Here is a 288,358-nt window from a genome sequence, read left to right on the forward strand (position 1 = left end):
ATGACATTGTTTATAGAAGCCATATCTTTTCACAGGGCTAAACCTCAAAAACATTCAATCAACTCTGGCAACAAATTAAGTTAGGGATTGTATAAGACTGAAAAAAAAGGGTCATAACATTTACAGAAATAACTGTAAATCTGAGGTGTTTCTTAGATGTACAGCAAAGGGATGTTTCTTAGAGTACAGCAAAGGGAGTTGGGGTGTAGAGGCAAGTAAGGAACAATTTGATAGACTATAAATGCAATCTACCACAACAAAGAACAACATAAAAATGGACAGTAACAGTGTCTGTAGGTATATGAACTGGAAATGTTTGGCTGAGACAAATTTGAGTCAATTAAAGACAGAGTCAAGAAAATCTACAAGGGAGATTAGAGAAATGTGATAGGAACTGATTGATTACATTGTATCTGTTCTCACTGAAGAAGGTACAAGAAATCTCCCAGAGTTAGAAATCCAAGCAAATGGGAGAATTAAGAACATGGAAAATAGAACATAGAACAGAGAACATAGAACACAGATCTCTTCGGCACAGTAGAGGCCCTTCGGCCCATGATGCTTAAGGTCTGCCTAACCTTCAACCCTACTTTAAACTATCACTTACAGGTACACTTACTCCAGAATTCTACCAAACTCTCTGATATTTTGTTACCTGAACAGTTCACTTGGAAATATTAGACAAATTAAAATCCAGTGTTGACACCCTAGATGCAGCAAAATTGTGACTTCAATCACTCCTACACCCGCTACCAACCACCCAATTTAATTCCATCTAATATCACTTGATTTCTCTACCTCCACCCCAACACATGTCTGGCTGATCTATACTGATTAACTGTAGAATGCCTCCCTAACCTCAATAAAATCCTGATCAGATCGGACTAATACCTTCACCACTCAATTACACCCCATGATCCAATCTGATTAGCCCCTGAATTGACAACTGGTCTTGTCCCAGACACCACCAATCCCTCCATCACTCATGTCACTAAGCTATCCCACAACTACTCAGTTAACCCCTGATCAGACATGACTAACTCTTAATCCAAATAATCTCTCAACCTGCTGTCTACTGTCCACTCAACCATTCACATACCTCATCCAATTTCTACCCTACATGCCTAGCACTTCAACCATCTGCTACCCCACCAACCTGCTACTCTGTCCACATGTCACCATAGCTGCCACTCAGCTGCCCACCTACCTCACTTACTTACACAGTCAGCTGCTGTCATTACAATGGTGCATAACCCCGAATTGATTACATATATATTAAAACTTTAAGTGCAACATACAAAAACAAAAGACATGGAAACCAAATGATGACTAAGAATGAAAGTTCTGTCTCTAGCTAAAGTTCCTGTGTGGATTACGCTGAATCTGAAAAGAAATCATGGAATGTTTCACCTGAAGAGTGGTGAGGGATCTTCAGACATCTACACTTCGAAGAATGAGATGCCACTGAAAACAATGAACAGTGGTCTCCTGTGGGTTGTATTTCAATCTGCGTGGCATGACAGAATTTGAAACATAGACAATTTGTGTTGAGAGACCTGTTTATACCATCCTAGGAATGCACAAGAAAGGGGGTGAAAATACAATGACAACCCTTAGTCTCTGTAAGCAAGTATGCTAGAGAGCAGACATGCAAGTATCTCTTGTACTGGCATACTAATTTGTCGGTCAAGGAAAGAATCTTGTAGGGGTGTGAATTACCTGTGGAATGGTGAGACTTGTGGCAGCATCAATTGAGAAGTCCAATGAGACTTATTGGGTGTCAGAAGCAAATTGCTCTATCTTTTATATTTTTGAGAAACAATGTGGCAAGTTTCTTGTTCAGCCGCAACAAGTTAAGGGTGATTATTGCTTATTGCATGCTTTTTTCCCATGGTCCAAATCACCTCATTAAGATATGGCTTCCTATTTTACCAAAAGTTCTAAACAGGGGAGGCTTTGAGAAAACCCAACATGGAAATCAGAGCCGGTACAAGGCAACTTGTTCATCATATGCTCCAAAAAAAAACTTCCATGTAAGACTGAGCAGCATCTCAGGGAATGATCCATGGTCATCAGCCATCCTCACCTCTCATCCATACTGGCATCAGGCATTTGTCAAACACAAGCTCATAGTCTGGGCATCTGTCCATGCATGTTGGGAGACTAGGCAATGGTCACTCGTGTAAAGTTATCACAGGCAGTCAGGGAGGTCATGTATCATCAGACAGAGAACTGCAAAGACAATTGGCAAGGGCCTGGTCAGTCATGTCTAGGGGATGCCTGTCAAAGACAGTTAAAGGCCTGGGCTGTTTGCAATAGTGAAGAGGTCCTTCACTCAACTATTCAGACCTGTACAGGCAGCAGGGGAATTGCTGTCAAAAGGTTTCAGAGAGTAGAATCTCGGGGTGGGGAGGAGGAAAGGCATTTGCAGAGCTGGAGACAAGGACAGTGAATGGGGTGGGGGGGGGTGGTGTGCTCAAAGTGAGGGAGATATGTGCAACAGAACTGGAGGCAAAGCTGGCAGGATTGCTAGTGACCATCACTGTAACATCCTCTAGAAGGGTTGGGGGAAGGGGATAGAGGAACAGGATGGGCTCTGGAAAGGTATACTTTCTGATTTCAGGAGGCTTGGAGACAGTTGTCAGTGCATTTCAATGTGACGGGTCTCCACATGGAGCTAGTTGTTTGAAGTGGGGTATTGGGATAGAAAAGGTAACAGGTCCACAGAGGCTCTGGGATGTTACCTGACATCCAGGCAGAGCCCATTGCTGATGGTGTCTACCGAAAGCTGCATTTTTAGTCAACATTTGCCATTCCCTAGACATGAAATGCTACTAGAAAATATCTGGGACAAAATCTAGACTCAGTGAGATAATGTCGGACTTGATCACTGAGAGCACAGCAGCCATGTTTGTTGGTCACTTGGGAATTGAGGAACCAAATATATGTAGGAATTTTTCAAACTCCAATTATATTTAATTTGCAGTTACTCCATCACTTACTTACCATGCACAGTGAAGGTGCATGGGGGTCAGATGCTGGCCAAAGGCAATTTGCATCACATCACTGGTGCTTGCAAATTGAAAATGGGCTAAGGTTAAGTTAAAAAGAGACAAACGCAGGCGAAGGGTGAACCATTATTCATGCAACTTCCAAATTTGGTGTGGGAGGAGCAAACCATTTTTCCATTATTTATCATTTTATTTTAATAATGGTGTGTCCTGAGTGCTCTGAAGAGTTGAATGGGTGATGTGGATATGGGATAGGAATGGCTCCACTGTGCGCTGGCCGCTCCTACACTCATGTAACTTGGTGGTCACTCAGCTGATATGACACCTCCAGCAAATTGCTTCTGTTGTCTGTGCTTTGGAGTCTTCAACCAGGTAATGTATTAAAAACACTTTACCCTAGTTGTCTCCTCAGTGGTGTGGACAAAGGGACACAGAACTTGTTTTGCAGTTCAACTTGATGTTATTAACAAAGTATTTCATATTAAAAACACCACATGAACAATTCTCAAATTCCTATAATATTTACTCTTTATCGAGCTCTATCCATCTGAGAACAGATATTACCCACAAAGATGCATTTGAACTGGGCTACTGGAAACTCCTTCCTCTCTGGTGCAGAGCTGGCTCTTATCCATGCCGGTGGGTGTCACAGGAGTTTGCACACTCTTCCTTTGCCTGCGTGGGTTTCCTCTGGGTGCTCCAGTTTCCTCCCACAATCCAAAGGTGGGCATGTTAGGTGGATTGTCCATTCTAAATTACCCCATGGAGTCCAGGGACGTGCAGGCTAGGTGGATTAGGCATGGTGAATACAAGGTGTAGAGCTGGATGAACACAGCTTGGCCTGCTGTGTTTATCCAGCACTACACCTTGTTGACTCAGATTCTCCAGCATTGGCAGCTCCTATTATCTAGGCATGGTGTATGGCGGGTTACAGAGATAGGGTAGGGAGGTGGGTCTGGATGGGATGCTCTTCAGAGGATCAGTGTGGACTCGATGGGCCAAATGGCTTTATTCCATACTGTAGGGATTCTATGATTGGATAATATAAAATGTGGTGTTTTGGATGTTACATGTTGGTAGTGTTCTAGTGAAATTGTGATGCAGGATTCTCCTTTCCTTCTACACCTGACATTGGTTTGGCCTGTGATCAGAGTGTGGGCCTCTACAGTATAATTTAGAACAGTGCTTATCCACAGTCAAGGTACGTTCATTTGAATAGGTTAGGTGAAGGCACAAAATTACTTCTGTTGTCTGTTGACATTTATCCAGAGTGGTACATACAAGCCTTTCCTCCTTCTCTATAGTGTATGGAAAGGAGCTGACATACTCTTTTGATCGTGCCACCATTTCTGACCTTGAAGGCTGGGGCAGGGTAAGATTCTGGATCTACTGAAAGACCTACTCCCTCTGGAAAGGGAGGCGGGGTCCCCAATCATTGCCACTCTTAGAGTTTTACCATTTTGCCCTCATCAGGCAGATTCTTCACTTGTGAAGATCAGTTGGGAAGAGATTCATCAGCGATTTTGTTGGCACAACCGTTGATGGCTGTAGAGTCCTATTCTGGACCTGCAGATCCTGGGGCAGTGCGGGCAGGGGAATGCTCCGGACAGCGGGGCTTGAGATGAGGGCTCCTTCCTGCATTTCCGTCTGTCCTCTGCAGCTGCTCTCCTCGAACATTCGAACTGCTCCGTCGCCATCGTAGTTTTCTTCCGCCGTGCGTCCCTGTTAGAGGCCAGCTTTTGCCATTCCGTTGAGGCGATGCCGGCCTGAGACAGCTGTTGCTTCAGTTGGTCCTTGTAGCGCTTGCGCGGGGCACCGTGGTTTCTTTTGCCGTCACAGAGTTCCCCGAAGAACACTGTCTTGGGTATTCTGGTGTTGTCCATCCACGATACGTGACCCGACCATCAAAGTTGCTTCAGGAGAAGGGTCGCTTCGATGCTGAGGAGCCGGGCCTTTTCCAGCACTTTGTTGTTAGAGAAGCGGTCCTTCCAGGTGATGCCCAATATAGAGCGCAGGCAACGTTGGTGGAATCGTTCCAGCAGCCGCATCTGTTTCTGATACTGAACCCAGGCCTCGGAGCCGTAGAGCAGTGCAGTGATGACCGCAGCCTTGTAAACCTGGATTTTCGTCGACATGCTTCCCCATACATGCTCCCGCAGTCACCTGAAGGCGCTACTTGCTTTCGCAAGGCGATTGTCGACATCTCCTGTGACTGTAGCATCGTTGGAGATAATGCTTCCCAGGTACGTGAAGCGTTCGACCGTGTTGAGGGCGTGACCGTCGATCGATTTTGCCCCCAGTCTATCCCATAATCACTGTCCCAATCTGATTCTATTGTTGCAAATATGCATAGCATTTCCTTTTCTAAGGAAAATTTATGTTTCATTTTAATGTTTCAAGCTCTTGCTGGCATTTCGAATGGTCTTCAGCACAGACATTATATTCTTTGCCTGCCTAGATTCTGAGGGCAACCTTTGGTTTTTGCTCATCCACAGTTTTTTTTTGAGCTCCATCCAAATCCCTGCCTGTGTGCTGTACCTCCTGGCACGTTCTATTGTGCTGGGTCAGAAACTATCCCAAGTGTACACTGTTCAACTGGTTCCTCTGTTCCTGCTCTGCTGCTTTGGCTCTTAACCTTCTCCAGTTCTTGCTTCCCTGCCCTCAGCTCCTTGCTAAGCTTCCCCTTGTTCCCTTCTCCACCTTACAGCTGTCCTATGCAACTCCAACTGAGGTGGGCTGCGGCAGTTCAAGAAAGCAGCTCACCACCACCTTCCCAAGGGCAACTAAACTCTGGCCAGTCAGTGACATCCATGTCCCACAAATGAATAAAAAAAGAACTGGCTGTTGCTTTAGCCTTGCTGAGTTTTAAAGCATGTTTCACTTCATCTTTCCAAGTCACCTCCCAGCATTTCTATCCCTTGGATCCAGGGCACCATACCATTTCTCCTATTGTTTCCTTCTAATTTACTGCTCCCTCTCTGTCTCTCACTCACTGTCTTGTGGCTCCCTGTTAGCTGCTTTATTGATTTTCTGTGACTGGATTTCCATCCCTTTTCATAATCCCATACCTCACGGGTTCATCCTGTCACTATTGTAGCTTCTCTGTATCCTTGTGATTCCCCGACCCCAATACCTGGCTTCTCACCACCCCTTAGTTCATTTGACCCTGGACCTTTGCCTCTGCTTTCTGTGGGTTGTTGACTTTATATACTAGCCTATGCTAGTTTTCCTTTTCCCTGGATCCTTGTCCCTGTACTAAGTCTGGCTGTTTGCCCTCCTCACATTACAAGCACTTGGTTTATGGCCTAATCACTGATTGGAAGCATTAACCCTCTTTCACCCACTTGAACCTTGGTTGTCAGATGGGGAAGCAGCCATTTTAATTTAGGCTCAGGCTGGCTGCTCAAGTGGGGGCGGCGGGGGGGGGGGGGGGGGGGGGGGGGCACAGTGGCTGAGTGGTTAGCACTGCTGTTTCTCAGTGCTAGCGACCCGGGTTTGCTTCCACCCTTGGGTGGCTATGTGGAGCTTGCACATAGTTCTTCCTGTGTCTGGTTTCCTCCTGGTGCTTCGGTTTCCTCCCACAGTCCAAAGATATGCAGGCTAGTTGGGTTGGCCAAGCTAAATGGCTCGTGCTGTTCGGGGATGTGTAGGCTATACAGGGATGAGTCTGTGTGGATTTGTTGGGCCAAAGGGCCTGTTTCCACACTGTAGGGATTCTATGTTGTTCAGGGTTGGAAGGATTTGATTTTGGAGGTTATACAAACACTTCAAATCGAAGGCCCTGCTAGGAGCACCAATGTTGACATTTTGAACACAAAAGTGCCTTTGGGCAATGGGGTCATGAGCTGGGTTCAGATCCTTGAATGGGGTCATACCAATACCCTTAACTTTTGACATGCCAGGAAGTGTAAAGTGCACATACTCAGGCAGTCAGGATGCCAAAAAGTCTGATCAATACCTCTCCAATACACAACACTGGGGCTAGTTCTAACTGGTTCCACTCGAACCTTTGTGACATTTTTTGTCTTTGACTGTTTTCTATATGCTGGCTGCTGTTTACTTTTGTTGGGCAAGCACTCTGTCAGTCCTGGTTTTGTCAAGTGTTGGCCAATTTAGAATGTTCAATTTGGAAAGAAACTGTTTCAAATGTAAGTTCTTCTTTGGCTTGTGACAAAGGACCTGCGCACAGAATGTTTATCAAGTTTCCTTAAAATAATTCTCATACAAAAAAAAATGTTTTGAAGGAGCAGGCTGGAGGCATGGAGAGGAGCAGAACTGCCAGCAGGCAGGGAGAAGAGTGGGGATGGCCAGTGGGCTAGTTATTGAATTGGGGCTGATGTAGTGATGTAGTTAGTCAGTGGTTCAGAGGCTTGCAAACCTGGTCTATTGCAGGCCCTTTATAGAAAGACTGCAATGTTTGTCCTTTTTACTTTGTTTCTTATTTTTCTAACTTATATTAGGAAAAACTGTAATAAAATGTAGAGGTAGCAAGGTGCAGAGCTGGATGAACACAGCAAGCCAAACAGCAACAGAGGAGCAGGAAAGCTGACACTTCGGGCCTAGATCTTGCTCCTCTGATGCTGCTTGGCCTGCTGTGTTCATCTAGCTCTACACCTTGTTATCTCAGATTCTCCAGCATCTGCAGTTGCTACTATCTCTGTAATGAAATTTAACTATTTTTCTTTTACTTCTCTATTTTTGTACCTAAGATTTGTACCTAGGTACTTTGTATTTAAGATAACACCATATGTGGCGCCTTTGTAAATTTTTCACTGTACCCCTGTACTTTTGTACTTGAGTACAAATGGCAATAAACCTGAACCTAAACCTATTTGTTTCAATATGAGCATTCCATCGAAAGATATAAAGTGCGCTATTTTTATCTTACTGCAGTCAGCTGAAAATGTTGGAAGTTCTCTGTAAGTTGGCAAGAGAACAAAAATATGCAGTAAATGGCAATCAACGTATGATTTATGAAAATGGGCTGTTATTCTGGCTGGGTCTTCTTTGATGCCCTGTCATTGCCACTTCATACAATTACTGACAATTTTTTTAGCTCAGGCACCAAAAGACAATAACAGGAATCTACTCTATGTACACATTGTATACCATTCGCATGGCCTTTAACCACAGTGATTTTGTTTACTGTACAGTTCAAAACGAAATATTGCCATTTCAGAATCTATTTCCCCAGCTTCCTCTTCATCATTTGCTGGAATCCTCAGGGAGTCATTTTCCAAACTCTGCTTGAGGGAATTTAAACAATTATATTAGTCTGCCCCAAAAGATCAAATGATTTTCTGGGTCACAATACCTCTGGAAATGTTTTACCTTCTGGTTGTTCGATATGCTTAAAATTATAACAACTGGGTGAAAAAAGCTTGACCCTCACACTGCGTTGTAAATTTTATGACTTGGACTTGAAAGCAATGCTTGCATTTATAGCAGCTGCTGTGCTCTGAACTGTAGGAACTGTAAACACTGGCAATGCTTTGACTATCAGATTTACAAAACATTTGCTCGATAACTGAGAAGAGTCAGTTTTAGATTACTCACAAAGAAGACCTTGACCTTGCCCTAGTAAATTCATTGCTTGTAAATAAAACTAGCAGTCAGGAATGTGAGTTATGAGGGATTTTGAATTTAAGTTATGAAGAATTGTAGGATGTCAAATGCCCAGGTAAGCTATGTGTAAATGTTATGAACTGGAAGGCAGAAATTCTGTTCCTTCGTGTAGTGACTCTTTAATGGAGGTTTGTTAGATTCAAAAGACAGTGGGAACAGACCTCAGGTCAATTATTTACCAATAAATTCAGACCTCAAATTCGGGTATGTCTTTTGCCATCCCCCTTTAAAATACAGTTGGTCTTTTTTTCAAGGCACATTCCTAAGTATTCCAACAATTAAACCGTAACTATTTTGACTGAAGACATTGTGGTCCAAAAGTGGGTCTCACCTGTACATTCAAGACCAGAGTTTTCCCATTGTAGTCAGGGTCAGGTAATGTGTAGGAACAGATCAGAGTTAACAATGTTTCAACCTCCTCCTTGCAGTTTCACCACACAATACTGATAGCCTCAAATCTTCAGCCAGATGGAGCTCAGGGATTGAGCTATTCAATCGAGCCAAGGGTCTTTTGTGTGCCATTACAGATGTTGAGACCTATTCTTGTTGTATTTATGCTCTGTCTCTGGGCTATTCAACAGGGTCATGGGGCCAAAACTGTAACAGCAGATGTTCTTTTGTGCCTCACTTCCTGTGTTACTGAAACAGCAAACAATTTTCATCTATGGGTGTTTCAGACAGAACATCTTAGAAGGTTCAAGATCAGAGAGCTGGAGATTCTAGGAGAACAATAATAATGAAGTACCTTTCTTTCCCAACCAGCAAAGAGGTTTTTATCCAGATCCTAACTGACTCTAGTTTTGTCATGGATCATTGATGCCACACGTGGCCAAATGCTGTCTTGATATTAAGGGCAGTTACCCTCAGTTCAGCACTTTTCTGCAGAATTGGACCAAGATTGTAGTAAGTTCAGGATTTGAGTGGCACTGGCAGAACTCAAACTAAGCACTGGTGAATTGGTTATTATTGAATAAATGCAACTTGATAGCACTATCAACAACAACTTTTAACTCCTTTCCATGATTGAGAACAGCTAATTGGATGATAATTGGCCCAGGTTGGATTTGCCCTACGTTTTGTGGAGAGGGCATAGCTGGGAAATTTTCAATTTGCCGAGTTGATTGTAGCTGTGCTGGAACTACTTGGTTCGGAGTGCAGCTAGTTCTGGGGCACATATGTTCAATACTGTCTGCAGAATTTGTCAGGGCTCATAAGCTTGGCACTATCCACTGCCTTCAACCATTTTCGGGCATCACTTTGGATAAACCATATTGGCTAAAGGCTTACATCTCTGATGCTGGGGAGTTCAGCAGGAGGAGGTTGACGATACTTGAAGCAATCATAGTACTTTAAGAAGCAGTATAGAAAATGAAAAAGGATACTTCTTCATTAATATTGCGTTCGTAGGACTTTGCCATGATAACAAATGTAGAAAATGGGAATGGGGTAGACCATTCAGCCGAATGAGTCCTGTACTATTCAACACGATCCCTGATCTCAGTGCTATGCTCCTGCAGTCTCCCTATTCTGCTTCACACTTGTTGTTTCCAGAAACCTATCTATTCCTTTCCTAAAAATATTCAATCACTATTGTCCGTGCTTTCTATGCTGGAGAATTCTACAGGTTCACCATGCTCTGAGTGAAGAAGTTTCTTATCTTAAAAACTGTTTAAGTGACAATAATTTATCTTGGGACACTCTGATGATGTGAAAGGGGTTATATAAATGCAAGTTTTCCTTTCCTTTCAGATGCTAGCTGGAATCATTCTGGCATCTTGCAAGTTTTATTGTTTGGCTTCAGCATATGAGATTTTGATTTTTTTTTCAAATCCAGCACAAATATTTGACGTTTTAACTTCAGAAAAAATACAGATAACAAAGTGGTTCCAGAAAAGCTTTGAAGATCATGAAGAGAATTGACAAAAATATGATCAAGACAAATTCCCCATTCTTTGGTTCATCAAGCAAACTTGGGTGGCAGAAGCACGGCCCGCAGTTCAAGGACCACCAATGATGACACTTTAAAAAATGTTGCAAGGCTGTGGGGGCAAAACCAGAAGACTGGGAATAATTGGAGAGCCCTTTCAAATAACTGGCATGGAATGGCTTCCTTCTGTGCTGTATCATTCTTTCCTGAGGTGGCATAGTAGCTCAGTGGTGAGCATTGCTGCCTCACAGCGGCAGGAGCCCACATTTGATTCCACCTTCGTGTGAATGTGTGCGTGGAGTTTGCACGTTCTTCATGTACCTAGTTGGCTTTCCTCCGGGAGCTCTAGTTTATTCCCACAGTCCAAAAATGTGCAGGTTATGTAGTTTGGCTATTCCAAATTGCTCTTAGTGCCTCGGGATATACAGGCTAAGTGGATTATCTATGGGAAATGCAGGGTTCCAGGGATTGGGTAGGATGGTCTTCAGAGGGTCACTGTGGTCTTGATGAGCCAAATGGCCCACTTCCACACTTCAGGGATTCTATTGGGGCAGAACTGAAGCTCAGTGGTTAACACTGCTGCTTCACAGCACCAGGGACCTGTGCTCAATTCCACCCTCAGGCGACTGTATTATGGAATTTGCACAGTTTCCCCATGTCTGTGTGGGTTTCCTTTGGGTGATCCGATTTCCTCGCATAGTGCAGAGATGTGCAGGCTAGGTGGATTGGCCATCCTAAATTGCCCATTGTGTTCAGGGATGTGCAGATAGCAGGGGATGGGTCTGGGTGTGATGTTTTGAGGGTCTGTGTGGACTTGTTGGGCCAAAAGGCCTGTTTCGACACTATAGAGAGTCTATGACTGTTATTTTGTGAAAATGAAATTAAAAAAGGCCCTAATGTGGCTGCTGAAACAGGTAACTTGAGTCAGGAAATGTCTTAACTTGCCAGATCTTCTTTGACAAAGGTCATAAGAATTTTACTTTGGCCAGGGGAGAGTGCAGGATAAAAAGGCTAGGAGGAGACAATGGTAGATGAGGCTGAGGTGGGCTAGTTAGAAAACCCCAGATCAATTTCAACCCCTCTAACTCCTCAGTCTTCTGCCAGATCCCACATACTCCCAAGCGCTCCCAATCCACTACCAGAGCTCATCATACCCTTTGATCTTCCAAAGCAAGCTCACCCAAATCTGTATCAAGTGTAGGACTCAGGAGATATGCGAATCTAAAAGGAAGCTCCAAAAGGTGTGGAGTTAACAAACTTTTTACGATGACAGCTAACTCCTCCTTCTCCTCCATGCAAGAATATTTATGTCTGTATCATCAACTTGTGATTGCTGCTGTGTGAAGTCAGACTCTTACAAGAACCAAATTGGGGAGGAGGAGGGAATCTGTTTGAAATTAAATTCTGAACTCGGGCAGGTTTGCTTGAGCTTAGATCTTTCACCATTTTCAATCTCCCACCATGCTCCCTTTCCCTGTTGGTCAAGTGTAAGCCTGTCAAAAATCAGAGGGGGTCTTCTGCATCCCAGTCTTGACTTTTAAAGGTCAAGTGGACTCTTCCTGTTGTGGTGAAATTGCAAATTATTGAGTTTAGCTGACAAAAAGTGTGTTTGAAAATTGTGAAGTATAGAAGGTGAAGTGTCCAAATAGTAAAAGATAAAGTTTAAAAAGTTATAATTTGGAATTGCAAATCAGAACAGGAGGATTTTTCCCCGCAGTTTGGCTTGCCTTCATTGGTCAATGCATTGTGTATAGGAGATGGGATGTCCTGCAGCAGCTGTACAGGACATTGGTTTGATCACTTTTGGAATACTGCATTCAACTCTGGTTTCCCTGCTATAGGAAGGATGTTGTTAAATTTGAAAGGATGCAGAAAAGATTTACAAGGATGTTGCTGGGGCTGGGGTGTTTGATATTTGGGGAAATACTGAATAGGCTGGGGCTATTTTCCCTGGAGTGTCAGAGACTGAGGAGTGACTTTATAGAGGGGCTTGGATAAGGTGTATACCGAAAGTGTTTTTCCTGAGGTGGGGATTCCAAAACTAGAGGGCTAGGTGAGAGGCGAAAGATTTAAAAGGGACCAAAGGAGCAGCTTATACAGGCAAAGGATGGTAGGTGTATGGAATGAGCTGCCAAAGAAAGTGGTGGAGGCTGTTGCAATTGCAACATTTAAAGGCATCTGGATGGGTATATGACTTAGAAGGGTTTAGAGGGATATGGGCCAAATGCTGGCAAATGGGACTAGATTAATTTTGGATATCTGGTCGGCATGGATCAGTTGGGCCAAAGTGTCTGTTTCCATGTGGTACATCTTTATGACTGTAAGAATAACTCACCAGCTGTTTTTATTTGAAGGGTCGGTATGCATGAAGTGAAGAAGTTACATTTCTAGAGCTAATGGATCAAAGGGTTGCAAATGCAGGTTTGAGATCTTATCAAAAAGAATGTGTTTGTTTGGTCCTCATTCCTTTTCCTGAATGTTCTTCCCTTATACAGTCATCCTGATTTATAAGAATAAATGACAGAAGCAAATCAAATTGCCTAAGCACACAAATACAAATGATTGATGTACCAAAAGCACTAGAACATGTTTGAAGCGTGTAATCTAATCCTTTTGCAACATTCTTCATAAACTGGCTTGGGTCATAGGTGATGGTAAGGCTTGCAAGTGTGCGAAAGCTGGAAGATTCTGATCCGAACCAAATGATCACAATGCAAACAGACCCTCAATGATGCACAGTCAGACATTCAACTCTTAGTGCCCTAACTCATTTCAACTTTCTGCAGGGGATCTGCTCCAGGTTAGCCATTGATTGAAAGCAGTCTTCAAATTCAATACTGAGCCACATCAAGGTCAAACTCAGTCAGATGCTGTCACAGGTGGGTGCGACTTTTACTGTCATAGAATCTTTTAAAAATATGAAGAAAGGTTAAAGTCTGCTTGAACCTTTTGAAACATTTTCCAAAAGCATAAATATTTGAGGTTTCAAACAAAGCCAATAATAACAATCTGCCCTGGTTGTTCGAAATGATAAATCTCAATGCGAAAATAACAGAGAAAACTTAAAGAATTTTAATAGATGTGTGTGGTATATCAGAGGGGAGATCCAAGCTAAGCTCAGAATCCAAAATGCTCTAATGTGAGCCATTTGGATTCAAATAAAACTCAATAAACTTTGTCCTATTTTTGAGTTAGTTCAGTTTTAAATTGACCTCTGAACTTCAAATTTGGCTCTGCCATCACCAGGACGTAAGGTCACCGACCAGCATTTTCAAAGTCAACCTCACAATAAGATGTAATTCTTACCATTTTGGTAACATTTGCCAGGTGCCAATTTTGAACTTAGTAAACATTGTAAATACATAGAATGCTTTGCTTTAGGTTCATTAATTCTATTAGTTAAGGATTGCACATCCTAATCCAATGATGTAATTGTTCAGAGTTAAAAAACAAAAGAATCTGTATTTATACCACACCTTATCACATCTTCAAGACAGTTGTTTCTGTCTAATTCATTGTTGTACAACAAATATTATTTTGGAATGTGTTGTAGGCTCTTTGCAAACTGTAAGATCTAACAAAATAAACGTGATAAATAAATTGAACTGTTCTTTGGTGATCTTGCTTCGGGGAGAAATATTAGACTTTTTGTTATTTTTTCACAAGACATGGGCATAGCCAACTATGCCAGTATTTGTAGCACAACCGTAATTGACCTTGACAAAGTGATGATGAGCTGTGTTCTTGAACTGCTACAACTCTTGTGGTATGTACACATCCCCAGAGCTTTTAGGGGCAGAGCTTCCAGGAGTCTGGCCCAGAAATTGTGATGTAGTTCCAAGACAGGATGGGAACATGCAGATAGTAACATTCCCATTGAGGTTCATAGGAAACCTATTGGCTCATGTTGGCCCAGTTTGGATTCTGAGCTTAGCTTAGACCTCCCAACTAATACACCACACGCACACATCAAATGAAATTCTTTTTCTTCTTTCAGTTGTTTCTAGATCTAATTTGCCATTCTGAACAGTCAGAGCTGATTGTTATTTCTACTGCCCTTATCTGTGCAGATATCCTTGTCTGGGAAGTATTATTGAAGGAGGGTTGACAACTTGTTGTTGAATATCTTGTATATGGTACATACAGCTGTCAATGTCTGTTGATAAAGATGGATGGAATTAATGTTTAAAGTGGATTATGGGATGCCAGTCAAGCTGGTTGCCTTGTCCTGGAGGCTATTGAGTGTTTTTGAGTGTTGTTGAAACTACTCTCATCAAGGCAGGTAGAATTTCATCCATCACACTCCTGAGCTGTGCCTTGTTGATGGTCTTCAGATTGGAGGGAGTTAAGAGGTGAGTTAGAGAGAAAAATGTGGCTCAGTGATTAGCACTGCTGCCTCATAGTGCCAGGGTCCTGAGTTCAATTCCACCCTTGGGCGATTGTGTAGAGTTTGCACATTCTCAATGTATCAGCATGGGTTTCTGCTGGGTGCTCTGATTGCCTCCCACAGTCCAAAGATGTGCAAGTCAGGTGGATTGGTCATGGTAAATCACCCACAGAGTGCAGGTTAAGTGGGCTTGCCAGGTAAATGCCTCACAGGGATGAGGAGGTCTGAGTAAAGTGCTTTTCAGCAGGTTGGGGAAGACTTGATAGGCCAAATGGCCTCCTTCCACACTGTAGGGATTCCTTGATACATTAGATAACATTGTGTAAAAGGAATGGGAATGTAAACACTGACATTGACCAGTTGTGCAAAATATTTCTGTGCCTTAATTTCTTTACAATTTACAGTGTTGCCCCTTTTTCCCTCTCTGTTAGATGTCAAAAATCTCATAGCACCGCATTGAAGAAGTATATTGTGTTTTTTTGCCTCGGAGATATGGAGACATGATACCATGTTCTGGCTGTGATAAGGATCATATCACTGGTGACTGGGTCAACAATTTATCCTTTAATCAACACCATTAAAGAAGGTTATCTCTTCACTATCTTATTGCTGCTGTGCGATCTTGCTGTGCAGAAATGTTCTGCTACATTTCCTACATTGCAACATTAATTATACTTCAAAATGTACCTCATCAACTGTAAAGTGCTTTGGCACATTCTGGGTTTATGAAAAAGATGATTCTTCCCTTTAATTCTACATACAGCTAAGGCCACCCTCTTGCTATTTACAACATGCTAGTGTGCAGGGCGGTGGGTTTTGTATAGTTATTGCGCATGTTGAATCCGTACCACAGTATCAAAGAGGCTGTCAATCAAAGTTGTGCACTTCCCCATTGAGAAATGGGAAATTCTGGCGGGTTGTTGCGAGGCAGACCCTCCAATCTTGAAAATCTGATCCTTTTAGTTACTGCCCTGTCCTTCAAACTGCCCCAAATCACTGGACTGACTGCAATATTAAGGAAAGAAATGAATGCTGAGTTGTACAACACTTCTCTTTGCAGAGCTACATCTGCCAAGGAAAACAGCCTGTTACAGGGAAATGTCTTCCTGCACAAACTAATAGGACTGTCAGAAATTGATGAATAAATAAACAATGTATTTAATTTAGAAAGCTAAAAAACTTAAACAAAAACTTGAGAAGTTTTAGCATTGACAGCAGATGACAACCACTGGAGGACCACCCAGCCTGATGGATAAGAATGCTTTAGGATCTGCAAATGCAGCAATCATTGGCCACAGAGAAAGAATATCATGCAAGCATATGCCTGCATATATATTTTCAAGACACTTTTCAGAATGAAAAGAAAATGATCTTAAATAAGAAAAGCTGTTGATACCACAATAGCTGAGGGCCCAATTTATTTCTTAACAAATTACAAATTCAATTTGTCACATGTTCTCAGAGCCATTTCTCAACTGAGAAGAAATATATCAAAAGACTTTGGTAACACAATTTTCTCTCACAGCTCAGGGATTGCCAAGCCATTATATCGGCTATCTAAATCTCACATCCACTGATTTAAGTGCATGTTCAGTTTCTATAACAGGCAGCTTGGGTTTTATGTCCAAGTGGTGCATTGGAATTCTGCTCCATTGTCAACATGGTAAAGGGTTTGAAAGCCCTTTTATTTGTCTCTCGTCTTCTGCTTATGTGGCTGACTCATGCTAGCTTACAGTCCCAGGTGTACAGGAACTGAAATTACCCAAATTGTTCAAAATTTACATGTGTTTTTCTAATGTAGTGGAATAGAGATTGGGATGATTATTATAAGCGGAAAGTGAATGCTAACCAAATCCTATTCTATCCTCATTCAACATCTAAGTGAACATACAGAGATCACTTTTTGGTAGATATAGTACCCAATCACTTTCCTGCCCTAATTGTATGTGCTGCAGAGTAAATCTACGTTAGATAGTGGGTGGGGAGAGTGCTGACATTAATCCTCCTTCTTGGTAATTTTTATACACCTATTCAGATGTGTTATGTCACTTCCAGGCTGGAATTAAACCCCGGCTTTGTAGCTCAGAAGTAGGGATGCCATCTCAATCCTCCTTCTCGATATTTTTTTGAACAGGTGAGATTTAAACCCAGATCTCTTGGCCCAAACTCAAGGACACTATCACTGAAAAAGCCCTTCTTTTCTGAGAAAAAAAACAACATTCCACTGGGGGAGAAGCTCAGTTTTCTCCCCTTAATCCTTCTATTTAGGTATATTTTGACTCACGTGTTGTACAGATGGGACTTGAACCCAGGCCTCCTAGTTCAAATTTAGGGACACTACCACTGCACCACAAAGCCCCTTCAATCCTGTTTCTATACCAGGTCTAATGGCATCATTGGTTAACAGTAATAGAAGTTGAAAAACTAATGAGCTTTTATAATAAGAAGCATTTGTCTTAATAAAATGGAGTTTGTTTCATGGCAGCAAAAGACACAAGTGGCATTGGCTAATCAGACATAATTATGGTGGCACGAGACAATAATGAACATGTGTCTCTTCAGCTTGACTTCTGTTCTCCCTCATCCAGCACTCTCTGTCCTCATTAGATTGTGTGGAGATTAATACAGTCTCCAACGTTAATCCTTTCAGAACTATTGCCTTATACTACGCTAATCATGTTGATCATTGATTAGTAGAGTGACAAAACTTACGAGAAGGGGCACTAATTGATGCTCATTGATGACTATTGATCTTTTCATTCTGTTCACAAACCAATTTTCTCACGTCATCCAGATCATGTGATGATACCATGAACATGATCATCAAACAACTCAGTAGCAGGGAGAAAATCCTTTTCGTCTCTGATGAGATCCTGCAGGCGTCCAGACAAATTTGTAAACAACAATAGAAAGAAGCAGCAAAGCACCTAATGCCAGTAAAATTGTACATAGGACCTGACAGCACGAGATAATCACATCTCTAGATCTCCAAATATAGATACACCAAACTATTTCATTTCCACTAGTAATAATATTTCTCTGCCCGCTTTTTATGTCTCTTATGCACAAGAATGTACATACAGGAGGAAATCTGCCATTGAACGAATCAATGAAATCATGGTTGATATGCATCCTGTATACCTGCCATTGCTGTCTCTTAAATTGAGGCTATTTACTTAGTTCGAGACACCTCAATGAGCAGAAATAATTTCACTCTTTCTGTAATCTATTAATGCCTGCTGATTTGAAAACTGTAATCAAACAATCCTCAGCCTTTTCAGGGCAATGTAAGCTCAATTCAAGCACAATGGGACACTACATTGCATCTTCTTATTTTTGGACTTTCTCATACAGGACCTGCTACAGCTCTTACAACTATTTCATTATCTTGGCCACATTTGTAGCTTCCGTCTCTCTTCCAACGATGTTGAGCTGCATCAAATAGCTCCCAAAACCTTTCAGCCAGACATACGCTAACCCAGTTTTGCTCTTCCCAAAGGAGAAACCTCACAACTGACTGATGAAGAGTGATAGAACAGAAGTAGGTCATTCCACAATGTGCATGCTCATGTTAATTAAGGAAGGTGACATCAATATATTTGGCAAGAAAGTGAATGCATTATCATCAAGTTTCAGTGTGACAGAAATTTAGATTGGAAGTCAGCTGCTGAGGATAACACAAAGACGTTGTTTTTATTTCAGTGCTGGAAAGGGACAGGTGTATACCACTGGGCAAGAGTTATAGCTGGGGGAAAGGCAATTACGATGAGATTAGGCAAGATTTAGGGAGCATAGGATGGGGAAGGAAACTGCAGGGGATGGGCACATTAGAAATGTGGAGCTTATTCAAGAAAAAGCTCCTGTGTGTCCCAGATAAGTATGTACCTGTCAGGCAGGGAAGAAGCTGTAGAGCACGGGAGCCGTGGTTTCCAAAGGAGGTGGAATCTCTGATCAAGAGGAAGAAGAAGGCTTATGTTAGGATGAGATGTGAAGGCTCAGTTAGGGTGCTTGAGGGCTACGAGGTAGCCAGGAAAGGCCCAAAGAGAGAGCTCAGAAGAGCCAGGAAGAGGCATGAGAAGTTGTTGGCAGATAGGATCAGGGTAAACCCTGAGGCTTTCGAAAGGTATTTAAGGAATAAAAGAATGACGAAAGTAAGATTAGGGCCAATCAAGGATGGTAGTGGTAAGTTGTGTGTGGAGTCAGAGGAGACAGGGGAAACACTAAATGAATATTTTTCAATGGTATTCACTCTAGAAAATGACAATGTTGTCGAGGAGAATACTGAGATACAGGCTACTAGACTAGGTGGGATTGAGGTTCACAAGGAAGAGGTATTAGAAATCCTTCAGAGGGTGAAGATAGATAAGTCCCCTGGGCCGGATGGGATTAATCCTAGGATCCTCTGGGAAGCCAGGGAGGAGATTGTCGAGCCTTTGGCATTGATCTTTAACTTGTCATTGTCTACAGGAATAGTGCCAGACAACTGGAGGATAGCAAATGTGGTTCCCCTGTTCAAGAAGGGGAGTAGAGAAAACCCTGGTAATTATAGACCAGTGACCCTTACCTCAGTTGTTGGTAAAGTGTTGGAAAAGGTTATAAGGGATAGGATTTATAATCATCTGAAAAGAATAAATTGATTAGGGATAGTCAGCATGGTTTTGTGAAGGGAAGGTCGTGCCTCACAAACCTTATTGAGCTCTTTGAGAAGGTGACCAAACAGGTAGATGAGACTAAACCGGTTGACGTGGTGTATATGGATTTCAACATTGCGTTCGATAAGGTTCCCCACAATAGGCTATTGTACAAAATGCGGAGGAATGGAATTGTGGGATATGTAGCAGTTTGGATCAGAAATCGGCTTGTGGAAAGAAAGCAGAGGGTGGTAGTTGATGGGAAACGTTCATCCTGGAGAGCAGTTACTAGTGGTGTACTGCAAGGGTCGGTGTTGGGTCCACTGCTGTTTGTCATTTTTATAAATGACCTGGATGAGGGTGTAGAAGGATGGGTTAGTAAATTTGCAGAAGACACTAAAGTCGGTGGAGTTGTGGACAGTGACGAAGGATGCTGTAGTTTGCAGAGAGACATAGATAAGCTGCAGAGCTGGGCTGAGAGGTGGCAAATGGAGTTTAATGCAGACAAGTGTGAAGTGATGCACTTTGGTAGGAGTAACCAGAAGGCAAAGTACAGGGCTAATAGTAAGATTCTTAGTAGTGTAGATGAGCAGAGAGATCTCGGTGTCCATAAACACACATCCTTGAAAGTTGCCACCCAGGTTGACAGGGTTGTTGAGGAGGCATACAGTGTTTTAGCTGTTATTAATAGAGGGATCGAGTTCCGGAACCAAGAGGTTATGGTGAAACTGTACAAAACTCTGGTGCGGCCGCACTTGGAGTATTGTGTACAGTTCTGGTCACCGCATTATAAGTAGGATGTGGAAGCTTTGGAAAGGGTGCAGAGGAGATTTACTAGGATGTTGCCTGCTATGGAGGGAAGGTCTTATGAGGAAAGGCTGAGGGACTTGAGGCTGTTTTCGTTAGAGAGAAGAAGGTTGAGAGGTGACTTAATTGAAACATATAAAATAATCAGAGGGTTGGATAGCGTGGATAGGGAGAGCCTTTTTCCTGGGATGGCGACGGCGAGCACAAGGGGGCATAGCTTTAAATTGAGGGGTGAAAGATATAGGACAGATGTCAGAGGTGTTTCGTTACTCAGAGAGTAGTAAGGGAATGGAACGCTTTGCCTGCAACGGTAGTAGATTTGCCAACTTTAGGTACATTTAAGTCGTCATTGGATAAGCATATGGACATACATGGAAAAGTATAGGTTAGATGGGCTTGAGATCGGTAAGACAGGTCAGCACAACATCGAGGGCCGAAGGGCCTGTACTGTGGTGTAATGTTCTATGTTCTCTCTCTGAAAGTGCCAATGCAGGTGGATAAGGTGGCCAAGAAAGCACATAACACGCCCATCTTCATTGGCCAGGGCATCAAATATAAGCATTGGCAAATTATGTTACAACTGTACAAAACTTTAGTTAGGCCTCATTTGGAACATTACGTGCAGTTCTGGTCACCACATTACCATAAGGATGTGGATACTTTGGAGCCGATGCAGATAAGGTTTACCAGGGTTTTGCCGAGCCTGGAGGCTTCGAGTTATGATGAGAGGTTGGATAAACCCAAATTGATTTCACTGGAGAGATGGAGACTGAGGGGTGATCTGATAGGGGCCAATAAAATTATGAGAGGCGTAGAACATTGAACATAGAACATTGTAGTGCAGTACAGGCCCTTCGGCTCTCGATGTTGTGCCGACCTGTGAAACCAATCTGAAGCCCATCTGACGTACACTATTCCATTATCAACCATATGTTTATCCAATGACCGTTTAAATGCCCTTAAAGTTGGCAAGTTTACTACTGTTGCAGGCAGGGCATTCCACGCCCTTTCTACTCTCTGAGTAAAGAACCTCCCTCTGACATCGGTCCTATATCTATCACCCCTCAATTTAAAGCTCTGTCCCCTCATGCTACCCATCACCATCTGAGGAAAAAGGCTCTCACTGTCCACCCTTTGTAATCCTCTGATCATCTTGCATGTCTCTATTAAGTCGCTTCTTAAACTTTTTCTCTCTAACGAAAACAACCTCATGTCCCTCAGTCATTCCTCATAAGACCTTCCCTCCATACCAAGCAACATCCTGCTAAATCTCCTCTGCACCCTTTCCAATGTTTCCACATCCTTCCTATAATGCGGTGACCAGAACTGTAAGCAATACTCCAAGTGCGGCCTCACCAGAGCGTTGTACAGCTGCAATATGACCTCATGGCTCCGAGACTCAATCCTTCTACCAATAAAACCTAACACATCGTATGCTTTCTTAACAACCTTATCAACCTGGGTGGCAACTTTCAGGGATCTATGCACATGGACACCAAGATCTCTCTGATCATCCACACTACCAAGAATCTTACCATTAGCCCAGTACTCTGTGTTCCTGTTATTCCTTCTAAAGTGAATCAGCTCACACCTTTCCTCATTAAATTCCATTTTCCACTTCTCAACCCAGCTCTGCAGCTTATCTATGTCCCTTTGTGACCTGTAACATCCTTCCGCACTATTCACAACTGCACCGACTTTAGTGTCATCCGCAAATTTACTACCCATCCTTCTCCGCCCTCATCCAGATCTTTTATTAAAATGACAAACAGTAGTGGCCCCAAAACAGATCCTTGCAGTACATGACCAGTAACTGAACTCCAGGATGAACATTTCCCATCAACCACCACCCTCTATCTTCTTACAGGTAGCCAATTTCTGATCCAAGCCGCTAAATCACCCTCAATCCCATGCCTCTGTATTTTCTGCAATAGTTTACCGTGGGGAACATTATCAAATGCTTTACTGAAATCCTTATACACCTCATGAACCGCTTTACCCTCATCTACCTGTTTGGTCACCTTCTTAAAGAACTCAATAAGGTTTGTGAGGCACAACCTACCCTTCACAAAACCGTTTTGACGACCCCTAATCAAATTATTCCTTTCCAGATGATTATAAATCCTATCACTTATAATCCTCTCCAACACTTTACCCACAACCGAAGTAAGGCTCACTGGCCTATAATTACCAGAGTTGTTTCTCCTCCCCTTCTTGAACATGGGGACAACATTTACCATCGTCCAGTCTTCTGGCGCTATTCCTGTCGACAATAATGACATAAAGGTCAAAGCCAAAGGCTCTGCAATCTCCTCCCTAGCATCCCAGAGAATCATAGGATACATCCCATCTGGCCCAGGGGACTTATCTATTTCCACACTTTCCGGAATTGCTCACACCTACTCCTTATGAACCTCAATCCCGTCCAATCCCTGTACCTCAGTATTCTCCTTGACAATATTGTCTTATTCCTGTGTGAAGACAAATGAAAAATATTCATTTAGCGCCTCTCCTATCTCTTCGGGCTCCACGCACAACTTCCCACTACTGTCCTTGACTGGCCCTAATGTTACTCTCGTCATTCAATAGTTCCTGACATACCTGTAGAAAGCTTTAGAGTTTTCCTCGATCCTACCTGCCAAAGACTTCTCATGCCCCCTCCTGGCTCTTCTTAACTCTCTCTTTGCATCCTTCCTAGCTAATTTGTAACTCTCAAGCACCCTAAGCCTACATGCCCCATCTTTATATAAGCCTACTTCTTCCTCTTGACAAGAGATTCAACTTCTTTAGTAAACCACGGTTCCCTCGTTCGACCACTACCTCCTTGTCTGAAAGGTATATATTTATCAAGGGCATGTAGTAGCTGTTCCTTGAACAAGCTCTACATTTCAATTGTGCCCAGACCCTGCAGTTTCCTTCCTCATCCTGTGCATTCTTAATCTTGCCTAATCACCTCATAATTGCCTTTCCCCCAGCTATAACTCTTGCCCTGTGGTCAACACCTATCCCTTTATATCGCTAAAGTAAACATAACTGAACTGTGGTCACTATCACTGAAGTGCTCACCTACCTCCAAATCTAAAACCTGGCCTTGTTCATTACCCAGGTCTAAATCCAATGTGGCCTTGCCTCTTGTTGGCCTATCTACATGCTGTGTTAGGAAACACTCCTGCACATATTGAGTGAAACTGACCAATCTGAAGTACTCAGACTATAGCTTTTCCAATCAATATTTGAAAAGTTAAAGACCCCATAACAACTACCCTGTAACTTTTGCTCTTATCCAGAATCATCTTTGCAATCCTTTTCCTCCACATCTCTGGAGCTTTTCAGAGGCCTATAGAAAACTCCCAATGGGGTGACCGCTCCTTTCTTGTTTCTAACCTCAGCCCAAACTACATCAGTAGACGAGTCCTCATCAAACGTCCTTTCTGCCATCATAACTCTGCCCTTGACTAACAATGCCACACCTCCCCCTCTTTAACCACCTTCCTGCTCTTACTGAAACATGTAAGCCCCGGAACCTGAAAAAACCATACCTGTCCCTCCTCTATCCATGATTCCAATTAGGTGAATAGTCAGAGGCTTTTCCCTTCCGGTGGAAAGGTCAACTACAAGAGGGAACAGGTTCAAAGTGAGAAGGGGGAAAATTTAAGGGAGAAGAATGGGGGAGGTTGTTTCAGACAGAGGGTGGTGTGTGCCTGATCTCAGGGTAAGGAGTTACCCATTTAAGATAGGGATGGGAAGCATTTCATCGTGTCAAATGTCGTGAATCTGTGCAGAAGATTGAAGAGGTTAGGTTGTTAAGTGAATTCCCAGGAGAGATAGACAGATTTTTAATCAGTAAGTGTATCAAGAGATATAGGCAAAAAGCAGTGAAGTGGTGTTGAGCGTTATAAAATTGGTTGTGATCTCATTGAATAGCTGAGCAGACTTGATGGGACAAATGGCAAAGAGCTGCTCCTACATCTTGTGGCCTTATAGTGTTATCCAGTGCACAGCAATGGAGCTGTTTGGGCTCGCAACATTTGAGCATAGTTTATGGTAAAGGGAAGCCCCCCAAAATCAAGGCATAGTTTTCTCACAAGAATGTTCGAACCTGAATCTATGCCAATTTTGTTGGTGTAAATTGGGAATGCATGAATAAGGATGATGACACATCTATGTTGGGGCAATGAGAACCATCCAGAATTCTGACTTCATGCCTCGGATTGGAGTAGAATTATATCAAAACTTACGGATAATGTGTTCAGGCAAACACTGAGAGAACTGGCTGTCCATGGAATCATATCCAAGCAAATGTAAATATAAGGGGAAATAATTGGTGCAGGATAAAATAAAGGAAGGAAACACTGCAGCTCCAAGTTTTAATTTTATAACTGTTTATCATAGCAAAACGTGTGCAGATTATGGTTGTAGTGTGGAACTTGAGGGAACCACGGCAAATGTGCTACTGCAGCATTTTTAATGCATTTTATTAATCTCTGGAGTGGTTGAGGTTTAATCAGAAGCAAGGCATATATTGGTTGAGGAAGATTACTGGAAAACATTGGTGTGTGTGCATGTGTGTGCGCGTGCATGCTCATCTGCATGTGCCTATCCAAAAGGAGCTCAAATTCACAGCAGCCACATCGCTGGCCTGCTGTCCGTGTCAAAGGGTCAAAATTGCCTTCGGCGTTGGCTTTATTTCGATGTACTACTTCACTTGCTTGTTCCAAGGACTGCTGGAAGGATGTACGTATGACAGTTGAAACAGCTTACTGATGCATTTATGTGACAATTTTCACAAGTTCCCAAACCTCTTTATAACCAGTGAAATACTTTTTGAAGTTTCCTCACCGCTGTGTTGTAGCATATGCAGCAGCCAATTGGAATGCAAAAAGGTCCCACAAGCAGTAGCAGTGTGATAATGAGTAATCTATTTTGTTTGTGGTGTTGTCAACATTGGCCACACCAATGTGGATAATTCCTATGATCGTCTCTGATATGCTACCAAGAGATCTGCTAGGCCACTGAGATGAACAGATATTGTCTTAAGTTAACATCTCACGTTAGTAGCAGCAGCTCTGCCACTGCAGTGCTCCCTGTCTCTGCCACAGATTGTTAAACTCTGTGGCACCGGACTTGAATCCATATCCATCTGACACAGAGGTGACAGTCCTATGAGCTGAGCCATAACTAACAGTAGAAAACAACTGGGCATGTTGAACTCTTTGAATGGGAGCACATTGACAGTTGTAAGTTTTCCAGAGAACATAGAACTGCACCAAACCCAGTGCTAGAGTTGACCTGACTCACACATTTATCAGCCCATCATTCAGGCCTAATTTAAATTACAAACTGTATGCGTGAAGATTGTCCATCTTTCATAACAGTGTCACAGCAACACAGCATGAAGGAAAATATTTCATTGAAGTTATGTGTCTGTCATTTATTTATTGTAAAAAATCTCTGAAACAAATTTTCCATCAGGTTACTGTGTGGACTAACTTTCTAGGTTCATTTAAAATATCTCATGTTTTTCAACTATTGCAGTGACATTTTGGGTTTCCTTTCTTTTTACTTAGCTGATCTTATTTGTCATACTTTCATCTTCTGCTTGTTTGATCTTAAAGTCAAAGAGTCAAGACCTTGTAAAATGGAGCAGTACCCTCACGCTTGATGGTCTTATCTGATCTGGTAATAACATGACTTTTTTTTTGATGTTGACCGCAAGAGGAATGTTGCTCAAGACATTTGAAGAATTCTTGACCCTCCTTTGAACCTTTCTCCCAAACAAGCAGATGGAAATATTGTTCAATATTCCTTTCAAAAGGATGGCAACTTCAACTATGTAGCACGCTGTTATTAACATCTAAGATTTTAGATTACACACTGAAAAATACAATCTACAGCTTTCTCACTCAGAGGTAAATGTTCAGCAATTGAACAAAGCTGTCATTTTAAGAATCTGATACAACCCCAATGATTTGATTTGAGTTGAATGGGTAATTCTAGGTACTTAGAAACCATTTCTAAACTAAGCCATGTGTTGAAAAGTATGCTTGCCTCTGAGTTAAATGCTTATGAATTCAAGTCCTATTAAAGAGATTGACTATACTATCGGAAATGACATGCAGTGGGATACTGATGGTGTACAGTGCTATCTGAAAGGCTATTTATCAACATCATTCACACTTTGCACTTATTTAGCCCCTTTAATATATTATTTCATTGCAAGATGCTTCACAGGAGCTTTATAAAACAAAAAAAAATAACAATGGAGGTATTACTGCAGATTTACTAAAAGCTTGGTCAAAAAGGTAGGTTTTAAAGCCTTAAAGTAGGAAAGGCAGAGTATGAAGTGGAAAGGTTTAGGAGAGATAGTTCCAGAGCTGAGGGCTCTGGAAAGCTGAAGCCACACCTTATAATGGTGGAACAGTTAAAATTAAGGTTTTGTGAGCAGCCAGGAATCAAATTATGCTTAACTGGGAGCCAATAGGTCAAGTGATACGAGGATGATTTGAAGTCTACAGAGGGTAAGATGTGTAGGGCCTGTTTAGAAGTACATTGAAAATAGTCATACATAGATAAAGTAGTCAAAATTGAAGTTTTCCATTTGATTAAATTAGATTTTATTGTCAAGTGTACCCAAGTACAAAGGCACAGGAGTACAGCGAAAAGTGTACAGAGTTGTCATTCTTTGGTGCTATCTTAGTTCCAATTAAAAACAATAGCTGAAATTAAAGAAACAGAAACAAAAGGAGATAGAAAAGCTCAGATCACCCATAAGTCGAAGGAATAATTATCTTGCAATAGACTATGGAAATAGACAGTCTTGGTGATGGATAAAACAATAAACCTGCTCTTTTTGGTTTGTGTAAAAGCCTCTTTGGCACTAAATTGAAGAAAAACAGCAATGTTCTTCCCATAGCCTGCCAATATCTGTCTTTTGCCCAAAACCTTTCAACAGATTATCTGGTCACTATCGCACAGCTGCTTTTGGGAGCTTCCTTTCCCCAACTGGCTGCTGTAATTATTTTATGACAACAGTGGCCACACTTCCAAAGTACTTATTTGCCTGCTATATATTTTGCAACATGCTAAACAAAAAAAAGTGAAAGAATTTTGATGTTGGAAATCAGTAACAAGAACAGAAGCTGCTGAAAAAAAACACATTCCGCAGGCCTGGCAGCATCTGTGGAGCGAAAGCAAAGTTAAGTTTCAGTTCCGGCGAACTGAAGCATTTTTTGTTTTTGTTGCAACAACCCAAGTTTTGAAAGGGGCTGCATAAATGCAAATTCTGTTTTGATTATTCTTTTTCCAGTCCCACATTACATTCTTTGATAAAGTTTCGTGGACTGGGAGGATTGATGATGTACAGCAGCCTAATTCCAATCTATTGAATTATAAGTATGTTTTTAATGAAACAGTGGAGGGATGGGCTATTTAGTTTAAACGGATGTTGCAGCAAATTGGTTAATTTATGTCTGGCTAACCCTCTGGGAATAGTCTAGAATGCAACACAGTAGTTTTATTTTTTTGGCAATGTAAAACAAAGCCTTGCAAAAAAGAAAATTACAGTACCGGTGTAGTAACATAAATTTGAAAGGAAATGTATCAATGGATGTCATGTATGTTAGCTGCCAGTATAGTTAGACCACAAATTCTGAATGAACATTCACTGGACTGTTAGAGCCACTACCAGAAGGCCAGGTTGCCAAAGTAACAGCTGTGGAACTGCTGTGTTAGCCCCTGAAATTCCTCTTGCAGCATGCCATGTTGGAAGGGTGTTCAAGTGGGTTAGTCCACGTTTGCACCAGCAGCTTTGACACAATGCTGATTATGACATCAATCATCCGCTCATGCTGAAATGTTCTGTTAAAGCCTAAAAACCTGCACAAATCAAGCCAATAGCTGCAACGTAAAGCATCATTAAAGCGTCATCTGCCTTGCATTGAGGCATTTTTGACATGTCTATGTGGGTGGCATGGTGCCGTAGTGGGCAACATTGCTATCCTGCAACACGAGGGACCTGGGCTCGATTCTAGCCTTGGCTGGTTGTCTGGGTGGTGTTTGCATATTCTCCCTCTGTCTGTTTGGGGTCCCTCTGGGTGCTCCAGTTTCCTCTCACAGTCCAAAGATAAACAGGTTGGGTGGGTTGGCCATGCTAAATTGCCCTGTTGTGTCCAGGAATATGTAATGCTTGTGGGGAAGGGGTGGAATGCTCTTCAGACAGTCAGTGCAGACCTGATAGATGGAATAGGCTCTTACTGCACTGTAGGGATTTGAACATTTAATTTGCTTTTTCAGTGTGTTCTCTGGGGAGATTTGGTGACTTGCAAGATGGTTGTGAGGATAGAGGGCCAGTGCATCCTGGCACAATGATGTGAGGACTTCCCTGATCTGTGGTTCTGAAGGAGCTATGGATTCTGTCCCTGACAGCCTACAACATGACAGGGAGTTGAAGCGGAGGCTGCAGAATGGGGATGTTTGGTGCAAGAGAGCAGCATGTAGGCTGTCTGCTGAGAGCCCTTCACATCACAGGCAGACATGGAGAACTTTTCCGATCTTCAACGCAGCTGCTAGCAATGCTTGGGATACTTAAAATTCACCAAGCAGGCTGTCTCATACTGTGCCACCAGGTTCAACTGGACCTGTAGCCTCACAACAAGATGTGGATGGTGCTGCCAGTTGCTGTCACAGCCATTAGCTTCTATGCAACCAAGACCTTTCAGGAGGGACAATGTGATCCATGACACCAACGTGCCTACCTCATCCTCTCAGTCCATCTGCCACATCTTTTCATGACATCTTCTCAGCATTTTCAGTATAGCATGGTGGTCCAGTGGCTAGCGCTATTGCCTCATAGTGCCATACACCTGGGTTCAATTCCACCGTCAGGCGACTGCCTGTGTGGAGTTTGCACATTTTCCCCATGTCTGCTAGGGTTCCCTCCAGGTGCTCTGGTTTCCGATCACAGTTCAAAGATGTGCAGGTTAGAGGGGGGTTCAGAGATAATGGGAACTGCAGATGCTGGAGAATCCAAGATAACAAAGTGTAGAACTGGATGAACACAACAGGCCAAGCAGCATCTTAGGAGCACAAAAGCTGGCATTTCAGGCTGAGGCCCTTCGTCAGAAATGGGGGAGGGAGAGAAAGTGCTGAAATAAATAAGGAGAGAGGGCGATGTGGATCGAAGATGGATTGAGGAGAAGATAGGTGGATCTGCCTACCCCTCTCTCCCTATTTATTTCAGCACTTTCCCCCCCTCCCCCATTTCTGATGAAGGGTCTAGGCCCGAAACGTCAGCTTTTCTGCTCCTAAGATGCTGCTTGGCCTGCTGTGTTTATTCAGCTCTACACTTTGTTATACCATAATAAACTAATCCATCGTGTGTATCCCTTACTGCTTGTCTTGTGGATGTCTTTGCATGGCCTATTATTTCTATGCAGTGTGACCCCATTGCCTGCAGCCTGGTTGGTGGTCAGCAGGGCAAATGTCACGTGAAGTGGTATGCGTTGACCTTGATCACTGACTTGAGGCCAATATTCTTCCAAAGGCGTTGCAGCCAAGTCCATGAGGCCAGACTCCAGGAATTGATTTCCATAGTGACATGCATACATTCCGTTTGGAAGATATTGCTCAAGGGGTCTCCTGGTCTCCAGCTGAAATATGATATCTTTCCACCTGTGAGCTAGAGCTTCAAGCTGTGCATCAAAGAAACTGGAATCCCTCTGTTTAGGCAGTTGCTTCATTTGTTATCCTCTTCAACGCCACATGCACATACAGGCAGAATCATTGAAGTGTTTGAGTGCATGAGGGCCATTCAACCCATCGTGCTTGCCTGTTTGATCACCTAGGGCCAATCTCCTAACTTTTCCCTATATCTCTACGCACCATTGGTAATTGCTGCACAATAAGTGCATCTTCTCTTTAAATAAGAAAGCTTGCTTTTAAAAGCATGCTTGTTGCTTCCTAACCAATAGCATGAATGGTGCTCAGCTGAACATTTTTTTATAACTCATTCCTAGGATGCAGGCATTGCTGGCTGGCCTGCATTTATTGTCCGCCCCTAGTACAACGCTTATTTAAATAAAGACGCAGCGCAAAGTTTGCATCCCTAACAGGATGGGGCACAGTCAAAGTGCAAACAGAGATCCTGTAGTTAAAAATGACAGAATTTCAATTTTTAACCTCAAGGATTCAAAAATTGTTGTAAATTAACATTCTGATTTCCAAACTTCTAGTCTGCACTAATACAGACAGTGAAATGTTTGGTGCTGTCCTTTAATATGAAGGTGGATGTCCTGAGAAATTGGAACTGATAGGCTTGAAGTGCTAAGCAGCTGGTAATCTGGCCCAGGCTTGTTTTGTAGCCACAGTGTCAACAGAGTTCAAGTGAGATCATTTATAGCCTGAAGCAGGTGCATTCCAAAGCAATTTCACCATCTCCAACTAATGCAGAGTGTAAATGGAGCCTTGTGAATTCTAACTTTCAGGAAGCACTGTGATGTCACCAGAGATACGGAAGCAGGGGCGAGGGGTCTGCGGGTTTTATTCCAAATAGAGGCTTCTCAGTGGGAAGCACTGAAGTTATGGAAAATGTTTCAATCCATTTCTGCACTGACTCTCGATAGCTATCCTTTGCAGTGGATTAGAACAGGGAAAGAGGAAACAAAGACTTGCAGAGCTGTAGTTTTTTTTTCACAAACACTGGACAGCCAAAGGAGTTTATATCCAATAGTATATTGAAGAATAGTCACGGTTACAATATAAACTGTAGGTCAGCCAAGTTACACAATGCAAGGCCCCAAAAATGGCAACATGATAATGACTGAATAATTTATACTTACCAATATGAACATAAAAGAACATAATCCGAAATTTGAACTGAGTCAGTACAGAAATGTAAAAACATAGGAATAGCAGTAGATAACAAAGTGTGGAGCTAGATGAACACAGCAGGCCAAGCAGCATCTCAGGAGCACAAAAGCTGACGTTTCGGGCCTAGACCCTTCATCAGAGCTCTCTGATGAAGGATCTAGACCCGAAACGTCTGCTTTTGTGCTCCTGAGATGCTGCTTGGCCTGCTGTGTTCATCCAGCTCCACACTTTGTTATCTTGGATTCTCCAGCATCTGCAGTGCCCATTATCACTAGGAATAGCAGTAGGCCATTCTGCCCATTGAGTCTGTTCCATTGCTTAATGAGATCATGGCTGATCTCTGGCATAACTCTATAAGCCTGTCTTTGACCCATACCTATTAATACCTTTGCTTTTGAGAGCAGTTTATCCATCTCAAACTTAAAATTAACAATGGGCCTAGCATCAATTGCCATATGAATAGCATTATCAAATTAACCAATTCAGGGATTGGATTTAATTACTATTTACTTATTTTACAATAGCAGCAAAGGGATAGCTCATCAAAAACCAAGATAAGTACAAAAAAGTTTAAGAATTATAGCTGTGAAAAGTGAGAAATAATAATGGGTGAGGCATTTACTTAGCACCTAAACACATCAGCCAACAAGATGTAACTGAAATTTGCTCACAGAGTTGGCCTTGCTTCCTTTGTCATTAAAAAAATGACTGAACTGAAATAAAAGAGATGACAGCATTGCAGTAAATGTTGCTGGGCTCATATCCGACAGATCCAAACTGGTTCATGGATTCAACCCACAACAACTTGTGGAATTGTACTTCAAGTAATGGTAAAAATCTGGCTTTGAAAGCAAGGTTTTAAACGGCTAAACTATCACTGATTATTGCAAAAACCCACGTAATGCTCTTTAAGGAAAGCATGGGGCAGCACAGTGGCTCAATGGTTAGCACCGCTGCCTCACAATACCAGTGACTCATGTTCAATTCCACCCTCAGACAACTGTCTATCTGGAGTCTGCCCATTCTCCCTGTGTCTGCAGGGGTTTCCTCCTACAGGTTAGGTGGATTGGCCATGACAAATTGTCCGTAGTGTCCAGGATTATGTAGGCTAGGTGGATTAGCAGTGGGAAACGCAAGAATAGGATAGGTGTGTGGGTCTTCTTCCACATTATTGGGATCCTATGAAATCAACTCCAGATCCACAACAATATTTTTAGACCATTCTGTGCTCATTTTTACTTTTGGGAAGGAACAATCAAATGAGTTCCCTTTCCTTGATGTTCTCGCTAGCCCAAAAGACCATAAGCTATAAAGGCAGAATTAGGCCATTCAGCCCATCTCTCTGTTCCACTCTGTTCCACCATTTGATCATGGCTAATATGTTTCTCAGCCCCATTCTCCTGCTATCTCCCCCTAGCCCTTGATCCCCTTACCAATCATGAAGCTACCTATCTCAGTCTTAAAGACACTCAATGGCTTGGCCTCCACACCCCTCTGTGGCAATGAGTTCCATCGTTGGCTCTTGATTTCCTCCGAAATCCCAATCAAGTTGCCCAGTTCAAGGAAAATTATGGACAGGCAACAAAAAATGTTGACCTTGTCATTGATACCCATTCCATAAAAGAATAAAACAAAAAAAATAGTTTTTACGATACTGAGAGGCTACGAGCACCTGCAGAGTCAGAAAGAAGAAAGTCTGACACTTCACATGGCCAGGATGTAAGTCATTTCCTTTGGCCTTGCATGCACAAGTAATTATACTCAAAACAATCAGTGCCCATCAAACATGAACCATTACAGTCAGCTCAGCCATCCCTGTGCAACGATTCACTGGGCCACTTTTGAGAAAAATCAAGGAAGCAAGAAGATAAAGTTCTCACTGTGACAAGGCAGGATACATGAAACATTTCCAAAGTGAAGGCTGCAAATTGTGATGGATTTGTTCGATACACTGATAAAGAGTCAATGAGAAACCACCTAACGGTTATCGCTAGTGGAGATCTGATGACATTTCTAAGGAATGTACTGATCTTTATTTTAAAACTTGATAAAGCAACATTAATGAGAGGTGAAAGAAGTTGGGAATAGATTCGAAGACTTCATTTTCTTCCATTAACAAATGACTTATTATGTTCGTGTAAAATTCCTTTCTGTGCTATCTTAACTTGTGGCCGATCTATTCAAAATAAACAGCTTAGCAGCTTTGTTAAAATAGCACAGTAAAGAATGTTACATAAAAACTGTAATTAGTGCACCAACAGTGGAAATTATACCCTGAATGGAATCAAAATATTTACCTGCCTCTTCAGATAGGTACGCTGAAGATCAGTTTGGCTGCACTGTGCTTAGCACAAAATAAATCAAAGGAAGCAGTGTGCAAATAAACTATCCAGGTCACTTGTAATTTTATTTATAACACAAAGACATCATTCAGCTTTTGTTTATTTTCATATTGTGGTGATTTTCTAATTTGTGTTTAATCAAAATGTTTCTCAAAGCTAGTAAATAAAATGTTTTTAAATTAGTCCCAACCCAAAATGCTCCAAGACTCTTGGTGATACAAGGCAGATTCGATGAAACATTTAAGCTATTCTCCCTGAATAATTTATTTTTAGGTCTTCTTAAAACCTTTGCAATTGTGCAAGTTCATTTTGGTGGAATGTTGTCTTCTTTCCAGACCCAACGAAGAAACGAAAAGTTAAGGTCGGGTAATGAGGTATCATTGCCTTGAACTTAATTTTCTTCTGACTGTTCCCATCCAACACTACTGTTGGTTTCCTCTTTGCTGCCTGCCAAGTGTGAATGCTCGTGGTGAGACTCTGTCTGGCTTTTAGCCCATTTCCCTCTCATCTGTCCCATGAACTTGTGACTACCCCCTGCAGCCACCAGATGAAGGCTGCTGGCAATTGCAGGAAGTTAATCTGACCTTTATTCCTTCATTTCAGCCCAGTTGCTTTCCCACCAATGATTTTAGTTGCAGCTAAAGATTTCAGTAAACGGATTGTTGCAAGCAGAAGCTAACGGACAACTTTCCCACATTCCTCCCGCTGCTTCTGGTGTTACAACAAGAGGGGATCCTGTCAGGTACCCACCATGAACTAGGAGTGTCCAATGGTTCAGGAGCTGATTGGGAGAAAATCAAAGCAGTATGATTGTTGTTGCAATAGCACAAGGCATGTCAAGAAAGCAAGACATAATTTGGGTTTGAAGATGCAGTCTTCATACAGGCTTTAGGAAAGATTACAATGAAGTGCAGAGAAAGTTATCGATATGAAAAGACATTCAACATTTCAGCTACGGTTGAATAAGAATACCAGAAGGACAATTTTCATGTATTTAAGTATCCATTCAAAAGGCTCTACTTGCCCTTAATTTCAGTAAACAGTCATTGTAAATCTGTTTACATTGCTCTCAAAGTAGATACTGTTTACAAATTTCACTACGATATAACTTTGAATGAAATTTCTAATTTATCCATTTTACTGATGATCTAGATCATAGAACATAGAACAGTACAGCACAGAACAGGCCCTTCAGCCCACAATGTTGTGCCAACCATTGATCCTCATGTATGCACCCTCAAATTTCTGTGACCATATGCATGTCCAGTAGTCTTTTAAATGTCCCCAATGACCTTGCTTCCACAACTGCTGCTGGCAACGCATTCCATGCTCTCACAACTCTCTGTGTAAAGAACCCGCCTCTGACATCCCCTCTATACTTCCCTCCAACCAGTGTAAAACTATGACCCCTCGTGTTAGCCATTTCTGCCCTGGGAAATAGTCTCTGGCTATCAACTCTATCTATGCCTCTCATTATCTTGTATAACTCAATTAGATCCCCTCTCCTCCTCCTTTTCTCCAATGAAAAAAGTCCGAGCTCAGTCAACCTCTCCTCGTAAGATAAGCCCTCCAGTCCAGGCAGCATCCTGGTAAACCTCCTCTGAACCCTCTCCAAAGCATCCACATCTTTCCTATAATACGGCGACCAGAACTGGATGCAGTATTCCAAGTGCGGTCTAACCAAAGTTTTATAGAGCTGCAACAAGATCGCACAACTCTTAAACTCAATCCCCCTGCTAATGAAAGCCAAAACACCATATGATTTCTTAACAACCCTGTCCACTTGGGTGGCCATTTTAAGGGATCTATGTATCTGCACACCAAGATCCCTCTGTTCCTCCACACTGCCAAGAATCCTATCCTTAATCCTGTACTCAGCTTTCAAATTCGACCTTCCAAAATGCATTACCTCACATTTATCCAGGTTGAACTCCATCTGCCACCTCTCAGCCCATCTCTGCATCCTGTCAATGTCCCGCTGCAGCCCACACAGCCCTCTATACTGTCAATGACACCTCCAACCTTTGTGTTGTCTGCAAACTTGCTGACCCATCCTTCAATCCCCTCATCCAAGTCATTAATAAAAATTACAAACAGTAGAGGCCCAAGGACAAAGAACTGTGGAACACCACTCACCACTGACTTCCAGGCAGAATATTTTCCTTCTACTACCACTCGCTGTCTTCTGTTGGCCAGCCAATTCTGTATCCAGACAGCTAAGTTCCCCTGTATCCCATTCCTCCTGACCTTCTGAATGAGCCTACCATGGGGAACCTTCTCAACTGCCTTGCTGAAGTCCATATACACCACATCCACAGCTCGACCCTCATCAACTTTTCTAGTCACATCCTCAAAGAACTCGATAAGGTTTGTGAGGCAAGACCTGCCCCTCACAAAGCTGTGTTGACTGCATTTAATCAAGCCATGCTCTTCCAGATGGTCATAAATCCTATCCATCAGAATCCTTTCTAACACCTTGCGGACGACAGATGTGAGACTTACTGGTGTGTAATTGCCAGGGATTTCCCTATTTTCTTTCTTGAAGACAGGAATTACATTTGCCTCTCTCCAATCCTCAGGTACAACTCCAGTGGAGAGCGAGGATGCAAAGATCTTTACAAGTGGAGAAGCAATTGCATTTCTCGCTTCCCAAAGCAGCCAAAGCTATTGAAACTTTCTGCAGACTCGGTCCAATTAGGAAAATGCATCCAAAACAGTGATAACAAAATGTGAAGTTGGATGAACACAGCAGGCCAAGCAGCATCTCAGGAGCTGCTTGGCCAGCTGTGTTCATCTAGCTTCATACTTTGTTATCTTGGATTGTCCAGCATCTGCAGTTCCCATTATCTCTGCATCCAAAACAATACTATTTTTGGGCAAGATAGGCAGTGAAACTGCTGAAAAAAGCCAAGAGCTTAGTAAGGACAAGTGGCAGATAGAATATGAACATGATTCAACCGGAGCCTGGATGTGAGCAAAGATCCATGGAAGAAAGTAAGGGAGATATAATCTTGGCAATGACAAGGACCAGATCTTTCTTTCCAGTTGGTTTTGGTTGCTGTAGTAATGTGAAATCTATGCTTGTGAAAGAACAGTAAGGGGTTTTATTGAACGTATCTGGGTAAAGTAGATGATGGGAGAAGACATTTTATCTGGAATCCTCCAGGCCTAAGCTTCCATTTTCACATAATCTGATGTCACATGAAATTGCTCCTTTTGCACATGCTCAGCAGCTATATCTAGAGTAAAGTCATTGCTTATTTTACTTCAGATTGATTTCAGGTCATTTACCCCTTTTTACCCTTAACTTGTTCCTCCTCTACTCTGCTCCTCACTTACCCACAAACGGACACGCACACACACACACACATCCTTGTTTGCTTGAGGAATCATCTCCAACAACATTCATTTGCTTGAGGGAGTTCTCTGATGCTGCCTGGCCAGCTGTGCTCCTCCACGTCTACGCTGTGTTATCTCCAACATTCTCCATTCTATCAAAGAATGTGTAGAATGTTCTTGCTCACTTGTCCTTTCTTTGAAGAACTAACAAATTGATGAGTGAAATGGTATTTTCTGAAAATAGCTGCTTCATCTTGGGTCACTCACAAAAACCTGAATGCATCAGCAGCAAAGATGAATCAGGGACAAATGGATTCAAAGCCAAAAGAGTGCAGGACACAAATGATCACAAATGATCTTGTCAAGGGAGAAGAGGATTCCTTTCCCAAAAGGACATTAGTGAACCAGATAGATTTGTGCAAGAATGGTTGATGTAAAAAGGTCACCATTAGAAACCAGCCTTTAATTCCAGAATTAATAGTCAAAGGCAAATTTTCCCATCTGCTATCCACTGAGTATTAGACTGTGTCTTGGAATTACCAGTCCAGTTGGAAAATATTGCCAGCTTCTTTCTGGATTGTTTGCACTTTGACCTAAGGATCAATTTAAGAGAGGTGAAGTAGAAAGAATGGTTTCCTGAAGACAACTACAGAACCAATGAGATAAGGATTTCTTCACTATTTTAAGGTTAGGTATATTTCTTCCCATAGGTAGTGGTATCTCTTTGACACTTGAAATAGCCCAAGGTTGCTGATATGTAGGCAATGATACCTCAGGCAATCTAGGATGAAGTCGGATTACACCATCATGAACAATGTAGTAAACTGCTGGAACAGGATTTACAGGAGAGTTTCTGTACAATACTCTGGTTGCAGATCTATTTAAAAGGTCAATCTCATTCTGCAGCGATTTGTCATTAACAATTCTTTTCTCCCTCCCTTTGAAATACAAAGTTATTATGCATTACTGGTTCCTTCTTCTAACCGTTCACCATGATATTGGAGCTCTGAACAATTCTACAAAAGCAGGGCTGTTTCCTCTCTTAATACAACTCACTTGTGTGAGAACACTGGTTATTAGTGTGCAAGGGTTTTTGTAAATCTTCCACAGGCTTCTTTCGTTCAGACGCTAAGATTTGATTGCATTGTTTGGATGCTAATAGCTGGACTATTGGCTGAGTCATATTTCTAAAGAAGGTAGACCGTGGTAATTCATGATGAATTTTGACCTGCTCAATCCGATTCCAATGCTCAGTTTTAAACCTTGTTAAGGCGTTCTGCACCACCAGCTGCTAAATAGTTTTGCCTTATAGGTTTTGGCTGAGACAAAACTCTCTAGTGCTCCCATGATGGGTTTCTCTGGCAAACATCAGCTGTCATCGACAACATTTGCATGTTGGATGGTAATGTGATCCATCTTGGACTTATGAATTTCTATTCTTTCCTCTGCATGATTTTTCATTGTCTACTTAGAGTCATTGTATTTCTTCATGTCTTATAGGATTGAAGTTTTTTCACTGAAGATGCCAAGCTCATACTGATGTTCTCTGTGCATGATTGCAAAGATGCTTCACATACAAGTGGCTTCTGCCTCTGCAGGTGGGACGTTATACAGTTAATGAATGATAGGGCCATGGGTAGTTTTGTTAAAAAGAGAGGCCTAGAGATTCAGGTACTTAATTCTTTGAAATTTGTGTTACGCGTTGACAGGGTAGTTAAAAAGTCATTGAGCACACTTGCCTTACTGTTCAGACCTTTGACTATTGGAGTTGGAATGACATGTTGAGGTTTTACTTGACATTGGTGGGGCCCCTTCTGGAGTACTGTTCGCAGTTCTGGTCGCCCTGCTATAGGAAGGATATTATTAAACTAGAGAGGGTTCAGAAAAGATTTACCAGGATATTTTCAGAAATGGGGGTTTGAAATATAAAAAGTAGAATTGAAAGACTGGGACTTTTTTCACTGGAATGTAGGAGGTTGAAGGGTGACCTTATTGAGATTTATGAAATCATGAAAGGCATGGATAAGGTGAATGACATGGGTCTTTACACTAGGGTAGTGGAGTTCAAAACTAGGGGGCATGTTTTTAAGGTAAGAGAAGAAAAATTTTAAGGGGACGTGAGGGGCAACTGTTTTTACACAAAGTGTATGTGGAATGAGCTGCCAGAGAAAGTAGGGATACAGATACAGTTACACCATTTAAAAACCAGTTGCATAAGTTCATGAAAAGGAAATGTTTGGAGAGATATAGGCTAAGCACAGGTAGGTGGGGCTAGTTTAGCTTGGGAACATGGTTGACATGGACTGGTTGGGCCAAAGGATCTATTTCCGTGCTGTATGACTTTATCATCCACCCTGCCTGAGTCATTCTCAATTTGAAACTTTGAGACATTTACCTTTTGCATCATTGAAAATTTATTTCTAACTCCATAATTCTGGGTGTCTCAGGTTCTGTGGAAACTTTATTGGCCGTAGAATATTTTGAGCTTTCGTTTTCCATCATTAAAGTTTAAACTTTATTCAATAACCTATTGAAACTGTCAACTAAACTTTGAATTCCAAATACCCTGCTGAGATAATTATAGGCTTGAAAGTCAGCCAAGCTTTCATAACACGAAACCAACAGCAGAGAAAATGTCAACAGAGAATTCCATTTAAATTGCATAATCAGTTTTTTTTTCAGAGATACGGTAAATGGGCTGTCAATCAAAACAGCTTGATGGAAGAAATAGATTTTAAATCTGAAGATATTTCTTAAAGCTTACATGGTCAGGGTTGTGAGAAACCTCAAATTATAGAGCCTTAAATTGACCTTATCTCTTTGTCAAGAGTTTTTATGACTTCTGCACAAATTTGTGACTCCTACGCTGTGGTTTAAGTTTAGTTTCAGTACAAAGGTGAAATGGGCCTGCTAAGTTCAGATTTCATTCCTATAAGCCATAAGTAGTTCCCTTCCAGTTACATAGAAACATAGAAGATAGTAGCAGGAGGAGGCCATTCAACCCTTTGAGCCTGTTCAGCCATTCTTTACGCTCATGACTTATTATCCCACATAGCCTAATGCTGCTTTCTCCCAATAACATTTGCTACATCCAATCGTCCACATTATTGAATCAGCCACCAGAATTAGCAAGGATTCTCCCTGGGAGAAGAGGCAATTTTTGTTTTAACTGTTTTGTATTCTATGGTTATGTTGGAGCTGCAGAGCTAAAATAGATTATTTGTTGCAACAATGTCTTGGTGAAACACTGTCTGGATGCAGTATGTGCAGATACTTCACCTCACTGTCACCATTTTAAAAATATTTAATTTCATCCTTTGTCCAACCATATAAACTAATGACACAGACTAGTCAAACCAATAGGTTCCTATTTTCTTCACATTTTGCTATTTAAATGCCCAATATTAGTATCTAGATCTCCGAGGCTAAGTACAGCATAGCAAACTTTCACATCAAAGTCCCAAGATTCAGCCCACTTACTTAAAATAAAGCTCTTTAATTCTTCGGTGGAACGTTTCCAATTTCCATACCAGCTCTCAATACTCCTTTGAGGGAGCTTGCTAATTTATTCCAAATTAAGACAATTTCATGGCAGGATCCTTCACTGGCAAAAAAAAACAATAAACAGAGACTTCACAGACTTATTTCGTCAGATTACTTAAGAAAGCAGCAAAAGAATAAAATGTCATCTTCTCAGTCGGAATTTCCTTTAATTTTGGACCAGAGTGTGCTAAACCACTGCGTTACTTAAACCTTTAAGATACTTGTTACCTAACAGCTGAAGAATAAAAAGCCTAAAACCGGAGAAGTAAATTGTTATGATACTGCATAGTTGTTCTCATCTACTCCTTTCAGTAAGGCGTTTGATAAGGTTCCCCATGGCAGGCTGATGAAGAAAATGAAGTTGCATGGGGCCTAGGGTGTACTAGCTAGATGGGTAGAGAACTGGCTGGGCAACAGGAGACAGAGAGTAGTAGTGAAAGGGAGTTTCTCAAATTGGAGACCTGTGACCAACGGCGTTCCACAGGGATCTGTGCTGGGACCACTGTTGCTTGCGATATACATAAATGATTTGGAAGAAGATATAGGTGGTCTGAATAGCAAGTTTGCAGATGACACGAAGCTGGGTGGAGTAGCAGATAGTGAAGGGTACCGTCAGAGATTACAGCAGAATACAGATAGATTGGAGAGTTGGGCAGATAAATGGCAGAGTTTAATCGGGCAAATGCGAGGTGATGCATTTTGGAAGATCTAATTCATGAGCAAACTGTACAGTAAATGGAAAAGCCCTGGGGAAAGTTGATGTTCAGAGAGATCTGGGTGTTCAGGTCCATTGTTCCCTGAAGGTGGCATCGCAGGTCAATAGAGTGGGCAAGAAAGCATACGGCATGCTTTCCTTCATTGGGCGGGGTATTGAGTACAAGAGTTGGCAGGTCATGTTGCAGTTGTATAGGACTTTGGTTCGGCCACATTTAGAGAACTGTGTACAGTTCTGGTCACCACATTACCAAAAGGATGTAGATGCTTTGGAGAGGCTGTAGAGGAGGTTCACCAGGATGTTGCCTGATATGGGGGGGCGCTAGCTATGAAAAAAGGTTGAGGACATTAGGATTACTTACATCAGAAAGACGGAGATTGAGGTAGGACCTGACTGAGGTCGAGAAAATCTTGAGGGGTATAAACAAGGTGGTTAGCAAGAAGCTTTTTCCCAGAGTGGGGGATTCAATTACTAGGGGTCATGAGTTCAAAGTGACAGGAGGAAAGTTTAAGGGAGATATGCGTGGAAAGTTCTTTACACAGAGGGTGGTGGGTGCCTGGAATGTGTTGCCATGGGAGATGGTAGACGCAGACACCATAGTGTCTTTTAAGATGTATCTGGACAGGTACATGGATGGCCAGGGAGCGAAGGGATACAGACTGTTAGAAAATAGATGACAGGTTTAGACAGAGGATCTCGATCTGCGCAGGCTTGGAGGGCCGAAGGGCCGGTTCCTGTGTATCGGTGTCTTTCATTCATACAGGCTCACAGGATTATTTTCTTGACTCAGTTCTCATACTTGCCATGTTGTTGTATTGTTACAATATTAGTATGAGAACCAGCGTCAATTTGTGTGCTAATTGATGTTTTTATTAATTTTAAGAACACATTGCATTGAGATGTAATAAAGTTTAACTAACATTCACTTTTAATTGAACCCTGAGCAGAGAGGATACACCGGAATATATATACACACAAGAATGTTATACACAGTGAGAATATATTGGTTTGAATATTGTCCAGACGACAGCTTCTGAGTGTTGATAAAGAGTGGGTTGGAATTGTGGGCTTTTAAATGTAATGTCATTTGAGCAGGTCAAAACCAGCCATCTTAATTCAGCTGAACAAATTCATTTTCACTTCTGACCATTATGTCTTCAAGCTGTGTACCTGCATGGTACAATTTCAACTTTAGATAAAAGAATCAAGCACAAATGGAACAAGAAGCATTTTGGGTGGCTGGCGGGCACAGGTGGAGAACAGAACCCAGATTAAATGATATATATAGGAAATCCTGCTGAGTTTGTCAGAAACAGTCCGCTTCAAAATCTCCCCTCCTCCTACTGCATCCCAAAACCAGCCCAGCTCATCCCCGCCTCCCTAGCCTATCCTTCCTCCCACCTATCCCCTCTTCCCACCTCCAGTCCCACCCCCTTCTCCGACTGACTAACGTCAACCTGCCCCCTTGACCTGTTCGTCTTCCCTGGACTGACCTATCCCCTCCCTACCTCCCCACCTACACTCACCTTTCCTGGCTCCATCCCCGCCTCCTTGAATTGTCTGTGTCTTCTCCACCTATCTTATCTTCTGTCTATATTCTATCCGCCTCCTCCTCCCTCCCTATTTATTTCAGAACCCTCTTCTCTTCCCCCATTTCTGAAGAAGGGTGTAGGCCCGAAACGTCAGCTTTCCTGGTCCTCTGATGTTGCTTGGCCTGCTGTGTTCATCCAGCTCTATATTTTTTTTATCTCACACATATTTATGCCAAGGGAATGGGAAGATACCTGCTGCTATCACCAATGCTGGAGGTAGCTCAGGTGGTGAGCAGCAAGAGCATTCAATCCAATTAAAGAAGTGACTAAATGAACTAACCAGGTCAGGAAAGTAAGAGCATTGGCAGATTCAATAGGATGTGTTTTAAGCCATACATTTCACTGTGTCTTTCTAAAACTTTCTTTCTAAGTATTCACTGACATATCAATGCTTACCCAAAAGCTTTCCATAGTGAGGCTATGGATTCCAAGTTGGGTTACGGCTGCATTAGAATGTTTACAGAGTTGTAACAACTGAGCCCCACACTCTCACAGTTCTTACTGAGGGAATACAACATACTTAAAGCCTCAAAATGGGGTCATGATTGAAAAAAAAATGTTTGGAAATCAATGCCTTACGCTTTCTCCTCTATCAACAGAAATGAAGTGACACTTTCTAAGCACTTTATGATTTTCCAATTTATCCAACTATGGTGAATGAACATTTTCTTCTACTCCAGAGTAGAGAGTCCAAAACTGGTTTCAGGTGAGAGGGGAAATATTTAAAAGAGGACTAAAGGAAACCTTTTCACACAGAGGGTGGTGTATGTAAGGAATGAGCTGCCAGAGGAAGTGGTAGAGGTGTGTACAATGACAATACTTTAAGGACATTTTGACAGGTACATGGAGAGGAAAAGTTTAGACAGGTATAGGCCAAACGCAGGAAAAGGCGACTAGTTCAGTTTAGGAAACCTGGTTGGCTGAAGGCTCTGTCAGCATGCTGTATGACCCTTAGACTCTATTTGTCTACAAATTAGACTGTTTTGCTCCTTTGTAGAAGAAGAAATGTGCAAAACAAATTCCCCTTGGGAATTTTGCAATTTTGCTTTATTTTGCAAGCAGTACAGGCAGATCATAGCGACGTACACGTCATAGGGAGCTTGACAGAGCGAGGCATACAAGGTTTTGGCTGCGCACGAGGCACACAAAGCAAGACCAACTTTAGCAGGATCAATATTATTTGAAATTAGAGAGGTCCATTCATCAGTCTAACAACAGCAGAGGAGAAGCTGTTTTTGAACCTGTTGGTGCATGTGTTTCGGCTTCAGTATCTTCTGCCTGATGGAAGAGATTGTAGGAGATCATCACTGGGGTGGGAGGAGTTTTTGATGATGTTGTCAGCCTTTCCATGGCAATGAGAAGTGTAAGTGGAGCCCATGGATGGGAAGTTGGTTTCCACGATGGTCTGGGTAGGGAGACTCTGCACAGTGCAGAGGCATAATTCTCTCCAACCTTTGCACAACTGAAATTGGAAGTTTGAATTTCAAGGCTTTCAGATGACATGAGGAAATATTTCTTTGTGCAGTGACTTGCTGTGGCATAAAATACATCGGCTGAAAGAATCCTATTGTGCCATTCGGAAGAGAGTTGGATAACTGTGGGGAAAAAGAAAATTACAAAGCCAGGCGAGAAGACCAAGAGATTGGGACTCATCAGTTAGCTATACCAAAGAATGATCATCATTACAATAAGCTGAATAAATTCCTTCTGCGCTTAATCATTCTGTAATTCTGTGTTTAAACAGAAAGTTTCTGGACCTATTCTTGACTTCGGTCTTGCCTCTAACTGCTGATTTTAAATTGAAGCCAGGCATGCAGGACAGAGGAAAAGGGAACATTTCAAATTGGAATGTGGGTGGAAACAGACTAAAGTCAGCAGAACATGAGTAGCAATATAAATAAGAACAATGTGTTCCCATCCACATTGTTCCAAACCTCCAACATTCAACAACCAAGAATAATGGGTTTGTATTCCAAAACTGTTGTTTGCTTTCATCTGTGTCAACTTTAGCAGGAGTAAATAGATTGTTCAATTTGTTCTTTTCAAAGAGGCAACAAATAAAAAAGGATGCTAAAAATGTGGAGCTTATTCCTTTAATTTCTTGTGGAGGTTAACCCGGTGACCCTGTCGTGCCTTTGTCCTTTCCAACACTTATTTAACTAACTCACAAAGCTGCAGCAGGCAGATAGCTGCTAGCATTTCCCAGGAGCTGATCATCATAACAAATCAGAAGATAGGTCTCATTCTTGAAAAATATAATTCGCAAAGGGTTTTGTTATACTCATGGCCTTGAGGTGATGAACCTGCTTCATGACCTTGCAAGCGTAGGTGGAGTCAGACCAGTAAACAAAGGATCTAACATTCACATCTGGTAGGAGAGTTGTGGGTGAAAGGAGAGAAAATAAACTTGTACAGGCAGTTGAAACAAAGATGAGCATTTTGAAGAGAAAGAAACAATTTGCATTGGATTTGATTTGATTCGTTGTCGCCAGATGTAGCTTTGCACAGTGAAAAGCTTTGTTTTTGTGAGCAATACAGGTAGATCAGAGCTAACAAGGACATACAGATGCTCAGAAAGATCGAGTCATACAAGGTTATGGCTGGACAGGGGAAGCACAAAGCAAGATCAACATTAAAAAAGATCAATACTATTGAAGTTAGAGGGGCCTATGCAGCAGTCTAATAACAGCAGGGAAGAAGCTGTTCTTGAATCTGTTGGTGCATGTGTTCAGCCTTCTGTATCTTTTGCCTGCCAGAAGAAATTGGAAGAGAGCATTACCAGGTCGGAAGGGTCTATGATGATGTTGGCAGCCTTACTGCAGTAACGAGAAGTGTAAATGAGGTCCATGGATGGGAGGTCAGCTTCCATGATAGTCTAGGCTGTGCACACAAAATTATGTAGTTTGTTATAGTCCTGGGCAGAACAATTGCAATACCGGTCCGTTGTGCACCTGAACAGAATGCTTTCTATGGCACATCTGTGAAACTTGGTGCAGGTTCTTATGGACACGCTGAATTTCCTAAGCAACCTGAAGAAGAAGAGGAATTGTTGTGCTTTTTTGGCTGCCGCATACATATGGGTGATCCAGGTTTGATTGTCAATTATTGTCATTTCTAGGAACTTTATGCTCTCAACCATCTCCAACTCAGCTCCACCTTTGCAAATGGGCAGGGGTGGGGGTGGAGGTGGTGGGGGGGGGGGGGGGTGTGTGTGTGGTGTGTCCTCCTCTTTCTTCCTGAAGTCAGTGATCAGTTCTTTTGCTTTGCCAACATTGAGACAGAGATTGTTATCATTGTATCATGGCATCAACCACTCTATCTCCTTTCTGTATTCTGACTCATCTTCGATGGATACTTGTCCAACCATGGGATGGTGTCAACAGCAAACTTGTAGTTGGAATTCATTCAGAATTTGTCTACACAGTCATGAGTGTACAGGGAGTATAGTAGGGGGCTGAGAACGCATTTGTGCGGGACACCAGTGTTGAGGATTATCATGGACAGGATGCTGTTGTTTATCTTCACTAACTGCAGTCTGTGAGTCAGGAGCTGAGGATCCAGTTGTAGAGGGCAGAGCCAAGACCTAGGTCACAGAGGTTTGAGATCAGCCTGGAAACGGTTGTTGCATTGAAGGCGGATCTGCAGCCAATGACTAGGAGCCTGATGTAGGTGTCCTTGTTTTCTAGATGTCCTAGGATGAGTGCAGAGCAAGGAAATGGCATTCAATGTGGACCTGTTTTGCCGATAGGCAAATACAGGAGATTGAGGCAGGCTGGGAGGCTTGAATTGTTGTGGGCCATGACCAATCTCTCGAAGCACTTGTGCAGAGCCTTGCATGACCTCAGGAAATCTCAATACATGTCAAAGCTTGTGAATTAATTTGGATCTATAGCCACCATTATACTATTGGAAATGCAGTCATGGACAATTTGCTCACTACGAGAAAGATCCCACAAAACAGAAACATGATTGTGACTATGTAATGTGTTTTGGTGATCGTGAGGGATAGATTTTGGCAAGTACGCAAGTGGGAACGCACCCGCTCCTCTTTGAAGTGGATAGAGTTTGAGGAGACAGGAATAGAACTTTGCAAAATAAAATTTGCAAAGATGTTGACAAGGAACAATGTAGAACAACAATGGGAAATCCTTAAAGCGGTTCAGAATAGAATGCAAGGAAAATATATTCCATTAAAAGGAAAGAACCTACAAAACACAATATAAACTCAATGAATGAATGAAAGTATAAGGGACCAAATGAGTGGTAGGAAAGAAATTAAGATGAAGACAGCAGAGGAGTGCATGTTGAGGAGGGAAGTAAAAATCAATTAGTAAGGTAAAGAATAACTATGAAATTAAATTACCAAGGAACTTTGACAAAGTTTTGAATTTTTTAACAGACACATCAATCTTAGAAGGAAGACGACAATAGGAGTAAGATCAATAAGAAATAGACAGGCTAATATCACAGGCATCAATACAGATAGAAGGAAATATTAAGTAATCATGTTGTTACAGTATTTATGAGAGAGATAGAACAGATAGCTGTGACATTGAATGATGAGATGAATAGTAAGTGCATTTGAAATGTAAGAACAAGAATGCATTGCATAAATTGAACAAACTCAATAAAGGATATTGCCCCTTATCTGGATGGATTGCATCTACACATTTTAAAAGAGATGGCAAAGATGTATGTACATAATAAACAAAATGATTCATTAATACGTGAATGGGTTTTGTGCGAGTTAGAATACAGGCAGCAGAGATTTTGATCTCATGCTTGGGAAGGGTACTGTGGACTGTGTTTGAATAATCAGATCTACAGTTAAGAATGTCCTGAACGAAGGTTTCAGCAGCAGAAGAGATGAGACAGGAGCAGATTTGGCAATGTTATGGAGGGGGCACTAGATAGCCCTTGCAACTAATGACACTAATTCAAGCTACAGAGACCTGTGGCATCCAGTTATATTCCCTTTGCCTGGTTCTGTATACTGCAGGAAAACTCTTGGTTCCAAACTGACAGTCAACTGCAAAGTTGTATGGTGTTTAATTTGGGTCAAAGTCTTTTATTTACATCCTTGAAAGAAATTGTCTCGATTCTTGGAAGACGTAACAAGTTAATAACAGGGGGTCCTATAGGTGTAATAATTCTGGAGTTCCAGGAAAGATTTAATAAGGTCCTACACAAAAAGTTAATACCTAAGGTGCAATCACTTATGGTTAAGGGTAATGCATAAGTTTAGTTAGAAGATTGGCTGGTCAACAGACAGCGAAAGGTCAGAATAAATGGGTCTTTTTCTGGTTGGCACGCTACACCAAGTTGGTGCCACAGGGTTCAGTCCTTGGTGTCCCCAACAATTTACAATCTATATAAATGGTTTAGGTGCAGGGATAGAAGGTACACCAGCCAAATTTACAGATGACACTAAAATTGATGGGAAACAAAATTGCAATGAAGAAAAAAATTTTCAAATGGAAATGGATAGGTTATGTGAATGGGCCAGAAGTTGGCAGATGTAGTTTAGGATGGATAACTATGAAGTTATCCATTTTTTTTGGAACAATGAAAGGTAGCTTATTATCTACAAGGAAGGACACTTCAAAATGATTCAGCGCAGAATGGATCTGGGTGTGCATGGGTTGTAGAAAGCTTGTATGCAAGTACAACAGGTAATAAAGGCAGCAATTGGAAATTTGATGTTTATTGCTCAAGGAATGGAATATAAAAGCAGGGATGTGTTGTTACAATTGTACAAGACATTACTCAGACTGCATTTGAAGTACCGTGTATAGTTTTGTTTCCTTTTCTTGAGGAAGCTTCTAATTGCATTGGAAATAGTCCAGAGAAGGTTCACTAGATTAATTCTTATGAGAAAACATTAAGCAATTTAGGCATATACTCAGTAGAGTTCAGAAAAATGAGAAAAGATCTAATTGAAGTATATAAATTGCTCAAGAGAGTTAAAAAATAGATGTGGAGTGGATGTTTCCCCGTGTAGGACAGTCAATGTTGAGAGGTCATAATTTTTGGCTAAGGATTGGCAGATAGAAAACAGAGATGAGGAGGATTACATTTCTCAATGGATTGTGAATCTGTGCCATTCACTATCCCAGAGTTCAGTGGATGTTGGGACACTGAATAAATTGAGGGAGAAGCTATACAGATACTTAATTAGTAATTGGTTAAAGGGTGACAAGAATCGGGCAGGAAAGTGGAATTAAAACAAGGAACAAAAATAAAATTGTTGGAGAAGCCCAGCAGGTCTGGCAACATCTGTGAAGGAAAAAGCAGAATTAACATTTCAGGTCTAATGACCCTTCCTCAGAATGGGTTCTGAGGAAGGGTCATCGGACATAAAACATTAGCTCTGTTTTTCCCTTCACAGATGCTGCCAAACCCGCTGGGCTTCTCCAGCATCTTTACTTTTGCTCCTGATTTGCAGCATCTACAGCTGTTTCGGTTTTTATTTAGGAAACTTAAATTGATGTGAGGTGAGATCAACCATGATCATATTGAATGATTGATCGATTGACTGATTGATTTATTGTTGTCACATGTACTGAGATACAGTAAAAAGAGTTGTGTGCTACACAGGTATATCACACTATACAAAGTGCATCAGGGTAGCAGACCAGACTGGGGAATACCGTGTTACAGACGCAGAGAAGGTGCAAAGAGAAAGAGAGAGAGCAGAATAAATACTCGAGAGGTCTGTTCAAAAGACTGATAAAAACAAAAAATAAAATCTGTTCTTGAATCTATTCAAACATGTATTCAAAATTTTGTATCTTCTGCCCAATAGAAGAGTGTGGAAGAAAGTATAACAGGAGAGGTGTTTGATTATGTTAATTCCTTTCCTGACACAGCGGGAAGTACAGATAGAGCCAATAGATGGAAGTCTAATTTTAATGATGGACTGGGCTATGTTCATGACTGTCTGTAGTTTCTGGTGGTTGTGAGAACAGCAGTTGCCATACCACACTGTGATGCATCCAGATCAAATGCTTTCTATAGTACCTCTAAAAAAATTGATAAGAGTCCTTGTGGACATATCAACTTTCCTAAGCCTCCTGAGGAAATAGAGATGTTGTGCTTTCTTGATTGTAAAGGTGACGTGGGTGGACCAGGACAGACTTTTGGTGATCATCACTCCCAGGAACTTGACGCTTTTGACCCTCTCGACCTCAGCACCATTGATACAGATACGGTCATGCCCTCCACACCGCTTCCTGAAGTCAATGACCAGCTCCTTCAATTTTTTGATGTTGATAGAGAGATTATTGTCTTTACACCATGTTGCAAAGTACTCATTCTGTTTCTTGTACTCTACCTCATTGTTGCTTGCGATCTGACCTCCAACATTAGTATAGTCAGCCAGCTTTTAAATGGAGTGGGTGTGTAATTTGGTCACAAAGTATATAAGAAGAATATTAGAGGGCTAGGTCCACAGCCTACCGGGGTACCAGTGTTGAGGATTATGGTGGAGGGGGTGTTGTCACCTATCCTTACAGATTGCAGTCTACTGGTCAGGAAGTCAAGGACCCAAGGAGCAAAAGTAAAGATGCTGGAGAAGCCCAGCTGGGGGCTGAGACCTATGTCTCAGAGTTTAGAGATGAGTTTGTTTGGAATTACGATGTTGAAGGCAGAGCTGTAGTCAATAAGTAGGAGACTGACATAGGTGTCCTTGTGATCCAGGGATGACTGTAGAGCCAGGGAGATGGAGTCTGCTGTGGACCTGTTGCACCAGTAGGCGAATTGCAAAGGACTGAGGAAATTTGGTAGGCTGCAATTGATGTGAGCCATGTCCAACCTCTTGACGCACTTCATAATTATGGGAGTCAGAACCACTGGGCAGTAGTCACTGAGGCATGCTGCATAATTTTTCTTTGACACCGGAACAATGGTGTTCTTATTGAAGCAAGGGGGGGACTTCAAATCACAGCAAGAGGTGGTTAAAGATGTCTGCGAACACCCCCAGCAGCTGGTCTGCATGGGATCTGAGTGTATGCCGGGGGAGTCCCTCTGGGTTAGTTGCTTTCCATGGGCTCACTCTCAAGAAACCTGATCTAACATCAGCGGCAGTGACTGTGGGTACAGATGCATCTGAGGCTTTTGGGGTAGCTGGCATAGTTTCACTGACCTTCTGTTCAAAGCGAGCATAGAATCAAGCATCAAACTCATTGGGTAGGGATGTGCTGTTGCCCATGATTCTGTTGGAAAGATTGTGCAGGCAATTCCTGTTCTTCATTCTTATTGTCTTATGTTGAATTCTCCACTCTGATTTTAACTAATTTAATTAACTTAAATTAGGATGGTTATTAAGCAGATATTCCTTAATCCATTCAGTCCAATTCTCATCAGATTGCCTCTATGTAAGTCCACTCAATCTGATTTTTTGATGGAAAACAAAGCCTTTCTGTTGTGCCTTTCAAGACCATTAGACATTCCAGAGAGCTGAATATTACTTTGAGCGGCTAAGTGCGAGTTGCAGTAACTTTGGAGGTTCTACATATGCTGGGGCACTTTTTTCCAGCTATTACCCTCTTTCAAGTGATTGCCACTCACTTCTGCATCGTTGAGATCACAACATTAAATCAACCAACGCTAATGCCATAGTGCAATCTGCTTTTGACTAACATGTAACGCCTCAGCATGTTCTGTCTGCATCCATTGCATTCATGCAAAGAAATGTTTGCAAATGAAATGTAGTCAAAGTTTAGAAATAGATGCTTCAATGTCCTGATGCCCTGAATCCTACACTTTTTCCCATCAAACTGACACTAAATCTGACCACCCTGTGTGTAGTTCTAACGACTTTCTAGTTGCACTTCATATCCAGAGAACATCAAATAATGGAATGGAACTCAGCTTGCAGTGGATACCATCAGGATCTGTCCCTACCCAGTTGCCAAGTACTGTCCCCAGAACCTCCAAGTCACCTTGCAGAGTTTGCACATTCTCCCCATGTCTGCATGGGTTTCCTCCTGGTGCACCGGTTTCCTCCCACAATCCAAAGATGTGCAGGCTAGATGGATTGGTCATGCTAAATTGCCCGTAGTGTTCAGGGGTGTATGGGTTATAGCGGGATGAGTCCGGGTGGGATGCTTCAAGTGGCAGTGTGGGCTTGTTGGGCCGAAGGGCCTGTTTCCACACTGTAGGGAATCTAATCCAATCTATATTCCAACAATGGCCCACTTCAACCCAAGCTCCCCTGTGGAAACACATCACACAGAACTTTGTTCACAACATTCCTCCTGATGCCAATCCTGTTCTTCCACAGTGTCCCTGTGTGCAAACCACAGCCTCACCTACCCGACTGTTTTTGGTAGTGATCTCTCTGCTGGCTCTACAGGTTCTCCTGACATCCTTGTTAATGATCAGTGTAATGTTCCCTCACATTGTAATCACCCCAGATCACTTTGTGACCAACCCTAGGTATGAATGATCAAACTCCTTACCAGTATTTTTGCACGGTGTTCTAATCTATGGTGACAACAGATTCTGATGATAGACCAAGAGAGTAGTAACCTACAGAAAAGAAGCGGCCTCTAAGAATCATGTGTAGACACACAACCCATAGATACATTGGTGTTCACGTAAAGCATAGCATAAAGAATGGTGACAGCAAGGGAGACTTCAATATCCTCGGTTTGTAGTCGGATCACGGTCCACAAAGTGCAGTAGAAAAGCAAAAAGACTCCAAAGGACAACTGAGAACCTCAAATGAATCTAAAGACAATGCACCACATTAGGAAGACTCTGGAAAAGCAAACACAGTTAACCTGAAAACTTTGAGTAAGAGGGGGGGATGAAAAGTTCACATATTTACCCAGGCTGGTGTGGTGTCATAAAAGATTGGGATGACATTTCCAGTTTGATCATTGCCATTGCCATAACCATAGCCATTCGAAAATGCTGAGTGCCCATAATGAGGGCAGAAATGGGACCTCTGGAAGTGAAAGCTTTCAGGGTGCCAAGCTGCATTAGGCTTGCACACAAAGGAACAGAGAAGGTCAGCACATTTTTTTTTAAAACAAGTGTACATAGCGGATGATGCTTCAATATGATAAAACATGAAAGAACGTTACCAAATTCAAAGCATTAATCAAGGTATTCAACACATACTTTAATCCAATCAAAGACAGAGTGAGGTACACTAATCTCTGTGATCGGGAATATCAATTTGGATGTTTTTAACAGACTGGTGCATGTTGGTATTTCAAAGATTCCCTGAGGGTTTCCCTCAAGGAATGCAATATAGAGTCACGTGGGAGACCCTCATTGAGAAGAAACTAATTTTGGAAAAAACTCCTGTATGAAGGGAAACAATTCTTTGAGAAAACCTGTTGACACCAAGAAGTATGGAAAAGGGACCAGAGAGGAACATAAGAACATAAGATAAAGGAGCAGGAGTAGGCCATCTGGCCCACCAAGTCTGTTCTGCCATTCAGTAAGATCATGGCTGATCTTCAGTGCTCCACTTACCTGCCTGCTCATCATAACCCTTAATTATTTTACTGTCCAAAAACCTGTCTATTTTTGCCTTAAATCATGCAAAGAGATAGTGTCGACTGTGTCATTGGGCAGGAAATTCCACAGATTCGCAACCCTTTGGGTGAAGGCATTCCTCCTCAACTCAGTCATAAATCGCTCCTCCTTCTTTTGAGGCTATGCTCTCGAGTTCTAGTTTCACCCATCAAGGGAAACAACCTCACTGAACCTTAAGGTCCCCTTCCATCTCCTGGAAACAGCTACCAAATGTGTAATCAGAGGTGCAGCTCTGGGATCAGGCTCACCAGCTGCACGGTGACCCACAGAACCATAATTTTAGATACACCAGAATGTTTACAGAGTGCAATATCAAGAACTCTTGAAGGAAGAGTAGGGCCATTTGTAACATTGATAGTCTCCTAGTGCATGGACAAATAAAAAAAACAGGAACACTGTCATGTGTAAGTGAAATGCAAAGAGTATTACACTCAAGAAGCAACATCAATTTTTAATGGTGACCTTTTATTTTGTGGCTATATGATACAAGAACAAGGTATCGCCATGAATCAGAATGATGGTAGCTACAATTGAACTTGAGCAAGAAGTACAGCACTTCTTAGGAATAGTGAACTGTACATGAATATTCGTCCTTAATTTAGACAGTCTTATACAAAAAAGCCTTTTAAAGAAAGGCCATGAACAATTTTGGAACAGGCTGGCATTGTCCATAGGACTAGGAACGGTTCCTACTCAGGTGCAAAAAAATGGAATGATGGACTTCCCATTGAAAGCATTGATGTAAATTAAACAAGAATATGTTACAATTTAAAGAGAAACATTAGTAATTTTTTGAAGGCTTATTTTATTAGTTGGAAACTTATTTCTAAAGTGGGCAGTGGACAGTTCCATGTAAGTTGTATCTTGAAGTTTAATTTTATGCAGCATTTTGAGAAGAGGTCACACAGTTAGATTTTCATTTCTGAGTTCTGTGAGTGGTGTAGGGTTGTCTTAAAAGTTGCTTACACGCATTTAAATAATGCATTAAAAAAACCCCTCAAGGTGTGTAATTCAGTGCTTTCAAAAACATTTAAACTTCGAAACAGGGAAAATTAATGGAGCTATTCCCTAGAAAATGAGGCAGTCTGTAACACAGGAAAACAGACAGAAGCAAGTTTTACTATCAGAAAACAGGACCATCCAGAAAGTTAATGACTGGGGTAGATTCTTTCATGTGAAGCAGGTCATTCAGAGAGAAAAGATTGAAAAGCAGGAATTCAGCGAAACAGAGATAATGGGAACTACAGATGCTGGAGAATCCGAGATAACAAAGTGTGGAGCTGGATGAACACAACAGGCCAAGTAGCATCTTAGGAGCACAGAAGGTCTAGGCACGAAATGTCAGTTTTTGTCCTCCTAAGATGCTGCTTGGCCTGCTGTGTTCATCCAGCTCCACACTTTAGCAGTGTTCAGAATAGTCAGGGTAGAACAAAGGAATAACTAAGTGGCTTAGAAATTTGTGAAATAAAAGTTCCAGCAATTGTAGGCTTTAAGGTCTATATGAAGTAAATAAGTTGTGTTCGCAGTTTAAGGTTCTCATGAAGAGATGTTAAATAAAGAAGGTAAAATCAAGTGAATGCTGATGGTGGTCAGAAATAAATCAAGTACAGCTGAACAAGGAACTTTAAAGTGGAAACAGGATGATACTTCAATGAGGTAAGGTTGTTGTTGAGGAAAATAGTGTTTATCATTCATTTATGTTATTTGTAATGAAAGTTTCAAATAGTTCTTATATAATGTAAAATAGTTTGTGTTCTTTTTATTTCCTTTTGTTTGTTGTTAATTTTGATGCTCTTTCATTAAAGGTACAATATGCGTTTGGTGGTCTCTTCTGTTAAATGTTCAGTGACTGCCCACTAAAATAACTCCACTGAGGCCAGGATCCCACCACAAAGCCTTCCTTTATTTACATGTGATGAGTCCTTGACATTATTCAGCTCCCTCAGAGCCAGCTCACAGAGTGAACGGAATCTCTGACGGTCCTGTTTATATCTGTCAGTCAGGGCTCCTTGATTGGACCAGAATAACAGTCCCAATCAGGGAACTCATATTCTATGAGCTCCATCCGCCTGACCTTATTACATTCACAACATCCACCAATGCTGACCAAGCTATAATAATTAAGTTTATGCCTGTCAAGCCAGAATTTTCTCTAGGATTTGACTTGCCCAGTATTTCTATCAGCTGGAATCATACTGGCTGTTACATGAGAATGTGAAGATTCTCATACAATCTCAGGGGATTATATTTCATGCTGAAATTGACTTGAAACTGATTATATTGCCTCCTGGTACTCAATTTGTAGCATAGCCCATCTATCCTGGGAAATGGTAGACAGCTGAGGAGATGGCAGCTGCCACTTGTGCCACTGCTGCATATCTTGTCCCTTATCTGTGATTTGGAGATAGAGCTGCATAATCAGCTCCCATGTTGATCTGAAGGTTGTGTAGCTGATGAATGCAGATGAGACATATTAAACTCCCAAACAGTAGAAATGACTTCCAAAGTATTGGAAATTACCTCCAGAATAATGAAAGCACACACAGACAGGGCTTGTGCACAAAAATACCTTTCACTTAGGCAAGGAAGGAGATGTCAGATTTTAACATTTAAAGGATTCCTTGTCTGTCATTCATTGAGCTCCACAAATCCTGCTATTATCTCACCTTGCACACTCTGTCTTGTTCTAAAAAGTCTAAGAATCTCATGTACTCAGTTAATTTCAGATTTCAGGGCCAAGGATGAACACAACGAGCACTTCATGTATTAAAAAGCAGAACTTCCATCCCATGGCTTTTCCCATATGCTACAGTTTGCATTTGAATTAAAAGAACAGTTTCTCCTGTTTTTTTTATGGACAGATTTGGATAATTTACCATTTTTCCTGCATCTTTACTGATCACTGCTTGATGTACTTCTTAGAATGATCGAACATCTCCATGCTGTGAATTTAAAGAACAAACACAATATAGATTTCTTGTAAACAGAGTTACAATTTATTTATCACTCAAACTAAAATGAAACATTCATCAAACACACCCCAGCAGAACTGGTACACATACAAAATAAAATGATTTCTCAAAAAAAAACCACTTAAGCTACGGGAAGGATAGAAGAAAATCAAATTAATTACGTTCTGTCTTTAAGATAGTGGTTGAACAAGTTGCATGCCTCAAGAATTTTCCCCTCGTTCCTGGAACCAAAACAGGTTGGAATTTTTTTATTTTTGTCCTAAAGTGTGGTCGATCCTCTGTTGTGAAGAAACATAAAAGCAGATAAAATGTATTATCACCCTTTACTGCTTAAGGTGATTTTGAACAGGATTTTTTTTGAGATAGTGATTCCTTCTTGTATGTTCTTCTTTACTTGAATTAACAGGCTTTTGGGTGTTTGAACTAAAAATGCCAATTATGGAATTGTTCAAGAATGTCAGTTTCAGTAGGCCAAGTGTTCACTGCCGCAAATTGTCCCTCCGCCACGCGACAATGATTTCAGCCCTCCACTGTCTTCACATCAACATCCTGGCTGTGAGCAGCGTATATCGCAATCCATGTGAAACAAGACCACTTTGACAGTGTTCTGTAGAGCTGCCGACACCTGAGGAATGGGTCCTTGATGTGGCATTACCCCGAGGAAAGGAAAAGCAGGAAACAACTGTGGGAAAAAACGCTGAAAAGGAAGAAAAATGTACAAAGAAAATCTAGAAATAAGAAAGTGAAGTATCTTAAAATTGAAGGAGCCACTTTGAAGGAAGGTAAGAAAAGAAGGAAAATACAGTAGAATAGTGAAAAAGAATGTACCAAATAAATAACATATTTAAGTGTTCTGTCAGCCATCCGAGTCAAGACTATATTAGACTGTATTAGAATAAATTAGGCTATTGCTATCTAAGCACCAGATGCCTACTATTCCCTGATAGCTATCTAGGTGAAGCACAACAGAGAGAAACATTACAGCATAAAACTATTTTCTTGTGTCAATGTGCACATTCCTATGATCTTCTGTCAACCAATTTTCTTCAGATGCAGCAAATTCCTAAGTAAAAATCACTGATACAGCAGAGTTAATTGCTTCTTTTGTTATTGACTTGTGATAAGATCGCTTTTGCCCCACACTCAACAGTTCAGCTGCATCCTGCCCAGCTAATAAACAGTCCAAAGCCCCACGTGTGAAACATGAAAAAAAATTGCTGATGTTCAAAGTAAGAGTGAGGAAATAAATGAATAACACATTCTTACAGAAAATTGAAAGGCCAGAAAGAACACATGTTGCCCAGCAGAATATCTTTACATCTACGCAAAGACCTCTATGTATACACCAGCACAATATAAAATGATCAGGTCATTTGGATACCAGAAAATAAACAGTTAAAAATATGTTTGATACTTTTATTTTATGGATAAAGTTTAATCAGCCACAATCCATGTTGTCTTAACGGTGCCTTTACCTCATACATGCCTTTTTGCCTGTGAACCAAATAGCTATGCTTTACCTGATAGAACATACCAACTTTTCTTATTGTACATTGATCCATGCAAAACCCAATGAACAAGCTAATGAAAGAACTCAGAACACTTACAACATTCACAAGTACCACTGAGTGCACCCTGTATGTTCTGCTGTTAGTTGAAAACCTGCTCTTTTTAACATGCCCAAGGGGAGACGATGGCCTAGTGGCATTAATGCTGGACTATTAATCCACCGATCCAGATAATGTTCTGGTGACCTGGGTTTGAATCCTGCTATGGCAGATGGTGGGAGATAGTAGGAACTGCAGATGCTGGAGAATCCAAGATAACAAAGTGTGGAGCTGGATGAACACAGCAGGCCAAGCAACATCTCAGGAGCAAAAAAGCTGACGTTTTGGCCCTAGACCCTTCTTCAGAAAATTGGCCTGAAATGTCAGCTTCCCTGCTCCTATGATACTGCTTGGCCTGCTGAGTTGATCCAGCGCTGCAATTTGTTATCTCGGATTCTCCAGCATCTGCAGTTCCCATTATCTCCAACAAGGTATAGAGTTGCATGAACACAGCAGGCCAAGCAGCATCAGAGGAGTAGGAAATTTGATGTTTCGGGTTGAGACCCTTCTTCAGAAAATTCTTCAGGTTTTCTGAAGAAGGGTCTTGACCCGAAACATCAGCTTTGCTGCTCCTCTGATGCTTGGCCTGCTGTGTTTATCCAGCTCCATACCGTGCTACCTCAGATTCTCCAGCATCGGCAGTTCCCACTATTTCTGTACTATTTTCTGATTTTGTTTTCAAGTGTGACATATATGCAACCGTAACTGCTAAGACACCATGCTGAATTGTGTAGTAACCAGGTCACTAGGAGCTAACAGGCAACCTAAAATGAATTTCCTGGCCTATTGCAGGTCACAACAATGGTACCCGAGACAACAGAAACTGCTGGCCCTTTAGAAACCAACACCTGGGTCCTAAGGACCACGAGGTGTGCTTTAGTCCTCGATAGAACTAGTCATGAGAAAGTGAGTAATTTTTGTAGTCTTCTCATGAGGTGGAAGTTATGGGGGTTAGTGAGGTTTGTGGTTTAAAAAAATGCAAAGGCAGGGGTTCACCTTTCAAAGGCTATACCATTGTCCCCAGTTGTGCCTAAGCTTGTCTCAGATTAACAATTGCACAGCATCCTGCCACAGCCTGGCATCCATACGAACATTTGAAATAAAATCACTGATTTTTTATGAGGCAGAAGGAAGCCTTTTGGTCCATCATGTCTTACCAGCTCTCTGAGCATTTTGACTCAGAGTCAATCTGCTGCCTTTTCCCTGCAATGCAGAATGTTGTCTCTGTATAAATAAATTAACTAGGAGCAGATATAGACTTTTGGCTTATAGAGATTGCTCCACCATTCATAAAATCATCCCTGATCTGTTTGCATTTCAGATTCCACACCCGCACCATCACCCAATGATTTTAATTTTTTCCTCTGATGAACTTGTTCAGAGATGTCATTATACACCTCCAGAGTAGGTGAGATGTGAACCAAGGCCACCTGGTCGAGAGTTCGGGACACTACCACTGTATCATAAGCTCCCCACCCCCCAAATAAGCAGAAAATGGTTCCAATCTATCATCTTCTGGATTATAAGCCCAGCATAGTTCCATTCTGCCACTCTGCTCCCAACCCTTGCCTAACAGAAGTCCACGTACTGTGATTAAATATCAATTTTATTTTCAATTGACTTTGAAAATATTGACAATATTTTTGATTTTAAACCAAGTAGTATCAACAGTGAGGCAAGGAAAAGCGTGCCTGAAAGGAGTTTGAACTATGGTTCTGAAAATTCAGTTGAAGATGATGAGAAGTCAGCTTCTATTCACTGGGAGCCCATTTTGCACAGCTGGTATGTGCCAACATTACAGCCTTGTTTGTAGTATGTTGTTCAACTACGAGAGTAATCACAGCCAAGGACGTGATTGCCTATTTCATTTGAACACAAAATTCATCTGTTGGTGAGGTTGTCACTGAAGTCCAATGTCTGTGCAGGAATCACTACAGATGATAAACGAACATCGATACATCACTGCACATCACAAACTGGTAGGAGATATATGTGTGCAATATATATATCGTGGATCATCAAGCAAACAGACACAAATGATCAGGCAATCAATCATAATGCAATATGGAAAATGAATATGGCCTACTGCTGAACATCAATACTTTCCTTATTTATAATTCATGTGTACAAACAGTTGCCATCTTTTCAAGGAAGAACCAGTGATAAATTGTTCTCCAGTAGTATTAAGATTGGATTTTGAAGTTTTTTTTTACGCTTATTCCTCACTCTCTTGTTGCTACCGTTTATGGTCGAACGTGGCTGTGACAGGATTATATGCAGATCAGTTACAATGCTATCGCGGATCAGGGGGAGAACTAAAGAAGTAGATAGAAATCTACTGTGGTCCATTGAGATATTGGATCTATTGCCAATGTTAATTCTCCAATAATTGGGCACAGACTGGTAATCAGCTGCTCAATTATAAGCTCACTGCTTGCCAGTCGTTTCAAAGGAGGACATTTGTATCCAAATCTGGATAATTGGTCAAACATAGTTTGAATTGGTTTGAACTGGAATTCATTTTTGTATGCTGTAATTACGCTTTCCAAATAATTTCTCAATCGGTTGGTCAATGAGACAAACTAAAATTGCCAGTGCCTACTGGGCTGCACCACATTTTCTGAGTAAGAGAAAATGTGAGAAAAGAAAGAGCATTTGTTGTTACTAAAATGGAAATCTGGCCAAATTCTGTGATGGCTGCATGTGTTCAGGTAAATATGGAAGTCACGAGGCTACTGATATGCTCGAAGACTCCCCAGAAATCTCACTGCATTGGAGCAGGCTACAAGAGCAGTTCAGAGGCTGTGAATACTGGGGCGAGGAACTCACCTCCTGACTCCCCAAAAACTGTTCACCATCCACAAGGCACAAGTCAGAAGTGTGATGGAATACTTTCCAATTGTGTGGATGGATGCAGCTCCTACAATATTCCAGAAGCCTGACACCATTCAAGACAGAGCAGCCTGCTTGATTGTTACTGCATCCACAAGCATCCACTTCCTCCTCCACCAACGTTCAGTAGCGGCAATGTGTACTATCTACGAAATTTCTGCACTGCAGAAGCTCACCAAAGATCCTAAGACAGCACCTTCCAAACTCAAGACAACTTCCATATTGAAGTCAGATGGAAGGATTTGGGATGCCTCAAGGCATTCCACTCCCGTACATCTCTGATGGCCTCATTTCTCAAGGACTGCAACATCCCCCCTCAGTGGTCGAGAACACCCTCGACCGTGTCTCCCGCATTTTCCACAACTCATCCCTCACACCACCTCCCCATAACAACAAAAACAGAATCCCTCTCGTCCTCACCTACCACCCCACCAACCTCAGGATCCAACGCATCATCTTCCGACACTTCAGCCATCTACAATCCGACCCCACCACCCAAGACATTTTTCCATCCCCTCCCTTGTCTGCCTTCCAGAGAGACCACTCTCTCCATGACTCCCTTGTCCACTCCACATTCCCGTCCAACCCCACCACACCTGGCACCTTTCCCTGCAACCGCAGGAAGAGCAACACCTGCCCCCACACCTCCTCCCTCGCCCCCATCCCAGGCCCCAAGAAGACTTTCCACATCGAGCAGCTGTTCACCTGCACATCTGATAATGTGGTATACTGCACCTGCTGTTCCCGTTGTGGCCTCCTCTACATTGGGGAAACCAAGCGGAGGCTTGGGGGCCGCTTTGCAGAACACCTACACTCGGTTTGAACTAAACAACTGCACCTCCCAGCCGCGAACCATTTCAACTCCCCCTCCCATTCCTCAGACAACTTGTCCTTCCTAAGCCTCCTGCAGTGCCACAATGATGTTACCCGAAGGTTGCAGGAACAGCAACTCATATTCCGCTTGGGAACTCTGCAGCCCAATAGTAGCAATGTGAACTTCACAAGCTTCAAAATCTCCACTCCCCCCACCGCATCCCAAAACCAGCCCAGCTCATCCTTGCCTCCCTAACCTGTCCTTCCTCCCACCTATCCCCTCCTCCCACCTCAAGTCGCGCCTCCATCTCCTACCTACTAACCTCATCCTGCCCCCTTGACCTGTCTGTCCTTGCTGGACTGACCTATCATCTCCTTGCCTCCCTGCCTACATTCACCTTTACTGGCTCTATCCCCACCTCTTTGGCCTGTCTGTCTTCTCTCCATCTATCTTCTCCTCTATCCATCTTGTATCTGCATCCCCCTCTCTCCCTATTTATTTCAGATCCCCCTTCTCTTCCCCCATTTCTGATGAAGTGTCTAGGCCCAAAATGTCAGCCTTCCTGCTTCTCTGATGGAGCTTGGCCTGCTGTGTTCACCCATCTCTACACCTTGTTATCTCAACACTGTTCTCTAATTTTTTGCACTCACTCTTTTTTCTCTCTTAGACTCAGGTCTCTTTCCTTATTTCTTAGTTTGCATGCTGTTCATGATTTTCCTTCTAAATCAATTATAATTTATTATAATCAATGCTTTCAGTTTTATACTCTCCAGCCACATCATGTGTTTGCCTCGCACCGATAGTTGAGAAACTCGCTGCTATTTTTGTTTCAAAATAGCATCAACTGTGCATGTATACTCTGGCACTGACTGCACAGGGCCTTATATTGGCAAAGCCATGAGAATGGGGAGGCACCTGGAGTCTTGGATGTACTAATAACAGGCAAGTCATAATATTACTCAAAGAGCAATGCTGATTTGATACCAGCAGATCTATTTTCAATAACAACCAACTCGCTGAATCCTCCTTAAAACTTGCACTGCTGTCTTCAACATCAAAGCCTCATTTGAACGAGTCTGGCATTGAGGAGCCTTAGCCAAATTGGACTGGATTGAAATTTGAGAAGACTCTCTGCTGGTTAGAGTCATACCTAGCACAAAGGAAGAGAATGGTTGTTGGAGGTCAGTTGTCTCAGTTCCAGAAATCTCTGCAGGAATGCCTAAGGCCATGAGCTAGACCCATTGTTTTATCAATGACCTTCCCTCCATCATAAGGTCAGAAGTGGGATTGTTCACGGATGGTTGAACAATGTTCAACGCCATTTGCGATTTCTCAAAAATTGAAGCAGTCCATGCCCAAACACAGCAAGTTGGGGACAACAGCAAATTTTGACAGACATCAGGTAATTAACCTTCGCAAATACCAGATAATTACCGTCTCTAACAAGAAAGAATCTAGCCATCGTCCTTTAGCATTCAGTGGAATTACCATCATTGAATCCCCAACTATAACATCCTGGGTTTCCCATTCATCAGCAATTGAAATGAAATAGCCATTTAAGAACTATGACCTCAAGGGCAAGTCAGAGACTAGGAATCTCACAGCAAGTAACTCTCCTCCTCACTTGTCAAAGCTAATGTACCAATGGCAATGCACAAGTAAGAAATGTAATGGAACAGTCCTCATTTGTCCGGGTAAATGCACCTCCAACAACAAGATGCTTGACACCATCCAGTACAAAGTAAAGCCCTTGATTGGCATTAGTATCTACAGACGTTCACTCCCTCCACCACGTGATGTATCAGCAGTGGTGTGCACCATCGACAAGGTGCACTGCGGAAATTCAACAAGGCTTATAGGCAGGATCTTCCAAACCAATGTCCGTCACCATCCACATGGAAACAGGTAGCAGATACATGGGAACACTACAAATTCCCTTCTAAGTCATTCACCTTTCTGACTTAGAAATATATCATTCTTCCTTCACCGTTGCTGGGTAAAAAATCCAGGAACACCATCCTCAGTGGCATTATGGGTCGAGCTGGAGTGAATACACCTCAGCAGTCCAAGAAGGCAGCTCACCAACATCTTCTCAAGTGTTATTAGAGATAAACAATAAATGCTGGAGTAGACAGTGATGCCCGCATCCTGTGAATGAATAAAACAATAGATATGTCCCGTCGGAGGAATATTCTCCCATCTATTTAAAGTTATTATCAACTACTTGCTCCATCTAGGTATCACTTGTTTTGTAGAAGTGTTTGCGGTTTGTCCTGCTACTTATGGTCTGGATGGAAAAATGCACACTGAAGGACTTGATCCTGATTTCAAGTGCTCTACTCAGACCATCTGTTCCCACGTTCCTTTGCAGTTGTTTCTATCCATTCTGGTCTGCAGCATGGCAGAGAGAAAGAGTAGAGATCACACAGAGAAAGATAAATGGCTGGAGGAGCAGGAAAAGGGGCATAGGGTAGAAGGTAACTATATCACCCAGAGTCTTTAGGCAGTGCAAGATAACTTGAGGTGTTAGCTTTGATAGAATCTGCTGAGGCATATCAGCACTTAACTACATATTTGTATATTTCTACAATTACAATGAAAGGCTGTAATTTTTGGAGCAGTACAAATTCATTTCCTACGTGACACTGTAAAGCTTCTTCAATTTGAAGGAGATGCACAGATGTTTTGCCTTTTCACACAGGATCTAGTTCACCAGTAGAGAACACTGCACCCCAATGATTTTTGTGCCATTGCAAACTCCCATCACATCTGAGAGTGAGGGTAAGTGTAAAGAACAGCTGGCACCGTTTGCTCACTGCTGACTTCAAAACCTTGGCCAATGCTTCTTTCTGTTAGCAAACGCACTGTTGCTAATAAGGTGGTAGGTGGATGTCAAATTCTCCAAATTATGCACCGGAAATGAGTGGAAAATCATTTCTACAGTTTTTGAATGGCAAATGCTATGTGCTTCCTCTTTTTTGAAAGCTAAAATTATCACTCAAGGGGATTAGACAAATGTAAGTGGTTAGTAATGCTCAGGGGAGTCTCCTATTTCATTCATGGAGTGTATCAACTCAAGCCAATTACCATAGATTGCATACCACTGCTTTTAACTCAAAGCGTTGTGATTTGGCAATAAGGTAGGCAAAAATTCAGCTGCCTTCCTTTGTGAAATGCTTGTGCACAAGATTGAAACTCTGTGAGAACTGCTGGTGACCCACATTGCTTGCGTTTCACAGAATGGAATGCGGCATATTTTCTTTGCTTAGTCTAGAAAGCATGATAATATTGTCCCTAGCATGTTCCCTACTAGTTTCTTTAAATCTGCTTTACGATCTTTATTTATAGCACCTGAAAACAGAAGAGTGTGCCTGTGTGCTACTATCAATGTGCCGTTGTCTAGGCAAGACAGCAAAATATAACACGGTAGCATTTATCACAGTTTTCTTAAAAGAATAAACGTGTCAACAACTGATTAATTTACAGAGCGGATTCAGCTTTAACACTGTGTGTAGGATTGTCAGGATTTGCCTCAAGCCTTTTGTATTTCCCGATTCTGACGGGAAACATGGTGCAGCACCTAATCCTTGACCAAGGCCATGTCAGAGTCGAGGGTGGTAGGTTGAAGAAATGCTAATGCACACTAATGGATACCCAGGACTATAGAACATAGAACATAGAACAGTACAGCACAGAACAGGCCCTTCAGCCCACAATGTTGTGCCGACCATTGATCCTCATGTATGCACCCTCAAATTTCTGTGACCATATACATGTCCATTGTTTTGCACTACAAGAGAGGCCATTGACAATAAAACACACATTGCTATAAAACCTAAGCAAGTTTGCCAGCATCTGTGGAGAGACAGGGCAGTTAACATTTCAGGTCCAGTTTCCTACCTTCAGAAAATACACTGTCAGACTTTTTTTTCTGCTCTAGTTCTGCAATAGAACAGTCGCAAGTCAGGAATCTAGAAATTGCGAGACCACCGTCTGTACGGTTTGCGATCATTTAAGTAGTGAGGAACTGTGGGGAGGTGATGGCGTAGTGGTATTGTCACTAGACTATTAATCCAGAAACTTACTTAATGTCAAATCCCACTATGGCAAATGGTGGAATTTGAATTTAATGAGCAAAGTCTGGAATTAAGAATCTACTGCTGACCACAAATCTATTGTCAATTGGTTTATCTGGTTCACTAATGCCCTCCAGGCAAAGAAATCTGCCATTCTCACCAGTTCTGGCCTACATGTGAGCCCTGACCCACAGCAATGTTGCTGGCTCTCAAGTGCCCTTTGAAATGGCCTAGCAAACCATTCAGTTATACTAGTTGCGATAAAGTCTCGGAGAAGGTGGCTCTTGGCTTGCTTAAAAAAAAATCAACATTTTCAGACCTAGGGTGACAAACCAGCAGTATTTGCAAATGAACTTATTGGAGACTGATTTTGCAGGGCATAAAAAATGGCTGGCTCAGCGGTTAGCACTACTGTCTTACAGCATTAGGTTTTCAATTTCACCTCGGGTGACCGTCTGTGTGGAGTTTGCACATGCTCCCCGTGTCTGCGTGGGTTTCCCCTAGATGGTCTGGTTTCCTCCCACAGTCCTTTGATATGCTGGTTAGTTGCATTGGCCATGCAAAGTTGCCCAAAGATATGCAAGCTAGATGCATTAGCTTTGGGAAATACAAGGTCACAGGAATGAGGTGGGTCTGAGTAGGATGCTCTTCAGAGGGCCAGTGTAGACGAGATGGGCTGAATGGCTTGCTTCCACACTGTAGGGATTCCATGATTCTAAAATGAGTCATTTTCAAACATATCACTTACTAATTTTGCTGTTTTTTTCCCTCCGATGGACATGTCACCAAGATAGATGGGACTTGTCCTCTAAACTTTCGGATCTAGAAATCTACCACTGCATTGCAACAGCTCAAGGCCCAAGAGACTTACTTGACACAACCAGAATGAGACTAATTAATGCACAGCAGCAACAAATAGGGCAATAGAATGTTGAATTAGAAGGCTAAATCAGGAGAACACAAGTCACAGGAGCAAATGATTAAACTTCATGGTGCTCTGACCAGATTAGACTTTGAATATTCTAGTCACCAAGAAACAAAGGGGACATTCAAATACAAGACCCAACACAAATGTCATGATACCAATATATTGTATAAGGACCCAGAATAATAAGGAACAACAATGAAACCGAGAACAAAAAACTTGGATGTGACTATTTAGAGACATTGCATCTTACTCAGGCAATAGCTAAAGAAAATGGGGATTCTTACTTGAATGTAAACTGCAGGGTTGGAACAATAATGGCACAACTTTCACTTAGTAAATGGCGATTTTATAACAGAAGGAGCAATTTAGAGGAATGAAATTAGTATAGTGGATGGAAAGCTGTCATTTATTAAATAATTGGATGCTACAAGGATATGGGGGTGAGGGTGATGGAGAATGGTGATCTTTTAGGAGCTCTCTGGGTGAATCAATTGAGCAGAGTTAAATACCCTGCCTCATTTATGAACAGGTTCTGATCTTGTGAATTAGGTTCACAGTTCTATATGCTTCTTATTTTTCCAAGTTAATTTTACCACAAACTGCTGCCACTCTTTCCTGATTGGAAATGCCCAAGCATTCCCAGCTGTCGTACCACCAGTTCTGTTTTCATATTGAAGTTTCCTAGTGTACTAAACTGAATGTAATTCAGCTTGACTGTTTTCCAATACGCACTTAAAATGCTTTTGACAAAAGTAATCTTTTTCTCTTTGTAGTTATTTCTACTCGTATTGATTCCTCATTTGTTGCTTCACAACTTCTCTTTCACCATGTTGTCCGAGTTACACTTCCTTAGCTGGAAACTAAACCGTTTTGCAGAGTTTAATATTGTATCTGTTGATTTCTTTTTCCCTGTTCCGACATCCACCCAATTTATTAATGGCCACTGCTTGACTGTTCTTGGCAGAGATGTGACTCAAGAAAGAATTTATCCTTGACTCAATAAATATCTCTCTATTCCCTGTTAAATCAGATATCTGCACATGTGCCTTTTGTACAGATCAGCTGGTGTAGCATTCATTTTACAAGACAACACCCTATCCTCTGAGAACACATCCCAGGTCCAAACAGTCGGGGCAAAGCTTGTTTTGCTTCTTAGCAATTGTACTGTTGGTTCAAATAAACATAAGCTTTGGAATATAAAATCTGAATTCCTCTGAACAACCATTAATATTATACAATGACCACAAAACACAAACTGAGTTACATTTAAGTGCTTTGCTTGTAAGTATTGCGTTAAAATCAGCATAGTCTTACTGGGCCAAAGGGCTACTCCTCCATTGACTGGTGATGGTTTAACCTGAGGGTTATGATGCCTCAGCTGACCTGAGAGGTTGAGATGGACAGGCCTTCGTGGAAACCTCATCTAGTGTGGAAGTGAAACTTACATTATGTATTCTGTATCACAAACCAGCTGTCCAGCTACTTGAGCTAAACAACTACCCCATACACCATTTACACAAACCCTTGTGATTAGTGAACTGTGTGGTTTTAAACTAATGTATTTAAATGAACAAATGACAGTTTATGATTTGTTGTAGTATGATACTGTAATCATTAATTCAGCCCCCTAAATGTCCCTGTGTGTCTGACCTGCAGAGCTGTACACTTAAATTTTTTGTTTAATTTGTCACAATCCCTGTCATAAAATCAGACATTTATTTTATAAGGTTCAACATCATAGCCTTAGTTCATTTTTCATAGGTCTTTCATAATAGCTCTAATGCCAGTGGTTACCCTGAGGTTCTCTTGGTATCATCAGTAACCTTTAGATGCACACCAGTCTGCCCTTTTCCTGCCTCACTCAAACTCTATTGTACAGTAAATCCAGCTTTCACAAGCTATACTACAGATAGGTCAGGTACCATCTGCTTCTTGTTCAAAATATTTGACATGAGTGAAGTAAAAAAGGTCATGGTTGGAATGAGCAAGATACACTGTACACTCATTCTTCAGTCACAAATTTGACATACTGCATAACTTCCTACATTTGTAGTTTGCTTGTTTTTGAGAACTGAATGTAACTAACCACACTTTGACCAAAGTTTTTACACATTCGCTGCAAACAGTACTCAAGTGACACTTGGATATATTGGAGTAGCATATAATGGCCTGACCATTATATAAATGAATCGTGACCATCAATCATTTGGCGTAGTCGTCTCATTTTTGATTGTTCATAAATATGAATGATGACAGTGACAGAAAATGAAAAAATTTTACTCTTCATGTCAACATCAAGAGTTCCAAGTTACATAGACTATGAATTACATAGACTTCATCCTCTGCACGCTTTAAGAACACAAACTTTAAACATGTGTTTCTGCATTGAATAATATCTGACATTTATGTAACAATTTTAAGACAGTAAAAACAATTCAAATTGCTTCTCAAGAGCATTATCAGACGCTTGATACCAAACTTCATAAGGAAACTCTTGGCAGGTGATGAAATATTTGTTCAAAGCAGGAAGTTTTAATGACATAAAGGAGAGAGTGGAATGAGAGTTTTAAAGGGAGAGATGAATTCATGGGAGATTTGAACATAGCTCAATGGAAGTCAGTGGATATATTTGTGATGGATGATTGTAAAGAAATTACAATGCCGACTGCCTCTCTAAACTCGATGTCAAGTCTATGGGAGTCACCCAAGCCCTGTTTTCACTGCTGCTAGATTGAACACAGAGAGTTCCTGCCTCAGTGTGCAGTTGCATTCAGCCACTTCCGTTGTTGCAGAGGCAAAGCATAGCTAGTGGTGTCTGAAGCAAGGGAAAAAGAGAGAGGAATAAAGGAACTGGAAGTAACACTGAGAAAATGAGGTCTTCTAAGAATCACTACAGAGTGGTGCAAAACTTCAAGGGGAGGTACCAGGAAGAAAGTACCAGCGATGACAGCATAAGAAACACAGAGTGTAATTACCAATGTGATTTTGGAAGCATTTATTTTGTTTTTGTGCAATGTCCCTTTATGACAAAGAGCTAGTGAACTTACTGAAAAGGGTGAAAATGTCTTCCTGATCACAACATAATTAGAAATGTCCATCCAACCTGAGGGTAAATAGGAAGGACTGGCTTAGCTAATAATTTCTGTTTGGCAGTTTAGAACACTGAGAATTAACGTGAAATGGGAACAGATCCTTACAAATGGAACAGTTTAATTTGTCAGTTTTTGAATATAACTTGGTGTTGAAGAAGCTCTTGAGAATATAGCAGAGAATGTGTTCTCATCTATGTTGTACAGTTAGGAAGAAGATAGGGTGGAGAACACGATGAATGAGGGATTGCAGATTTGCTGCCTAACCAGTATTTCCAGAGCATACCAGGCTATGTACAAGTGTCACAGAAGGACATCCACATGAATTCTGTGCTATTAGAAATACTATAAATTGAATGAAAAGTGCTCATCAATCTGCGCCTGGTTGATGGCAACCGTGTCCATGGATTTCTGATAAAATATGGCTGCCGATGTATGTAACCAAAAGCCCAAATTTTTGCATGGGAATGAGAGATCTTACTTAGGGTTGGAAAGTCTGTGATACACATTGGTGCAGGAAATAATGCAAGTACTTGTAACTACATGAGGCACTTCTTTGTTGTATCAGCTACTTAAAGTGACAATTTTCTTCTTTGTTTGAAATACCTTTAATTTGTTCATTATTGCTTAAGTTATCTTAATTTTAATTGGTTTGTCACAGTAAAAGAAATTAAAAATGAGAAGCTACCCACCCATATATTTTCTTTCTGTTGACTTTGTTGGAATTCTATTCTTTTACAGATTATCTATCTCACCAAGAATTTTAACAAGACGTGTCTCCTTGCATGATTTAAAAGGGTTGGAAAAGGGCAGCTAATTCTCTGCATTGAGTAAATGCTTGTATAGAGGGAGGGGAAATGAGAGCAGGTACGTGACAGAAACGAGCATAGTCGGCTACCTTTCTGCACTCCAGGTCTTCCTAATGGTGAATGAAGATTCAAAACAAGCTATTGGACCATACCAATCAATTCTCATATATTGGGCGTTTCCTCTCAGTTGAGGTCAGACATCAGTGATGTAATAAAACAATATATCCATTGTGTCAGTGCAGCCTTTGATTTCCTGAGGAGCAAAGTGTTTAATGATAAATATCTCAAACCTGACACTATGCACATGGCCCACTGGGCAACAGTGTCACCAGCCTTCTAGTATGCTTTGGTGACATGAACAATGTCCAGTGGATACCTCAAATCTTGAGAAATGTCAGCATCAATGTCTCTGTAACATCTTTGCAAATCTAACAGCAATAAAAATGCTGTTCTATCTTGTCCTCTATCAGGTCAGCATCCTCATCATTGAGGCACAGGTTATGCTAAATCTTGGATGGGCCATATATTCTACACAAGACTCAAACAGGCGGTCTACTCCATGCTTTATCATGAGTGAATAGTTACCAGGAGACCAGATGAAACTCTTCAAGAACAACTTCAATTATGTAGGGAATTGTTGAGAGTATGTCTAGAGTACTGGGTACATTTTTTTGTCTCCGTATTTAAGGAAAGACGTAAATGCAACGGAGGCAATTCAGAGGTGGTTTGCTCAATTTACACATTAGAATGGGTTGTATGTCCCCTGAGGAAATATGGACAAACTAGACTTGTATCCATTGGAGTTTAGAAGACTAAGAGGTGACTTGATTAAAAGAATAGAAAAATCTAGCTGACTCAACAGTTTGAGGGGCCAACTTGAGCTCTTAATTCTTATGCTTGTACATAAGGCATCCTTAAAGCTTCCCAGAAAATGAAATTCCCACTGAATTGAGCCTAAGACTGTCCGAGCTAGAAAAAGGGCATCTCATAGAATCTGAATCCCTACAGTATAAAACAGGCCATTTGGCCCAATAAGCCTATACTGCCCCTCTGAAAGGCACCCCACCCAGACCCATTCCCCTTGTCTAACCCAAACATCCCTAGTCACTGTAGCATGGCCAACCCACCCAGCCCGCACATCTTTGGACTGTGGGAGGGAATCCACACAGAGAATGAGCAAGCCTAACACAGGCAGTTACCGGAGGCTAGAATTGAACCCAGGTCCCTGGTGCTGTGAGGCAGCAGTGCTAACCACTGAGCCACTGTGACACACTGTGAAGAGGCCAATTACTTTCAGTATCTCCAACAGGTCAATCGAGGCAAAGCAAGAGGAACATGCAAGAACCCAAGTTCTTACCTATCTACCAGAATTACCCTTTTTGTGACATGATGTATAGATCCATAATCGGATTTTTCAGCCACCTCATGGTCCACAACACCAAGGAGAAAAAAATTATCTTTGATCCTGAGGGACTGCTGAGAAAGAAAAAAAGAAAGAATTGTGTTCAACTTTAAATGAAGGAATTCAAGAGGGACAACTAAAAGATGGCATAAAACCCAAAATTAACTTACTATCCTAATTCTTGTAGATTTTAAACCTATATAGAGTATAAGGTTGTTTAAGGTGAACCAAAGTGTGATCATTTTTTAAAAATCTCATAACATCATAGTTGGAACAGAATTTGGGAGTTAGTTACACAATTATTCCAGCCAGAATGGTCAACAACACAAGATTGTCTCTTTCACACAAAAACAGCAATTGCTGGAGAAACTCAGCAGGCCTGGCAGCATCTCTAGAGAGAAAACAGAGCTAATATTTTGAATATGGTGACCCTTCAGCATCTGCAGTTCTTTGTTTTATTTTCAGATTGCATCCCTTGTTTATTACTTGACAACTTAAAATCAAATGTTTTCCATGTTTTTCACCATCACAGGACAATGGGCTCAGTAAAGTTTTATTGAAAGCTTCAGTGAAGGTTGTTTATACTTGGTCCCTAAAACTTTAAAACTACTTCCATATTTTTTCAGCACCATGTTTGATTATATTGAGCTCTATTAACTAGTATGGTAGCTCAGTGGTTACTGCTGCTGCATCACAGCACTGGCAACATATGTTTGATTCCTTGGTTGTGTGGAGTTTGTATGTTTTCCCTGTGTCTGCGTGGATTTCTACCAGGTGCTCCAGTTGTCTCTCACAGAACAAAGACGTGCTGTTAAGATGGATTTACCATGATATAGTGTGCAGGGATGTGCAGGCTGGTTGGGTTACCCATTGTAAATTTGTTGTTACAGGGAAAAAGTAGGATGCTTTTTGGAGGGTCAGTGCAAACTTGATAGGCTGAATGGCCTTTTTCTGCACTGTAGGGATTCTACAATATGAGTTAGTTCTTCTGTTACAAAAGGTCAGCCGTGCGCATGTGATGGATCCTCACTGCAGTCAACTTAGTGAAAGATACATTAGATTGCTCATCATCTTCCTTCAAATTTGAGATCTTAAGTGTCTAACCAATCTAACATGATAACAATGTGTCTCACGTTAAACAATTTGCTGTTTATTACATGAGAGTGATTTAATACAAGTTACATTGGTAAGATAGGTATTTTTATAAAGATTATGCTATCTAACTCAGTAAAGTCATATCTCTGAGTCCGCAGACTGCACAAAGCTGGGTGGGATGATGAACTAAGAGGAGGATGCAGAGAAACTTTAGTGTGATTTGGACAAGATGAATGAGTAGGCAAACTCATGGCAAATGAAGCATCACCTGGATTAATGTGATATTATCCATTTTAGTAGCAAAAACAGAAAGGCAGATTATTATCTGACTGACAATACCTTGGGGAAAGGGGAGATTTAACAAGACCTTGATATCCTTGTTCACTAGTCACTGAAAGTCTGCATTCAGATGCAGCAAGAGGTGAAGATGGCAAATGATCTGTTGGCTTTCACAGTGAGAGGATTGAATACAGGAGCAGCGATGTCTTACTGCAATTGTACAGGGCCTTGGTGAGACCACAGCTGGAATAGTGTTTGTAATTTTCATTCCTTCTTCAGAGGGAGGATGTTCTGGCTATGGAGGGAGTGCAATAAATGTTTGTCAGACTAATTCCTGGGACAGTAGGGCTGAAATATGAAGAGATGCTGAATCAGTTGGAATTATATTCACCTGGGAACTATAGTCGCTGTAGAAGAATGAGAGGGGATCTCAGAAATCTATAAAATTCTAACAGGGCTTGATAGGATAAATGTAGTAAAGGATGTTCCTGATGTTTGGGGACTCCGGAGCTAGGGGTCACAGTATAAGGATACAGGGTAGGCTATTTCGGACTGAGATGAGAACTGTTTCCACCCAGTGAGCAGTGAGCCTGTAGAATTCTCTGCCATAGAACATGGTTGAGGGCAAAGCATTTACACATTTTCAAAAATGATTTACATAGCTTAGGGCTAAAGGGATCAAAGTATATGGGCAAAAGATGGGAACGGGGTTTTTGAATTGGATGATCAACTATGATCGTTTTGAATGGCAAAGCAGACTAGAAGGGCTGAATAACCTACTCCTGTTCCTATTTTCCAAGTTTCTGTGAGGGAATCCGAGAGGGTGGGTTTGTTATGTTTAAGATGTAGAGTTGTTTTCCCATTCAGGTCAGTCTGAAATCATCAAATTAGGCAGAGCTAATACACACATTGGGCAGAGCTAATACGCTCCCCTGCATTAACACCTTCAGAGTCTCAAAACATATGCACATTGCGTACCATCGGCTGTGACAGCCTACCTCATGGACAACGTATCATTGACACCACAATTTTCTTCCTTCAATATAAGTGAATCTTAAGCACATCTAAGATTAAATTACAAGCCCACATTCAAATTGCATATTAAAAGTAATTATTAGGCTTTGGCTAATCAGCTGTAGTGGAAGGGTTCTCGTTTAACTAGCAGTCACTTGCGAACTTTTGCTCACTTTTCTAGTTTTCCGTATGTGGTATTTCATTGACAGCTTTTCTAACATTTCTGCTTGAATTTAGAAAACCACAGGTTCAAATATCTGTGAATGCTAATTTTGGACATAACTTTACTTGCAAAGCTGTAAGGATTCACAAAATATTTTTCCTTCCCAAGTTCTCCACCCAACAGCAGCATCATAACTGAGAGATGTGTTTGTGAGTTAGGACCATTACATGGTTTGAGCACATAAGCTAGGCTATGTGTAGTATTGAGGCAGTGTAGTGCTCTAGAAAATGCCTTTCCTCAGATGGATCATCAAATTATGATTGAGCCCAGTGTTGTAGGGATTTTTAAGTTCCTGTGGCACCACTTAAAGACCTAGGTTTTTTTTGATGCCAAGTTTGTTAGCCATCATTCATCTTACAGCCAGGACCATCTAAGAACAGATTGCTGCTTGGCCTGCTGTGCTCATCCAGCTTTACACCTTGTTATCTAAGAACATATTGACTGACGGTTCAGCTGATTACAGATTTTGGAATCTTGCTGTGGAAGTGGTTACTGCATTTAACAGCATAATGAAACAACCACTCAAATAGTTAATATCATGTGAACTGCTTTCATAGAATCACTACACCATGGAAGTTGGCCGTTTGGTCCAAAACAACCCTCTGAGGAGTAGCCAACCCAGGCCCTCTGCCCTATACTTATAACCCTGCATTTCCCATGTCTAATCCACCTAGCTTGAACATTCTCGGACACTAAAGGGCAATTTAACATGGCCAATCCATTTAACGTGCACATGTTGGATTGTGGGAGGAAACCAGAGCAAACCCTTGCCGACACAGGCAAAATGTGCAAACTCGACAGAGACAATTGTGCAAGTGTAGAATTGAGCCCAAAGTCCCTAGTGTTATAAAGTAGAAACACTAACCACTGAGCCAATCTGCCCTTCTTCAAGGCTGACTTGCTGTATTTGCGATCAATATGTCTGCTAAAAATATGTGGGTCATCACCTAAAGAGTTTAATAGCTTACTTTTGCCATCATTAAAAAAATGTCAGCTCAAAGCTAAACATTTCACAATTCAGTTATGACGGTAAGCAAACGGATTTGCACAAAATGCTAAGAAGCAGTGGAAGGTGTTATGACCCCAGATCTTGATCTGTCTCAAAGTGTTATGGTTTTAAACAAATACAGCTCTTCTATGTTTGTATTCTAAAAATGTGAGCATCTTCTTCAAAAATGTGTGTGTTTGCCTGGAAGGCAGATACCAAAGAAACACAAACCCATGCAAAAGGGAAGAGGTCTTTATTTATTACCCCCTCATCTCACATTTACACAGTAAGCCAAGTGGTTGCATAGTCAGCTTCTCAAATCTCAAACATTACAAACCACACTACAACTCATTTTAGCTTTTTGCTACAGTTGTGCTGACTTAGGGTCGGTTAAGAAAAACAGAATTAAATCTGTAAAGGATGATTCCCTGTTTCCATACCGAGCTGACCCGTAAGAAGGAGCACTGAGAGTGTCATACAACCCAAGGGAAATCTTTCAATACTGTGGACACTTGTCGGCAGAAAGACCTCAACCTTAAATGGTCAAATTGTCACAGATTCCAATTTTCTTCCAAGTTTGAATTGGTATCGAATTTCGCTTCCAGGCTTATTTCATAACAACTCGCGCAGGATCTTTCAAACAGTTAAGATTTTTAGAAAACCTGAACAATTTCCAACTTGTGTCTATTGATGATAGATCAGTGGATTTCACAGGCAAATAAGAGTTATAAAGCCTCCACATATCTGAGCTCAATGCATTTGGGTACATTACTGATTACTAGTTTGATGCATTCACTGACACCTTAAGCAGCTGAGACTGCGGGATAACATAGTTCTAAAAAGCACTATGACTAAACCATCAAAACATTATCATCCACATTGCACACCAATCTCACAAGTCTGAACCACAGAACCATGAACCACCACATGTAGGGCAAGAGGCATGACCCAAATCCACCCCAGGCAGAAAGAGTGATCAAATCACGTGAGGTGACACCAACTTGGTAGTGCTGTCCAACCAGTCAACTGTAATCCTCCCCTGGAGACTAAATTTTATTTGTTTATTCATGATCAGCGATCATTTATTGATTGTCAATCCCTGATTTTCCACAGAGCAACTAAGAGCCAACCATGTCACAGTGGTTATGTGTCGGGCCAGACCATGTAAGAATGACAGATTTCTTTTCCCTGAAGAGGATTAACAAACCAGATAGGGTTCTCTTTTATGACAGATAGCAAAAGTTATGTCATTGAAATTAGCCAAGCTTTTACTTCATTCCAGATTTTCACTGAACTCAAATTCCACCAGCTGGCCATAGTAGCTTGGGGCGACTGTATTTTTAATCCAGTGACATTATCAGTACACTACACCCTCTCAACAGTTACAGTGGCAATATGTAGTTTTACAGGTATTTTGCAGACTAGAGCTATGACAGCGACTGTAGAACCACCACCACTTTCCTTTTCATCTCAATGCTAACCAGGAATCTCTGCTGTATAAGTGAATACACCATCCATGCTTATAATGATGGGGGGTTGGGACTCAGACTCAGATTTTTCAGTTCACAAGGGGACAGACTACTGAAAAAAACCCCACAAAACCTCTCCACACACCAGCCATTAAACTTCAGTTACATGAAATGATTAAATCTCGCAAATACCTATCATGAAACTATTAAATCTCACATGTATCAACCACTAAGTCATTAAATTTCATTCGACCAACCATTTAATTATTGAATCTAACACGCACAAAATAGGAAACCCACACACACCAACCACTCAAGCAATGTAAGTGGTTGCTCTCCACCAGATGCAGAAGCTCTGGTTTATCCTATTTACACAAGTTTGTTGATTTATCACTGAACCAACCCCATAAATGTTCTTGGCGGCTGTGCTGTTAGGCCAGTTATTCTCATTAAAAATACCACTTACGTCATATCTTTTGTCATCTCAGGACTTCCTAAATTACTTTATATGGAGTGAAGTGCTTTTGTAACTGAAACATTGTCATAATGTGGGCAACACAATCGTGGGTTTGTGCACAGCAAGCATTCACAAAAAAGCAATGAAATAAATGAAAAAGATAATGCATTTGAAACTGTTGATTGAAGAATAAATAATGGCCAAACCACCTGAGATAATTCTCTGAGATAATGGGAACTGCAGATGCTGGAGAATCCAAGATAACAAAGTGTGAAGCTGGATGAACACAGCAGGCCAAGCAGTATCTCAGGAGCACAAAAGCTGACGTTTCAGGCCTTGATGAAGGGTCTAGGCCCGAAACGTCAGCTTTTGTGCTCCTGAGATGCTGCTTGGCCTGCTGTGTTCATCTAGCTTCACATTTTGTTATCTGAGATTATTCTGTCACTGCTCTTCAAATAATGTCATGAGATCTTTACATCTTAACAGTCCAAGGAGTCCTAATGACTTCTACAAATTAATAAGGCTGGTGTACAGATCCCAGTTAACATGAAAGTAGGTGTTTTGTTTCAGAGGTATAGTTCTGCATGGTAGACTGGTTAGCAAAGTTAGATCATATGGAATCCAGGGAGAGCTCACCAATTGGAAATATAATTGCCTCCAAGGTAGGAGACAGCGGGTGGTGGTGGAGGATTGCTTTTTGGACTGGATGCCTGTGATCAACGGTGTGCCATACAGATCGGTGTTGGGCTCACTACTCTTTGTCATTTAGAAAAATGATCTGGATGTGCAGATGACGCCAACATTGGTGGTATAGTTATAGAGTGTGCTGCCTGGTTTATTGTTCACCAGCTCTGTGGTTCTGACACTGGGCATAAGTAGTGGAATGTAGTATAGTGGGAAACACAGGAGGCTGATGCTTCAGAGGCAAAGAAAATTCAGATTTTATTGAAAAATAAGCAAATTTAATACATTGAGATGACAAAGTGTGGAGCTGGATGAATACAGGATCTTAGGAGCAGGAAAGCTGAAGTTTCGGGTCTTGACCCTTCATCAGAAATGGGGGAGGGGAAGAGGGTTCTGAAATTAAAAAGGGAGAGAGCGGGAGGCTCTATCCATCTTCAATCCACCTCCCCCCGCCTCCCTATTTATTTCAGAACCTTCTTCCCCTCCCCCATTTCTGATGAAGGGTCAAGGCCCGAAACATCAGGTTTCCTGCTCCTAAGATGCTGCTTGGCCTGCTGTGTTCATACAGCTCTAAACCTTGTTAACTTGGATTCTCCAGCATCTGCAGTTCCTACTATCTCTGATACAAATTGAATGTATTTACGGTAAAATTAGAAAGTGAATATCAAACCTGACTTTTACTGAGACCTGTCTCACAGTTAACTTAACCCCCAGTTAAGCTCTGCAGTCAAGACTTGATACAGTGGGTTTACTAGCAAGTTTTGAGAAGATTTGTAGCGCAGGTTGAGGTTCTGGATGTGAGTTTGTTCGCTGAGCTGGAAGGTTAGTTTCCAGACGTTTCGTCACCATTCAAGGTAACATCATCAGTGAGCCTCCGATGAAGCGCTGGTGTTATGTCCCGCTTTCTATTTATCTGGTTAGGTTTCCTTGGGTTGGTGATGTCATTTCCTGCGTTGGTGATGTCATTTCCTGTTCTTTTTCTCAGGGGATGGTAGTTTGTCTCCAAATCAATGTGTTTGTTGATGGAGTTCCGGTTGGAATGCCATGCTTCTAGGAATTCTCGTGCGTGTCTCTGTTTGGCTTGAGAGAGAGAGAGAGGGAGAGAGAGATTATTGTTAATCTAAAGTCCTATCCCACTTCCCTTCCTTAGGGATGCCCGCAAACACCAACTTCCCTTACCATAGACTGGCCAAACTGGGTTAGAGGGTCTCATAGATAAGCTGCAGCGTACATAGATAAGCTGCAGAACTGGGCTGAGAGGTGACAAATGGAGTTTAATGCAGACAAGTGTGAGGTGATGCACTTTGGTAGGAGTAACCGGAAGGCAAAGTACAGGGCTAATGGTAAGATTCTTGGTAGTGTAGATGAGCAGAGAGATCTCGGTGTCCATGTACACACATCCTTGAAGTTGCCACCCAGGTTGACAGGGTTGTTAAGAAGGCATACAGTGTTTTAGCTTTTATTAATAGAGGGAGAGAGTTCCGGAACCAAGAGGTTATGCTGCAGCTGTACAAAACTCTGGTGCGGCCGCACTTGGAGTATTGCGTACAGTTCTGGTCACTGCATTATAAGAAGGATGTGGAAGTTTTGGAAAGGGTGCAGAGGAGATTTACTAGGATGTTGCCTGGTATGGAGGGCAGGTCTTACTAGGAAAGGCTGAGGGACTTGAGGCTGTTTTCATTAGAGAGAAGAAGGTTGAGAGGTGACTTAATTGAGACATATAAAATAATTAGAGGGTTAGATAGGGTGGATAAGGAGAGCCTGTTTCCTAGGAAGTTGACAACGACACGAGGGGGCATAGCTTTAAATTGAGGGGTGAGAGATATAGGGCAGATGTCAGAGGTAGTTTCTTTGCTCAGAGAGTAGTAAGGGAATGGAACGCTTTGCCTGCAACGGTAGTAGATTCGCCAACTTTAGGTACATTTAAGTCGTCATTGGACAAGCATATGGATGTACATGGAATAGTGTAGGTTAGATGGGCTTGAGATCGGTATGACAGGTCGGCACAACATTGAGGGCCGAAGGGCCTGTACTGTGCTGTAATGTTCGATGTTCTATGTCTCGATGGCCCTAAGCTCACCTCTGCAGTGGAACATGATTTCGACTTGCTTTTGTCCATAGTCTCTTGCCATAACTGGATCCCTGCGGAGAGCTGCAAGTGCTGATGACCATCTGTCTGATGGTGCCCATTGATGTGGTGAGACACATTGGACCTAACGGGTGAGAACCTTGGGCTTTCTTTTTTTTTCTTGGTGGTCCTTATGAGCAGGTTATTGGCCATTGTCTAGGATTGTGGTGGATGTTGCTGGGCATGGCCCCGTCGGTGTCTTGTGTCACTGGATACTCTCGGTTGCCTCCTTATGCCGAGTGGGAGTTCACAGCTTGTCGCTGATATTTGGTTGTTGCGAGGGTTGCTCTCGATGTGGAGGAGTCACAGAGTCCTTGATTCAGAAATGTCTGCAGGAAGCTTTCTCTCGATTAGTAAGTCTGGCTGATCTCCTTTCCCTTCCTTGTGGCTTTGGGTCCTTCACGAGTGTCCCGCTCCTTGTTCAGACCCTCAAACTCTTGTGAACTGCTCACACCAGGAATGCACAGAGTCCACCTCAGAGCACAGACCTAGTTGGAATCAGGCCAAATTGCTGGCATCACAGTGCCCTCTGCTCACAGCCCACGCTGCAGGGTTCATGGACCCCAATTGTACCCAACTGCAGCCCCCTTATCTCCCACCAAATCTAGTTTCAGTTGCCAAGCTTTTGTTCCTCATCTCAGGGCTGAATGAGCTTCCTGATCATTCGAGGAGGTGTGAATGGCTTTTCAATGAAGGCGAATGGTTTCAATGGTATGGAATGTCCAGTATTTCCCTTGGTTTGAATAGTAGTGTGAATGCTTTAACTTCAACAGGTGAAGCAGGCTTACGTGTAGCACAATGGTGTGGAATGTTCAGTATTTTGGTGCTGGAGCACTGGTTGGGAATTGAATGGCTTTGTACAAAGAAACAAGAAACAAAGAAACCTACAGCACAGGAACAGGCCCTTTGGCCCTCCAAGCCTGCGTTGATCAAGATCCTCTGTCTAACCTGTCATCTATTTCTAACAGTCTGTGACCATTTGCTCCCTGTCCATCCATGTACCTGTCCAAATATATCTTAAGAGACGCTAACGTGTCTGCATCTACCACCTCCGCTGGCAATGCGTTCCAAGCGCCCACCACCCTCTGTGTGAAGAACTTTCCATGCATATCTCCCTTAAACTTTCCTCCTCTCACTTTGAACTCATGACCCCTAGTAATTGAGTCCCCCGCTCTGGGAAAAAGCTTTTTGCTATCCACCCTGTCTATACCCCTCATGATTTTGTAGACCTCAATCAGGTCCCCCCTCAATCTCCAGCTTTCTAATGAAAATAATCCTAATCTATTCAACCTCTCTTCATAGCTAGCACCCTCCATACCAGGCAAATCCTGGTGAACCTCCTCTTCACCCTCTCCAAAGCATCCACATCCTTTTGGTAATGTGGCGACCAGAACTGTACACAGTAATCCAAATGTGGCCTAACCAAAGGCCTATACAACTGCAACATGACCTGCCAACTCTTGTACTCAATACCCCGCCCAATGAAGGAAAGCATGCCATATGCCTTCTTGACCACCCTATTGACCTGCGTTGTCACCTTCAGGGAACAATGGACCTGAACACCCAGATCTCTCTGTTCATCAATTTTCCCCAGGGCTTTTGCAGGATCCAGAAAGTCTCAAGTTGTTTGTTTCCTGCAGTCTGGCTTCCATTGTTTTAAACTGGGGAGTGAATGGGGGTCTTCCTTTAGTTTCTGCTTGCTAACCCCTGTTCCAGACATCTGCCCCTGGGCTTGCATGTTACCCAATCTGTCCCAACCAAACTCTTGATAGTTCAGTTGGGGCCCATTTTTTTTGAGCCCAATAGTCCAGTGAATTCTAGTCCAATGTAATTTCCTGAAGCTTACATCTTCAGAGGTTTTATTTCAGGATATTTACATAAAATGATGGGGATTGTTGTCCTTCCTTATACAGCGAACAGTGAAGAAGGTTATCTCAGGGTACAGTGGGATTTTCATCAGACGGACTGGTAGACTGAGGAGTGGCAGATGGAGTTTAATTTAGATAAGTGTGAGACGTCGAATTTTGGTAAGGCAAATCAGGGCGAGAGCCACACAATTAATGGTAGGGTCTTAGGGAGTGTTGCTGAACGAAGAGAACTTGGGGTGCTGACTCATAATTCCTTAAAAATTGAGTTGCAAGGAGGCAGGGTGGTGAAGAAGCCATTTGGTATGCTCACTAGCATTTGGTATTGGTCACTGCATTGCATATAGGAATTGGGAAGTTATGTTGCAGCTGTACAGGACACTTCTGGAATACTACATTCAGTTCCAGTCTCCCTGCTATAGGAAAGATGTCGTTAAACTTGAAAGGGTTCAGAAAAGATTTACAAGGACGTTGCCAGGTTTGGAGGGTTAAGCTTTTGGGGGAGGCTGAATAGGATGGGGCTATTTTCCCTGGAACATCAGAGGCTGATGGGTGATCTGATGGAAACTTATAAAATCATGAGGGCAAGGACATGGTGAATGCCCAAGGTCTTTTACCCAGGGTAGAGGAGTCTAAAATAAAGTGTATAAGTCTAAGGTGAGAGTTGAGAGATTTAAAAAGGGCTTTAAGGGTCATTGTTTTCATGTAGAGATTGGTGTGTAGAATGAGCTGCCAGGGGAAGTGGTAGAGGCTGGTACAATTCCAACATTTAAAAGGCATATGTATGGATATATAAATAGAAAGGGTTTCGAGGGATATGGGCCAAATGCTGGCAAATGGGATTAGATTAATTTAGGATATCTGGTCAACCTGGATGAGTTAAACCAAAGGGACTTTTTCCATATGGTAAAGCTGTATGATTATAAGTATCATCTGTAAAATAAGCAGAGATTTCCCAGTTGCCATTTATGAACCTGACAGATTATTTCTGCTTGTCTCATAGGAAAAACCAAGAAGCAGAAGTAGGCAATTCATCTCTTTGAGCTGACTGCCATTCAGGCTCAAAGGGCTGAATGGCCTACTCCTCTTCCCTCCACTGATATATTCAAAGCAGTTGTCCATTTAGGGGCATTTTCTGTTAGTTTTGTTCAGATTTCACACAAATGTACTATTTTAGTTTAAGAGAAATCAAAGTGTAGAGCTGGATGAACACAGTAGGCTAAGCAGCATTTTAGTTTTTTTCTGATTAATTAATTTAGAATCTTTTCCAGGCAGTTATAAAGTAAATTAGTTTATAAAAGAAGACAGGAAGATCTCATGATATTTCAAAAGTGTTTCAGAAGTGTTCAAATCCTTCCAGTAACTATGATGCCCCACCCCCCCTCCCAAGTCCATGTTCTAAATTAAGGAGAATAATTGGATTACAGGAAATATTGGACTGTTTGAGAACTTAGAATTCTTTTCAGCTTGAAAAATGCAAAACAGGTTTCCATTATATAACACCTGTGGGCGTCTTTTGATTTGTAGCTTTCCAAATTTTCTGTTATAAAGAGACACTACTTTGTGGCAGTTTGAATGATCTTAAGTTATGGTTGGTCTCACCAATGGAAATAAAATATAATATCATCCAGGCACCCACAACGAGTGCTGCATAGGACTTTTGTTATTGAAAAAGTTTTAAATTGTTTTGTCTGTGAATAGAATCTTGAACTACTATTGAGGGCACAACGAATGCTATAAAATCAACATCACTGATTTAGCAGTCGACTGTTACTTGGACTTTGACAGATTGCAGAGTTCCTGAGATAAGCACCACGTGGATACCACTCGTCTGCCGCAAATACTGAATCACCACCAGCACAGACTGCAAACCCAGCTCCCCGCTCAACCCCGCCACACACAGGGAAAGACAAAATTCAATCTCAATTAGCAAGATTAACTCAAGAGAAATCATTTTGCCTTGTACCTAGGGCAAGCTAGTTGGCAGGGCATAATGCCTCATAACAGAATTCTCCTGAATGGCCACACTTGCAGCATGATTTACTGCATTAACACACGCTGAAAAGAAACATCCTGGAGATGCTGAAATCCTGCTTCGTGAGCAGACCTGAGTCATTAATCACTTGCTCCATCAAATCACTTGCCTTGCTTCTAATCTTACTTTGCAAACATCTTTATCGATCATGGTTCAGCATCAAGCCGTATTTCAATTCTATTCATGTCAGAATAGCGCAGTCACTCTTCGTCAAAGTTAAAAACAAGCATCTTGTTGTACAAAGATCTCTCCAGTTCGTGGAGTACCAGCGCAGAACAATTTAAAATTAATTAAATGTGGAAAATAATTGAGCATTTTTCAATTTGTCAGAATTTCTGGAGCAAACTGAGATAAATAAAATAAAGAACTGCAGCTGCTAGTAATCTGAAACAAAAACAGAGACTCAACAGGATCTGTGGTGGGAGAAACAGAGTCAGCACTTTTTGACCCCTCACCATATTAAGTGATTGTTTTCTGGTGCAGAGATAGAACTGGACTTAAAAAATACAAGACATTAACATTGGTCTATTGAACAACAACAATAGCAGCACATGGTCCTGGTATGACAGGGCTTATAGCATGGTAATATCTCCTAAAGTGAATTGTAGGTGCAGAATCCAACAACTGATAGCTAGCCAATGCAAGCGGCACTAGAACGTGACCCAATAAAGGGTCTAGGCCCTAAACGTCAGCATTTGTGCTCCTGAGATGCTGCTGGGCCTGCTGTGTTCATCCAGCCTCACATTTTATTAATTAGTCAAAGACACTGGTTTTAAGTAGTGTCTTAAAGTGGGACACAGCAATTCAGAGATCTGGAGGCTGAAACGGATCCTTCCTCCCCGAGAAGTTTAATGATTTGTGGCACCCCATTTGGAATTGTAACCAATTGGGAAAATCTTACCCAGCATCTGGTTGTTACAGAGTGTAGAACGACAATCAGTAATCTCTTTGAAAGATCTAACAACCTGAGGGTACTTTATAGAGTGGAATCTGAAAGAATGTTTCTGCTTGTGGGACAGGACATGGTTTAAAAATAAGGGGTCTCCCATTTAAGTTGAGGATGCGGGCAATTTTGTTGTCTCAGAGCATCATTATGCTTTAGAATTTCTTCCCAGGCTGCAAATGGTGTTAATGCTGAGTTGATAAATTTCTGACTGACAAATGGATGAACTGGTGCAGGAATGGAATGGAAAGGGTATAATCAGATGAGCCATGATCTGAACAGATGTTAGATCAGGTTCAAGGGTCCAAATAGCCTACACCCCTGCTCTTTTTTTAACATTTTTATGAACCATTAAGCTTATTGTACTGAAAGGGTTTCCCCACTTGCTGTTAAATGCTTGATTGGATGAATTCAGAGGGTCTGGCCTACCATAGCTCAGAGAGACTTGTCTTCGCACAATATTCTGCTCTTCTTATGCAGTTATACTTTTCAGTTTCATTCTTATGGAATTGCGCAGAGGGAGGGGCAGAATTGTTCACCACTGCCAGAATCTTCAATTGTTCAAGATGTACATGACATATTTAAGGGCTACCACTTTGGATGCTGCAAGCCAGGTGCTGCCCCTCATGTGGTGATATTGGACTTACCTCACACAGAAAGGAAATCTTAGCCCCGACCCCACCCACTCCAATCCACAGACAGGCACCTGGAGTTGCTGTTGCGTTCTGCTGAAGAACACACATCTAATGAACTAAACCATTTCCCACCGCACCCCACCACCCCACTTGTTCTTATTTTAGGCTTAGTGCAGTCTTCTTCCTAACTCCAAAATCACTAATCAATTGCACATAACTAATCAGAGATAGTAGGAACTACAGATGCTGGAGAATCTGAGATAACAAGGTGTAGAGCTGGATGAACACAGCAGGCCCAGCAACATCAGAGGAGTAGGAAAGCTGACATTTCGGGCCTAGGCCCTTCTTCATTTTCTGAAGAAGGGTCTAGGCCTGAAATGTCAGTTTTCCTGCTGTTCTTTTGCTGCTGGGCCTGCTGTGTTCATCCAGCTCTACACCTTGTTATCACAAAACTAATCAATTTTCTTTCATCATCATGATCAAATGGCCTCAGGTGTAATCTGTTTCTTGAAGCACCATTGGATTTACAACATTTGATTGACTGGTTACTTCTACCTATTAATCATATCCACTGACCAAATTCAGTGCTGCTTCTTTTTGATGGCAACTGCACATAGAATAGATTAGAATTGAATCATAGAATCCCTACGTGTGGAAGTAGGCTATTCAGCCCATCGAGTCCACATTCTTCAGAGGGCATTCCACCTTACCCTATCCTTGGAATCCCGCATTTCCCATGGTTAATCCACCTAGTCTGTCTATCTTTGGACTATGGGAGGAAACCTGGGCAGACTTGGGGAGAAGGTGCAAACTCCACATCGTCATCTGAAGCTGGAATTGAAGCTGAGTCCCTGACCCTCTGCGGCAGCAGAGCTAGCCACTGAGCCACAGTGCCGCCCCATCTTGCGATTACTTTATCTTTGTTGTTCTGGTATGTCTTACATAATATTTGTGATATCAGTATAATTTAAAATTTGAGTCAGATTTGCACATTTCCTCCAAATGATGTGTCAATATCAGTAACAAACACTGAGTCATACAACATTTCTCTAGCCTTTGAACAAGCACTATTAGCCTACATGTACATTTGTAGTACAGGGCAATTCAGACTCAAAGATTTTATTCAGCAAATATATTCGACTGTCTGCTTTACACTCAAATACACAGTCAAATTAGGCTGTAGAACAAAAACTAGAATGGGTAAGCATTCTGAATCTCAGATTCCTCATCTGAGTAGAACATCTTCTGGTGAAGTAAATGATGCAGTTATCAGGATTAAAGTATATTAACAAGACCCTGGTCATGAGCCTGCGGTCAGGCAAACTTTGCTTTAGATCCTATCTGCTTGCTGTCAACTAACCATTCCTGAATCAACTTATGTCTTCAGATGAAAAAAAATGTACTTTGTAAGGATAGAAATCCAATCTTGCCAGATGGGAATGTCTGATAACTTGTGGCATGTGGTCTGGAAAATTACAAAAATGCTGTGTCCATTTTTGTTCCTCTCTCTGATGTTTACGCCACAGGTCATTCATTATAAGAGCAGTTCCCATAGGACCTGAAAACAAAAACATAAAATGATGACAGTTGAGGGGGAGGGATAGGCAGGAAGACAAACTCACACTTACATTCTCAGAAATAATGTATGCTATCTCATTAGCTTCGTAAATATATACTGCACCAGGAAGCCTGTTATTTTTGTGGACATTTCTAACTGTGGGTGTTTCTGACTTGAGGGATCCGCAGAATTGCATCATAAGGAAACATTAATAGGAGTGAAGTACAGCAAACTGCTGGACTTCGACATGTGTGTGAAAGCAATCAGGCTGAAGTATATGTCCCTCTTTGGTGGTTGGGTTTGGTTGGACTGATTCTGTTGTTTTAGTGGGTGTTTGTCTTTTGACACAGCTGCACATCCTGATCTGGGTCTGGCCAGGAAGTTCTCTCAGAACGACGAATATCATCCCTTCTAGTACAGGGGGAGCCCCTTTGCAAGTATTAACACTACTGCAAGGACTCACTGTCTTTCGAGCAGCAACTAGCCAAACGAAAACTGTACAAAATAAACTTTCTTTCTAAAAATTAATATCTGTGACAGAGTTATTTTGGAAAGTTGGCAAATCACAAAAATTGACCCTGCCAAATTCTCGAGACAGTATGCCCTTGTTCTCAGCATTCCTTAGTCCACTTCAATTTGAAAACCTCTAAACAATCTCAGCAACGATTCAAGCAATTCAATTAATTTTATTTTTAAACCAGCAGTTTGTATTCTATTTCCCATACAAACAAAGGTCAAAGCAGACCAAGGCAATATGATAACACATGGAGAAATTCTGGCGAAAGTAAAGTACAGTAAAGTCTACATTGGCAAGAAAAACCTACCTTTGCTTTGGCCCAGCTGATGGTACAAAGTATCAGATATCATGAGTATATCTGAAGTACACTTTTTTTTTATTGGGTGGGAGAGAAAGTTTTCCTGAGAGATTCCCAATACCACACCACCATTAACTTGAGAGCAATCTCATACACCCCAGATATTGGCACTCCTGTCATCACCGTCTCACACCACCCCAAGTCTTCCTGTGCTTTCAGCAATTTTCAGGCTAGTTCTTGAAAGATAGTAAGGTTGACTTTAAACTGCAGAAGTCAATTCTAAGATGATAAGAACAATACTAAAATGGGGCCTCTATAATACACTTAATGGGTATGGTACAAAACAGAATTGAAAGGATGGTAACTACAGCTGAGAAATTTTGACTATCTGGAATAATGGAACAGATGGGCTTTTTTTTCTAAGCAAGTAGTAAGGACTAGGTAGAACCTGACTGAGCTCCTTTAAAGTATAACATTGCTTACGGAAGGAAATGGCCATCCTTCCCTGGTCTGACCTACATGTGCCTCCAGAACCAAAACAATGTGATCGACACTTAACTGCCCACCGGCTAATTAGGGATGACAATAAATTCTGGCCTAGTGATACCCTTATCCTGTGAATGAATAAAAAGAATATAAAGGGGGAAGATTAGTCATTGTGAAGGTGTTTCTACTTGTTTGGGAAATTCTGTTCCGAGACAAGTAGGACAATCTAACCTCACAAATGCAATATACAGATATAGCGATACTTCCTTATTTTATAATTCTACCCTCCTGCAATAAAGACTGACATTATATTTGGCTTTCTAATTTCTTTTGTGCTTTATGTGTAAGGATATCCAGCCCATTGCATCCTGCAGCCTTCAGTGGGTTTTATTACAACCACATCTCGGCATCAAATTCAGAATGCAGGAGGCCCAGCATTGGCCATGTTTTGGGAATAAGCTTAAAAGAGGCCCATTTTCTACTTCCGAGATAATGGGAACTGCAGATGCTTGAGAATTTGAGATAACAAAGTGTGGAGCTGGATGAACACAGCAGGCCAAGCAGCATCTTAGGAGCACAAAAGCTCACGTTTCGGGCCAAAACCCTCAATCAGAAAAGCTTTTCTGATGAAGTGTCTTGGCCCAAAATGTCTCAGCTTGGCCTGTTGTGTTCATTCGGCTCCACACATTTTCTACTTCAGTCTTTTTTTCACAGAACCCAATTACTTTCCTTCTTTAAGCTCTGATTTAACGTGCCCTGTGAGGATAAATTTGTGAGAAAATCATGTTTAAATAGTAACTACTTAATCTCTATAAGTACTGTGTCACTAAATCCATCAGTAGATGTAATCTTCGCCAACTTCCCAGCAAAAGTATTTGTGACTTTTTACATTCAATGACATCATGCATAATGTCATGAAAGCATGAAATCTATTCGTTGACATCCCCTTTCAACTGTTAAAAGAGTTGTGTCCTTTTGCCTTAAGTAGTCTGTAATGTAGGTGCTGATCAGCTGTGATTACGCTTTCAAGTTGCTTGCAATTCAATGAAGTCCCACTGCTAAAATGTATTTAAAAATGCAAACAACAAGTGTTATTTTTGTAAAAAATGATTCAGGAAAAAAATGTTCAATATTGCGGTTGCTATCACACGATTCACCGCAGAGAAAAAGAGTCCTTAAAACTTTTCACTTGTTCAAAGATTTTGATCATATGATTTAATATCACTTGATGCTCTTTGGTGTCATACTTTATTTTATAATGCTCTTGTGAAGTGCCTTGGGATGATTGATTATGTTAGAGCTACTATCTAAATATAAGTTGTTGTTGCTTGTGAAATCACTTTATGCTAATATTGTCAGTTGGAAAGATTATGACAGCACTTCAAAATTCAGTGTGTTACTATTGAAAAATCCTCATATTGATTTATTTCTTTCTGTCTGCACAAAATGTGCCTCTTACTAAGGAAGAAAATACTTATTTAGCATATGAACCATATTAGGTGCTGCAGTACAGGGAATGAAAACTCGCATTCTCTGTTCTTGTGGGTACCTATCTTGTGGTTTCGTGTCTCAACAGTGTAACCACAGAAAAACCACAGAGCTTTAAGACATCATTGTTATACAGCTAAGTACCTATCGCTGACAAGCTCAATCACATCTTCAATATTGCTGCTTTCTTTTTGAAAGTAAGGCAAAGTCCTAAGGTACATAGTAAACATTGACAACAGCATTGGAAACAATAAATAATGATTCAAAAGGTTTGAATTAACAGTTCAGAGTTCATAGACTGGGCCTGTACTCTTCTGAGGGAAGCGTGATCAAATTGAATCATTTCAGATTGAAAAGTCCAAAACAAGGGGAATAGCCTTAAAATGAGAGATAATGGGAACTGCAGATGCTGGAGAATTCCAAGATAATAAAATGTGAGGCTAGATGAACACAGCAGGCCAAGCAGCATCTCAGGAGCACAAGGTGCTCCTGAGATGCTGCTTGGCCTGCTGTGTTCATCTAGCCTCACATTTTATTTTCTTAGCCTTAAAATGAGAGCCAGTTTGATGAAGGTTGATGTTATGTATCATCTCTTCTCAAAGAGAAGTGCAAATCTGGAATGGTCACCCCTAAAATGGTCACCAAAACAATTGAAAATTTTGAGAATTGATTGAAAATTTTTGTCAGGTACTCATAATAATGAACTAGGGTAGGTAAGTGGAGCATATCAGATTATAAGACATAGGGGCAGAAATTAGGCCATTCAGCCCATCGAGTCTACTTCACCATTCAATCATGGTTGATAAGTTTCTCAACCCCATTCTCCTGCTCTCTCCCCATAACACTTCATCCCCTTGATAGCCAAGAACCTATCAATGTCTGCCTTAAATATACTCAATGACCTGGCCTCAGCCTTCTGTGGCAGTGAATTCCATAGATTCACCACTCTCTGACTAAAGAAGTTTCTCCTTATCTTCGTTCTAAATGGTCTTTCCCTTACTCTTAGGCTGTGCCCTCAGATCCTAGTCTCTCCTACTAATAGAAACATCTTCACAACATCCACTCTGTCCAGCCATTCAGTATTCTGCAAGTTTTGATTATATCGCCCCTCATCCGTCTAAACTCCATTGGGTTTAGACTCAGAGCCCTCAAACATTCCTCATATGTTAAGGTAATCATTCCTGGGGCAATTCTTGCGAACCTCCTCTGAACCCGCTCCACTGCCAGTACATCTTTCCTGAGATATTTGGCCCAAAACTGTGCACAATACTCCAAATGTGGCCTGACCAGAGTCTTGTAGAGCCTCAGAAGTATATTGCTGCTTTTGTATTCAAGTCTTCTCAAAGTAACTGCCAAAGTTGCATTTGCCTTCCTAACTACTGGCTCACCCTGCAAGTTTACCTTGAGAGAATCCCAGACTAGGACTCCCAGGTCTGTTTGCACTTCAGACTTGTGAATTTTCTCCCTATTTAGAAAATAGTCCATGCTTTTATTCTTCTTGCCAAAGTGCATGACCTCACAATTTCCCATGTTGTACTCCATTCTTTGCCCACTGTCCTACCTTGTCCAAATCCTGCTGCAGCATCCCCGCATCCTTCGTACTACCTGTCCCTCTACCTATCTTTGTATCAGCTGCAAACTTAGCCAGAATGTCCTCAGTTCCTTCATCTAGAGCATTAAAATATAAAGTGAAAAGTTATGGTCCCGACACTGACCCTTGCGGAACTCCACTTTTCACTGGCTGCCATCTTGAGAAGGACCCTTTTATCCCAACTGCCTGCTTCCTGCCAGACAGTCAATCTTCTATCCCTGCTAATACCTTACTTTTAAAATCATGGGCCCTTATCTTATTCAGCAGCCTTCTGTATGACGCCTTGCCAAAGGCCTTCTTGAAGTCCAGGTAGATAACATCCATTGGCTCTCCTTAGTCTACCCTGCTTGTTAGTTCTTCAAAGAATTCTAACATATTTGTCAGGCGTGACCTCCTCTTGATGAAGCCGTGCTAACTTTGCCCTAAATTACTGTGCACTTCTAAGTATTCAGAAATCTCAATCATCGCAATGGACACCAAAATCTTACCAGGACCGAAGTTAGGCTAATTAGCCTGTAATTGTCAGTCTTTTGCCTTACTCCCTCTTCAAACAATGGTGCTATGTTAGCGATTTTCCAGTCCTTTTCCAGATTCCTGAAAGATCATCACTGAGTCCTCCACTATCTCTTCAGCTATCTCCTTAAGAAATCTGGGGTGTAGTACACCTGGTCCTGGTGATTTATATACCCTCAGCCCATTCAGTTTTTTCTAGCACCATCTCCTTGGTGATGGCTACCATACTCAGCTCTGCCCTCTGACTGTCTCGAATTTTTGGGATATTACTGCGTCTTCCACTGTGAAGACTGATGCAAAGTAATTCTTCTCCGACATTTCCTTGTTCCCCACAACTATCTCTCCAGCATCATTTTCCATCAGTCTAATGTCCACTTTTTTCCTCTCTTTTGTCCTTTATATATCTAAAGAAACTCTTACAGTCCCCCTTTATATTACTGGCTAGCTTACTGTCATATTTAATCTTCTCCCTCCTTATTTCTTTTTCTGTTGCCCTCTGTTGGTCTTTGTAAGCATCCCAATCCTCTGTTTTTCCACTACCCTTCACCAAAATATATGTTTTCTCTATTGCTTTTATGATATCTCTGACTTCGCTAGTCAGCCACGGTTGCCTCATTCTCCCTGTACCATGTTTGTTTTTCCTGGCGATGAATTTTTGCTGTGTCTCCCAAATTACCCTAGAAATTCCTGCCATTGCTGTTCCACTGTCTTTTCTGCTTGGCTCCTCTCTCAGTCAGTTCTGCCCAGCTCCTCCCTCATGTCTCCGCAGTTGCCTTTATTCAGCTGTAATACCATTACCTTTGATTCTTCTCCCTCCGAAATTGCAGAATAAATTCAATCATATTATGATCACGACCTCCTAAGGATTCCTTCACCTTAAACTCCCTTAGCATGTCTGCCTTGTTGCACAACACTAAGTGCAGTGTATTGTCTGCTCCCTCGTGGGCTCCAACACAAGCTGCTCCAAAAAGCCATCTTGTAGACATTCCACAAATTCCTTTCTCGCAATCCACTACTGGCCTGATTTTCCCAATCCACCTGCATATTGAAATCACCCACGATCACTATAATTTTCTTACACACCTTTTCTATCTCCTGGTTCATCTTGTGCTCCAGCTCATGATTACTGTTTGGAGGCCTTATGTGGTGGATGCCCAAACAAAGGGTGTTGCCATAGGATCTAGCACTTTCTTTTTTGCAAGATGACGGTGTCACTGGCTAGGCCGACATTTATTGTTCATTCTTAAGTGCCCAGACAGAAACTAAGAGTCAATCACATTGTTGTGGGTCTAGAGTCACATATAGGCCAGCAATTTCTTACCCTAATGGACATTAGTGAAACAGTTGGGTTCTTTCCTCTGACAATTGACACAGCTTCATGGCCATCGATAGACTCTTGATTCCAGATTTACTTTGGTTTCAAATTCCACTGGTTGCCATGGCAGGATTCAAACCCTGTTCTTTACCTTGGTTTCTAGATTAATAAGCCATCACCTCCCTGGGTTTCATCACAAATGTTTCTTCAATTAAAGAAAACCTAATGCTTTTCCCTTTGCATATTTTCAATTTGATAATAATGCATTTGTTATATTTGATGGAGAGGTGCCGGCGTTGGACTGAGGTGGACAAGGTAAAAAAATTACATAACACCGCGTTATGGTCCAACAGGGTTATTTGAAGACACAAGCTTTTGGAGTCTCGCTCTTTCTTCAGGTGTTAGTGAGAGAAGTAGCATCAGGCACTGAAATTGCTCGTTTTTGCTGAAAAATTCAGTGCCTGATGCCACCTCTCTCACTTACACCTGAAGAAGCAACGAGACTCTGAAAGCTGGTGGTTTCAAGTAAACCTATTGGACTATAATGTGGTGTTGTGTGATTTTTGACTTGTTATGTTTGAATTGCAGATGAAAGTAATAATTTCCTTACATGTCTGACTTGTCTCCATTCTGTGCTCATTTTTACCTTTTGAAGGGAACAGTCAAATGAGTTCCCTTTCTTTGATGTTCTAGTTAGACATTAAGATAAGGCCATTCAGCTCGTGGAGTCTTCTCCATAATTCAATCATGGCTGATATGTTTCTAAACCCCATTGTCCTGCTTTCTACCTATAAACGCTTGATCCCCTCACTAATCGAGAACTTAACAATCTCTGCTTTAAATGCACACAATGACTAAACCTGTACAGCCCTCTGCAGCAATGAGTTCCATAGATTCACCCACCCTCTGGATGAAGAAATTCCTCTTCATCTCAATTCCAAAGGGCTCTGCCTTCACCCTGAACCTGTACCCTTGGGTCCTCATCTCTTCTACTCATGGAAACATCTTCTCCACATCCACTCTATCCATGCCTCTTGGTATCTCATAAGCTTCAATCAGATCCCCCTTCATCCTTCTTAACCCATCTAAACAAGTTGAGAAATCGGATAAGGGATTCTTTATTGTCTACCGAAAATTTACTTTCATTGGTCAGAGTTCACATTGGGATTCCTGCAGATCCAGATGCCAAGCCTGATCAGAAATCAAAATAGGGCCTGAGCCACGTATTCACCGCACAAAGTTAATGCAGCAATCGAACAAATCAAAGCCAACCTGCTTGGTAATAATTTACCATGATCAGATCACACAAATGAACAGAAAGGTCTAAGGTAGTGACTGTTGTTCTTGAAAGATGCCTAGTCTACCTCTGATTACCCAGGAAGGCTAAGGTATCTCAGAAGATTGAGTAGGAGTGAAACTATTTGTTTCACATTGCTACTATGTTGAAGCAACATGAATGGCATTTGCCACAAACAGAGTGCTAATGCTGAATAGTATGTTCTGGCTGTCACAGGCTGCAGTTTAAAACAGACACTGTGACAAGAATGAATCAGACGAGAGAAACAAGGAGACCTCCTGAGGTTAGCCGCATCAATCTTTTTCCCTACCTTTTCTCTGTGAAGTTGTGAGTTCCAGTTCTCTGTCAAAAAAACAGAGAGAAAAAAATAGATTTTGAAGAACAGAGAGAAATAACTTTAAAACCCATAATCAATGAGAAAGACCCCAGATCCGACCAAAAAATTGAGAATTAATGAATGATCATCTCTGCATGAATAACATGAAGACACCAACAAAGAAAAAGGTTGTGGAACCAACTCAACTAGTTTTGTGGTTGTGAACTGGTGTTGGAAAATTGTGTTCTTCTCTCTTCCCTGCCCTCAAAATATTTGCATTTTCCGTTGTGTGTCTGAGAATTTGAACAGGGGTAGAGTTTATGAAAAATGAATCATAAAATCCTGTTCATTTACTACTCTTGCTAAACTTAAGTGTTACTATGCAGTTTTTTTTTCAGAAATTGTTACTGTTATGATTTGCTTTTACCCTGAGTGACAGTCAGCCAGAGGCAAACAAGATTTTAGGTAGTTTCGTTCAGTCTTCACACTTGTCATGGCTTTGGGAACAGTGAAGCTTGACTTTTGGTGCACCGTCTCAGTGAGTCATGACACCTGCTTCAAGTTTTTCAATGATACTGCTACAACTGCAAGATGCAGCTAGACATGTGTTCCAGGGAGACAACGTGAATTTCTATTAAAATATGTTATTTTAATTAATAAGTTAAGCCATATATTGTGCAACATCTGTAATCTTCCATGAACACGTCAAGCTAAATTATAATCTGAACCATCTAAGTGGTAAGTATTGTTACTTGTGTGCTATGTTCCCCACCCAATTTTCCTCTCTACACACCACCCAAGCAGCTTTAAACACCCAAGCTGCAAAGTTGTTAGTGTATTTTTATAATTGCCGGACTTCTGGATCTGTGCTGAGTCGAGAGATGGATGACTCCATTACCGATAGCCTACAGATAATCATTTGTTACGTTACAGAATGAAGATGTTTGTTTGATGTTCCTTTGTTAACAGAAGGATTAACTTGTTCATGTTAAGTGAGGTAATGTCTCCAGTGACGTGGCATACACAGTAATGTCATAGCAACATGTTAATTGTTTACACATCAATATTGAAAGAAAGTCCTCTTTTGGTACATGTGGTTGAGGTGAGGAAAATAGAACAGTCAGAAATTTGTATTCAATTTTAAGTTACTTGAACCCATCAGCCAAGCTAGCCCTCTCAGAAAACGGGTTGTGGCAATTTTACTGAGAACTGCTGTGAATTTTCAGCACAGAAACATGCCGATCAGACCAATTAAGCTCTGCTTGTGTTTACAAGCTACAAAAGCCTCCTCTCTACTTAGAATATCACCCTACCATGAAATTTCCTTCTGTTACTTTCTCACCTATGTACTTATTCAGCTTCCTTTTAAATGCACCTTTTCCACTTGCGTCAAATGCTGCATTTGGTGGTGAGTTAAACATTCATACCAACAACAAACTGCTATTCCTAGATGTCACAGTAGAGCGAACAGTCAATGGGGAACTTCAAACCAGCGTCTACAGGAAAACAACACATACGGACCAAATACTGAACTACAGGAGCAACCATCCCAACACCCACAAACGAAGCTGCATTAGAACATTATTCCAACGAGCCACCACACACTGCAGCACAACGGAACTACAAAGAGCAGAGGAAAATCACCTATACAGCGTATTCAAAAAGAATGGGTACCCAATGAACACAGTCCACCGATTTCTCAGCAACAAACCCAAACAAACAGACAAAACGGGCCCAGAAACCATAACCACTCTCCCCTACATCAAAGACATTTCCGAAATGACTGCCAGACTACTCGGACCTCTTGGCATCAGGGTAGCCCACAAACCTACCAACACACTAAAACAGGAGCTAATGAACTTAAAAGACCCTAATACAGACAACAAGCAAAACGAACGTCATCTACAAAATACCTTGCAAGAACTGTGACGAATACTACATTGGACAAACTGGCAGGAAGCTAGCCACCAGGATACATGAACATCAACTAGCCACAAAACGACATGACCCACTATCACTCGTATCCTTACATACAGATGAAGAAGGACACCACTTAGATTGGGACAACACATCCATCCTAGGACAAGCCAAACAGAGACACGCACGAGAATTCCTAGAAGCATGGCATTCCAACCGGAACTCCATCAACAAACACATTGACTTGGAGCCAATCTACCCACTGAGAAAAAGAACAGGAAATGACATCACCAATGCAGGAAATGACATCACCAACCCAAGGAAACCTAAATAGATAAATAGAAAGCGGGACATAACACCAGCGCTTCAGCGGAGGCTCACTGTTGATGTGACCTAGAATGACGACAAAACATCTGGAAAGACGCTCTTTGGCCTGCCCGCAACTTGCTGGTCTGCCAGCTGAAAGAACTGACCCTGACCGAGTGTTGCAGACTGGCGCATTCCAAGGTCCAGGACTACGTGCTGAGGGACGCGCTAAAGCTTGGGGCAGCCGCCGCCAAGGCGCGGTGGGGAAAGACCACCGTATGAACCCCCTCGTCCAGAACACGAAAAAGAACCCTAACTGGTAACTGGGCCCAGCTGGCGCCTTCCCCAACTGGTCAGGGGGCCAACTGGAACTGTGCGGGGTGACGACTGCCGGGGTGTTTTCTTTGCTTTGTTTTGTTTTCTCTTTTGTTTTTTCCTTTAGTTGGTGTACGTACCCCCTGGGTAACCTGGAGTGGCTTGCATGACTGGGTAGGTGTATAAATGTGTTTTTTTTGTACATTCTATGAATAAAGTATATTTTTTCAAATAAAAAAAACGACAAAACATCTGGGAACAAACCTTCAAGCTCAGTGAACCTGCTTACATCTGGAACAAAATAAAGACCCACTCTCTTGTGGACCGAGAGGAAGAGAGCGCTGTGTTGGAGGTGAAAGGAGGACGTCGGGTTGGCTGTGCACCCTTGCAACTGGTGGATCTTAATGCTGGCTTCGGCCTAACGCTGGTTCAGGGGAGCAGCCAACCTGCAACGATGTCTGCGGCAAGTGCTCGTGCCCCAGGTCAAGGGGTCCGGAACACCATCCGTGTTTCCGTAAAGAAGGTGGATGAAGGTGCACCTGTGGGCCGCACCTTCTTCGTGAAGAGGGTCCTGTTGGACTGTTGTGGGTTTCCTGCTGCGGACGTTTACTGCCTGCAGGATTTCCCCGGAGGAGGTTTTTACGATGTAACCTTCAGGAGTGCCAAGCTTTGCGAGAGCTTCCTGGAGGTTTTCAAGGAGAAAGGAGGTGAGGGCCCCCTCTCTGTATTGACCACTGTCCCGCTGTTTGTGATGCCAGCGCAGAGGAGCCGTATGGTGACTGTACATATGTACAACCCACATGTGCCAGCAGTTGATGTCCTGACCTTCCTCGGAAGGTACGTGAAGGTGGAAGGGGACCTAACTGACCTCATGGACCCCTTTGGCATCGGGACCAGTAAGAGGCAGGTCAAGGTGACGCTGAGGATGGGCGCGGACGGGAATGTCGTACACCCACCGTCCAGCTTCGCGATCGGCGGGAGCAAGGGCTATCTGACCTATGCAGGGCAACCTAAAGTCTGCCATGCCTGTGGTAGGTCAGGTCACGTGGCGGCCGACTGTAAAGCCACCATCTGCAGGAACTGCAGGGAGGAGGGACACCTTGCAAAGGATTGCCCACAAGAGAAAAGCTGCAACCTTTGCAGGGAAGCGGGCCATCTCTATAGGGCATGCCCGCAGCGGGGGACCACCTACGCCCAGGTCGCCGGCAGGGTCAATGTGGGGCCAGCCCCCCCGGAGGAGAGGAAGGCACCAGGACCCAGCAAGGACCCCACTAATGTGCAGGAGGGCCAGGTCGTGCAAGAGGGCCCAGCCCCACAGGATGGGCCCGAGGCCAACAAAGTGCCCCTGCAGGCTCCGCTCCCCCACGACAACCCGGAGTCAATGGAGGCGGCGACAGGCGACCCAGGGGAGTGGACGACGGTCCGGAAAGCGTGGAGGAAGGTGCGTCGACGGGCCCAGGAACCGCAACCATCAGGCGGGAAGAGGCAGCTACAGGGGGGCTATAAGAGCTCCTCTGATGAGGAGGATTCGGAGGGGGCCTGCCCGAAGCAGAAGTTAAAGATCTCGAGGGAGAAGGAAAGCAGCACCCCGCTTCCAGGTGACGGGAGGCGTCCTGAGGCTCCCTCCGACACCCAGTCAAGTGCCGCTGGGCCACTGGAGGGCCCCCCGGAACTTCCAGGCGGGAAGGAGGAAACAGCGCGTCCCCAGCCTGACCCAGAGCCGGACCCTCCTGCCTCTGCACCCCTGACAGGGGGATGCCACCCGGAAGGCAGCACGGACAGTTCCCTGAGCCCGGAGACCGTCCAGCAGCTAGCCCGAGCAATGGGCATGAAGGGACAGATGGAGGGGCTGGACCTTGCACTTGGGGAGGGTACTGCGGTCACTGCCCACAATGGGGATACGGGTTGCGAGCATTAATGTGCACAGTGCCAAGTCCACCGCAAGATGTGTATCCACGTTGGCCTACCTGACTACCGTCAGGGCGGGCCTCCTGTTTCTGCAGGAGCGTGGGATACCGCACCTCGGCAGGTACGGGAAATGGTCCGGCGCCTGGACCTGTGGGCCTTCGATCTGGTCGGGGGGTAACGACTGTCGCTCCTCGGGCCTGGCTATTCTGCTGTGGCGGTGCAACTTCACCATCTCTCAAGTTCAGGAGGTGGTGGGGGGGCACCTCCTAGTGGCTCACATCACCTATGGGAACGCTCCCCTGAGGCTGATCAACATGTATGCCCCTGCGGTACGGAATGAGCGGTTGGCCGTCCTGCAGCGGCTTCCACCCCTGCTGGCTACGTCCAGGCTGGTCATCCTAGGCGGAGACTTCAACTGCATCATCGATGCAGATGGAAGATCCGGCATGGGGACAGCGGGTGGGGAGAGTCAACTGGACATCACGTCCAGATTCCTGATGGGCATGGTGAAGGACGCCAAGCTGCTCGACGTCTTCAGCACCCCTGCAGACGGAGCGCAGAGGAGATACACCTGGTCGCGGCCAGACGGGTCTATCCGCTCAAGGATAGACTTCCTGTTTGTGTCACAAGCGTTCTCGGTCAGGTCCACTGGCGTCGAGACGGTGTTCTTCTCTGACCACTGCCTCCTGCTGGCCGACTGTCACTTACAGGATGACCAGCCGGCCGGCAAGGGGACGTGGAAGCTCAACACGACTCTGTTGACCCCAGAGAACTTTGAGGAGCTTAAGAGGGAGTACGCCGGTTGGAGAACCGTGAAACCCCTCTTTGAGTCTCCGGGCGACTGGTGGGAGACGTTGAAGGAGAACATCAAGAGGTTCTTTGTCCTCAAGGGTGTTCGGAAGGCGAGAGAGAGGCGGGGAAAGCTGTCGCGACTCCAGAAAAGGGTGCAGAACCTGCTCCTTCTGCAGTTGATGGGGGTCGATGTCACGGAGGACCTCCGCGAGGTGAGGGACCAGCAAGCCTCGCTCTTCGCCGCGGAGGCCTCCAGGATAATCTTCCAGTCCAGGGTCCGCTCCGTGGAGCAGGACGAGATGTGCTCGCGTTTCTTCTTTCAGAAGGTGCACAAAGAGAGCTCTGTGATTAGCCGGCTGAAGGAGGACAATGGCTCGGTGACATCGTCTCGGCCCAACATTTTGAGGATCAGCAGATCCTTCTATGCTGTACGACACGAAGCCCACGGACAGCACGGCCTCCGAGTCGTTCCTGTCGTCTATCACGGAGGCCTTAGACGACGGCACGAGGGAGTGGCTGGACCGGCCGATATCCCTGAATGAGCTGACCAGAGCCCTCAAGTCCTTGGAGAGGAATAGGACTCCCAGAAGCGATGGCTTACCGGTCGAGCTGTATTCCGCTCTGTGGGACCTGATCGGCCAAGAGCTGCTGGAGGTGTATGATAGTGCGCTTTGGGCAGGGGAAGTGTGCAAGTCCATGAGGAAGGGCGTCATCACCCTCATTTACAAGAGGAAGGGGGAGAGGGAAGAAATTAAGAATTGGTGTCCCATTTCACTATTGAACGTGGACTACAAAATCCTGGCCAAGGTCATAGCCAACCGGGTCAGGTCTGTCCTGGAGTCGGTGATTCACCCTGACCAAACCTGTGTTGTGCCGGGCAGGAAGATCGCTGAGAGCCTCGCGCTCATCAGGGATATGATCGCCTACGTACAGGACAGGCGGGTGGACACCTGCCTCGACAGCCTGGACCGGGAGAAGGCCTTCGACAGGGTCTCTCATGCTTACATGAGGGATGTCCTCTCCAAATTGGGGTTCGGGGAGGGCATCTGCAATTGGATCCGGCTGCCCTACGCCAACATTGTTAGCGCAGTCTCGATCAACGGGTGGGAATCAGACAGTTTTCCTGTTTAGATCTGGAGTCAGGCAGGGCTGCCCGCTCTCTCCTGCCTTGTTCGTGTGCTGTGTGGAGCCCTTCGCCGCATCCATCAGGAAGGACGTGAGCCTGAAGGGCGTGACTATCCCAGGCAGCGGAGGCCTTCAGGTCAAGACCTCCCTGTACATGGACGATGTCGCCGTCTTCTGCACCGATCGTCGGTCAGTGAGTAGACTGTTGGACATCTGCGGCCAGTTTGAACTGGCCTCGGGTGCCAAAGTCAATAGGGGTAAGAGCAAGGTCATGTTCTTCGGGAACTGGGATGACCGCTCCTTCATCCCCTTCACCGTCAGGACAGACTACATGAAGGTGCTGGGTGTTTGGTTTGGTGGAGCTGGGGCATGCACTAAGTCTTGGGAGGAGCTTATCACCAAATTGAAGCAGAAGCTGGGCAGGTGGACGCTCCGGTCCCTCTCCATCGCGGGTAAGAACCTGGTTGTCAGGTGCGAGGGGCTTTCGGTACTGTTGTATGTGGCGCAGGCCTGGCCTATTCCCTGGACCTGCGCCGCTGCAGTCACCCGGGCCATCTTCCACTTCATTTGGGGTCGAGGATGGACCGGGTCGCAGGGACACCATGTACAAAGACCTGAAAAATGGGGGAAAGCGCGTACCGAACGCTACCCTCGCCCTGACGGCTACCTTTGTGTGCGGCTGCATCAAGCTGTGCGTAGATCCTCAGAACGCAAACACCAAGTGTCGCTACTTACTGAGGTTCTATCTGTCCCCGGTGTTGCGAAGGATGGGCCTGGCCTCGTTGCTGCGGAACGCTCCGAGTAGTTGGACCGTTCCGTACCACCTGTCCTTCGTGGAGAAATTTTTGAAAGGAAACACCTTTGATCACAAGGCCGTCAGGCAGTGGTCAGCACGTAATATCCTCGGGACCCTTCGGGAAAAGGAGAGGGTGGATACCATCGTGTGGTTCCCCACGCAGACTGCCAAAGTCGTTTGGCAGAATGCCTCATTGCCAGAACTTTCAAACAAGCACAAGGACATTGCTTGGCTGGCGGTGAGAGGGGGTCTGCCAGTGAGATCCTTTATGCATGCCCGGAATCTCTGCGCTACCGCATGCTGCCCTCGAGGTGGCTGCCGGGGGGACGAGACTGTCGATCACCTCCTTCTGGAGTGTGCCTATGCGCAGGAGGTCTGGAGGGGGATCAGTGGTATTTGTCGAGGTTCGTCCCGAGCAGCTCCGTGACGTGGGACTCTGTGCTCTACGGGCTGTTTCCCAGGACGCACACCAAGACCAACATCAACCGCGCCTGGAGGACCATCAATGCGGTGAAAGACACTCTTTGGTCTGCCCGCAACTTGCTGGTCTGCCAGCTGAAAGAACTGACCCCGACTGAATGTTGCAGACTGGCACACTCCAAGGTCCAGGACTACGTGCTGAGGGATGCGCTAAAGCTTGGGGCAGCCGCCGCCAAGGCGCGGTGGGGAAAGACCACCGTATGAACCCCCTTGTCCAGAATGGGAAAAAGGGCCCTATCTGGTAACTGGGCCCAGCTGGCGCCTTCCCCAACTGGTCAGGGGGCCAACTGGGACTGTGCGGGGTGACAAATGCCGGGGTATTTTCTTTGCTTTGTTTTTTTTTTCTTCTTTGTTTTTTTCCCTTTAGTTGGTGTACGTCCCCCCTGGGTAACCCGGAGTGGCTTGCATGACTGGGTAGGTGTATAAATATGTTTTATTTTTTGTACATCTTATGAATAAAATATATTTTTTCAAATAAAAAAAAGGTGACTAAACATCTGAAAACTAACCTTCCAGCTCAGCGAGCAAACTCACATCCAGAACCTCAACCTGAGCTACAAATCTTCTCAAAACTCGCTATTTATACCAATCTCTGGATAGAGGGCTTTCTCCTGGATTCATGTTTGGAATCATTAGTGTTGATCTTCCAGTCTCTGGACATTTGAAGAATAGATGTTCTGTGGAACATGTGAGTCTAGACCATGTGGATGCTTGACTTATTGACTGTACAATAATTGCCCGGGAAATTAAAACATTAAATGGGCAGTTATCTGGCATTTGGAGTGCTACAAAAGCATCTGCATCATTGAGTTAGTTTGAGACTTCGAAGAGTTTTGACTCATTAATAGTTAGCCAGTAGTTAGAAGAATGAAAACCAACTGTAATTCCTGGCTATTAATGAAGCTGACCTCCAATCATTCACATTGTTATACAGCCAAAACCGTCCCAAACCACACTAATAGATACGCTTGTCTTCCCACTGAGTTTTGTGTCATCAAACTTGGTTATAGTGCATTCACTTTCCTCATCCAAATTATTAACATGCATGAATTTGGTGGCGGAGAGCAACACAATGTGCTATTTCATGGGCAGGATGTTCAAATTTTGGGCTTGCTCACCACTTTCTAAAGATTACATCACCTTTCTTTTTCTGTGAAACCACAAGCCTGGATATATTAAAGGCAGAAGTAGACGTGGGTTGGGATACAAGGCAGTCAGGTAGTTGGGAACACAGGCAGGAAAATTGTGCTTGAGCCATAATCATAACACCATTAGGTATAGGTGCAGAATTAGATCACTCGGCCCATTGAGACTGCTTCACCATTCAATCATGGCCGATATGGATCTCACCCCCATTCTCCTGCTTTGTCCTCATAATCTGACTTCACCTGACAAGCATCAATGCTTGAAAAGCTTGTGGTTTCAAATAAACCTGTTGGACTATAACCTAAAGTTGTGTGACTTCTGATTTTGTCTACCCCAGTCCAACACCAGCACCTCTAAATCATGATATCCTTCCTATTGTGTGGTATCCAGATTTACTGACAGTACTCCAAGCGGGACTAATCAGAACTGCTTCTAGCTGCAGCTTTACTACTGTATGCTTGAATTCCAGTCCTCAAAATATGAAGGCCAGCAACCCATTAGAGTTCTTGATTATCTTCTGAACCTCTTTGTAACATTTTAAAGATCTACGCGCATGAACCCCCAAGTATCTTTAGGAATGCACTACTAATCAGAGAGGGTATCACAGCTACAGAAGCTTCCATTGTCGAGGAAGATCTGCCTACCGAGTCAGTGTGGGTGGAAATTAGGAACAGCAAGGGAGTAATCACCTCGTTAGGGGTTTACTACAGGCCCCCCAATAGCAGCAGGGAGATTGAAGAAAGCATAGGTCGACAGATTTTGGAAAAGTGTGGACGCAGTAGGGTTGTTGTAATGGGTGACTTTAACTTTCCTAATATTGATTGGAACCTCCTTCGAGCAGAAGATTTGAATGGAGCTGTTTTTGTAAGGTGTGTTCAGGAGGGTTTCCTAACGCAGTACGTTGACAGGCCGACGAGGGGAGAGGCCATTCTAGACTTGGTGCTCGGAAACGAGCCGGGGCAGGTATCAGATCTTGTGGTGGGAGAGCATTTTGGTGATAGTGACCATAACACTCTCTCATTCTACATAGCTATGGAGAAGGAGAGGATTAGGCAGAATGGGAGGATATTTAATTGGGGAAGAGGAAACTATGATGCGATTAGACACGAGTTAGGAAGCATGGACTGGGAGCAGTTGTTCCATGGTAAGGGAACTATAGACATGTGGAGATGGTTTAAGGAACAGTTGTTGGGAGTGATGAGTAAATATGTCCCTCTGAGACAGGCAAGACGGGGTAAGATAAAGGAACCTTGGATGACGAGAGCGGTGGAGCTTCTAGTGAAAAGGAAGAAGGTAGCTTACATAAGGTGGAGGAAGCTAGGGTCAAGTTCAGCTAGAGAGGATTACATGCAGGCAAGGAAGGAGCTCACAAATGGTCTGAGGAGAGCCAGGAGGGGGCACGAGAAAGGCTTGGCAGAAGGAATCCGGGAAAACACAAAGGCATTTTACACTTACGTGAGGAATAAGAGAATGGTCAAAGAAAGAGTAGGGCCGATCAGGGATAGCATAGGGAACTTGAGTGTGGAGCCTGAGGAGGTAGGGGAAGCCCTAAATGAGTTTTTTGCTTCTGTCTTTACGAAAGAAACGACCTGTGTAGTGAATGAAACCTTTGAAGAGCAGGTGTGCATGCTGGAATGGATAGAGATAGACGAAGCTGATGTACTGAAAATTTTGTCAAACATTAAGATTGACAAGTCGCCAGGCCCGGATCAGATTTGTCCTCGGCTGCTTTGGGAAGCGAGAAATGCAATTGCTTCGCCACTTGCGAAGATCTTTGCATCCTCGCTCTCCACTGGAGTCGTACCTGAGGACTGGAGAGAGGCAAATGTAATTCCTCTCTTCAAGAAAGGAAATAGGGAAATCCCCGGCAATTATAGACCGGTAAGTCTCACGTCTGTCGTCTGCAAGGTGTTAGAAAGGATTCTGAGGGATAAGATTTATGACCATCTGGAAGAGCATGGCTTGATCAAATACAGTCAACACGGCTTTGTGAGGGGTAGGTCATGCCTTACAAACCTTATCGAGTTTTTTGAGGATGTGACTAGTAAGGTTGATGAGGGTCAAGCTGTGGATGTGGTGTATATGGACTTCAGTAAGGCATTTGATAAGGTTCCCCATGGAAGGCTCATTCAGAAGGTCAGGAGGAATGGGATACAGGGGAACTTAGCTGCTTGGATACAGAATTGGCTGGCCAACAGAAGACAGCGAGTGGTAGTAGAAGGAAAATATTCTGCCTGGAAGTCAGTGGTGAGTGGGGTTCCACAGGGCTCTGTCCTTGGGCCTCTACTGTTTGTAATTTTTATTAATGACTTGGACGAGGGAATTGAAGGATGGGTCAGCAAGTTTGCAGACGACACAAAGGTCGGAGGTGTCGTTGACAGTGTAGAGGGCTGTTGTAGGCTGCAGCGGGACATTGACAGGATGCAGAGATGGGCTGAGAGGTGGCAGATGGAGTTCAACCTGGATAAATGCGAGGTGATGCATTTTGGAAGGTCGAATTTGAAAGCTGAGTACAGGATTAAGGATAGGATTCTTGGCAGCGTGGAGGAACAGAGGGATCTTGGTGTGCAGATACATAGATCCCTTAAAATGGCCACCCAAGTGGACAGGGTTGTTAAGAAAGCATATGGTGTTTTGGCTTTCATTAACAGGGGGATTGAGTTTAAGAGTCGTGAGATCTTGTTGCAGCTCTATAAAACTTTGGTTAGACCGCACTTGGAATACTGCGTCCAGTTCTGGGCGCCCTATTATAGGAAAGATGTGGATGCTTTGGAGAGGGTTCAGAGGAGGTTTACCAGGATGCTGCCTGGACTGGAGGGCTTATCTTATGAAGAGAGGTTGACTGAGCTCGGTCTCTTTTCATTGGAGAAAAGGAGGAGGAGAGGTGACCTAATTGAGGTATACAAGATAATGAGAGGCATAGATAGAGTCGATAGCCAGAGACTATTTCCCAGGGCAGAAATGGCTAGCACGAGGGGTCATAGTTTTAAGCTGGTTGGTGGAAAGTATAGAGGGGATGTCAGAGGCAGGTTCTTTACGCAGAGAGTTGTGAGAGCATGGAATGCGTTGCCAGCAGCAGTTGTGGAAGCAAGGTCATTGGGGTCATTTAAGAGACTGCTGGACATGCATATGGTCACAGAAATTTGAGGGTGCATCCATGAGGATCAATGGTCGGCACAACATTGTGGGCTGAAGGGCCTGTTCTGTGCTGTACTGTTCTATGTTCTATGTTCTATGTTCTATTCAACTTCATAGAAGGCCTAGAAAGTACCCAGATTTTTAGTCCAAAATCACACTTGCTTACACTGAACTCCATCTGCCACAGTTTTGACCATTCACTTAGTTTATTAATATCCCTTTGTAATTTTAGGCTGTTATCAACACTGTCCAACATTGTGCCATCAGCAAATTTGGGCAGATGACTTTCCATACCATTGTCCAAGTCATCAATTCAAGTCAACTATCCTCAGGGCACAAGCCAGGATTTTGATGGACTGCAACAGCTCGAAAAAGTGACTCCCCAAATCTTAGGAATGTGTAAAATGAAACCATTGGGCATTTGGAATCGTGTGAGCTCTCTGTTCAGTGCCTATCCCTGGCCTGAAATGAGTTCCCACCCCAATGAACGTTGAATTGTCAATTCACTTAATGAGCATTTTGTTCAACTTACAGATGAGTAGATGATGTGCATATTGTGCTAAAATGGTAACTCACAGGTTTGGAGGACTAGAAATGGATAAACAATTGCTTAATATATAAAAAATGTTTATTCACTGAAGCCTGTCTCAACTCACTAATATGCTGTGCCAATCATAATTTCATTGTGCAAGTCATAACACTTCCAGTCATCGAATTTATCTGACTAATTTGCGGTTGGGTGTAACTTATCCAGGCATCATTAAGAAAATGACAATCCAGAACAAAAACAGAAAGGACACAATTATCAAACAGGTTTGGGGAAGTTTGAGACATTTTCTTCAGGCTTCTGGTGCCACGGGCAGAGATAGGAACCACAGCAGCAGGGAACAAACATGCATGTGTGTGCCTGTCCATTTGTAGCTGGTTGTGAGATTGATTTCATTTCTTTTGTTCCCCCCAAGCTTTTCCCCTCAATTGGACATAAAATTGGTTTTCTCAGCTAAATGGTCTGACCAACTCAGTCTGCCTGTTCCCAAGAAGAGCCTTCTGTTATTCCCCCGTCCCATTGCCAGCAAGATTCTACCAACACAGCCGTTTCCTTCAGTGTCTTGCAGCCTCAAATGATGACAATATTTGGATGACACTGCATTTTTTGAAGCTGAAGCCACCACTACTGAAAAAATGACCCTGAACGAAAATAAGTACACAAGAACCATGTGCATTCAGCAAACATTGTTGATCTGGGATCTTCCAACTCTGTACAACCGTGTTTGATGAATGAATACTGCAGTAAATATGCAACTACTGTAGGCCTGGATCTTGCTCCATTTATATTGAAGAACAGAATTCATTACAGCAAAATGTAAGTTAATTAAAGTCACTGCAATTACCTCCTAACAGTTACTTGTTTTGTCAGTAGCTGTGGGAGATTCACACAAACCACAAGGAGTGAAAACTCATGATCAGCTTGTGGTTTAATGCCAGTGACTCAGCCTTTCAGGTAAGACTAACCCGTCAGACATAGCAAACTGCCGCCCACTGTATCTGTGCCAGGAATAGCTCTAAAACTGTGACATGTCTTAGGGCTCTTCTGATCCATGTGTTGCCAGCCTATCACGGACATCAAAGCTGCAAATGGGCAACATGATGCGGCAGATCATAAATCACAGTGAAAAGCTGACACAGACCATTACCACCAAGGACACAGCCCAGAGAGAAGGATAGCTTGCTCCCCACTTCACAGATAGTGGCCGGTAGGTCTTGGTTGTTGAAGTGATGGAAAGGGTGAGTTCCATTTGTCTGTGAATCTCCACACCACCAGAGAAAGACAGTGTGTACACAAATTGCAGCTCAGGTCGGTGATGTGCCGTGTGAAGCAGAACCACCAGCAATACATGAAGACAGTCAAGATCTTCTGAGCTCTGTGTGTGTAAGTGATCCAGACTTCTCTCTGCTACCTCACTCGCACAGGGACACCACTCACTCTGATTCTGTCACTTTACATGCCTCTCACTTATGGGCTACAACCTTCACTATGATGTGCATTGTGTCCGTTCAATGGCTCTCACTCACCTCATTATCCCAAACTACTGACCCATCCTGTCAACATAGAACATAGAACAATACAGTGTGGAACAGGCTCTTCGGCCCTCGATGTTGCACCGACCTGTGAACTAATCTAAACCCCTCCCCCTACACTATCCTATCATTATCCATATGCTTATCCAAGGACTGCTTAAATGCCCCTAATGTGGCTGAGTTAACTACATTGGCAGGCAGGACGTTCCACGCCCCTATCACTCTCTGAGTAAAGGACCTGCCTCTGACATCTGTCTTAAATCTATCACCCCTCAATTTGTAGCTATGCCCCCTTGTACAAGCTGAAGTCATCATCCTCGGAAAAAAAGACTCTCACTGTCCACCCTATCTAATCCTCTGATCATCTTGTTTGTCTCTGTCCTTTGTTTATCCTGCTCACTGACTGGGAATGCATCACCAGCTCTTCTATCTGTGCATTACTATGGGCTGCACTTCAAATGTTTACAAGCACCCCACTTTGTCTCATTGCAGAAGCAACTAGCACACCCCCACAGCACCCTAACTGACCTACTCGCAATGGACAGCTACCACTTGACCGGCTGGATTGACTGTTGTCCAATCTCTGCAATACAAGGACATGGATCGTCAGGGTCTGGCAGGATCAAACATCTCACTGATTGTGATTGATAACTTGTGACCTGAATGTAGCAGTACACCTGACTAACTGCAAGCTTTAATGAGATGGACATGTGTGGAAACAAATTAATTGCAATTTAATGGTGTGATTCTGAAGTTGCTTTTAAAGCTTGATGGAATAATTGTAAGATATATTCTTGATGAGAATCCGATCTTTATTGATTCCCACCATTTTCTCTCACCTTTTTCACTATTACTCATGCTGCATATTGGAGGGGAGAATTCTGCATGTATTACTTTTTCTTCAATTAACAACTATTGAAACAAGCTGATGAAGGGTCTGGGCCCGAAACATCAGCTTTTGTGCTCCTGAGATGTTGCTTGGCCTGCTGTGTTCATCCAGCTTCACACTTTGTTATATTGTAACAAGATTTTGTGTTTCAAAAATGGAGGAATATCAGTTTTGAGGAGGGATCAGACTTCATTTTTTTCAAATGATCAACAAGTGATCAGGAATCACATACAGGTAGCCCCACGGTTCCGTTCTTGAACATTCTCACTAGTTGATTTGCATGCAAGTCGAAACACAATATCTTCTTTTCTCTCCATCTTCGGTACGCCTCCCCCTCTCTCCTTATTTATTCCAGAACCCTCTCCCCATCCCCCTTTCTGATGAAGGGTCTAGGTCCGAAACGTCAGCTTTTCTGCTCCTGAGATGCTGCTTGGCCTGCTGTATTCATCCAGCTTCACACTTTGTTATCTTGGATTCTCCAGCATCTGCAGTTCCCATTATCACATCACAATATAGGCTAGCCATGCATAAAAAAAGTTCATATCTCAGTTTTCAAAATTAATATTAATACACCTCTGCATGGAATCTTGTCCATAAATTGAGCACTGCCTGTAAAGTTCTCTCTTCTTTGAGTATCATGTTTACCACATTTGTCAAAGAAACAGCATATTATCCAAACATCAGGTTCTTTGAGCGTATTTGTTAATTGATGGACCACTGTATTCTGTAGCCTGAGAGGAAGAGAGGAGAGAGAGTGAGAGAGAAAGCGCCCGTGTAGCAAAGGACAAAATCCAATCCTTCACACCGTCTATTCTCCCATTGATGTTATTATTACACAAGCTGAAACATGCTGTTGACATTCATTTAAATATAAATATGTTAGCCTCGCTTGGACTAAGTCCAAAAAAAAGACATGCCAAGCCAGCTGCGTTGCCAGAGAAAAACTAGGTTCAATTTGAATTGAGTTTTTCAGTCTAAGTCCCTGGAATTAAAACCAGACTACAGAACATTACAAAATTTCAGTTAAAATGAATGGTGTGACATGGATATATCAATTCTGCATGTTTTTCATACTTCATAAAGGTTTCTGGCTCTGACGCTGCTTCATGAGCCCAGATGAGAGCTGTATGCAGACTTGTACTCTCCTGTTACTAGAAAGAACTGGAAATTGTTACTGATTGTGTTTGCTATGGTGAAGATTGTCAAATTATTCCATAATGCAGAATAAAGAACAGGGATTGCTGTGGGTTTCAGATATTCAAAAAGCGGAAATACCTGCTGTTAGTAAAGTGCATTTATTTGCAGGTTCAGACTGCTGTTAAGCTATTATTATTGATTATTATTTGAACATGCCAGTAGATGCTATGAGGAAACTGAATCTTTAGTAGTCAGGAGCTGATGAAATGAAATTTGATTGAGTAATATTCATGCAACTTGCACACAATTCCAGTGAAAATATGGAGTGCTATAATTGACACACAGCAGTATGTTGGGGGTTGGCTCAGGGATTAAGCAAGGCTCAGAGGTGAAACCTTTCAGGTCCTGGTGGTCGAGGTCAAGAGAAGGAGGGATATACTTCACCAACGGTGGGGGTAGGGGGAAGGCGAATAAAAACCACCTTACCATCGTAGGCATCTCTCCTTTGGCAGCTGGTATTATTCTTTTTGGCATCATTCCCTCTATTCCTGATCCATTGCAAAAGACCAATAACCAAGCACACCCTATTCTTCTGGTAAATACGATAATATGTCATAGAATCATAGAAATCCTACATTGTGAAAGCAGGCCATTCACCCCATCAGGGCCACACCGAACTCTGACGAGCATCCCACCCAGACACATCTGCCTACCCTATCCCTGTAACTCTGGATTTCCCATGGTTAATCCATCTCACCTGGACATCCCTGGGTACAATGGCAATTTAGCATGGCCAATCCAACTCATCTGCACATATCTGGACTATGGGAGGAAACTGGAGCACCTCCTACCTGGCCTCAAGAAACTAATGCGGGGGGGGGGGGGGAAGGCAGATCACCCAGCAGTTTCAAGTAACATCATCAGAGACTATACAAAATAAATTTTGCTTGCAGGTTGGTGAGCTCTTGCTAATGTGTCCTGTTCAGCCTCCGTGTACATTTCAGGGATTCAGGGATACAGGAAGGAAAAGCCAGTAAGAATTTGTGGATGACTCGTACTGACTCATCTCCTATACTTCAGAATGGATTTCTATCAAACCCACTATGTTCATTTCTGAGTATTACCCCTTTCTTCAAAAAAAAATGTTTTTTTTTCTCTCTATAGCTCCAGCAACAATGATCATCAAATGCTGAGTATTCCTTGAAGTGGTAAGTGTACATTTAAGTAATGCTTGAAATTGACATCAATGACTTGCTTAATCCCAAACAGTTAGTCACTGTTGGATGAGAGCATTAGTTGAAGTGCTAGCCACCTCAAGGTCATACAGCATCATTGACAAATGCAAACAATCATTTTAAGTGCCAACTGGCTGTTTAACAAGCCTCCAGGCAGCTGTTCATAGCACTGGCTTCACAAAGTGGTGTCTTGGCTGAACATGGACTAAAATCACTATTCCACCTAAAATTCCACCTTGCACATTGCTTGAACATCTCCAAGCAAAATATTCCCCTGAATGCCCTAAATTATGGAGTAGAAATAAGATTGACCAGTGTAACATCATTCAACAGAACCCTCACATCTTTACTACATAACTATTCCTGTTAAATTACACAAGCAACACCCATTATTGTCCACTCCTGCTACGATGGATGTGGAATGATTAACATAAAGGAATATTTTATGAATTTACACTGATGACATGGAAATTTATGCACAATTAGTATAAGAGTTTTCATGCATTAATTTTAATCAGTGAACCTCAGGTTAACAGGCCACTGACAAAAAAGGGTTTCATTTTCACACTTAACTGCTTGTACTGTTGATAGACCTACACATGCACTGATTTCTCATGATCATGTCAGGAATGTATTGTGTACTATATTTATTGGAGATAGGGGCAGTCATGCATTTTTAAAGTGGAGGCTGCTGTATTTTGAGAAGATGCTTTTATGTGACTTTTCTATTATACGTTATGGACTTTAGGACTTCACTTCCGAATTCCGATTGCCAGATTTTTAATTGAGGAAACTTTAGTATCAAATGAGGATTCCTCTTTTTTAAAAAAAGAATCATTCATGAAATTTAGCCTTCACTGGCAGAGCTAGTATTTACTGCCCTTCTCTAGTAAAAGGATGAATGGAAGATCAGATCTGAGACAGTTTGTCATTACCCATAAAGTTGTAACTATATCAGAGGAGTACCTGCTTTGAAAGTATTTACAGGCTAGAAGACAGTGATAGCATTGTCTCCAGGAATTTGATTTGAAGAAAACTTCTCCTCTCAAGCCAGCAATGAAAGTAACAGTCAAGGTCATCATGGTTCTGAAATGTAATCAAGTTGGCTTAGTCCAATCTACCACAAGAAGAATCAGAATCAATCAAACTGCAGTAAGCCAATATTTACAACCAGTGACTGATGCTCAGGAGTAAAGGATAGGAAATACATGAATCCAATCATGCATTAGCTTAACTAACAATACATGATGGACAGAAGAAGTGGTTTAGACTCAACGTAAACAAGTTCAACCCCAAATTTCTTGTATGACCTCAATAATTACAATTTCAATCCTCTAAATTCCTGATATTTCTGATCTTAGGTTTTTGTTAATGATATCCTGATATGGTGCGACTCTTAAATATCAAAAACCTATTGTTTCTCCGCCCAGATGTTAGCTGGCCTGCTGTGTATTTTTGGCATGTTTCATTCATGGGTCAGATTTTCAAGATTTGGAAGATTTTATTTTGTGAATTATTTGTGTCTTGGCATGCTATTTGCATTATTTTCCTACTATCCTATGCCATCAAAAGTCCTTGTGACAAAGTCACTAAGGTGGATGAGCTTTCCTTGTCGGAGACGAGAACATAGAACATAGAACATTACAGCACAGTACAGGCCCTTCGGCCCTCGATGTTGTGCCGACCTGTCATACCGATCTCAAACCCATCTAACCTACACTATTCCATGTACGTCCATATGCTTATCCAATGACGACTGAAATGTACCTAAAGTTGGCAAATATACTACCGTTGCAGGCAAAGCGTTCCATTCCCTTACTACTCTCTGAGTAAAGAAACTACCTCTGACATCTGTCCTATATCTTTCACCCCTCAATTTAAAGCTATGCTCCCTCGTGCTCGCCGTCAACATCCGAGGAAAAAGGCTCTCCCTATCCACCCTATCTAACCCTCTGATTATTTTATATGTTTCAATTAAGTCACCTCTCAACCTTCTTCTCTCCAATGAAAACAGCTTCAAGTCCCTCAGCCTTTCCTCATAAGACCTTCCCTCCATACCAGGCAACATCCTAGTAAATCTCCTCTGCACCCTTTCCAAAGCTTCCACACCCTTCTTATAATGCGGTGACCAGAACTGTACACAATACTCCAAGTGCGGCCACACCAGAGTTTTGCACAGCTTCACCATAACCTCTTGGTTCCGGAACTCGATCCCTCTATTAATAAAAGCTAAAACACTTATGCATTCTTAACAGCCCTGTCAACCTGGGTGGCAGCTTTCAAGGATCTGTGTACAAGGACACCGAGATCTATCTGCTCATCTACACTACTAAGAATCTTACCATTAGCCCTGTACTTTGCCTTCCGGTTACTCCCACCAAAGTGCATCACCTCACACTTGTCTGCATTAAACTCCATTTGCCACCTCTCAGCCCAGCTCTGCAGCTTATCTATGTCTCTTTGCAATCTACAGCATCCTTCGTCACTATCCACAACTCCACCGACCTTAGTGTCGTCTGCAAATTTACTAACCCATCCTTCTACACCCTCATCCAGGTCATTTATAAAAATGACAAACAGCAGTGGACCCGACACCGACCCTTGCGGTACACCACTAGTAACTGCTCTCCAGGATGAACATTTCCCATCAACTACCACCCTCTGTCTTCTTTCAGCAAGCCAATTTCCGATCCAAACTGCTATATCTCCCACAATTCCATTCCTCTGCATTTTGTACAATAGCCTATTGTGGGGAACCTTATCGAACGCCTTGTTGAAATCCATATACACCACATCAACCGGTTTACTCTCATCTACCTGTTTGGTCACCTTCTCAAAGAACTCAATAAGGGTTGTGAGGCACAACCTTCCCTTCACAAAACCGTGCTGACTATCCCTAATCAATTTACTTTTTTCTAGATGATTATAAATCCTATCCCTTATAACCTTTTCCAACACTTTACCAACAACTGAGGTAAGGGTCACTGGTCTATAATTACCAGGGTTTTCTCTACTCCCCTTCTTGAACAGGCGAACCACATTTGCTATCCTCCAGTCATCTGGCACTATTCCTGTAGATAATGGCGAGTTAAAGATCAATGCCAAAGGCTCGGCAATCTCCTCCCTGGCTTCCCAGAGGATCCGAGGATAAATCCCATCTGGCCCAGGGGACTTATCTATCTTCACCCTCTGAAGGATTTCTAATACCTCTTCCTTGTGAACCTCAATCCCACCTAGTCTAGTAGCCTGTATCTCAGTATTCTCCTTGACAACATTGTCGTTTTCTAGAATGAATACTGTTGAAAAATATTCATTTATCGCTTCTCCTACCTCATCTGACTCCACACACAACTTACCACTACTATCCATGACTGGGCCTAATCTTACTTTCGTCATTCTTTTATTCCTTAAATACCTACAGAGAGCCTTACGGTTTACCCTGATCCTATCCGCCAACAACTTCTCATGTCTCCTCCTGGCTCTTCTGAGCTCTCTCTTTAGGTCTTTCCTGGCTACCTCGTAGCCCTCAAGTGCCCTAACTGAGCCTTCACATCTCATCCTAACATAAGCCTCCTTCTTCCTCTTGACCAGAGATTCCACCTCCTTCGTAAACCACGGCTCCCGCGCTCTACAGCTTCCTCCCTGCCTGACATGTACATATTTATCTGGGACACACAGGAGCTTTTCCTTGAATAAGCTCCACATTTCTAATGTGCCCATCCCCTGCAGTTTCTTTCCCCATTCAATGCTCCCTAAATCTTGCCTAATCTCATCGTTATTGCCTTTCCCCCAGCTATAATTCTTGCCCAGTGGTATGCACCTATCCCTTTCCATCACTAAAGTAAACATAACAGAATTGTGATCGCTATCACCAAAGTGTTCACCTACTTCCAAATCTAACACCTGGCTGGGCTCATTACCAAGTACCAAATCTAATGTGGCTTTGCCTCTTGTTGGCCTATCTACATATTGTGTCAGGAAGCCCTCCTGCACACACTGGACAAAAACTGACCCATCTATAGTACTCGAACTATAGTGTTGCCAGTCAATATCTGGAAAGTTGAAGTCCCCCATGACAACTACCCTGTCTCTCTCACTCCTATTGAGAATCATCTTTGCTATCCTTTCCTCTACATCTCTGGAACTATTCGGAGGCCTATAGAAAACTCCCAACAGGGTGACCTCTCCTTTTCTGCTTCTAACCTCAGTCCATACTACCTCAGTTGACGAGTCCCCAAACATCCTTTCTGCAACTGTAATACTGTCCTTGACCAACAATGACACACCTCCGCCCCTTTTACCATCTTCTCTGTTCTTACTGAAACATCTAAATCCCGGAACCTGCAACAACCATTCCTATCCCTGCTCTATCCATGTCTCCGAAATGGCCACAACATTGAAGTCCCAGGTACCAACCCATGCTGCAAGTTCACCCACCTTATTCCGGATGTTCCTGGCATTGAAGTAGACACACTTCAATCCAACTTCATGCTTGCCGGTGCCATCTTGCTTCCCTGAAACTTTATTTCGGACCACCCTACTCTCAACCTTTTCTATAATCGAACTACAATTTTGGTGCCCATCCCCCAGCTGAATTCGTTTAAACTTGGTAATTGGTAGGAGCATAGAACGAGTAACCTTCTTGGTCCATCAAACCTGCTCCATTATGCAATCAGATCATTGTCAATCTGGTTGCAATGTCAACTCTACTTTTCTGTCCACGCACCTTAACCCCTGAATTACTTACCTATCAATATTCCATCTAACTCAATCTTGAATAAATTTAAAGACAAAACCATTGTTTTCTAGGGAAGAGAAGCTCACACATTATCTTCCTTCTGAGAGAGAAAAAAAAAGTTGTCCTGTTATAATGTCATTGAGTCATATAGCGCAGAAAAGCCCTTTTGGCCCATCAAATCTGCATCAACGATAACTATCACCAAAAGCATGCTGATCCCCATTTCCTGCACTTGTCCCATATCCTTAAAATGCTCCATTTTAAATGTAAAGCCTGTGGTGAGCTAAATCTTTTTTTTCAGAAGGCCTTTTCAAATACCAAACAAACCACACATCAATGTCAACTGATATAATTCTTTTTACCTGAGTCAATCCTTACCAATAAGCAAACCATTGCAAAGATTTTGATGTTTGGGCCTTGGGAGCATCTGCCCTCTGAAAAGGAACATTTTATCTGGCCGTATAGTTTAACAGGAAACCCCAAAATTTCAAGTTTCTTTTTTTTTTCTGATGCACTTGCCCTCGCAAGCCCAGAGATGAGTCCTGTGTGTGTGTTCTGACTTGTGGTCAGTCAAAGCCTGGAGAACAGGTCAAGTCCTGTATTTCTATTTCTATCACATTCCTTGTCATTGGGGTACAGTGCACAAGAAGCCTGATTTATTAAAGCAGAGGGTGATCAGGCAGGAGACCTGCTTCACAAGGCTGTTTGCAGCCTATGACAGCAGGCAGATTCAGAGAGACTGCAGGGGTCCTAGTCACTGGGGTGGGGGGATCCTGATCAAGAGCAGTGAATGACCATTGGAAGGAGCAGGAAGCATTCAGGTGGATGCTACGTATTAGGCCCTCAGGTGGTATCTGCATAGCTGTAAATCAGGAATGGGGAGAGGTGATGGTACCCAGGTGTTGAGGCAATGGTTATGAGGAAGAGTTTAATGGTTGTTGGGAGAGCGACAGAGGAAGATGTAAAAAATCTTAAATGGGACATAGATAGACTGAGTGAGTGGCCAAGAGCATGGCAGATGGAATATAATGTAGCCGTGAAGTTACTCTCTAAAGTAGGAGGAGCAAAGTCCATTTTCTTCAATGGTGAGACTTTTTTGATGCACAAAAGAACCAAGATGTCCTTAGCTAAAAGCCACCAAAGCTGGCATGGAGGTACAGCAAGAAGTTTTTGAGGAAAATGATATGAAACTTTATCATAAGAACTGAGCCAAGTTCAACTTCAATTATACAGAACACAGGTGAGACAGCACCTGCAGTATTGAGTACAATTTTAGTCCTCTTGTCTGAGAAAGGATGTACTGACTACAGAGGCAGCATTCCTGGGATGATGCAACGTCCTTTTAAGGAACCATTGAAGAGACTAGGTCTGCATTCTGAGTGGATTAGAAGAATAGGAAGCAATCTTGCAGAAAATTCTAACATTCTTAAAGAAATAAAAAAAAATGTAGATGTAGAAATGATATTTGCCATGGCTGTGGGGTCTACAAGAAGAGGGTACATTTACAGAACAAAAAAGTAAGCCTTTTACGAATGAGAGAAGGAGGAAATTCTTTGGTCAGATGCTTGCAAATCTTTGGAATTCTCTATCCTAGAAAGGCTATTGAAACTTAGCAATTAGGTATGTTCAAGATAGAGATAGTAGGAACATGGAAACTAGGAACACGGTAGGCCATTCGGTCCTTGGGGCTTCTTGTGCCATTCAGCATGAACATCCGACACAGTGCCCTGTTCCCACTATTGCCCATACCCTTTAATCGTTTTAACTCTAGGAACTATATTTATCTTCTTCTTGAAAACATTAAATGTTTTAGAATATTTCTCATTATGATATCAAGGAATATGGACATAGAACAAAAGCTGATTGACTAAGATTCAAAATGGCAGAATGAGCTCTTGGGCAAACTGACCTACTCCCGTTCCCACCTCTTCCTAGTGTAAGTCCTTAGGTGCAATACATTGAGTCCGAGAGAGAAGGTGCTGATAATTGGCTGGTGATACATTTTCTGAATGATTTCACATCCAATCCTTTTACCACAGGAAGGAGTGAAGATTCCTGTGGGGAGGAGTGGTTAAAACACTAGTCAGCTAGAGCTTTATTCTCTCTGGTCTTCACTGAGATGGTTGTGGCAAACCACTGCTGGAGGAAAATGCCTTGTGCACAATACAACCTCAATGTCGGAGACTTGCCAACCCCAATATTGTTACTAAGTTCAGCGCTGTCCAGACGGCAAAACTAGGAAAATTTGAAAATGATTCATACTGGTCTGTCTCAAAATGGAGATCCAATACAGCTTTTACTTTCTTTCCACGTATTACTGCTCTTTTAATTCTTTTTCCCTCTATGAGAGCAGAGTACATTGATTCCAACTGTCATTAAGGGTAACAATAGTAGACAGACAGAAACACTCCCAATTCTAAGCTCCCATCCAAGCTGCAAGTGATCCTGATTTTCACTACATCCTTCATTGTCACTGCACAAAAACCCTGGGACAACCTTCAATGGGAATTGATGGGTTACGTCTCCAACAAGGCCTGCAACAGTTCAACGTCAGCCACACAGACACAATTAAGGGCAAACAATAAATGCCAGACTTGCCAGTGACACCTACATTCCATAAGCAAAAGAAATGTAAAATAATCTTATCCCTTCTCCCCTGAGCCTAAAGGCCACAGTTGAAATTCTAGTTGTTCTTATTTAGAACATTGAACAGCACAACACAAGGACTGGCCTTTCAGCCCACTCTGTCTGTACTGACCATGATGTTATTTTAAACTAATCCCATCTCCCCACATGGGCTCTGTATCCCTCTCTTCCTATGTCTGTTTATGACTCTGTCCAAATGTCTCCTCATCATTGTTATAGCATCTGCTTCTACCACCTTCACTAGCAGTGTGTTGCAGGCACCTACCACCTTCTGTGTAAAAAGCTTGCCTCACACATCGCCTTTAAACCTTCACCCCACCCACTCCAACCTAAACCTATACCTCACAGTACTGGACATTCCTACCGTGGGAAATAAACTCCGGCTATCCTTCCCATTCATGCCTCTCATAATTTTGTGCACTTCTGTAGCAAAAGCAAGTTAATATGTCCAACCAAGTTAATACTCTCCGATCCAGGCAACGTCCAGGTGAATCTCTGCTGTGCCCTCTCCATGGCCTTTACATCTTCATCTAGTGTGGCCACCAGAACTGCACAAAATCTGCAAATGTGGCCTAAATGAAATCTGATACAGGTGCAGCATGACTTGCTGATTTTTAAACTCAATGTCCCACTTCAGGCATGCATGACATAAGCCTTCTTTACCACCTTATCCACTTCTGTTGCTGCTTTCAGTGGGCTATGAACTTGCATCTCTAGATTTTTCCACATATCAATGCACCTCAGGTTCCTGCCATTTACTGTCACACTTATTTGCATCTGACCTCCCAAAATGCATCTCCTCATATCTGTCTGAATTAAACTCCACCTGCCATTTCTATGTCCAAATTTCCACCTAATCTATATCCTGCTGTATCCTTTGACAGCCTTCCTCTTTTATATATATATATTACAAACAACAGAGGTCCCAGAGCTATCCTTGCCCAACATCACTGGCCGCAGACCTCCTGTCGGAAAAGAAACACCCATCCACAACTATTATCTGTCTCCTATGGCCGAACCAATTTTTTATGCAATTTACCAAACTCACAATGGATCCCAGATAACTTAACCTTCTGAACCAATCTACCATGAGGAACCTTTTTAAATGTTTAGTAAAATCCATGTAGACAACACTGCCCTCGCCTTATCAATCATTTTTGTCACTTCTTCAAAAACTCATTAAGTTTGTGGACAAATACTCTCTCGCAAAATGCCATGCTGACTATACATAATAAATCAATTCTTTTTCAAATATGATTAAATCCTGACTCAAAGATCTTCATCCAATAATGTCCCTACCAATGATGTTCAGCTCAGTGGCCTATAATTGACTGGATTATCCCTGTTGCCCTTCTTAAACAAAGGAGAAAAAAATACATTGTCTATTCTCCAGGCTTCTTGGACCTTATCTGTGGCTAAAGAGGATATAAAGATCTCTGTTAAGACCTCAGAAATCTCATCCCTTCTCTCTTCAGTATCTCAGGGCAGTTCCCATCAGAAATGAAGACTCATCTATCTTAAAGTTTTTCAAGGCACACCTGACAAATCCTTCTTCTTAATATGAAATGCCCTAGAATATCAGCATACCCCTCCCTAGCCTTCACAAAGTTCATTTCCCTTTCCTTTGTGACTATTGATGCAAGACGATGAAATGAGATGGTTCAGATGAGGCAATGGAGAGTTACAGATTAGCTAGGAAGGATTTAAAGAGAGACTTAAGAAGAGCAAGGAGGGGACATGAGCAGACATTAGCAGGTAGAATAAAGGAGAACCCTAAAGCTTTCTATAGATATGTGAGGAATAAGAGGATGACTAGGGCAGGAATAGGTCCAGTCAAAGACAGAAGTGGGAAGTTGTGTGTGGACCCTGTCGAGATTGCAGAGGTGCTAAATGATTATTTCTCATCTGTTTTCACTGAGGAACAGGACAATATTGTAGAGGAGATGACTGAGTTACGGGCTACTAGAATTGAAAGGATTAAGGTTAGTAAGGAGGAGGTGTTATCAATTCTAGAAAGTATGAAGGTAGATAAATCCCTGGGCCAGATGGGATTTTTCCGAGGATTCTCTAGGAAGCTAGGGAGGAGGTGGCGGAGCCTTTGGCCTTGATCTTTGAGTCCTCATTGTCTACAGGTTTAGTACCAGACGACTGGAGGATTGCAAATGTTGTGCCCTTGTTCAAGAAGGGCAGTCGGGATGACCCGGGTAATTATACACCTGTGAGCCTTATGTCTGTTGTAGGAAAAGTTTTGGGAAGGATTATAAGAGACAGGATTTATAATCTTTAAGCAAGCAACAATCTGATTGGGGATAGTCAGCATGGATTCATCAAGGGCAGGTCGTATCTCACAAACCTCATTGAGCTTTTTGAGAAGGTGACCAAGCATGTGGATGAGGGAAGGGCAGTTGACGTGGTGTACATGGACTTCAGGAATGCCTTTGATAAGGTTCCACATGGTAGTCTATTGGAGAAAATACAGAGGCACGGGATTGAGGGAGATTTAGCAGTTTGGATTAAAAACTGGCTTTCTATAAGAAGACAACGAGTGGTGGTTGATGGAAAATATTCAGCCTGCAGTCCGGTTACTAGGGGTGTGCCTCAAGGATCTGTTTTGGGACTACTGCTGTTTGTCATTTTTATAAATGACTCGGATGCAGGCATAGGTGGATGGGTTAGTACGTTTGCAGATGACACTAAAGTCGGTGGAGTGGTGGACAGTGCGGAAGAATGTTGCAGGTTGCAGGGAGACTTGGACAAACTGCAGAATTGGGCTGAAAGGTGGCAAATGGAGTTTAATACAGGTAAATGTGAGGTGATTCACTTTGGGAAGAATAACAGGAAGGCAGAATACTGGGTCAGTGGAAAGATTCTTGGTAGTGTGGGTGTGCAGAGGGATCTTGGTGTCCATGTACATAGATCCCTGAAAGTTGCCACCCAGGTTGATAGTGCTGTTAAGAAGGCTTACGATGTGTTAGGTTTTATTTGTAGAGGGATTGAGTTTTGGAGCCGTGATGTCATACAACTGTACAAAACGCTAATGCGGCCTCATTTGGAATATAGCGTGCAGTTCTGGTCGCCCCATTACAAGAAGGATGTGGAAGTATTGGAAAAGGTGCAGAGGAGATTTATCAGGATGTTGCCTGGTCTGGAGCGCAGGCCCTATGAAGAAAGGCTGAGGGACTTTCTCTCATTGGAGTGAAGGAGGCTAAGAGGGGATTTAATAGAGACATACAAGATGATCAGAGGGCTAGATAGGGTGGACAGTGAGAGTCTTTTTCTGAGGATGATGACTTCAGCTTGTACAAGGGGGCATAGCTACAAATTGAGGGGTGATAGATTTAAGACAGATGTCAGAGGCAGGTTCTTTATTCAGAGAGTGATAGGTGCGTGGAATGCCCGGCCCGCCAATGTAGTTAACTCAGCCACACTAGGGGCATTGAAACAGTCCTTGGATAAGCATATGGATAATGATGGCATAGTGTCGGGGGAGGGGCTTAGATTAGTTCACAGGTTGGCGCAACATCGAGGGTTGAAGGGCCTGTTCTGCGCTGTATTGTTCTATGTTCTATGTTGTAAAGTACAGTTGGTTCTGATGTAACGCGTTCTGTTTTTGTGCAATCTTGTGTTACTAGAAAATCGTACCGTAACAGCGCCATTTAAAGTGATGGAGATGGAATCATGTTATAGCCAATAGAGATAGGGAAGGTTTGTGTTCTACAAATTTTGTTTTTAATTGTTCAATCGCGTTAAAACCAATTCAAGTTGAAGAAACACGAGTTATATCAGAACCAACTGTATTTACTAAGGAATTCAACTGCTGTGATTGGCTCCATTCATAAATTCCCTCCTCTGTTCTTGAGTAAATCTAACTTTTCCTTAGTTACCTTTCTGCTCCTAATATACATATGAAATGCCTTGAGATTCTCCTTAATCCTACTTACCAAAGATATCTCATGGCCTTTCAACCGTCCTAATTTCTTGTTTAAATCCTTTCCTGTTTCCTTTATATTCCTCAAGAATCTTGTCTGATTTCAGTTTCCTAAACATTATGTATGCTTCCTTTCTCCTTTTGTCTAAATTTTCAATATCTCTTGTCATCCAGGGTTCTGAATCTTACCATCCCTATCTTTCATCCTCACAGGAACATGCTGGCCCTGAACTCTGACTCAGTGACCTGTAAAAAACTCCAACATGTCAGATGTGAATTTACATTCGAACATCCACTCCAATCTAATTTCTCCAGTTTCTACCTAATACTGTGGTAATTAACCTTCTCCCAATTTAACACTTCCACCCAAGGACTATTCTTATCCATATCCTTATCCATAACAAATTATGATCACTGTTCTCAAAATGCTTCCCCACTGAAACTTCAATCACCTGGCCAGGCTCATTCCCCAATACAGGATTCTCTTCTTCAGTTGGACTATCTTCATATTGTTGCAAGAAGGATGCACCTAACAAAATCTGCCCTGCCTAAGTCCCTGAAACGAAGGGAGTCCTAGTCAAAATTGGGGAAGTTAAAATCACCCACTTAAAACAGCCCTGCTGTTTTTAAATCTTTTTCCAAGATCTTTTTATATATATATTCCTCAAACTCTTGCTGGCTTTGGGAGGTCGATATATAAACCCAAACATCCTGAGTTCTAACCATCTGACCTCTCTGGATGAGCCCTCTAAGCTGTCCTTTGTTAGTGCCGCAATGACATTTTCCTTAATCAGTAATGCAACTCCCCCATCCCTTTTACATCTGTCTCTACCTCACCTGAAACATCGAAACCCTGGAATGTTGAGGTGCTAGTCCTGTCCTTTGTTCAACCACACTTCTGTAATGGCTATCATATCATAATTCCATGTACTAATCTTAAGACTGGAAGCTCATCTTCATTACCTGTTATATTCCACGAATTAAATTAAATGTACTTTGGACTGCCAGCCCTACTTGTTCTGCCTATTAGATTTATTTAACTTAACCTCTACCTTCTCCTCTACCATTCCAATGCTGCCTTACTACTGTTCTGTGCCATCTCAGAGACACCCTTATCCCTAGTTCTAGAGAGTTTCATAGTGACAGAAATGCCCATCTGTGCCCCTGACTTGAGAGTCCCCTATCACAATCACTCATTTACATTTTGACTCTCCCCGATTTACAACAGTGCCAATCATAGCATAATTGATTTGGCTGCTGCTGTTGCTTTCTCCTGAGAGGCTATCCCCCTCAACAGCATCCAAAATAGCCTATCTGTTTGAGAGGTAAGTAGCAATGGGGGACTCCTACACTGCCTGCTCCTTCTGGCAGTTGTCCATCTATCCAGCTGAATATTTATTTCTACGCCATTTCCCAACAGCTGTTCTCTTACCCCGATCCTTGACATTTGCAATTATGACAGAGAAGTACCCAGGGCCAGTATATGTTTTGGGCCTGTCAATTTTGATTTGTGAATTATAGTCTTTTATAGCGCAGATCTACAATAATCCAAACCAGCAGTGCATTCTATATTCACAAAGCAAAGCTGTCTCACAATTGAATTTATCTCTGTCCTTGTCACAGAGCCAGACACCAAGGAGCCAGGAGGGATACAAAACATTAACTTTAGCTGCTACTTACATAAAAAAGGAACTTAAACGGATTCCGCAGGCATTAGAAGATGCATCACCACAAAACAAATTCTCACAACCACTCCGTGGGCAATCGCACTCAAATAGTCACCTCATTTAGAATCATGAGGGTCAATTATTAAATCAAGGCAAGGTTAGAAGAGGTCAAGGTGAAGCTTAAACCTTTTTAGCTGACACACGCGTTTCAGCAAAGCAGTTTTTGCCCACCTAGCACCAGAGGGAAAGATCTGAGACAGGAAACAGTGCAAAACTGAGAAAATGAAGTTAATGTTAGATTGGCCCAAGGACCCTGTCCCGACTCAAAAAGCTTCTAAATGAAAGGAAAGCTCTGACATTTGTTTTGTTCTTCTTTGGTTAATTGATGACCGCCCATTCTTTCCTCCTCTCATCTCTGGTTAAAATGAGGTTGTGGTGTCAATCAAGCTGTAACTTTCTATTACAATGTAGATGACCACATTCCTGGCTGTTTGATTCCATTGACAATCAAAACAGTTTTGGTGTATTGGTGCATGAACGTGTCAGAAAACCCATGCAGATATTTTAGATTTAAAATGATATACAGCTACAAGTAAAACATTTCTACCTTTATATTCCATTCTTACAATTGACACCACCATTTTAATTACCTTCTGAATTACTTGTATCTGATCCTGCTAGGGTCCCAGCAGATGCTATTACAAAACAAGTCTGATCCAAGCATGAGACCTGTGGTGATTGTAATGAGGTCAGCCAAGTGGACCTCATAGAATATGAGTTCCCTGATTCATGCTGTTAATCAGGTCCAATCAGGGAGCACTGGCTGACAGATAAGATTAGCTCTAGTTAGGGCCCATTTAGAATATTGTGTCCAATTTTGGGGCCCACATCTCAGGAAGGACATACTGGCACTGGAGCGTGTCCAGCGGAGATTCACATGGATGATCCCTGGAATGGTAGGCCTAACATACGATGAACGCCTGAGGATCCTGGGATGGTATTCATTAGAGTTTAGAAGGTTGAGAGGAGATCTAATAGAAAGTTACAAGGTAATGTATGGCTTAGAAAGGGTGGATGCTGGGAAGTTGTTTCCATTAGGCGGAGAGACTAGGACCCGTGGGCACATGCTTAGAATTAGAGGGAGTAAATTTAAAATGGAAATGAGGAGACATTTCTTCAGCCAGAGAGTAGTGGGCCTGTGGAATTCATTGCCACGGAGCGCAGTGGAAGCCGGGTCATTAAATCCCTTCAAGGCAGAGATCGATAAATTCTTGATCTCACAAGGAATCAAGGGCTACGGGGAGAGTACAGGGAAGTGGGGTTGAAATGCCCATCAGCCATGATTTAAATGGCGGAGTGGGCTCGATGGGCCGAATGGCCTTACTTCCACTCCTATGTTTTATGGTCTTAAGAACAGGAGTATCAGACATTTTGTTCACTCTGAGAGCTGGCTCTGAGGGAGTTGGATCAGTGTCAAGAACTCTCCACGTGTAAATAAACAATGACTTGGTGATGATATATTGGCCACTGTGAAGTTATTGCAGCGACAATGAAAGAAAGGCGCCTTCCTAAAGAAATTCGCTCACAACAGTTTTTGTGTTGGGGTAAGCATTTCTGGCATTGCACTGTTATTTGGGAAGCTTGACTCGTTCAATGCTGCCATCAAAGACTGGGCCCAGTATATGGAAAGAATATATTACTTTTTCTGGGAAAATGACATTGGGGCCGAATTACAGCAACAAATAATTATTCTGACAGCTTGTGGATCTGCAGTTTTTTTTTGATTACTTGGAGGTTTACTTTCCCTGAGGTGCCAGGTACTAAAACCTTTCAAGAACTGATGGATTTAGTTAACGAAATTACAACTCCAAGCCTCCTCTAATTCTGAGCTGTTATTGGCTTTACTCAGTAATTTGAAAACCAGGGGTATCAGGATTTTTTGACTTGGTTAAGATGACTGGCAGCAGCATGTGACTTTTGTTTAATCCTTAATGAGATGCTGAGAAACTGTTTCGTATGTGGGATTGATGATGTAACCATGTAAAAGCACCCGCCAGGTGCTTCAAACAGGCATTACAACTATCCTTGTCATTGGAAAATGCAGCAAGCGGGACATATGAGTTGCAGGGTACTTGATGGAGGTGGACACCATAACCAGACCAACTGAGCTTGGGGAGCACCACTTGGGTAAGAGCGGTTGCATCGCCTCATGCAGGACATGTCCTGAACACAGGGACTCTGTCAGCCCACAGCAAAACCCCAAAACAAAGTCAAGCCTTGGCCCAATGGTTAAAACTTTCTTCAGGATCTGGGCCAGCAAGCCACTGTAATTGCTGGTGGTATGCAGACTGGAGACAGCAGAAGTGTCCCATTAGACATAAATTGACTAATAGAATGCATTGGCTGTCATCCAGGAGAGTGCACACCCTGCAAAGTCCACCTACGTCTGGTTTGGAACAGTATGGTTGCTTAGCACTCAGACTCCTAATAATAAAATATCATGAAATTTCGTCCGAATGCTGACTTCTTGAGACTCACGTACTAAACCACCAAGGTAATATTGTTTACATCAGTCTCTCTCATTTAAAAGTGTGTAGCAATTTTATTTTTCTTCCTGAGATGGATCACTTCGCATTATCTCACATTGTGCTCTTTCTCACAAATTTTTGACCATTCACTTTAACCTGTCTATGTTTCTTTTCACCTTCTCTGTTGACTCTTAATTATAACTTTCATACCTGCTTTTATGTCATTGGCAAATTTAGCTACAGTATATTTTGTCCCTTCATCCAAGTCATTGATAAAAATTGTATACAGTTGATTCCCCAGCACGGATCCCTATGATATGTTAGTAGTTGCAGTTTTCCAAGCCCAAAAGGCATATTTATTCCTTCTTTCTGTTTCCTGTGAGATATTAGCCCTTTCCTCATGGTACTGTTTAGTCTCTGTATAATGTGCTGTTATCTTATGTATTATTCTTTAATGTGGCACTTTATCAAATATCTTTCAGAAAGCTAAGTACACCACATTTACTTAAAAGCAAAGTGCTGCAGATGCTGGAAATCTGAAAGCAGTAAGTGCTGCAGAAACTCAAGAGACCTGGCAGCATTTATAGAGATAAAAACAAAGCAAATATTTCAAGTCACATTACTCTTTTTTCAGTTGTGACTGTTTTGGCTCCAAAATGATCCACACTTTGTTATCTCAGATTCTCCAGCATCTGCAGTTCCTATTATCTCTGATACAATTTTAACCCCACTGCAAAGCCTCTTCTAAGGATGCCTAACCTGAAGAAGTTACCCTCCTCCCTCTGGACAAACATCAGGGGATCTCTCTCCCACTGCAACTCTCCTGTCCTCTCCATCTATCTTCTCCTCTTTCTATCTTCGGTCCACCTCCCTCTCTCTCCCTATTTATTTCAGAACCCTCTCCCTATTTATTTCAGAACCCTCTCCCCATCCCCCATTTCTGATGAAGGGTCTTGGCCCAAAACATCAGCTTTCCTGCTCCTAAGATGCTGCTTGACCTGCTGTGTTCATCCAGCTCCACACCTTGTTATCTCGGATTCTCCAGCGTCTGCAGTTCCTATTCTCCCTCTCCACAACTGTATGTGCCATGTGGGACTTGAAATATTGACTGCTTTTCTCCCTCTCCAGAGCTGCTGTCAGACCTGCTGAGTTACTCATACACCACATCTATTGTACCCCTTTATCCACTTTGATTATTTCCTTATAAAACATTAAAATGTTGTCCTCCACAACTTGCCTCTCACAAAGATACCAACTTTGTAGTGTCACTTATGGTTTTCTAAGTATCCTGCTATTGCTTCTTCGATAATGAATTCCAGCAATAGTTTTTCGGATTAATTCCACTACAATGTTGCACTGTCCATCACTTTTACATGATGCCGACAGGCATTCTTTTATTGTTTAATTGTCATGAAGTAGAATTATTTCTCAGTTCAGATGACTGATAAACACTTCTATTTATTTATCAATATAAACAGCTGTCTGCTCTATACTTTTAAAGTAAACAATGTGACAGTCTATATTTGCTGCTTTGACAAATCTTGCATCATATTCTGGCATCAGGCTGTGGTATCCCACTGTAGTATCATTCATGCTTTGCTCAGATCTAATGAAAAGCCCCACACCAGTTGCTACAATTGCTAGTGCACTTCCATTAATGTTTTATTTGTTGTAATTATGAGCACTCAACAAAGCCTGCAGTAGAGAAACTGAGTGCATGAGATCAGTGCAAAGCTTGACATAATGCTTTCATCTTTCAAATGGGCAATTTAAAAAAAAATCCATTTCTAAAATAATGACTCTTCAAAAAGAACACGGTTCACAGTAATTTTAGATACACTTAGATCTTCTACTTTTGGTTTTCTCTACAATTTTGTTTTACTGTGAATCTCTCTGTGGCTTTGACTTTCCATTCCAGAACTCAAAATGGGTGCCTTTAAGGGTGAGAGATCACACCACTGTCCTCCATTAGTGATAAAACAAGATGGATCAACTGTTAACCATGCACCTAATCGGTAACTTGTGGGCTTCTCAATCAACCAGCTGAGATGTCTTGTACTACCTGAAGTAGCTAAAGGCTGGGACCCAATAGGTGCAGCAGTGACACATCGAAGGCACAGTATTCTGTCTGAACTACTGCCATAATGATCAGAACCAGCATAAAGGTGCTTGATATTTTGGGAGGAATTGCACCATGCAGGCCAGAGGGAAGGGTTTAGTATCAGAAGTTTCATAGGTGAAGGCAGGGGGTTGGCTTTCAGTGGTCCTGCACGTGCACTCTCATCATGCCTTCTCGCATAGGGTCAAATGGAGCCCCCTACAAAGCTGGAAAGTTGACCACATTTTGGTAATAGGAAAGCAACCACTGTTCTTGCCGGGAAAGCAGTGGTGTGAAGTCCACAAATGGTCGCTTATTTACCTTTTAAGAGTCTCAATTGGGTGCTGTATTGGGACATTAGTCATTGGCCTCCTCAGCCTGAATGTAATTGCTGAGAAGAGGTATCGCTCCAGTGCAAACTCACCTGAGTGTTTATCCTTCCAACCATCTTCATATCCAGCTCTAGAGAAGCCCACTCTCGCAAGTCTGCAACTTATTCTTTGATGCTGACTGCACGCAACTTCATCATTAATCTTCTCTTTCCCTTCTTTGGTTATGAAACACTTTTGGATAAGCTGCAAACATGGATACATCTCTACCAACTTAGGACTTTTATTTTCAAGGATCTCTTTTGTGGCACTGTTCGCTATCCCTTCTGTGTAATTAGAATGCTAAATTGCTTCATTGTTATTTTAGCTTTCTTATGTATTTATCTTCATTTTTTAGCTCCTTCTCAAAGTCAACTTATTTTTGTCTAGTGTGCTCAATATAATTAAATCTCCCAAGGTGCTTCGCAAGAGTATTATTAAATAAAATATGACACAGAGCCACAATGCAATCAAATGACCAGCAGCTTGATCGAAGAGTTTTTCTTTAAGGCAAAAGCAGAGATTGACAGGCAGGGTTCTGTGAGGAGGAAATTCTACAGTTTAAGGGCAATGCAACTGAAAGTGCATCAACTCAATAGGGTATTCAAGAGTTTGTAAAATTATCTTTGCAATTTTTCCTCAGTAAATCTTCCATTGAATGATGATCAAATATGTAATAAAACTACTCCCTTTGAGTGTACTTGTCCAAGAGAACCACCTCCTTTTCAGGTGATACATATTTTATCCTTTTTTTGTTTTATAATTCTTTTCCTCTTAACCATTTCATTACTCAATCCGTCCAATCGATCATGTGCATTCTTTGGCCTTCTGTTCACATGCATCCTCCCCTAATGTTCTGCAACAACAACCACCTCCCCATAGCCACTCTACCACCCACAGAACATGCATTCCATCTCACTACACTGGTTCAGTATAGCTGCTACCAGTTCCTGAACTTTCCCAATTCACCAACGTACAACTCCAGGGACGATAAACATGGTGTCAGTAATAATTAAAAGCCTCCATAATGCTTCCCGTGTCATAATTTGTGTCCTATCCCTATTTTCCAAGGGCCCAAACATTCCTTCCAGGTGAACCAGTGCTTTAATTGTATTTCTTCCAGCCTCGTCTACTGTATTCACTGATCACAATTTGGTCTCCTTTACATTGACAAGACCAAACGCAGATAAAGTGAGCACTTATGGATAACCTTCACTCTGCCCATAGGAATGACACCGTCCTTCAGTTGCTTGCTATTTTGATAAACCACCTTGTTCCCTTGCCAACATTTCCATCCTGGGCTAGTTACAATATTCCAATGAAGTTAAACACAAGCTGGAGGAACTGCACTCCATTTTCCATTGAGCTACTTTACAGGCTCTAGGACTGAACAATGTATTCACCACCTTCAGACCGTGCCCTCTGTACTGCATTTTGATTTTTTATTACACCTCCTGGTACATGTTCCTATTACAGGCCCAATCACTTTGTTGTCTGGCCTAATATAAAGCTATTCAGTTATAAACAGTAGCCTACTTCCATCAGTACTTTATTCTTTAAGTGGTTCCAGTGGTCTAAGATCTGTATATCTTCAACCCACATGCTGCGATGATCTTTTGATCAAATGTTTCTTTTAAAGGTGTGCTGCATACCAGTGTGAGGCATAAAACAATGGATGTGGAGTGATTATAATGGTCAACAAGGAGTACAAAATGCACGTGTGCTTCTTCAGAGTTTAGGATCATCATTATGGAGACCCAAGAAAATTGTTTTCTCCATTCTATTCTCCCGTTTGGGTAAAGGCTTTGGAAGCCAAAGAACCAGACATGTCATTGTGGCAAGGTCAGGGTCACAACTGGGAGCCTGCTGAGAAGTTGTAAACATTCTGACAGATAAGTGTTAAATGTTTTGACCCTTTCAAGTATCCCTATTAGATGCTGTGATACAATACTGTTACAATTTTAATGCAGGGATTGATTGCTCACAGGACTCTGTCTTGAAAAATTAAGCTGATCACCATATATGGTCAGAATTGTGTACATTTCAAGTCACATTATAAAACATGAAAGAATTGCCATAATGTATCTAAGATTATTGAAAAATGTGCCAGAAAATTCTCCTGTAACATTCTGGACTGAAATTTAAATGTTCAGTGATCTTTTAGCTTTGAAAAATATTGCCCTCTTGCTGAAAGTGAATAGGCACCTTTTGAAACTGCAGTGGATGCCATCTGTCTTTCAGTTTCAGGATGTGAAGCTGAAAGCTAATGTTTCATTTCTGTGTTTGTAATAAATGCTTGGCTGTGTACCAAAGGCTGTTAGAATGTATGTATTTGTTGACATAGTTGTTCAATGGAGTGCTTAACAGTTGGAAGAGGTTGTAAGAACATAATCTGCTTTTCAAATGGCTCCTGAAAACATGTTTTTTTGGTTATACAACTTAATAGCCAATTTAGGAATTAGGCATTATTTTTCCTGTGGGGCTACAGTTTTTCTTTGCTGTCTCAATGAAAGAGGTTTAAATGAGAGTTTCATTACATTGTTACTGTTTTCTTTCAACTGCTTTGTTCCTGAGGGATGTACGCAGTATGTACTGGATGGTACTGGATCACATGTGGGCCAGGGTGGGTAAGGACAGTAGATTTCCTTCCCTAGAGAACACTGATGAACTTGATGGGCCTTTACAATGCTTGATTATAGTTTCATGGTCACCAATAATGAGACTAGCTGACAATTTCACATTTAGTGAATGTATTCAAATTCTACTAGCTGCCATGATGGGATATGAACTCATGCCCTGAGAGGTTGTTAACCCCCGAGCATCACCTCTAAACTGCGATCTCTCCTACTGTTATGATATGTTGTACCTCTGGACATAAATATGAAAGGGCAACATTACCTATCAAGATAACTGATCTTGAAAATTAACGTGGGCAGAATTAGTTAGGTGGGTAAAATGTAATGGCTAAAATGACAATATCAGCAAAAATTAGGCAATGTAACCAGATAACTATAATGTAAACATTGTAATGACATGTATCAAAGTACTGACATTCATGTTGTGTATTTGCTTGGGCTGATGCACTAGTCTCCTTCAGTGTTCCTTCAAACCTATTATCAATTTAAAAAGAAACAAAAATCAGCCTTGGATTAATGAAAGCAAACTGAAATTCCTACCCTTTAGTATGTACAAATGGGTTATCACTGTCTATCAAGGCCATAGTTCAATCTAAAGAACTTGATGTAATGGATAAAGTCAATCTAAAGTTGATACAAGTGCTGACATAAGGAGAAATCAGGTTTGTTAGCTCCACTGAAAACCATTAAGAATTTGCTGCTTTGTACTGTGTGTCTTTTGTTGCTTAATTGTCCCTGTAGAATTCTTTAGTCACGGAATGCGTGGTACAAAAGGCATTATTCCAGAAAGCAGTTTCTTTTCAAGCAGAAGGACATCTGTAGAATTTCAGTCTAATGGCCCCAAGTCGATTTAGAATTCCTTATATTTGATTTATGCTGTTATTTCAGACTCAATATTTTCTTGGCACATTCTATGCCTCCTTGTAGTACTCACTGAATGTGTGACACTTTAGCAAAAAAAGTTCTCCTTTATTTAAAATAAGGGATGTATGAAACAGTATATGGCAGTTGCAATTTTTAGGCAACAGTGAGAAATTCTCCCCATGACTGTGATAAGAAGGTTTATGTTTGGAAATGAAAATGGTTGTATTAGCCAAATATCTGACAGAGTGAAGTGTATTAGATGATTAATTTTAAGATCATTCTACCCGCTGACTGGAAGGTCAAATATCTGGTGAGTATTCTATGAACTGTAGTAGATTAGTGTCTCCAATACAAAATTCCATGTGGACACAGCATGTATATGAATACATTCATGGAATATCCTGATTTGTGCAAGTCATTACCATAAGCTTGGCATTAGCTTATGCGGCCAGGATGGAGTTTAATTCATAACACCACTCTGGTGCACACTGCTCTCTTGCCAGTCTGTTTCTGGAGTAACATAAGAAGCTCACAGCTTAAGATTTGGGCCCAATCCGCACTCAAAGCTATTAAGACTTTAACACCATTTTAATGAACATCAACTAGCCACAAAACGACACGACCCACTATCACTCGTATCCTTACATACAGATGAGGAAGGACACCACTTTGATTGGGACAACACATCCATCCTAGGACAAGCCAAACAGAGGCAGGCACGAGAATTCCGAGAAGCATGGCATTCCAACTGGAACTCCATCAACAAACACATTGATTTGGAGCCAATCTACCATCCTCTGAGAAAAAGAACAGGAAATGACATCACCAACGCAGGAAATCACATCACCAACCCAAGGAAACCTAAACAGATAAATAGAAAGTGGGACATAACACCAGCACTTTGTCGGAGGCTCACTGATGATGTTACCTAGAATGGTGACGAAACGTCTGAAAACTAACCTTCCAGCTCAGCAAGCAAGCTCACATCCAGAACCATTTTAATCTCCATGGTGTGAGCCATGCAGTGTGTGAATCATGTGTGTAATATTTTCCTGGATTTGAGAATGGAGCGTAAGCAGGATCCAGGTAGGTTCCCTTTACATAATTTGAAGGTTTCCTTGTGATCTGGCAGTGGAGCAAGAGAGTTCTTCCCAGGTAACAAGGAATTTTTGGTACTTATTCCTCAATATTCCTCTGCCCTTTTCCCATAATCATGATGACCTTGAACCCTCCCTTCTTATTGTTACTATTTCACCACCACATTGCCACCCACCTTCCCAATAGAAATCTGTCACCAGGAAGCCTGGTGCCATGAGGTTTCCCAATCCCAATCATGGACCACCACCTAGTTTTGCAATTGGGCTGTTGCAATTGCCAGGTCCTCAGAACGTTCCTGCGAGCTAATCTCACTCAGGCCAGAGGTACACTTTCAAGCTGTAATATAATTTGTGCTCAACAATTGTGCTTTTTTGTGGAGTCATGGAGAATCTGAATCTTATTAAAAAATGGTGCCAGCAACCTGAACCTTGAAGTTCTCCCTCCATTTCTAATCAATCTTATTTTCACAGGGATTAGGGAAAAAGGGCATAAGATGATCCATGCAAACCCATCAAGACCATGTGAACTATTGCTGAGTTCAAGCTGCTTTTACATTAGGAGGTGAAGGCCTAGTGGTATTATCACTGGGCTGCTAATCCAGAGGCCCAGATAATGTCCTGGGGACGCAGGTTTGCATGCTGCCACAGCAGATGGTGGAATTTGAATTCAATAAAAAAAATCTGGACTTAAGAATCTAATGATGACCATGAGTCCATTGTCAATTGTCAGGAAAAATCCATTTGGTTCACTAATGTCCTTTAGGAGAGGAAACTGCCATCTTTACCTGGTCTGGCCTGCATGTGACTCCAGACCCACGGCAATGTGGTTGACTCTGAGCTGCCTTCTGGGCTATTAGGGATGGCAATAAATGCTGCTTAACCAGTGATACCCTCATCCCATGAATAAATAAAGAAAAAAGCTTTATTGATTTGTGATCCATTTCCTACAGTGAGTAACTCATGATTCATAAGAGTCGGAATGGAAACTATGTACATAGGTCTGTAGAAGTGATAAAATATGAAGTTACTTTAATCTCTCACTCAGTAAATGTGAAAAACGACAGACTGCTACTTCTCTGCATTGAAAGAATTGTGCTTGCTATTTCAATAGCTGTTAGTTGGCATAAAACTGAGGGTTTCATTAAAATGTTATCACTGATTGGCTGTTTCTCCAACATATCATTATCACAGTTGAGGGCTTATAAACTCAGTTGGATCGAAAGATTAGATTGATAGGCTGCCTTTGAGGTGATGTTATGAAAACTCAAAAGTGGGAAGGTAAAATTTTCATATTTAGATGATGTTTATTTTAATTTGTAGACATCAGAATCTCTTTGCAGGCGATTAAGTATTTTTGAAATGTATTCACTGGAGTAACTTATAAAACCCATAGCCCATTTACACATAGCAAGCTCCCAAAAACGCAAAGTATGACCATAGCCAAGTGATTATTTATCTCATGATGGCGTTTGAGAAAAAAAAATTACAATAATACCATGAATAAGTATTTTGCTCTTAAAATAGTCTCAAGGGATCAATTACATCCATCTATGAGGGCAGATGACGCTTTAGTTTAACATTTATTTTGATGGATGGTACTTCTGACAGAGCACCACTTCCTCAATCCTGCATCAACTGTCAGCCTTTCTGCTGTCAGATTTTCTGCTTGGATTTTAAGAGTCAAACTTGAATCATTTGACTCAGAGGCAAAAGCATTGTCAACTAAACTGTGGCTGACAATAATCATGTTATTAATTTATGCTTAGATTACCGATGATCTCAGTACCATGGTCACACGTGGGATAAGGAATCTTGGTTACTAGGTATAAATTATTGATTAATAAGAAGGTGACAAGAAATTGGATGGAAATATAGTAATTAATGTATTCAAATGCACATTTGGATTTGTGGGGAAAGCTCACAATCAGAAATGGAACAGTAGTGTCAGCAGTGCTCAGAACCTTAATTTATTTCATCGTTAGACATGGTTGAAGGAAAAGACAGCTTGTTTAAGAAATAAATGCTTCACAGCTTCTAATGCTGCCTGCAGGCTTTATGGTTCAAGGTAAAACATCAGGTGATTAACGAAAAATAGTTTTGAGTTAGTTATGGCAAACACATACTTACACTCCTGCAACTAAAAACTATCCCTCTGAAACCAGAATGTAAATCTGAATGCCTGATATCTGTATAACTTCAATATTGACTATTCTATGAAAGGCTAGAGTATGAATAAGTGACATAATAGATGGAGATGGAGCCCAGAAAAAGAGCGAGATAGTTGCTATTTCAATACACCATGGTGCTCCCACATCAATATTTCTGATGCAAGCCTGTTTTAGTGCTCCAACAAGCCTCAGCACAAATTCAAAGAACAGCATCCCATTTTCCACTTGGGGTCCCTGCAGCCTCTGGGAGTCAACACTGGGTCAATAACTTTAGAGCCTGATTTCACCCTTCTATGTTTTATCCATCCCCACACTATTATGACGTGAGTAGTTTTTAGCACAGCCAACCCATTCTCACCCACTCTTGGGCTTATTATCACATTACATGGTTTTCTTACAACAGGGACTGCCCATTCTCTGTTGCCCTCGGTTCACGTTATCACCTTTTCAGCTTCTCTTCAGTCCTGGCTTGCCATCCATAATCCCCTCGTTTACCTAACTCTTTCATATCTCTCGCTCCCTAGGCTTCCTGCTCCGCCACGTAAATACCAGCTTTTCCAAGCTGATATCAGTTCTCATGAAGACTGATGAATGACCAGTTCTGAGGAAGGGTCACTGGACATAAAACGTTAACTCTGTTTTTTTTTCCTTCACGAATGCTGCCAGACCTGCTGGGCTTTTCCAGTAACTTTGTTTTTGTTCCTGATGAAGACTCACTGGAATCAAAATGTTAACTCTGCTTTCTTCCTACAAATGTTGCCAGATTTGCTGTGTTTCTCCAGCATTACCTACTTTTGTTTCAGACCTCCCATGTTGACAGTTATTAGCTTTATTAAAGACAGAAGCAAGCTTTTTATTCACTCATGTGAGGTGGGCTTTGTTGCCAGTATTGATTGCCTGACCCTAGGTGGCTATGAGAAGATGGTGGTGAGCTGCCTTCTTGAACCACTTCAGTCCATTTGGAATAGTTGACCCTCATTGCTGTTAATGGGGAATGATGTGGAGGTGCCATTGTTGGACTGGGATGGGCAAAGCCAGAAGTCACACAACACCATTAAGTCCTGACTTCACCTGATCAAGGAGCAGCCATCTGAAAGCTTGTGATTTCAAATAAACCTATCATGCTATAACCTGGTGTCATGTGATTTCTGACTTTGTTAAGGAGGAATTTCCAGGATGTTAACTCAGTGACATTGAAGGAACAGTTACGTATTTCCAAGTGAGGATGGTGAGTGACTTGGAAAGGAACATGGAGGGTGGTGTTCCCTTATGCCTCCTCTCCTTTTCTGTCAAGATTGTATTGGTGTTTGCAAGGTGCTATCTAAAGATTACAGCAAAAAGTACAAGACAAACTCAGAAGATCTGATATAGTTAATGTTTTGAGTCCAATATGACTCTTCTTCAAAATTGAAAGAAGCTACAAAATGGTGTTTTTTATGCTGTTGACAGAGGGAGGAGGAACAAGGGAACAAGTGGAATAAATGTTCAGCGTTGCCAAAGCAAATGGTGAAGGCTGGTAACTTGAGGGAATCCATTATAGAACGGCTTTTGAGGGGGTCTCAAGGCCAGGTCATCGGAAGGGAAGACTCATGATCCTTCATGGAGATTTAATAAGATTTGATGATCCACAGTGCCTGGGTTGTTTGTTGAGAAATCCATGGGAAGCTGTTTGGAGCTCATGTACTGCTTGATGTGTCCTGTGGAGTGTTTGACAGTAGTTAGTCTGTTTCCCAAATGTGCCTCATGTTTGGATTGTTAGAATGTAAGGCATACCTATCTCTGTGGTCTCAACCTATTTTTTGCCAATAATTGCTACACGTTTGTTTGAGTAAGCTTTGTTTATAATAAGCTCCTTGTTGTTTATTGACTGGACAGCTAACTTCTTTCCTGTGCTGAATCATAAACAGCCTTCGACCTACACAACTGCACATCACAATTGTGCGTAAATAGAAAAAAAAAACATTTTTTGTGATCAGTGAAGGTATGTGATTCTTCAAGCTCGATCATAACAGCGGAGAAATAATGATAGGAGGATTGATTGTTCTGCTGTTAAATTGAAAATGGTTGGAGATCAAAATTGTCCAGTTCAGTGTTTTTTATTTGGAGCACACAGGAATTTGGTGTTGTACAGCGTGTGGTACCAATGCAACAAATTTATCATTATTTTCCACATTCTTTCCCTTCTGACTGACAATTTTTTGAATAATGTTTAAACAGTGATCACCAGCAAAATCACCTGAGAGATTGGCTTGGCCGAGCTTGCAAAGATAAGGGATCTACAGATCAAGGAGGTTATTTGGCTTTGATAACTTGCCCTTCTTTAGAAACCTACCGTATGAATGAATTCCATCATTTCTGCTTGCTGCATTGTCTCCAAGAATCTATTCCAAGTCGTTACATTTTTTATGTAAAAATTTGTTCCAGATGTCAGTCCTAAAGCTTGAATTTCAGTATTTTATCACCTTCGTAGATTAACCATATCCTTTCCTCACAAAATGTCTCCTCCAAAATAACACTTGTTTGCTTATTTTCAGACCATTATCCACATTTAACTGACCTAACCAATCTAAGGAAATAGCATTTCCAAAGTTTAAGCAAATATTTCAACAATGCTGTGGTGATCAGAATAATCTTTAGTTGAGACTTACCATTGTATAATGATCATTATATTACAGGGTTGGAGAATGTCAACACTGAGGCTGGATGTGTTAAAACATACCAAAAATGAACTCTTGGAGAAATTATGACAAGGGGTCAATGTTAAACAGTAATGTTGCGGTACATATCTCAGCCTTGGAACCTAGTCTGGCCCATGTGTCACTCCAGACGCACAGCAATGTGGTTGGCTTTGAGCTGCACTCTACACGTAACATACTAAACATCCCCATAAGGGTGGTATAGTGGCCCAGTGCTTAGCACAGCTGCCTCACAGCGCTAGGGGCCTGGGTTCAATTCCAGCCTCTGTATAGCTTTTGCACGCTCTCCCCATGTCTGTGTGGGTTTTGTGTGAGTACTCCAGTTTCCTCCCACAATTCAAAGATGCACAGGTTAGGTGGATTGGCCATACTAAACTATGCATAATGTCCAGTGATGTGTGGGTTAGGTGGATTTACCCAGGGGAAATGCTGGGTTACAGAGACAGGTATAGCGTAGGAGGTGGTGGGTCTGTGTGGGAGACTCTTTGTAGGTAGTATAGGCCGAATGGCATGATTCCACAGTGTCGGTATTGTATCAAATCACTAAAAAGCTTCAAAAAAAGAATGAATAGCACGATAGTGTATACTAGAGAAGATGATTCCCCGGGAGTCCTCAGCATTTGCTCCAAACCCCAAGTAGTCTCATGACATCAGATCAAGCATGGACAAAAAAACCTGCTGATGAACACCATGTGACTTCCCTTCTTGTTTGATGAATCAGTACTTCGTCATCTTGAACTCTTGGAGGAAATGCTGAAGGTGGCAAGAGTGCAGAATGAACTTTGAATAGAGGACTTCATTGTCCATCACTAGGAGTGGCCTGACAGCATCACTACTGACTGAGCTGGTCACTTCCTAAAAAACATAGCTGCTGGACTGGGTCTCCAGTGGGTGATGGGGGAACCAACAAGAAGGAACAAAACATATTTGATCACATCCTCACCAATTTACCTCCCGCAGATTGGTCTGTCAATGACAATATCAATAAAATTGACAATTGCACAGTACTTGGCGGGACGGAAGAGTTTCATCTTTCAACTGAGGATATCCTCCATGGCGCCATCACATGCTAACTGAGATACACTTTGAACAGATATACTAAACTCAAGGCTGGGTATCCATCAGGGGCTGTATACCATCAATAACCACAGAAACATATGCAAACATAATTTGCAATCTTACTGCTTCTGGAATATCCTTATTCATTACCATCAAGCCATGAAGTCAACTCTAGTTCAATTGAAAGTGCAATGAGATATGCCAGGAACAGCAGCAGGGATACCTGCAAAAACTGTGCTAACTTAGAAAAGCTACAACACAGAACTATATGTGTGTCAATCAGCATAAGCAGCAAGTGATAGATGAGGCAAAGTATCCTAAAAACAATGGATCAGATCTAAGCTCTGCAATATTGTCACATGTAATTGTGAACAACAGTGGACAACAAAACAAATCAATGACAGAGGAGACTCCACAAATATCCCTATGCTCAATAAAAGGACAGCTCAGCACATCAGTACAAATGATAAGGCTGAAGTATTTGCAACAATCTCCAGCCAAAAATGCTGAGTCCTGTAGAGGATCTTAGCAACATAGATGCCAGTTTTCAGCCAATTGAATTCGCTCCACATGATATCGAGAAATGGCCAAAGGCATTGGAAACTGCAAGGTCTAATGGCAACAGCAACAACGCTGTAGAGGTGTGCTCTAAAATTTGTTGTTCCCCTATCCAAGCTGTTTTAGTATGGCTGTTACACTGGCATCTACCCAACAATGTAGAAAAGTGCAAAGGTTCATCCTGTATATAAAATGCAGGGCAAATTAAATCCGGTTGATTACTGCTTCATCTGTCAATTCTTGATTATCAGTAAAGTGATAGAAGGTGTCAACAATAATGCTGTTCAGCAGCGCTTGCTTAAGAATACCTTGGTCACTCATGCTTAGTTTGGATTCTGCCTGGATCACTTAGCTCCTGACTTCATTAGAACCTTGTTTCAAATGAGGAGGAAAAAATTGAATTCCAGAGGTGAAGGGAGAGTGACAGGCCTTGCATCAAGGCCTCAATTGATTAAGCGTGTCTTCAAGGATCCTGAGTAAAACCAAGTTGAAAGGGATTATGAGAAAGACACTTTGATTACCCAGTGCAAAGGAAGATGGTTGTAGTTGTTGGTGGTCAGTCATGTCTACTCCAGGGCATTCCTCAGGGGAGAGCCCTAGATCCAACAGTCTTCAACTGCTTCATCAATGGCCTTTCCTCCATCATAAGGTCAGAAGTGGTGAAGTTCGCTGATGTTTCATTGACTTCCTTTTACATGATCATCACATTGTTTGGAGTTCAATGCAATCTTCAGTATTAACTGTCAGAACCATTTCTTGCACATTATCACCCCCTAAGCTTTGTTCCTTATAATTAACATGAATACATTTGAGTCTTTGAGTATATTTCCTGTGACTAATGCAACCCCATACTTTAAAAAATACAGGGAGAGAGAATGGGGAATTGCAGGTTGGTTAGTTTGACGTTGGTGGTTGGGAAAATGCTAGATTCAATTATTAAGGATGTAATAACTGAGCATTTGGAAAATGATGACGGAATCAATTCTAGTCAGCATGGATTCACTAAAGGAAATCACGCTTGACAAATATTCTGGTATTTTTTGAGTATGTGACCAGTAGAGTGGACTGTGATGAATCAGTAGGTGTTGCGCACCTGGACTTTCAAAAGGCTTTTGACAAGGATCCACACAAGAGATCGGTAAGCTGATGGTATTGGAGATAACGTATTGATGTAGATAAACAACTGTTGGCAGACAGGAAGCAGAGAGTGGGAATAAATAGGTCCTTTAAAGAGCAGTAGGTAGTGATGATTGGGTGCTGCAGGTTTCAATGCTGGGACCTCAGCAGTTCACAAAATACATTAACAATTTAGACAACGGAATTGAATGCTATATCTCCAACTTGCAGATGACACTAAGCTGGGTGGCAGTGTGTGCTATGGGGAGAATGCAAGGTTGGCTTGGACAGACTGACTGAGTAAATAATTGGCAGATATAATATAATGTGGATAAATGTGAAGTTATCCACTTTGATTGCAAAATCAGGAAGGCAGATTATGATCTGAATGGTGGCAGTTTAAGAAAATGTGAGGTGAAACAAGATGTGGGTGTCATGGTGGCAGTCTCTGAAGGTTGGCATGCAGATGCAGTAGACAGTAAGAAAAGCTAATGGCACGCTGGCCTTCATAGTGAGAGGATTAGAGTATCAGAGTAGCGATGTAGCTGTAGTTATATGGAGCCTTGGTGAGGCTGCGTCTTGAATATTTTGTGCAGTTTTAGTCTTCCAGTCTGAGGAGGCATGTTCTTGCTATTGAGTGAGTTCAGTTAAGGCTCACCAGACTGATTCCCGGGATAGCAGGGCTGACATATGAGGAAAGACTGGATCGACTGGACATGTATTCATGCAAATTTAGAAAAATGAGGGGGATATCTCATAGAAACATAAAAAGTCCTGTTTGGATTGGACAAGCTAGATGCAGGAAGAATGCTCCCAATATTGGGGAAAGTCCAGAACTAAGGTCAAAGTGCTAGAATAGGGGGTAACCAATTCCAGATTGAGATGAGGAGGATTTTTTTCAATCAGAGTTGTGGATCTCTGGCATTCTCTCCCACAGGATGCTGTAGGAGCCAGTTCATTAGTTATATTCAAGAAGGAGCTGCACATTTGTGGCTTAAGGGATCAAAGTGTATGGAAAGAAAGTGGGAATGGGATACTAAAGTTGCATGATCACCCAATGATCATACTGAATGTTGGTGCAGGCTCACAGGGATGAATAGCCTACTCTTGCACTTATTTCCTATGCTTACATGCGACACTATCTGCCTCCAAGTCTCTAACTTCATAAATTCAGATGGAATGGAGGTTTCACTATTCTTTCCAGAACATGTTGCTTCTGGACCTGAAAGATCGCTAGATTTTTGGCTTGAACATTAGAAAATAAGGAAGAGGAGCAGGAGAAGGCAATTAAACCCTCAACCATGCTCCATTATTTAATACATTCATGGCTGATTTCATTTTAGTTTTAAATGCACCTTTCTACCTGCTTTCCATAACGATTCAACCTGTTACTAATTAATAATATGTCTAGCTCCTCCTTAAATTTACTCAATGTCCTGACATCCTGGGACATTGGAGTAGTGAATTTTACAGATTCACGATCATTTAGAAGATGTAATTTCTCGTCATCTTTGTTTTAAATCTGCTATCCCTTATTCTATGACTATAGAATGGGGGGAAAGAATAAGACCATAGGGAGGAAAGCCTCTTCATGCCTGCTGTCAATCCCTTTTAACATCTTATCTACCTCAATTAGGCATTCTCCCATTCTTCTAACTCTACAGAGTATGGATCTAAACTGTTAAATGTCTCTTTGCAGGACAAACCGGTCACCTCCAGAATTAATCTAGTGAACTTCCTCTGAAATGTTTCTAACATAAGTACATCTCTCCTCAAGTAAGGGAACCAAAACTGTGCACGATATTTCAGTGTACAATGCCTTGTACAGCTGCAGCAACTCTTCCCTGCATTTATACACTATTCCTTTGGTAATAAATGCTAAAATTCTACTTGCCATCCTTATTACTGCTGTATCTTCATCCTAGTTTTCTATGATTCAAGTATGAAGATACTCAGATTCCTCTGTAATAAAACACTCTGACATTTTTCTCCATTTAGATAATAAGTTGCCTTTCTATTCTTCTGGCCAAAATGGATAACCCCACTCTTATCCTTGTGAAACCCCATCAGCAAAATTTGAGCCCATTCAGCTCGCCATTTGTACATTTCTTATTTCTTTATTGCAACTTACTTTCTCACCTATTTTAATACCATCTTCAAATTTGGCTATTGTACCTTCTATCCCTTTGTCAAAGTCATTAATCTTGATTGTAAATAATTGGGGTCTGATCTCTGAACCCCACACCGTACCCCACCCCGCCCCTACCCCAGTACCCTATTACTTACATCCTGCCAACCAGAAAAAGATCTATTTATCCTGACTCTCTGCTTTTTGTTCATTAGCCAATCCTCTATCCAAGCTGATTAATTGCCTGTAAGCCTAAATAATCGTGCATTGTATATTAACTTTTTGTGCAGTACTTTGTCAATGTCTTCTGGAAGTCCAGATATACCACAACAATAGGATATCCATTATCTATCTAGCTTGTTACATCTTCAAAGTACTCCAGCAAATTAGTCAAACACAATTTACCTTTCATATTACCACACTGACTCTGATGGATCATGTTTTGACTTTCCAAATGTTCTGTTACTACTTCCTTAATGGTTTCTAACAATTTTGCTCTGACAGCTATAGAGCTAATTGGTCTATAGTTTCCTAATTTCTGACTCCATTCCTTTTTGAGTAAGGATAGTATATTAGCAGTTTTCCAATCGACTGGAATCTTGGACAAAAACAAAAGTTGCCAGAAGTGCAGCAGGTCTGGCAGCAACGTGAAGGAAAAATCAGAATTAATGTTTTGGTTCTGGTGACCCTTCCTCAGAACATTGGAATCTTTCCCACACCTGAGGAATTTTGGAATATTATACCCAGTGGATCTATTATCTTTGTAGCCTCTTCCTTTAAGACTTTAGGATGCAGACAATCAGGCTCTGTGAACTTATCTACCCTCAATCACTGTTGTTTGCTCTGTACATTTTCCTTACCTTGATGATTGTTCCAATTTCCTCCTTTTTATATAAAGTTTGGAAGAAAACGTCAGTGATCTGATTAGTAAGTTTACAAATGACATGAAAATTGGTGGAGTTGTAGGCAATGAGGAAGTTTGTCAAAGGACATAGCTAGATAGAAATCAGTTGGAAAGTTGGTCAGAGAAACAGTTCATGGAATTTAATCCAGACAACTGTGAGGTGAAGCATTTTGGGAGGTCAAATACAAGAGGGCTGTATACAATAAACAGCAGGGCCCTTATGACCATTAATATAAAGAGGGATCTGGGGCTGTAAGTGCGTAGCTCCTTGTAAGTGGCAAATCCTAGCAGTAGTCAGGATGTGGGGAAGGGAATAAATCAGGAAGTAGAAAAGGCATGTAAGAAAGACACTATTACAATAATCATAGGGGACTTTGATATACAGGTGGGCTGGGATAAACAGGTCATTCACAGATGCCAAAAAAAGAATAATGGAATACATGCGAGATGGTTTTTAGAGCAGCTTGCTGTTAAACCCACAAGGAAACAGGCAGTTCTCGGTTTAGTATCATGTAATGAGGCAGGCTTGATTAGAAAACTGAGATTTAAGGAACTCCTAAAGGGCAATGACCATAATATGATAGAATTCACCCTGCAGTGTGACGAGGAGGAGCTGGAATCAGATGTAATGGCATCACAATTAAGTAATGGTAACTACAAAAGATACGAACAGGGCAGACAATGTAGTGGCAATGGCAGGAGATTCTGGGAGTAATTCAGGAGGCATGACAGAAATTCATCCCAAGGGAGAAGAAACATAACCAGAGAAAGATGGGGCAACCATGGCTGACAAGGGAAACCAGGGGCTTCAAAACAAAAGCATATAATGTGGTGAGGAATAGTGGGAAACCAGAGGATTGGAAAGCCTTTAAACACCAGCAGAGGGCAACTAAAAATGCAATGAGGAGGGAGAAAATGAAATCTGAGGGAAAGCTAGCTAGTGATATAGAACAAAATTGAAAGAGTTTTGTTTAGATATCTAAATGATAACCGAGAGACAAGAGTCAACATTGGACTGTTGGGGATGCTAAAATATTTTCAAAGTTATCCCAAAGTTCCGAAGGTGATAGCTGAGGATATTGTGGAGGAATTGGTGATGGCTTTTCATGAAACATTAAAGTCAGGGAGAGTTCCAGAGGAATGGAAAATGGCTGATATAAGACCTCTGCTGAAGAAGGGAGAGAGACAGAATACAGGAGACAATAGACCGATTAGTCTGACCTTGGCTCTTGGTAAGATTTTAGAACCTGCCATTAAGGATGAGGTTGTGGAAGTGCATGGTTAAACAGTGCTGAGTTGACACAGCTTCATCAATGGGAGGTTATGCCTGAAAATATATTCGAGTTCATTGAGGAGGCAATGAACAAGTTAGTCAATGAAGACCCAGTGGACGTAATTTAACAGGACTTCCAGAAGGTCTTTGATAAGTTACCACACAAGAGTCTGCTTAATAAATTAGGCTTCATGGTGTTGGGGAAAGCTGCTGGCGTGGATAGAGGATTGGCTGACTGGCAGAAGACAGAAAGTGGGGATAAAGGGGTCATTTCAGGATGGCAGCTGGCACCCAGTGGATTTCTACAGGGGTCCATATTGGGACCACAACCATTCATACTTTACATTCATGATCTGAAAGACGGAACTGAGGGTGTTGGTGCCAATTTTGCAGATGACACAAGGAAAGGTGGAGAAACAGGTCATGTTGAGGAAGCAGGGAGGCTGCAAAAGGATTGGTCTGGCTAAGAGAGTGTTCAAAGAAATGCCAGTTGGAATGTAATGTGGGAAAGTATGAAGTTATACACTTTGATAGGAAGAATAGAGGCATGGAATATTTTTCTAAATGAGGGAAGGTTTTGGAAATCTGAAACACAAAAGGAATAAGACGTCGTAGTTGAGGATACTTTTAAGATTAACTTTCAGGTTTAGTTGGTAGTCAGGAAGGCAAATGCAATGTTAACATTCATTTCAAGAAACCTAGAATACAAGAACAGGGATGTACTGCTGTGGCTGTATAAGGATCTGGTCAAAAATTGTTTGGAATATTGAGAGTAATTTTGAGCCCCATATCTAAGGAAGGATGTGCTGACGTTGAATTTCTAGTCAATGATAACTCCAAGGATGTTAATATAAGGGGATTCAATGATGGTAGCACCATTGACTGTCAAGTGTAAGTGGTTAATTTGTCTCTTACTGGAGATGTCCATTGCTTGACATTTGTGTGGTACAAATATTACTTACCAGTTGTCAGCCCAAGTCTGGATATTGTCCAGATCTTATGCATTTAGCCATGAAAAACATTGAACATTCAAATCAGTCGCATTAGCAGAACAGCATAAGTTATGTACCTCGTACAGCCCAACGGTTTTCACTGACCGTACAAAAATTTACAAATAATTGAATTTGGTAAACATCCCTGTCACTTTATTTGTCCTTAATGTTCTGTGTGTGCCAAGGGCAGAGAAAGACTGACCCTGACCCTACATCTCCGGCTCATTGTGTGATGGATAAGAGTTGTTGTTAAATTGAGTCAAAACTTCCTTAAGTAACGTATTTATAATTGCAACACAAGCCTTTTATAAATTATGACTTTGGTCATAGGATGTTGTTAACCTGAGGACTAATACAATATCCCAAAGGAACTCTGCCTTGGCTCTATGTCAATGTCAATTAATGTGGTAAAAATAAAATATACCAACATGTTTTAGAGACAGAGTTGATGAGAGTAAAGTAGCGGATGAGGCCCTTAATTAATTTTTCAGCTCCTCTTTTTTAGCACAGCATATGATGGATTATTCATTATTACTCGTTGTAGATGGGTTTGATCCTGTCATCTTCATTAAGAAAAGTTTTTGATTTTGAAATATCTTCATTTTCCACACCACTCAGTCCTTGCATTAATGGAATAAGGCTCCCTGCGTCATTCGCTCTTATTCCTGTGTTTCAGCAACATATATCTATTAATGGCTTCTGTAACGAGGCTCCCTAATAAGATAATAATTTCACTCGGCATGTAATACTCTAATAAATTGTATGGAATTTGTTTCCTGAAGAAAGTCAGGCTTCATTTTTGATAGCTATTGGCCTGATGCTGCCTGTTGGAATGGAACAAAGAATTTTGAGGCGTAACGTTCAATTATCTCGCTGAATAACTGCAAGATTTCCACAGTGTACTTCCAGGCAGCACCAGAGGAAAGGCAGATCAAGAGAGGCTACTGTTTCAGATGATCAATATTGAGAGAACTAAAACTTGATGTAAAAATAAAAACAGGAAACAGATGCTGACTGATTATGTAAGTGTCATAAGAGGACTGCACCAGTGCATGTATCATTAGAGAACAGATGTTTCCCAATTAAAGCTAAGGCTGCACCAATTATTCTAATGTGATAATCAATTAAATTAGGGGGGGGAAAAACAGTTTATTTTCTTTTACGGGACGGTTGAGTCTTTTTCAGGAGTTAATAGCCCAACAACTTTTCTATTAAGCTCAACACAGAAGGGGGCTGCTAACTCCTAGCTCGCTTTGATGATGCCAGTTCTCCTTCGTGGTCTCTTCATAGTCCTATTAATAACCTTACTATTTCATTCTCCACCTAGTTTTTTCCACAAACACTTTTATTGAATCATCTCTTAAGTGCTGTGATCATCTTCACAAGATTACTGTGGCACGACGTCACCTGAAACCTAATATTGAGTCCTTTCACAAAAGCAAAATACAGCAAAGGTTAAAGTCTGAAATAAGAAAAAGTGAATGCATTGGAAATATTCATCAGATCAGGCAGCAGCTGCGGAGAGGGAAAAACAGACTTGATGTTACCCGAAACAGGAGGCTAGGAATTCACTTCAGGCAGTCAATGGACTTGTATATCAGATAATGCATGGCAGATCTATGATTGATTGATTGGTTTTGTTGTCATGTGTACCAAAATACTGTGAATAGCTTTGTTTACAAACAGTACACACACATCACAGCAAGCAAAGGATATACAGATCAAAAACACTTAGAGGCATACAAGTTACATTGCTGGTTACATGACTTGAGGCTACAGTTTATTTAGCAGTCTGACAATGGCTGGGAAGAGGCTGTTCCAGAACCTGCTTGTGCTTGTGTTCAGGCTTCTGCATCTTCTGCCTGATGGAAGAGGTTGTAAGAGGTCATTAGTGGGGTGCGATGAGTCTTTGATAATGTTTGCTGCCTTTCTGTGGCAGTAAAACATAATAATAGAGTCCATGGATGGAAGGTTGGCTTCTGTGATGGTCTGGGCTATGCCTTCTGTAGTTTCTTATGGACCTAGGCTGAGCAGTTACCATATCAGGCCATTATACACCCAGACAGTATGCTTTCAATGGTGCATCTGTAGACGTTGGTGAGGGAACTTATGGACATGTCAAATTTCCTGAGCCACCTGAGGGTGAAGAGGCATTGTTGTGCCTTCTTGACCATCATGTCTACAGGTTGTTGGTTATTGTCACTCTGAGGAACTTGATGGTCTTCACTCTGTCAACCTCAGTTCCGTTGATGTAGATGGGGGCATGTTCTCCTCCTTTCTTTCTGAAGTCGATGAGCAGGCCTTTAGTTTTGCCAACATTGAGAGGCAGATTGTTTTCACTGCACCGTGTCAGCAAGCCCTCTGTCTCTCTTCTGTATTTTATCTGTTAATATCTGCTGGAGTATCACTGCCCAATATAATTTTCCACCCTCCTCAAGAAATCTGTATCTCTCTCCAACAATGCTCCGTGACCTGCTCACTCAACAGCTAAACCTGCTGCTTTGTTTTAATAGCATCCTTTGTCTGCTTCAAAACATGTGGTCGCTTGCAATCATTGCTTGTTACAGGATTTGTAGCTTATGAGGCAGGCAATATGCCTTTCTTTGAAGAAAATAAATACAACTACACTTCCACTCCCTGTCTCCCCCAACACCATATTGACAGAGAAAGTGCTCCATTTGTTCTATAAATCCTACCATTTTATTGTACTTATGCTTTGTAGTCTACTCAACTTATAGTTTTGTTAAGGCCTACAGGCCAGTCACGATCAGCCGATTTATGGTTAGGCTCGTTAGACATAAATGGAACATATAAACTGAAGCACTCTGCAGTAGTCCTGAAGGAATAAAATAAATATTTCCTGTCTGTTTCAGGGCCAGTGTCAGGATCTGTACAATATCTTTACCATTTAATATTTGATCAAATCACATGTAAGGGAATAAGAGGCCTCTGAAGTAATTTCTGCCCATTGATTTCAAGTCAAGTTAGAAAAGTTACCGTTTAATTGTGGTCCAGTTTCCTTTTGGCCTCCATGTTAAATTCACAAGCAGACACAGTGTGAGGCTTCATTATTGAAAATATTATGCTGTATGCAATAGTGTTGTAAGTGCTATGAGTTCTGATATATTTCTTCTGAGGTGAATCCTTGGAATGAGGACCTCGCTTCCTCTTGCCCAAGGGATCCGATACGGCTGAGATTTCCAAAGAGATTTCTGAGATCTGCAGCTCCTGCAGGGAAGGTGATGCATGTAAATGTGGAGTAGGTGGGTTGTTTGGATAGTTTTGCAGGCCCCCAGTACATTAAATTGCTGCACATTTTTTGATGAAGTCTCGCAATGTGTTTGGTAATGTCTTGAAGAGAAAATATTATACTCACCAGCTTGTTCCTTCACATGGGCTATTGTATGCTTGTTGTGTTGATACATTTTGAGGTGCTTCGGTTCCTGAGCTGTGAAGTTGGTGAGGTGCTCAGCTTTAACATTATTGATGTTGCCCAGGTCCTAAACTTAATTTTGGTGAGCTGAAGGTGATATGCATTATTATTTTATAATATAGGGTGGACAACACATGCCAACTATCACATGGTCTTGACAGAGTGGAATCTTTTTGCAATTACAAAAGCATTGTAAGATGATCAAAGGCTGGGCATGAGACATAAGCACAATCTATGCTATATCAGGTGCTATTGGAAATTCTGATTAGACTATGATGAACGTATAGAAGTAATGACAAGGGAAAATTCTCAGTGTCACATCAAAGTCATTGTGGATGGTCAATGTCAAACCCATGCTAGCAATCAAGCATTCCCTGAAATTGGAGTGAACGGTTTCTCTTCAGGTGATCTCGAGATCTGGACTCATTGATCTGGAGAATTGAGTTCAAATCTTAAGAGAGCTGCTGGGGAATTTAAGTTCAATTGATTAAATAAAGCTGGGCTTAAAGCGTAGCATATTACAAACTGAATGCAAAACTGTTGGAGATAATGGGAAATGCAGATGCTGGAGAATTCCAAGATAATGGTTGCAGGAACAGCAACTCATATTCCGCCTGGGAACCCTGCAGCCATATGGTATCAATGTGGACTTCACCAGTTTCAAAATCTCCCCTTCCCCCACTGCATCCCTAAACCAGCCCAGTTCATCCCCTCCCCCCACTGCACCACACAACCAGCCCAGCTCTTCCCCCCCACCCACTGCATCCCAAAACCAGTCCAACCTGTCTCTGCCTCCCTAACCGGTTCTTCCTCTCACCCATCCCTTCCTCCCACCCCCAGCCGCACCCCCAGCTACCTACTAACCTCATCCCACCTCCTTGACCTGTCCGTCTTCCCTGGACTGACCTATCCCCTCCCTACCTCCCCACCTACACCCTCTCCACCTATCTTCTTTGCTCTCCATCTTCGGTCCGCCTCCCCCTCTCTCCCTATTTATTCCAGTTCCCTCCCCCCATCCCCCTCTCTGATGAAGGGTCTAGGCCCGAAACGTCAGCTTTTGTGCTCCTGAGATGCTGCTTGGCCTGCTGTGTTCATCCAGCCTCACATTTTATTATCTTGGAATCTCCAGCATCTGCAGTTCCCATTGTCTCTAATAAAATGTGAGGCTGGATGAACACAGCAGGCCAAGCACCATCTCAGGAGCACAAAAGCTGACTTTTATGGCCTAGACCCTTCATCAGAGAGGGGGATGGGGAGAGGGAAATGGAATAAATAGGGACAGAGGGGGAGGCGGACCGAAGATGGAGAGTAAAGAAGATAGGTGGAGAGAGTATAGGTGGGGAGGTAGGGAGGGGATAGGTCAGTCCAGGGAAGACGGACAGGTCAAGGAGGTGGGATGAGGTTAGTAGGTAGATGGGGGTGCGGCTTGGGGTGGGAGGAAGGGATGGGTGAGAGGAAGAACCGGTTAGGGAGGCAGAGACAGGTTGGACTGGTTTTGGGATGCAGTGGGTGGGGGGGAAGAGCTGGGCTGGTTGTGTGGTGCAGTGGGGGGAGGGAACGAACTGGGCTGGTTTAGGGATGCAGTTGGGGAAAGGGAGATTTTGAAACTGGTGAATTCCACATTGATACCATTAGGCTGCAGGGTTCCCAGACGGAATATGAGTTGCTGTTCCTGCAACCTTCGGGTGGCATCATTGTGGCACTGCAGGAGCCCCATGATGGACATGTCATCTAAAGAATGGGAGGGGGAGTGGAAATGGTTTGCGACTGGGAGGTGCAGTTGTTTGTTGCGAACTGAGCGGAAGTGTTCTGCAAAGTGGTCTCCAAGCCTCCGCTTGGTTTCCCCAATGTAGAGGAAGCCACACCGGGTACAGTGGATGCAGTATACCACATTGGCAGATGTGCAGGTGAACCTCTGCTTAATGTGGAATGTCATCTTGGGGCCTGGGATAGGGGTGAGGGAGGAGGTGTGGGGGCAAGTGTAGCATTTCCTGCGGTTGCAGGGGAAGGTGCCGGGTGTGGTGGGGTTGGAGGGCAGTGTGGAGCGAACAAGGGAGTCACGGAGAGAGAGGTCTCTCTGGAAAGCAGACAGGGGTGGGGATGGAAAAATGTCTTGGGTGGTGGGGTCGGATTGTAAATGGCGGATGTGTCGGAGGATGATGCGTTGTATCCGGAGGTTGGTAGGGTGGTGTGTGAGAACGAGGGGGATCCTCTCTGGGCAGTTTTGGCGGGGGTGGGGTGTGAGGGATGTGTTGCGGGAAGTACGGGAGACGCGGTCAAGGGCGTTCTCGATCACTGTGGGGGGAAATTTGCGGTCCTTGATGACTGTATCGACGCCGCCTCTTGCTCACCAGAGGAGCTCGAACAGTTCATCCACTTCACCAACACCTTCCACCCCAATTTCAAATTCACCTGGGCCATCTCCAGCACATCCCTCACCTTCCTGGACCTCTCAGTCTCCATCTCAGTCAACCAGCTTGTAACTGATGTCCATTTCAAGCCCACCGACTCCCACAGCTACCTAGAATACATCTCCTCCCACCCACCCTCCTGCAAAAATTCCATCCCCTATTCCCAATTCATCCGCCTCCGCCGCATCTGCTCCCACGATAAGACATTCCACTCCCGCACATCCCAGATGTCCAAGTTCTTCAAGGACCGCAACTTTCCCCCCACAGTGATCGAGAACGCCCTTGACCGCGTCTCCCGCATTTCCCGCAACACATCCCTCACACCCCGCCCCCGCCACAACCGCCCAAAGAGGATCCCCCTCGTTCTCACACACCACCCTACCAACCTCTGGATACAACGCATCATCCTCCGACACTTCCGCCATTTACAATCCGACCCCACCACCCAAGACATTTTTCCATCCCCACCCCTGTCTGCTTTCCGGAGAGACCTCTCTCTCCGTGGCTCCCTTGTTCGCTCCACACTGCCCTCCAACCCCACCACACCCGGCACCTTCCCCTGCAACCGCAGGAAGTGCTACACTTGCCCCCACACCTCCTCCCTCACCCCCATCCCAGGCCCCAAGATGACATTCCACATTAAGCAGAGGTTCACCTGCACATCTGCCAATGTGGTATACTGCATCCACTGTACCCGATGTGGCTTCGTCTACATTGGGGAAACCAAGCGAAGGTTTGGGGACCGCTTTACAGAACACCTCCGCTCGGTTCGCAACAAACAACTGCACCTCCCAGTCGCAAACCATTTCCACTCCCCCTCCCATTCTTTAGATGACATGTCCATCATGGGGCTCCTGCAGTGCCACAATGATGCCACCCGAAGGTTGCAGGAACTGCAACTCATATTCCGCCTGGGAACCCTGCAGCCTAATGGTATCAATGTGGAATTCACCAGTTTCAAAATCTCCCTTTCCCCAACTGCATCCCTAAACCAGCCCAGTTCATCCCCTCCCCCCACTGCACCACACAACCAGCCCAGCTCTTCCCCCCGACCCACTGCATCCCAAAACCAGTCCAACCTGTCTCTGCCTCCCTAACCGGCCCTTCCTCTCACCCATCCCTTCCTCCCACCCCAAGCCGCACCCCCATCTACCTACTAACCTCATCCCACCTCCTTGACCTGTCCGTCTTCCCTGGACTGACCTATCCCCTCCCTACCTCCCCACCTATACTCTCTCCACCTATCTTCTTTACTCTCCATTTTCGGTCCGCCTCCCCCTCTCTCCCTATTTATTCCATTTCCCTCTCCCCATCCCCCTCTCTGATGAAGGGTCTCGGCCCGAAACGTCAGCTTTTGTGCTCCTGAGATGCTGCTTGGCCTGCTGTGTTCATCCAGCCTCACATTTTGTTATCTTGCAAAACTGTTGGATTGTCTTCATCTTGTTCACCAATCCTTCCCCAGTCCTACCAAATGTGAACTCATAGCCATAGCAATACAGATGACCATTAGCTCGCATGAAATATACCAGTAAGCTACTCAGTTTTACGAAAGTAAACAGCTTGCTGCCACATTCTCCAGTGCAAGTGCAGATGGACAATAAATGCTGGTCTCTCTGGTGATGCTCACATCCTGTGAATGACTAAATACAAGCAGGAAGCAAAGGATGCAACTCTGACTAACTCAGGGAAAACTAAGGGAAATCCCTTCCTGACTTCCTTTCATAACTGAGGAAGCCTCAGGATAATGCAATTGGCAATGGTTCAGACCCACTGATCACTGATAACTTGTCCTCTATAATTGGAAATGTCTTTTTCTCACAGGAACTTTACATTGCCTTTTAATGGATTGCAGTGACTCCATATCCATTTTGAATTTTTATTAACCAGAAGAATGTTACAGCAAAAAAGTCTGCCACCTTACCACTTAGCCAACAAGTTTTCTGTGCACTTCCATTAATCCTACTACCTGCACTTGCTCAAATAAGCTAATTATGTTGTACTCATAACCTTCATTGTTTAAGCTAACTCATGCATATTCTGTCTTTATCTATGTTAAAACCTCAAAGTCTATCCTCTTAACTGAACATTTTTGGATCTGCTTCCACTCTAGCTGTTTTGATCTACTTTCTTTCCAGAACTGAGATATCCAAAGCATCCTCAAGATTGATCTGCCGGACCACAATGGATGAAATGCTTCTTTTGCAAGAGTCTTGGACACATGACCCCTCAGCCTTTAAATTGATTATAGGCTGCCATACCAATGCAATCAATAGTGGTGTCAACTTGTACTGTGGTGAAAAGAGTGTGGGAAAAGAAAAAGGAATAGAAAAGGAGTGGAATGGTAAGAGATTTGGGGTGGGTGTGAGGTGTGGCATGGTGGCTCAGTGGTTAACACTGCTGCCTTCACAGTGTCAGGGACCCAGATCAATTCCAGCCTTGGGTGGCTGTCTGTTTGAGTTTGCATTTTCCCCTTTGGCCTTCATTGCGAGAGGTTTCGAGTACAGGAGCAGGGAAGTGTTGTTGCAGTTATACAGGACCTTAGAGAGGCCACATTTTGAATTTTGTGTGCTGTTTTGCTCTTCTCTGAGGAAGGATGCTTTTGCTCTCAAGGGAGTGCAGTGAAGGTTTACCAGGAGGATTCCAGGGATAGCGGGTCTGACATGTGAGGAGAGATTGAGTGTTTTTGCTGGAGTTCAGATGAATGAGGAGAGATCTCATGGGGACTTATACAATTCTAACAGAACTAGACATGGTAGATGGAGGGGGCATGTTCCCGATGGTTGGTATGTCCAGAGCCAGGAATCACAATGTGTGGATTCGGGATAGATGATTTAGGACGGAAATGAGGATACATTTCTTCACCCAAAGAGCCTGTGAAATTCATTACCACAGGAGGTAGTTGATGCCAAAATAGTCAAGAGGGCAGTCAAGATGTTATCAAGGTTCTAGAGTGTTGTTGAAGCTGCATTCTTCCAAGCAAGTGGAAAATATTTCATTGCATCCCGAACTTGTGCCTTGTCCATTGTGGACTAGCTTTGGGGATAATTATAAGTTTAAACTTCTCCTTTATATATTGCTTTGATAGAACCCATCTCCTGGTGCCCTGTTTGTGCAGAGACCTATGGTTTAAGTTCAACCATCAATCTCTATCAGCATTTATAAGCAACAGCTTAATTCTGAAGGCAGAGGAGCTCTGTTGAGGAGTTTCTTTGGAATTAAATCACGTTATTCAGCCTACATGTTAATTTGTTTGGAGATGTTTTAGTTCTCTGCTCAACTATAATTTATTTCCGCAATTTCTGTAGGGATGCAATATATCCTTTCTCCTCTCTCTCAGCAGGATTTTTAAATGCTATTTTTCTTCTTCATCTAATTTCAGTCTGCTTGTTGATTCATATACGGTCATGGCTTTTGAATCTGCATTTGTTGACCATGTGGAATGTACTTATCCTGCCTCTTTAAATTATACACAACTTTTTTACATTATAACCTTTAAAATTGTACCAACCATACTCTACTGAAGTCCCTTGAGTCAATTTTCTCAAATTCTGTCGTGTTAATTGTTTAAATGGAGTGAATGCTAAAGAAGCTCAGCTTATGTGACTGCATGTGTGGAGAGAGAGATCCTGGGCTAAAGTTTGAATCTGAAATGTTTTGGAATTAAGACATGGAATAATTTCTTTCTTTACACAAGCTGCTGGACCTCCAGAGTTTCTCCAGCATTCTGTGCTTTTTCGGATTTCCAGCGTCCATAGTATTAGGCAGTTATTTGAATGTTTTAGTTAGTCTTTCATTTCACTTTTAAAGTCCTGTTAGATATATGTGTCTCTGTTTCAGTTTTTAAGCATTTCTGACATCTTGGTCAAGGTGACTATGCCTTTGCTTTTTTGGACTCAAACTCTCACTGATTTTGTTACCTCTTTCCACTTCCTTCAGAGCATTTTGAAGACGTGGGACTGCAGTTTCCTATTTCCATTAAAGTGTTCAGTGACGTGAGACTCACTGGGTCTGGTCCAACATGGCTTACACCGTCTTTTCTTGTGCAAACTTCCATCTCATTAATTATACCTCTGTGTTCTTTGATATGTTTCTTGTGAAATCACATAGCAAACAGTGGTGTAGTGGTAGAATCTCTGCCAGCTAGAAGGCCCTGGTTCAAATCCTACCTGGTCCAGAGGTGTGTAGTAACATCTCTGGCCAGGGTGATCAGAAAATATACATCACGCACCAAGAGCGGCAGACGTACTCCACTGCAATTACCTCCCGGTGCTAATGCCTCTGCCATCATGTTTAAAGTCTAGCTGAACATCACTTTAAGAACTGCACATCACATTGTGACAGTCATTGCAGGATATGGCCCACAAAAGCAAGGTGACACAGTCACTTTATCTATAGACACTTGGAGGTGCTGATGGACAGGCCATGAGAGAGGAAGGTAGGGGTGTGTCCTACAGAATAGCAAAAGGAGGTCTTGCTACCAGACCCAGCCATCCTGAAATGAGAAAAATCAAAGTCAGTGCTGGGTCCAGGATGAAACAGAATGCCTGGCACAGCAAAAGAAAGATTAATGATTTTCTTTGCTTTGCAACACCATTTCCATCTCTGACATGGAAATCACTGAACCCTGGGAGGATGCACCCGCAAGCTTTTCACATACATTCTCTAGCCCAGAGACTTGCACTTAATTGAGTACCTTTTCTCGATTAGACATAGGAGCACAATCTGTTGAGCATTTCATTGATACATCTCCGAGACCAGGCACCTGTTGAGCCCTAGGCTGGAGTGGATTCTAAAGTGTCAACCATTAAAGAATTGGTGAAAATGCTCAGACTGCTAGGGAGTAACTGGCGGCTTTGGCCAAGGTGGTCAGTAATTTGGATGAAAGAAGGGAGGTATTCACCAACGTTATCAGTGCCACCATATCTACAGCATGCACGCATCTGACTGTCTCCATGGAGCAGCTAATGACCATCATGGAAGGCCCAATCCAGCATGCTCAGAATCTGATGGATTTATTTATGGAGCACTCCATTGCTATAGCCATAGATGCTCAGCATCAATGGCAGGATGAGATATGTACGTGGGACTCAAACTCTTTCCAGGTACATCAACCTTTCAGGAGGAAGGGTCATATAAAGGACCTGCAAGAGCTTCTTCTCAGGATATTGCAGATGTGTCCAGCTCCTCTATCTCTTCCCTGCCTGTGATATCAAAGTCTACAGAAGTTCCAGCTGGGTAATGTCAGCCTGTATCTAGCCAGACAGCTGGTCTGTGTTTTTAAAGCCCAAATGTCTCTGGGGGTAGCTCGCCAAGTCTAGCAGGCCAGGAGGGCCAACTACATAGCAAGGTCCTTCACATTATCTGTGCTGTCATGACTGCAATTCATGACTGGTTAGGAAAGGAAGAGAAAAACAAAGCCTTACTGAGTGTGCATAAGTGGCATGGGTGACATATCATTGTAAAGTATCCTGCACTTTTGTAAATGTATCAGCATTCCATAAAACACAACAAGGACTGTAAAAATAACCAGGTTCATATGTTTTTTGTACGAAGTAAGGATTATTTGCTATATATAAACCAATTAGAGTTACATAATTAAAGGAAGCCCAAAGCCAGCTCTTTCATCCTGAGTCTGGGTTTCAGTTAGGTTCCCTTTGGCTTCTCATACTTGATGATTCATTGCTCTATCATGCTGTCAGCCCAGTCAATGTCCAGATCTTCATCGTTATCTTTATACTTTTCTTCATCCTCAGAGGTTTGTTGTTGATCCTCTATCTCTGACCCTCTGCTTCCAATGCATCCTCCCATTTTTGTTTGCTGCAGTTGTAGATCACACACCATGCCACATTGATGCAAATCACTCTTTTTTGGCTGTACCACAAGGCCCTGGTGGAGCTGTCCAGGTCTGAAAGGTGGCATATGGGCTGTTCCACTGTGGCCCTAGTGGAAATATGGTTGCATTGTATCTTCCATCTATAATAGTCTGAGAATTTTGGAACGATGGCATAGGCAATGTTTGGAAAGGGCAGCTCCTTATTCATCTCAATATGGCCAGAGGAACCTTGGAAGAAGGCAGGAACCCAAGGAGATAGTAAGAACTGCTGATGCTTGAGTCAGAGATAACACAGTGTGGAGCTGGAGGAGCACAGCAGGCCAGGCAGCTTCTGAGGAGCAGGAAAGCTGACGTTTCAGGTTGGGACCCTTCTTCTGAAGAAGGGTCCCATCCAGGAATCCAAGGGTCCTCTCACATGCATGCGTCATGTCAGTTCCCAGAATATCTGACACAGGCCTACAAAATCTGGCAACAATGGTCGCATAAATTTGACATTGATGGAGTGGAGATATTTAAGATCTTTAATATGGTAGGCAGGCACTTTCAAAGCAATATGGGTGCCGCCAATAACATTCCTCATTTGGGGGAAGCTAACAATGAGCAAGAATTCAATTGCCTGAGCTGCTTGACTCTCGGCATCACTGAGGAAGGATGCAAAGGGCCGTAGGCTGGTGAAAATAATATGAGTTAAATCCTGGATGCATTTGTGGTTGGAACATTGGGAGATGCCACACAGCTACCCTGTTGTTCGTTGAACTGAACTGCAAGCAATGGATTGCTGGGACCTTGATGACCACTGGAATTAGATGGAATTGCCACCCAGTCTTTGCAAACAGAAGTCATCCTCTTGCAGTTTAGTGGTAATGGTGCCAGACATTTTTCATCAGTGTTTGCAATGTGGTTCTGACTGCTGTAGAAGATGACAACAAGGCCTATTGATGCAAGATCGCATCATTTTCTTCCACCACCTCGGATGCATCATTGTTGGCTGCTTTTCCCTCTGGAGGTTGTCCTGTATACATTTGAGGTTGCTGTTCTGACTGAACTCTATGCCAACAGTGAAATTGTTCTCTCATAATGTTGCTTTCACATTTGGACAAATCCACAAGGACTGCAGCCACGGTGACGTATAGAAATATGAGCATATCATCTATGGGAAACATTATGGACAGAACAAGTTTTCACTAATGGTACTCCTGAGCATATTAATCACAATTAAGCTTCATATTATCCCCATCACAGTGCGTCATAGAGGTTTCACAAAGAGGCTAATGTGATGTCTTGATAAAGAGCTCTGAGGTAACATTATCCAAATATTTGTAGTGCAGCCAAAGTGTTCATGTAATACTGAAGATGTGGAATTCTGGCTGTAAGCCACAATGATATACCCCCTCCCAAAAAAGGCTCCCTTGCACATCACAGATCATGTCCTTACATGCTGGCAGTTCAGAGTGTGAATGTGGCAGCTCTGAAACATTGTAATAGTCACTGAATGTGTTTCAGAAATGTTTCAGAATGTCCTAACAGTGAGGGAATACACGCATTTTTTTGGAAAAAAGAATTCAAAGGTTGTGGCAGCAGAGTGATGCAGCAAATATCCTTGAGGTAAAAAAAAACTACTCCATGGATGGATGAGATGCTGATGTATATCTGCACCTCTGCTGCTGACTTCCTCATGATAGTGCATAAAAACGGTTCCTTGACTGAAAGAGAGAGGGGAAATAAAACCATCCCACTCAAGGCCACTTTCCTTTAGTAGCATAACAGGATGGTGGCTTGGGGCGGGGTGGGGTGGGGGGAGGTAGGGGAGCATGGGTTCTGCCTGTTCATAATCTGTTGGTTACTGAAAGAAAACCAGAGAGACAAAGGAGAGTTAAAAAACAAATTTGAAAAGAAATAACTGTCACCGTGACTCAACATAAAATAAACAAGGACTGAAATTATACATTCATTCTGAAAATATTGGGAATATGTTAATACTGTTCGGATTTCTGCTTTCTACCTGCAGAAAATCTAATTAAACAAGGTTTCATGGAAAAAAAATGTTTTCAACACACATTAAGAAAATCTTCAATGTGTTATTTTAATAAGTTTGATCTGGAAGAAACCACTGAAATAATCAGGATGCTAGAAGCTCAATAGAAACTGCTTCCCAAGAAACTTGCGCAACTTGAAACAAAATAACTAAGGCTGCCATATATGTTGAAAGCTTCTGTGAGATAAAATCAATTTGTAGAATTAAATTTTAGGCCTTTTCAAGTGATCTACCAGTCTCAGTTCCTGCCTTAATTTGTCTGTTGCTAAAACACTCATCTATGCTCTGTTAACTGCAGGCTTGACTATTCCAAAGCACTCCTGGCTAGCATCCCATCTTCCAGCAACGAGCAATTTCCAAGAGATCTATTAACAAGTTATTTTTATCTACGTTGTGTATTTTCATGGAGATTAGATTAACTGGAGAACAGAAAATCAAATCATGCATTTCTACTTTTTATGATTTTTGAATGACATCGGTAAGCAATTATGTCTGCAATATACATAAATTAATCAAGTACAAATCCTAATTTGTTTTTAAAATGTACTTAAACATCCTTTGTTCATCAGAAAACATGCTTTCTATGTTTCCAGAGTTACATATTAATCTTTTCAATGCTTTTTTAGGCCAGGAATGGAAACTGGGAAGTTCTTGTAGAATGCTGGCCGTATTTATTCTTAAGTCAAAATGTTACCTACTCAATGACACACGGGCTGTGATACATTAGGCATAGCTTAATTATTAGATTTCTCCTATTTCAAGAATGACTTTAATTCAACAACACATGCTTAGCTGTGAAGCACTTTAGAACACTGGTCACAAAAGGGACAGCACCTACAAATCTTTACCCCTTATCACCCAATAGGACAAAGGTAGCAGAGCACGGAAATTTCATTATCTCCAGCTACTGCCCAAGTTACATTCCATCTTGACTTCAGGATATATCACCATTCTTTCTTTATCTTCATTAAGTCAATATCTTGAAACTCCCGACATGACAGCACTGTGTCTGTACCTTCAACACATTGACTGCAGAGATTCAAGAGGAACTTCTCTACTCCCTTCTCAAGGGCAAGTAAAGGTGGTAATAAGTGTTGGCCTTGCAAGCAATATAAACATCTTGTAAGTGAATCAATATTTTAATAAAAGTTTCTATATGTTCAGAGACATATTTAGTCATAAAGATGTACGGCACAGAAGTCGACCCTTAATCGAATTTTCCCATGCCGACCAGATATCCTACATTAATTTAGTCAAATTTGCCAGCATTTGGCCCATGTCCCTTTCACCCCTTCCTATCCATATACCCACCCAGATGCCTTTTAAATGTTGTATTTGTGCCAACCTCCACCATTTCCTCTGGCAGCTCATTCCACACACGCACCACCGTCTGCCTGAAAATGTTGTCCCTTAGGTCCATTTTAAGTCTTTCCTCTGTCACTTTAAACCTATTCTTCTGGCTTTGGACTTGTCTACCCCGGGGTAAAGACCTTGACTATTCACCCTATCTATACCCCTCATGATTTTATAAACTTTTAGAAAGTCACTCCTTAGCCTCTGACCCTCTAGGAAAATAGCTCCAGCCAATTCAGCCTTTCCTTACAGCTCAAGCCCTCGATCCCCAGCAACATCCTTGTAAATCTTTCTGAATCCTGTTAAGTTTCACAACATCTTTCCTATAGCAGAGGGGTCAGAAACAAATGCAGTATCCCAAAAGTGGCCTAACCAATGCCCTGAATAACATCAAAATGACCTCCCAACTCCAAAACTCAATGCACTGGCCAATAAAGACAAGCATACCAAACATCTTCTTCACTATCCTGTCTACTTCTGACTCCACCTTCGAGGAACTATGAACCTGCACCCTAAGGTCTCTTTGTTCAGCAATACTCCCCAGGGCCTTACCATTAAATGTATATTTCCTGCCTTGATTGGCCTTTCCAAAACATAGCGCTTCACATTTATCTAGATTAAACTCCATCTGCACATTGGCCCATCTCATCAAGGTCCCATGTACCCTGAAGTAATCTTCTCTGTTGTCCACTACATTACCAATTTAATGTAACTGTGGGGCGTGGTGTCTCCGATTAGGGCCAGCATTAATTGCTCATCGGTAATTACCCAGACTGCAGCTAGGTGTCAACAATATCGCTGTCGATCTGAAGTCATATGTAAGCAAATTGAGGATTTTCATCTTCAAAGGGCATTAATGAACCAAAATCAGAAATTGCTTGAAAAACTCAGGCAGTCTGAGCCTATGGCTGTACTAGTCTGAAAGTGCCCTATCTTATCCCAATTGGAAGCTAAGCAGACTCAGACCTGGTTAGAACATGAATGGGAGACTGTCTGGGAATACCAGGCTTCTCTGGGGTGGCATGGTGCCTCAGTAGTTAACACTGCTGCCTCACAGCACCAGGAACCCAGGTGCAATTCCACCCTTGGGCAACTGTGTGGAGTTTGTACATTTTCCCCATGTCTGCATGGGCCCCCATGGGTGCTCCAGCTTTATCCCAGAGTCCAAAGATGTGCAGGATAGGTGGATTGACCAGGCTAAATTGCCCATTTTGCCCAGGGATGTTCAGGTTAGGTGCGTCAGACATGGTAAATGCAGGTTCTGGGTGGGATGCTCTTTGGAGATGCTGTGTGGACCAGGAGGGCCAAATGGCCTATTTCCACACTGTAGGGATTCTATAGTTATCTGATAGCATCTGTGAAGAGAAAGCAGAATTAATGTTTCCAGTCCAGCAACAGGTCCAAAATGTTAACTCTGCCTTCTTATCACATATTCTGCCAGACCTGTTGAGCTTTTCCAACAATTTCTGCTTTTGGCCCTGATTTCCTGCAACAACAGTTAGTTTATATTAATGAACCAAATGGCTTTATCATGACAATTGACAATGTTTACATGAATATAATTAAGCTGGTTTTTTTGCATCCAGATTTTTATTAAATTGAAATTTTCCCACTGTGAGATTCAAACTTGACCGTAGAACTTTAATCTGTGGTTCTTGGATTGTTAATCAAGTGACATTACTCTTGAGTCAATTAACCCTTTTATCTCCATGAGTTATTTTTGGCCATTTGTTGGCATTGAATTCTGATATTATATCAGATGAAATGCAGGAGTACTTTGTTTTTCTGCTTGAGTTATTAAAATTAAACTTTTATGGACTTTGGTGCGTTTGCAAGTTAATGTATTATAATTCAAAGAGTGGGGGAGGGCAGTGAGGAATAAATAGCCATGCATAAGGCAACATAAAAGCAATGGCCATTTTCAAAAGATATCTTCAAAAGATGTGGTCTATTGCCCATTCCATTCAAATCCAACCCTACAATCTTCAATTTAAGTATCAAGCTGTTTTTTAAGTTAATGTATCTGCTGTACTCAAACTCTGTTTTATGATGATCTTGTCCAGTTCTAAGTTCTGCATCAATTCAATTAGAAGGCTCTGTTGCATGAAATTTTATGTAACTTATTATGTATGTAAATCTCAAAAGAATCTTTTCATTTAAATATATAATGAAGAAGTGAAATACTGTCATTCTGACAGATATGGCATCTGTTTCCTTTAAATTAGATTATCTTACTAGCAATATATAGTAAAACTGCATATTTTTTGATTTTAATTGTAAATTACTGCAGATTTTCACAGTGAATTTTAGGAAAAAAGTTCATGCACTTTGTGCATCGCTGGCTTGGACAGTATTTATCCCTATCTCTAATATTTCCTTTGAGAAGATGGTGGTGAGCCAAGTTCTTCAATCTTCGCAGTCCTTTTGCTAAAATGTTTTTGTTTTTCTGTTCATTTGTGGGATGTAGGTGTCGCTGGTTGGCCAGCATTTCTTGCCCACCCCTAGTTGCCCTTGACAAGGTGGTGGTGAGCTGCCATCTTGAACTGCTGCAGTCCACCTGCTATGGATTAACCCACAATTCCATTAAGGTGGGAATCCCAGGATTTTAACTCAGTGATGGTGAAGGGACAGTGATATATTTCCAAGTCGGATAGTGAGTGGCTTGGAAGGGAACTGGAAGGTGGTGGTGTTCCCATATGACTGCTATCTTTGTCCTTCTGGATGGAAGTAGTGTTGAGAGTTGGAAGGTGCTGTCTGAGGATCTTTGGTGAATTTCTGCAGTGCATCTTGTAGATAGTACACACTGCTGCTACTGAGCGTCGGTGGTGTAGGGAGTGGATGCCTGTGGATGTAGTGCCAATCAAGCGAGTTGCTTTGCCCTGGATGGTGTCAAGCTTCTTGAGTGTTGTTGGGGCTGCACTCATCCAGGCAAGTGGGGAATATTCCACCACACTCCTGATTTGTGCCATGTAGATGGTGGACAGGCTTGGGGACTCAGGAGACAAGTTACTTGCTGCAGTATTCTGAGCTTCTGACCTGCTCTACTAGTGTTTATGTAGTGAGTCAAGGTGAGTTTCTGGAGAATATTAACCTCCAGGATGTTGATAGTGGGGGATTCAGTGATGGTAACACCATAAAATGTCAAGGGATGGTGGTTAGAATGTCTCTTGTTGGTAATGATCATAGCCTAGCATTTGTGTGGCCAAATTGTCAGTTGCCACATGTCAGACCAAGTCTGGCTATTGTTCAGATCTTGTTGCATGTGAACATGGGCTGCTTCAGTATCTGAGGAGTCATGAATGGTGCTGAACATTGTGCAATCATTGGCAAACATGCCTAATTCTGACCTTATGATGGAGGGAGGGTCATTGATGAAACAACTGAAGTTGGTTGGACCAAGGGCACTACCCTGAGGAACACCTGCTGAGATATTCTGGAGCTGAGATGATTGACCTCCAACAGCCATGACCATCTTCCTGCGTGTCAGGTATAACTCCAACCACTAGAGAGTTTGCCACCGATACCTACTGATTCCAGTTTTTCTCTGGCTCCTTGATGCCACACTTTGTCGAATGCAGCCTTCATTTCAAAGGTTTCACCCTCACCTCACATGTGGAATTCAGCTCTTTTGAACCAAGGCTGTAATGAGATCAGGAACTGGGTGGCCTTGGCAGAACCTAATCTGGGCATCACAGAGCTGGTTATTGCTGAGCAGGTGCTGCTTGATATCACTGTTCGTGACACCTCCATCACTTTACTAATGATCCAGAATAGGCTGATGGGACGGTAATTGGCAGGGTCGGATTTGTCCTGCTTTTTGTGCACAGGGCATACTTGGGAATTTTCCACATTGCTGGTAGGTACCAGTGTTGTAACTGTACTGGAACAGTTTGGCTGAGAGATTGGCAAGTTCTGGAGCACAAGTCTTCAGTACTATTGCCAGAATGTTGTCAGGGCCTGTAGACTTTGCAGTATCCTGTGTCTCTGACCATTTCCTGATATCACATGGAGTGAATCAAATTGGCTGAAGACTGGTATCTGTAATGCTGGAGACCACTGGAGGACGCTAAGATGGATCACCCACTCTGCATTTCTGGCTGAAGATTGCTGTGAATACTTCAGCCTGATCTTTTGCACTGATGTGCTGGGCTCTTCCATCATTGAGGATGGGGATATTTGCGGAGCCTCCTCCTCCAGTGAGTTGTTTAATTGTCTACCACCATTCATGACTGGATGTGGCAGAACTGCAGAGCTTAGATCTGAGCCATTGGTTGTGGGATTGCTGAGCTCTGTCTATCACTTGCTGCTTGCACTGTTTGGCATGCAAGTAGTCCTGTTTGGTGGCTTCACCAGGTTGATACCTCATTTTCAGCTGTGTCTAGTGCTGCTCCTGGCATGGTCTCCTGCACTATCCATTGAACCAGAGTCAATCCCCTTGGAGTCTAGGCCCAAAACGTCAGCTTTTGTGCTCCTGAGATGCTGCTTGGCCTGCTGAGTTCATCTAGCTTCACACTTCGTTATATCAATCCCCTGGCTTGATGGCAATGGTTGAGTAGGGGATATGCTGTGCCATGAGGTTACAGATTGTTCAGGAGTACAAATCTGCTGCTGGTGATGGCAAACAGAGCCCATTGGATGCCCAGCCTTGAGCTGCTAGATCTGTACAAAGTCTGTCCCATTTAGCACGGTGATAGTGCTACACAATACTATTATTCTCAATGTGAAGGTGGGGCTTCATCTCCACAAGGGTTGTGCAATGCTCACTCTTACCGTTACTATCATGGACAGATGCAACTGCAGATGGCAGCCTGGTTAGTGTGTGGTGTCTGATGGGCCTGGTGAGTTGTAGTAAGGTATGTTGTTGGTACTGGATGCTGCAAACATTATGGATCCTCACAATATTCTGACAATAATACAGAAGGCATGTGTTCCAGAACTAGCTGTGCTCCTCATTAAGTACAGAAGTGAATTCAGGATCCTAAGGCAGCCAGTCAGCATCATTGAGAGGATAGGGAAGGTGAGGTAAGCTGTCAGAGACAGAGCTAGATTCATTGGTGTTGATTGGATTTAATTCTTATTGTATCACAGTGAAAGGAATGAGCCTCTGTTAAGTGGTTAAGCTCTTTTCTAATTTTATATGTTAACATAATGTATAAATTGATGGTCAAGTTAATCAAATAAATAAAAGATAACATAAGAAAATGAATAAAACAATTAAACAGTTAAAACATATTAATAATTAGAGTCAGTACATAGAATATATCCTGGAGAACTGAGAAGAAGGGTAGGTGTTGGGCGAATATTCTGAGATGTGTGGGTAAAGGCTGTTAAAGTGCTTTTGTGAGAGTAGAAGTTGAAAACTCACCAGCAATCTTTCCTTGATGCCACTGAGCATGATTTTACTCAGGGAGAAAATGTTCAATCAGGAACTCACTGCCGAAAAGGAATTTAAAAGGGGAAACCTGCAAGAAGTTAAAGAATTATTTAGATAGTCAGTGGAAATGACATATCTTACAAGCCTACTAGTCAAGTGTTGGAAAAAGGGATTAAAAGGAGTAGATGCTTGATGACTGGTGTGGACATGTTGGGTTGAAGGGTCATTGTTTGTGCTGTTAAAGCTCTATGAATCTCTATGATCTTAAGTAAGGCTTAGTGAGGCTAGCTATCAGTGAAGAGCTGGAAGTTTGATTGTGAATGAATAGCGGAATGTAGTTTTGGATTCCTGGGGAACATAAATACAGGAAATGAAGGTTAACCAGATTATAAAAGAACTTTAGCATCTGGTCCAGTTCAGAATGATGAAAGTGGAACTTTGTCTCCACAAAGACTTTGCACTGGTTACTCCTACCTACACAGTCATGGACAGATGTATTGGCATTCAGCAGGTTTTCTTCCTCTTGCCAATTTCCTCATCATCTAATTCAGGCTCAGCCTAGCAGCTCTTAGAATTTGGCTAGTAGGTCAGTCGTAGTGTTACCATGCCACTCTTTGGAGAAGAATATTGAAGTCCCTCATCCAGAAAGCATTCTATTCCCTCTCCAATCTTAGTGCTTCCTGCAAGAAGGAGTGCTGGTTTATCAGCCAAGAAACTGGGAGAAGATGGAGGAGAGAGAGAGATGGTGTGGTGGTGATAGGTGGTAATCAGCAATAGGTTTCCATGGCCAATGCTCAGCTTGATGACTTGAAAATTGAGAAGGTTCAAAGGCACTGTTGAGGATTTCTACAGCAACTCTCTTCAGACAGTACAGCACTGTGCCACTGCCTCCAGAGATCTATCCTTTAGGTGGAACAGGGCATGATGTTGATTTTGATGTCTGGAGCATTATCTGTAGTTATGAAACTGGCTATATCAGTCTTTGATAATGGGAACTGCAGATGCTGGAGAATCCAAGATAATAAAATGTGAGGCTGGATGAACACAGCAGGCCCAGCAGCATCTCAGGAGCACAAAAGCTGACGTTTCAGGCCTAGACCCTTCATCAGAGAGGGGGATGGGGTGAGGGTTCTGGAATAAATAGGGAGAGAGGAGGAGACGGACCAAAGATGGAGAGAAAAGAAGATAGTTGGAGAGGAGAGTATAGGTGGGGAGGTAGGGAGGGGATAGGTCAGTCCAGGGAAGACGGACAGGTCAAGGAGGTGGGATGAGGTTAGTAGGTAGGAGATGGAGGTGCGGCTTGGGGTGGGAGGAAGGGATGGGTGAAAGGAAGAACAGGTTAGGGAGGCAGAGACAGGTTGGACTGGTTTTGGGATGCAGTGGGTGGAGGATGTCCATCATGGCCCTCCTGCAGTGCCGCAATGATGCCACCCAAAGGTTGCAGGAACAGCAACTCATATTCTGCTTGGGAACCCTGCAGCCTAATGGTATCAATGTGGACTTCACCAGCTTCAAAATCTCCCCTTCCCCCACCGCATCCCAAAACTAGCCCAGTTCGTCCCCTCCCCCAGTGCACCACACAACCAGCCCAGCTCTTCCCCTCCATCCACTGCATCCCAAAACCAGCCCAAGCTGTCTCTGCCTCCCTAACCTGTTCTTCCTCTCACCCATCCCTTCCTCCCACAACAAGTCGCACCTCCATCTCCTACCTACTAACCTCATCCCACCTCCTTGACCTGTCCGTCTTCCTTGGACTGACCTATCCCCTCCCTACCTCCCCACCTATACTCTCCTCTCCACCTATCTTCTTTTCTCTCCATCTTCGGTCCGCCTCCCCCTCTCTCCCTATTTATTCCAGAACCCTCACCCCATCCCCCTCTCTGATGAAGGGTCTAGGCCCGAAACGTCAGCTTTTGTGCTCCTGAGATGCTGCTGGGCCTGCTGTGTTCATCCAGCCTCACATTTTATTATCTTATATCAGTCTTTGCCTGATTGGTCTCTGGGATAGGTCTCCAAATTTCAGCTGTAGCCTCAGCCCCCAAAGTAGGACTTTTCGGAGCCTACAGGGCTGCATGTAACATTGTCAGTCTGGTTCCTTACTCGATGATGGATACCCTATCTAGCTTCATTCTAGCTTTTCACCTAACACCAGCCTGTTGAAATATCTGAATATAACAGCTGGTGCTGTAAAAGGGTGCGCGTTGTGTCCTTCCTTCAACTTCCCTGGAGAGCTTAGGAGGCAGACTTCTGCTTTTGCTGGAATGCAAGGCCCAGTTGAAAATGCAGCAGGGCACATAAAAAGCTTCAAGAGCAACAGGAATATGCCCAAAATCATTTGACTGAAAAATATGTCCAATATCTCTGAGTGTGTCTGAAAAGGGTCACTTTTCTTGAAACATTAACTCTGTTCTCTCTCCACAGATGCTGCCAGACCTGCTGAGTTTCTCCAAAAATTTCTGACTTTGCTTGAGCTCTTCAGCATCTGCAGTTGTTTGTTTATTTCTGTAAATGTCCATTCCAATTTGAATAGGTGCTTCCTGCACTAGAACATGTCTAAACGGTAGTAGATTCACCAGCTTCAGGTACGTTTAAGTCGTCATTGGATAAGCAAATGGACGTACATGGAATAGTGTAGGTTAGATGGGCTTCAGATTGGTATGACAGGTCGGCACAACATCGAGGGCCGAAGGGCCTGTACTGTGCTGTAATGTTCTATGTTCTATGTTCTATGTTACCAGTCTTGATAGTGATTAAATACAAACTGGCTGGCTTGCTGGATGATTTCAGGGGGAAATTAAAGGCTAACTAAACTGTTTTGGATCTGGAGTCACATGTAAACCAGATCAGGTGAGGATGGCAGATTTTCCTTCCTAAATGCACACAAGTAAATCAGATAAGTTTTAATGAGAATGGGTATTAGTTTCATGGTCATCATTGGACAAGCTTTCAACTTTTGCCTTAAATTGATTCATGCTGAACAGAAGCTGAGTTCATAGAGATTTTACAGTTTGAGCTGAGTTAGTTGATCTTTATTGAAGTGGCATTTCAAGAACTTTAGACTCAGCCATCATTGGGCATAATAAATAATGTCAATGTAAACCTAACTGGTATTTTAGAGGCACTTTTGGATATCCTTAACATTACTAAGTAAAATCAGTAAAACACAGTGCAGGCTAAGAACTTTTGTTTAGAATTATTTACAGATAGAATGATTTGCACAATTGGAAAGTCGGCATGATATTAGTAAACCAAAACTGCTTTATAAACAAATTGTGCTGACCACTTAAAATGAAATAGTTTCTGAAATTCAGGCATTCTCCGCAAGTTCTTGCAGAACACACAACTTAAGAAAACAACATGTGTATTTTTCAGCCTGTTGGAAGTTTCACTGCTGATACGGAAGTAACATGGTTCACCAGATTTCTTAGTGGTGTCAAATGGAAGCTGGCCAAAAGTCCAATCAAGAAGCTCATATCTGGTCTGATTTTTAAAACATGTTCTGGTGTTAAGAAATCTTATTTTAGGAGAAAGTACAGTTCACAGCACAGGCTGACAGTCACAACTAAAATTCTTGATATTGTACACAAATATTTCATGAGTTTATTGAAAATGATTAACTTCTCTGCTAATAGAGGAACATAGAGATGTGTTAGTAAAATATTACATTTCCAATGCCTAGGAAATGTTTGTCAAGTTTATTGCCAGTTGTTTCATAACTCTCTTAATTTAGATGGTAAAATTTGTCTTACTGCCTTTCTTAGCAATTATTTCCATGAAATTATCACTAGCTGCGTCAACCTAAATAGCACACCAAGTAATATCAGATAAATTAGTTAAGCATTCATACATAGTTATTCTTGTGACTGACGAATTGAAGATCCTGAAAGGATCCTTCAATGATCAGGCTGCCTTTCCCTTTGATCCAGAAACATCATTTTAGAAGATGACTTCAGCATTGAATAAATTAGCTACTAAAGAAGCATTTGATGTCTTGGCTCAGAACACCGACACATGTCCTAATTTACATTTTATAACAGATTATCTTGTTCTGATATTGGTTCTGTGGATCCTTGGGTAATGTGTTTTTTATAACATTAAATAATCAACATTTCAACACTTTGTTAAAATGATAGCAAGTGAAATTCTTGGCTGTCTTCTGCTGGAATGCCCTATTTTTTAACACTTAGCAATAATTGGAAATCACATTTTGAGCTTCACAATATAAATACCAAATCTAGTACAGTTTTTGAGTTATGATTAAAATCTCTCTGACCATCAGAGGCACTAAAAACTTTTGTTTAATGATGCCACTAGGAATCCAACTTATGCTACAGTTTATTCTGAAGAAATAGCCTGTTGGATTTAAGGTTCTATTTTTGTCACAATTCATTCCCCTTATTTTATATTGAGCTAAATATTGAATTTTGTTTTGCATTGCTGGAGCAAAGAATAAAACTTCCCCCTTCTATGTAGTAAATTTATGAAGTTCCATTAAAGAGGGGAAACACAGCAGGCTAGAATATTTGGGTGAAGAAGGATACATCTTCCGTATAGGGCAAGAAGATTTTGAACAGATACTTCGTAGACCCTGACAACTCATCATCATTCACATTGTCTGTGTTTAATTGCATTCTTTATTTGTTGAATGATGTCAGATTTTACCTTCCCTGTGTTGGTACTTCCAATTAATACCAGCCTGATAATGAAAGCAATTTTGATTTATTATGTCTTATGGAAATTCCTCTGGGTTTTTCTTTCTTTTATTGCAACTGGTGGAAGTGTGGGATTCTTTTAAGCAAAAGAACAGAACGTACTCACTCATTTAACAATTTTGAACCTGAGATTGATAAATCTTTGCTGGCTACAGGCGTTAAAGGATACACAGTGAAGAGTTATGATAGAGATCAGTCATACTCTAGTGGGCTAAATGACCTCCTACTGACCCTATGTTCTTGTCCCTGTGTTATATGTTCAGCAGAAGTTCAGAGGAACCATTGGAGAAATGTTGTGCACTCTTTTACTTAGAAAACTGCATCTGAACTTCCAAATCTTGTCTTAGAGCACAATTGTCAAACGTTGGTCACGATCCCTCTTAATTGTTTTCCTTTCCAGTTAGTGCAGGCTGCATTTAGTCATTTCAAACCATAAACCTGGGGCAAGAAGTTGAGTCGAAATCAAAATCAATACATGCAATGGTTTCTTACGAGTACAATACAATCTCAAAGCAGTCCATTGCATTAGATTTACAGGTTCTTTAAATCTTCATGAATGTACCTAATTCCTTTCCTAACTTACTTTTCATGCTAAATTAAATGAGGTTACAAGAATGGTTTGCCAACTAGCCGATTAGAGGTACAATCCCCAGGGGTATTTCCCTCTTTCTTTCCTTTTTGTAATTTTGTGAAGTAATTGGTCTCCCTCAGTGTCTGAAACTAGTTGGAGATAAGATATAACAGAGAACACGGAACATATAAAAGTACACCAGAGGAGCTGACTGTTCAGCCTTCAATAAAAACAGAAAGAACGGTGGATGCTGTAAATCAGGAACAAAAACAAAAAAAAAGTTGCCGAAGCTCAGCAGGTCTGCCAGCATCTGTGAAGAAAATATCAGAGTTAACGTATTGGGTCTGATGACCCTTTCTCAGAACCCTTCACCGGACCCAAAATGTTAACTCTGATTTTTTCTTCACAGATGCTGCCAGACCTGCTGAGCTTCAGCCTGTGATGTTGTGCTGAGCATGATGCCAAAATGAAACTAATCCCTTCTGCCTGCCCTTGGTCCATATCCCTCCATTCCTTGCATATTCATGTGTTTACCTAAAAACCCCTCAAGTGCCCCTATCATATCTGCCTCTACTACTACTGCTGGGCGCACATTCCAGGCACTTGCTACTTTCTGTGTAAAATCCTTGTCCCTCACATCTCTTTTGAACTTTCCCCCTTTCACCTTAAATGCATGCCATCTTGTATTAGACATATCAACTCTGGCGATAAAGATTCTGACTCTCAACCCTATGTATGCATCTGATAGTTTTATAGACATTTATCAAGTCTCCCCTCACTTTCTGTCACTACAAAGAAAATAACCAGGGCTTTTCTAGCCTCTCGTTATAGTTCATACGCTCTAATCTAGTTCACCTGGGCCATCTCCAGCAAGCTATGCCTGTCTCTTTGTAGGTTACGTGGAACAGCCCCTCTTCCGCATCTACACAGGCCCCAAACCCCACCTCTTCCTCCGGTACATTGATGACTGTATCGGCGCCGCCTCTTGCTCCCCAGAGGAGCTCGAACAGTTCATCCACTTCACCAACACCTTCCACCCCAACCTTCAGTTCACCTGGGCCATATCCAGCACATCCCTCACCTTCCTGGACCTCTCAGTCTCCATCTCAGGCAACCAGCTTGTAACTAATGTCCATTTCAAGCCCACCGACTCCCACAGCTACCTAGAATACACCTCCTCCCACCCACCCTCCTGCAAAAATTCCATCCCCTATTCCCAATTCCTCCGCCTCCGCCGCATCTGCTCCCACGATAAGACATTCCACTCCCGCACATCCCAGATGTCCAAGTTCTATAAGGACCGCAACTTTCCCCCCACAGTGATCAAGAACGCCCTTGACCACGTCTCCCGTACTTCCCGCAACACATCCCTCACACCCTGCCCCCGCCACAACCGCCCTAAGAGGATCCCCCTCGTTCTCACACACCACCCTACCAACCTCCGGATACAACGCATCATCCTCTGACACTTCCGCCATTTACAATCCGACCCCACCACCCAAGACATTTTTCCATCCCCACCCCTGTCTGCTTTCCGGAGAGACCACTCTCTCCGTGACTCCCTTGTTCGCTCCACACTGCCCTCCAACCCCACCACACCCGGCACCTTCCCCTGCAACCGCAGGAAATGCTACACTTGCCCCCACACCTCCTCCCTCACCCCTATCCCAGGCCCCAAGATGACATTCCACATTAAGCAGAGGTTCACCTGCACATCTGCCAATGTGGTATACTGCATCCACTGTACTCAGTGTGGCTTCCTCTACATTGGGGAAACCAAGCGGAGGCTTGGGGACCGCTTTGCAGAACACCTCCGCTCAGTTCGCAACAAACAACTGCACCTCCCAGTCGCAAACCATTTCCGCTCCCCCTCCCATTCTCTAGATGACATGTCCATCATGGGCCTCCTGCACTGCCACAATGATGCCACCCGAAGGTTGCAGGAACAGCAACTCATATTCCGCCTGGGAACCCTGCAGCCATATGGTATCAATGTGGACTTCACCAGTTTCAAAATCTCCCCTTCCCCTACTGCATCCCTAAACCAGCCCAGTTCGTCCCCTCCCCCCACTGCACCACACAACCAGCCCAGATCTTCCCCCCCACCCACTGCATCCCAAAACCAGTCCAACCTGTCTCTGCCTCCCTAACCGGTTCTTCCTCTCACCCATCCCTTCCTCCCACCCCAAGCCGCACCCCCATCTACCTACTAACCTCATCCCACCTCCTTGACCTGTCCGTCTTCCCTGGACTGACCTATCCCCTCCCTACCTCCCCACCTATACTCTCTCCACCTATCTTCTTTACTCTCCATCTTCGGTCTGCCTCCCCCTCTCTCCCTATTTATTCCAGTTCCCTCTCCCCATCCCCCTCTCTGATGAAGGGTCTAGGCCCGAAACGTCAGCTTTTGTGCTCCTGAGATGCTGCTTGGCCTGCTGTGTTCATCCAGCCTCACATTTTATTATCTTTGAATCCTGGTAAACCTTGTCTGCATCCCCTCCAATGCCTCCACATTCTTCTTATAATGTAGCAAACAAAATTGACTGCAATATCTGAAGTGCGGCCTAACCAAAGTTTCACAAATTTGCAACGTCACTTCCTGTACTCAATATCCTGACTAATAAAGGCAAGCATGCGATGGGGCAGCACAGTGGCTTGGTGGTTATTACTGCTGCTTCACAACACCAGGGACCACGGTTTGATTCCACCCTCAGGCAACTGTCTGTGTGAAGTCTACACATTCTGCCCATGTCTGAGTGGGTTTCCTCCAGGTGCTCTTCCTTCGACAATCCAAAGATGTGCAGGTTAGGTGGATTGGACATGCTAAATTGTCCATAGTACCGAGGGATACACATGTTAGATGGGCTAGCCATGGGAAATGCAGGGTTACAGGGACAGGGTGTGGTGGGATTGCTCTTGGTGAAATGCTCTTTGGAGGGTCATGTGTGAACTTGTTGAGCTGAACAGCCTGCTTCCACAGTGTAGGGATTCTATGATACACTACCTTTACCACCTTATGTACTTGTGTGGCCACTTTCAGGGAGCAATGGACTTGAACTCTAAGATTCCTCTGAACATCAATGCCATTCAGGGTCCTGCCATTAACTGTGTACTTTTGGTTAACATTTGATCTCCCAAAGTGCACCTCGCACTTGCTGTCTGTAATAATATTTGTGACTATCAATGATATAGAGCCAACGGTCCTTACTCTGCAGAATTTTACAGATCTAAATCTGGATATTGGGTGTGTGTGCTTTCACTTCTGAAGTAACAATCAGCTGCAATATAAAGTAAATTGAGCACTAGGAACTGCCTGTAATAAAGCTACTTTCAGATGTTCAAACAGTTAAGTTAGCATTTAACTGGAAAGCTGACTCCAATGGAAATGCAATAATGCTAAATTGATAGTTCCTCTTTTGTATGTAATTATTATGAACATGGGGGTTTGCTGACTTTCCACTGAAATTGGATTAATATAGAATCTCCATAGAAATGCAGGGCCAAATTGACTTATTATGTCAGAATATTTCCTCCAGAATATGCTCTTGTGCAGACAGAAAAATGCTATTTTGTAAGGATAAAGGTGTTCATGTCATAGGGACTTGCCACCAGGGCTAGTAATTTATGGTGACGGAAAAAGATAAAATGTCTGTTTTACTTTGGCTATTCTGGAATTTCTATCAGCAAGTCAGGATACAAAATTCCTTGATTAACCAAAGAACTACAAATGTTAAAGATCTGAAGCAAAAACAGAAATTGTTGGAGAAACTCAGCAGGTCTGGCAGCATCCGTGAAGAGAAAATAGAAAATTAATGTTTCTTTTCACAGTTGCTGCTGGACCTGTTATGTTTCTCTAGCTATATTTGATTTTGTATCATACTCCTTGACTTCACCCTGCCTTGTGAAGATTATATCCTTATATAGCCAATTTTTTTTACTTGCAGGTTCGCTTTTGCTTCCTTGGCCATTTTAATGCAAGGGGCACATTGCCAGATTGTGTCCAAATTACATTTGGCAATAAGCATTTTTCAATTTCGAAGAAACAGTTTATTTAGCTATACTGGTAGATAGTGGAAAATGGGAGGTGTTTGGAAGGGAGGCAATCCTGGCCTTTAGTAGCAATGAGATGCATTTGACACCATTTGAGTGTGGATTCTCTATGTTGGCAGCACTGTAGTGGGAAGTTCTAAGTTAGGCAAGTACAGTAGGACCCTAGAGCCCTGGAATAACAGTGGAGATGAGCCAGAAACCAGGCAGAATAAGATCCCTGTACTTGAAAAGCTGGAGAACAAGAAGACGCCTTCCATCTCTCAGCAATGGCAGAGTGAGCATAAGAGGAGGAAACTATCGATTAGATTTTTGGTAGAAATTTGAAAGATTTCACATTTTGTGATTGAATTCTAAAAGTGCATGCTTCTTTCTTGTTCTGCCTCTGTGGGTGAAAGAAAATTATTTTGAATCTGTTTGAAGAAGCATAACACACCCAATGCTGCTTTCTTTGGGGAAAACAATGCCATGTGCCACTGTTCATATGACCCACGTGGTCTTTTTCAGTGATATCAGTGGTGAATGCCATGGGGGTAACACAGATAATTATGGGTTTAAGCCATGCAATTTAGGTGTACTGAGGCACACTTCTCTCAGCATGTCATGCTTTAGAGTACAGAGCTCAGTAAGACAGAGGCTGGGAGTTTTATACCATTAGGTCACATGCCAGGATATGGTGATTACATTATGAGTTTGTTCCTTTAAGGTATACCTGGCATCTCTCCAAGTCATTACTCAACACGCCTGCCCCAGGAAAAATAACGTAAGCAGTGAAGAGCCATTTGAAACGGCATTGTGAGAACATCATTTTGACTCTTGTCCTTCTGTGTCTATCTGCCCCTTGGTCACAACAAAGAACTTTTTCAGGTCGCGAGCAGCTCGCTGAAAATCAGGTTGACTGGAAAAATAAGTATGAAGCCCTGCATTGTCCCGAAAGGCAACATTGTCCCCAAGCATTTACCCACACCATGCTGTGATACAAATCCACCCATTCCAAGGAAGCAGACAGCTGATTTCCATACTTAAAAGGCCATATTAGAGGCCACATGACAGACCCTTTGACATTTTGACCATACCAGGAAGCAGCCAACTTAACAGACACAGCCAACTTGAAGTAGTCTGAGGTCCCCAGCAAGACACAAAGGGGAGGACATGCACTGGGAAAGCAGTTCTAATAGCCACAAAAAATCCCACTGGAGGGGATTTCCCCACTCACTGTTGGTTGTGTGATATTTTTTCTTACATTGTCTTTAATTTGACAGTCCAAGCTCTGAAGATGTCCTGTGTTCTCCAACAGCAACTACCTGAGACTTCAGAGCATCACATCCTCTGACGAGACCAGCATTATTGGGAACCTGTGCACCATCTGTAATTATTTGGCAGGCCTGCAGACAGTCAAGTATCTGTATCCTGACCCTGTGTCAGGGCCCCATAGCCTAGGGTAAGAAAATAATTACATTGGAAATTAGTCTTGAGAAATCCTCACCTTAACAAAAACAATCAAGCAAAATTAGAAAAGACACATATCTGTTTCTTTATCACTGTCTATGCTTCCTTCATTTTGTCTTGATACATTTATCTCGGTGTCAAACCTTGACATAACTGATGCTTATTGAGTAATTATAATGTAGACACAGACACAACTGAGAACAGACATTCAATCAATTCAGCCTGTCACTTTTATAACGGATCCTTACGTATGTTCTGATTTTCTTTCTTTCTTTCTCTCTCTCATGCGCACACACAAGTTTTCCTGCTAAACAAAAACGAAAATAAATTTTATCTAAATTAAATTTTAAAACTTTGCTTCTAATCATTGTACAATTATATTTTAAATTATATTTGTATAAAGCTATTAAGTGGGTGAAAGACATATATGTATCATTTTGGCCACGTGCTACTTGCAGAATTAAGAACGACATAGATATATAGCAAGTTCACAATGTAGATGAAATCATTTAGTCTGTAATTATTCAAATTGCTAGGATATTCCCATAGTTACGCTGGCCTACAATTTTTGACAAATAAATTAATTTCCTATCGAGGCTTTTAAGAGAGACTGTGGGCTTCAAGGGAAAATATGATGACATTATCAAAAACGAAAAAATGAAACTACTGAATGATTTGCCACAACCTTAGAGTCAGTCAACAAAGGGTGACAGTAGCTTGACAAGGAAATAAGACAAAAGGAATTGCATATCAGATGAAAGAGTTTAAAATACAAGTTTGGATCGGCAGTTTATTTTATAAATACGGACATGTAGTGGAAAATGTTAGTAGCAAGTACATGTGTTTTAATACAGCATAGACAGGTTGGTTATAGCATAGTGAAAAGATTTTGAGCAATGGCAAAAGATGGAAAAAGAACTCTAGCTTCCTTCTTGAATTGGCTGCCCTGTTAACTCACATGATTTCGGGCCATTCTGGTGAAGTTTGTCGATGATACGAAGTTAGGTGGACAGGTAAGAAGTACTGAAGAGGTGGGGAGGCTTCAGAAAGATTTAGACAGTTTAGGAGAGTGGTCCAGGAAATGGCTGATGAAATTCAACGTGAGCAAATGTGAGGTCTTGCACTTTGGAAAAAAGAATTCAGGCATGGACTATTTTATAAACAGTGAGAAAATTCATAAAGCCGAAGTACAAAGAGATCTGGGAGTGCTAGTCCAGGATTCTCTACAGGTTAACTTGCAGGTTGAGTCCATGATTAAGAAAGCGAATGCAATGTTGTCATTTTTCTCAAGAGGATTAGAATATAGAAGTGGCGATGTGCTTCTGAGACTTTATAAAGCTCTAGTTAGGCCCCATTTAAAATACTGTGGCCAATTTTGGGCCCCACACCTCAGGAAGGACATACGGACACTGGAGTGTGTCCAGCAGAGATTCACACGGATGATCCCTGGAATGGTAGGCCTAACATACGATGAACGCCTGAGAATCCTGGGGTGGTATTCATTAGAGTTTAGAAGGTTGAGGGGAGATCTAATAGAAACTTACAAGATAATGCATGGCTTAGAAAGGGTGGACACTGGGAAGTTGTTTCTGTTAGGCGGGGAGACTAGGACCCATGAGCACAACCTTAGAATTAGAGGGGGTCAATTTGGAAGGGAAATGAGGAGACATTTCTTCAGCCAGAGAGTGGCGGGCCTGTGGAATTCATTGCCACAGAGTGCAGTGGAGGCCAGGACATTAAATGTCTTCAAGGCAGAGATTGATAAATTCTTGATGTCGCAAGGAATTAAGGGCTACGGGGAGAGTGTAGGTAAGTGGAGTTGAAATGCTTGATTAAATGGCAGAGTGGACTCGATGAGCCGAATGGCCTTACTTCCACTCCTATGTCTTATGGTCTTATGGTCTCATGAATTTCTTTAAGCTTCTGTCAGATGTTGAAATGATGGGTTGTATTTTGAGACCCTTTACTTGGCAGAAATAATTCAACAGGTTCTCCAGAAAATCAAGACAAAAAACTAATATTGCCCACATTTCACCATTTCAAGTGTCATTTTTTGGGAGTTCTCCGTCCAAGTGACTAAGGCAGCCATCACCTTAATGATGTTATGCAACTATGGATGAAATTGTGCCATGAGGTTTTTGCTGCTATTTTTAATTTTTCAGAAATGCTGTAGCACCTAGACATTGCACCCAGCAATCATTGATAGTACAAGCTGGAATTGCAAATGTGCTTGATTTAAGGAGAAAAGCATGTACAAACATGAGTACTGCACATTTCTACAAAAATTCTTAGTTGAATGGCGTGGAAAATGAGTGGGGAGGAGAAATAACAATGATTTATTGCTAGATAATGAGGTGAGGAGGAGAGTGATTGCAATCAAAATTGCAAACACCTGACTGTAGACGTCAGTAGCCTCACTATCTTCAGTGCATCAGGCAGTTCATTGCCCCAGTAGACATTCAAAGAGCATTGGATGATGAAATGAATAAAGGTATGGGGATAAAGAATAAGGTTGGCATGAACTAATGGAGCTCATTAAGTGCCAATGCAGATAAAATGAGTTGAACGGCATCCTCCTGCATCATAACACTCATGAGATTTTGTAACTTAGGTTGTTCCCTACTTGAACAAAAGGAGGACTGGATTGAGATTGGTCCTCCTCCAAGCTATTCCTAGTGAATAGAAAAGTGAGTCTTTTTGCTTCTTCCATCTGGCAATCTTCTCCTAAGGGCAAAAGTTGCAGAAAGCTGGCATTTCTTTGGTGGAATCTCTATTCATGTGTATGTGCGACTTCTTCCTTCCGAAGATATCTAGAATGTGAGGACTTTGGAAATGGCTGGGAATTAATGTTGCATAAGAGAGTGACTGCAGTGAGTCAATGTAGAAGCAATTAGCATAAGAGTTAAAGTCCTTCCAGCTGAGACCAGAGAAACCCATGCTGTTGGGTTTAATAAGCACAAAGAACTGCAGATGTCAGAAATTTGAAACAAAAGCAGAAGTTTCTGGGGAAGTTTAGTAGATGGCATCTTAGTAGATCTGTAGAAGGTAAAATGAGAGGCCGTTTTGAGTCCAGCTGGCGTGCAGAGATATGGGGAAAAGGTAAGAAATTGGCTCTAGTTAATACGGCCAGACTGGTCAATACAGCTGGTACAGTCATGAGGTTTGAATGACCTTGTCCCACACAGTAAAAATTCTGTGACTTCATGATTACTGTACCCTGTAATTCAATGCTCTGACATTCATCAAATGTAGCTGGTGAAAAATCAAAACTCATTCTCTCAAGGAACAATGGTAATGATTGTTGGGATGCCATATATCTTTTGTGGAGTGATACAGTAACCTCCGCTTAAGAATGCTGTGTTATGTCTCAGCTAAGATACCATTATTAAGAAATAGCCTTATGGTATCATCACTGTAATATTGTATGTGACCTGAGGTATAAATGTCTCTTTCTCCATCATGACTGGGTCACTTGAAGCATAATGCGCCAATAGATGTGCGCTGTTGTTTGTAACCAAATCGCTTGGTATTAGGCTAGACCTTGAAGTGTGTATGTAGTTGATATATGTATATGCAAGGAGTTGGAATAAATGTCTTTAAATCTTTCAGTACAAGCCACACCTAATTCTTATGTAATGGAAGTTAATGTGTTGAGGCAAGCTAAGCTTCCCTAGCTATTATGGAAGATAACAAAAGTTATTGCCTCATCAGGTACAAATGCCTTCTGAAGGCAAAAGCCCAGAAATGGTGGCAGACTGTAGAACAAATGGCATTTGATGTTTCAATAATGTCGGAAATCATGCCTCCTGTATCCTAATAGTCATCCTAAAATATGGGTGAACCAAACAATGCAATGCAAATAAAGCCCAGCAATCAAATTAGATGTCACCTTTCCCCTTGTAATCAAGCCTATCAATTGACGGGGAGATTCATTGAGAGGGGGAGGATAGTAAGAAGGGAGAGGATGCCTCCACTGAGTAGATGTGGGAAAATTAATTGTATGGAGGGATTTATCCTTAAAACAGTGTACAGATCACCCAGCACACCTGCATCACTAAAAAAAAAACCAACACATTTTTATTCTACTGTCACTCTTGAAGACATTTCGAAGACATTAATGATAGGCACAGGCAGTGAAGACTGACAACAATAAGTACAGTTTGTAGCATACTCAACTTTTGAAGGAAACAGTGAAAAATATCAATCAGTTGTTGCCCATTATCAACCAGAATGCACTTTCCAGAGAGATTATTGGATTATTATGTTTCTCTCCTTTTCCTGGATTTGTGTCCTAACGCTAGTGTTTTTCCAAAATTTACAGTTAATTTCAAGGATTCTTGTGTCCATATCACTCTTGTTTAAGTCGATATCCTTCATCTCTGAGAAAAGATGGAGTAGAGTTTTGTTTCTTGGTGGCCAATGTGCCGCACACAGGAGGTAAGAGCTCATTCTTGTGCAGATGACCATCATTCCCTTTCCCAGTGACTTTTAGCCAATGAGCTGAGGGCACGTCAATAGGTTGGCATCAGAACATCAAACCAGGGTGCCTGCCAGCAAGTTAAATGTGGAGGCAATGAGATGTGGACCACTCAATCAAAAAGGCTCAAGCATCCAAGATCACCATTAAGCTGGATGATTTTGTGGGGTCCTCCAGGGCCTGCATTAACAATCAACAGTCACGTTTGACCTTTTTATTTCCACCACCCTTCAAACCAATTGGAGTGCAAATTGCACAAACTTCAACTGGTTCGATCCAAACTACAACTGTTCAACTATTTAAATCAGTGGACTCCGATTTCTACACTAAAAGAGAACCTTTGGATGAAACAGGCACTCTCTTGGATCAGCTAAAATTAGGCTTCTTTCAAAAGAGGCTGCATTGCAGGTTAAACAATTTTTTTTGGAATCACTACTTTTCTCATTTTGAAGACATTAATGATAGGCAAAGGCAGTGAAGACTGACAACAATAAGTACAGTTTGTAGCATACTCAACTTTTGAAGGAAACAGTGAAAAATATCAATCAGTTGTTGCCCATTATCGACCAGCATGCACTTTCCAGAGAGATTATTGGATTATTATCAAGGTTGAGAACTCCTATTTATTTTCCTTTTCCTAAATCTACTGAACCATGTGGATAGTTTTATTACTTCCCAATGAGCTAGACAGACATCCACTAATCAGCATAAACCTGCTGGGTAGAGAAAGGCTCACTCACCACAATATGCTGATGCATTTGTCTACTGAGTGATTAAGGAAGCCTATTTTATGCTTTCTAAGTCAAGTAACAAACAACAGGAGCAAAGTGCTTAATCATTTTACTAATTAAGGTAGGGACTTAAAAGTAGTGATATCCAAAAAGAATGCTTTAGAGGATTATGAATTTTTTTGGCATACACTGATGATAGATGCATTTTTCTGTATTTAATGGGTGTAATACAATATTTCTTGGTGATTGAGCAAATATTAAACTGTCCTGTGTGTTACACCTGCTCACAGATATGTTGAAAATGCACAACCGTTATTTCTATTTGAGGACGTTCAGAATGGATTCATCCCTTCAGATGGATACGGATTCTAATTATAAAATGTCTTTTTGTGCACTTGCACTCAACTGATAGATTTGAATTATAAACATAAGAAAGAGCCTAATTGATCATTGGTGGTACTGTAATGGAGAGAACTGCAGCTTATTTCAATGGGAAATGCATTAGTCCTAACCTGTTTTAACTGAATGGAGAAGCGTCCGTCATAACAGCTTGTGATGTTCTTAGATAGGATGGAAACCAGGTAATATTATCAAAATTGTAAGCATTAAAGTTAATTAAGCCATTTAAAGTTAAATTCAAAAATGGTATTTGGCTGAATTCCTTTGTTGAAATAATGCACTCAAGTTTGTGAATGCGATAATTCACTCTAAACACAGTACAGGGAACTATCAACAATTTCACTGTTTGAATAAAATAAAAAGTCACAGGATTCAAATCATTAACTCTGCTTTCTCTGCACAGTGGCAGGCAGGCCTGCTGAGTTTCTCTAGTAATTTGTGTTTCTGCTTCTACCAGTTGAGATATAGGGAACAGTGTAAATACATAAATGACCTAACGACACCAGGGTGGTCTGCAATGAACTTTGACAAAGAAAGGTGAGTTTTAATTTTACTTAAACCTTTAACTCAGTTGGGTTGACAAAATCTAGTTGACTTGCCAAGTGGCAGGCGATGTGGAGCAGAAGCAGAGTCATTGCTAAATATCCAGCCCCGTGGCTTCATCAGTTTCAGGAATGTCTGCAATCTCACTTTAGCTGCCTACTCCTGGTGATCATGCAGCTCTATTATACAGGAACTGTCCACATTGCATGCGATAATGGCTGGCAGATTGTTTTTTTTTCCTGGAGACCTCAGGAGCATTTGAGGGGTAGGATCAGTGATCTTATCAAACCCTGGTCTGTTGCAAATCCAGCAGGATGCACAAAAGGAACTGGAGACATCCTAGGGCTCTTTCTTACCCAGGGCCTTCTCCAACCAAACTACTGCATGCAACTAGAAGCAGCATTGCAGAAATTCACGTCCAACGTTTGTCAACATAAAATATTTACACAACAGTGAGGTTAAAATTAGGTGTACTCTCCAACAGACTTTATTCATCTTATTCCAGGTTACCAGGCCGAGGCAGGAATACCATGTAGAAATTAGCTCTAGGGGTGGAATCTTATACAAAACTCAGCAATGTTGATATGTGTGGCAGAATCAGATGAGAACCCATCCCGACACTGAGAACACCTGACTGCACCTTTTATACTTTTCACATGGATTGTGGCAAGTTTCTGTTGCCAGCAAGTTGCCAGCTAAATAACCTGCCTCATTAACATCCAGTTTTCTTTTTTACAATACTCACCAAAACTGATATTGAGAAAACCCAGCCTGGAAATCAGAATTCAGCTTGCCACTATCTCAGGCGGACTTCCAAGTTGCACACAAAGTGCAGTTCAACGTATGATACATAGACACAGCCATGTGCACTTCTCGACTGCGTGTACTGGCACCTGCCCCATCATAGAACCTTTCTATACACAGGCATGCACTGCAGGGTGCTCCAGCAATTAACATTGAGGGGCTACGGCAGGGGCACTTTGAATGCACAGATCATGACTTGGAGGAGGATGCATATCAGGACCAGTCTCTCAGTGCTCACCTGCTTAGCACAGACCTGCCTGCTCATTGCTCCCGTGTCTTGCATTGCCTTGCCTTGCTATGACTGTTAGCATGTTGGCACAATGGTATGAACTAAAATCTAGCTATACCGACGCAATGAGGTGCAGGCATGCTTGTCATGCATGTGTCAGTACAGATCTGGCTGAGCTCGGGGGTGGGATGGATGGGTAGTTGATGAAGTCTTGCTGTACAGCCCACTGAGACATCTTTTTAATACTTATAGTATGCAGCTGCCCCCACAGTAAACCCACTACGCATACATTCAACCAATGGCCATGTCACAACCTGGTGAGGGCTAGTCCTCAGTCCAGTCAAGGTGGTGATATTGGTGGTACAGATTTCCTGGAACCAGAGTTCCAAACCCCAACTATTCTTTGCATTTAACAGGTGCTTTCTGAAATTGTTCCTGAATGGCCTGGCTCTAATTCATGTACCATCAGTCATGGGGAGTTACAAAGATAACAGCCAAGAGCCTAGTCGGTCATGTCGAGGAGTTGCTCATCAAGGCTAGCAACAGGTGTAGGACTAATACAGTCCTGGGTACCCATCCACTGATTTCAGGCATAGCCTGAAAATAGTAGAGAGATTCAGCATAATTAGTCAACCACTAAAGTCACTCAAGGTGAGGAGATCTGTCCAAGTGCAGTCCAGGGTTCAGCCATAATCCTGTGGGACCATCACAAGCAGTCGGGGGAACCAGGGACTCAGGAACAGGAGTAGGCCATTTGGCACCTTGAGCTTGCTCTGCCATTCAGTAAGATCATGGTTGATCTGTGGCCTAACTCCATATGCCTGCCTTAGACCCATATTCCTTGACACCTTTGCTTATTAAAAAAATGTCCACCTGAGACTTACCGTTGACAACTGAATTGACATCGACTGCCATTTGAGGAAGAGAGTTCCAAACCCCAACTATTCTTTGCATGTAACAGGTGCTTTCTGAAATTGTGCCTGAATGGCCTGGCTCTAATTCATGTACCATCAGTCATGGGGAGTTACAAAGATAACAGTCAAGAGCCTGGTCATTCATGTCTAGGAGTTGCTCATCAAGGTCGGCGAGGGGTGTAGGACGAATACAGTCCTGGGTGCTCATCCACTGATTTTTCAGGAAAGTTTGAGAGGGGCACTGTAGGGTCAATGAGCAGTCACTGCCACAAGGGCGAGGGAAGTCAGTTCTCAAAGGAGGTATTCAGCAATCTGAAGGAATGGTGGGAAAGAGAAGGGTAGTTAGTGACAGAGACCGCCACTGTGGCCTTTATAGTTAGAGCATCGAGGAGAAGAGTTGGTATCATTAAGGTGTATGGGGGAGGTCTAAGGGGCAGGAAGGACAGGTGGGGGCAAATTTCAATGTGTGTCTCCGTGTGTGGGGCAATGGGTGGAAATGGGATGTTGGGGTTGTGCAAAGTAACAGAGCACATGGCAGCTTAGGGGGCAGTAACAGTAACTAACATGCACTGCAATCTGTGATAAAGGGAACTGCTGATGCTGGAGAATCTGAGACAACAAAGTGTGGAGCTGGATGAACACAGCAGGCCAAGCAGCATCTTAGGTGCAGCAAAGCTGACATTTCGGGCCTAGACCCTTCATCAGATGCTCCCAGAGGTGGTGAGAGAACTCAATTGACTTTATGGCGAAGAGATCTTCAAAAACTCAATGCAACTTGTGTTTAGAGAAACAAAGTAAGATTCAGCGCTCGGTTTTGAAACTTCTTGTGCAATAACACAGTACAGTGAATAAAATATTTTGACAAATAGCATGACTGGTTTTCTGTGAATAGTTAAAATATAGTTGACTACCAAGAATACAGAGCTGAACATTTGTTGTTTGGAAAAATAAGTAATTGCCTTATTATCCATTTAGCAATGCAGAATGTAGGCTGCACAAAATTGAAAATAATGGCTGTTAGAATGCTCCACAACAGCTTCATTATAACTTTCTCCATTGTAAAACTATTGTAGTGGCAAGGCCTCTGAGCTTAGGTTTCTTATACTACATTGTATTTAGTATTCGGAGATTTATTCCAAGTTGACCCTTTTTCAAACGCACAAAATGATTGTCTCTTAAGTATCATGTAATAATGAGGCTAGAATGTTGTTTCCCTGTAATACAGTAAACTCCAGTTGAACGTTTGACGGATTTTCTTCTTTGTCGTCCACAATATGTTAGGGAAGTAATTTTGAGAGATGCTCTGCATGTACATTTATTATGTGGTATTTTTCAACTGACTGTAGGGAGAGCTGCCTGGGTCACTGTTTGCCAGCTTCTTGGTTCTGACACTGGGCTCATGTGTGTACTGTGGTGTGGTGGACAAACACTGGAGCTGGATGTTTCAGACACCAAGAAAACTCTGATTTTATTGAACAAATAAGCAAACTTGATACCTTTACAAAACAAGAAAGTGAACATCAAATAGAAGTCCCCCATCCCCATGTCTCTGACTGAGTCTGCCTCCCAGTTAATTAATACAGTGTGTAAAATAAATGCAATGGGTGACTAATGCTATACTAATGGGGAATAAGAGAGAGACGGAGAGCGAGTTACCTGTTCTATTGCACTTTCATTCCTCAGAAGTGCCCTACACTGTTGACCACAAAGCCCCCTTCCCTGTCTATGATGAGCCCAGCTGGGTTAGAGTTCTCGATGACCCTTGGCTGACCCCTGGTGTGAAAACACGATTTTGCCTGGCTCTGTTCGTAGTCCATTGCCATAGCTGGGACTCTGTGAAGGGCTGTAGGTTGCGATAATAGTCAGTCGGGCAGCATCTGTCGATGTGGTTGGACGTGTGGGTCGGCCTGGTGACGACCCTGGTTTTTCCCCTCCTCCTGGTGGTTTTGCGAGCCGGTTGTTGTTGTGGCTGGTGGAGAATGTTGCTCGTGTTCCCCCGGTTGGTGCTTCGTGTCTCTGGATGCCTTCAGTTGCCCCCGGACATCGAGTGGATGTTCACAGTTAGTTTTCAGTAGTTGGTCTTGCTGTACTGGTTTCATGGTGCCCCACTCACAATGCAGCATTCTCACTGTCTTTTCTTGCTTCTCTCTCTCCTTTTTTCCTTCGCTTTTCACTGCATCTTCCGCTTCACTCGCTCTATTGTGCTGGGCTTGGGGTCTCTAGTTATACCCCACTGCAGGCCCTCCTTATCTCCTTCCAAATCTGTTAGTTATCGTTCCTCCTTTCAGGGCTGAAAAGGTTTCCTGAGCACTGGAGTGGTTGATAATCATTTTTTGATTGAAAAGAATGGTTTTGATGGGTTTGGAATGCCTGGCATTTCCTTTGGATGGGGATCTGTTGAGTTTGCTTCGTGGCATGAAGGTTCCATGGTGAAACAGGTTTGCATGCAACACAATGGTGTGGAATGCTCAGTAACTGTTTGAGCTTTTGTGCTCCTGAGATGCTGCTGGGCCTGCTGTGTTCATCCAGCCTCACATTTTATTATCACTGATTTGGAAGTGAATGGATTGATACCTGTGCAGGCTCCAAAGGATCTGAAATTGTTGAGACGGTTTATTTCCTGTACACTGGTTTGCATTGTTTTAGCTGAGTCATGAATGCAGGTGGTGGGGGTTTTCTCTGGTTTCACTTAGCTAGTCCCTGTCCCAGACATCTGCCCCAGGGCTTGTATATTCCCCAGTCTGTTCCAGCCAACCTTTTCCTGGCTCAATTGCAGCCCCTGGTTCCTGGAGTCCCGGTGACTTTGGTCCAATTTACTATTATTCCCATAACTTCTCCCTTGAGACTGTTTATAAGTCCAGGGTATGCTCAACAACTGATGGTGAGTTTTGGCCACCTTACATGACCATTTATAGTACCTTGTGGATTTTGCAAATTATGTGTTACTTTATAAGAGTTGTTTGAGGCAGTTTGATATCACCAATCTTCACATTGTTTTTGGTCAATGCAGAAATTTTGGTAATGTATGTACCATTGTAGGATATTTACAGAGGAAGTGTTTTTATTCAATAGCAAAAAAATGCATGATAACAATATGTACAACTACATCTGGTCAGGCATAATTATTGGACCTTAAGCAGCTGATACACATACATCAGTTCCCTTCAAAAGTTAGAGTAGAATTTTTTCAGTTTATCTACAACTCGTGTAGGATATCAGTCGAATGGATGAAGCCTACCTTCCAGCTCAAGTTACAAAAGATACTACAAACTAAACCACAATTGACAGTTTCCAGTGGGAAATGGCTCTGACCTTATGGAGTAACACGGGTTATTGATGAAGCAATGGAAGATAGCTATGCCAAGAATTTTGCCCCTAATAGCTCCTACTGCAATGTTGTACTACTGCTGAAATGATTAACCTCTAATGCCCTCAACTATATTCCTTTTTGCCTCACAAGTCTAGATAAGTTCCCTCAACACCCAACCTCTTCAACAACCCTCCACCCATTACCCATTAACTTCAGATTTGTGAGGATATCTTGGTTTCACTAATCCTGGAATTCTCTCACTATTGGACTTGCGAGTCAACCTACATGGTCAGATTCCATCCTGATGACAAGGAAAGTCACTCTTACCTACCTCTGGAATTCAGCTCTAGTGTTCATGTGTCGACAGATCTATAATAAAGCCTGAAGCCAAGTAATTCTCCAGAAGTAAAAACAACAGTGCTCTGCTGAGTAGATTAGAGCTGCATAAGTGTCTTTTGATAGCACGATGGTTGAAACTTTAAATCTGCTGATTGAGACTTGGCTGATGGTATAGCAGTTAGTCAGTTTGCATTGTTGTGAATAGGATATTCTACAAGATGCACTGCAGAATTCACCAAAGATCTAGAAGAATGAGGACAGCAGACTTATGTGAACACCACCACCTTCAAGATCCCCTCTAAGCTACTCACCATCCTGACTTGGAAATATATCACAGATCCCTCACTCTTGCTGGGTCAAAAATTTGGAATTCTCTCACTATTGGACTTGTGAGTCAACCTACAGCAGGAGGACTGCAATGGCGCAAGAAGGCAGCTCACCACCACCTTCTCAAGGACACCTCGTGACAGGCAATAAATGCTGGCCAGCCAGTGATGCCCACATCCCACAAAATGGTTAAATAAGAAAGAATGTGCTTGGGGAATGCTTAACATTGAAGGGTCAACATCACTGTTATAGCTGCTTTGCAACTTGCTTGGAGCCAGAGTCCATTCTGGAGCAGGCAAGAAACTGGAATATAATCGGGTGTTTTGCTGCATCCACCGCTCTAAAGCCACTTTTTGATCATGCATGGAATGGCTCAAATCGGGTGAAATCTACCAACCATGTTGATGGAATCTCAGGAGTAAGGTGGGAAAGATCATCCAGTCAGCACGTCTAATTAACTTACAGATCTAGGCTTTCTGATTATGATGATAACCATTAACCATTAAAATGAGTGAGTTTCTATTGAAATTATAATCCAAAAATTGAGCACCTAACTTTCTCAGTTTTAATCTTTTCTCTACTCCTTGATATCATTACTGTGTTTATCCTTGATTCACTTTAGGTCTTATTGCCTTTTTGCTACAGTGTTTGATATCTGCTACTAAAAAGAAGAGGTATTTTCTGCAGTGTATTACAGAATGTTTGCTGATGTGAAAACCAGTCGGGCTACTACTTGTGATTTTGTAATTCCGGTATAATCTCCTTTCATATAACCACTCAACCCAGTTTTAAACAATTTGCTTAGCTGTGTAGTTTATTGTTCCACGAATTATCCTGACATGCCCAATGGTAATAAATGGACAATAAGTCATGGCTGGTAAATCAAATGAGTCATACTTCATAACTGATACAGCTAAGTATGGTTGGTCAGCATTATGAAAGGCTCTCTTTAATATTTCCAACCACCATCTGTGACACATTGAGAAAATTTTCTGGCCAGCTGCATCATTTCCTTCAGTGCGGCATGTGTAGAGTGAGAATGGAGTTCTTCGAAAATAATGAGAAAGAATCCTCAGAGTTTAGTGGCAACACTCTACAATTCATTTTCTTTTTCTTTATTTGTTCATGGGGATGCGGGCATCACTGACCAGGCAACATATATTGTCCATCCTTAATTGCCCAGAAGGCAGTTCAGAATCAGTCGCATTGCTGTGAGTCTGGAGCCACATGTAGGCCAGACCAGCTAAGGATGGCAGTTTCCTCCCCTGAAGGGCATTAGTGAACCAGATGGGTTTTTCCAACAATCTACAATGGATTCACGGTCATCATTAGATTCTTAATTCCAGATATTTATTGAATTCAAATGCCACCATCTGCCATAGTGGGATTTGAACCCAGGTCTCCAGAACATTTTCTGGGTCTCTACAATAACAGCCCAGCAATAACACCACTTGGCCATTACCTCCCCAAGGTTAAAACTGTGCCAAGAGTTAATTCACCCTCAGAAAGTAGTTGTTGGAGATCTACAGTCATTTCTTTAACTCTTGGAAGATAACTTAAGGACAAATCACTGAATTACTGATTGCTGTACGACCAAATTTTTGAACATGGGTATAAAATCTGATGCTTTAGTATTTTTGAGGTAAAGTTAAAGAATGAATGGAAGGTATGACAGGGATGGTCTTAGCTTCACCCATCCCTTCCTGGTATGTGGAAAGGCTAGGAAACCTGATGTGCTCCTTTGGGGATATTTTAGTGTTGAAAATCTTGAAGACTTTCAAAAAAGAGAAATAACTTCTAAATGCATGAAACATATTTAAGATAATTAGCAAAAAAAAGAGCTAAGGTGAGGTGACAGTGATACGCAATGTTCTGCCTGAAAAAAAACTAATGGATTTATTTGAGAACAATCCTCCATAAGGAACTGAATAATTAGCGAGAAGAGGAAAGAAGGTATAGGGATATAGGGAAAGAGGAAGGGAAAGGGAATTTTTTAAAAAAATGTTCTACTGAAAGCTGATCACATGGAAGATGAGCAAAATGGCTTTCTTCTACATTGTATCATTCCAACTACGAAATCGAGTTTATGGAGCCAATGATAAAAGTCATGAACTGTCAGATGAGACCTACTTTCACAGGCTGATGTTTTCCATGAATTCATGGTAAAGTTGACCTTCAACTGACCCACAGACAGATTTCACTGGACAGTTGTCATCATCAATAGCAGTCAAGGCAACAGCCACTCTCACATTTTATGCTTGACCTCTTTGGAGATTGGGTATTGCATTAGGAAGGAATTTTTGGACCTACAGCAAAGGTAAGTTTACCCATCAGTATCTTTGATGAAACAAATGGACTGACATAAACGTCATAAAATGTTCCACTGCACCACGCTTACTGATGCCCAATACAAACCAGAGATAATGGGAACTGCAGATGCTGGAGAATCCAAGATAATAAAGTGTGAAGCTGGATGAACACAGAAGGGTCTAGGCCCGAAACGTCAGCTTTTGTGCTCCTGAGATGCTGCTTGGTCTGCTGTGTTCATCTAGCTTCACACTTTATTACCCAATACAAACCATTCACATTTACATCCAGAAGGACAGACTTGGTTTTCAGCAAGTAGAAAATAAATATTAAAATCCTGCAGGAATCAGGATAATGTACCATGACTCCCAACATACAGTCCATTATGTATGAGTACATGGACACATATCAAGCTACTAAATTTTGTTGATGATAGTTGTTGTGTGAAGCAGTTTTAAGATCACGCCAAGAGTATCAGTAATAAACGTCTGATCATTAGTAAATATTAAAATGTTTGAAAGTTAGTGTGGATGCTTTGCATATGGCATTTATACTTCATGGACCTTCTTAATTGAAGACGCTGATGGTCGGATTTATTTGGTTGACTTCTTTGGGTCAAAATTGTTTTTTCCTAATTTGAAGCACCACTGGAGACTGAAAATACACATCACACAGCGATACCATATGTTGGAGCAAGAAATATCTTGAATCAGCACATTCCCTGCTACATCTATACAGCTGAGTATTCTTCTTTGGATGTTATTTCACATCCCATGAAAATTGCAGGCAAGACTGGCATTTATTCTCCTTTTCTAACTGTCATTCGGAAGATAGTGGTGAGCTGTCTTCTTAAATCACTACAGCCAATTCAGTGCAGATACATGCACATTATTGTAAAAGAGGCAGTTTCTGGAGTTTGACCCAGTGACAGTGAAACGCCAGTCATATAGTTCTAAGTCAAATTTGTATGTGACATATAGAGGAATTGGCAGGGATAGTGTTCTCACTGTTCTTCTAGGTCATAGGATTCATGGCTTTGGAAGTTGTTGTTGAAAGATCCTTGGCAATTTGTTACAGTGCAGTTTGTGTATAGTACACACTTCTGCTCCAAGATGCTTTGACCGAAATACAATCAGACAGCAGTAAATATGTTGTATAGGGTTCCTTTGTTGTGTTAATTTTCTTAAAAAAAACTGCTAATTGATATTGTTGTGAGCTGTGATGGTCAATCCCCTTGATATTCCATTGACATAGTTGAGTCAGATATGTAGCACACTTGCCTTTAATCAGAAGGTTTTGGGCTGAAGTTCCACTCCTGGCATTGAGTTCAAAAATCAAAGTTGTCACTCCAGTGCAAGATCTGTGCTGTTCTGTTGCAGTTGCTCTCTTTCAAACAGGGCATTAAATCAAGGCCTTGCCTGATCTCTCTGATGGATGCAAAAGATTCTGTAGCCCTATTTTGAAGAAGAGGAGTGGAGTTATCTTTGAGGGCCTGACCAGTATTCATCTTTCTATCAATCACATCAAAATCACTGTCACATTGCCATTTGTGTGCAGTCACTGTGCCTAATTTGGCTGCCGCAGTTTCTACATTACAACAGTGACTACATTTCAAAAGTACTTAATTGTTTAAATGCTTTGTGACATCAGGTGGCCTTGAAAGAGGTTATATAAGAGCAGGATTTTGTTTCTCCACACATAGTAATAGTTGTTTTTGGAAAATGTGCTGGGCAGAACAGGCAGTAAGGAATAAAACTCCAACAGGCATGCGAGGTTTTTTTTGGCCAAAATCCAACTCAAGACTAAGCGCATAAAAGAAGAAAAGGCTAGAAAAATTTAGTGTGTGGGTAAGGTTGCCAATGGTGATTAAATCTATTCATGGAGATCTCATCACATGGTGTTCATCATTCTCCATCATTCTCCTGATGCATTGTGTCCTGTCCCAATTGAAAAGCAAAAAAAAGACTCAGTCAACAATTGACTGTCAACCATATTGCATATTCTTAACCAATTTTAGTTCCAATATTTTCATATCTGGTAGAGCAAAATGCCCAAAAAAAATTGCTTTATCATGTGCTTTAAGTTAATACTTCTAAATGCCTTTTGTGATATTGATCTGGAAAATCTATGGGCGGGTAGATAACTTCACATACATTATCTGAGGCTGCTTGTTCCTTTTCACTAAATAAGGTCTTCACCTCCTGATGTACTGTAAAACCTCTGTGTTTACAGGAAGCCTCAGAGCCATAGGGTTTTTTTCAATAGCACAGAAAGAGGTCTGTCAGCCTCTTGACTCTGTACCAGTCATCAACCATCCATCTGTTTTGATCCCATTTTCTAGCACTTGACCAAAGGCCTTGACTGCTATGGCATTTTAAGTATTCATCTAAATAGTTCATAAATATCTTGATAGTTTCTACCTCTACTACCCTTTCAGGCAGTCAGTCCCAGATGCCCACAACCCACTGAGTGAAACATTTTCCTCAAATTTCTAATACTGCTGCTCCTTACTTTAAAAATGTGCCCAGGTTATTGATTCCGTCTACTCAAGTGAAAGCTTTCTAACAACTCTGTCCGTGCCCCCCAGAACTTTTGTACACCTCAATCAGATCCCACCTCAGTATACTCTGCTCTAAGCAAAGTGACTCAGCCTGTCTAGTCTCTCGTCATATCTGAATCATTCCAGTCCAGGCAACATCTGGTTAAACCTCCTCTGCACCTTCTCTAATGCAATCACATCCTTCTGTTGTGTGTTGATCAAAACAAGTACTCTAGCTGTGGCCTAACATTATATATAGCTCCATCATAACCTCCTTGCATTTGTATACAATGCATTGATTATTGAATTAAAGTAACCCATTTGCCTTTTCAACCATCATTTCTACACGTCCTGCTACATTCAAAGTTCTATGAACACACACACCAATGTCCCTTGGATCCTCTATCTGTGCTTCTAGGCTGCTCCTATACAGTGTGAACTCCCTTGCCTTGTTAGTTCTCTCAACATTCATTACCTCATATATCTCAAGGTTAAAGGCATTTGTTACTGTTCAGCCCATCAATGTTGTCCCGTAGTCTAAAACTTTCCACTTTATTGTACATTTGAACTGTATATAATGAAAGACAGCTCTATAGTATAGAATCTAAGGCCATTCCGGTCACATAATCATTCTAACCTGGTGCCTTCACTCTTATTGATGTTTTAATCTTGTGATCAGTCTGAAACAAAGCCTTTATAATTTTATTAACCCTTTGACTAATGCTGTCGTAGTTCATAAATATTAACAAATCATAGCCTTCCATTGTTTGTTTATTTTCAATCTCATTGTACCACTAAAAAAGGCACAAAAAATACTCATTTTTAACGTACTATGATTTGTTCTCCAGCAATATCCTAGCGATTGGCTCTTCAGCTTCTGGAGATTCCAGATGAATCCTGAAAGTTTGGCAAATGTAGCTGCAGGCTCAGGAAGCACTTGTAGAAATAGAAATTGCATTAGCATTTCAGGACAATGGTCATTTGTCAAGAGTCATTTATCTGTAAGTGCTGAAATTGCTGTTTGAGATTTCAAAATGTGCACAATTATTTCTTCCATTTAATGCCCACAAGAAAATAAAAATCCTGAACGACAAGTCTCATGGGGTGACAGGTCATTGATCCATAAAGAAAGTTCTAAACATCAGGAAATCAAGTTATGAATGCAAAATGGTGAAATTTCATATTTAATGTTTAGAGAGGTTATATGTTTCAGATAAGGGTGATTTTTCAGAATCGCTCAACTCCTAAACAACAGGTTTTTAGCAAATAAACAAACAATGGAAGGCAACCAGTCAATATTTCTGAACAAGTGAGGGACTCATCTAGGGTTAATAACAATATAAAGCTTTGCTTCAGTGAGCAGGCTCATATCAGCAACAGTAACAATGTATTTGCATTACCTGCCCCGTTAGATCGGAGAGTGTCAAGCTACACCCATTAGAGGCACTGGAAAGGTCAAGCAGGTGCACTAAGTAATGCCTAAGGGTAGCTATTCTAAATAATTATACAGACTGAAGGTACATCTAGATTAAATACGTGAAGTGTGATAAAGCGGCTTGACCCTAAAGGGAACTGAGAGTGATAAAAGGGTTATACAATCAAAGAATATGCTTGTCTCCCTAGTCTGTATAAAACTCAATCATTTTGTTAGAAGCACCTCTACGGATGCATCAACATGAAAAAAAAACCCTAGAGGTCAATTTTTTAATCTTTATTCCATTTATGCTGGCAAATGGAAAGAAGTATGGATTGTGTTTTTCTTCAAATCTTGCTCAATGGAAGTCCAAAGCCCATTTTATTTTCCACAAGACCTCTATACGTGTGATTAGCAATTCCATCTAAACGTGGTGGGGGTTTTGCTTATTGGGCCCTCATCCAATTTTAATATTCCAGCAAGTGTACTTTATCCCGCTAAAGTAAAGCATTGAGTAGAGAAATCAATGCCCAGTGTGAAGGTTGATATCAAATTGGCACTAATAATTGTACAGTCTCACAGCGTACCTCTTGGTTCCTTTCTCCTAACCATCCACCCAGTAAAATGCTGACTTCAAGTGGAGATTTGCAAAGACCCACCTGATATCCTTCCTTCTCCACAATCAAGTCACCTGGTTGAAATCACACAGATGATGTAGACTATACCAAGTCAGAAAAGTGGTTCAGGCTTTCCGTCAGTGTGCCTCAGACAGAAGGCAACCATCCTTGCACCAATCACCCACTCAAATTGCACCATGGTTTAAATTGACCTTTGTGAAGTCTGAGCTAAGAAAATGGATTTTCCAATTATCATTTGAATCCTGCAGGCTTGAAAGCATCACTGCCTTCACTAGCAGTGAAAGCACATCAGATTACAAAGCTGGTGATGAACGATGCGCAGGCTGGGTACATGGCATTAAATTAACTGAAGCATTACCATACACATTAAAGAGACAGCAATACCATTCATGAGCTCTCAAAGCACTTTGGTCGAAAACTAGAGAAAATTAAAATGCCATTAGCTCCTGAATAAATCTTTGTAACTTCCAATTGCCTTATTGCTTGTTTATTATTATTTTTGATGTTATTTATTTGCTTCTGGAAGTTCATTAACTGTTCCCTTGAAGAAGACTAAGGAGCAGACTATTAAGTATCATTACATGGTATATAGTGTTCATTAAAACTCAAGTAAAGTTGATAATTAAGAAGCTTCCTCAAGTAGCTTTATGGTTAAATACACTGCAGCTGATCCATACGTGTGACATATGCTGACATATATGCATAATACAAACTGCTGAAATTCACAGCAGGCATTAAAACAGAAAGGACAGTTGAATTGCAGCAGATAACCATAAAGCATGCTCGATAAAATATATAACATCACTACAATGTAAGCTAAATTTAATGCAGACAATGTCAAAAACCTACACAAAGGAACAAAATTTAAGACAATATAAATACTTCATGAATTGTGATGCATAAGCTAAAAGGCTAGCTGAGCGATATATTCAGATTTGCCTGCAGCTGCATCAGTAACTTAGATAGTAAACATAGCCATCCAGTGCCCGATCTTGCCATTGATAATTTCCTCAATTGTTTCCTGAACTTTTATTTAGAAAGCACTGCGACGAACATTTAGAACAATCACCAAAGTCCTGATAATTCCTTGCCCAGGTCGACGAGGTAGCATTTCTAAGATCTAAAATGCTTTTTCAAAACACAAGTCCAAAATACGGTGTGCCTCAAATACTGTTGTTGTATAAGGCTGACCTCTTTGCACTTTAATGGGTTAGCTCTTCTGTTAAATCTAGGTCTGAATTTGAGAAGAGAAGTTTAACTGAGTGTTCATTGGAATTGTTCCCCAGCCTCATACTGAATCCTGTTTATCAATATGATCTTAAAAAGAGGTTTAAATTTTTGTTTTGCAAAATCAGGATCACAGTTATCTGTTGTTGAAAGCCCAGAGCAACAGAAATAAAATTTCACTTGTTCCTGATGAAGGTTAATAGCAGAAAGTCATCAAAGTGACGATAAAAAAATGATTGTCACAGTGTGATTATAAACTACTTCATCCATACTTTCCCATTTCTCACACACTAAACGTGAATACCATCAACAAGCATATGCCCTTATCATGGCCTGGGCCTTCAGGACAATATTGCCCAATAATAACCTTGTGCTTATAAGTGTCAGGTGATGGCTTGAGCACAAAGATACTGCAAGCAGTTGGATTAGAAACCATTAGCAGACTACATAGAAAGTCAGATAACTCATGTAAGTGGATAAGAAGCATCATCCATCAAATCTTTCTTAATCTTTGTTGATAGCTGAACCTGTGACTGTGAGTGTTGTTCTTTCAACCGGAACGATGACAGGGTGAGGTGGTGGTGCTTTGACAATGCTATCAGACTCTTAACCCAAAGGCCCACGGTAATGGTCAGGAGTCACAGAGTCAAATCCCACTATTGGTGGAATTTAAACTTATTTAATAACATCTGGAATCTTAGCTGACCTTGCTTCAGTGTGATTCCAAACACACAGCAATGTGGCTGCCACTTAACTGATCTCTGCAATGCCCCAGCAAGTCACTTAGTTCAAGGGCAGTTAGGGATGGGTAATAAATCCTGGCCTTGCCAGTGCAATCCATGTGCCAGAGAAAAAAAATAAAAACAAGTAAGTATTGTGCAATAGTAGTCAAAAAGTAAAATCTTAAATTAATGAGCTAAACACTTGGAATACATGTAGAATGTGGAGATAAATTACCAAAGTAGTGGAGCATAAGCCAGAAGGTGTTACGTTTAAATGGTACAGTGTTCTTTACAGACCACAGTTTGAACACTGTGTTCAATTCCATTTCCTAAGATGTCCTGACCCTGATGGAAATACCCCATAATTCCCTCACTTTAACCCTATCTAGCGCTATCTGATGTAAAGCTCTCTCAAACACACTAGTTATAGGATTCATCAGAACATGTGCCCCAGTATGGTTGGGATATAGATCATATCTATAGCACAGTTCTTAATTGCCTCATACAAATGGCTTGGATTAAAATGTGGATGGACGGGTTAGTAAGTCTTTAGACAACACAAAGACTGGTGGAGTTGTGGAAAGTTTAGAAGGTTGTCAAAGGATACAGCAGGATATAAATTAGTTGCAGATATGGACAGAAAATGGCAACTGGAGTTTAATTTGGGTATGTGTGAAGTGCTGCACTTTGGGAGATCAAATGTTTCAGCAAAGTATACAGTTAATGGCAGGACCCTGCACAATATTGATGTTCAGAGGAGTCTTGGAGTTCAAGCCCATATCTCCCTGAAAATGGCCACATAAGTAGATAGGGTAGTAAAGAAGTTGTATGGCATTCTTGCCTTTGATAGCAAAGACATTGAGTGTAAGAGTCATGATGCAGACTATAAGACTTTGGTTAGGCCACAGTATTGTGTTCAATTCTGGTCGCCACATTACAGAAAGGATACGGAGACTTTGGGCAGGGTGCAGAAGGGGTTTACCAGGATGCTGCCCAGATTAGAGGATATGAGTTATAAGGAGAGGCTAGAAAAACTTGGGTTGTTTTCTCTGGCATGATGGAGGCTAAGGCAAGATTTAATAGAAGCCTATAAAATTATAAGATGCATTGATAGGGTTGATGGTCAAACTATGGCTCCCATAGTTGAAACATCTAATACTAGGGTATTAAACTAAGGTGAGATTGAGAAAGTTCCAAGGAGATATGAGTGGAAAATTTTTTACACAGAAAATGTTAGGAGTCTCGAATATGCTGCCAGGGATGGTGATGGAGGCAGATGCGATAGGGGTGTTTAAGGGAATTTGAGAGGAGCACATGAATATACAAGGAATGGAGGTATACACACCAAGGGCAAACAGAAGGAGCTAGTTTAATTTGGCGCCTTGTTCAGCGCAACATTGTGGACAGAAGGGCCCATTCCTGTGCTGTGCTGTTCTATGTTTTATGTCCTATGCCCTGTATGGGTTCCAATACCCCAACGAAAGCCATTTCGCCTACACCCGTATCTGAGCCAATGTCCTAGGGTTCACTCTTTCTCTTTCTCTCAATTATTAACTGAGCCTAGGGAGTAAAAATCTGTGTGACACTTTGTCGTATTTTCTGTAAACATGTATCATATGGTTTTGTGCTGCATGCAGGGAGGCCGCATTCCTTCTCCCCACTCAAACCCTCCTGACATCTCTGAGGGAACTGTCACCAACTTTTTGGCACTGACACCTGCATGACTGATGTCGTGGCTTGAAACAATCTGCAAAACAGGGTTGTCAACTCTGGCATATTCTGGGAGATGTCATCACATAATGTCCTACCTTCACCTGCTCTTGCCATTGAGCACCCAGCACTCCATTCACCACAGAGCCCCACCTTTCCATGGCTTTTCAGTAACTTTCAGCTCATGTTGGTCTTTGAGAGAGTGAGTCTGTAGAATTGATAATGGAAAACAAAGAAATTGTAAAGTTTTTGATGGATATTTTGCATTAATCATTTTGGTAGAAAACTGAGAAAGATAATTGAAAGTAATGCAATTATACAAATAGTAGGACACCAGATCACCACCATCACCAGGGAAACATGTTAGGAAAACTATTGGACGTCAGGTAACATTCTGCGGTTCTGGTTTTGAATCCTGCCATAGCTGTTGATGGAACCTGCAATCACTAGAAATCTTTCATTATGACTGTGAATGCCTAGGTGGAGAAAAGACCATTTGGCTTCCTAATGTCCTTTAGGGAGGGAAACTGAAATCCTAACCTGTAGACTAAAGTCAATCAAAGATTAATAGATTAAGTAAGTTAGGTAAATATGCACCTGTCCACTTTGGCAGCATACAGGTAAGTCAATATATTCTTTAAATGGACAGAGAGTGCAAGAATGTATGGCAAAGAGGGATGTATATATTCTGGTACATGAATCAAATACATTTAGTAAATAGGGACCGCAAGTAATCAGGAAGCAAATGGAGTGTTATCATTTATCACTAATGGAAGTGAATGTAAATGCTAGAACATATTAATGCAGTTGTACAAGACATTGTAATGACTACATATGGACTACTGCATATAGTTTTGATCTCCGTATTTGCAAAAAGAGATGTAATTGTTTTTGAAAGAGATGTAATTGTTTCACTCAAATGATTCTCGTAATGAAGGGTTTGTCTTATGAAGAAATGTTTGCCTGTACCATTGGAGGTTCGAACAATAGAGATGATCTTATGTAAACAATTAAGAACTTGAGATGACTGGGCAAGGTGGAATCCTAGAGAATGTTAACACCGACATGGAAGAGTATGGATGTGGGTACAATTCCATTTATAAGATATTTGGATAAGTACATGAATAGGAAAGGTTTGGAGGGATATGGGCCAGGCAGGTAGCACTAGTTTAGTTTGAGATTATGTTTGGCATGGATTGTTTGGACTGAAAGATCTGTTTCCATGCTGTATGGTTGTATGACTTAAGAGGGCATAGTTGAAGAATATGAATTCTCCATTTTAAAACACAAATAAGGAAAAATTATCTTCTCTCACAGGATCATATGAGCATGGCATTCTCTTCCCCAGCAACTAGTATAGGCTGGGGTTTGGCTTAGCTTAGATTGATGGTTTGCAAAGCAGAGTGATGCCAACAATGTGGGTTCAATTCCCTCAAGAAGCGCCCTCCTTCTCAACTTTTCCCCTCGTCTGGTGAACCTCAGGTTAAACCACCACGCCATATCTCTAAATCTAATGAGAAGCAGTCCTATTCTCTGGTAAGGCTATGGCGACTTGACTTGAGTGTGGGCTAGGTCTTCAAATTTATTCAAAGTGAATTTAGATAGATTTTGGACAGACAAAGAAATTAAGGGTTATAGGGTACACACAGGGGAATGGATCTGAGACCACAGGCAAATCATATTGAATGGTGGAACAGACTTGAAGGGCCAAATGGCCTATATTCCTATATGAACGATCTTTTAGGAAATTATAGGGACACCAGAATGTTCAATGAAAAACCACGATGCCTGGCTAACCTCATTAAGAACATTTTTTATGATGTGGTTCATAATACCCAGACTTCAGAATGGTTCAGACCATGTGCCAACATGACAGTGTAGGGAGATTGCCTACTGTGCCAATTTTGTACCCATTTAAAATTGTCCTCAGGCTAAGTCATCGGCATCCATATTATTAAAAGTTATAATGACTTACTATTAGGGGTAGGAGGAAATCAAAGGACCGGAACAAACTTAGTGAGGAAATGTAGGCCCACTTAAGCCACAGTTAATAGGCTGCCTCACAGCTGGAGACAAACATTGATCTTCTACATCCCACTATGCAGAGCATGACCTAATCGATTTGTAAAAGAGGCCAGGTGCATTGGGAATATTGACCGATCACCAAATACGGTTAAAGTACAGCTGGTTGATATAGGCACCGTCGGAGGATTGGGTTTAAAAGCTTCCAGCTCATTCTTGACCATTTGATGCAAGTTAATTGCCTTTTCTAGCAATGCCCCTGTGACTAACGAGCATGAAAGCCCCCTTCAGGAAAATGCCAAGAAGAGTGAGCTGAGTTGAATAGCTGAAAGGAGCTATGTGGTGTTAACATCAAATTGAACCCTTCAGCATTACTAAGAGAAAATGGTAGCTTCATATTTTTTCAACATCTGGTAAAATAGTATTGATGCGTTTACCTCATGGGTGACTTATAATTCATGAATGTTAGTGTTCCGAATGAATGATGGCATTCATCTCGGGAGTGAAATAAATGCTTCTTCACTATTAATGTAATTCTCTTATTTATTGCACTCCCATTTTGAGAAGGAGCCGGCAATGACCCAGAGCTCAGTCTCTGAGTGAGCACAAACACAAGCGTCATTTACATACTAAAGATCTATCAAGTTTGACATGATTTGCCTTCAAAGTGAATTTGACACAGGTTGAATAATTGCCCGTCTGTTCTGCAAGCTATCTCCACCTCTCTGTGTAATTGCTGGAGGTGACATGAATTATTGGAATGATACAAACAAGGAACAGAGCGGTTGCCTTGTTTAAACCGAGTTTGTGCTTGCATAGACTTAGTGCTGGTGGGTATTTTCTGTGAGGATTAAGCTTGCATGTCATCATGGAAGAGGCACAAGATGGTGAACGCATTTCTGAGGATGGCCAAATTAAGGAAGATACTCCATTTGGTCTTGTGCCTGACAGAGTCAAAAATGCACAAGAGGTCTTAAAAGGCTGTTACGGTTGTAGGTGGTGTTCCTTGCAATGATTCCAGTTTTTTATAAATGCACAGTGAAGGCCATGTCTATGGTGCCTTTCAATGGACAAAACGGCATTCAGAGAGGAACATCCTCATCATTGGCAGGAGGAGATTGAGGATAACTTAATTGCGGCCTGCAATCTTCTCTCCAACTGAGGGATATGCTGAGCCAAGTGCTCCAAAGTAGGTGGTAGGGCATCTCATTCATATACCTGACACCGGATTCTAGGAGGGGAGGTAAAAAAAACCCCATCAATATCCAAGCAGAGCAAGGTCCTTCCTTTATGTGAAAGAGACAGAGTCTGTGAGGAACACAAACAGAAATTGCTGACAAATCTCAGCAGGGCTAGCAGTATCTGTGGAGACAAAGTTGAGTTAATGTTTCGGGTCTGATGACTCTTCTTCAATCTGTAATAAGCTGCCCTTCCTATCACAGGCTGTTTCTCTACTGCGTTTGCTGATGATTGTCTCATCAGTGAATCGATCGGCAGTAAGTGGAGGACAGACATAGTCTGTGGTTGGAGGACCAGCTTGTAAGGTAAACTGCTGAGGTGAAAACTTTGCTGGAATTTGTGTCAGGGATCAGGTTTCAGGTATTGGCTGAGTGTGACTTTGGACCTTATGGGCCATCAAGCATCACTTTGTTTATTGAGGGAGCTGCTGTGTGAATAAATTGATTGGCAAAAGAACCAGAGACAACACATAGAAAATCTTTTGCAAGAACAGTGGTTAGGATTTGGAACCTATTACACTCTGAAGGTGTGATGGATGCAGATTCAAATTCATGTTCAAAAGGAAATGGGATAAATACTTCGAGAAAGATGTTAGGGCAACAGTAGATTGGGATTGGAGGGGGCAACGATCAAACTGACTAGATACCTCTTTAAAAATCTGGCACACACTCACTGGGTTAAATGGTCACTAGGAAGGGAATGGGAATGGGAATGGGAATGAACCAAGAAAAGTGGGAAGGTGTTTTTCGCTGAGGGATTATGGGGGAGCCTGTAAGTAGGAGAACCACTAGCTCCTGGCCCTGCATGACACCAGATTCCCAAAACAACTGAGCAACTGTTCTATGAGGAATCCAATGTGGCCTATTTGGACAAGGACAAGGACAGCAGAAAATATTTACATTTGTTTTCGAAGCATCACTGAAGAAGTCAAAATCCATGAAAACTGTTGGTGGGGATCCTGGCTTGTGAACAATCAAAAAGTACTTTCTGGGAGGCACCAAACATGTTGAAAGACTTCATCAGGAATGTGCAGCAGCAAAGCCAAGGTGCCGCGGAGAGTATTCAAAGCCTCAAACAACCCACCTAGCAAACCTTTCAAAAACACGTCCCCAACATGTTGCAGAGACTGCAGGTCATGCATTGGAACCATCTCAGACATAATCAAACCAGAACCAAGTTATCTTTGATTCCCAGGACTTCCTGAAGGAGGAAAGAAACTCCCATTACCGTCTTATTACAGAAAAAAGTGGATTAAAATTATTTCTAAATTCCACAAAGTAAGTCACTGAACTGCACAGGTAGATTATCTTCTGGAGTCAGTTTGTAAGTCGATTTATAATCAAGTCAGAACACAATGCAGGACAATATAAGGAAGCCATTTGTAGGTGCAGGAAATACTCATATGTTGGATCTTTAAAAATACATGCCTGAATAGGATCATGTTCACCAGTGCAAGTGTTTGTAAATCAGATGCTCGTAAATCAGGAATCCCCTGGATTCAATTTGTCAAATGACACAAACAACAGCTGTTTTGATGTTACAAAGTATCCCAAGGTGCTTCTCAGCAATGTTCTCAAGCGAAACATAATCTTCTAAAGAGATATTAAGACCTTCAGTCAAAAGTTTGATTTTAAGGAGTATCTTTAAAAAGGAGATAGAGAAGTTTAGGCAAGTAATTGGACAGGAATTCTATTCTAGAGCTTTGGAAGTTTCAGGATCAAAATCAGCAAAGGTCCGGAGACCAGAATTCAAAGAACACAAATATCTTGGAGGGTTGTAGGGAAGTTGACAGATAAGTTTCGGGCAGGGCAATGAAGGAGGAAAATTTCAAATAGAGACTGTGGCGAAACAGAAGCCAATGCAATTTGTGGGAATATAACATTCAGACAACGAACTGTTCAAAGTATGTTGGCAATAGTCAGTTCTACCCTGCAATTAGGGGAGGAGTTTATTTCATGGCTTTTTGATTGGTCACTCAACGCAGTTTGGGTTTCACTGAAATCAGTTCTGGAGTCTCAAAGAATTTCTGAAGGAGAGACAGACACAAAAGACGTATTAGGCTAAGCTCCTATTAGCTGTATTGTAGAGGGCTTTGTGGATTGTTCTAAGGCAATCAAACAATAGAAGTGAAAGTCTGTTTGTACACACAGGACTCTCGTGCCAAAGTTACGATGAGTCAGCAATTAATGTATTTTGGATTCTGTTCATTGAAGGATAAATGTTGACCAAAAAAAAGCATTAATTTCTTTGCCATCAGTTGAATATTCATCCATAACAATACACAAGTGCCAGATAGTGACCATCTCCAAAAGGAGAAAGTTCGGCTCTTATACCTTGACTTTCATTGGCATTGTCCTAGCTGCATTCCCTGCCATCAACAACCTGGGCAAGTTTGAAGAAAGACTGATATGGATCAGCCACTTAAGCACCATGGTGACGAGAGAGGGTTAGAAGATGGATGATCTGCGGTAAGTAAGTGAACTGTTGATTTCTCAAATTGTTAGGCAATTGCTGTCCACATTTACAAAGAATAAACCAGGAATATGATGGACTTGTCTCTATTTGCCTGGATGTGTGCGACTTCAAAAACACTCAAAGCTTGACACCTTGCATGACACCATATTTTGCTTGATTGGCATTTCATCTATTATCTTCAACACTCATTCCCAATACCACTGATGCAAAATGATAGGATGTGTACCATCTACTAGATACACTGCAACAATTCACCAAGGCTCCTTAGACTGCACATTCCAAACCTCTGACCACAGCTAAATGGAAGGACAAAGACAGAAAATGCATGAGAACATCACCAATTACAATCATTCTGACTTGAAGCTTTAGTGCCATTCCTCCACTGTCACTGGGTCAAAATCCAAGAACTTTCTCTTGAACAGCACTGTAGGTGCACTCACAACATGTGGACTCAAGAAGTTCAAAAAGGCAGTGCAATACCACCTTCTGAATGACAATTAGCCATTGGTTTGGTCGGTGATGGCCACATCCTATGAGTAAGTAAAAATCAAATCTGTTCCTGAAACCCATGCATCTAACCATACTGCACTCTCCTTGTGTCACATTGGAATATCAAAGTAAATTACTGACCCAAGTTACAGTATATAACAATTGGCTAAAAGATTTTTGGAACGCTGGATCTTTTGAGTACAGAACATATGGCCATGTTATATCATTGTTGATACACAGTTTTCATTAATTACATGGTAGTTCTTTGTCACAGCTGATTTATATTTCAGAACCATGTTAGACATCTCATTAACTAACTCATACCCATGATAGATACCGTCCCTATGCTTTCCTGCAATACCAAACGTTGAAATGAGCCTTAGTGTGTTTTTTGCACTGCCCATTGAAATCTGCATTGTAAGTCAAACAAAGATAACATTAAATCACAAGAGAAGTTGTTAAAACAAAACTGTGAGGATCAGCTTTGGAAAGATTTTAAAATTCAGCCAAATAAGGCTGAGAAATTGATAAAGAGAATAACTGTTAGTAAAATCTAGCAAGAAACAGACAATGGATCGTACAAGCTTTTTAGTATGTATGAAGGAAAAGCTCAGCAAAGGCAAATGTCGGCCCAGGACAGGTCGAGACAGGAAAGTTTTACAATGGAAAGTAAAGAAGTGACAGAGAAACTAACCTAGTACTTTGTTTCTACCTCCACATAGAAAGATACAGAAAATCCCTGAAATAATTGAGATCCAGAGATCTAAACAGAGTGAGGGAATTGAAAGAAAGTAGTGTCGGTAAAATAGCACTATTGGATAAATTAATGAGACTGAAAGTTCACAAATCCCAAGGACCTGATGAAATATGTTAAAATGTGTTGAAGATTGGTTAACAGCCAGAAAATAGAGAAGGGCTTAATGGGTTGTTTATAGGTTAGCAGGCTGTGATCATCGGGGTACGAAAATGATGAGTGCTTGACCCCCAGCAGTTCACAATCTATGTCAATTATTTGGGTGTGAGGACCAATATTACAAGCTGCAAAAAAAAAGGTTGTGGATGACCATTATAGGGATTTGTGCACAAGGTAGGAGGCCTGGTAGCAGTGTTAAATGAATACTTTACAGCCCCTTTTACCCTCAAGGCAAATGCAGCCTAGTCTATAGTGACAAAGGAGGAAATTCAGTCAAAGAACAAGGAACAAAGAAAATTACAAAACAGGAACAGGGCATTCGGCCCTACAAGCAGCGCTGATCCAGATCCTCCATCTAAACCTGTCGCCTATTTTCTAAGGATCTGTATCCCTCTGCTCCCTGCCCACTCATGTATCTGTCTAGATACATCTTAAATGATGCTATTGTGCCCGCCTCTACCACCTCCGCTGGCAACACGTTCCAGGCACCTGCCACCCTTTCCACGCATATCTCCGTTAAACTTTTCCCCTCTCACCTTGAAATGGTGACCCCTAGTAATTGAGTCCCCCACTCTGGGGTAAAGCTTCTTGCTATCCACCCTGTCTATACCTCTCATGATTTTGTAGACCTCAATCAGGTTCCCCCTCAACCTCCATCTTTCTAATGTAAATAATCCTAATCTACTCAGCCTCTCATCAGAGCTAGCGCCCTCCATACCAGGCAACATCCTGGTGAATCTCCTCTGCTCCCTCTTCAAAGCATCCACATCCTTTTGGTAATGTGGCGACCAGAACTGTACACAGTACTCCAAATGTGGTCGAACCAAAGTCCTGTACAACTTTAACATGACCTGCCAACTCTTGTACTCAATACACCGTCTGATGAATGAAAGCGTTGCCACCTTCAGGGTACATTGGACCTGAACACCCAGATCTCTCTGTGCATCAATTTTCCCCAGGGCTTTTCCATATTCTGTATAGTTTTTTCTTGACTTAGATCTTCCACAGTGCATCACTTCGCATTTGCCTGGATTGAACTCCATCTGCCATTTCTCCGCCAAACTCACAAATCTATCTATATTCTGCTGTATTCTCCAACAGTCCCCTTCACTATCTGCTACTCCACCAATGTTAGTGTAGTCTGCAAACTTGCTAATTAGACCATTTATACCTTCCTCCAGATCATTTATGTATATCAAAAACAACAGTGACCCCAAATCGGATTCTTGTAGAACACCACTGGCGACAGTTCTCCATCTTGAGAAACTCCCTTCCACTACTACTCTCTGTCTCCTGTTGCCCAGCCAGTTCTCTACCCATCTAGTTAGTACACCCTGGACACCATGTGACTTCACTTTCTCCATCAGCCTACCACGGGGAACCTTATCAAATGCCTTACTGAAATCCATGTATATGACATCCATAGCCCTTCCCTCATCTATAATCTTTTCCACTTCCTCAAAGAATTCTATCAAGTTGGTAAGACATGACCTTCCTTGCACAAAACCATGTTTCCTATCACTAATAAGCCCATTTTCTTCCAAATGTAAATAAATCCTATCCCTCAGTATCTTCTCCGGCAGCTTCCCCACTACTGATGTCAGGCTCACCGGTCTACAATTGTCTGGATTATCCTTGCTACCCTTCTTAAACTAGGGGACAACATTAGCAATTCCCCAGTCCTCCAGGACCTCACCCGTGTCAAAGAATGCTGCAAAGATATCTGTTTTATGCCCCAGTTATTTCTACTCTCGCCTCCCTCAGTAACCTGGGATAGATCCCATCCAGACCTGGGGACTTGTCCACCCTAATGCCTTTTAGAATACCTGACACTTCCCCCCTCATTATGCCGACTTGACCTAGAATATTCAAACATCTATCTCTAATCTCAAGATCCATCATGTCCCTCTCCTCAGTAAATATCAATGCAAAGTACTCATTAAGAATCTCACTCATTTTCTCTGACTTCTTGCATAACTTCCTTCCTTTGTTCTTGAGTGGGCCAACCCTTTCTCTAGTTACCCTCTTGCTCCTTATTTATGAATAAAAGGCTTTGGGATTTTCCTTACCCCTGAGCTTTGGCTTTCTCCAGCAATGTTCTCCCCTCTCCTGCTGGTAAAGTTGCCCCATCTAGATTAAGCAGCCTTTAGTGAGTTAGCCACCATTGAACCTAAACAGTGAATATGGGCAACTATTTTAACTGTGGAGCATCCTTATTGAAATTCTTCCTCGTCCAAAATATACAAGCACCTACTCAAAGCTAACGAGCCAGCCACACGATCATGGATAACACATAGAGATAGCCACAAAGACAGATACACACAAACATAAGAATACACACATGCAGATATGCACATTACATCATCATCATCATCATCACTGGAGGTCCCTCACAGGCGAGGATGACTCAATTCCAGTCTCACAGTGAGTTCATGGGTGGCTGTTCAGACAGCTGTTGCAGACTCTGTTACACTATGGGCAGCAGGTGGGCCACAGAACAGGCGTGTGGGTCATTGGTGTGGCAGCGTGCTCCTGTCACGGTTTTCGCCTGAATTCCATTTCTCCCGATGGCAAGTCTTGTGGTGCTCGAAGCCTTCCGAAATGCTTCTCCTCCACTTTGGGTGGTCTTGGGCTAGTGGTTCCCTGGCATCTGAGGGAAGGCCGCACTTTATCAGTAAGACCTTGAAGTGAAGTGCTTCCTCTGTCCACCTGGGGGCTCATCTGGAGTTTTGAAGCTAGAAGGAGAGTACCTGCTTGGAGAGCCTCATGTTGGTCATGTGGATGACATGCCCAGCCTCAACTCAAGGGATGCTGGCCTGGCTGAAGATGCTGGTACTGGTGTTTTATCTTCGCTACTGATTCGCAGGAGCTTGCATAGGCAGCGTTGGTGTTACTGCTCCAGCACCTTGACATGTCATCTATTCATGTCTCAGAGGAAGACGTGAGCCACCACAGCTCCGTAAGTCATGATCTTGGTGTAGGATTTGATGCTGTTGTTCCCAAACACCCCTTTCCAAAGGTGGCCAAAGGTTGCGCTAGCACACAGGAGACAATGCTGAATCTCTTCATCAACAGCTGCGCTGGTCGACAGGACACTCCTGAGGTATTAGCAGTGATCAATATTCTCTAAGGCCTCCCTTAGATTCAGGGATTCGCTCCACAAAGCCAGACCAGATTTAGTGGAAGACCTTCATTTTGTGGCTGATCAGGGTGAGACCTGTGCTCTTATTAGTCTTCACAAAGACATTGATGATAGTTTGGAGTACACCCTCTGAGATTGCACATACACAAGCATCATTTGCATACTGCGCCTCGATGACACTAGTTGGGGTGACTTTGGTTTTGGCTTGAAGGGGGCGAAATTTGAGTATTTTCCTGCTGGTTCTGTAAGTTATCTCCACTCCAGTGGGGAGATTGTCAGCGGTGAGGTGAAGCATTGCAGCGAGATAAATCGAGAACAGCGTTGGGGCAATGACTCAGCCCTACTTGACGCTGGTCCGAAAGGAGAATGGGTCAGTGGTGGGACCATTTGTTTTTACCAAGACTTCCACGTCACCCTGGAGCAGGCGAACGATGACGACAAACCTTATGGTGCAACTTATACATATAACATAAAGGCAAACACACATGAACAGAAAAACATGGAACACAGACCTAAACACTCATTAAGATATAGAAATGACATGCGCATACACACAGGAATATAAAGAAATATTAAGGCAGACTGACACTGACAAAGATGTGCAGTTTGCATGCTCATACGCACATCTTAGACACATACATGCATGCAAAAAGATAGCCTGACACACATAAAAATATATCCATATACAAAAGCAGATAAATAGACTAACACAAACACATGCACACAGAGTTGTACAGATAGACATACATGCACATGCACACACACCCACATACAGACATTTTCGAGTTTTGATCGTTCTAAAGTTATCAGCTTCAGGAATTTTAGCTGCAAGTTGGATTTTCACTACACTTCAGAAAAAGAAATGGCTTTTTAGCTGAGGCCAACATTTGTGCTTCCCACTGCATTGCTGAGTGAGATCTGCTTCTTCAACAAGGATCAAACCCATCGAGAACGCCCTTGACCGTGTCTCCCGTATTTCCCGCGACACATCCCTCACACCCCGCCCCCGCCACAACCGCCCCAAGAGGATCCCCCTCGTTCTCACACACCACCCTACCAACCTCCGGATACAACGCATTATCCTCCGACACTTCCGCCATTTACAATCCGACCCCACCACCCAAGACATTTTTCCAACCCCTCCCCTGTCAGCTTTCCGGAGAGACCACTCTCTCTGTGACTCCCTTGTTCGCTCCACACTGCCCTCCAACCCCACCACACCCGGCACCTTCCCCTGCAACCGCAGGAAATGCTACACTTGCCCCCACACCTCCTCCCTCACCCCCATCCCAGGCCCCAAGATGACATTCCACATTAAGCAGAGGTTCACCTGCACATCTGCCAATGTGGTATACTGCATCCAATGTACCCGGTGCGGCTTCCTCTACATTGGGGAAACCAAGCGGAGGCTTGGGGACCGCTTTGCAGAACACCTCCGCTCAGTTCGCAACAAACAACTGCACCTCCCAGTCGCAAACCATTTCCACTCCCCCTCCCATTCTCTAGATGACATGTCCATCATGGGCCTCCTGCACTGCCACAATGATGCCACCCGAAGGTTGCAGGAACAGCAACTCATATTCTGCCTGGGAACCCTGCAGCCATATGGTATCAATGTGGACTTCACCAGTTTCAAAATCTCCCCTTCCCCTACTGCATCCCTAAACCAGCCCAGTTCGTCCCCTCCCCCCACTGCACCAGACAACCAGCCCAGCTCTTCCCCCCCACCCACTGCATCCCAAAACCAGTCCAACCTGTCTCTGCCTCCCTAACCGGTTCTTCCTCTCACCCATCCCTTCCTCCCACCCCAAGCCACACCCCCAGCTACCTACTAACCTCATCCCACCTCCTTGACCTGTCCATCTTCCCTGGACTGACCTATCCCCTCCCTACCTCCCCACCTACATTCTCTCCACCTATCTTCTTTACTCTCCATCTTCGGTCCGCCTCCCCCTCTCTCCCTATTTATTCCAGTTCCCTCTCCCCATCCCTCTCTCTGATGAAGGGTCTAGGCCCGAAACGTCAGCTTTTGTGCTCCTGAGATGCTGCTTGGCCAGCTGTGTTCATCCAGCCTCACATTGTATTATCAAGGATCAAACCCATGCTGGACTGTGGTGCTTAGTCCCATATTGGCCAGTGTATATACTTTTAATACTGGGAGGGTCAATAAACTTTTTCTTAACTGAGCATCAGAACATGACTGTCAACTGTTGGGAAGTAAATATTAATAAAAAGGATTTATTCCGCAGACAAAGCAAACAATGGAACAGCAAGGTTTTTATATTTAACCAACTCCAGAGCTTAATTTCTGTAAGAAGGATATGACAACATGTTTAAAATCAACTTAAGTAAATATTTGACCAGTTCTGAATTGAAGTGAAAGGTAATTGAAGTGTCCATTTCATAGGGCTAGATACTCATGTATATTTGCAGATGGCATAACAGTGGAAGGCAATGTATCTGTAAGTAATTTTACTTTAAGCATTCTTGCTGTACTCTGCTGATGAGAAAGTAACTTAAAAGACCAGTTCCTACTGAGTGCTAATGTAAATGAATAGTTTTTAGATCTTTTCTGGGGGTTGTATGATTCATTTCCCTCAGGGCGTTTAGGAAACTGTGATGTAGGAGCTAACCCAGCATGTTTACTGCTTTTGAACAGTTAAGAGCTGCTTTGAACATAGTCCCATGTAAACCACTCTTAATGCTGTGATTGCAATGTATTATCTTGAATTGTGAACTGAGTCATGGCCTGATTGACTTGGACGGAAAAAAAATGCAATATTGGCTTACTTATGCTGGCAGCAAAGGTGTGGCCTGCAGCAAAATTCCAACGAGTTTAGAATGATTTATACTTTGCCTTTCTAAACTTATAATGTATTATTCTGAGCTTTTTCAGGGAAATGTGTCAGGTTAAAGATAAAGCTCGAACACTCTACTCTAAAAGTAATGTCACATCCTAGGACCTAAACCACAACAATTCACAAAATTGAAGTAAAATGTACGAATTATTAACAAATAGCAAAAACTGAATTTCACTCGGAGCTACTCCCACTCTGTAGCCATTTCTTCTTCTGAAGTGTAGTGAAAATCCAACTTGCAGCATAAATGGAGCTATGGTCAAATTGCCATTGAAATACGTTAATGGCTTTTGGCCAGAATTTTCTGTAGATTGTTATTTGTAATTTCATTATCATTGTCCATGATGAAAACCCAGGTGATGCACTAAAAAAAATACAAAATTAGATTGTTGCATTTGAATGACATTTTCTTGTTCCGACCGAAGGGAAAGATCATTCTTCGGAGACAGTTCATCCCACCTTAGCTGGGCAAGGTTCTACAATTTTTCTTTACAGTTTCAGACAGAACACCCCAAAATGTTAAACTCGTGGGTGAGCTGGTATGAACTGTCTCTCCTTAATGATCTCCCCCCAACTTGGTCATATCTAGATTAATTTGAAAAGGACCCCTTCCCTTGTGTATATCTTTCTTCCAAATCCAAATGCAATTGTATATCAAAAGTTTAATCAGGTTTTTTTGACATTGCCAAAGGGAGAAAAAGAGTAATAATGTGACACAAATATGCACAAAATAGAAGATACCAAGGTGGGGCTAAAATTGTTTAGTTTGGTAACATGACCACTTAGGCTTGCCATGCAAAGGTTTTGTTATGTTGCATTGCATCAAGAAAGGTTTATAAGGAGTCTCTTCTAACCCCACTGCCTGCCATATTGCGTTGGAAGGACTTAATCATAGAAGCCCCATAGTGTGGAAACAGGACCTTTAGCCCAACAAATCCACACTGATCTTCAGAGCACCTGCCCAAATCCATCCCCCTATAACCTACATATCCCTGAATGCTACAGGCAATTTAGCATGACCAATGCATCTAGCCTACATATCTTTCAACTGTGGGAAGAAACCACAGCACCCAGAGGAAACCCATGCAGACATGGGGAGCATGTGCTAATTCCACGCAGACACTTGCCTGAGGGTGGAATTGAACCCAGGTCCCTGATGTTGTGAGGCAGCAGTGTTAATCACTGTGCCACCATGATACCCCAAGTCATGTTCAATAAGTGAGTCAGTAAAGATCACGGTCATTGTGAGGGTGACTGTTCACGGAGACATTCTGGGTTATTCCAGTAATTTAGTTCAAAAGGGGAATTCAACTGCTAAATATATTTCATGTTCAATTTTAGCATAGATGTTAGATTCAGACGTAGAACCTGTAGCTTTAAATTAAATTAAAACAGTCCGCCTGATGCCAGCCATTGATCAAATTATCTGAAATCCCAAAAATAAGAAAAAAATCCTGCAGATGCTACAAATAAATGGTTCTTTAGGAAAGAACAATGGCACAAAGTGAACTGTTCATTCGGAGTGACAACACAGACATAATGGGCCAAATGGCCTCCTTAGAATCATAGAATTCAACAGTGTGGAAGCAGCCATTCGACTCAGTGAGTCCGTTTCGACCCTCCAAAGAGCATCCACCCACCACAGCATCCCTTCTCCTATCCCTATATTGCCCATGGCCAATCCATCTAGCCTGCACATCCCTTGACTCTATGACTAATTTTGTATGGTCAATCCACCTCACTTGCACATCTCTGGGTCGTGGGACAAAACCTGAGCACGTGGAGGAAGCCCACGTAGACACAGGAGAATGTCTGCATGAAGTTTGCATAATCATCCAAGAGTGAAATTGAACCCAGGTCCCTGGTGTTATGAGACAGCATTGCTAACCACTCTGCCACCACACCACCCAAAATACCATATTTTGGTCTTTCTGCGATGTGATTCTGTATTCAATCAATGTTCCCATCTGAGTCACGTTCTAACTACAGGCTAACGCGAGATGAGCTCTCACCACTTTGAAGTTGTTGATCTCACTTTAAGCATTCTAGTCCTTGGCTCATGATTTGGTCATCATATGTCAGCATGGACATTAGCTAAAGTATACATATTATTGTAACCTATAAAATGTTTGCTTTCTGAGGACTACAGGTAATGAGAATGAAGCGCAGTTTAGAAATAATATATTCTGATACAAATAATTTTTCTAAATGCAAAGAGAGCTGCCAAAATAAGTAATAGTTTTCATGTTCCAAAGTATATGAATAAGCCTTTACGATCTTTTCATGTAGTGACATTTCAGATAAAGAACACTATGACCCTTAGGAGGTTCAGAAGATTTAATTATATCTGAGACTTCTGCCAATATTTGGAGCTTTCTAAAATCTAAGCTATCGCATATAATTTATTGCGGTTTTCGATTACAAGAAAATTGTTCTTATTTTTACGAAAAGGAGATGGCATTTACACTTTATTAAATTTACCTTGCAGCAATCAGATCTACTAGTTCAGTGTGCAGCAAATCACACTGTGATCTAAGTTGAAAGGGGGTTTGGCAGCAATTCAGGATACTGGGCATGTTGTATTACCAGTATTACACCAACAAGTCTGCTTAGGTATGATATGATTGTAATATCCACTTGCCGGGACATTTTAAGCCCCTGAGGGGATCCAATTTTTTCCCATACAGATTTATTCCAATAAAAACATCAACAAGTGGCAGTTTCCCGTGGAAACTGCAGAAGGAATGTAACCCTCGGAAATCAAGAGTAAATACCACAGCTGCATGGCTTTGAAGAGCAGGTACAACTTCTTTCTGTTAACCTTTGGCTGTGGAAATCTTCCATTCTGAAGCCAACTAAATACTCGAAATTCATTCTGTTCCCCTCCTATAGATTTTGTTCCTTTGAGAATTAACATTATCCTGTTTTATACATCCTGGTGAATTATTGTGACTTATTTTAAGCTTCTAGGTCCCCCATGCTAAAATATGTTGATGTATTACATCAATGGAGAATTATACAGGGAAACGGGCTGAATTGTGCGCTTGGTGTAGATTGTAACCCAAAATAGTTGTGAAGTGCTGGTACTGCAAATAGCATACCCATAAAGTATTTTCTGGATTTCTGGCCATTCTGGTTAGATGGAGCTCCAGCCATTCATGTTTGTTATTCTTAACAGACATGTAAATACGAAACCACTGCAGCAGCCCTCCCTTTATTTGTGGCCCCCCTCTTTTTCTCACAGTCCTACAATTGATAGAGGGATGGTGGTGGGAGGGTGGTTGTTGCAGGGAATTTTAACCCCAATTATGAGTGGTTTATAATGGATGGGATTGATATCATGACCGCAACCATCTCCATTGGTGTCAACTTTTATTTTTAATAGGGCATGTTTGGATACCTGTGCGTAATCTTCTCACCACATATAGCAGGTAATGGCTACTTACTGTTGCAATCAACCTCCAACTGAGACAATGATGCTGTTTTTGTATTGGATTTTACATTGGTTTGAATTTGAGGCATCCAGCACTTGCTTCCTGGAGTCAACATAGTGAAAGGAGCTCAAAACTGGGCCACACTTCTGGGGCCACACTTCCGAATCGTGGTTAAAATTACGCTTGCCTCATCTCGATAAACATTCACTGGTTATAATGAGTATCTCAGTCCTTCAGGCAAACACCCAGCAGGGAGTTCTTAGGCAATTACGGTTTAACATGATCTTTTGAGGCATTCAAGCTGACAAGATCAGCTGACAGGGATCACATTAGCTATGATTGAGAAAATGTCAGAACATGAATACGATCTCTTTGAAGATTCAACAAGAAGCAATGCTGGGATCAGGCTGTGTGCAGGCAGGAGGTGCACAGAGAAAAGATTGAACTCATAGGACAGGCTACCCACCTTGCAGACATGGCAGAGGCTCAGCTTCCTTGACCTACTGGAAGAGCAGTACCTCCGTAGACTGAAGTTCTCACATCAAATACAGGCACACTGTTCCAGCCTCCCAGAAGTTACACTTGCTACTTGCTGTGCCACATGGATATGCCTAAACCATGGTTGTGACGGTCACTACCAGCCATGATGTTTTCAGTTCTGGTTCCGACCACTATAGGGCATAGCTGAGAGTTTTACACTCCTCCTGTACACTTCAATGCATCATGTAGGTGATGGATGGCTGGAGTTCAGATTTACCTAAACTTTTCCAGTGCTGATAATCTCCAGGATGGCTGTACTTTCATATTCATTTGGCCTGATTCTCATATGTACAGAGTCATGGAGCTTTTAACAATATGGAAAGAGATCTTTTGGCCCATCATGTCCATGCTAGTCATCAAACATCCATCCATTTTCCACAGTATCATACTTGTAAGGCAATCTAAACAACAGTACATCCTTTCTTTCTTTTTATCAAGCAAGCAGAAATCAGGCCATCAATGTGCAGCTGTTATGCAAACACAAGAAGAGGTTTGTGCTGGCCTGAACCAGATTTCTGGGAGCTGTCACAATATGTTTACACTGTTGCACTCCAGTATTTCAGGTCTTTTCATTTTAGGAAGCAGACTAACAAAAGACCTTGCATACAAGGGATTATGTATTCAAACAGGGAACACGATGCCTGTGAGGAACATCATCAATGAGTTTCAGGAAAGTGACGTGGCTAACAGGTATACCTCTGAGCCAGTCACTGGAATGGTGAATGTAGAATTCAGCTTCTAGATTTCCATGGAGGTGCTGTTTAGGTGCTTGTCAATGAGGGTGTCCTGAAGGATAGCAAAGTACTGCTTCCTGTATGCAATTACACAACAGAGAAGTTTGAGGGTGGAGAAAAATTAAGGACTAACTCTTGAATTTTGAGATGAAGGAAATATGACGGAGGCTGGAGATGAGGTAACCATCGGCTGGGCAGCTACATATGTTGCCACTTGGGATGCCAGGGATGCATCTCAATGACCCACATCGTGTTAAATTACACAGCAAAATGATAAAAAAATTATCAATCAATCAATTGCTCCTCTACCAGTGAGATCATCGTAAGACCATAAAACATAGAAGTATAATTAGACCATTCAGCCCTTTGATTCTGCGATCTCAATGAGATCGTAGCTGATCTGATCATTGTCAACTCCACTTTCCTGCCCTTTCCCGATAATTCTTGATTCCCTTACTGATTAAGAGAATTTTACTTATTCCCTGATTGATAATTCTTGGTTCCCTCTACATCAGTCTTGAAAGTACTTAACAACCTACCCTTGACAGCACCCTCTCTGGTGTAAAGGAATTGTACAGATTCACCGCTTCCTGAGAGTATAAATTCTTCCTCATTTTGTTTGTAAGCATTCTGAGGTTATGCTCTCAGATTGTAGACTCTCCCACAAGCTGAAACAGCCTTTCTGCATTTAGCCTGCCAAGTCCCCTAATAATCTTGCATCTTTCAGTCAGACCACCACCCATTCTTCTAAACTCAAATGACAGCAGTTTCAATCTACTCATCCTCTCCCTATAAGGCAATCCCTCCATACCCGGTATCAGCTGAGAGAACCTTCTCTGGACTACCTCCAATTACAGCATATCTTTCCTTTGATAAAGTATCCAAAATGTTCACGGTACTCCAGTTGTGGTCTGACTAATGTGTAGTATATTAGTTAAGCCTCCTATTTTTACAGTACATTTCCTTTGAAATAAATACCAAATTTCCATTGGCCCAATTACCTGCTGAACTTGGATGCCAGTATTTTGTGATTAATAGATGGGCCCTCCCAAATCCCTCTGTTTTGTGTCTTTCTGTGAGTTTCCTCATTTAAATAATGGCTTGCATTAAGCTGTCCTTTAAACACTCATCTCCATATGAGATCAGAAGGAAAAGGAACAGGAGTTGCTCATTTGACACATCGAGTCTGTTCTGTCTGTAACTAAGATCAGGGTTGATCTGATTATGTCATTAACCCCACTTCCCCAGCTGATCACATAACCCTTAACTTTTAGTAGATTAAAAAATATCTCGCTTACCTCAAAGATATTTGACGTTCCAGGCTCAACAACTTACAGTGGAAAAATAGTTCCAAAAGCTAGTAACTCTCTGAGAGAAGAAATTCCTTAAATCCATGTTAGACAGAAAACCCTTATTTTTAAACTGTGTCCCTCAGTTCTCGATTCTCCCACTATCAGGACCATCATCTGAGTAACTCGCTTGCCAAGCTCCATCAGAATTCGATTTGTTTCATTAAAGTCATCTCACATTCCACTGAACTCCAATGAGCATAGGCCCAGCATCCCCCTCTTAAAATGACCCCTTCATCCCAGGAAACAGCTTCATGAAACTTCTTTGAACTGTTTCCAATGCAAGTAAATTTTGCCTTAAATAAGGAGTCGAAAGCTGTACATTCCAGTGCTGTCTCATCAATAGCCTGTACAATTTGGAAAAACCTCCTTAATTTCTATTCCCTGCCCCCTTTGCAATAATAGCCTTCTTAAATTCTTGGTGTACCTGCAGGCTTCTTCTTGTGATTTTTAAAAAAATATTCATTTCTGGTATGTGGGCGACACTGGCTGGCCAGACTTTCTTGCCCATCCCGAGTTGCCCTTGAGAAGGTTCTGATGAGCTGCCTTCTTGAATCCATTAATCACAAAATACTCATAATGCCATTAAGGACGGAATTCCATGATTTTGACTCAGCAACAGGGAAGGAACGGCAATATATTTCCAAGTCAGCATGGCAAGTGGCCGTGTAAGGATATTGAATGTCGTGGTGTTCCCGTTTATCTTCTGTCCTTGTCCTTCTATATGGAAGTCATTGTGTGTTTAGACGATGATGGCTGAGGCTCTTTGGTGAATTTCTTGTAGATAGTGCACACTGCTGCTACTAAGTGTCGGTGATGGAGGGAATCAATGCTTATGAATGTAGTGCCAATCAAGTGGGCTAATGTGACCTGGATGGTGTCAAGCTTCTTGAGTGTTGTTGGGGCTGCACTCATCCAGGCAAGTGGGGAGTATTCCATCACACTCCCGATTTGTGTCTTGTAGATGGTGGACAGGCTTTGACGAATCAGGAGGTAGGTGCTTGTGCAGTTTCCTATCCTATGACATGGTCTTGTAGTCACTGTGTTTATGTGGTGAATCTAGCTGAGTTTCTGGTGAATATTAACCTCTGGGATGTTGATAGTGGGGTATTCAATGATGGTAACACCATTGAATGTCAATGGTTGGTTTGTCTCTTATTTATGACGGTTATAGCCTAGCATTTGTGTGGTGTGAATGTTACTCACCACTTGTCAGCCCAAGTCTGGATATTATCCAGGACTTGCTGCTTTTGGACATGGACAGCTTCGTTATCTGAGGAGTTCTGATTGCTGCTGAACATTGTGCAATCATCGGCAAACATCGCCACTTTAGCCCTAATGATGGAGGGAAGGCCATTGATGAAGCAACTGAAGATGGTTAGGCCTAGAACACTACCCAGAGGATGTCCTGTAGAGATGTCCTGGAGCTAAGATGACAGACGTCCAACAACCATGACCAACTTCCTATGTGTCAGGTATGACTCCAACGACCGGAGGGTTTACCCTCTGATATCCATTGATACCAGTTTTAGCAGGGCTCCTTGATGCCAAACTTGGTCGAATGCAGTCTTGGTGTCAAGGGCTGTCACTCTCACCTTCCCTTACATTCATATATAAGGACGCTCAAATGAAAAATTTAAAGTCTCCCTTATATGATACATTACCTTTCCATTCCTCTTGTTGAAGTCAAGAACTTCACATTTTCCAACATTATACTCCATTTGATGATGTTTTAGTCCATTTACTTAACTTGCATATATCTCTTTTCAGACCCTGTGTGTCTTCCTCACATCTTGCTTTCTTACTTCAGTTTGCAACAGCTATAAGTTTTGAGACAGTACTGCTGGTCCTTTCATCTAATTTGTTAATATATATCATAACTCATTAATGCCCTATCACTCCATTAGTTACAGTTTGCTACCCAGAAAATGATCCATTTATCCCTGCCATCTGTTTCCTGTTAGTTAGTTAATCCTTTATTCATGCTAAATTATCACCCTCAATGCTGTGAGCTCACATCTTATGCAATAACCTTTTATGTGGCATCTCAATGAATGCCTTTTATAAATCTAAATACACAATACGTACAAATTGCATGTCATCCAACTGGCATCATGTTTACATCAAAACAATGAAAGTCCAACTTAATAGTCAGAGAGGAATGAGAGATAACAAGGTGTACAGCTGGATGAACAGAGCAGGCCAAGCAGTCAAAGAGGAATCATTGGCAAGTTGTGGAACTAGAATTGATTAGTAAATTTTAGATACCATTATTAGAAATTGAAACTCAACAACATAATATTGCAATTTTTAAAATGTAATCTTTATTATTTCTATTTGGTGCAATATATGAGATTGCACTGAGGAAGAGGCAAGTTCGCTTCCTCTCTTCTGTAATGGTTTTGGCCAATGGCATCTAGGTTTGGGAGCCTGTGGAGGTCCTGTCAAAAAGCTGTTCCATCTGTGCCCGTGCAGGGCTAACACAGCAAATCTGAGAGAGTGTGATGGTCTTTGCTGAAGATGTATTCTGAGGAGGAATGAGAGGGCAAAGCTGAAAAGTAGAAGCACTTTGACTGCCGTTGTAACATTCCTGTTCCTTTGGCTATCATTTTCTCCTACACCATTGTCATAGCTCTCCTAAAGCATAGCTGGAGAACCATTTAATGGAACCTAGTGGTGCATTACAAGGCCATTACTAAGGTATCATTCATTCATTTTGTTTAAGGCAATGGACAAGTTGTAGCAAAGGAACAAAAACAAAGTTCCTGGAAAAGCTCAGCAGGTCTGGCAGCATCCGTGAAGGAAAAAACAGAGTGAACATTTTGGGTCCGGTGACTGAGTTCTGAGGAAGGGTCTCCAGACTCGAAACTTTAACTCTGTTTTTTCCCTTTACAGATGCTACCAGACATGCTGAGCTTTTCCAGGAACTTCTGCTGTAGTTCCTGATTTACAGCATCTGCAGTTCTTTTGGTTTTTATTAAGTGATAGCAAGGGACTGTACAAAGGCATCCAAGATCTATACCTGATAATTTCATGGAGTTATCAGTTTCTCCATGATAGTTGAAGACACTGGTGTCTGCTCACATTTACTCCAGTGTTGTGAAACATTACATGTTGATGCAGTTTCACCAAGAATGGGTGTTCTCACAGGAATTGTTCTATTGCCCTTTAAAATCTTCAGCTCATCAATGAGAGGTAGCACAACATCACAAAAAAAAACTGGGTCAGTACAAAACCAGGGAGCACTGTTTTAAAATTAGGAGGCATCTATGCACGTCAGAGATGTGGAGTACTTTTTTTCTTGCAGCAGGGTGGCTTGGTGGCTCAGTGGTTAGCACTGCTGCTTCACAGTGCGAAGACTTGGGTTTGATTTCAACCTTGGGTAACTGTCTGTGTGGAGTTTGCACATTCTCCCCATCACTGCCTGGGTTTCCTCCGGGTGCTCTGGCTTCCTCCCACAATCTAAAGATCTGCAAGCTAGGTGAATTAGCCATGCTAAATCGCCCATGGTGTTCAGGGATATGTAGGTAATAGGGGGATTGGTCTGGGTGGGATGCTCTGAGGGCTGGTGTGGGCTTGTTGAACTGAAGGTCCTGTTTCCACTCTGGAGGGAATCTAAGGTTGGAGGACATTTGGAGGTAGGGTAGTTTTTTTTTAAATGAGAGTAGGTGCATTCTTGTTTGGCTGTGGAATCAAGTATTATTGGAAAAGAGGATTTTGAAAAACACATAGATTAGCTGTGATTTTACTGAATGGTGGAGTGGGCTCAAGGGGCTGTGCATTTATTTCTGCTCCCTATGCAAAGACGAAGTTTTCAAGATGTTACAGGCATCTGATGTCGGACACAAAAACTCCACTATTTGGGGAAACCTGTACTAGGAGCCAAAGCTTAAAAATTAGAACCAGACCACTCAGGAGTGAGTCTGGATGCACTTCCCCATATAAAGGAATAATTTAAAAGTGGCACTTTAGGCTAGGTCAATTGTTTACTTAAAATCTAAGATTAATAGAAATTTTGATAACCAAAGAAATGAAGAGGTATGACAAAAAAGATATGGCGGAGATGGTGATGATTTTGTTGAATAGTGCATTACAATCGGCTAAGTGACCTAATCTTGTGTTCAATCGGTGCTACGTGAGATCATGTCTTGTAGATCTTGCATATCATTAATTACTGGACCTATGTGCACCAAATATCAACATCTTAAGCAGGAGAGGCCTTATAAAGGTATTTAAGATGGTGCAGCACGGGCTAACTCATATGCCTTTGAAAAGTTTAATGCAGCATGTTTTAACCGCCATTTCAAAGACCATTTTGAGGTAAATTATCCCAATTTTAGAAAGGAATTAATAACATTAATTCAAACAAACTGCTCACACTTTGGAATTGCTCAAAACAAAGGAAGTGACTTAATCCCAGTGAAGGGCTTTTCAAGTTATCTTTTCCTCCAAGATTTTGGAGTTATTAGAAGGAATTAGCCGTTGTTGGAGGTAGTTCTATCTGAATCTGCCAGCTAGGCCAGTTCTGGCAGCAGCCTGGTTTGCTGAGTGATGGCTGTCTATTTGTGTTCAAGATAGTAACCCACAGACTGATCCTGCTGAATTATTGATGTCAATCAATTTGGAAAAAATCCACTCCTCAGTGAATGATTCCTTATCTGCCTGAGATATTTTCCAATATTAGTACTGTCACAGACAATGCTCGTAATTATGCTAGACTGTACGTAATACAGTCAGATATTGACACATAGTGCCAATGCAGCAAGATTGCTTTTATGCCCCTCACACATTCTAGATTTAACTGAGCCCTATCACGTAAACCTCTATCCTCTACCACCCCAATTCCCCTCAAATGTTGATACTCCCACCAATCCATGCAGGAGCGAGTTCTACATTCTTGGCACTCTGTGGTGCAGAAGTGATTATAGCCATTCTGCATTCGCATTGACCAGGTTAAGGATATGCTTAGATCAAAATTTAACCAAAAAGCTGATGAGAACAACACCAAAACAGTGAACAGGAGCAGTTTATTGGCGAACAATCAAATGCTTCTCTCTGAATGGTCCTCCACACTCAGAAATAAAGAAATAAACTGCTCAAATGATAGCCCTCTAGGCTGAGATGATTGCAGGTTCATGCTCCACCAAAGGACTGAGGTAAATAATCTAGTTCGACACTTCAATGCAACAGAGCAGGTATATCGCAATATTAATGTTAAAAGCTGGAGTACTTTTATATAACAGTTATTACCACTTTTAACATAAACTGTCACCTGTAGCCCTTTTCACTTTTATAACAGTATTCCTACATTGACAGAATCAAAGATGATTATAGCAATCTCGTCACATTATTAGAAATGTTGAGGGTGTAGAAACCAGCTGCTCAAATTGATTTCACTGAAGGCAGTTCTCTTCATCCCGTAGAAATTCCACAGAGCCACCTTTTTATGGAACAGCACATGAATGTTTACTGAGTTTAGGGAAGGAAATCCCATGCAAACCTGTCAGCTGCATCCCTGCAATTCATGAAAACCTAGAAAGAGCACTGAAATGTCATTGTGCTGGTTAAAATCTGACGTCTGTGTTGCTATGCGTAGTAACGCTGGGTATCAAGATAGTGGAGGAGCACTAAGAGGGAACCATTTCTTGATTTGTAAATAAACTGTCCCTATTCTGAAAAAAGGTCCCATCTCGAAACGTCAACTTTCCTACTCCACTGATGCTGCCTGATCTGTTGTTTTCCTCCAGCTCCAAACTGGGTTGATATTGTCCCTGTTCACTGTTTTGATATCGTTCTCATCAGTTTTTTGGCTAAGTTTTGATCCAAGCATATCTATAAATTTGTCTATGCAAGTGAAGATTGACTGTAGTCACTTCTGCAGCCACAGAGAGCCTACGATGCAAATCTCGCTCCCACATGGATTGGAGATAATGGGAACTGCAGATGCTGGAGAATTCCATGCATTTGAGGGGATTTGAGGCAGTAGAGAATAAAGGGGTCAGTGAAATATAGGTGTGAGCAGTTTCTACGGAGTATAAGTTTTGTCTCTAAGTCCCTATTGGTTGCAGAATTGAGACTGTGCTGGTACGATACAATTTGACCGTTTAAACGCCTTGACATACCACAAACAAACATTAGTAGAGGCCTGTGTAAATGTTTTTGATCCCTCACAACAAAATACACAGAAACACGAGCACATAGTTAGGGACAAACAGTAGAAAATCATTCTTATCATGCCCCACAAGTTAACTTCCAGCTTTACTGGAAAGAGATTATGTACTGCATTATAAATATGCTCAAATGAACAAAATTAATTTGATTGCCTTGTTACCCAAATGATGTGGTAAACAACAAATGACCTTTGCAGTAATTCTTGAGGGAGAATTCTGAAGCTTGTTCAGTCTATATTAATACCAAGCTGCTTTCAGTAATAAGAAATGCACATGATTTTACTTCCTTGCAAATTTTCATCTATTCCCCTTTTCCAATTGCAAAGCGACATCTTTTAACTTCTTGTGACTATCAGACATGTCAGCATTGGACAGGGATGTAATTTGCCTCAGTTGCTTGCAAAGAAACCACAGCCATGGGGTAGATTTTGCAATTGTGAAAGTGCAGAGAGCGAGCAGGTAAGGCATTTGACTGCCAGGTATGTCGCAAATAAACCCAAACACACCAACAGAGGTCAACAACAGTGTAGTGCAGATGCTAGAACTCAAAATAAAAAAAAGAAAATGCTGCTAAGACTCAGCTAGTATCCGCAAAGTGGAAAGTTTACCACACGTGTCGAGTTGAGCTGGGAGGCAGGAAGGCCTCATTAGTTGGCCTCATGGACTACAGTTTTGACAAAGAGTTACTGAACTTGGACATTTAACTCTGCTTTCTCTCTTAGATGCTGCCAGACCTGTTAAGTATTACCAGCAATTTCTGTTCTCTTTTCATATCTCCGCAGTTCTTTGTTTTATTTCAGGATGGAAGCAAAATGTCTTCACGTTACCACAGATGTTGTCGACATCAACCACAACTGGCTAACGGTGGGACGGTAAATTATTTCAATTAGTTGGCTAAATTATATCCAATTCCTAGCTCAACCCTCGCCTCATTGCATTGGCACCTGGGCGGGCGTCTGCTAAGAGGAGAGACCACCATGCAAACTGTGACAGCATCCAGACTGTTCACTGTCCTCACCATGTCTCAGAAAGGGGTCTTCTGGCAAGAGTGGTCACCCTGGTAGCTCTGACATCTGCTGGAGGAGTCTCCCCAGGACTGCCTGCCTGGTCCCAGCATGGTAAATAGAAATTTCTCACATGTCTACTTCCCGGTTCTGCAAATGAAGTCTAAGCCTCAGCGGCAACTAAATCTACCAGTGGCACTGCCCATGCTGCCAACTTAGAATTGAGACTACTATCCTTAACTGAACGCCACCATCAGGCTCATAAGTCAGTACTGTGTAGAAAATAGTCAGTCAATGTTGTAATCCCCAGAGAGGGCAAACTACTGAAACAAACTACTCAGTCAAAAGTCTGCATTCCCTCCCTAATGGATTAACCTGCATTTGGAATGCAGTGGTTTAACAAGGTAGCTTACCAGGGCAACTAGGAATGGGCAAGAAGTGCTGGTCAGCGAGTGACACCAGTTTCCTTACACTTACAGAAAAGTTCCATCGCTACTGCCTCCCATGCAAATTCACCTCCGCTATCCTGACAGTGGTCTATATCACACCCCATGTGGAAAGTGAAGAGCGCACTTGATGTAGCATATAACGCAACAAACAACCTTATGACGGAATACTCTGAAGCCTTGTTCCTCATAGCTGGTGGCTTCAACCAGGCCAACCTCAAGAATGTGCTACCAAAATATTAGCAACAGGTCTCCTGTCACAACGGAGGTCTGAACATCCTTGGCCATCGCCACGTAACCATCAAAGGTGCCTATCACTCCATCTCCCATCTGCACTTTGAAGAATCACATCACAACACTGTGCTTGTCCTCCCAGCTTACAAGCAGAAGTTGAAGTGTGAGGACCTAGTACAGAAAGTGGTGCAGTGTTGTCCTGAGGCAACAGAAAAGGTTCTACTGGACTGCTTAGAATAGCTGGAATAGTCCGTATTCAAGAATTCAGTAGCCAACCTAAACAAATATGCTATTTTCATTACAGACTTTATCACCAAGTGTTTAGGAGACTGTGTGCCAAAAAAGTTCATCCATATATTCCCAACCGGAAACCATGGATCAACCGGGAGATCGGTTCCCTGTTGAAGTCCAGGCCTGAGGCAATCAAGTTGTGCAGTCATAACCTAAACAGGAAATCCAGGCACAGTGAGAGACCCGAGTGATATGAGTGAAAAGTGAAACTAAACTTGATATCCAGGCCAAACACAAACTCCCATTGTTTGTGGCAAGGCTTACACAATATAATGAGCTGCAAAGTGAAGTTGAACAGGCAACCATGCACCCCTATCCGATGAGCTCAATGCATTCTGTACTTTCTTTGAACAGAAGGCCAGTGAAACAATGTCACCTACTCCCAACAACCTCAAATGTGCTTGTACCCATCGTCACCTCATCAGGAATTAGGTTGGCCTTTGAGACTGAACCCACAGAGAATGACTGACCCGGATGGAGTCCCCAGCTGTGCACTCAGATCCTGTGCAGACCAGCTGGTGGGAATATTCGCTGATGTCTTTAACCTCTTTTTGCTACAGTTTGAAGTCCCCACCTATTTCAAGAAGATCACCAATATCCCAATGCCAAAGAAAAATGCATTGCAGCGTACCTCAATGACTACTGCCCAGTGACCATGACCTCCATAATTATGAAGTGCTTCGAGAGGTTAATCATGGCTCACATCAACACCAGCCTACCCAATTGCCTCGATCCTTTGCAATTCACCTACTGGCACAACACGTGCATAGCAGACACCATCTCCATGGCCCTGCACTCATCTCTGGGACATCTAGATAACAAAAATACCTACATCAAACTTCCAAATTATTGACTACAGCTCAACCTTTAACACAATAATTCCAAATGAAATCATCTCTAAACTCCAAGACCTAGGTCTCGGCTCCCCGCTCTGTAACTGAACTCGACGTCCTGACCGACAGACCACAATCAGTAAGAATGGGCAACAATACCTCTTCCGCCATAACCCTCAACACCAGCACATCCCTAGGCTGCATACTCAGCCCCCTACTGTACTCCTTATACACTCACGGCTGTGTGGCTAAATTCCACCCCAACTCCATTCGCAAGTTTGCTGATAACACCACTGTTATAGGTCAGACCTGAAACAATGACAAAACAGAGTGCAGGAAAGATTGAGTACTTAGCAGCATAGTGTGAAGGCGACAATTTCTCAATTAACGTCAACAAAACAAAAGTGCAGGTCATTGACTTCAGGAAGTGGAGTCGAAGTCTTGACCCTATCTGCATCAACGGAGCTGAGGTGGAGATGGTTGAGAGCATCAAGTTCCTGGGAGTGATGATCACGAACAATCTGTCCGGGTCCACCCACGTCGACACAAGGGCCAAAAATGCACAAGAAGGCTTCTACTTCCTCAGGAGAGTAAGGAAATTCAGCATGCCTGCAAGGACTCTTACCAATATTTATAGATGCACCATAGAATGCATCCTATCTGGATGCATCACAGCTTGTTATGGCAGCTGCTGCTTTCAAGACTGCAAGAAATTGCAGAGTGCTGCGTACATAGCCCAGTCCATTATGCAACCCAGTCTTCCATCCATTGACCCCACCTTTACTTCCTGTTGCTTTGGAAAAAACAACCAAACCAGTTGCACTTTATCCCAGCTTCCTCCATTGAGCAGAAGACATAAAAATGGAATACACTTCCGAAAAGACTCAAGAACAGCTTCTTCCCTGTTGTTATCAGGTTATTGCAAAGACCTCTCAACTGTTATGTTGATCCGTCTCTTTGCACCTTCCCTGTGGCTATAACACTATATCCTGCACTCAGTTCTGCTAGCCTGATGGACTGTGCAAGGTACAGTTTGCTTGTAAGGCTTACAAAACAATACTTTCCCCTGTATCTTGGTACATGCAACAACACAAGTCAAACTCAAACTCAATCCACGGATGAATAAAACACGTCAATCTTACTAGTTTGAAAGCAGCTGCAAAATGCAATGGCAGGTGAAGCAGCAGACTTTTCAAATTCCCTCCAAACTGTTCAAATCCTAATATAAAAATTGCAATTTCTACTGGGTTATGGTGGGGGCAGGGAGATGGAGAAGGAGGGGCTATGATAAGTTTCAACAGAGAGCCACAGGAAACTACTTGCTGTGTTGCTGGGAATTCAGCTGCAGGCAGTTCATCTGAGCCTTCTTCACCTCTGAGACTCTTAGAATCAGAATTCGAAAAAGAATTAGAATTAGATTTTGTGTACTTGAGTATAAGGATACAAGAGTATAGTGAAAAGTGTACAAGTGTACACCATTCTCTGGCACTATCTCAAGTACAAAGCCACCTAGATACAAAATTTTAGGTATAATGTAGAAAATTAAGAAGTAAAAGTTAAAAGTTCAACATTACGATCCTTCTTAAGTACTTAGCCATGGGCCTGGATCTGGGATCTTCCATTCTGACACTGAGACCATCACCAGCACAAAGAAACCACCCAGCCTCCAGTTCCTTCACTGCATTGTTGCTGCAGAATCATGTCGCCATTCTTCGGTGCCATCTTGTGCCTACTGATGCTGCTGCTATCATGAGTCTCCACTGGGCCAATCTTGGTAATGCAGTTGTCACTGAAGCTAGCTTCCATTAAGAATTAGCTCAATTCACTGTGAGGACATTAAGAGTGCCAGAACTAACCCTGAATCTGGGAAAATGGTCCAGGCTGAGGAAGATGTCAAGGAGCAGTATACTTACCCATCTGCTTTTATTCCCAGCACTGATGGGGTCTAAAAAGTTCTTAAATGGTTGGCATGCTGAGTTAAATCCCATTATCATGGCACTCATACAATAATGTTCAATCTCCTTGTAACCTCCCTACCCAATCTGGTGTCTGAAATCAAGCTGGTGAGGACTGTCTTGGCAGATATCAAGGTTTGTTTTCTTTCCCAGGTAAAGACTGCAGAGACTGAATATACCCCAGAAATCATTATTTGAAATTTTTTTTACACCCTTGCCCATTTCTCCCCATCCTTTCCACAGAGTGGATCTAGAAGTAGACAAATTGCTCCAACTTAGGAGCCGACGGACACAGGAATATTGGAACGGGAGCTGGCCATTCAGACCCTTAAGCCTGCTTCACCATTCAATGAGATCATGACTGATTTGTGGCCTAACTCCATATATCTGTCTTTGGAAAATATCTCTCAGTACCTTTACTTAACAAAAAATTATCTATCTCAGATTTAAAATGAACTGCTGTTCCAGAATCCAATGCCATTTGTGTAGAGAGTTCGAAACATCTATCTGTGGAGAGAAGTGTTTCCTGACATCTCTCCTGAGTGGTCTGTCCTTAATTCTCAGACTATGCCTTTTAGTTCTAGGATCCCCAATGAGTGGAAATGGTTTATCACTCTCTGCCATGTCATTCCCTGTTAATATCTTGAAGACTTTGATCAGATCACCACTTAACATTCTAATTTATAGAGAAAACAGAGCCAGTTTGTATAATTTCTCCTTGGTACATAACCTCTGAAGTACAGGTGCCATTCTTGTAAATGTATATTGTTAATTCTTCCAAGGCCAATACATTCTTCTGAATCTGTGGTACCCGGATTACTCACGGTATTCCAAGTGGTGTTTAACCAGGGCTTGTATAATTGAAGCATAACTTCTCCATCTTTGTACACTAGTCCTTCAGAAATAAAGGCTGGTATTCCATTAACTTCCTTGATTATTTTCTGTACCTGTTCATGATATTTTAAAGACTGATGGCCGTGAGCTCCCAAACCTCTTGGACATCCACTGTATTTAGCTTTATACTATCTAGAAAGTGCATTTATCTAACCTTTTTCAATCCAAAGTGGATCAATGCACACTTACTTACATTGAACTCCATCTGCCCTGTCTTGCCATCTCAAATTCCCTTTGTACTTTTATGCCATCATCTATATTGCCTACAATGCCACCTAACTTTGTGGTTTGGCAAACTTACCTATGTGAGTTGCTATGCCATTGTCCAGGCCATTGATAATAATGGAGGCCCCAACACAGACCTTCGTGGGACACCATTGGTCACATCCAGCCAATTTGAGTACCTACCCATTATTTCTACTTTCTATTGCCTGCAACTCAACCAATTTCCTCGCCATGTGCGTAACTTGTCCTCAATTACATGAGCTTGTATCTCAATTCACTGTCTCTTACATGAGACTTTATCAAGGGCCTTCAGGAAGTCCATATGAACAACATCCATAAACACTCCCCAGTTCACTGCCTTTGTCACGTCTTCAAAACATTCAATGATGCTTGTCAGGCATGACTTATGTGTCATGAATCCACGCTGACTTGCCCTGATTAACTGAAAATTTCTCAGGTGATCAGTTACCCCATCTTTGATTATAGACTCCAACAATTTTCTCACCACAGATGTTAGGCCAACTAGTCTGTAATTCCCTGGTTTTCCTCTTTTGCCCTTCTTCAAAGCCATGCTCACTCAGTTCACCTGCTCACTGAATCTCAGTTGGGTTCCATGCAGTCCATTCGGTTCCTGGCCTCATTTTGCCCTTGATCAAAACGTTGAATCACAGAAGAATCACAAAGTGTCACAGCACAGATGGAAGCCACTATTGGGTTTGCACTAGCAATTCATATGAGCGTCATTACCTCATACCTGCATTCTGTTTTTCCCCCATATCTTTGCACATCATTTCTATCCAAATAATCAATCAATACCCCCTTCTATGTCTGCATTGAAACTTCCTCCACTTCCAGGCAATGCATTCCATGTCCTAGCTACTTTTGTGAGAAAAATAGATTTCTCACATCACACTATCTGTGTTTGCAAATCACTTCGAATATATACCCTCTCAATCCTTTTACAAGTGGAACCAATTTCTCCCTACCCACTCAATCCTGCTTGCTCAGGATTTTATCAAATCTCTCTCAGATCACCTTTTTAATTTCCTCCTCTCCAAGAGAAACACTTCTAACTTTGTCAATTTCTCCTCATAATTGAAGATTTTCATGCCTAGAACCCTTCCTACAAAACACTTCCAGATTGTCTGCAATATATTCACATTTTACCAACAATATGGTGCCCAGACCCGTGCACAATACTCCAGCTAACGTCTAACATGTGTTCAACATTGCCTTTTTGCTCTTGTACTTTCTGCATCGATTAATAAAGCCAAGGGCATTGCGTTATTTACTTGCTGCCCTCCCCACCTGTCGTGTAACCTTCATTGATCTGTGCACATATACAGCTAGATCTGTCTGGTCTTGCACTCTCTTTACCATTGTATCCCCTATCTTATATTGTCTTTCAGTGTTCTTCCCACCACAATGCATTACTTTACATTTTTCTGCACTGAACCTCATCTCCCAACTATCTATCCATTTCACTAACTTTTTTATGACGTTTTGGAATTCTAAATTGACCTCTTCACAGTTTCTGAATTGTCAAAGCTTTGTGTCATCTGCAAATTTTGAAATTGATCCATGCACACCAAGATCCAGGTTACCACTACACAGCAGGAAAAGCAAAGGGCTCATTACCCTGGATACGGCACTACAATGGATGACGGAGCTGAGCTCATGAGGGGAAGCGATGATGACTGCCCCTTACATCAAGGTGGTGTTTAACTGGGTGTGGCATCAAAGAGTCCAAACAAAATAGAAGTCAACAGAAACCAGCGGGAAAACTTCCTGTTACTTGGAGTCATACCTACCACAGGGATTGTTGGAGGTGATTCATCCCAGCTGCATCTGGCATACCTACCTCCTCTTTTGCACAATTGTAACACTAGCACCTTATCCACCCACCAACTATCTTATTCACTTACCCATTTCTCTTACACACTTACCTTCTCTCCAAATCTTCCCAAAGAGGTCTTGAGCATTAACACACCTTACTTACTGAAATACAGAACTAGTGCCATTTAAAAAAGAAAGCATTGTGGCTTGTATGAAGCTTTCCTGCACCTTTTGGCGCAAGGGTTCCTCAGCTTGGTGAGTTCTGCACGGTGCTCCAATGGAAGATGGGTCTAAAAGATCAGTGATAAGTAAATGGGTTACTTTGTCTTCTGATCAAATTTGGGAGTAAGGATTCCCAAATGGGCTGCAAGATTTGAGCCAATGTTTTTTCTGATTCCCTTCACTATGTGCAACCCATTTGTTGCGCGCATGACCCCTTTAAGCTTGTGGGCCTGTTGTCAGTTCATCATTTAAAGGCACCACTGCTTGTATATGGCTCGTCCTCCCCTTTGTAACAAATTCTCATTGCTGCACATCTGCCTGGACTGGAGGGCTTATCTTATGAAGAGAGGTTGACTGAGCTCGGTCTCTTTTCATTGGAGAAAAGGAGGAGGAGAGGGGACCTAATTGAGGTATACAAGATAATGAGAGGCATAGATAGAGTCGATAGCCAGAGACTATTTCCCAGGGCAGAAATGGCTAGCACGAGGGGTCATAGTTTTAAGCTGGTTGGTGGAAAGTATAGAGGGGATGTCAGAGGCAGGTTCTTTACGCAGAGAGTTGTGAGAGCATGGAATGCGTTGCCAGCAGCAGTTGTGGAAGCAAGGTCATTGGGGTCATTTAAGAGACTGCTGGACATGCATATGGTCACAGAAATTTGAGGGTGCATCCATGAGGATCAATGGTCGGCACAACATTGTGGGCTGAAGGGCCTGTTCTGTGCTGTACTGTTCTATGTTCTATGTTCTATCTACAACTGAGGGCGAACATTGTCTTTGTGTTTTAATCCTAGTCTTCCATTTGCTTTGAATTTGGTCTGTTTTGAAAATCAGGACTTTGTTTTTAGCTTGGGTATGTGCACTGTGATAAAAATCAGAAGACATTCACTGAAAACTAATGAGTTAATTGCGGCATCAAGAGACACTTCAAACCCAATTTTCCCCCTTCTCTCAAAACCCATTTTGGAGTTTAGTTTTCTTCCTGTTTCATTCTATTCTTTGTCCTTACAACAAGCCTAATGCCCTGGCCAAGACCCAAGACACTTGAGCTGTTCCCGGACCTATGCCAATGCAGTCCCTTAAAACTACAATAGGATTTAATTTCCTCTGAGAGTGTACTGCTTATGATGTTTGCATAAAAGCCGTATGTGTCCATAATAAGTGCAGTCATGGGCTTGTTTAAAATAAACAGCCCAATGACTTCATTAAAATCACACATAAAAGAAGTTTGCACAATTTTGTTTTGATTGATGTCAAGATGTGGGTAAAATTGGAAAAGCTGCATGCATTGTCCATCTGAGGTATTAGACCATTTCCAAGTGATTGTGTTGTTTTATTACCAGGACAGATCAGGGAACACTATAAGTCACCACACGGTGAAAAATTGGACCACATATAATGAATAAAGTGGAACAGGCTGGTTCTTTTCTCTTAGAGATACTAAGCTTGCATTTAAACAGCAACTTTCGATAAAACATCATTTGTTAGTTGGTCACTGTTGAAGGAGGGCATGAAACAAATGCCTATGGTGTCGAAAAAGATCCCCACACTGCCAACAAAATAAATGATAGGATCATTAATTTTTTGTGATATTATGGAGTAAATAGCTACCCAGTGTGATAAACTCCTTTGTCAATCTTTAACTGGAGACATGGGATCTTAAACATGCACCCGAGAGCTGAGATGGAGCTTCCATTTAATGTCAGTTTGAATGACAATACTTCCGTGAGGGTAGCAGTCACCAATTCAAGTGCCAGACTCGACTTTGTTCCTGATGTGAAAGCACTGCCAGCTCGGACAGGAATGCCACTTGGATTCATAAACTAACGATATTCTTCAATTTAACATCCTTTGTGGCCTACCTTTCCTTCCACCTTTTCCCTGGTGAATAGTTTGTCAAGGATCTGGATTTCGTGGGGGATTCACCCACTGAACAATTTGTCAAGGAGGAGCTGATTTTAACTTTCAGCAGCAACAGCAAATAACAGTTGGGAGGAAAACAAGAGGTGGACATTCAGTTATTCATTTATACAGCCTCTGAATGGATAGAGAGGTCAGAGGGATGGATATGGTGAGCATGCCACGACCATACATTTTCTACCACCACAAAAAGTTAACTTCGACACTACTTTCCCTAGTCCCGCCTTGGGTCAATATCCCTGAAGGATTATAACTTCCCTCTGTTGATCATAAGAAATGAAACTTAAGTGACAACAGTCCAAAGGAACCGAATTAGCAAGTTTCTCCAGCCTTGCTTTAATGAAACGGCCAAAACTGTGTAATAAAACAAAACCAAAATAGTTTATCTGACCATTCAAAGGCAGAGCATGAACAGCTAACAATGCAAAGGACAGACTTGCTCTTGTCCCAAGGCTAGATCATCTGATTGAATTAAATGTGATCACTTGCTTAAGCATAAAACATGTGATAAAATTATCATTGAATCTATGCAAAGATTTTGATCTTTATCTGCTTTACAAAGCTATATGGAGTAATAGATAATCTATTACTGTTATTGAGAATGACCCTTTGCTTTTTTGACAGCATTCTTATCACTAAGTTTGAACCAGCTCCAAACAATCCCAAAAGTTCAAACTGCAACTGGGAGTGGTGGTGTAATGGTAATGCAACGGAACTGACAATCCAGAAACCCTGATGACTGTTTGAAGGGTGTATAGCTGATTCTCAAAAAGGCAGATGCTGAAATTTGAGGGTTTTTAAAATATCTGGAATGAAATGCCAGTCTAATAACAACCATGTAACCCCCTTCTCATTCGCTAAAGCCCTTTGGGCAAGGAAATCTGCCATCCTTAAGTGGTCTGGCCTACATATGACTCCAGGCACACAGCAATCTGTGACTTGATGGGCTGAATGGCTGACTTCCATGCTGAAGGGGTTCTATGATTCAATGTGGTTGACTCTTGACTGCTCTCTGAGCAATTAATGCTGGCTTGGACAGGGGTGGCCACATCCTATGAATGGATAAGCAAAAATAAGAAGTTTAGATTTAACCCAGTAGGTTATTTACATTTGATGGGTGTGCTTTGGATGACGTGCCCTTCAATTCTCCAACCTCACTGTAAGGTTTACAGTAGTCATAAAACCTTTTAGATATTTGGAGGTTGTACATTTGATTTGCATTTAAATAAGTGGGGATTTGCTGGTTCAGTTATCTGCAAAGCCACAGTACAAAAACTTCTGTTTTCCATATTTTTCGTTTTCATACATATCGCTCATTAGCAAGCATTCACAAGCCAGTGCTGTCCTTGCAAATGATGACTGACAGAGCGTGGATTCCCGTCGGGTTACATCACACTAGGAAACATCCAGCAACAATCCAGCCTTTCTGTCTGGAATTAGGAAGGAAACAGTGAGTCCCTCTGTTTCCTTCCACAAAACGTCATCGCAAGCCTGTGATCACTCGATGTCAAGGCCAGAGAACCATTTAAAGGAACTGAGTCATTTTAAAGGGAAATACTTTCAATTGTCCAAAGAAGAAGGGCATTTTCAAGATGTTACAAAAGAAACAAAATCACAGACCCAGTTCGGAAAAACGTATTCCACTCAAGAAAAGGTGACTCGTCACATCCACAAGCTCTGCTGCTTTTGACTGAAAGAAAGAGGACTTTGTTTCCTTTGTCTTTGAAACAGTTGATTTTTTTTTGCATTCACAAAGAACATATTAAAATTTAGGTGCCTAGCAATCGTGTTTATCTGATGTTACAGTAGGAATGTTTGACTGATTTGAAAGTGCAGAAATGTGAGTATTATGTGCCAAACTGACTCTCAGTGTTCATTGTTCAGAGCCACTTATAAAGAATGGCCAATTAATGGGGTGTAGCTAGGCTGTTGGCACCCACAGTACTATATCCCAGCATGAATCATCATTTTCAGGAGAGAGAAAACAAATATGTATCCGGGCAGTTCCAATTGTACAGGCTAAACTTCTAAATGCGCTGTGTAACTCAGGTTTTCATAATTACGTGAGAGAGAATCTTTAAAAAAACACAGGTATTCTGCATGGCAAAGGTCCCAAACATGGCTTAGTGTTGAATCAATGCCATGGTGTTCAAGGCTCCGCATTCTGAGTGCATACGGCCAGTTAGAAAATCAGTGCCCTGATAACTGCAAAGACTCTCAACTGTGCAGATGCTTTGTCCAGTGATTTTTGCAACTAAGCTCTATTCGCTCTTTTCCAGTTACTTTCCATGGACTTCTCTGCAGTCTTTCTCTTACAGCCTTTCTCTCTCTCTCTCTCTCTCGCTCTCTCTCTCTCTATTTCCTCTTCGTTTCCTCCTTCTGTCTTGTTTGCTCCCATTTCATACCTAGATGCATATTTGTTTTCCCTCTCCTGATAATGATGATCCATGCTGGGATATAGCATTGTGGGCGCCACTCTTCCTGCAACACCCCATTGTTTATTCATTCTGTATAAGTAGCTCCAAGCACCAACAAGCACAGAGGAAGTCAGAAAGCCCAGCATGTATGGGCAGTACACTAACTTGGCTGGTGCGAATGAGTCAGTTTAACCAATGCACCTCAAACTTTGGGCTTGCATTGACAGGTTAATAATAACAAGGAAGATCACATGTGGCAATGTGTGGTTACACCTGGATTGTGACTGAACCAATTAAATTTAAATGCAATTTCTTTCTGGCTTCTCTGAAGTGTAAAAGGGAAAATAATGTGTGAACTGGCTCCGAGCCAAATTGTCTGGATGTCCTTGTTTTCTGATCTTTACTGAGCCAAACTCAGACTCAATTTATTTGGTGTCTGTTGGATCTGGCCGAGACAAGGAAAACTCTTCAGCTTGAAGGTCCCTCATTTACCACAGAGCCCCAGAATAAAGAGTGGGAGTGTGAATGACAAAAAAAGAGGTGAAGAGAAAAGAGATCGAGCCAGTTAGAGAATGGAGTAAAGTCCATGAAAAGTAAAGGCAGAAAAGGGAAAGTAACAAAAGAAGATTTAAAAAGTTCAAAATAGGCATTTCACATCAGCATGCAGTCATTATAGTTAATCTGTTGGTGAGTCCATGTTTAAGGATGACCAGCATCTTTTTGCATTTTTGTCTTTCATAGAATAGAATCCCTACGGTGTGGAAACAGGCCATTCAGCCCAACAACTCCATATTGTCCCTCCGAAGTGCCTCACAACCATATCATTTCCCCTAACTTCCCATGTCTAACCCACACATCTCCGGGCACTATGGGCAATTTAGCACGACCAATCCACCCATTCTGCACATCTTTGGACTGTGGGAGGAAACCGGAGCACCCGGAGGAAACCCACGCAGACATGGGGAGAATGTGCAAACTCCACACAGATAGTCACCTGAGGCTGAAATCGAACCTGGGTCCCTGATGCTGTGATGCAGCAGCTTTAACCACTGAGCCATCACCCTGCCCAAATTTGATCTCGTCTTGTTATAGCAATCTAGTCTTCATCATCTTCCCTGTTTCAAACTGAGCTATATCTAGGTGAGACATCGGAGTTGTTCCAGGAATCTCTGTTGCAAGCCGTTGAGGTCAAAGTCAATATGCTTCATGTAGACTTCCTGGATATCTTTAAAACACTGTTGGCTTTTCTTGAATCAGTCATGAGCTAGGTACAGAGATCATAGTTTGGAATGCATCTGTTCACTGCTTTGATGAAGCGGCCTTTCCAGTGCAGATACCTCACCAGAATGGTCATCTGTATTCTCAGGATACTTACTTCCTGGAGAATGTTTATGTTGGCACCACCGTCCATTCAGACGACACCTAGGATCTTCCATCTGCAGTGCTGTTGGCATGTATCGAGCTTCCACAGATGTCAGCAATATTTTACTCAGACACTTTACCAATGGGGAGGTGAAGGCCGAATGGTTTATAACTAAACTAGTAATCTAGACTAATAATGGATACCCACATAATGTTCTGCTGACCTGGGTTTGAATCCTGCCATAGCAAATGGTAGAATTTGAATTCAGCAAGAAGTCTAGCGACACCTGTGAAACAATTGTCAATTGTTGGGAAATTCTGCCTGATTTACTAATGTCCTTTAGGGAAGGAAATTGCTGGCCTTACCAGATCTGGCAACATGTGACCCACAGGAATGCAGTTGACACTTAACTGTCCTCTGGACAATTAGAAATGGACAATACATGCCCACATCTGTGAATTAATTTTTAAAAAAGTTTTTCTGAAGGAAAACATCATCAATGAAAAATAACAACACGCATTCATGTATTGTTTTTAACACTTGAAAGAAATACAAGTGATTTCAGAGAGGAGTAATCAAACTAGAATGGGTTTCAAACAAAGAGTGAGATTTGAAGAGACTATTTTTGGTTGGCCTTAAGGCAAGTGGAAAGGTAGAGGAGTTTGTGGAGGTACTTCACACAGTATTACAGACACAGGAGATATGAGTGCCAATGGAGGATCAAAGGGAGAGGCCTGCACAAGTTCCAGCCTTGGAGGTTTGAAGAAATGACTGAATTTATGCTTGGAGGAGATTGCAAAATAAAAACAGTTGAAATCTTGAAGCTTTTTAAAGAACAAAGAACAGCACAGTCTCCCCAAGACTATGTCGCACATGACGCCTTTCTAAACTAAAATCCTTTTGCCTCTACTCAGTCCACATCTTTCTAGCCCCTGCTTCTTCCTAGCACTGTCAAGATGTCTCATTATAGTTGCTATTGTATCCACCTCCACCACCTCTTATGGCAACACATTCCAGGTACTTACAACCATCTGTGTAAAAAACAAGCCTCTCACATCTCCTTTAAATTTTCCACTTTTAGCTTAAACCCATATCCCTTCATAATTGATGCTTCTACTTTGGGAAAAAAAACTTTGACTATCCATTCTATCTATGTCGCTCATAATTTTATAAGTTTCTGTCAAGTCGCTGTTCACATCCTTGAAGTTAAAACAGGCCAAGTTTGTCCAATCTCTCCTCATGGCCAATGTATTTCAAATGAGACAAAATCCAGGTAAGCTACTTTTATACCCTGCCCAAAGCTTCCACATCTTTCTGGTAGTTATTTGGTGGTCAGATCTGGATACAGTATTTCCAAATGTGGCCTAACTAAAGGGCTATACAGTTGCAACATGACTTGCTAATTTTTATTCCATTTCCCAACTGATGAAGGCAAGCATGCCATATACCTTCTTAGTCACCTTATCCATTTTGGTTGCCACTTTCAGGGTATTGTGGACCTGTATACCTAGATCCCTCTGTATGTTGATGCTTCTAATAGTTCTGCTATTTACTGTATACTTCTCTCCTGCATTGCATCTCCAAAATTGCATCACCATGCATTTGTCCAGATTAAACTCCATCTGCCATTTCTCTGACCAAGTCCCCAGTCCATCTGTATCCTTTGTATTCTTTGGCAATCCTTTTCACAATCTGCAGCTCCTCCAATCTTTGCGTCATCTGTAAACTTACCAATCAGACCACCTACATACTCTTCCAAAGCACTTATATATCTACAAACAACAAGGGTCCAAATACTGATCCCTTCGGAACACCACTGATCACAGATCTCCAGTCTGAAAACACCTTCCTGCTCCTACTCTCTCCCTTCAATGACTAAACTTGAGGCTTCATCTTCTGTACCAGCTTGCCATGAAGGACATTGTCAAAGGCCTTGCTAAAGTCCATGGAGACAACATCTACCAAAATGACCTCATCAACTGTCTTCATCACTTCCTCAAAAAATTCTGTCAAGTTTCCCCATATGAAGCCATGCTGTATATCACTAATAAGCCTTTATTTTTCCCATTAGGAGTAAATTCTGCCCCGAAGAATCTTCTAAAATAATTTCCCTACCAATGATGAATGACTCGCTGGCCTGTATTTTTCTGGGTTATCCTTATTGCCCTCATTAAACAAAAAATATTCTCCTATTCTCTGGGACCTCTCCCGTGATGAACAAGGATAAAGATTTCATACAAGGGCCCAGCAATTTGTTCCAACATCTTCCTCAACATTCTGGAATAGATCCCATCAAGTCCTGTGAATTTGCCTACCTTAATTCTTTTCAAAATACCCTACACCTTTTTCAGATTGTCAAGCGCTTGAGTACGAAAATACCCCTCCCCCAACTCACCATCCGCCATGTGCTTCTACTTTGTGAATGTGGATGCAATTTGTTAAGGATCTTTACTCACTTCCGCTGACTCCATGCAAAAATTCCCTTCTTTGTCCTTGAGTGGATTTATATTTTCGCTCACTACCCTCTTGCCCCTTATATATACACAAAGTGGATTAGGATTTTTCTGAATCCTGTTTGTGAAAGAGATTTCATGGACCCTTTCAGCCCTCCTAATTCCTTTTGTTTGAGTTGTTTCCTGCTTTCTTTGTATCATTCAAGGACTCTGCCTTCGGTTTCCTAAACATTACTTATGCCTTCCTTATTGACCATAGGCGGAGGAGTGGCTGATGAAGTTTAATTTAGACAAATGTGAAATGTTGCATTTCTGAAACACAAGCCAGGGCAGTACTCACACAGTTAATGGTAGGGCCCTGGGGAGTGTTGCTGAACAAAGAGACCTATGTGCAGGTGCATAGTTACTGGAAAGCGGAGTCACAGGTAGATAGGGTGATGAAGAAGGTATTTGGTGTGATGCCTTCTTTGGTCAGTGCTTTGAGCGGAGGAGTTGGGACATCATGTTGTGACTGTATAATTGAAATTCCAAGGAAAGGGTGTTGCTAAACTTGAGAAAATGCAGAAAAGATTTATAAGAATGTTGCTGGGAGTAAAGGGTGTGAGCTGTAGGGAGAGGCTGAACAGGCTGGGGCTTTTTTCTTCGTTGGAGCATCAGAGGCTGAGGGGTGTGCTTTTAGAGGTTTATAAAGTAATGAGAGACATGGATAGGGTAAATAGCCAAGTCTTTTTCCCAGAATAGGGGAGTACAAAACTGGACGGCATAGGATGAAGTTGAGAACTAAAAGAGTTAATTTTAAAAGATTGATTTTAAAAAATCATGTGTCTTTTTTATAGCTTTATAGAAAAAACAATTGTTAAACTTGACTTTTAAAGTGATAATGCTTGCAGTGAGAGATATGGGAACTGTAGATGCTGGAGAATCCAAGATAATAAAGTGTGGAGCTGGATGAACACAGCAGGCCCAGCAGCATCTCAGGAGCACAAAAGCTGATGTTTTTGGCCGAGATGCTTCAGTAGAGAGGGGGATGGGGTGAGGGTTCTGGAATAAATAGGGAGAGAAGGGGAGGTGGACTGAAGATGGAGAGAAAAGAAGATAGGTGGAGAGGAGAGTATAGGTGGGGAGGTAGGGAGGGGATAGGTCAGTCCAGGGAAGATGGACAGGTCATGGAGGTGGGATGAGGTTAGTAGGTAGGAAATGGAGGTGCGGCTTGGGGTGGGAGGAAGGGATGGGTGAGAGGAAGAGCAGGTTAGGGAGGCAGAGACAGGCTGGGCTGGTTTTGGGATGCAATGGGGGGAGGGAATGAGCTGGGCTGGTTGTGTGATGCAGTGGGGGGAGGGGGTGAACTGGGCTGGTTTAGGGATGCGGTGGGGGAAGGGGAGATTTTGAAGCGGGTGAAGTCCACATTGATACCATTGGGCTGCAGGGTTCCCAAGCGGAATATGAGTTGCTGTTCCTGCAACCTTCGGGTGGCATCATTGTGGCACTGCAGGAGGCCCATGATGGACATGTCATCTAAAGAATGGGAGGGGGAGTGGAAATGGTTCGCAACTGGGAGGTGCAGTTGTTTATTGTGAACCGAGCAGAGGTGTTCTGCAAAGCAATCCCCAAGCCTCTGCTTGGTTTCCCAATATAGAGGAAGCCACACCGGGTACAATGGATACAGTATACTACATTGGCAGATGAACCTCTGCTTAATATGGAAAGTCATCTTGGGGCATGGGGTAGGGCTGAGGGAGGAGGTGTGCGGGCAAGTGTAGCACTTCCTGCAGTTGCAGGGGAAGGTGCCGGGTGTGGTGGGGTTGGAGGGCAGTGTGGAGCGAACAAGGGAGTCACGGAGAGAGTCATCTGTCCGGAAAGCAGACAAGGGTGGAGATGGAAAAATGTCTTGTGTGGTGGGGTCGGATTGTAGATGGCAGAAGTGTCGGAGGATGATGCGTTGTATCTGGAGGTTGGTGGGGTGGTGTGTGAGAACGAGGGGGATCCTCTTTGGGCGGTATCTGCTCCCAGGATGACGTATTCTACTCCCGCCTTTCCCAGATGACCAAGTTCTTCAAGGACCGCAACTTTCCCCCCACAGTGGTCGAGAACACCCTTGACTGCGTCTCCCGCGTTTCCCGCAACACTTCCCTCACATCCCGCCCCGGTCACAAACGCCCAAAGAGGATCCCCCTCATTCTCATACACCACCCCACCAACCTCTGGAGACAACGCATCATCCTCCGACACTTCTGCCATCTACAATCCGACCCCACCACCCAAGACATTTTTCCATTGCCATCTTTGTCTGCTTTCCGGAGAGACCACTCTCTCCATGGCTCCTTTGTTCGCTCCACACTGCCCTCTAACCCCCCACACCCGGCACCTTCCCCTGCTCCCGCAGGAAGTGCTACGCTTGCCCCCACACCTCCTCCCTCACCCTTATCCCATGCCCCAAGATGACTTTCCATATTAAGCAGAAGTTCACCTGCACATCTGCCAATGTGGTATACTGTATCCATTGTACCTGGTGTGGCTTCCTCTACATTGGGGAAACCAATTGGAGGCTTGGGGACCGCTTTGCAGAACACCTCTGCTCGGTTCGCGATAAACAACTGCACCTCCCAGTCGCAAACCATTTCCACTCCCCCTCCTATTCTTTAGATGACATGTCTATCCTGGGCCTCCTGCGGTGCCACAATGATGCCACCCGAAGGTTGCAGGAACAGCAACTCATATTCCGCTTGGGAACCTTGCAGCCCAATGGCATCAATGTGGACTTCACCCGCTTCAAAATCTCCTCTTCCCCCACCGCATCCCAAAACCAGCCCAGATTGCCCCCTCCCCCAACTGCATCACACAACCTGCCCAGGTTGTGTCTCTGCCTCCCTAACCTGTTCTTCCTCTCACCCATCCCTTCCTCCCACCTCAAGCCGCACCCCCATCTCCTACCTACTAACCTCATCCCACCTCCTTGACATGTCCATCTTCCCTGGACTGACCTATCCCCTCCCTACCTCCCCACCTATACTCTCCTCCCCACCTATCTTCTTTTCTCTCCATCTTCGGTCCGCCTCCCCCTCTCTCCCTATTTATTACAGAACCCTCACCTCATCGACCTCTCTGATGAAGGGTCTAAGTCCGAAACGTCAGCTTTTGTGGTCCTGAGATGCTGCTTGGCCTGCTGTGTTCATCCAGCTTCACACTTCATTATAATGTTTGTCGTGAATTGAGTTCTTTTAGTTGAGTAGACACAAACGTGACATCGATAGCTTGATGTGTTGGCCTGTTTAGAGAAGCACATTTTTAAATTGCAAAATTCAGAAAATGTAAGTGATGCAGGTCCTTTAATTGAGGGGTCTGACAATATAAAGCAAATGCAAAATCACATTTGCAGAGTGTGGATTGATTCAGAAGGCTCCTGTATTAATAGCAAGTAGCCAGTTACATTCCCTTGAGAAACATCTGAGGCTTGGAGAAAAGATCAGTCTATATAAATACAAGAGTCATTTACAGACTTCAAATGAAATAGCTACATTTGGTAGGAAAATGAGCAGCCAAAGGATCTAGCAAGTAAATTGTGTCAATATTTCCCAGTTATTTCTTAATTCTATTCATTATTATATGCTTGTTTAAATTTTAATTGATCTTGTTAAATTCAGTTATTTCCCCCAATTGCAGTTTTAGACCATATCTGCTTTTTCCTTTCATTCTTACTAGCGTTTTTAAATAGTTTGTTGCCCATACTCTGATCAAGATACAGGCAAGTCAAATATTGCTTAGAAAGAACAGAAACCCTGCGCGATTGTCACACATATATTATTTGTAATCCAAGATACTTAGGGAGGTGGGAGGAGCAATAATCTTTGCAGCAGTTACGAAGTTTACAACTTTCTGTTATAACTCTGCAAAACAGTCAGCATAAAAATACAGGTTATAACAAAGTAAGACATTTCCCCTTCACTTGACTGAAAGAACCTAACTTTCCCAATACAGTGCCTATACAAGAACTGTAATATTTAATGTAATGATCAAGACTGAGAATAGAATTTTATTTCTTGCCTGACCACAAAAGAAATCCAAATATAAAACACTCAGATTTTATGCTAATACATTCTGATTGAGCATACATATTAGAGTTTTTGAATATCAGGACAAAGAAACAATACATAAAATTGCCAACCAACATAAATTTTTAAAACTATTTATTTAAGACATAGTTAACAAAATGTGAGGCTGTATGAACACAGCAGGCCCAGCAGCATCTCAGGAGTACAACCCTCTGATTTAAGGTATAGTGGTGCTTTTTCTTTGCTCTTATGTATATTTCTGGTTTTGATCCTGGTAATGGATTGCAGTTAAATCGTATTGATTAAATCCAAGATCCATCTAACTGTGACATACAGTCTTACACTGAACAAAACAATTCTAGAATGCATGCGCTTAGCTCCTTGAAAGTACAGTCACAGGTAGACAGGTTGGTGAAGAAGGTGTTTGGTATGCTTGCCTTTATTGGTCAGTGCATTGAGTATAGGAGTTGGGGGGTCATGTTGTGGATGTTCAGGACATTGGTTAGGCCACTTTTGGAATACTGCATTCAGTTCTGGTCTCCCTGCTATAGAAAGGATGCTGTGAAATTTGAAAGTATTCAGCAAAGATTCACGAAGATGTGGTCAGGATTGGAGGGTTTGAACCACTGGGAGAGACTGAATAGGTTGGAGCTATTTCCCTGGAGCTTTGGAGGCTGAGGGGTGACCTTATAAAAGTTTATAAAATCATGAGGGGCATAGATAGTGTGAATAGCCAAAATCTTTTCCCCAGGGTAGAGAAGCCCAAAACTAATCAGCATAGGTTTAAGGTGAGAGGGGCAAGATTTAAAAGGGACCTAAGAGGCAACCTTTTCATACAGAGAGTGGTGTGTGCATGGAATGAGCTGCCAGAGAAGTGGTGGCGACTGGTGTAATTACAGCATTTAAAAGACATCTGGATGGGTATATAAACGGGAAGGGTTCAGAGGGATATGGGCTAAATGCTGTCAAATGGGGCTGGATTAATTTAGGATGTCTGGTTGGCATGGATGTGTTAGATCAAAGTGTCTATTTCCATGCTGTAACAGCTATATGGCTCCATGGTTCTAAAGATAATTTGCCTCTAAAATGAAGTATCTGTTTTAATGAGTGATTGACCTATGTTCTGGCTGGTTTGGTTACTCTTGCAATGCTTTGAGTTATCTGCCATGTTGAACACATTCAGATGATGCACTGAGGGCATGAAGGGCACAGAATATCTTCTTTCTGGGGGATTTGACTGCCCATAACCAAAGGTGGTTTGGCAGCATCACAAATGACTTAGTTGGTTGAGTCCCCAAGGACATATTTTTCAGAGTCAATCTGTGATATGCAGTGAAGGAGCCAGCAAGAGGGGTAAAAGCAACTCATCATTATTCTCACCAACTACTTGACACAGATATATCTGTCCGTGACAGGACTGGTAGGTGTGGCTATCACACAGTCCTTGTGAAGACAAAGCTCTCCACTCTATCTATATGCACATTGAAGGTACCCTGCATCGTGTTATGTGCCATGAATATTGTGTAAAACAAGATAGATTCAGAACAGATTTAACCACTGAAAACTGGTCATCCATGAAATGATTCTCAACAACAACCTGTTACCTCATGGCCTGGAAAGACAGGTGACCACCAAGCTAATGGATCAACTAACAGTGTAAGTGACTATGCCAGGAGCTGCAAGCCAGCGTGCAACAGACAGAGCTAAGTGATCTCAGTTCAGTGGGTTAGATCAAAACTTGGTCACGTCCAATCATAAATGGTAATGGACAGTTAACCAACTAACCAGAGGTGGAGGCCACAGAACTATTCTCACCCACAATGTTGAGGGACACCAATAAATCTGTGCACGAGACAGGTTGAAGCATTTGCAAGGATCTTCAGCCCCAAGTTTCAAATCAACCAATGTGGATTCCTCCTGGGTTTTGAACACTGTCAATGCTAACTTTCAAATAACTTGATTCACCTCACTTGGTAGGGCCTCCCTCCCACCCTCCTCCTCTAACCTAATTCAGAGTCCACAGACTCTCTGCAAAAAAAAGGGTCGAGGGAAGTGCCTGGTGAGAAAAGTGTGAGTCTTTGGCTCAGCAGTTTTCAGCGAAGAGGCTGAGTGAGGAGATTATGCCACAGTTGAAGAGGGTAAGGACATGACTGCCAAGCTGATTCAGTGTGCTGCGTGCATGATCTGGGAGGACAGGGACACTGTTGGTGCCTCTGGCTCCTATAGCTGTGGAAAGTGTGTCCATATTCAGCTTCTGAAGGGGCATGTTGCAGCACTGAAGAAAGAGCTAGATGACCTCTGGCTCATCCGAGAAAACGAGAGTTTTCTGGACAGGAACTTCGGTGAGGTCATTAGACCGAGGATGCCAGAAGAGAGAACGGGGATGACAATGAGGATGGAAGACATGTTTGAAGTACAAGGGGCCCCGGGGGAAATACTCTCTCGGAAACTATTGAGACAGACGACACTACCAGTCCGAGAGGCGGACAGGTCTGCGAATCGAAAATTGGCGGAGAGGCAGAGCCAAGGAGTCAGACATCATACAGAGCAGTGGTAATAGGAGACTCCATAGTGAGAGGGACTGAAAGGGGTTTCTGCAGCAACAGGCTGGATTTGAGGATGATATGTTGCCTTCCTGGTGCCAGGATCCAGGACATCACTGACAGAGTGCAGGGAATCCTCAAGGGCAAAGATGAAGAGCTAGAGGTGGTGGTGCATGTCGGCACAAATGACGTCGGGAAGAAAAGGAGGGACATTCTACAGCGGGACTTCAGAGAACTCGGAAGAAGGCTGAAAAGCAGGACTTCCAGGGTGGTTATCTCCAGTTTGCTTCCAGTTCCTCTGGCAGGAGAGGGCAGGAAGAGGGAGATAATGGGCCTGAATGTGTGGCTGAGGAACTGGTGCAGGAAGCAAGGATTTACATTCTTGGATCACTGGTGTATGTTTTGAGGTAAGGATGAATTGTACAAGAGGGATGGGTTGCACCTTAATAGGTGGAGGACCAGCATTCTGGCAGGCAGGTTTGCCACTGCAACACAGGTGTGTTTAAAGTAAGTAGTGGAGGCGAGGGGACAAACTGGAAATCTAAGAATGAAGTTAAGAGGAAAGTGAGAATAAGAGGAGTTAAGAAATACAACAGAATCAACAGAGCAGAAAACTCAAGAAGGGATCATACAGTATGGCCAAGTGAAATTGGGATTGATAGGAAGGGTGAGGGGAGTAACAAATTAAAGGTATTATATATGAATGCATGAAGCATAAGAGGTAAGGTGGATGAGCTTCAGGCTCAGTTGGAAATTGGCAGGTATGATGTTATGGGGATAACTGAGACGTGGCTTCAAGCAGACAGGGCCTGGGAAATGAATATTCAAGGCTATACGTGCTATTGAAAGGAGAGACTGATGGGCAGAGGGGTTGGGGTGGCCCTGTTGGTGAGGAATGATATTCAGCCCCTTGCGTAGGGGGGACATAGAATCAGGAGATGTAAAGTCAGTATGGATACAGCTGAGAAATTCTAAGGGTAGAAAGACCCTAATGGGAGTTATCTACAGGCCCCCAAACAGTAGTCTGGATGTAGGGTGTAAGTTGAATCAGGAGTTGAAATTGGCATGTTGCAAAGGTATTACTACAATTGTTACGGGGGATGTCAACATGCAGGTAGACTGGGAGAATCAGGATGGTACTAGACCCCAAGAAAGGGAGTTTGTGGAGTGCCTCTGAGATGGATTCTTAGAACAGCTTGTACTGGAGCCTACCAGGAAGAAGGCAATCCTGGATCTGGTGTTATGCAACGAACCGGATTTGATCAGGGACCTCGAAGTAAAGGAGCCATTAGGAGGTAGTGACCATAATATGATAATTGTTAATCTGCAATTTGAGAGGAAGACGAGAGAATCGGAAGTTTCAGTATTGCAGATGAACAAAGGGAACTACGGACCTATGAGGGAGGAGCTGGCCAAAGTTCAATGGCACAATACCCTAGCAGGGATGGCAGTAGAACAACAATGGTAGGTATTTCTGGATATAGTGCAGAAGGTGCAGGATCAGTTCATTCCAAAGAGGAAGAAAGAACCTAAGGGGAGGCAAGGGTGGCCGTGGCAGATGAGGGAAGTTAAGGACTGTATAAAAATAAAAGAGAAGAAATATAACATAGCAAAGATGAGTGGCAAGCTGGAGGAGTGGGAAAGTTTTAAAGAGCAACAGAGGATAACCTAAAAGGCAATACGCAGAGAAAAACTGAGGTACAAAGGCTAACTGGCCAAAAATATAAAGGAGGATAGTAAAAGCTTTTTTAGGTATGTGAAAAGAAAAAAAAATGGTTAAGTCTAAAATTGGGCCCTTGAAGACAGAATTGGGTGAATTTATTATGGGGAACAAGGAAATGGCAGAAGAGTTGAATAGGCACTTTGGATCTGTCTTCACTAGGGAAGACACAAGCAATCTCCCAGATGTAATAGTGGCTGAAGGACCTAGGGTAATGGATGAACTGAAGGGTATTTATATTAGGCAGGAAATGGTGTTGGATAGGCTGTTAGGTCTGAAGGCTGATAAGTCCCCGGGACCTGATGGCCTGCATCCCAGGGTACTTAAGGAGGTGGTTTCAGAAATCGTGGACGCATTGTTAATCATTTTCCAATGTTCTATCGATTCAGGATCAGTTCCTACAGATTGGAGGGTGGCTAATGTTGTCCCACTTTTCAAGAAAGGAGGGAGGGAGAAAACAGGGAATTATAGGCAGGTTAGCCTGACGTCAGTGGTGGGAAAGATGCTGGAGTCAATTATAAAAGATGAAATTATGACTCATTTGGATAGCAGTAACAGGATAGGTCAGAGTCAGCATGGATTTACGAAGGGGAAATCGTGCTTGACTAATCTTCTGGAATTTTTTGAGGATGTAACCATGAAGATGGACAAGGGAGAGCCAGTGGATGTAGTGTACCTGGACTTTCAGAAAGCCTTTGATAAAGTCCCACATGGGAGATTAGTGAGCAAATTTAGGGCACATGGTGCTGGGGGAAAAATACTGAGTTGGATTGAAAATTGGCTGGCTGACAGGAAGCAAAGAGTAGTGATAAACGGGTCCCTTTCGGAATGGCAGACAGTGACCAGCGGGGTACTACAAGATTCAGTGCTCGGACCGCAGCTATTTACAATATACATTACTGATATAGATGAAGGAATTAAAAGTAATATCATCAAATTTGCTGATGACACAAAGCTGGGTGGCAGAGTGAAATGTGAGGAGGATGTTATGAGAATACAGGGTGACTTGGACAGGCTAGGTGAGTGGATGGATGCATGGCAGATGCAGTTTAATGTGGATAAATGTGTGGTTATCCACTTTGGTGGCAAGAACAGGCAGGCAAATTACTATCTCAATGGAGTCAAGTTAGGTAAAGGGGAAGTACAACGAGATCTAGGTGTTCTTGTACATCAGTCAATGAAAGCAAGCATGCAGGTACAGCAGGTAGTGAAGAAAGCTAATGGCATGCTGGCCTTCATAACAAGTGGAATTGAGTATAGAAGCAAAGAGGTCCTTCTGCAGCTGTACAGGGCCCTGTTGAGATTGCACCTAGAGTATTATATGCAGTTTTGGTCTCCAAATTTGAGGAAGGACATTCTTGCTATTGAGGGAGTGCAGCGTAGGTTCACAAGGTCAATTCCCAGAATGGTGGGACTGTCATATGTTGAAAGATTGGAGCAACTGGGCTTGTATACATTTGAGTTTAGAAGGATGAGAGGGGATCTGATTGAGACATATAAGATTTTTAAGGGATTGGACACTGGAGGCAGGAAGCACGTTTCTGCTGAAGGGTGATTCCAGAGCTAGAGGACACAGTTTAAAAATAAGAGGTAGGCCATTTAGAACAGAGTGGAGGAAAAACTTCTTCACCCAGATAGTGGCGGATATATAGAATGCTCTGTCCCAGAAGGCAGTGGAGGCCAAGTCTCTGGATAGAGCTCTTACAGATAGTGGAATCAAGGGTTATGGGGATAAGGCCGGAACAAGATACTGATTGTGGATGATCAGCCATGATCATGAATAGTGGTGATGGCTCGAAGGGCTGAATGGCCTACTCCTGCACCTATTGTCTATTGTCTTTTGTCTATTGGCAGCAAGAAATGGCTGAAGGCCCTGGATAATGTAAAGACTATGGGCCTTGGCAACATCCTAGCAGCAGTTCTGAACAACTGTACTCCTGAACTTGCCGCACTGCTGGTCAAGTTGATCCAGTATAGCAACAATATTGACATCTACCCAGTAGTGTAAAAAATTATGCATGTATATCCCTTCCACAAACAGCAGGGTAAATCCAATTTGGCAAATTACCACCACATCCATCTACTAGTGATCATTAACAAAGTAATAAAAATTGTTCTTGGAAATATTATCAAACTGCATTTGTGCCACAAAAGAATTCTAACTCATACCGAGTTTATGTTTTGCCAGTGTCACTCAGCAACTGATCATTTTAGAACTTTATGGACTTCACAAGCTTCAAAATTTCTCCACCGCGACACCCCTCCCCACACCCCGACCCATCCCAAAACCAGCCCATCTTGACTCAGCCACCTTGACCTGTCTGTCTTTTCTCCCAACTATCCACTCCTCCCACCTAACTGACCAACACCCAACCCCACTTCCTACCTACTGGCCTCATTTCTGTCTCCTTGACCTGTCTGTCTTCCCTCCCCCATGCCCACCCCTCCTTCCCAACTGACCAACCCCCATCCAAACTCCCTACGTACACTCAACTTTACTGCTGTCATGCTTGCCTCCTTGACCTGTCCGTCTTCTCTCCAACTATCTGCTCCTCTATCCACCTTCCATCATCGTCCCCCCCTCTCTTCACTTATTCCAGAGCCCTCTTCCCCTCCCCGATTTCTGAAGAAGGATCCAGGCCTGAAACGTCAGCTTTCCTGCTCCTCTGATGCTGCCTGGCCTGCTGTGTTCATCCAGCTCTACACGTTGTTATCTCAGATTCCAGAATCAGCAGTTCCTACTAGCTCTGATCACTTTATAGCCTTGACACAAACATTGATCAAAGAGCTGAGGTCAAATGATGAGGAGTGAGTGACCGTACTTTACCTTAGGGAAGCATCTGACCAAGTGTCGCATCAAGAAGTGCTGGTAACATTGAAATTTTTCAGAATATGTTCAAAGACAATGAACATGTCAGATATAACAAAGTGTGGAGCTAGATGAACATAGCAGGCCAAGCAGCATCTTAGGAGCACAAAAGCTGATGTTTCAGGCCTAGACCCTTCATCTGAAAAGGGAGATGGGGAGAGGATTCTGAAATAAATAGGGAGAGAGGGGGAGGCGGACCGAAGATGGATAGAGGAGAAGATAGGTGGAGAGGATACAGCAAGTTAAAGGGGCGGGGATGGAGCCTGTAGAGACAAGTGTAGGTGGGGAGGTAGGGAGGGGATAGGTCAGTCCAGGGAGGACGGACAGGTCAAGGGGGTGGGATGAGGGTAAAATGCAGGAAATGGAGGTGTGGCTTGCGTTGGGATGAGAAGATAGGTGAGAGGAAGAACAGATTAGGGTGGCAGGCACGAGCTGGGCTGGTTTTGGGGTGAAATGGGGGGAGGGGAGATTTTGAAGCTTGTAAATTCCACATTGCTACCATTGGACTGCAGGGTCCCCAAGCGGAACATGTCAGATGTGTATGGCTGTTGGCAACCTGGCGTCTCAGACCCTGTATGTCACTGCAGGAGTTCCTCAGGATTGTGTTCAATGTTGAACTATTTTCAGCTACTTCATCAGTGGTCTTCCCTCCATCATAAGTTTAGAGATGGGGATATTTCCTGATGACTGCTCAATATTCAATACTGTTCACATTCCTCAGCTATTGAAGTAACGCATCTCTATATGCAGAAAGACCTGGGCAATAAGTGGAAAGTAACATTTGCACCACACAAATACCAGGCAATAAACATCTCCAAAAAAGAGAATCTAACCAGTGTCCCTCGATATTTAATAGCATAACCATCACTGAACCCCTTATCAACATCTTAGGGGTTACCATTGACCAGAAACAGAGCTGGACTTGTCATATAAAGAATGTAGCTATCAGTGTGGGTCAGAGGCTAGGAGTTCTGTGAGACCTAATACACTTCCTGACTCTCCAAAACCTGCCCAATATTTTTAAAGCACAGCTCAGGAGTGTGATTGAATACTTTCAACTTGCTGGGGAACGAGTGCAGTTCCAGCAATACTTAAGAAACTTGACATCATCCAGGACCAATCACAGATTGTTCCAAAATGAGTGAGAGTGGCGTTCACCATATGCAAAAGGCATTCACTAACTGATCAAGGCTCATTGAAAAATGTCTTCCAAACCTGCAACATTTACCAACTATAATGTGAAGTCCACACTCGTGGCAGGTAACAATAACAGGCTTTATTTGATGTACATATTTAAAAGACATGCTAAGGCTGGAAATCAAGCTGAACATTACAGACTCAGACATCACTGTAATATACAACACAAAAACAAAGTTGCCCAAAATGTCAGTTTTTGTGCTCCTAAGATGCTGCTCATTCTGCTGTGTTCATCTAGCTCCACACTTTGCAGGAAAAGCCCAGCATGTCTGGCAGCATCTGTGAAGGAAAAAAAAACAGAGTTAATGTTTCAGATGCTGCCTCTGTTAATTCTGTTTTTTACCTTCACAGATGCTTCCAGACCTACTGGGCCTTTCCAGTAACTTTGTTTTGTTCCTGATTTACAGCATGCACAGCTCTTTTGGTTTTTATCACTGTAATATATCCTTTAGCTCATGCTCAATAGTTATTCCTCGTGTCAAGAATTTTTAAAATTTTTACTCTATACAACCTCAAAGGACAGTAAGATACTGATTGTGGATGATCAGCCATGATCATAATGAATGGTGGTGCTGGCTCGAAGGGCCGAATAGCCTACTCCTGCACCTATTGTCTATTGTCTATTGACAGGTTCTGTTGCGAAGGAAAAGCTTCACTTGAAACTTCCCTTCCTAACCTCATACCATCAGAACTTGGAAGCACATCACTGTTTCTTTGCTGTGGCTGAATTATAATCCTTCGCATCCTATCGAATAGTTACCTGCGCCAGATGGACTGCAACAATTCAACACAGCGGCACACTGCCACATTCTCAAAAGGCAAATAGGGATAGACAATAACTGCTTATCTCGCCAGTAATGTCCACATGTTATGAAAGATTAAATCAAATGTACAAACTTTCCCAATAGTGAATTCAATGAAAAGCCATGTGCTTAAATGTTTTTTCATAGTAGATTGAAGTGTAGTCAATGTTGAAATGCAGGGATATGCAACAGGTAATTTGTGCACAGCAAGGTTGTACTAAAAGCAAGGACCAGTAAATTCCGAAATAATGGGAACTGCAGATGCTGGAGAATCCAAGATATCAAAGTGTGGAGCTGGATGAACACAGCAGGCCAAGCAGCATCTCAGGAGCACAAAATCTGACGTTTCGGGCCTAGACCCTTCATCAGAGAGCTACTTGAGGTTGGGGTGGAAGGTGTTGGTGAAGTGGATGAACTGTTCGAGCTCCTCTGGGGAGCAAGAGGCAGTGCCGATATAGTCATCAATGTAACGGAGGAAGAGGTGGGGTTTGGGGCCTGTGTAGGTGCGGAAGAGGGTCTGTTCCACCTAACCTACAAAGAGGCAGGCATAGTTTTGGCCCATGCGGGTACTCATGGCCACCCCCTTTGTCTGTAGGAAGTGGGAGGAATCGAAAGAGAATTTGTTGAGGGTGAGGACGAGTTTGGCTAGGCGGATGAGGGTGTCGGTGGAGGGGGACTGGTCAGGCCTGCGGGACAGGAAGAAGCGGAGGGCCTTGAGGCCATCTGCATGAGGAATACAGATGTATAGGGACTGGACGTCCATGGTGAAAATGAGGTGTTGGGAGCCAGGGAATTGGAAGCCCTGGAAGACGTGGCCAAAATGTCAGCGTTTGTGCTCCTGAGATGCCTCTTGGCCTGCTGTTCTCATCCAGCTTCACACTTTGTTAACCAGTAAATTCCGTTCAAGATTACTATAATTTCACTGCAGAATTGCCATTTAGATGCGTGCTTTTTCTGCACGTCTGCTAAAACAACAGCAATGGAGTAGGAGCAACTTTGTGACTTTTTCCATGTAATGAATATTCCAAACTTTCAAAGACCACAAAGTGTAGGTGAAGTAATAGACAATTCAGTTCATTCAATGAAATCATTGCTGATCTGATCATCCTCAAATCCACTTTCCCGCCTTTTCCCCAAAACTCTTGATTCTCTTGCTGTATAAAACTCTTTGTCTCCATTGAAATTACTTAATGACTCAAGTCTACATTACAATATCTTCTCTCTATTTATCGTCTCCTGTTGAGCTTCCATCCTGCAGGCACTGGTTTCCCTCCAAATAGCTATTCTGCATGAGTAACCTGAAAGGGTAGGCCACAGGAATCTCTTCAACAGTGTGGTCATTATAAATTACATTGACATGTGCTTTGGTCATACATTAGTGGCATCAGTTCCGGAGAAGTGAGTCTTCTCTCATTCATGGCAGTTCTCTGATCAATGTACCAGATTTTCTTTTCATGTGGGTCATCAAGATGAGTTGTGCTGTTATTTCCATTCATGCAAGTTTACATTGTATTGCTGCCGATTGTACAAGATCACAGGTTGGCAGTGCAAAGACAAATAGTGAAAGAGATAAAGATAACATTCTGAAACGAGCAGTGAGGATTTGAAATCCAGAACTGATAGGATTATGTGACAGAGTCAATAATAGCCTTCAAAATGAATTAGAAAAATCCTTAAAGGATTAAAAAAAATAGCAGCGAAGAAAGGAAGATGTAGAGGATGGGTTTGGAATACCTGAATTATTCTGGAAACAGACTCATTTGGCCAAAAATGGCCTCATTCTGTTCTATAATACTCTGTGATTGGAACATACTGGCTAAAGCCAAGATAACAGCAGCTGTAACTGGGTGTCATGTGAATTATTGGCAGATTGAATCCACACTTTTATATTCAGATGCATTACTACATAATAACCGCGGATGGTGCATTTAATGGATTGGAGAGGGTTGTCGTATTTCTGTATCATTGGAAGTAATACGAGTAGGATGGATTCCGTTCTCCTGAAAATCTCATACAGATCTCTTTAACAGCTCAGGTTACAGTAAGAGATTACGGATATCTCTGTATCTGTTCTGTGTTCTAGCTTGCTTCTGGTGGATTATACATGTGGTTATATCCTTGCTCTTGGCTCATTCACTATGAAACTTTTAAGACAATGCAGCTCTTAGAAGAATAACACAACAGGGCCATGATTAAATGCCAATCAAACTGCATTTTCTCTGCGGTGGCCTTGCCACCCATTGCGTAGTGTGAGCTGGAGTCAATTGATTTTTGAGCAATCTTTTTGACACTTGACTATTGATTTAAATACGGCAGCATGCTGAGGATTTTGGCACCCTTTCATGTTCACATTTGGGGGTGAGCTCAAGGAAAGTTGGAAGCTGTTAGGTTGGGCACTTACCCCACTTTGTGTCCCCTCTCCCACCCCACGGAAGATGCATCTGGGGTGGGGCATGTAGAATTCAGCTAAGTGGGAATAACCTATATTTGCCTCCCCTCACCCCACAACACGTGACTCCTTTTCTTAAATACGGGACACAAAATTAATTCGTGAATCTGTAAGGAAAGGGAAAAAAAAGCCTGTGTTCATAGGATGTTTTTCACACTTGAAAGAGCTTTCCCAAAGCAGTCAATTTGCACTCAGCAAAGTCCCACAAACAACAATGTGATTATACCCACAAAGCCCAGAATGCAGGAAAGGGACAGAGTGCTTGGTGATGTGGTGCCAAGATAACAATCACTCCCTCAGAGTCAGCAAAACTAAAGAGCTGGTCATTGACTTCAGGAAGGAAGGAGGACGGCACGCCCCTATTTACATCAATCTGTCCTCAATCACACACGTCGATGCGACGGTCAAGAAGGTACAACAATACCTCTTTTCCTCAGGAGGCTTGGAAAATTTAACCTGTCCTTAAGGACCGTCACCAACTTTTACAGATGCACCAAAGAAAGTTTTCTACCTGGATGCATCGCAGCTTGGTACAGCAAGTTCTCTGACCAGGACCATAAAAAAACTACGGAAAATTGTAAACACAGCCCAGACCATCACACAAGCCAACTGTCTGTTAATTGACTTTATCTACACTTCTCAGTGCCGCGGAAAGGCAACTAACATTGCCAAAGATCCTCAGACAGCACCATCCAAACCCATTACCATTTCCATCTCGAAGGACAAGGGCAGCAAATATATGGGAATGCCACCACCTTCAAGTCCCCTCCAAACCACTCACCATCCTGACTTGGAATATACTGCCAATCTTTCACTGCCACTCGGTCAAAGTCCTGGAATTCCCTCCTCAATGGGATTGTAGGTCAACCCACAGCTGGTAGGCTACAGAGGTTCAAGAAGGGAGCTCACCAGCACCTTATCAAGGGCAACAAGGATGGTCAATAAATGCTGGCCAGCTAGCGATACTCACATCCTACAAATGAAAAAATGTCATCAAGGACCCCTCCTACCCCAGTAATAATCTCTTTCAACATCTTCCATCAGACAGAAGATTCAAAAGCTTGCTTCAGGAACAACTTCTTCCCCATTTAGATTTGTGAAATTTTAAATCTAATGTTGATTTTGCTTATTCTTTGCAACCATAACATTGTATTCTTCCCTCTGCGCAATTACCCTATGATTGTTGAATGTTATGATTTGCCTGCACTGCATTCAAAACAAAACATTTCACTGTACTTAGGTACATGTGATAGTTGTAAATAAGATAAGAAGTATCTGTTGCAGCAATGTTGTTCAAGTATTTGACACCGTGGAGAACAATCCAGTCCTCTTTGCAGCAACGCTGTAGGATCTGTTATGTCAATCTGTTAGGGCAGATGGAGCACTGCTGTGACATTTCATGTCAAAGATGGATTCGAAGTAAGGAACCAATTAGTCCTGGAGTTTATGTGGCAATTGACAGACACAGAGTATTAGACAGGGCTGAAATACAGCTGCATCACATGATTTGAATTTTTTTTGGTATGTTATAGTACAGAAGATTTCTGTTTGCGAAGAGTTTCGACCAAAATGCATTTGGATAAAATGGAGAGCTGTGGAAGATGAAATGGATCAGAAAATTAGAATCATATAGATGTAATAAATGCTCACCAAAGAAATATGACACTTATAAAAGAAAATCAGTGTAAGAGATAATGGAAGAGAATGTATCATGAGAGCAAGAGAGAGAGAAATAAATAACATAATTATATTCACTCCAGAATCATAGCATTTCACTGACATGGTTAAGACTTGTTATGATACGTTGGGCAGTGAGCCAATTAATATATCGGGTGATTGGAGCTGCCTCTTTGATTGGCTATAGATGTTCAGTTCTCCACAACATAACATTGTTGATGTAAAATCAATAATGTATCAGCTGTTTTCTTGTTGGTCTTAGTCCTGCCTTGGAATTATTTGATGATGATGTTATGTACGATCATTGAAAATTAACTTGGTGATGTCTATGTAAATACAGTTCTATTTTTATGACTGAACCAGAACAAAGAAGTAGTTTCATTTAAAACCTCAAAATGGGAAACTGTAGCAACTTCATGCTCTTCTGAGGATGTTCTGAGAAAGGGTCACCGGATCCGAAATGTTAACTCTATTTTCTCCTCTACACATGCTGCCAGGCCTGCTGTGCTTTTCCAGCAACTCTGTTTTTGCTCATGCTCTTGGTGATCTTGTAGATATGGCTGCAATGAACAAAATCTCTTTAAAATCAATTAAATGATTCCTTGTGTTTCAAGCTTGATTGTATGGTGGGATGGCAGTGGACTTATTGGGCTCATAATCTGGGCAGCTGGACTACCAAGAAACAAAGAAACAAAGAAACCCACAGCACAGGACCAGGCCCTTCAGCCCTCCAAGCCTGCGCCGATCAAGCTCCTCTGTCTAACCTGTCATCTATTTTCTAACGGTCTGTGTCCATTTGCTCCCTGCCCATCCATGTACCTGTCCAAATATATCTTAAAAGATGCTAACGTGTCTGCGTCCACCACCTCTGCTGGCAATGCGTTCCAGGCACCCACCACCCTCTGTGTAAAGAACTTTCCACGCATATCTCCCTTAAACTTTCCTCTTCTCACTTTGAACTCATGACCCCTAGTAATTGAGTCCCCCACTCTGGGAAAAAGCTTTTTGCTATCCACCCTGTCTATACCCCTCATGATTTTGTAGACCTCAATCAGGTCCCCCCTCAATCTCCGTCTTTCTAATGAAAATAATCCTAATCTATTCAACCTCTCTTCATAGCTAGCACCCTCCATACCAGGCAACATCCTGGTGAACCTCCTCTGCACCCTCTCCAAAGCATCCACATCCTTTTGGTAATGTGGCGACCAGAACTGTACACAGTACTCCAAATGTGGCCAAACCAAAGTCTTATACAACTGCAACATGGCCTGCCAACTCTTGTACTCAATACCCCGCCCAATGAAGGAAAGCATGCCATATGCCTTCTTGACCACCCTATTGAATAGTTCAGACAGATGGCAACGTGAGATCAAATCTCACCATAACAATTGGGGAATTCATATTCAAGTAAGCAAATAAAATGTTTTTCTTTATTCCTTTGTGGGACATGGGTGTCGGTGGCTGGCCAGCATATATTGCCCGTCCCTAATTGCCCTTGAGGAGGCAGTGGTGCTCTACTTTTTTCAATTGCTGTAGTTCATGTGCTGAAGGTTGACCCACAATACCCTTGGGGACAGAATCCCAGGATTTTTTCTCAGCGACGGTGAAGGAACAGTGATATATTTCCAAGTCAGGATGGTGAGTGGCTTGGAGGGGAACTTGCAGGTAGTGGTGTTCCCACATATTTGATGGCTTTGTCCTTCTAGATGGAAGTAGTTTCAGGTTTGGAACATGCTATCTGAGAATCTTAGGTGAATTTCTACAGTGCATCTTGTAGATAATGCACACTGCTGCTACTGAGCATCAGTGGTGGAGGGAGTGAATGCTTGTGGATGTAGAACCAATTAAACTGGCTCCTTTGTCCTGAATGGTGTCAAGGGTTCTTAAATGTTGTTGGAGCTGCACTCATCCAGGCAAATGCTGCTTGGCCTGCTGAATTCATCCAGCTCCACACTTTGTTATCTCGGATTCTCCAGCATCTGCAATTCCCATTATCTCTGATCACAGTTTTAACCTCACTGCAAAGCCTCTTCCAGGATGCCTAACCTGAAGAAGTTACCCTTCTCCCTCCAGACCAACCTCAGGGATCTCTCTCCCACTGCAACTCTCTTGTAATCTCTTCTGCCTTGAAACTGCTCCACCTATCTTCTCCTCTATCCATCTTCGGTTCGCCTCTCCCTTTCTCCCTATTTACTTCAGAATCCTCTCTCCGTCCCCCTTTTCTGATGAAGGGGCTAGGCCCAAAACATCAGCTTTTCTGCTCCTAAGATGCTGTTTGGCCTGCTGTGTTCATCCAGCTCCACACTTTGTTACCTAATATTCCATTACATTCCTGACTTGTGCCTTATAGATTATGAACTGACTTCAGGGAGTCAGGTAGTGAGCCACTCCTTATAATTTTCGTAGTCTCTGACTTGCATTTGTAGCAGCTATGTTTACGTGACAAGTCCAGTTGATTTTCTGGTGAATATTAACCCCCAGGATGTTGATAATGGGGGATCCAGTGATGATACCACCATTGAATATCAATGAGTGATGATTAGATTGTCTCTTATTGGTGATGGTCATTGCCTGGCATTTGTGTGTTGCAAATGTCACTTGTCACACCACCATTTTGCACCTCTGTCACCCTCAGGTTAGGATGGCAGATTTTTTTGCAGATGGACATGAGTGAGCCAGATGGGTTTTTCTGACAATCAACAATGTTTTCATGGTCATCGGTAGTTACTAAAATCCAATTTTTTTTATTGTCTTCAAGTTCCACTAGCTGCTATGGCGGGATTAGGAATTTTGGCTCCCAGAACATTAATTATAGAACCCACACAATGTGTAAGAAGGTCATTCAACCCATCAACCGTCCAATGAGCAGCCTACCCAAATGCATTCGCCCTACCCTATTCCTGTAATTCTGCATTTTCCCATGGATGACCCACATAGTCTGCACATCCCTGGACACTATGAGCACTTTAGCATCGCCAATCCATCTAACCTGAACGTCTTTGGACTTTGGGAAGAAAAGGGAGCATCTGGTAGAAAGCCATACAGATGCAGGAAGCATTTGCAAATGGCACACATAGTCTCCTGAGGGTGGAATCAAACCCAGGCCCCTGGTGCTATGAAGTAGCAGTGCTAACCACTGAGCCAACATGCTGCCCCAACTAACCTTACTCAACCCTGCTCCGCAATGTTGCAGAGTTCTTTAGATCTATACCAACGTCAGATAAAATCCAACTAACCCTCGCTTCTCTGAAACAAGTTGAAATAAGTGCCACATTGCAGGACCATAAACCACTATGACACATGTTGTAACAATACAGATCGAACAAGTTAGTTTCTTCAGTGACAGGCATAGGGCCCGTGATCTACCCCATGTTAGAAAATGGCATCCAGGTGTGGCAGAGAAGATAGTTGTGTAGTGCTGGTACAACATCAGTAGCTGAGATCACACATTACCAGTGGTACTAGACATCATCAAAAGTACTGGAGTGCTATGAATTAGCGAAAGGACAATCCGATAGCCGGATGGCCTGGATACCTTCATCCTCAGGAGGAAACTGTGACAAAACAGCCAGTAATGACTGAGACAAAGGCCAAGGACTTTCATTGTGGTGATTTGTCATGCATCAACTCTCCACTGCCTTGAATGGAAGTCTGCACATATTCAATGAGCTTGGTGGTATCACCCCACAGATATTCTTTGTTATCCACAGATGTTTCGGGTGGTAGGGCAGTGGGAAGCAGTGTTGCGAGGGGGGGGGGAGGGGTCAGTGGTGAAATATGGTTTTAATAATATATTGTCCACGGAAATAAATACTCGGGTCAGTGGGGAGGAGGGGTGATGTGAAGCAAAGAATAAACTGTAATTAGGAATAATAACTGATCATGTGCAAAGGGAGTCTGGTGTCAGTATCATCAAATCAAATGGGGCCAGGCCCTTGACCTGTCAGGGTCCAAAGTTGTACTGTCTTATAATTCTCTATAGATAGTTATGCTCAATAAAACCTATTGTTTTTCACTGATAGGAGTATAGACGTCAATTTACTACAGTAATGGCCTGATTTTTGTATTTTTTTTAGTTTGTATTTTGTGAATTTATTTTGTTTTGTAAAGTTAATTGAGGGATAAATGCTAACCGAGACAAATCCTGACAGATAATCCAATCATTTTCACACTGCTGTTTGTGGAAATGCGCAGGGCATATTTCCCGCATTACAATAGCAACCATACTTCAAAAATTGGCATTATCAAGCATTGGAACACCCTAATGTCTAGAAAAGTGTAATTTAAATGCAAGTTTTCTTTTTATTCCTATCCACTTTAAAACTCAGCTTAGACATCTCTTTAAATATATTCTGATAGCCTCAATCCACTGCTTTACCGATTGATAATACAAAAACTGGTGATAAAGGTGCAGTCTCATGCAAATAGAAACCAAATGTGCCAGAAATATTGAATGTGCCTGGCAGCAGCTGTGGAGAGAGGAGGGGGAGCACGAAGAAGAGGAGTCAGAATTGATGCAATACATCGATTCTGTCTCTCTCATTGATTTGTTGATTATTTCCAGCACTTCAAGTTTTTAAATCAGATTTCCAGCATTAGCCGTATATTGTTTTTACTGTACACCGACTCACTCCTTTATCAGACTGTGGAAGTCTTTAGTGTGAGTTCCCCATTGAGCTTTTACAGTTCTTTTGGTAGACATTCTGCAGAGTATGATACTGGTATCAAGTAGGATTTGCAAGAGACTGCATGGACATTTTATAAATACACCTAGAGCTTGCTTCAAACCACTAAATGTCCATGCCCTCAGAAATATCCAAGAGAAGAGTAGAGAAAATCCACAGAGCACTGAAGCAGATCTGGTGGTCTTGCTTATAGCTAGGTGATATAAGCAAGGTCCTGTTATCTCTTCTAAGCACTTTAACTACTGTATCTTCTGAGTCTCTGTAAATTAATTGCACTTGTTTTACCTTCAAGAAACTCAACTGATGTGGACTAACTGTGCAAGCTACCCAGCAGTAACCAGAAAGAAGTTTACAGCCCATGCAATCTCACATATCCAGAAGAATAAGGCAATAAAACAACAGAATAATTATAAGTATATGCATAAAATAAAGGGGACAGACAGTTAAACAAAAGAAAACAAAACTTCAAACATGTACAAACTCTTTCAGATGGCTCCTAGCAAAATATATTAGTTATAAAATACTGGCTACATACATCTACTGATTTAGTAATTGCTACAAATGATCATTCAGTGAGTGCTTGAACTAATAGCTAAAGTGTGCCTCTCCCTGGTTCACTAGATGTTTCGGGGAATTGAACAAGTTTCAACCGAAATTGAAACAGGGACCGTCAAACAAACAGTAACATGTTTCTATGCATGTTAAGCCCTGTATGGATGTAGTTTTAACAATAAATTAAAAACCAATAAATCTAATCAAAAAAGCCTTGTGCAAAAATTATTTCAAAGATTTTTATAGGGTTAGACCCATATCGTGATTTCCCTCCAGCCCACGGGCATGATACAGCATGAATTGTTCTTTTTATGTTGGCTACCTCAGCAGCACATAGGTGGGGCAAACAAGCATAGACCGATCAGCGCCATAGTGATCCATATTGCATTCCGTTCCTTTCCAAGTTTTATATGAGTGACAATAAGTAGTGAAAGATCTCCAATTTTGTTCCATTAAAAGTCCTCAGCCAATAAAGGAGATAGGCATAAAATGTTCCATTAATTGCCAACATAGAAAATTCTTTGTGGTGGAGCAGAAGCTAATCCCATCGGGCACCAAAGCTCTGTAAGCTTTAAATCTAAATGTAACAGATCAATAAACATCAGATGTTTGATTTCAATATCCGCACTGGGACAATGGCATACCATAGTGCACCTTTGACTCCTTCTGTTCAAGTACCATCTCAAGTTCCAAGCTTTGTTTCTTTTTGTTTAATAATCTGTCCCCTTTAAAGAGTTTAGTATAAATGTTTAATCTCGTGAATTATCCTGATACATCACTATGATCTATCTGAAGGAGAATCAAGATTTTTGTTACACATATTGAGTCAGTCAAAAACGACCAAAACAGGATAGCTGTGAAAAAGCAGATTTTGAGTCCTACAAGTCCCTTTGAATGTCCAACTGGAAAGAAATCTCCTCAAATGGCCATTGGATTTGTTGCTTCATTTTATTAATTAGATATCAGTACAATTTTGTGCAATTCATATAATATCCCATGATTAAGGTAATTGGCATGGCTTTTAAACTCCATCTGAAGGTCATTTTCTTTCCTGGATCACATGACATTGTGATTCTGTTCTGGTGCAATCTTCCTTTCTTCCCACAATGTACACGTTTTCTGGGTCTCATGCATAGTACCAGAAAACACAGTATTCTGGTTATCTTACCTTCATGTCCTGAATAACAGACCTTTGATTTCCATGTTCTAAATCTGTGACCTCTCCGACTATAAAGACCCAAGCTGCAGACTCATAGGGCCACCAGCACCTATAAGTTCCTCTCTAGGTGATACGCACTCGAATTAGAACCATAGCACAATTCCTTCACTGTTGATGGGTCAAAATCATGGAACTGTCTCCCAAACAGCACTGTGAGAGATTTTATACAACTTACACATGGTAAGTTCTTTGCACAGAGGGTGGTGGGTGCCTGGAACGTGTTGCCAGCAGAGGTGGTAGACACAAACACGTTAGCGTCTTTTAAAATATATCTGGACAGGGAGCAAGTGGACACAGACCCTTAGAAAATAGATAATAAAATGTGAGGCTGGATGAACACAGCAGGCCAAGCAGCATCTCAGGAGCACAAAAGCTGACGTTTCGGGCCTAGACCCTTCATCAGAGCTCTCTGATGAAGGGTCTAGGCCCGAAACGTCAGCTTTTGTGCTCCTGAGATGCTGCTTGGCCTGCTGTGTTCATCCAGCCTCACATTTTATTATCTTGGAATTCTCCAGCATCTCCAGTTCCCATTATCTTAGAAAATAGACGACAGGTTAGACAGAGGATCTCGGTCGGCGCAGGCTTGGAGGGCCAAAGGGTCTGTTCCTGTGCTGTAATTTTCTTTGGTCTTTCTTTTAACTGGAACTGATCTAGAGGGTGGCTCACTAACACCTTGACAATGACAGCCACATCCCTTGTAAAAATGTAAAAAAAATATAAGTACACCTATTATAGAGAACTATTTATTTGATCTCACATGACTAGAGAATACAGTTGTCTAATTAAGTTTCCTCCACATACTTACAAATCAGTCATTTTTAGTCCACTAATTTCCTGGAGAAAGCTAATTCCCTGTTTGGCAGGACAGAGATCACACTGGGGAGGTCAATGGCATACCATTTACACATTTTACCTCTTTTGTGCAAATATCATTTCAAGTTCCAAGCTTTGTTTCCCTTGGTTCCAGTCAGGCAGTTATCATGATCAGATGGAATGACAGAGGTACAGTTCTAAGTGAACATTCACCTTCCAGGGTCCCTTACTTCGGAGCAAACTGCTATCCTTACCACCGTCGCCAGGTGGCCACAAGAAAACCACACAGGGATTTCACTTGTTGATCTACCAACATGGCAATTTCCACATCTGCTGCTGGTTGGATATCAGTGATGGTAGAAAATGGCCCTTAAGTGGGTATTAATCACCTCAGTGGGGGTGGTATGATTGCTAATTGGCTGGACTTGCTACCTCACAGTGCTAACTTGTTTGTATAATAACTGAGATGACAGGAGCGCTTTGTTGCTTTAATCCTACTAATTCATGGGTCACAATGTAAAATAAAATAACAACCCATTCCCAGACTCAGAATATGTTTTCACTGGACCCAAAATATTGTTTCTGTCTTCTCTCCACAGATGCTGCCAGACCTGTTGAGATTCACTAGAAACGTAAATGTAAGTGTTTTCTCTAAAGTGAGTTCAAGCAACCAAGATCAACAATTATCTGGATCAATGTGTTTTTCAAGAAAAGCCTTGTTTAAAACTCATGTCGACATCCAAGACAAGTCATCTCCTTCAGTGCCAATTCTGTGTTTTTGAAAAATCCTGCATAAAACGCTGGTTCAATCTAAATTGGAGAAATACTCCAGTTCTGGACAGCACAGTTTGAGAAAGATGTGAAGGCAATAGACAACCTGCAGAAAAGATCCATCAGCTTGGTGCCAAGAAGCTCTCATTACCTGGACAGACTGGAGACATTGTTTTTAATCTCCTTGCATGTGAGAAGATTAAGATAAGCGGACATTGTCCCTACTGGCAGCAGGATCAAGGACCAAAGGACAATGGAAGCAACAACAACACGAGGAAAAACTTTCCCGTGTAGCAAATGATCAGAACCTGTGTTGTACTGCTTCAGAGTCTGGTGGAAGCAGGCTCAAACAAGGCCTTGAAACATGAACTAGATAATTATCAAGAGAGAATAAAGAAAATGCACAGCTCTGGAGAAATTATAGGAAGAGTGGAACCAGCAGAGTTCAAACAGTTAGTGCTGACACATTTAGATGAATGGCCTCTTTCTGCACTGTAAGTATTCTATGATTACATGATTCACTAGATGAACCTAATGTTGTTTACATCCTCTTCCTGAAGCAGCAGACTTACAGCTGTGGCTGCTACGTAACAAGCAGAGGGGGATGCCTGACTGATTTTTCCTTTACTAGCTCCAACTAAAGGTCGATTTTAGCTCCACTGATGGTGCTTGGATGAGATTAATTGACTTAGTGCAGATCGTGACTTACCTCAGTCTTATCTAATTTACTCTATGTCCATCCCAGGAAATGCCTACTTTATTAGTTCTTTAATAAGGCAAGATACAATATATCCAGCATTTAACTGAGCCTCTCACAGCACATGTAGTCAATTCAGAATTATATGGTGCATCCATTGTTAATTAATATAATAAGCGTTTAACTGTCTCCTGTATTAAACGCTGCATCAAAGGGACTGGTGCATGGAACAGCATAAGATCTAAAAAACAATTTATCTAACTTCAACTCCCATTAATCTGGCCAAGCAGACCTGATTAACTGAATGGTTTGGTATAATGACCATGTGGAGACATTATTAGTATTGCACCACCCTCTAATGTTATTGAAGAAGTACATTCAGGAAAGCTTAGGTTATTCATTGCTATCATTGTATGAACTGTGATTAAATTGTCCACTTATATAATGATCTTCCCAAAGGTCAAAGTTGAACTGTATATTATATTAGCTTTTCTCATTTCAAACTGGGCCTGCAGCCTTCTAGTTCACTTACGTCAGCTGGTGTTTGGTTTCTGAGGCTAGAGATTGTTTGGGCAAGACTCAATCCAGACACTCAAGTATGAGAATCCAGGCTTCACTCTGGTTCTGCACTGTCAAAGGAACCAATATTCAGATGAGATGTTAAACTGAGCCCACGTCTGCCTTATCATGCGTGCATAAAAGGTGGCATGGCAGCATTGAAAGAGTATTGGGATCTAGCTAATAATTGCTCCTTAATCAGCTTCATTCAAAGAGCAGCTTATCTGGTCATTATCACATTACTCTGTGTAAGGGCTTGCTGTGCACAAGTTGACCATGCTTCCATGTGTTAAAATTGTGATAACACTTCAAAAGTATTTAATTGGACTAAAGAACTTTGCGATGCCGAGGTTATGAAAGCTGCCACATAAATGCAAGACTTCTTTGCTTCCTTTTTGCTTCGCTGTCCAGTGCCTGATAAAAGGTGCAATATAAAAGTGCACGTTTGCTTTAATTATTCTGGCCTTCCGTTAGTAACAATTGATGTTCCATATTGTCTGTTTTAATGGCTACTCATTCAAAAGTGAAAATAATTTACAGCATATGTCACATGACTATAGCAAGCCACGGGTGTACAATAAACAAATGCATTTCTCCAAGCAATTCACAGGAATTTGCATAGCAATTGTCTGGTTCTGGCCTTCTACTGTCACTTTGCTGGGAAATCAGAAGAAATCCTGTATAAATGTGAATCGTCATTTATGCTAATTGACTGGAATTTGTGCCAAGTTTCTGCCAAAACTACAGCAGAAGATCAGGAAACTTTATCCCACTGTCACCACAAAGCTCATCTCTTCACCTACACCATTTAGAATGCTAAATGTGATTTTATCAATGTGACTATACTTGGGGGGAGATTTTGGGGCAGTGATAATGTCAATCAACTAGGAATCCAAAGTGTTCAAGTTGCAGATGGTGAAATGTAAATTCAGCAATTGAGATCTGTTTTGAAAAGATAGTCTCAGTCATGGTGACCATGAAATTATCAATGGTTGGAAAAATAGAAGGACAGACTGTCTGAATAGAGAGAAATTTCAGAGTGTTTCAGTAGAGGGGGCTCTTGGTGGCCTTGTGCTTAGGTCACAGAAAATTAGTTTATAGGTACATCAGGCAGTCAGGAAGGTAAATAGAATTTTGGAAAATGAAAACAAAGACAGTGGATGCTAGAAATCAGAAACAAAAGCAGAAATTGCTGAAGCAATAGAATATAAAAATATTGCTACAACTGTACAAGGGATTGGTGAGACCGCACCTTTTTTTATTTATTCATTTGTGGGATGTAGGCGCCTCTGGCTGGTCATCATTTCTTGTCCATCCCTAGTTGCCCTTGAGAAGGTGATGGTGAGCTGCTTTTTTGAACCACTGCAGTCCTCCTGATATGGGTTAACCCACAATGCTATTAGGGAGGGAATTCCAGGATTGCGACCCAATGACAGTGAAGGAATGGCGATATATTTCCAAGTCAGGATCATGACTGCCTTGGAGATGGTGGAATTCCCATATACCTGTTGCCCTTGTCCTTCCAGATGGAAGTGGTCATGGGTTTGGAAGATGCTGCCTGAGAATCTTGGTGAACTTCTGCAGTGCATCTTGTAGAGAGTACACACTGCTGCTACTGTGCATCGGTGGTAGAGGGAGTGGATGCTTGTAGATGTAGTACCAATCAAGCAGGTTGCTTTGTCCTGAATGGTGTCAAGTTTCTTGAGTCTTGATACGGCTGTACTCATCCAGGCAAGTGAGGAGTATTCCATCACACTCCTGACTTGTGCCTTGTCGATGATCGACAGGATTTGAGCAGTCAGGAGGTGAGTTACTCGCCGCAGTATTCCCAGCTTCTGTCTTGCTCTTGTAGCCAGTCTGTTAATGTGGTGAGTCCTGTTGAGTTTCTGATCAATGGTAACCCCCAGGATATTGATAGTGGGGAATTCAGTTGAATGTCAAGGGGCAGTGGGCAGGTTGTCTCTTAAAATGGTCGTAGCCTGGCATTTGTGCGAATGTCACTTGCCACTTGTCAGCCCCAGGATATTGTCCAGATTTTGTTGCATGTGAACACGGAATGCTTCAGTATCCGATGAGTCACAAATGGTGCTGAACATTGTGATATATGACATTTCTTCAGCCAGAGAGTGGTGGGCCTGTGGAATTTATTGCCACGGAGTGCAGTGGAGGCCAGGACGTTAGATGCCTTCAAAACAGAGATCGACAAATTCTTGACCTCACAAGGAATCAAGGGCTATGAGGAGAGTTCAGGGAAGTGGAGTTGAAATGCCCATCAGCCATGACTCAAATGGTGGAGTGGACTTGATGGACCAAATGGCCTTACTTCCACTCCTATGTCTTATGGTCTTATTATGTAATCATCGGCAAACATCCCCACCTCTGACCTTAAGATGGAGGGAAGGTCATTGATGAAGCAGCTGAAGATGGTTGGGCCTAGGACACTATCCTGAGAAACTCCTGCAGAAATGTCCTGGAGCTGAGATGATTGACCTCCCACAACCATGGCCATCTTCCTATGTGTCAGGTATGACTCCCACCACCGGAGCTTTTGCCGCCTGATACCCAATGATTCCAGCTTTGCCAGGGCTCCTTGATGCCACACTCGATTGAATGCAGCCTTGATATCAGGGGCTGTCACTCTCACCTAACTTGTGGAATTCAGCTCTTTTGTCCATGTCCAAGACTGTAATGAGATCAGGAGCTGGGTGGCCCCGGCCGAAAACAAACTGGATGTCACTGAGCAGGTTATTGCTGAGCAGGTGCTGTTTCATGGTACTGTTGATGACACCTTCCATCACTTTACTGATGATTGAGAGGAGACTGATGGGGAAATAATTGGCCAGGATGGATTTGTCATGCTTTTTGTGTACAGGACATACCTGGGCAATTTTCCACATTGTCAAGTAGATACCAGTGTTGTAACTGTACTGGAACAGCTTGGCTGGGCAGCGGAAAGTTCCGGAGCACAAATCTTCAGTCCTATTGCTGGAAAGTTGCCAGGGCCTGTAACCTTTGCAGTATCCAGTGTCTCAAACTGTTTCTTACTATCACGTGGAGTGAATCGAATTGGCTGAAGACTGGTATCTGTAACGCTGGGGACCACTGGAGCAGGCTGAGGTCGATCATCCACTCCACCCACTTAGCACTTCTGGCTGGAGATTGCTGCAAATACTTTAGTCTTATCTTTTGCTCTGATGTGCTGTGCTCTTCTATCATTGAGGATGGAGATATTGTGGAGCCTCCTCCTCCAGTGAGTTGTTTAATTCACGACTGGATGTGGCAGGACTGCAGAGCTTAGGTTTGATCCATTGGTTGTGGGATCACTGAGCTCTGTCTGTCACTTGCTGTTTTCACTGTTTGGCATGCAAGTAGTCCTGTTTGGTAGCTTCACCAGGTTGACACCTCATCTTCAGGTATGCCTGTTGCTGCTCCTGGCATGCCCTCCTGCACTCTCCATTGAACCAGGGTTGATCCCCTGGTTGATGGTAATGGTTGAACAAAGGATATGCTGAACCATGAGGTTACAGATTGCGCTGGTGTACATTTCTGCAGCTGTTGATGGCCCACAGTGCCACATCGATGCCCAGTCTTGAGTTACTAGATCTGTGCGATGTCTGTCTCATTTATCACGGTGATAGCGCCACACAACATGATGCAGATTGTTCTCAATGTGAAGGCGGGACTTTGTCTCTGCACAGACTGTGCGATGGTCACTCTTACCAATACAGTCATGGACAGATGCAACTGCATCTGGCAGATTAGTAAGGATGAGGTCAAGTATGTTTTTTCCCTCTTGTTGGTTCCCTCATCACCTGCTGCAGACCCAGTCTAGCAGCTGTGTCCTTTAGGGCCTGACCAGCTCGATCAGTAGTACTGCTGCTGAGCCACTCTTGATGGTGGACATTGAAATCCCCCACCCAGAGTACATTTTGTGCCCTTGCCATCCTCGGTGCTTCCTCCAAGTGTGTCTCAACATTGAGGAATACGACTCATCAGCCGAGGATGGGTAGTATGTGGTAAACAGCCGGATATTTCCTTGCCCCAGTGTTCAACCTGAAGCCATGAGACTTCATGGGGCCAGAAGTCAATGTGAGGACTCTGAGAGCAACACCTTCCCGACTGTATACCACTGTGCTGCCCCCTCTGCTGGGTCTGTCCATGTATAGTGATAGTGATGGCAGTGTCTGGTGTCTTGTTTGTAAGGTATGATTCTGTGAGTATCACAGTGTCAGGCTGTTGCTTGGCTAGTCAGTGAGACGGCTCTCCCAATTTTGGCACTAACTCCCACATGTTAGTGAGGAGAATTTTGCAGGGACGATAGGTCTGTTTCTGCTGTTGTCTTCTCCAGTGCCTAGGTCGATGCCAGGTGATCCATCCAGTTCCATTTCTTAGAAGTGATTGGTACATCTGAGTGACTTGCTCGGCCATTTCAGAGGGCAGTTAAGAGTCAACCACATTGCTGTGGATCTGGAGTCACGTGTAGGCCAGACCAGGTGAGGGTGGCAGATTTCCTCCCCTGAAAAGGATTAGTGAGCCAGATGGGTTTTTCCAACAATTGGCAATGGATTCATGGTGATCAGTAGGTTCCCAATTCCAGACTTTTTTTTTGAATTCCAATTCCACCACTTGCCGTGGTGGAATTCGAACTCAGGTTCACAGAACATCAGCTGGATCTCTGGATTGATAATCTAGCAATAATACCATTAGGCCATTGTCTGCCCTAGAGTTTTGCATGCAATTTTGTGCCCCTCACTTGAAGAGGGAATGCAGTTCTATTGGAGGCAGTTCAAAGGTGACTAACTAGATTAATTCCAGAAATAAATGTTCGTCTTTTGAAGAGAGAGTGAGTGGTTTAGGTCTATACTCTTCAGAATTTGGAAGAATGAGGGGAGGTCTAATTGACGTATACAAGATGTTGAAGGGGATTGAAAAAAATAGATGTTAAGTGGATGTTTCCCCTTGTAGGATGACCTACAGTGAAAGGTCATAGTTTAGGATAAGGAGTAGCAAATTTAGGACAGAGATGAGAAGGATTGTGAATGTGTGCCATGTGGTGGGTGCCAGGATACTGAATAAACTTATGAAGAAGATGGACAGATTCTTAATTAGGAATGGGTTAAAAGGTTATGGAGAGTGGTCAGGAAAGTGGAGTAGAGCCTGAGATAAGACAATCTATAATTGTATTTAATGGTTGAGAAGGCTCAAGGGGCTGAATTACCAGCTCCTGCTTCTAGTTCTTAGGTTTTTATCAATTGCTGTAAAACACAACTAATTCACAAGCATCCTGTTGAGAAAGTAATCTGAAATCTGTTATCTGGTCTGGCCTACATGTGACTCCAGACCCATATCAATGTGGATTACTGTTAATTGCTCTCTGAATCAGTCCTTGCAAGCCACTCATTAAAGGGTAATTTGGGGTGGACAACAAAGTTGACCTTGCTAGTAATGTTCACAACCCATAAAATAATAAATAATGTTAAGTACATCTCTGAACTGATTTTCTCCACTCTTTCTCATCTTTGAATGCAGAATGCTATAAATGCTTTCTTCACATCCAGACTGCCTTGAAGTTAAACTAACAAATCTATTCTTAAACTTTCCTGTGATATCTAAACAGTGGCCCTTTATACAAGTGGCCTTTACTGATGTAAGCACAGGCACTTTGAAATTTGGTTTTGATCACACTTTACTGAATTACCCTATGTTCCAATATGTTTTTCGCAATCATGCTATCATCATGCACTCTAAGCATTTCACCTTGATTTTTTAAAATTTAAATGACAAATTGTTCTCAGGTATATCACTGGACTCGAAACATTAACTCCGTTACTCTCTCCACAGATGCTGTCAGACTGGGTGAAATTCTCCAGCATATTGGATTTATACAGACTTTTTCGTCATCTTGAGTATCTCACACAGCTTCTACAGTTAATTAAATACTTTTGAAAAATAGTTACTGTTGTTATTTAGAAAACACAGCAGCCAATTTATTGACAGCCAGGATGGCGATCAGTTAGCTCAGTTGGCTGTACAGCTGATTTGCAAAGCACTGAGATGCAAACAGCGTGGATTCAGATCCTTTGTAATGATTATTGCTGCAAAATGTTCAGCCCTACCTTTTGCCTTGAAGTGTTGGGCTCCCCCATTGAGAAGGGAGGGGATATTTGTGGAGACCCATTCTCCAATAAGTTTGTTAATTATCCTCCACATTTCAGGACCAGATGGACGGGGCCTCAGAGCCAGGATCTGATCTGTTGATTGTGGACAGCCCTGCCTTTCACTTAACAAAGTGTGGAGCTGGATGAACACAGCAGGCCAAGCAGCATCTTAGGAGCAGAAAAGCTGACGTTTCGGGCCAATGTCAGATTTTCTGCTCCTAAGATGTTGTTTGGCCTGCTGTGTTCATCCAGCTCTACACTTTGTTATCTCGGATTCTCCAGCATCTGCAGTTCCTATTATCCCTGTCTTCCAATTGCTGTTTATAGTGCTTTTGACATGCAACTACTCCAACACCATAGGTTCATCAGGTTGACAACTTATTCTTTGGAAGGCATCATCCTGCTCCTTGTATGCCTTCCCCATTCTCCATTTAACCCTGGCTCGATGGTAGTGGTTGAGTGGGAGATATGCCAGACCATGAGGTTGTAAATTGTGCAAGAATACAATTCTGTTGTTCTTGATGGTCCACTGTCTCTCATGGATGCCCAGCCTTGAGTTGCTTAAACGGTTTCACATTTAGCATAATAATTATGTCACACGACATGACAGAAGGCATTTTTAAGGGGAAGGTGGGGCTTTGTTTCTGCAAGGGCTGTAGGATGGTTACTCTTACCAATCCTGTCCCATACAAATGCATCTGTGGCAGGCGGATTAATGATTGGTTGCCACTCTAACAGCTATGCCCTTTAGGACTTGACCAGCTCGATCTGTAGTGCTGCTGAGCTACTCTTGATGATAAACACTGAGGCCATCTACCCAAAGTTCATCTTTCACCTTTCCCACCCTCAGTGCTTCCTCCAAGTGGTGTTCAACATGAAGGAGTGGGCTCGTCTGTTAAGACATAGGGTGGCAGAAGGTTTTTTAAAAAATTATTCATGGGATGATTGCCATCCACAATTGCCCAGAGGTGTAGTAAGTCACATTGCTGTGGGTCTGGAACCACATGTAGGCCAGACTAGGTAAGGATGGTAAATTTCTTTCCCTAAGAACATTAGTGAACCAGATGGTCTTTTTTTCCTAGCAATCGGCAATGGATTTATGATCATCATTGGACTGTTAATTCAAGATTTTTATTGAATTCAAATTCCACTATCTGGAGTGGTAGGATTTGACCCTTGGTTCCCAGAATACTACATGGTTTATTGGATTAACAGTCTAGAGATAGTACCACTAGGCCATTGCCTCCCCCTAAATGTGGTAATCAGCATGAAACTTCATGACCACATTTGACATGATGCCATGAGAACTGATGAGACTCAGAGTCAATGTTGAAGATTCCCAGAGCAAGACCCCTTTGACTGTATTTTAATGAGCTACACCTCTGCTGGATCTGTCTTTGCAGTGAGTGAAGATATACCCTAGAGAAGTTGCTGGTACTTCTGGGACATTTTGTGCGAGGTGCAATTTTGTGAGTTTAACAATGTCAGGTTGTTGCTTGCTGAGCCTGTAGGACAGCTGTCCCAATTTTGACATGAGATGCTGTACCGGATGTCGGTAAGGAGGACTTTTGCAGAGTCAACGGGGCTGAGTTTGCTTTTGATGTTGCTGGTGCCTTAGTGAATGTCGGGTGCTTTTCTAATTTTAAAGTTTTGAAGCTTCTGTTTTCTCATCCGAATGGCTTAGAAGGTCATTTCCGTGGGCAGTTAAGAGTCAACTTGATCCAAATGTAGGCCAAACCAGGTTAGGGAAACATTAGTGAAACAAATGGGTTAATATGACATAACAAGGTGTAGAGCTGGATGAACACAGCTCATCATAGCAGCAGGAAGGTTGACATTTCATGCTTAGACCCACAGTTGGTATTGGTTTTCTGGTCACTATTAGACTTTCAGTTCCAGATTTTTATTTAGTCAGATTCTGCCTCTACCATAGAGAGGTTCAAACACCAGCCTCTGAAATATTTACTTGAGTCTGTGGATTACACATTCAGTGACAATATCACTAAGCCATTTGCATCACCCCAGTGGAATAATAAAACTTCAAAGTAGAGAGAATGGGAACTTTTCCAAGAGCCAGAGGACTTTTCTTTAAAAGTAATACTCTGTTTAGTCTTCCAGAGATGAAACTCAGATGCTTGATGAAGTGGTATAGTCGTTGACATGTCTATTAGAAAAATAACAAGAAGGAAAGTAGCACCGTTTATGTTGTATTTGGAATGGTCAAAGTGAGATTAAATGCTTGCCTGTCCTTGACAGCGCAGTATAGTACAGACATAGTGGAATATCTTAATTGGAAGATTAAACAAAAATGTCGACGCTTGGTATTTATAATCAGCATTATCACAACACATCATGGTGGTATCATTACATAAATCTGTCTTTCTCTTTATACTTCCAGAATAAATCCACAGTTTGGCAAGTTGTGTTCAAAAGAATGTCAGAGATTCAATCTTTCCATTACGTTACTCATTGCTGAAACCCCCACACCCCCCTCCTTTATTTGTATCTTTTGTTTGTTCTCTTAACTAATGCAAATTCTGTCATGAAGGGTGGGTTTTACACAGGAAACACAAGTGAATATTGATACTGTGTACATTTAACTCACCGTGGGAAAAGGAAATGCCATGGCAACCAGAGGACTAACTAAGCCAGTGCTGAGCACACTGACCACAGTGATTAGTAACAACAGAGAAAAGATTGCAATAAAAGGAATGGAGAGGAAGGTGAGTAATGTAATGACAAAACTGATGTCAGATCTCAGTTTCAGTTCCTTTTGAAAAAATAGACTGGGAATTAAATCATCCAGTGTTGTAGATACTGTTTCTCTCCTTTTCACAATGATACCCACTGCCATCAAACTCATAATTTTAATAAACACTGATACAGAAGGGCAAACACCCTTGTGATTCATAAATGTACTTAGAAATATAGAAAATGCTGTTGAAGTTTTGTTTTCTTCTCCAGAACAGCAATAAATGAAGGAACCAAGAGCGTATTTCCATTTATCTAAGTCCATGGATGGGCACAATTTCATGCAGTCTTTAAAAAATAAGAAACATCAAGAAGAATATTCAGCAGACTGCAATTGGCCTACACAACGTTTATTGTCTTGGCTGCTCACATTCTGAATACAGCGACAATATACTGCACGTCCCTTGCTTTGATTAACAAACTCAGCCTATCAGCTTGAGTATGAATGCTTAGCAGGGGTAAAAAAAACTTGCCTGCACTTCCCAATTAACTTTGTGATAATCAGATTTACAATCCTGAGCTGAGGTAATGCAGACAATCTCAGTGTCATTTAACACTCACTGCAATAATCACGTTAGCAAAGAGGGTGTGCAATAACTTATGGCTTTTAAAAGTAACCTTTTTGTTTGGCTGTACCTTCAATTGTAATAAATATTGGAACAGTGATATTAATCAATTCCCTTGACCCTGTATAACTAAGCAGTATATTTTGTTTATTTATATTTCTTTCCTTAAATGTGGACAAAAATAGGATTTAAATAACTTATAATTTTTTGCTAAAAATATCACCAAAAGAGATAGGGGGACAAGGAAATTTAAATTTCATGATGTTTATTAATCTGATTGGTATCTTATGAATGTATTTAAAAGCTTAAATAATTTACAAGCGTAATGAGTGCTTTGTTCATTCCTACAACTACTGATAATAGCAAATACTGCACCATCCTGGAGAAAGAGACATATTTGTAATGTTGATTTTTAAAAAAATCATTCAGAAGATCTATGACCTAGTTTGAATTGTGGATGTCTGGGTTTTGTAAGCGGGCTTTCAGGAATTCAGCAGAAGTCTTTTGACTCTGTGCCTAAGTCTCTAAAAGGCAATGCCTGCCTTCCACTTGACCTTGACATTAAAGTACTTTTTTTAAGGTGAAATCTGTGCAGGCTATAAATACCTTAATCCTTTAAGGGCCTATGTTTATATATGAGAAGAAAGTGAAGAAGCTGTTATCGTAAAGAAAATGTCACTTTTACATTCCTGTTATTTTTAGGTAGATTTGACTGAAATCAGTTTACAAAAAAACAGGATTGCTAGACTACTCTGAAATGAAAAAGTTTCCAGTTGACAGCAGGATTGCTGACCTACTCTCCATAATCACAAAAATCTATATCTATTTTTGGGAATAAATTCACTTGCGATCCATAAATTAAAGTCTACTTTTATTTCTTTATTCTTTATGTGTGTGCCACTGTAATACACTTAGTTTTACTTAATCCATTCCAGATTGTAATAGTGCACGGAGTAAAAAGAACATTCTGCTCATTTCCTCTCCATTTCTTTTCCCAATTAACTTAAATCATCATTCTCTGGTTATTGACCACACATGCTTTTCCTGAGCGAGATAATACAAATTCATAAGTGCTCTAAATTTGTACTCTAGATACTGAGTAATAGACAAAACCATTAGCTGCTAACCTGAAGTGTGTACCATCCACAAGATGCACTGCAGCAATTTACCAAGGCTCTTTGGAGAACACCTTGCAAACCTGCAATCCCTAAAATCCAGAAGAATAACAACACCAGTTGTAGGGGGACACCATCACTTGCAATTTCAACTCCAAGTCATCCTGACTTATTCCTGACTCATTCTTTCACTGTTACAGGATCAAAATCCTTGAAATTAATTTCTAACAGCACTGTGGATGTTCCAATAACACATTGACTTCAGTGATTCAAGAAGTCAGCCTGTCGCCATCTTCCCAAGGAAAATTAGAAATAGCTAATAAACGCAGGCCTAGCTACCTCCATGCATGAATAAAACAAATGCTGTCATTGTCTCTTTCAAGGGGGGAATCAGTTTGCTGCTATGTCCAGGTAAATTTGCCACAGCCCCAGAGGACTATAGGGCTGCTCTCTCTTCAGATAGAGATGACTGGTGGTGTGTTTAATCTGAGAGTTACCATGCTTCAAGAGAAGGGCAAGGTCAAGAAGGTGGAATCTTCAAAGTAACTCCCCACTGTCATGTAGCTGTGTGTTGAAAATTGTGCATTGTCAAATGTATTATCCAAGAGATTCACTCCATCCCTTGAACATTTGAATGATGTGTCTGAACCTGCAAAAAAACTGATTGAATTTATTAAGAACTGTATCAATCTATCAGCCTGGATCAAATCGAAAGGAATCGTATAATTGCCAATGAGCTGGTTTATGTACCTAAGTTCCTTGCTTGTTGAATTACTATAATCAGTGAGGGCCATATAAAAACTTGATGGGCTGATTTATCAAAGAGAAATTAATGTTTTTAATGTGCTAAATGCAAATAATTCTTAGCTTTTGCGTTTTGGAAGAAACAGCAAAGGTGAATTTTTGTCAGTAAATGGAGCATGCCTATTTAAAAAAATTTCATCTAGTTTCATCCTGAAACCTCTAACAGGTTTCTGTGCTTGTACAAACCTGGACTTTAGTGCATTCCAGTATTCAATGCTCGTCATTGGCTGTTGTGTCCTTATATGTCCAGGCCTTAAGTTCTGAACTTTCAAGGTGAAAAACTTTAGCTTTATATTCCCTTTTAGCAATATCTATTTGTAAGGAATAATAGAAATTCAACTTTACAGACAGCAAATTATATATTTCATACCAGTATTCAGGGGCAACTTGGCATTTGAGGAGGAAACACTTGATCAGCCTGCTTTTACATAGAACTAACGAGAGTTAGAGGCAGATATGGAGATGATCTCATGAGGACCGGAGAGGAGTCTTGAATGTCAGAGTATTTCCCTAAGATTAACAGAAGCAAAAGTATTTATTCATACATCTTCAGCCCTTTTAAGGTCCACAAACATTGCTGGTCGAAATATTGGTGGCATGACAATGTGCTGTCATTTTCACATTACAAGGATTCACCAAATTAGTGCAAGCAGGAGCTCCAGCCATCCTTCTTAAAATAGAGAATTACCCTGCAGAGATAATGGGAACTGTAGATGCTGGAGAATCTGAGACAACAAGGTGTAGAGCTGGATGAACACAGCAGGCCAAGCAGCATCAGAGGAGCAAGAAAGCTGACATTTCAGGTCTAGACCCGTCTTCAGAAATGGGGGAGGGCAAGAGGACTCTGAAATAAATAGGGAGAGAGGGGGAGTTGGATAGAAGATGGATAAAGGAGAAGAGAGTTGGAGAGGAGACAGGCAGGTCAAAGAGGTGGGGATGGAGCCAGTAAATGTGAGTGTAGGTGGGGAGTTGGGGAGGGGATAAGTCAATCCAGGGAGGATGGGCAGGTCAGGGGGTTAGCATAAGGCTGGTATGTAGGTGATGGAGGTGGGGTTTGAGGTGGGAGGAGGGGATAGGTGGAAAGAAGGACAGGTTAGGGGGCAGGTCAAGCTGGGTTGGTTTTAGTATGTCATTGGAGGAGGGGAGATTTTGAAGCTTGTGAAGTCCACATTGATAGCATTGGGCTGCGGGGTTCCCAAGCGAAATGTGAGGTGCTGTTCCTGAAACCTTTGGGTGGCATTGTTGTGGCACTGCAGGACTCCCAGGACGGACATGTCGTCTGAGGAATGGGAGGGGAGTTGAAATGGTTCGCAACTGGGAGATGCAGTTGTTTATTGCAAAAATAGTGTTGGTGTTCTGTAAAGCGGTCCCCAAGCCTCCGCTTGGTGTCCCTGATTTCACAAGCTTCAAAATATCCCCTCTCCAACCGCATCCCAAAACCAACCCAGCTTGAACCACCTCCCTAACCAGTCCTTCCTCCCACCTATTCCCTCCTCCCACCTCAAGCCCCACCCCCATCTTCTACCTACTAGCCTCATCCTGCCCTCTTGAATGTCTGTTCTCCCTGTACTGACCTATCCCCTCCCCAACTCCTCACCTGCATTCACCTTTACTGGCTCCATCCCCGCCTCATTGACCTGATTGTTTCCTCTCCACCTATCTTCTCCTTTATTCATCTTCTATCCGCCTCCCCCCTCTCCCTATTTATTTCAGAAGCCCCTTCCCCTCCCCAATTTCTGAAGAAGGGTCTAGGCCCAAAACATCAGCCTTCCTGCTCCTCTGATGCTGCTTGGCCTGCTGTGTTCATCCAGCTCTACACCTTGTTATCTCAGTAATACCCTGCAGTTCATTTCTCTACCAATAGCTACTGTATACATTTTCAACCGTGAGGAATCAAATCTTTAATTTTTTAAAAATAATTACTGCCTGAAAATCACTGATTGCATCATTTTCTAGAAATGCAACCCTTGCAAATGGCAGTACTTTACTGTATTCAGGTAATAAATGACAAGTTTCAGGTCACTGCTGGTCCATTGATACAAAGTGCAGGCTATTTAAATTCAGCCCCACTGACAGTCATCAACTCCATGGTGTAGATTAGTAATCGGGGTTAATGTGCTCTTTCTATTAATCTTGGTGTTTGTGATTAAAAAATGGCAGCTCTCAGTTTAAGCACGACATTGTGATATGTTTTGCTAGTCATACTGGATTGTGCAATGAGACGCTACACAATATCCAACGTATATTCCAAAGTGAAAAGAATTGACAATTCACTCTTCACTTTCGAATCTCTACAGTGCAGATAGAGGCAACTTGGCCCATTGAGTCTGCATCAACCTTCCAGAAAGCATTTTTTAAAAATTCATTTGTGGGATGAGGGTGTCACTGGCCAAGCAGCATTTATTGCTCATCCCTAATTGACCAGAGGGCACTTGAGAGTCAACCACATTGCTGTGGGTCTGCAGTCATATGTAGGCCAGACCAGGTAAGATGGCAATTTCTTTCCTTAAAGGAAATTAATAAACCAGATGGGTTTTTCCTCAACAATCGACAATGGTTTCAAAACCATCATTAGATTATTAATTCCAGATATTGTATTGAATTCAAATTCCACCATCTGTCATAGCAGGATTTTCTGGGTCTCTGGATTAACAGTCCCACGATAATACTACTTGGCCATCGCCTCTGCCTAGATGGGCCATCTCAGCTTCTCTCTGTAACTCCACATCTATCACAGTTAATCTGCACACACTATACACTATGGGCAATTTAGCATGGCCAATCCATCTAACCTGCGCACCTTTGGACTGTGGGAGGTAACTGGAACACCCCGAGGAAACACATGCAGACATGGGAAGAAGGTGCAAACTCCATGCAGACAGTCTCCCAATGCTGAAATTTACCCGGGTTCCTGGATCTGTGAGAATTGTTTGTTATCCTTGCTTCTCACAGTGGGGATTTGCTCATGCAAGCAGAGTCACACACAATGGGTTTGAGAAGTAGCAAGTATTCATTTCAATATCTGTTTTACATATCTTTTGCTGTAATCTCCAGATTAGTCCTGTTGATACTGTTTAATATTACTGTATGGATTCCACAGGAAGTTTACAGACATTATGGACCTCAGCATCATTGTCACTCTCCAGACAAGGTGGGGTATTAGCAGCCTATTCAACTACTGCATGCCTAACCTATCATCCATTACTCTTAGCAGAGTCAGAGGATCTCACAGCCAGTTCTGGGAAACTTGGTAAAGTGTTATCCTTGCCCAGGGTCACCAAGGGTGATGAAACACATCCACAACCAACTCACATAAAGTTAGTAATTGAGAACAGACTAGGGGTTTAATTCATGTGCTTCCCAGTTCCTGCTGTTTAGCATTGGGAGAGGAAGCCTGTGTTTCAGTTGAGATTTTTGCCTGTAAGTGGCAGAGCTGTTGGATGCCTAAAATGAAGCACTTTTCGTCTTGTCATTACAAATCATAGACTTTAAAAAATGCATCTTAGTTTCATCATGTACAGAATGTGTGTTGTCTGTTATAACTTATAATGAAATCAATAGGTGGAGTTAACAAGCAATTATAATGATTAAAACATGACTTCAATCAGAGTGAAAGTAGACTCGGTCTACACTAAAGCAATTCACTTCAGCTTCCAATAAAAGGAAGCCGTCTCAGCTAAATATACGAAGATTGGGTAAATGTCCTCTACTTGTTACGAATGAGTGGGATGTTAGTCACTTATTTTAGAAATCAAACTTGTAATCTACTCCCTAGCAACCAAAATTCATGTTTGTAAATTGCACTCGAACTTCTTAATTGGAACTCCTCGTGATGACTAATCTTTCCCTTTATCAAATTATTCCTATTAAGCAATCTCCATTGTATGCATGCCCTGATCCTGGTCACCAGCACAGATCATTTATATGCAGATAAAGTGATGCAATATTTCAGGACTAGGATGAGGATTGGCCTAATCCTAGATTAAATACTTTGTTTTACCAAGATGTCCGTCCTCTGAAACTTCGGAAATAAAGACATCTGCTTTTGTTGAAAATTAGAATGCTGCCAGTGCTGGAAATCAGAAGATCAAAGCAGAAAATGCTGGACATATTCAACGGGCTTGCTGAATATTTACAGGATTTTCTGACTTTTTAAACAATCCAGCTGGCCTCCAAGAGAGTGCTGCTTTTTTGACTGACATATCTAGCTTCGCTCATTCAGCACCCTTGAATTACTTTTTGACACGGGTAGAAGTCATCGCACTTTACTTGTCATTGGTCAGGTAATGTATGGTAGGCCAGGACTACAATAAATTATTCTGTGTCTCCCTCCTCAATCGAATGATGGCATAGTTTAATTTTGCATCATAATCCACAACACAAGACTCGTCTTCCTATGCCTACATTGGATCAGTGATCAATAAAATAAATGAGCAAAGCATTTAGAAAAAATAGTACACCAATAATATATAAATAGAAGATGCATATCCAGATGTTATTACGTAACTTTGGAGCAGGTGGGACTTGAACCCAAGTCTTTTGGCTCAGAGGTTTGGGCATGGCCACAGTGCTCCAGCGACCCTTAAAAAGCATGTATATATGTGAATTTTATTCTGTAACAAGAGGGAATTGAGGGATATGATTAGCTGGATACAGGGCTTATTGGGTCAAATGGCTTATTTCTTACTAGAATTTACAATCTTTTCTTCACTAAGTTATATATTATGCAAGTCAGTCTATTTAGTTTTAAGTATCATTCTTTATGGAACCTTAGCTTATTTGTTTGCAAAAAAAGGCTGTACTAAGCTGTGAATAGTGAGTTACCACACAGCCTCTCAACAATTTGAATTTCCTTTCATTACAGCTCTACATTACTCTGATAATTCATGTTATATTTTCCCTTCCAAAACATTACCGTGGTTTCAAGAAGGAGCTCATCACCACTTCTGGTAATTAGAGATGAGCAAAAAAGTGCTGTCTCCCACACCCTATGAGTGAAAAACAAAAATGTGCAGATGGGTTATCAGAAACACAATCTCAACCCCAGATATGGAAATTGATTCATTACCTTAGTGTATCGTATTCCTATAGGACAGCGAAGGGGATAGTGGCAGAACAACAAGGAGATAACTGAAGTTAATCCTAAGTGAAGGAGTAAGCTACAGAAATGGCTATTTTCCGTGGAAATCTCTCATTTTCAATAGTCATCAAGTTAACACAAGAAGGATATTTTGCTTTACAAAATCATGAGGGGAACTATAAGATCAGGTACATTGTTTTGAATGGATACTTTCAATGAATCTATATAAAAGTGGATGGATTCAGATTTGGTAAATCTATTGTGTTCATGCATCATGATTCAGTGAGTAACGAAAACTGCAAGAGGGAGTGACAGTCTTCAAAGGGCATTAACAAATGACCCAAACAACACACAGGACAGAGATGGAAGGTATAATATTTCTGTGAGGCAGAGCAACTAATGTTGGAGACCACAGCGGATCAGACAGCATCCATGGAGATGGAGCTAGCTAAAGTTTCGAATTTATTTGACCCTTAAATGAACCTTGACCCTTTCATGTTACAGTTTTCTAGGACTATGGTTTGACCACGTTTGGAATACTGCGTCCAGCTCTGTTCGTCATATTAACAAAAGGAAGTGGATGCTTTGGAGAGGGTGCAGAGAAGATTCACCAGGATGTTGCCTGGTATGGAGGACACTAGTTATGAAGAGAGGTTGAGTAGATTAGGATTATTTCCAACAGAAAGAAGGAGGTTGTGGGGGGACCTGATTGAGGTCTACAAAATCATACGGGGTATAGACAGGGTGGATAACAAGAAGTTTTATCCCAGAGTGGGGGTTTCAATTTCTAGAGGTCATGATTTCAAGGTGAGAGGAGAAAAGTTTAAGGGAGATATGCATGGAAAGTTCTTTATGCAGAGAGTGGTGGTTACCTGGAGCACGTTGCCAGCGGAGGTGGTAGAGGCGGGCAAGATAACATCATTGAAGATGTTTCTAGACAAATACATGAATGGGCAGGGAGCAGAGGGATACAGATCCTTGGAAAATAAGCAACAGGTTTAGATAGAGGTTCTCCTCTGCATCATCTGCATGAAAAGAATTGCCCCTTCGGTCCCTTTTAAATCTTTCCTCTCTCACCTTAAACATATGCCCTCTTGTTTTGGACTCACTCACCCCAGAGAAAAGACTTTTCCTATTTACCCTATCCATGTCCTTCATGATTTCATAAATGTCTATAAGGTCATTTCCACGCACCCCCACCCCCTCCCCCACCCCACCCCAGCCTTCGATGCTCCAAGGAAAATAGCCCTAACCTTTTCAACCTCTCCCTGGAGATCATCCGCTCCAGCTCTGGCAACATGCTTGCAAATCTTTTCTGAATCCTTTCAAATTTCACAACATCCTTTTGAAGGGTGTTTTGTGATTCTTTCTTTGAATCCTTAGATTTGACTTTCCATGGCTCGCTCTCTCTCCAGACAGCCACTTCATTTACATTCTTGCCATTCTTGGCTGTATCAGATATCTTTTTTAAAAAAAATCAAAATTACAAATTAAAATTGATCATAATACTCCAGATTTTTGACCCCTGGTCATAACAAGTTCCTCGTATTAAGTGGGCATTGTTTTATCATGAGGTATAGGACTGAGCCTCAAAATATGGATCCTGTAGAACTCCACAAGAATTGTATGATTGCCAGATGGGCTCAACCAATGTGAGTGCATATCTTTGCATAAGATAATTATCACAATCAAAGTTGTCGCTATTCTAAATACAATCAGAAGAATTAGAAACAGAAGCAGGCCATAATTGCCCTTAATAAAAACCAAAAGAACTGTGGATGCTGTAAACCATCTTCACAGATGCTGCCATACCTGCTGAACTTTTCCAGCAACGTATTTTTTGTTTATTATTGCCCTTAAGTCTACTCTGCCATTCAACACAGTTGTGGCTGATGTACTTGCGTTTTGAATTCCACATCCCCACCATTCCCCAAAAACCCTTGATTCCCCTGCCTAATAAGAATCTAACAATGCCTTCCTTAACAATATGCAATAACCCATTTCACAGACTTCTTAAGATGTGTTTGAAAGTTATACAAGCATCTGTGAGAAGAAGTATCCTCCTCACTGTTTCCCTGAAAGGGTAAACTCATTTTTAAAAATAATGGTCTCAAGTAATGAGTGCACACAATGC

Source organism: Stegostoma tigrinum, chromosome 2, assembly GCF_030684315.1.
Source record: "Stegostoma tigrinum isolate sSteTig4 chromosome 2, sSteTig4.hap1, whole genome shotgun sequence".
NCBI lineage: Eukaryota > Metazoa > Chordata > Chondrichthyes > Orectolobiformes > Stegostomatidae > Stegostoma > Stegostoma tigrinum.